This window comes from Malaclemys terrapin, chromosome 10 (genome assembly GCF_027887155.1).
Source record: "Malaclemys terrapin pileata isolate rMalTer1 chromosome 10, rMalTer1.hap1, whole genome shotgun sequence".
Classification (NCBI taxonomy): domain Eukaryota; kingdom Metazoa; phylum Chordata; order Testudines; family Emydidae; genus Malaclemys; species Malaclemys terrapin.
The window spans coordinates 80020821-80305137 of NC_071514.1; the positions used below are offsets into that span (position 1 = coordinate 80020821).

The 284317-nt window shown below is 49.9% G+C and overlaps 5 protein-coding genes across 11 annotated transcripts; 2 read left to right on the forward strand and 3 right to left on the reverse strand.

Annotated features, from left to right (window-relative positions):
- The first annotated feature begins 17156 nt into the window (after nt 1-17156).
- MPRIP (myosin phosphatase Rho interacting protein) lies at nt 17157-186776 on the forward strand. Of its 7 annotated transcripts, none has more exons than XM_054041204.1 (25): nt 17157-18225; nt 39289-39366; nt 41692-41757; nt 98731-98882; nt 111224-111308; nt 121468-121678; nt 125397-125556; nt 125644-125913; nt 137213-137354; nt 138010-138126; nt 143856-143912; nt 146821-146889; nt 147478-147567; nt 148120-148229; nt 153290-153881; nt 154934-155050; nt 158584-162462; nt 167677-167824; nt 168571-168688; nt 169546-169705; nt 170119-170229; nt 172051-172137; nt 172880-173042; nt 173901-173986; nt 178611-186776. In XM_054041204.1, exons 1-25 carry the CDS (start codon nt 18106-18108, stop codon nt 178680-178682), a joined length of 7260 nt encoding a protein of 2419 aa, XP_053897179.1. In that variant the 5' UTR covers nt 17157-18105; the 3' UTR covers nt 178683-186776. The 7 variants fall into 7 exon arrangements, with proteins under 7 accessions (XP_053897179.1, XP_053897177.1, XP_053897178.1 ...); XM_054041202.1 differs by adding an exon at nt 175581-175646 and having other exon boundaries at nt 125397-125913; nt 178611-178700; XM_054041203.1 differs by adding an exon at nt 175581-175642 and having other exon boundaries at nt 125397-125913; nt 178611-178696.
- Nucleotides 186777-187177: 401 nt separating this feature from the next.
- PLD6 (phospholipase D family member 6) lies at nt 187178-191108 on the reverse strand. Its single transcript, XM_054041084.1, has 2 exons — nt 190688-191108; nt 187178-189797 (listed from the first exon to the last, which is right to left on the reverse strand). Exons 1-2 carry the CDS (start codon nt 191106-191108, stop codon nt 189550-189552), a joined length of 669 nt encoding a protein of 222 aa, XP_053897059.1. The 3' UTR covers nt 187178-189549.
- Nucleotides 191109-195323: 4215 nt separating this feature from the next.
- Nucleotides 195324-214816, reverse strand: FLCN (folliculin). Its single transcript, XM_054042509.1, has 12 exons — nt 214671-214816; nt 212430-212708; nt 211471-211617; nt 209322-209543; nt 207951-208111; nt 207008-207099; nt 205796-205989; nt 202388-202501; nt 201641-201764; nt 200152-200283; nt 197823-197928; nt 195324-196891 (listed from the first exon to the last, which is right to left on the reverse strand). Exons 2-12 carry the CDS (start codon nt 212676-212678, stop codon nt 196690-196692), a joined length of 1743 nt encoding a protein of 580 aa, XP_053898484.1. The 5' UTR covers nt 212679-212708; nt 214671-214816; the 3' UTR covers nt 195324-196689.
- Nucleotides 214817-221495: 6679 nt separating this feature from the next.
- COPS3 (COP9 signalosome subunit 3) lies at nt 221496-235554 on the reverse strand. The gene is made up of 12 exons (XM_054041765.1): nt 235385-235554; nt 231997-232126; nt 229655-229767; nt 229510-229559; nt 228449-228541; nt 227453-227632; nt 225822-225962; nt 224704-224877; nt 223212-223298; nt 222639-222752; nt 222086-222166; nt 221496-221824 (listed from the first exon to the last, which is right to left on the reverse strand). The coding sequence occupies exons 1-12, from the start codon at nt 235437-235439 to the stop codon at nt 221771-221773; spliced, it is 1272 nt and encodes a 423-aa protein (XP_053897740.1). The 5' UTR covers nt 235440-235554; the 3' UTR covers nt 221496-221770.
- Nucleotides 235555-244965: 9411 nt separating this feature from the next.
- Nucleotides 244966-259232, forward strand: NT5M (5',3'-nucleotidase, mitochondrial). Its single transcript, XM_054042525.1, has 5 exons — nt 244966-245722; nt 249540-249640; nt 250399-250459; nt 252069-252183; nt 253214-259232. The coding sequence occupies exons 1-5, from the start codon at nt 245441-245443 to the stop codon at nt 253369-253371; spliced, it is 717 nt and encodes a 238-aa protein (XP_053898500.1). The 5' UTR covers nt 244966-245440; the 3' UTR covers nt 253372-259232.
- The last annotated feature ends 25085 nt before the right edge of the window (nt 259233-284317 follow it).

Below are 284317 nucleotides of genomic sequence, written 5' to 3' on the forward strand. Positions count from 1 at the left end.
AGCTTCTCCCTCTCACCCGGTCCCAGGCCCAGTCCATTCTGTACCAGGGGTTCAGCAGAGCACTGCTTTGCCTGCCGGTTTGCAGCCACGCCACCGCAGGCTGTCGTCATGTTGCTCTCACAAGCATCCAAGCCTCCTTTACACTGGGATCGGAGACGTCCGAGAAATCCAGGGGTTAAGAAGTAATCCTGGTGATCCAGGAGGTGTTACTGAGTCCTGCCCCAGCGTGGTGCTAGGGCGTGCCATGCTGCAGGAGGCTCCCTCGTTCAGAGGAGCGGTGGCCATTCAAGGGCCAGCGTGCTATTTGGAAGTGTTGCTGTGTGACAGCCCTACTGGAGCTAACTAGAGGAGCGATCGCCACCAGAAACGGGGCTGATTTATTGTAAAGCAAACTAAGAACAGGGAGACGTTCTAGCTTAGTATTACAGCTGCCTGTAACTTGGTAAAGTCTCAGTATTTTAACTAATCCATGGCCAGCCATGGTATGCCACTGTAGTCACTATGCTGTGCACGGGCCACCTGGAATTCCTGGTGGGAGAGAGAACGCGGAACCTCTTGCCCCCAACAGGACAGAGGAACAACGGTGGAATCCTGGGCAGTGGGTAGCAGTACCAGGCCTATAACACAAAGATGAGCAGTTCTGATTCCAGCCAGGACAGGGCAGCAGACATGCACCTACGTGCGCGCCAGTTCATGATTAGCCTCTCCCAGGGTCTGCGAGGGTCCATTTCCAGCGCACGCAAAGAGCTCCGGGGGAATGTAACGCGGACCACAGGCCCTTGCTGTGTGTTTGAATCACCGGCTGATCCTGGCACAACCCACGTGGAGAGTCAGGGAACAGCGGGGCAGGCAGAGCAGCAAACGCCTTATGGAAATGGGCCTGTCCTATGCTTACTGCAGGAGCTAGGAGCTAGCCGGGTTAATGATCAGCCACCTGGCCAGCTGGTCTCAAGGGAGCTGGTATGAACAGCAGGATCCAAGCGGCGCTGCAGCCACAGTCACTTGGGTGGAGGTGATGATTTACTCGGGGTGCTCTAAAGCTCAGAGGAGTAAGGTCTCCCAGCAACACCACTCTGTGTCTGACCTGCCTGCCCCCTAGCTGGCACTAAGCCAGCCCCACACCCCTGCTGAGGAAGCCACATCCCATCCACCTGAGGGAGTGAATTCCCACGCCCCAGGAGTCTGAGCAGAGGTGAAAGTAAGCCGGTATGCCCCGGTATGGCGTACTGGCAAGAGCTGGTGCGCCGTACTGGCATGGCCCGGCTTCCCCAGGGGGCAATTTAAAGGGCCTGGGGCTCCCAGCAGGGGGTGGAGCCCCAGGCCCTTTAAATTGCCACCAGAGCCCCACTGCTGGAGCCCGGGGGTAGGGCTGCGGGGCTCTGGGGGCTATTTAAAAAGTCCGGGGCTCCCGCTGCTTCTACTGCCCCGGCCTTTAAATAGCCGCTGGAGCTCCGCTGCTTCCCCAGGGCTCCTGCGGCTATTTAAAGGGCGGGGTGGTAGAAGCAGGGGAGCCCCGGGCCCTTTAAATGGCCCCCAGAGCCCTGGGCTGCTGCTGCAACCACGGTGGGGGGGTGGGGAAGGGGGAGGAGGAGGAGGCACTTACCTTACAGGGTGGGCTGGGACCGGCTCTGACCCCCTCAGCCCCGCCCCTTCCACCCTAGGCCCCCCCCTTCTGGGGGCCAGAGCTGGCCCCAGCGTACCGGTAAATCACTGGACTTACTTTCACTCCTGAGTCTGAGAGAACCATGAACCCCCTCCAGACGCAGCCCGGGCAGTCCCCACCGGCAGGGATGGGAGCTAGGAAGCCAGGCTGAGCAGGGATTCTGACAGCCACCTGGTTGTGTTTGCCAAACCAAGTGGCCAACCCCAACACACAGCAGTTCTCTCTGTAGGTGAATTCAGAGGGCTGCTGGCCCTGATCCCGATGCTTCTGCATCACCCCAACCCCTCTCGGTAGGATAAGAGCAGCCTCTATTGTACAGCTGTGTGAGGCTGTGGGTGGGCGGCTGGGATCTTTCCAGCTGCAAAATCAACCATAGCCCCCCCCCCCAGTGCCCAGGTCTGTGGATTCAATGCTCTGTGCGACTAGAAAAACAAGAACCGTCACCCTAAGGCTATATCGAGACAGGTTTTTAAATACGACCTGGCCCCTCAATCTAGACATGGCCTGGGGAAAGAAAGACATCCCCCAGGTGATGGTTAATGACTTAGTGGCCTTGTTAGTCTGCACTTCCCAAAAGCCACCACTACATTTCTGCTCTCCTGCTCTCCCTCTGACTCCCAGCGCGGCCCGGGGCTGTACTGTCTACGCCCAGTAGGAAGTACGTGGAGCCTGCGTTGGTCACCTCAGCAGAGAGGCCAAGTGGCCCAGAGACCCATCTTACACCTCTTGGACGTGGTCACTCCAGGGTGGTCAGGAGAGAGGCAGCCCAGCAGGGCAGTGTTGGGAAACCAACCTTGCGGCAGCTTGTACTTAGTCTGGACATAAGCTGAGGACTTTCGTCTTTGAGGCCATTGGTCCAGAACCTTTTCCCAGGGCTGCCGTTCAGTCCCCAGCAAGGGGAGGGCTCTGGTATCCCAGCATGCTCTGTGCCATTGTCAGCACCTGCCTGCCAGCCAATAACCGGTGCCCGGAGACCCCGGGGGCAGGAGGAGGGATTAAAAATCAGATGCTTTATTTTTAAATATCGGGCAGCAGGGGGCAAACGCTGAGTCCTGCCGCTGGGCCGGACAGCTGCTGGCACACACAGACCTGGACGTGCAGGCTTTTTGCACCAGCAAAGTGATTTGTACCGGCTCATCCAACGGCTGGGAGCCCACCTATGCAGTGTACAAGATGGGGGTGCACCCACTCCTGGGCGTGCTCCAAATTGCACGTTAGGAGGCAGACGCAGACTCGAAGCTGGCTGCAGGACTGGCCCTGTGTATCCCTTTCAGGGTATTCCCAGCGGGGGTCACATAGGAGAAGCGGACAGAGGAGGCTGTTTGAGGGTGCAGGTGTTGTTCGGTGCTGAGCTGGGGGTATCATCCTGCCACGTCGAGCTCTTTGGATCCAACACAAGGGCTGTAAATGTGAAGCAAAGTAATGCAGTTGTGTGAGATAAATCCCACGTATCAGATACGGGCCCCGGCAGTCCTGGCGTGGGATGGGCTGATTGGTGCCAGTGGGGACGCAGCTTGGCCCTGTATTCGCTCCTCGAGCCTCTCCTGGCTCCCGCACAATGGACTTCGGGGCCAGCCTTAGTGTGTTCTCTCCCTGTCGGCCGGACACTCCAATGGCAGATGTTTCCTCGAATGACGCTCAGGTGCACAGCAGAGAGTAACACTTCCACCACACCCTGCAGGTGACAGGCGGGGAAGGAGCGGAGAGGGGCAGGAAGGGGTTGCAATGCGACCGGACCCAGATGACTGAAATCTCTATGGGTGAAGTGGAGCCATTGAAAACAGTTTTGTCTGCTGCTAGCTAGGGGAGAGCCATTGGAAATAACACACTGCTAGCTAGGCCTGCAAGGGGCTGGGTGGGGGGGGGTCTTACAGCCGGTAATTAATGAGCATACCAAACAGCACCGTGCCACCTCCGGATGCAACTGCCGCCTCCTCTCTGCTGGCAACAGCTTGTGATCCTAGCTGAACTGGCACCCTCCCCGCCCCCAGACAAACACCCAGGCCTGCTCTGCGCTCTGATCAGTTCCCCCGCCAGGGCATTTCAGGCTGGTGACTCGAACGCTGGCTCCAGCCAGGGCGCCATGGAGGGCTGAGAACCCTCTCCCAAAGGGCCATGCTGTCTACCGCCATTGGGCTCGCAGTGATGTGTTCTCATGGACTTGGATGATGACGCCCCCATTTGGCTTCTGCTCTCCCTCTTTGCCATGTCCTCCGAGGGTACGTCTACACTGCAAAAAACAACCCGCAACAGCAAGTCGGAGTCCGGGGCATAGGGGCTCGCGCTCGAGCGCTGAACAGAGCAGTGTAGACGTTCCCGCTCAGGCTCTGAGCCCTGCCCCCTCGCTGGGTTTCAGAGCCCGGGCTCCAGCCCAAGGGGGAACGTCTACACTGCTCTTTTCAGCACCACAGCGCGAGCCCGAGTCTGTCGTCCGGGGCTCTGAGACTCGCTGCCGCAGGGTTGTTTTTTTTTTTTTTTGCAGTGTAGATAAACTCTTAGAGGCTTTGGAGCAAAACCCTCCCTTTGGATTGCATGTTGCCCCGTCAGACCGGACGCTGATAGGCCATTGTGGGGAGGTGTAAGTGACTCCAGCCTGGGCCAGCTAAGGCTCTAGCACCGTGAGGATGGGGTTCCCACCAGGGCACCCCTTGGACTTCTGTCAGGGGCCTCCTCAGCAGGAGATGATAAATCAGGGTGCTCCCCCGGCACCCTAGCTCCGCCTCCTCCCCAGTCAGCTCCTCCCACTTCTTAGGCAGCACTGGCTCCTTGGGGCCCCTGGTATAAGGGAGCAGAAAGCCCCCACATCCCATTGCAGTGCAGACTTCCCCTCGGGGGCTTCTGCCGTGCTCTAGGCCAACCTGGACTCCTGTGTCCACCCAGCCCCTTGTCTTTTTGTGTTAGTGCCAAGGCAAACTCAGAACCTTTTAACGGAGCCCCCTCCCCAAACCTTTGGGGGTTCATGTACAATAGCGCTTGGACTCGGACAGGCCAGCACCCAGCTGGTCTGGGCCGTCCGACACATGGACCTATCTCTAGCCGACGTCTGAACGGATGGAGAGGAGTAATACCAAAGGCACCCCAGTCCTGGCCAATCGCTCACTGCATCCACTCATGTGCCCCGGGCTCAGACCTCGGGCCCTGTCTATTTATGTCACAGCCCTGCCTTGGTCTTGCTTACCCGTCGCGTCTCCTGCCTGCTTTGGACCTGCCTTTCAAAGCCACTAGCAACGACCTGGGAGAGTCCCTGCTTCTCTGTTCCCTCTTGATTTTTGCACTTTTGAGCCTCTTCCCCAGGCGGTGAATGTAGCTGGGGTGGGGGCTCCCTGATTTCATCCCCTGGCTCGGCAGAGCGTTCCCTGACACTGGAGCCCCGGTGCCTAACGCTCTGGAACTGGAGGTTGTTTACCTGGCGTTTTGGCTTTGGGTGGTTTGCTGAGTCATCTTGCCCGTCGTCATCAAATACCTGCTGTTCTTCCATTACTGTAATTGCCCTAATTCCGGAAAACTGCGCAGAACTAGGTATGGGCTGAAGAGACTCATCAGATTCCAGCTTGCTCTGTATTAGCGTCTCTCCAAAACCGCCACCCCCTGCCCCGGCAAGTACATCAAACCAGGGAAAGGCTCCCCAGGGGGTGACCAAACTGTCCTGAGCTTCTACCTATGCCTCGAAGCAAAGCCGGAGTGGAACATGACGGAGGCTTCACACCACACAGCAGGGCAGGGAATGGAGCCAACCGCTGGGTCCTTCTTTAGCTCCAGAGGGAAGCTGGGGGGCGGCAGGATCTAACTGACCTGGCAGAGATTTGCCCAGGGTTAGTGCCACAGGGGTTCCAGACCTTGGCTCTGTGCCTTAGCCGAAGGCCAGAGAATCTGCCGTCCTCGGCTGATGGCCGTGCAGCTCCAGTGACAAGGACCAGAAGCTCAGTGGGCATCCCCCTTGTTTGCAAAAGAAAATTCAGCAGCCCCCTTGCATGTGGGCACTATGGTAACTAAACAATTCTAGGGCCATGGATCTTTCCTGATTATCTAGGGCCAAATCCCAGGCTCCATGCTCAGCCCTTCCCTGGGTGAAACGATTGATTTCCCTTGAGTCCAGGCTGAGTAAGTGTCCTGGGATCTGCCCTGCCTCGTGCCTGTGGAGTGACTCCAGCGGCAGACCCATGGTGTAGAGGGTCCTGTTGCCTGCTAGAAGGAAGGTCAGCCTGGGCTGGAGCTAGCACTGCCAATGACCAGCAGCTGCAGCAGGGCATCTCCCTGGGGCCTGGGGTGCTGCTCAACCCCGTTCAGGACGTTGGGTCTCCTGTGGCTGGCAAAAGGCCCAGGCAGCCCTGCAACTGATTTCCTGCTCCACCCACTGCTGCCCCCTTCCCCGGGGAGCCAGAAGTCTGACGTGTGACTGCCAATGCCAGCCTCTCCCAGGATGAGTCATCCAGGCTGGATCAGAGCTCCATCCGCAGCCCCAGCTTCTCCCCAGCTGGTCACCCACTCCCAGCCCAGCCTCTGCACTGCAGCCAGCATCCCCCACCTAGGGCTTAGCTCAGGCGCCTACGAGACCTGGGTGTCAGGTGTGTCCCCCCAACGGGGCTTGCCATGGAAACCCTGTGTGCGAACGCCCTGCTTGGCCCCTAGTCCCCTGTAGGAGTGAGGCAGGGAGACTGGATGCCACTGGAAGCGTCCGGTTCCCATACAGTGGAGGTGATCATGCCTAGAGGAGTTACAGTCAGGCGGACCAGGGATTCCTGTTCCGTTCCCAGATGTCACCCCTCTCCGGAGGACGCTGTTACATCGATGAGCAGGAGCATCCGGGGGCTGGTGGGGGAGCGATTAGTAAAAAAAACTCCAGTGACTCCAATCTCTTGGCTGCTGACTCACCCCCCAGCTGCCCCTTGGTAACTCTCCATGCAGCTATGAGCTGTCAATGCATTACAACGAGAGTACCTGAGGGCAGCGTGAAATTAACTGAGTTTGCCCTCCAGATCATTAACCGGGAGACTGCCACACTGATTGCATACAGCACCCTGGCTTTAATGCCGCTTAAAAGACTTAGGTTTGGAACGTGCTTGGAGCTGAGCGCGGGATACGCCTGCTTGCCCCAGCGCCCTTGGCCCGAGGCCAGTGGGGCAGTGCGAGTGCACATAACATCATTGTGTGTCTCCCGCTCCGCCAGCTGTTCCTGCCCCGTGTGGCTGAGCAAGCACCCTGGTGCTTTCAGCAGCGAGACAGTGACACAGCTGTTGTTTCAGGGTGAGATTCTGCACCGGCCTACGCCCTGGCTGGAGCCAGCGGTCTCTCCCGGGGTGTGGATCGATGCAGAATTCAGCCCGTGCTCTCTCCGCAATCCAGCTGAACAAGAAGGGCCTCTCTGCAAACCTGTCGGGCTGCATTCAGCAGTGCCACTGAAACTCCCAGAGCGGTCAGCTGTGCCCTGCCTCGGGCCCAGGCGGGGAGGAATGGGCTAAAGCGGGAGCTCTCCCTCCTGACTGTGTCTCCTGGGCATGAGAGGGAGACAGGAGAGGTTACTGCCCAGACCCGCATCTGAGCAAGGGCCCGGGACCTGCCATCTGGAGGGACCCAGTCTTCTCTCATTCAAAGCTGCACAGCTGACTTAGAGGTCAGGGATTGCACCTCAGTCCCGGCCTGAAGCCCTCCCTCCCCCCCCTCCAGATGCCCGTGCAAGACCTGTGTGCTCTGGACAAGGCTAGCGGGGCTATAGCAAATCATGGTCATCGGAATAATTCCCCCTCCCCAATAAATGTTTATGATCTAAACCAACTCTTCCCTTGTGCCATGGAAACCCAATCAAACCCCAGCCCTTTGCCACCCAGCTTCTAAGACACCTTGATTCTAATGCCAAATAGAAAGAGGGACTACTTTGCTGGGTGGAGGGTTATTTCAGAGGTGACCACATAATAAGTGCAGTGTCTCGTAGGGAAAGACGGGATGTGCTGTGCAGGGTTGCACCGTGGTTGGCTGTTCTCGTTAGTCCTGCAGCCACTGAGAGGGTTCAGCCGAAGATGCCCAGCCCCAGAGCCCGTTAGCCAGCAAGTTCTCAATTTAAACTCCCTCTGCGGCTGAGGGGAGGGAGCAGGCTTGGTGCGCCCAGGCCTCTAGGTGTATTCCTCTTCCCTCCGGCCTTATCTCCAGCGAGTTATGCTGGATAAATACGTGTCCGTAATTACGTGCAGAAAGCCATGCTGCTGCAACATTCAGGTTGTGCCGTTCTGAGATGCGATGGCAAACACAAAGGCTCCTAGGGCAGCACTGCCCAATCTTATGGCATTTGGTGATTTTTCTTAAAGCGCCAGCTCCTGGACTCCTGTGATTATGAGAGAATCTCAACTGTCAATTTAAAAATAATTATGTTTCTAGCCCTCATGGTTGTGGAGAAAAACTTGAAAATAATAGTAATACCACCTGGCACCTACTACTTAGCATCAGTAGAGCTCAAAGCGCTATACAAAAGGAGGTTGTCAGTATCATTATCCCCATTTTACAGATAGGGAAACTGAGGCACAGCACAGTGAAGTGACTTGCCCACAGTCACCCAGCAAGCCAGTGGGAGAGCCAGGAATAGAGCCCTGATCTCCTGAGTCCTTCTGAAGTACTCTATCCATAAGGGAATGTTGCCTCTCATGTGACCGCCCCTCAAAAAAGGTGGAAACACAAGGAAACAAATACAAAGAACCCCACATTCGTTATTTTAAAAAGCCAATCACAATTGGCAGGGGGGGCCTGCCCCGTTGCACTTATGCTTTTCCTGTTTCTCTTAGGGCCGGACTCCCGCACTCTTCCTTGGTCTGAACGGTGTCCCACGCAGTCATTTTCATTCCAGTGGCACAACGTACAGCATAAATACTATTCAGAGCCAGGGCTTGTCTACACATGAAAATTAATCCAGACTAAGGGAGGGCAGAATCAGGCCCTAAACATAAAACCTAACCTCTGGCCTTTTGTCTCCTAGCCTGAGCCCTAAGGTTTGTAGCTTTGATCACTTACGTAGGGAGCTTCCACCCGGCCTTTATAAGGCTGTGTTAACTTTAAGTTAATTGGCAATCAAGGTAAAACAGTCTAGTGTAGACAGGTCCTTTAGGTTTTAAAGTACAGACCCCACAATCCCCAGGATGTGCAGCGCAATGGAGTTAAGCTTCCTGTAGGGACTCTTGCGTTTTATGTGTTTTTTGACAGCTGTGCCACCTTCCTGTTGAAACAGCTGTTCTGGCATTTAATGCCTTTGTTTGGTTTTTGTAACTGGACTGGCTCTTGCTTTCACCTCCAGCACATTTCAATGGCTCAATTAGGCTCCAAAGGCCAAATGAATGAAGGGTGGGGGGGGGCTGCCAGGTGCGCACACCTCACTGAGGTGGTAGAGCGGTGGCTGGGCACCTTTGCTGGAGACAGCTACCTGCCAAGCTGTGCTAACAGGTGACATTTGCTGCTGTGTGGAGGGTTCGAGCTTTACAATGGGCTAAGAGCGAAACAGGGGGGCCTGAAATCCAAAGCCCGTTGCTAGGTGAGTCCTGCGGGGGCAGAGATCAGGACAATGCTGTCAGCATGAAATAGTCCCTTGAGAGCAAAATTCCTGTGCATGTTACTGGTAGGAGAAGGAAACGGATGAGCAGATCGTGGGGAATGGGGCTGTACCCAGGCCAGCCCCAAACACCGGCCCAGCTACTGCGCTGGCACGCCGCTATGAATCTGGAGTAACAATGGAGCTACGCTGGCTTTATGTCGGTGCCACTAAAAGCAGAATCTGTCTCGCAGTCTTTAGGGATTACTTACCACCCAGCAACTTTGGCCTTTTCATGAGCCCACAGCTCAGACTGGATATGTGGATCAGCCCCAGGAAGGAACGACAATCGACAATCGTTCCACTGAGGAAGGCAGGAGGGAGAGGTGGTGGAGAAGAGTCTGTGGCAGGCAGATGAATAAAAAAACAACTGGCCAATCCTAGTCTAGGAGAGCCATCTAGAGAAGGGGAATGAGCCGCTCCTCCCCTAAGCACAGTGGATGTGGTGGAATGAAATCACCAGAGCACACTGAACTCGGAATAATGGCCACAAAGCCCATCGCTAAGTAGGAGCAGAAAGTTTCTCCCCTGGGGAGGGAAGGAAGTGAGATGCTGCTTGAGCGATCCCTTGGGGGGGCACAGGAAATCTCCTTGTAATGTGAACTGCTACCTCCCAACAGCCTGCCTCAGTTACCCTCCTGCAAGCATCTGTTTGTGGCAAATAAGCCAAGGCTCTTTGGCCTGGGAGCTGGCTTGGTCTGGCCTAATCCGGATGGGCTAGTCAAACTCGGGGACCTAGGCTGTGGGGTGGCCCTATGGCACCCACCAAGAAAATAGGGAAACGGCAGCCTTTGCCATAAAGATCTCTCCCCTTTTACCCGTATGGGGAACTGCTGGCTATACCGCAGTGCAGTGGGCATAGAGAGAATCCCAAGGCCCCGTGTCACGCCTGAGACCTTGCTGCCCTCCTTGGGGAATATGGCACAATCTGGAGCTTTTACTGGTCTCCCCAGGCAGAAGTGTGGGCAGGGAGCCAGGAACGCCTGAGTTTTAATCCCAGCGCCGCCGCTGATGTGCTGTGTGATGCTGCCCCGCTCTGTGCCTCAGTTTCCCCTAGCTGTGAAATGGGGCTGAAGACGCTGACCTGTGGTGCTGTGCTGAGGGGAGTAATTAGATAATGGGGTTGGGGGACGACGACTCACCTGTGCTTTATGCCATCATAAACACTGGCAGGGGGACCCTGAGGTTAATATTCCCCTGGAGCAGAGGCACTAGCAAGTGTTCGCAGCTAGCCGTCACCCGGGCAGGCTGATGGGGAGCAGCAGAGGCTGGCAGGGGTGTGAGCAGGGGTCTTAAGGTATGCAGTGACCGAGGGCATCACCCAGCAGCTGCTGGTCTGGGTGTGTGCAAGGGGTGGGGGAGCTGCTGATCCCCATTATAAACTAAAGCAAACCCCCTTCCCCGCAGCAGGGACCACACCTGCCCCCACCCCCCCGGGGCATGAGCTCCCTGGAATCAGACGTCCCTACAGAAAGGCTTGGTGTCCGTGGGGGTCTCAGGGGTGTCTGAGTCTGACATCCCCAGATCAGAGCCCGCAGCTCCAAAGGAGGAAGCAACAGGTGGCGGCACCTCAGCAGCCTCTGCGCTGTGCCGCTGTGTGTCACTGACTCGCGGTGCCCGAGAGCGGAGATGGCCCCAGGGCCTGTTCCAGAGCTTCCAGGAGGAGACGGGCAGATGCAGGCGAGGGGAGCCGGCCCAGTTCTGTGAAAGGACCCTTCGGGCGGGAGCCATGTGCTCCTGCAGCAATGGGGTATCTGGACTGGATGGGCCAGGCCTGGCCGAGCCACCTGCTTCACGGCTGCAAGGCCTGACGCGGCAAGGGAGTGAGAGGTGCTCCAGAGCCAAAGGAAGCCATTTTGTTTGTCCCTTAGGGAGCATGAGCAAACCACCTCTGCAGAAACCCCAGCTCTTGCTGCGGGCGTGCGGGGTGGGGAATGAGCCAGGGCTCCTCAACACAATGCCAGGCGTGTGGGCAGGGAAATGAGCTGGATTCCCCCCCATGTTGCCAGGCGCATGGCGGGGGGGGGGGAAGGGACGAGCCGGGTTCCCCTGCACAGAGCCAGGCGTGTGGGGTGGGAATGTGCTGGATTCCCTCCATGTTGCCAGGCGTGTGGGGTGGGAATGAGCCGGGTTCCCCTGCGCGGTGCCAGGCTGTGTGTGTGGGGGAAACGAGCCGGGCTCCCCTGCACGGTGCCAGGTGCGTGGGATGGGAGTGAGCTGGGTTCCCCTGCACAGCGCCAGGTGTGTGTGTGTGGGGGGGAAACGAGCTGGTCTCCCCTGCGCGGTGCCAGGCGCGTGGGATGGGAGTGAGCTGGGTTCCCCTGCACAGCGCCAGGTGTGTGTGTGTGGGGGGGAAACGAGCCGGGCTCCCCTGCGCGGTGCCAGGCGTGAGGGGTGGGAATGAGCTGGGTTCCCCTGCGCGGTGCCGGGCGTGAGGGGTGGGAATGAGCTGGGTTCCCCTGCGCGGTGCCAGGCGTGAGGGGTGGGAATGAGCTGGGTTCCCCTGCGCGGTGCCGGGCGTGAGGGGTGGAAATGAGCTGGGTTCCCCTGCGCGGTGCCAGGCGTGAGGGGTGGGAATGAGCTGGGTTCCCCTGCGCGGTGCCAGGCGCGTGGGATGGGAGTGAGCCGGGCTCCCCTGCGCGGTGCCGGGCGCGTGGGATGGGAATGTGCTGGATTCCCCCCATGTTGCCGGGCGCGTGGGATGGGAGTGAGCCGGGCTCCCCTGTGCGGTGCCGGGCGCGTGGGACGGGAGTGAGCTGGGCTCCCCTGTGCGGTGCCGGGCACGTGGGACGGGAGTGAGCCGGGCTCCCCTGCCCCTTGGTATCTGGGTTCTGGCTCCTGATGGACTCACCCCGTAGAACAGTCCTTCCTTCCTGCACCCAGGTAGCAGCAGCAGAAACTTTGCCTTTTCTCCTGACCAACTCCTGACTTTGGCTTCTGGCTCCAGGGGCTGCAGCTCGGTGCGTCCAACGCTGGCCGACCTGCCCTGCCCGTCTGCTCACCCAGACAGGGATCTGCTCGAGGGCCAACATCCCCCATATTATCCATAATTACAGCCCAGACCATTAAGGCAATAAAAGGCAGGAGGCTTGCGAAACCCTGTGACTTGGTAATAGCCTCGTCAAAACGCAAGGACAGCATCTATGCACGGCCCTGCTCAGCCAGCCGATCGTCAGAACGCCTTTCAAGAGATGTGACCACACACCTGTGAGTCAGGATGCCTGGCTCCTAGCCCGAGCTCTGTGGAGAAGCGGGGTGCACAGTGGTTGTAGCAGTGTGAGTGGGTGCCAGGATTCCAGTTCTCCCGCTGGCTGTGCCAATGACTTGCTGTGGGATCTTGGGCAAGTCCCTTCACCTCTCCCTGTCTCAGTTTCCCCTGTAACATGGTGCAATGTGTGTTGTGGAGGCTGTGTTGATCCACAGGGCAGTCTCTCCCAGGGAGGAGGAGTTGGCTATCCGCAGAGCCCTCAGGCTGCGGTAATGGCACCAGGGCGGCTCTGGTGCCTGTGTGGGAAGATTCCTTTCTGCTCCAGCATTCAGAGCTGGGAGTCTTAGGCTGTGCCTGGGGGCCCCAGTGTCTCTGAGGCTCTTTGAGATCCTGGAATGAAAGCTGCCAATTATCATGGAACCTGGGACATCCCAACAGGCTGCTTCCCCTAATGCCCCAGTCAGTGCATTTCCCAGGATGCTGTTCTTTCTGGGCCTGTCTCTTGCATTCACCCCTCAGCTCCAGTGGGAGTCTGGCTCAGGTAAGACAGACTCAGGAGGGTCTGCAGCATATGCCCTTTTGCAGGCCTATTTTTCTTTCAATAAAGAGATTCACTTTGAATCTACGAGCCTGATGTTGATTTTTCAAACGGCCGCAGCATCCGTGAGGTGCTCACAAAGGCTTTGCTGGGGTAAAACTCCTCTCCCGGGAACAAACAGCCATCATAGCACTATTTATTTATTAGCAGGAGGACAATTTGGAGATGGATTGGCGGGTCTGGCAAGATCTGGGGCCTACATCAAACAGGACAGCAGGGTTGGATGACTGGAAGCCAAGTGAGAGGAGAGAAGCTGTGGCTGAGATCCTCCCAGGCAGTTAGGGGCTATAGACCTTGGAGGATGTGGGCCTAGCTGTCCAGTTTGTTCTTTCCTCTAGCAGTTGCTGGGCAGGCGAGGTGGTCCCTTCCCAGGTGCTGCCCATCAGCTTGTGAGCTTTTGTTATGAATGAAACAAAACAGATCCAGGAGCCTGCACCCCTTGGCTACTCCTGCTGGTTCCGATTCATTTCCTTTTCTAACCCGACTCAACTTCTTTGCGCTATTTTGAATTCCAGGAAACCAATTCTTTACCAGGCAGAATAAATCAATGAAGGAACAGGTAGATTCTCCTAATAGCAGGGCCCTATGGGATAGACAGCTGGCTGCTGAGAGAGAGGGTGTGTTTACTCTCTTTGGACACGCGGCAGGACTCTCAACACCTGGGAAGAGTTTCTGTTTACCGTTCAAGGTAAGTCCAATCTATAAGGTCAGAGGTCAAATCTGAGCTTTGCCAGTATTTTACAGGATCAACTGAATGGCTAGACTAAGCTTCTCTGAGCTGCCTAAGGGTTTTAAGCATCCAGCTCGCTTTAAAATTAATGGCATCCAAATCCCCTAGCTCTGCTCCAGTAAAGCAGGAAGCGTTTGTGTGTGGCTGTTCAAAGGAGCAAGGGATATTTCTGGGTCCTGTCATTTCCTATTGTGTTAGTGGTGCCACAGCCACATTGGTGCCTCTAAAATTCTCCAAGTAAACAGCAATAGCCCAACGAAACGCCAACAATCGTATGTTGAATTTGTCCATTGCAGACAACAGACTAGTGCATCCTGCACCATTCCTCCAGGGCGACAGTGGGCCAAGGAAGGCTCTCTCATCATCACAGCTCTGATTTCCAAGTAGGACCTTCTGGAGATGATACCATTGCTTCTCGTGGGGGGTGAATGTTGACCGACACGCCAATCCCTAACCTGGATGAACTTGTCCATAGTTTAGTCGGTCGGATCCTGTGCTTAGCCAGTCGTCTAATGTGCCTTTCCCTTTTGCTGAACTAATCAGTCAACGAGCATTCATTGATCTGGGCGGGGCTGAGGTGGGCACACCACAGAACTTGTGTGAACGAGAAGATGAATGTTTGGGCTTGGAAAAAATCACCTCTTTAAAAGCATTATCCCACTGAGGGGGGCACATGTCCCAGTTGCCTGGGCATCAGGGCACCATGGCTTTGCTACCAACCCTGTTGTGGGACCCTGGGCAAGTCCCTTCACCTTTCTGTTTAGATTGACAGCTCTTCAGGGTAGGGACTGTTTCTCCCACTGTGTTTGTATAGCGCCTAACACAATGGTGCCCTGATCTCAGGTTAGGGTTTTAACTGCTAATGTACTATAAATAATAAGACCCCTGTGGTTTTTCGGGGGGGGGGAAACACTCAATAACGCAATCTTTATATTCATTATTACACGTACTGTAGATTTATGGTACCCCCTGTAGATTATATTTACTCTGTAGATACAGTTGGTCCTTTCCACAGGGTAAAAATGTGCTGAACAAACAAAAAGATTTTCTCCCCCCAGGAGTTTATAGTCTAAGTCCAGAGGGGTTATAATACAGTATGGAACAAACACAGGGCGGGTGTGGTCTTTAAAGCTGGAAGGTTTCTGTGTTTTTCTGATCGTTTCCTTCTTGGACTCTGCAATGCAGACTGTGGGCCATGGCACCTAAATCTCTCTTCTAATTAATAAGCCAAATGTGTGTGCACATTGGTGTACTGCAAACAGTCAGAGCGCTATCAAGTTGGTAGAAACAACCTCACCTTTGTAAAGAACAGAATTCAAGATAGACTAAATAGCAGTGTAACAAAGCATAGATTGAGGGAATGATTGGGGCGCATGAACATTATATGAATGTTTAGTAATGCAAAGTACAAGATAACATCTTGTGGACGAATTTGTTGCGTTTGCAAACATCTTCCTAATAATTATACCTAGCTGTTATGTGGCACTTTTCATCAGGAGTGTGCAAAACACTTCCCAAAGGAGGGCAGTAGCATTAGCCCCATTTTACAAATGGGCAAACTGAGGTGCAGAGAGAACGGCTCAGATCCTCAAAGGTACCAGGACTCCTAACTTCCACTGATTTCAATGGTTAACTTGACAATGTGGGCCAAAGTGACTTGCTCAAGGTCACCTAGCAAGCCCGTAGCAGAACTGGGAACAGAATTGAGCTCTCCTAAGGGCCAGTCTATCCATTAGGCTACACTGCCTTCCTACTAGGTGATTTTGTTATTTTGTACTGTGGTTCTCTCTGTATATCTGCAAACACAAACTTTTGGCTCCAGTGTAAATCTGGGGCAGGAATAGGGTGACCAGATGTCCCGATTTTATAGGGACAGTCCTGATTTTTTTTGTCTTTTTCTTTTATAGGCTCCTATTACCCCTCACCCCCTGTCCCGATTTTTCACACTTGCTGTCTGGTCACCCTAGGCAGGAACCCATAGATTTCATCTCAGTTTTTAAAAGCAGGGTCTTCTGTCTCTGTCAGGCATGCTGGGGGTTTCTCTGTCTCAAGAGCAGCTCCTGGCTGTCAGATTCACAGAACAATTTTATTTGTACATTATTATTGCATATTTTTTCTGTTACCAAAGCACGTTTTGACCTGTACCGTGCGATGCCATCTTGTAACCGTTCTGTCGTGATCCAGTGCAGGTCATGTTGGACTCTGGAGTTTGTGCAGGGACGTACCAAACAGAACACAAGGCCCTTTCCTGCATTCATTGCGCAACCTCATCTCCCCCTAAAACCAGGGCTGGATCTGGCTGTAATTTTCTATGATGAAACCTGGATCCATTTCCTATTTTTGAAGTGTGGTAACTATTAAAAAATGCATCCCACCTGTGAGGTTATAGAGTGGACAATAAAAACAGCCCAAACAGTAGTAAATGATGGTACTTGAAATGTGAATACCACATTTAATTCCTAAGTGCTTTACAAACAATAGGCCTGACCCTGCAACCCCCAGCCTTTCCTCCCATGATTATGCTAATTGACTGCAACAAGAATTAGGGGTGTAGGATTGGGCCCCAAAGACCACTGACATGCAGCTACCTCTGGGGTGGAGGGCAGGGCAGCAGCTAAGTAACAAGTTTCACAAAACTCAGTGTGTGGGGAGGACGGGTAATTTTGGCCCAGGACGGTGGGGCAAACCCATCATGTCATTATATAATGATGCCCTGCAGCTGCTGGGGGTTTAAGCAGGTTGCAGCCAGGAACTAATGGTGACTATCCAGACAGCCCATTAGGATGGGGACCAGGGGAGCTGTAACCGGCTGCAACTTCAACCTTTGCAACTAACTAAAAATAAATCCCGCCTCTCTGCGAACGCACTTTTGCCAGGAGGTGAGCGGCCTGCACCAGGGGGGAGGTGGGAAACACAACCCAGAGCATGCACCTCCTGCAAACCAATCCCAACCTAGCCAGCTCAGGCGAACCCCTCCAGCTCCTTCCAGGAAGGGGATGTGCCCACATGGAAACAGTTGCAATCAGACCCGCTGGAGGTTGCAACTAGAGGCATTTTCCCCCAGCAGAGTCCCGCAGCGCCAGCTGTCAGGGATCCCATTGCCTGCACGCGTCCACCAAGCCTGGCTGTCCTGCTCCCCACCCCTTTCCGGTCCCCCCCCACAAGTGCCCGCCCTCTTTTTCCCTGCCTCTGATTGGCCAGAGGTTTCTTTTGTTAGCAGCTAAGAGAGCCTACCATTGGCTAGGGAGCAACGTCCATTAGATCCTGGAGCAGCCCCCCTCCCCTTTCCCCTCTTCCCAGCCCCCTCTCTTGGCCCGGACCCTGGGAGCGCGAGAGGGTTTGGGGTGGGATTTTTTTTTTTTTTTTTTTTGCAACCATTTGCCTCTTGCATTGGGCCTAGGGAAGCGGCGGTGGGTGCGTGCAGGGGGGGCCCGGCTGCCTGGCCCCCCAGTGAATGCAATAAACAATAATCATCCTTCCAGGGGGCGAGAGAGGCGTTTCCCTCGGAGCATGGGCGGACTGAGGCCGGGAGGCGGCGGCGGCGGCGGGGTCGGTGTTACAAGAAGACCCCTTGGCAGCAGATGGGATTGGTGCCTTATTTGAGGGTCTCCTGAGCAGTCCCGCTCCCCAGTTGTGCTGCTGTCGGGGGGAGGAGGGGGGAGGAAGTTGCATTGATTATTTTTGCCGCTGCTTTGCTCTCCCGGATTCCCACACACCGAGGCGGTTTTTAAATCTGGAGGATTATGCATGGAAAATCGCCCCCTCCCTCTAAGGAACCAACCCGTGCCGGCAGCCAGCTTCCCCGGGGCCTGCCTGCAATTGTGCCTTAACTTGTGCGTGTGTGTGGGGAGGGGAGCGGAGCTGTTTTTCTTGCGTTTGATTCCCCCCCCCCTCTTTGGAGGGGAATCAGTGATCATCTGGGATTTCCACCTCCAGCAAGTCAATCCTGCCCCGACGGCTGGATTTCCTCCCGTTGCATGGGGAGAAGCGGCGAGCTGGTGAAGAACTCTCGGGCTTGGTTTTTATTATTATTTGGGGGGCAGTTGCTCTGAGCCCCGGCCCGGCTTGTGTGTGCCTTCTACGCTGCCCCTCCCCCGCTCCCTGCCTTTGGAAATTGGGATGCTACCAAGTGAGTTTCAGGCGACGCTGACACTTCGCTCCGTGGGCTCGTGATCCTGGAAGTGGGTTGAAAATATTGCTGCACAACTCACCTTGGAGGAATTGTCAATCTCTTCCCCCCCCCCCCCCTCTTCAAAGAACAGAAGCCTGGGATCTAGTGTTGTTTCGTTACTAAACAAAAGTGGGGACAACTGCCTGGTATTTGCAGGGCCACAAAACCATGTCTGCTAAAGAGAACCCCTGCAGGAAATTTCAAGCCAACATTTTTAATAAAAGCAAATGTCAAAATTGCTTTAAACCTCGGGAATCCCATTTGCTTAATGATGAAGATTTAAACCAGGTGAGTCTCCTTCCGGTTTTATCCCCCCCTCCCTCCCTAAATTCACCTTGGGGTTTCAAGTGAACTGTTTTCATAACTGTACTTGGGTCAACAATATATCTTTAACTGGGGCAAACCGGCTTTCACGTGGACTTAATCGGTGTCGCTTGAAGTTAGAGGAAATGGAATTTTTAAAAATATTCCCCCGTTTTCATGGCTACATTAGGTCGCGTTGCACACGCGAGTATTTGGTTTGTGCGTGTTTTAAACCGCTCTCGTTTTATATAAACCCGAGTGGGGAATATCGACAGGCGAGAACTTGGGATGGTGTGGGTGGTGGGAGAGGAGGATCTGAAGTTTTAAAAGGAAAAATTGAGATCGCAGGGGAAATCATTTGGATTGTAAAGCCCTTCTGGTAAAGTAGGGCATGGCTTTCTCTTTGCATAGCTACAGGGGTTCCCTGAAGGGAAGGAATCTTAACATGTAAAATACGGAGATTTCAAAGGCAAGTTCTACCAAATCAAAGCGGCGTTTCTTCTGTAAACCCTTTGCAAACCGATTGCCGGGGGTCCATACTGCACCCCTGGCTGTTCGGGAAGTTTTACATTTAAGTTTTCTAGGTAGGAGGTGTCTTTCCTTGCATGCCTTTCATCTGCATATTCCCGCACGATCGCTTGATGTTCGTAGAAACACGTCTTAAAAATAATGGGCACCCAGAGCAGCCCTGAATGGGGTGTGTGTTTTCGCGGGGCTGGGGGGTGGGGAGGACTAGGAGCAGTGATAATCTAGCAACATTCTCTCCTTTTCCTCCTCCCACTGCACTCGTGCTGACATCTAGGCTTGCAATCCTATTATGGAAACGAGATCAGACATATTGCTGGCCGAGATAATGAAATCTGAAGGCCAATATGGAAAAAATGCAACTAGGAAAACGCGCGCGCGCGTGTGTGTGCGTGGGGTGTGTGTGATTGATAGACAGTGCTCGGACAAAGGGAAACATCCTAAAGTTTGCCCCCCACACACACACACCCAGCCCTTCTCTGTTTCCACAGCTTAGCAATGTGATTCATGAGGTTTTGTGACTCAAAAATGCCGGATGGCTTTGTTACTTTCGAGAAAACTGTGTGTGTGTTTGGGGTCCAGCCAGGCCACTATCTACGTGGAGAGCTTGAGTTTAACCCGCCTCAAACAAGCCCTCCTTTGCTTTGTTGCTATTCTGTCTCCTCCACTCCCTCCCTCCCCCGCCTTGGGTGAATTTCAATGTCAGTTTCACGGCTGCGAGGTGGAAGGTTATCCCCGCGCCCTGGATTTGCCTTGGATGGGGGTGTCCTGCCTTTTGTGTTCGGGGTGGGGCATGGGATTTGCGGGCTCCTTCTGGAAAAGTGGGTACAGTACCGATTGCCTAAGTACGTACAGGGGGGTTGGAAGGGGAGGGGATAAGTTCCCTCCCCCCCTTCTGAAGTAAAGTAGTTTATAGACTGTATGGCTATGAAATTTCATTCTCAGCAAGGGAGAAATAATTCCACTTTAAAGATAAGGGAAGTGTGTGTGTGTGTGTGTGTGTGTGTACACAAGATGCACCCTTCTATAAAGTATTTTACTTAATGATGGCCTCAGTTTCTGTGCTCTTACATCTTTCCCCCCCACCCCACCCCAAACTGAAGAATCCCATTCAATGGATACATTAGCGCAGACAGCTTGGTGTAGTGAAGGAAGTTCTGTGCCCATGCATTCTGGTCATATGTTAGCTAGTAGTTAGAAACTCTTCTGACCAGGAGGTTTTCTCTTGAAAAAGCAGCTAGGGGCGTGTGTTTGGGTAACACCAAGATGTAAACATGAATAGCTTTTCATCTGGCATCTGTGGTTAGTGTTTTTTTGCAGCACTTTGGATGGTTGTTTGGGGCATCCCTGAATCCCAAACAGTGGTTTGAATGAGACTTAATCACGCTTATGGTTTTGTTGCCTTGGCAGGTCCCATTTACACTGCAGAATGGAACCCGTGCTTTCCCCACATTGTATGGGGACAAAGCTGTTACCATCATGCCGATGGGCCTAGAGATAGCCAGGCTAGAAAAGTCCTTTTGAGTCATCCAATCTGACCTTTTGCTGCTTGGCTTGAGGGGAAGATGAGGATACTTGGCACTGACACACTCACGTTTCTTTCTGATTTTATATAAAACTGTATGCACTCGATTGCATCCATCTCCTCCCCACTCTGGGTGTCATCTGAGATTGTAAGCTCTCTGGGACAGGGCCTGTCTCTTCCTGTGGATTTGGCCCGGACTATGCACGGTGGGGCCCATATCCTGCTCCGTGCTGCAACAGGAGTTGATACTTCTCAGTATCCTAGTTAAATAAAACAAACATCCAAACTAACACACTCATCATCGTATTTAGCACTTCTAGGTTCAAAGCCTGGCGCAAATGCTAAACCGTTAATCCTTGGAGTACTACGCTCGGCTTCACGAGTTGTTTTTCTGTGCGACTGTGTGTGTGTGTGTGTTGAGGGTGAGCCGTTACAATTGACGGTGGCTTTACTTCTTGTTGTGCTCACTGAACGCACAGGAGCTCCACACAACCTCTCCTAGACCTGCATGTGTATCTATGTCGACGTACGCAATGGACTCTTCCTTGTTCGTTTGCAGTCGTTGTGGGTGAGGCGGCTTTCCTATCTCGAGGGCTCTTTTAGACACTAGTGCAGCAAAGCACTTAAGCAGGTGCCTAACTTTTAAGCCTGTGAGCAGCCAGGCTGACTTCATTGGCTGCTCCCTCCTCCAATAAAACCTGGTAGTTTGAGTCTGTAAAGTGTCAAAGCTCCCACACCAGGTCATGTCAAAGGGCTTAGATACAAGCTGTTCCCTCACTTTCCCTGCCATGTGTGGTGAAGTTGGGGCGGGGAAGCAAGAGGCGGGTGGATTTAGCAAGGTCACTGTTTGGGCTGTAGTCTCTCTAGACATTGATGGTTCCTTTTGCGTCATTGTCCGTCCATGGTGTGTCTCAGAATGGAGGAAAGCCGAGTTCCGCTTCTTCTCCTCGTGTGCTGCTAACGTCGCTAGTGTCTTCTCGGGTATGATGGTGTGACTAGGGGGTGATGCCAGTGGTGTTATTCCATATTTCCACCAGTGTAACTGAGAGCAGAATCTGACCCTTTTGATTTATAGATATAAGTGAGTAGTTGCCCCTGACAGAGGTGTCACGTGGCAACTGCTGTCCGTCCAGAACAGATCATCTCCAGTATTTTAGGACCAGAAGAAGTCCACAGAGGGCCGGCCCACAAAGCTACTTAAATAGTCCATTGTGCCAACTTCCTTTGCAGTTGGCAGTAGCTGCCCCATTTCAGGCAGCAGAGAGGCCAAGGGTTGAATGGGATGGGAAGTCCCGCACTCTGGGTGCAAAGGCCTTTTCAGGACAGGATGTTGCTAGTGTTCTGTGTTTATAGAGAGGACATCAGCTTTTCAGAGCTGCCATTCTTTTTGCCAGATGCAGTTAGAACCATCCTTATCACTTAAAATATTAATGGGACGGTGTCAGGACAGATTTACCCTTAAGATCAGGTTTTGTAGAAATAAGCTTTTTAAATCCCTAAGCCAGGAAAGATGAATGTTCCCATGATAATTAAATTAATTCTAATAACTCTTTGCAAGGAGAAAACATTCCTCTGCACTAGTAAAAATCCAGATTTTGCAGCATGGCATGAGAAATGATCCGTTTACTGGCCCATCCTGCGAAGCTTTATTCACATTGCCCCTAGTTGCATGAAGAGATCTGTTGCAGTCTAGGACTGGGCTGTATCTTAAGTGCATATCGGTTTGGTCTCTAGGAAGAAGGAAACTTGCTCCTGAAAATGGAATTAACTAGAAACTGACTCTAAGCGCAAGTGAAACTGACTCGCATACAAGCTGGGAGAAGCGCAAAATGTAAACATACAGTATAAAATAAGGGTAGAAAATTTAAGTCTGATCTCGGGGGTGGGGGAGGAATTATTCTCTGTGTTAAGTAACACAGCTAAGGAATTTTTGAAGATGTGTATATATTTTAATCTAGCATTGTCCCTTTAAGATCATGGCATTGATTCCTAAGAATACCCAATTTAAAAATAAGTCTTTCCCAGCCACTTTCCTGCCTCCTCTGTGACTTCCCATCCTGCTCATGAAGAATAGTTTTATTTTAATCTCTGTGTTCCTCTAGGCAGTGTTGCCTTCATCTTAATGTTTTGGATGATGTATGGGTTTGCCATCTGTGTGCCCCTCTGCCCATTTACTCTGCGCAAACAGCCTCCACTCAGATGATTTCTGGAGTGTTGGGAAGGGGTGCAAATCTCACTCCCGCGCTGTCTTTCGTTGTGCTTTTGCCAAGGTTGTTTCTATCTGTTAACCCTGTGAGTCCTTAGGCTGTTGGTAACTTTCTTACCTCCCTCACACTTGCAAAGAAGAATGTTCAACGTGGTGGGTACCTTAATCTTTTGGCTTTAATAATAATAAAAAATGACATCAGTAAATGGTTGTGGTCTGGCACGTTTATAAGGGTAGCCGGTGTTGGGGCAGGAGAATGGAGAAACTGAGATCTTGAGGTAGTGCTGGTGACTTTGGGCGTACAGTGGGTGGGGAGATACAAGGGAAATTTAGGGTGGGATTTGGCTTAACTTTGCTCCCATTGAAGTTACTGGGAGTTTTACCACTAGTTTCAGTGGGAGCAGAATCAGACCATCGCTGAGCATGACTGACAAGTGTAGGGATCTGTTCCTATTTGAAGACCTTTTCACACTATAAAGGGCTCAGTTTTGCTTTAGTGAAAGTGCAGCTTAAGGAGCTTGTCACGGATCTCCGAGGAGAGTTACGTGCGGAGCTCCACTCAAAGGTAAAAACACTTGCAGTCTAGTTTGGTGGAAAGTAGCCCCGTGTGCTCATTCTCAGGGAGGACGGGTGAATAAACCCAATGTGGACTTCTGCATGCACTGGGCATTGCAGTAATGCACAACAGCAGGGGCTGTAACTCGGATGAGACCCTAGACTTGTTGCTCCGTGCTGGCTTGGCCAATCTCCCTCGAAGACCAGAGCTTTTTGTCTCTAACAGTCACTTGGGCAGGAAGCTGTTTTCGCTGCTGGGCTCTGGGACGTTTTCCCCTGGCCACCAGCAGCTGTTTGGAGGGAATCCTCCCAAGTCCTGGCCATGATTGGCCATGCAGGACACAGACTAGTGGAGAAATGAGATTGTTCTCATTACTTTTGTGCACAGAAAGGAGTGCCTTCCATGCTGTTTATACTGCACTGATCTAACCATCTGGCCCTGGATCAAGGCAGGCTTCATGCTCACTGGATGCTAGGTAGTGTGTTGTGTCCTCCTTCCTTTACCCTGTGTTTCCAGGTGCTGGATCCCAGAGGAGCAGTGGGGCTGTCTGATAGGTGCACTATTATCTAGTTTCCTCCCTGTTTGCCTTTGTTTTCTTCTTGGGAAGCTCTAATCTTTCCTGAAAAGCTGTAGCCCTGGAAAACAGCCCCGGCTCACTCGCTCGCATTCCTGACTTCCCTGACTAGCTGCATCATGCTGCAAAAATCCAGCTGTAATTGACTAATTATTAGGACCAAACAGGGGAAGAGTCTCGGAAAATGTCAAACCCGCCTCCGTCAGCTGCTGCAGTGGGAAGGGACTGAGGTCTGTAGGATTGTGTTTTGGGGGCTAGAGGGAGGGGTACAATGGAGCTAGCTCTGCCTGGTTGTGGGGGGGGGGTGGGTGGGAGGAGTTTAGGGAAAAAGACGTCATTTCTTTCCTTTTAACTTTTTAAAGACTGTTTCCTTCTACCCTCCTTGCCCCACAGACAAAAAGCAAAATGTCCCAGAAATGCACGATCCACCTCAACACGCCAAACAAAATCATACATGATCATAAGTGAGTTGCCGAGCAAGGAAGGACGGAGGGCTCTGTGGGCATTCCTGGGAGCGTGGGGAAGGCCTGTTGCAGAAATACAAATGACTGGATGGCCCTTGGGAGAGTCAAAGTTAGGAATAAAACGCTTTGTTGGTTGCAGTCTGCATTTCCCCTGCTGTTGTGTCCAAGGACAAGGTCAGGATTCATTCTTCAGTTGTTCTTCTGCCTGAAGCATGTCCTACCTTCTTGTCCCACTTGAGTTCCCTGGAGAGTGAAATTCTCTTTGCACCCCATGGCCAAACGTAGTATGGGCTGCAGCCCTGCACACTTCCCCTGCATCCTGCAGTGTTTCACCCCCTTAGCTGCGACGGAAAGGTCAACGTGTTTTGTCTGTCCTGTGAGACTGCTTAGATGCAGAACTGTCCATTTGCATGCACAGTTGCCAGACGTGTATGTGCAAAGTAGCTGAACGGTTTCTTTGTACGAACCCCTGCTTTTGGAAAATCAGCCTCCTCGCGCACACAAACCAGTTAGCTGCCTTCAATGGAGCCATGCATGCCTGTTCTCGCGAGTAGCTGTTGTCTGACCTCCAGAGAGGTGATCCTCCCCTCTCAGCAGGACCCTGGTGAGATCTGTGGGACTCTCAGGGGAGTTTGTGGACACTCCATCCCTTGGGACATTTGAAACGAGATTGGCCAGAGCCCTGCAGTGTGCTGTAGGGCACAGCCTGGACTTGGTGCGGACTAGATGATCTAACAAACCTTTTCTGCCCAGTTCGTCTGGAATGACAGGACACGTGCACTGAGGGAGGTGAGTAGAAGGGGCTGTTAAAGGCTGCTGGCTCTGTGGCATACCCTGTTGGTCTGCTTATGGTCTCTCCTGTGGTGATGGCGGCTTGTGCTGTGGGGCGGCATTTGCTGCTGAGTTGAGATTCATCGAACTTGCAGTGTAGGCTCCATGTGAATCCCGGTCTCCGCAGGAAGGCAAAGCTGGGGTGTGGGCAAGAGGCGGGCAGCCGCCGTGGCGAGTTACTTCGAATGGGGGGGAAGAAGATACAAGCTAATCGATGCTAGGAGGGGGCCGGCGCATCACTTTGCTTTGGGCTGTTCCTAGCCTTGAGGGAGGCTGTGCTGATGCCAGGCAGGCCAGGTTCATGGCATTTACAGCACAAAGCATCCGAAATGCTGCTGGATGTCAGGACGATGCATATTTGGGGTGGAAACTAAGTCTGACTGGATCCTATTAGACCCCAAAGCAGGGGCTTCATTAGGGCTCTATGTGGGGTGGCTTATGGCTCAGCTTTTCTTCATAGTGTCCGTTATTGGCAGCAGGCAGTGCCTCTCCCAGCAGCATTTCCAAGGCCTGTGATGGGTGATGTATAAGGATCACTTCCTGCTATGGTTGCTAGTGATGCTCCATATTGGCGCTTCCTGCATGCTGGGGAATCTGATGGCACCCTTCAGACTTGGCTCTGCGCTTCCCTTAGGGGTTCTTTCCTCACCTCCATCCCTCTCTGCCACAGCATTTGGTGGGTATCCAATTAGCCCCGACAAAGGCAGCTGTTGCCAGGCAAAAGGAGCAAGATGTAGGGCCGGGTTTGCCTGAAACCCTGAGTCCTGAATGTGGAAATACAGGCCTGTCTCTTTCCCAAACACTCCTGATCCTGCTGTCTGCCAGAGGGAAATACTCCCAAGTCCCTGTCCCCCTTCACTATCATCCTGGGTTCCATCTTATGTGAGCTTCTTGGCTACTTCCAGCCTCGAAGTGGAGTCAAGGCTCCCATCCCCGGGGAGGGGGAGAGATCGGCCTTTGGGCCCTTGAGCTTGTGCTGCGAGGTAGAATCTAACGGCCTGTCTCCCACGGAAAGGTGCAGGGCGGGGTAAGAAGCTATTGGTGTGTTACTTGGCTCCTCTTGCAGCCCGTTGAGCTGGCATCCAGAGGGCAGCCCAGGATGCATCTGTTCCAGTCCGTGCTCCCGGGAGGGGCTGGGTACCTGCTGAGTGACTCTGGGGCTCCCTGGCTCAAAGACAGGCAGTAGCATGTCACACAGAGAGCAGGTGACTGGTGCCGAAACTGCTGGGGTGGAGGGATTAGCGCATAGGACCCTGCTCAGTCCTGAGGGGCTTTGACCCATTTGGACTGGCCAGAGCCCTAAAGAGCTGGGGAAGCTTGGGGTGTAGGAGGAACCTGTCCTGCCTCTCCCCTGGCCCCCAGTGAGGGGAAGTGGTAGGGGGCAGGGTAGCTCCCAGTAATAGACATCCCAGAGCTGAGGCCTGCCTGGAGAGCCTTCTCTCATCCCTAAACGACCTGCTGATGTCTGGGTTCGCCCCTCTCGCTCTGTGGGGAGATTTCCCCTCTGGTGTTGAAGCAGCAGGATGGAAGCACTGGTCCCGTTCCGCCCTGCAGTACAAATACTGTGCGGGAGGGGTGGGGTGCATGTGTCACCCTGAATGGGGAGCTTGAGTACTGAAACCATCCCTAAGGAGCCCACCTCCAGGAGGTAACCCGCTGCTTCAAAGGATCCCCAGGTGGTTTCTCTTACAATCTTGTTCAGCCCTCCCCCGTTTACAAGTCCCTTGGGAGGGTGACTTAAGGCAGCATTCGGTGCATGTGCACATAGGGGTGTGTGTACGTAGGCAGCACAGAACGTGCAGCAATAATATTTGGCAAGCCAAGGATGGGAAGGGCCAAATACCAGATAAAGGGGGTCAGTATAGTTACCTGCATTTGATGGCGAGGGCTCTCGAGACACAAGGAGCTGAAGTGGCTTGGGCTGGGGATAGAACCTCTGCTTCTGGGATCCTAGCTGGTACTGGACATTGGGCAGCAGGAGCCGGAGAATTTCTCCTACCCGGGACATGCGTCATGCTCTCTCGCTGGCTTCTGCAGGACCTTCCAGAGAGATGGGCTTTAAGCCAGCGGAGATGTCCGAGTGGCTGATTCAGGGCCCTTGTTTCTGACAGGAGGATGTATGACGTGGAGAACATTAAGTAACAACCAGCGTGTTCTTGTTAAGAGTTTGCAGAGAACCCGCTATGCGCGGAAGGCCTGGGAGTGAAGAACAGCGTGTCCCTGCTCCCTTGTCCCTCTGAGTGAGGGCTGCCACAATCCTGACTGTCCAGCATCGAACCCTCTGTCTGTTGGGCTCGTGTGCATCCAAGAGCTGAAAATGTTGGCTCAGATTTGCCTTGTTTTGGGGTCACAACAACCCAAACCGCCTGGCAGGAGCGGATGGGACTTCCTCTTCCCCTGCAAGGAGTGACTGGGGCTGTGTCAGATCCACCCCCAGAAACCTCCCCCAGCTGCAGGAAACTCAGCATCCTCCCCTGCTTCCTGGGGCAGTTTCAGAACTGCCTCTCTTGTGGTGGCTCGGGGCACCTGGAACCAAAAACTGCCCAAAGAGTACAGTGTGGACGGTGGCTCGGGCCCTGACAACCTGATGCCATTCCTGGCTCTGTCATGGCCTAACCAGGTGACTGTGGGTAACGGCTTTAACTCTGTGTGCCTCCATTTCTCCAGCTAAAATGGGGTAACGGTTCTCATGGATCCACGGGGAAGTCCTGGAGACATGAGTGAAGAGCGCTAGGTTCCACTATCATTGTATTGTCTTAAAGGCCCCTGGGCCTTGATGATTCTGCCCTGTACATTGGGTCTATTCTGCAACCTGGAGAGTTATTTTTAGCTTTGGGTTCAGTGACAAGGGGTCCGCCTGCCTGTAGGACCCCCTGTGCATGCTCAGACCTGAGAGGCAGTGCCTGAGCCTTCCCCGTGCTTCTCTCTCCTGTGGCTTTTTTTTTTTTTTTTTCTTTTCTCCCTTTTATTTCAATTGCCAAGACCAACTTAGAGTGTAAAACTCCTGCCTTAGCCCGAGACAGGCTGATTGCGTCTGCCGGCAGCCTAAACAGATGACCCCACCCCAGCGCGCGCACGGAGCCAGGAATCTTTCCTGGTGACTAATTTGAACCCCCCATCCCGTGTGCGCCGGGATGGGTCAGAAACGCAGCTCCCGGGGAGTTCTTCATCATTGTTTCTGCAAACGTTTAATCCCCCCCACTCCCCGATCCCTTTGTTGTCGCAGTCGGTGGGGTTTTCTGTGGCGGGTCTGTTTGGGTAGGTGGCAAACCTGGTTTGGAAATAAGGCTTGGTCAAAAGATCTCAGTTCATCTGGAGTCCCAGAGTTTTGTGTTCCAGGCCTGGGAGAGGCCGTGTAGATAGGCCCTGTTGTCAGACCTACCCCCGGGAGATACGGCCCTAGGAGAGTGTTCCTCCCCACAGCACCAGGATGGGAATGCTTCGGTCAGAAGGGTTCGATGTGGCACGTCCTGGCATACAATCTGCACCTCACAGAGCCCAAATTCACGGTAACTGGGCACAGAGTAAGTGTTCAGCTGGTGCTGCTGAAAGTTAACTCAGTGTGGTTAGGAATTGCCACAAGAGTGGAAGTCTAAGCACGGTGGGTGGACAACGTGGATGCCCCCGTGGTGGGTGCAGGTGGTCCGAAACCAGGCTGTTCAGCTCGTATGTCCTGATGGCGACTCTTCTTACCCCAGCTGACCAGTTCTGTTTGCTCTTAATTGGATCTTCTATTAACATGCCATTAGATGACTCTGCAGTCATCCCTGGAGCATGGGTGACCAGATTGGCCTGTGTGCACCCCTGCTCCTGGCCTGTCCCCCGTCCGTCCCCCGTCTCCCCTCCTCCCCACCCACACACACTAGGGAGAACTGGAAGGCTCTGGGGACTCTTGGCAACCTTTCACTTCGAAGTCACCGGTTCAGATCCAGCACAGGTCCGTCGTTTCTCGGAGTTACAAAACGCCTTCCCGCTGTGGGTGGCCCTGCGTGTAATGGGTGGGTGGGTCTTGGTCCATTTCCTAATGGACTGGCAGCCGTAGCCCAAACACCACTGACGCCCTTAGGAGTCTGAGCAGAGAGGCCAAGCACGGCCGTGGACACCAAGTTCCCCTCATGGACCGGCTGGTCTGTCTCAGGGCTGATGCCTGGAGGTAGAACTGTATAGGGGATGCTTGTGCTGGAGTCAGGCTGGTCCAGCAGCGCTGTCCATCCAGTGCCTCTCGCCAGCACGGTACCCACAGGAACACCTTTTCAAAGCCAGTATCTGGTAGTTTCTGCCCCTCAGAGACTTCCTGTGTGGTGGATGAGGAGTCCCCCGCAGTGCCAGCTCCGCTCCCCACCCCTCCATCCCAGCTGCCTGGGAGCCCCAGGCCTCTATTCTTAGGAGCTAGTGGGGGCTGGCTGGATTCTGTCCTGGGAGCTAGTGATTCCTGGGTAGTGTCAGCGTGGCAGCTTGACAGCCTTGTGTAAACCTCGCTGGGGCCATTTCCTCCTCCTCCTTCCTTCCAGCCCCTTCCCCACCCCCCTTGCTAACTGGCCCGGTTGGCTGGGCTGGAGGCAGCATGTTCCTCTGATGCAACCCAGATCTGAACAGCCAAGAAAACAAAACCCAGGAGTAGGACTAGCAGGATCAGCTTGGAAGCTGGGGGCTCTGACGCTGAATTACAGGGGAAAGGGAAGCGACCTGCAAATCCCAGCACGGGGGAATAAATGCTCTAGGTGAAGCACAGCTATTGACCTGTGTTGTACAGGTCAAACTAGATGATCACGATGGTCCCTTCTGACTTTAAAATCTATGAAGTCATAGTGCAGGTATCCGACCAGGAAGCACTGCAAAAACAGCCCCAGTTGAGGCTTACTTATTAAGGGCCATCTTGGGGCAGGGGCGGGGAGCAAGAAGGATCTTTCTGTAAAATAAGTTCTTTGACTAAATCTGGGGTGAGCCCAGATTGGCGGAGGGAGATGCCCCTGTCTAACCGTTGAGCCCATGGCAGAGGGCTGTATTCCTTGCCTTTTGTCCATTGTGATTGGCCCGAATTCTCAACGCCGAATGTTTGGGAAGTTCAGCTCCCAAGCTGAACAACGGGGCTCAGGCCTAGCTCTCGTTTGGCCTGGGTTTCGCCTCCCTGGCTTGCTGCATTCTGGCCCAATTGATTGCCATTAGCAGATGGTTTAGTTTGAATTAATATTTTAATCCACTTGCCTGAAAGGCGCATGTCCTGCATCGCCTCTTATTGAGGCTCTTGTCCAGTCACTGAAGCTAAGCCGGGTCAGGCTGAGTCAGCGTCTGGATGGGAGACCTCTGGGGAATACCAAGGGATTGCAGGAAGTGAAGTATTCTTCCTTCTGGGTCAGTCTGCACCAGTGTCCCAGCATGTTGTTTTGAGGGTGCTGGGCTGCTGGAGACATCTTTCAAATGCATATAAAACCAAAGCCCCATTCACTTGTGACCACCTTTTTTTTTGGGAGGAATGGGGTGTGTTTGGAACCAGTTGAAAAGTAATGGGGGTAATAACATTTTTCTGACTTAGTTCATCACAGTTTCCGTTAGATACAGTGTTCTTCGCTTCCTGCCCTGTAGTGGGTGCTATTCCACCCCAGAGATGGCCGCTTGTGTATCCCTACCTGAGTGTTGTATGGTTTGTTTAATGTTTGTAAAGTGCTTTGAGATTCGTGGGTGAAAGGTGCTAGAAGACTGCTAAATACTATTTATAGTCCCACCGTACAGTGAAAGCTGCAAAGGACAACTCAGGGGACCACCAAAAATAGTTTACCTAAGATCAGCTGGCCTCTGCTTGGCCAAACAAACCTATCCTGGGAACCTCAGCGTTACTGTTGAGTGGCCTTTAACACAAGGGGTTGTATAAATCCCATAACAGAACAAGAGTATTGTCAAGCTGCCGTTTGGCACTCGTGGGTTTCTTGTTAATCCCTAAGTGCGAACTGTGTTCAGAGAAAACAAACTACATGCGTAAGTCTGTGCTGGTCTCTGCTTCCTTCCAGTGTGTTTTCTGTCCCCTCCAGAAACCCTCCTCTTGTATGGGAGAGTCAGGTGTCATTTCTTTTAAAGCTTGTTGCAGTGAGGGGATTAAAACGTCAGAGCTGGTTTTAACTCTGAGGCCTTGTCTACACACAAACTTGCGCCAGCCTAGTTAAACTGGTACAGATCCCCGTGTAGACATTTATTTGCTTTTAAGAGTGGCTTGGTTTGGTTTGGCTTAAATATAGACCTAAGGGCTTGCAATCACCGAGAGTTCTTGTAATTCCTGCTCCTCAGTTTGGTTTAAGACTGTGTGGGGAGAACGATTTCAGGGTTTGAATGTCTTTGATTCAGTTTAGCTAATAAGGAATTGATTTAAAATTATATTGAAAGAGGCACTCAAAAACCAAAACCGGTGTTCCAACTCACAGATTTCACAGGCATGAATTATAGCTGACGCAGTCATTATGCTTCCACTTACTGTGTAGACAAGTCCTAACTGATTTAAGCTAAGTCAACATAAGCTTGGTTTAAACAGATCTTGGCTTCCACACAGCATCTTGTGCCAATTTAACTAAACCGGTTTTAAAATCATACCATAGGTTAAACCAGCACAAGCCCCTGTGTGAGCCCTCTGAGAGATTCTGCCATGAAACCTTTCTTTAAGGCCGAGGGTGAAGGGTTTCTGAAACATCTTCCAGTTGGAAGATGAGGGCCCTTGTACAGGGGAGGCAGTTTATTTGTTTTATAGGGTGTCCCATGTTGGCTAATTAAAATTTCTCCCTGTAATTGCAGTTAAATGTGGTATTCTTCACTTCCTGTCCTAAACTGTTGTGTTGTGATTACTCCTGGAGGAATTCTGTGCCAAAAAATTCTGCGCACAATATTTTAAAATTCTGCAAATTTTATCTGTCAAAATAACACTACATAATCACGCCAGTTTCAATTATTTTGGTAATTTATTTCAAAATACCCGTCAGTAACAATACAGACACATACAAAAATTCCCCCAGGAGTGGAGAGTTAAAGAAATCCCTACAACAACCCAGTTCCTGCATCTCTGTCCCCTCCACCCCCAGAGCCCAGCTGGGGGGGCCAGACACTCACCCCCCCTTTCCCCTAGGGCCCCCCTTGCCCAGATATCTGCCCCACCTCTGCCTCTCCAGAGCCCAGCTGTAGGGTTGCCAACTTTCTAATTGCACAAAACTGAACATCCTTGCCCCACCCCTGGCCCCTTTTCCGAGGCCCCGTCCCCACTCACTCCACCCCCCCCTTGCTCTCCCCCCGCTCTCACTCACTTTCACTGGGCTGGGGCAGGGAGTTGGGGTGGGGCCAGAAATTAGGGTTTCAGGGTGCAGGAGCAGGCTCCAGGCTGGGGCAGCGGGGTGGGGTGCAGGCTCCGGGAGGGGTCTCAGGGCTGGTGCAGGAGGGGGTTCTGACCTGAGGCAGGGGGTTGGGGTGCAGGAGGGTGTTTGGGGTGCAGGCTCCAGCCGGGCAGGTGCTTAACGCAGGCAGCTCCCGGTCAGCAGCGCAGCAGGGCTAAGGTGGGCTCCCTGGCTACGTGCGGCTCCTGGAACCTGCTGGTATGTCCAGCGGCCCAGTCAGTGGTGCTGACCAGAGCTGCCAGGGTCCCTTCTCAACCAGGTGTTTTGGTCAAAATCCAGATGCCTGGTAACCCTACCCAGCTACGGGGGGCCCCTTGCCCAGATACCTGCCCCTCCCCCCCCCGAGCCCAGCCATGTCCCCCCAGCCCAGACCACCACCCCCCTTAGAGCCCAGGGATCCAGAGGGAGAAACAGCCCTATACTCGGTCCCAGACTTACACAGAGTTTCCTGCATGCCGCCCTCTCCTTCTCTCAGGGCGTGCGGGGAACGGCAACTGCCAGGAACCCTCTAGTTCTCTCCCCCTTCCCCCGGTAGTGTCCTCCTAGTGGTGGTCAGCGGCACTGCATCCCATTTCTGTGGGGGGGGGGGGGGGGAGGAAATTCTGTGCAAAAAACATTAATTTCTGCAAAATTATGCATTGCACAGTGGTGCAGAATTCCCCCAGGGGGAGTTGTGATCTACTAAGCAGCTGCGGCGTTCCACCTCCGTGGTGACTGCATTTCAGTGGTGAGCAGAGAGCACCTTCCCAGAAGGATTGAACTTTGGAGCCTACAAGTTCACTCAGTCCTACTTCTTGTTCAGCCAGTCACTCAGACAAACAAGTTGGTTTACGTTTGCAGGAGATAATGCTGCCCACTTCTTGTTTACAATGTCACCTGAAAGGGAGAACAGGCATTTTCATGGCATTGTTGTAGCCGGTGTAACAAGATATTTATGTGCCAGATGCGCTAAAGATTCATATGTCCCTTCATGCTTCAGCCACCATTCCAGAGGACGTGCGTCCATGCTAATGAGGGGTTCTACTCAATAACGATCCAAAGCAAAGCGGATGGATGCATGTTCATTTTCATCATCTGAGTCAGATGCCACCAGCAGAAGATTGATTTTCTTTTTGGTGGTTCTGGTTCTGTAGGTTCCACATCGGAGTGTTGCTCTTTTAAGACTTCTGAAAGCATGCTCCGCACCTTGTCCCTCTCAGATTTTGGAAGGCATTTCAGATTCTTAAACCTTGGGTCGGGTGCTGTAGCTATCTTTAGAAACCTCACACTGGTACCTTCTTTGCGTTTTATCAAATCCGCAGTGAAAGTGTTGTTCTTAAAATGAACATGTGCTGGGTCATCATCCGAGACTGCTATATAACATGAAATCTATGCAGAATGCAGGTGAAACAGAGCAGGAGACATACAGTTCTCCCCCCAGCAGTTCAGTCGTAAATTTAATTAACACATTATTCCTTTAACGAGCGTCATCAGCATGGAAACGTCCTCTGGAATGGTGGTTGAAGCATAAAGGAACATACAAATGTTTAGTATACCTGGCATGACCTTGCAATGCTGGCTACAAAATTACCATGTGAATACCTGTTCTCACTTTCTGGAAACATTGTAAATAAGAAGAGGGCACTATTATCTCCTGTAAATGTAAACAAACTTGTTTGTTTTAGCGATTGGCTGAACAAGAAGTAGGACTGAGTGTACTTGTAGGCTCTAATGTTTTACTTGTTTTGTTTTTGAGTGCAGTTACGTAACCAAAAAAAAAAAATCTACATTTATAAGTTGTACTTTCACGATAAAGAGATTTCACCTGTACTGTAGTGCATTGAAAAATAAATAGTATTTTATCATTTTTTACAGTGCAAATATTTGTAATCAAAATAATATAAAGTAAGCACTGTACACTTCGAATTCTGTGTTGTAATTGAAATTGATATATTTGAAAATGTAGAAAAAATCCAAAAATATGTAATAGATTTCAATTGGTATTTTGTTGTTTAACAGTGTGATTAATCGTGATTAATTTTTTTGAGTTAATTGCGTGAGTTAACTGCGATTAATCGACAGCCCTATTGCAAATTCATTTAATTTCTGCCGGTGAAAGCCACGTATTGGACTGCAAAGCATAATTAGCATGCAGAGCTGCTGGGCCCTGTGAAATGTTCCTCTGGGTATTGAAGGGTCCTGGTAGGGTGGAAGGTGAATCGACATTGGCAGTGTCTCTGGTAGTGTCTGGCAGATGAACACTACTGTAGCTTTTTCTGAGCAGTCAGGCTGAGATCTCCCTAGAACTAAGCTCCCCATTCCACAGTACAGATCCAAGTGTCCTTTCTTCCATGCGGGCTGCTGTTAATTTGCCTGGCTGACTGCTTTCAATCGCCTCTGCTGCTACCCAAAGGCATTTGTATTTGGCTGACAGCTCTTCACCTACCTGCTCCAAATCCTGGTTCTTCGTAATTGGTTCGGTGGTTAGATCTAATGCAGTCTGGTTGCCACATAAGTGGATGTGATGCCCTGAACTCACCGTCAGGCCATCCCTGGGGAATGCCTGGCAAGGGAGAGAAATGGACTAGGACCGCAAGGGGTGGTTTTGCTAAGTAAGCTGTTTGCCTGCCAGCCTTTGTTCCTCTCTTCCCTGCTGTGTTGGTTGAAGTGAAGAACCAGATCTAGGTGATTGCTGTGCAACCAGGAGCTTCTGTCTGCACCAATGTTTCTGTCAAATGTCAGGCTGAGAGATTCCAAGGCCAGAGGGGACCATTGTGATCATCTAGTACAGGGGTGGGCAAACTACGGCCCGCGGGCTGGATCCGGCCCCTCAGGGCTTTGGATCCGGCCTGCGGTGCCGCCGGCACCATGTCCCTGCGGCCCCCGGGCCGGGGGACAGAGGGCTCCATGCGTTGCCCTTGCCTTCGGGGAACTGCGGCCAATGGGAGCTTCGGGGGAGGTACCTGGAGGCGCTTCCTGGAGCGGCATGGGACTGGGGACAGGGCAGGTGTGCAAGGAGCCTGCCTTGGCCCCAGTGTGTGCCACTGCCACCCCAGAGCCCGAACCCCTCCTGCACCCCGCCCCCCAACTCCCTGCCCTAAGCCCCCTGCCTGCATCCCTCCTGCACCCCAACCCCCTGCCCTGAGTTCCGTGCTGTGCCCTGAGCCCCCGCCGCACCCCTCCTGCACTCCAACCCCTTCCCCTGAGCCCCCTCGTACACTCCGCACCCCTCCTGGACCCCAACCCCCTGCACTGAGCCCCTGCCGCACCCTTCCTGCACCCCAACCCCCTGCCCTGAGCCCCCTCCTGCACCCTAATCCCCTGCCCTGAGCCCCCTCAGACATCCCACACCCCTCCTCTGCCCCAATCCCTTGCCCTGAGCCCCTTCCTGCACCCCGCACCCCCCCCCCCCCGCACTCCAACCCCCTGCCCTGCATACAATTTCCCCACCCAGATGTGGCCCTCGGCCCAAAAAGTTTGCCCACCTCTGATCTAGTCTGATCTCCTGTACAGCACAGGCCAGAGAAGGTCCCCAATATAATTCCTAGAGTTTTTTAGAAAAACATCCAATCTGGATTTAAACCTTGTCGGTGATGGAGAATCCACCACGACCCTTGGTAAGTTGTTCCGATGATTAACTAGCCTCCCTGTTAAAGATGTACAGCTTGTTTCCGGCCTGAATTTGTCTAGCTTCAACTTCCAGTGATTGGATCGTGTTACAGGTGAGATGAGAATGAAGGCATGGCAGTTGGTTGGGTTAAAAAAAAAAAATCACCCTTTTCAAATCCATTTTTTAATGGAAGAAACAGGGAGAGACTGTTGCAGGGCTACAGTATGGAGGCACTTACAAAGTCATGTATGCCTAGCTCAGCAGTTACTGCTCTCTGTATAGAGAAGGTCTGAAAAGGACCAGTGTCACACCCCCTAATGCGGCTGAATGGGCTGATGCTACAGCTGCTGTTCTGGGAGAGGAGAGTTGTTTGACGTGGGGTACGATTTTTGCCAAATATCCACATTCTGCTGTGATAAGAGGAAGATTTTCCTTCTCTGTCTTGTTACTGTCCATCTATCTTGGGTGCTTGACATGGCCCCGTTACTGCAGTGTCTGAGCACTTCACAACCTTCAGTATATTTACTCACCCAACACCGCTATGAGTCAGGGCAGTGCCGATATCCCCATTTCTCAGGTGGGCAGCTGATGCACAGAATAAGTGACTTGCTCGAGATCACACAGGAAATCTGTGGCAGAGCAAGGAATCAAACCTGGGTGTCTCAAGAGCCACGCTAGTGTCTGACCACTGGATAATCCTTCCTCTCTGCTACTAATGCACACTTCCAATGGGTGGAGAATGGAATTTAAAACTCTAGCTTCCATTTTGCCACTTTGTTCTTCCTGTCCGAGCTGGGAGAAATTCAAAAAGTGAAATTGAGCGGCCCACTTTCCACCTTTGCCTGCAGTATTGGACTGCTACAGCACAATGTTTGGGTTGCAGAGACTTTTCCTTATTGGTAACATGCTCTGTGTGGTCACAGTGCTGGTCCGGAGGCAACAGATGTAGAACAAATCAGAATCTCTGCCCCAAAGAGCATGCAGGTGGAAGAAGGCAACAGGATGGGGGATGGGGGAGGACTTGCAGTTCATAGGCTGGCTGCGGCCTAGAATAAGAACAGGTGGATCATCCGGAGATATCTCTGGGGGAGGCTGCCTGGCAGACAGAACCACCTCCCAGTTATTACTAAGTGGAAGGAGTGGCAAGAAGGAGAATTACGAGAGTTGAGGGCGTGGGAGGAGATTGGGAAAGAAGTGTAGGCTGGGGGTGTGGCGGTGCAGAGTTCTGGAAGTGAGGGTGCACGTTTCGTACCTGCTGTGGAAGGAGAGTGAGAGGACCTAAGAAGCCAGGAGACATGTTCGGAAGGAGAGGTGGTCTTGGTGCCAGAGCTTTGAAGGGGCTGCAGGAAGGGGCTGCAGGAATCCAGGTATGGCCCAGGCTTCTGCTGAGGGGAGGGATGGGTTGTGAAGGAAGGAGCGCTGGGATTTGGTCAAAGCTTGGCTGGGAGGGGGGAGAAATTCTAGCACTTCGGTCGAGGTTTCCAAAGCTCTTTCCAGAGCTGGGTACATGCCCCACTTCATGAATAGGGAAAGTGACGCGCAGAGGAGAAATGATTTAGGAAAGGTCTCATCCTGGGGTGAGGGTGTCGTCTTATTGGCACGGCACTAGTGCCCCACTGTGCCAGGTGCTGTACAAACAAATGCAGAAGAAAACTATGTCCTTTTCCCTACTGCTGCAGAGCACTGCCTCTGTAAGGGGCGGTGGTCCTTGTAAGCTGGAGTCACAGGTAAAATCATCAGCTGTGACTAGGAAAGTGGGGAGGAAATTCAGGAGCTGTCTCGGATGATTAATTTAAGGCTGCACCTCAGTAAGAGAGTTCGGGAAGGCAGCGGGATGCTGCAGAGGAATGTTTTACATTCAGCCCTGAAACGAAACTGTGCATTTTTTTTTTAATTTAACGTATTTTGTTTTATTTAAAAAAAAAAAAAAAAAAAAAAAAAACCCAACCTCTTAAAGGGACTGTCACCTTATTTTTAGACAGTCATGAGATCTTGTTTTCCCTGTTGTTACAACCAACGCCTGATATTTAACGTGCTACTGAAGGAGATTGGAGAAGAGATTTTTATCTTTTTCAGTTCATAAGCAATTAAGAGGCGTCTTCATTTTGTCTCCAGTTTGCAAACTTTATGGACTTCATGCCTTTGGCAGCTGTAGGTGCACAGGCAATTTTTCCTGTCGTTTGTTTGGATTTTTCCAGAGGGGATATTTTTTTTTTTTTTTTTTTTAAGTGTTGCAAAACCACAGAAACTGACAGGAATGGCCCATGGGAGTGTTAGGTCTGAAACAGTTTAGTCTAGATTTCACGTTGATGTCACTTGAAAAGGGTTTGAACAGATTCTTATATATATTTTGGGCCTAAGCTCCCCTCTGAAGGCCAGGAACTGTTAGTGCACGTCAGCAGGGTCCCCCCGGACAGTTAGTACGCGCCAGCAGGCTAGTGCGGGGTAGATTTACACCCCATCTTGCTGCGAAGTAAATATTTGTGTAAACAAGATCACGTTTTCTGGATGGTGACAATGCCCTGGCACGTTGCTCGCCATGGTTCTGATGTCCACCATCTTCGTGTCCAGTAAGTAACTTGTGGTCTGGGAGTAGCATATTCAGCTGGTAGGAGAGAAAGTGGCAGAAGGATGATTTGGGGAGAATGTGTTTTGCAGCCTGACCCTTGTGGCCATTCACTAGTGGGTGACTGGCCTTGTATGCTGGGGTTGCCTATGATATAAGAGGCCTGGACTCTGATCCAGGAGGACCTTTCCAGTCCTATGGTCCTAAAGGCAGTGGAACAAGGACTTCGCTTTGGCAGCGTTTAGTTCCACCATTAAAGAAGAAAATTCTGGGAGGGGAGCTGAGATTTTCTTCTACTGATTTCTGTGATGATGCAGGTAGTTTTTCCAGTTATTCTTTCTCCTCCTTTTGCTGTTATCAGCTAAATGAGCAGCTTCCCGGTGTGAAATGACTAGGAGTGGCCTAGTCTGTGCCAAGTTGCTGGATGCTGGAATTGACTGTGGAGCAGAGCGAGTTTGGGAACACTGTTCAGTATAGGACCCGGCCACACCGGTAAAGCTGCTGATGTTCTCTTCAGTAGAGCTGAAGAGATGGGCTTCCTTGACGAGTGTCTTGCATAAGAACTATGTCAGGAGAGGGACTTTATGTAGATTTCCTCTTTGTCCCGTTGATTAGCCGACTCCGGACCAAGGAGTGTGAATCGCAAAGCTGTTTCTGCCCTGGGCCTCCAGACAGCTGGTTTGAGGACGCAAAACTTTAATGGACGTGTCCAGTGTTCCTGACGTCCTGAGGACACGCTGGGTCCCACCCAGAATTCTCTAGTAACCATGGACTTGCCATATTGGAGGGAGTGGGTCTGTCTCCTTAAGACTCCAGCTGACTGGTTCTCTTCTGTTCCTTCGTAGGCAAAGCCCATCTATGGCGGTTGGCTGCTGCTGGCACCAGAAGGGACGGACTTTGACAACCCTGTGCACCGTTCCCGGGTAAGGAAAGCAAAATCTTTCTCCTTCTACTCTAGCTGTTGTGGCAGATGAAGCATGGGAGGGGGTGGAGGAGGGCGCATGGACTGGAAGTGCAGGGAGGCGTTCTGGGAGGTTTGTTGCTCCTTCATCGTCCCAAGCTCATCTCTCCCACATGTTCAGCAGTAATCCAGTCCCACTGCACGTGCCCCAGTTTGCTATGAGACGCGTTGGCTGATGCTTGGCGTCCCAGGAAATCAGGGAGAAGGGCAGCACCCCCTGTGCATGCTGTAGGTGGTAATGGAATAGTCTCCTGTAAGTGGGAGAGATCCAGCAGCGAATGGGTTAAGAGATACCTTTCCGATGGGAAGGTAAAGGCGGTTCTGCTGGTGGCCAGCAGAATGTGTGTAGCGGATGCTGGCTTTCCGTCCTCCTAGCTGCAGCGTTGTACCGAGAGCTCTAGGTACGGTCCTGAGATTGCTTCTCTAGGTAGGCGGTTGCTGTAGTTGCCAGTATGATGCTAGGGTCTTGTGCCTGAGAAGGGAAGTGCTGGGAGTGAGATGGTGTCCAAGGCCATGTTTGTAACCTGAGCCATAATGATAAATTATTACTGAGTTGGGCTCAAGCCACAGAATCTGGATCCCAAGTTTGAAACCTCCCCCTGCAGCTTTGAGGGAGTTGGAGGGTTGCTAGGGACCCATCTCTAATGATCACGTATCCCTTATTCAGCGCTGTAAATCGTACAGGGCAGCGCAGTGCCAAGCAAGTAACTGGCACCGAGGGGATTACAGTCTACAGGCAAATGGCATAGATGTGGTGGCAAATGGCAGTGCAGAGCCATTAGATCGCCTAGGCTGCCTGCAAACACGTAGGGTCTTGGCAGGTGTTTGATGGAGTAGGTGGCTCATGCCTGTGTCTGCCTCACCGGCCTGGAGCAGTCTAGTGATGCCATTCAGAGGGTGGCAGGGCCAGGCTAATTGGGGTTGGTTAGGCACCCCACACGATTGTAAGAAAGAACCATCTTTGTGTTAACGAGACACAGCCTAAGTGAGATTCTCCAGCTCCCAGCTGTGTGAAGGCTGGGCATCTGGGGCGGGGACAGCCCCATGCCTCATCCCTGCTGGAGCGCAGGAGGTGTGAGTCTATAATTCCCCCCGGGAGGGTGAGGCTGCCTGAGATCCGCATGCTGAGAATAAGGGTGGCGTGGGGGAATCGTCCAGTTTCTGTGGAGCTTCTCTGGGCGCTAGGCACACTGGATTTTCCCCTCATGCTGCAGGCATGGGACATGCTTGAATAAATGCAGGGGAGGGGGCTGAAAGTCAGGTAGGCTGGGATAATGCACCCTAGACAGAGCGGAGGCTGGTGGTGGGTTTCCGGGGGGGAAGAGGAGCTCTGCTGGGGGAGAGAATTTGCACCAGGCTCTTGCTTCTCAGCCCAGTGACGGGATGTTCCAGCCGCTGCACTCCCCCTCTCTCTGTACGTCCACCTGGCACCAGCACGTGCTCCTCTAATCTGTGCCACCTCGCCTTGGAGCAAATCCTTCTGAGCCACTTCCTGTGTTATCTGAGATGCAGCTGACATAACTCAGGATCTGGCTGCAAATAACCCAGCACTTCTTTGGATGCCCATGTAAGGAAGTCAGACAGTAAATCAGCTTTAGAAAACTCAGACTGGTGTGAGCGAGGGCCTCCCGCGGAGCCCTGGCAGGGTCACCCGAGGGGGAACATGCTTTCTAGAGCTGCCGCTATCCACCCCCCACCCATTAATGATACAGTGCCATCCCTGACAATGCCGAATGGTAACGCATGCCAAGGTGTGCTGGGCGGTGTTTGCATGGGCAAACGGCTCCCATGGCCTGGTGCGTATGCCACACATTGAGTGCATCTGTTATAACATGGCCAGGTTTGGGCAGCCTGCTGCTCGAGCAGGGTTGGTTTCAGGGGAACCCGGCTCCAGGTGGCCAGCTAGATTGCCTTTGAAAACCAGGGCGGTGCTAGAGCCGTCCAAGTGCTCGGCCGGAGTACTGCGTTCCCTGGCATGCACGCTTCCCAAGGGGCCACCTTCCACTCCCTGGGAACCCCGTGCCGGTTGTGGTTCTGCAGCCCACCCACCACTGCGCTGGGTCCCTTCTGCTGCTGATTCGTATACAGCCGGCAGCAGAGCATTCTGGGGATGATGTGGACGCTGGCTTGTGTCGTGTGGCTGAGCTCTCCTTTTGCGGAAGGATCCAGCTCCTTTCTCGCCGTGGCCAGACCTAGGAGAGGAAGCTGACTCGATCCACAGCAGCGTTCTGGCCAGCGTGAGAGGGAAAGGAGCTCTGTTTACCAACCGCGGTGTCTTCTCTTCCAGAAATGGCAGCGCCGGTTCTTCATCCTCTACGAACATGGCCTGCTGCGCTACGCCCTGGACGAGATGGTAAGTGGCGCCTCCTGGAGGTGGACATTCCCCTGCTCCCTGTGTATTTCCCTGGTGTGCTGGCTGCCTCCTCGGTGCTGCTATGGGCCTAGCTGCTGAGATGGAGGGCTGGAGATGGGCCACAGCCTGCCCTGTGGCAGCTGTGCGAACCCCGTGGCGGCTGGTGCATTGAGGACTGCGATCGCCGGGAGCAGCGTTGGATGCGGCTGGCATGAGGCCGGGCTTTGCCAGAACATTGCGGAGCTTGGCAAGCAGCCCTGTGCCATGCAGCCTGGGGGCCTGAAGAACAGAGTGGCTGTGCTGGGCTTTGGTGGGGGTCTCTAGCGGCCTGTTCCCCGGGGCTCTGTGCTGGGGGACCCTGTCCCAGTGTGGATGGGGCTGGCCTTGGCGGAAACGGGGCAGGGCCTGAAGCGCCGAGTCTAGCTTGGTCAGGGTGCGTCACAGGCAGTGTCTGGGCTGGCCCTAGAGAAGCCATTGCTACCGACCCACAGGTTCCTTACTGGGTAGGAGTAGGGGCTGGCTCAAATGGGAGCTCTGTGTGTGTGGAAGGAAAGTGTGGGAGGAGGCGGGGTGTGTACCTCAGGCTCTCAAGAGGCAGTGGGAAAAGGATGGTGTGCCCAGCCCCTGCCATGATCCCAAGTGCCTGCTCTCCGGCTGGAGGGAGGGGAATGGGAGCGCCGCAGGAGGCCTGGACTGAGGCAGTGTGGCCCTGTTCCAGGGATCCTTCCTGTTCCTAGAGTCTCTTGGTTTCCTTGCTGGGTGTTTTTGGTTGTTGGAGGATTGTGGCTGCGTAGGCTCAGACCCTTCTGTAACAGTGCCCAGAAAAAGTAGGTCAGCTGGGATGTTTGCCTGCTTCTCTCTCCTTCTCGGGGACCTGGATTCCTGTGATCTGGGCGCAGGGCTCCGTTCTATGCGAAAACCCTCTCCCCTCTCTCCTGTGCGAGCAGAGCTGCAGATCTGGGTCGTTTGGCCGGCTCCAGCGTGATTGGCTGGGGCTGCGGCTTTTATCCTCCAGAGTTCAACAAGCCCGTGGGTTGTATGTCTCCCTGTGCTGGGCTTAGCGCTTTCCTGCTCCAAGGGGGAGGTGTGCTGGGGTGTGTTTGTGCATGTGACGGGCTGCGCAAAGACATGCATGTTGGGGCGGTGTGTGCAAGTACATGCATGTCGTGGTGCAGGGGCCAGATCTGGGGGAGTGTGTGAGAGGCTCAGTCACACTGTAGGTGTCTGGGGCGGAGGGCACCTTTTAGCTTCCCAGCTCTCCCCTGCCCCGGGGCAGAGTGGGCTGGGTGACGTGCTGTTACACAATGACTGGTACCCGGAGGGAGCCAGAGGTGGTGGATCCATGCTCTGAGCCTGACTGTGCCCCACTTGCTGTCTACAAACTGGGCTCTCCCCTGAGCCTGAATTGCTGTTCGGTGGCAGCTCCCAGCCGGTGCAATAGCTCACAACCCTGCCTTTCTGGGGAACGGTCCTTGCATTCCACACTCCCTGCAGACACTTCACCTCCACCCCATGGGGCGCTTCCCTGCCAACCCCCCTCATTCCATGTAGGGACATCCCGGGGGCAATTATTTGCAAGAATTTGGGCCTGCATGTGAAAACAAAGGACACAATTTCCAAAATGTGTGTGTGTCTCTCTCTTTCTTTTCTCTTCTGGGGGTTGATCCAAGTCCCCTAAATAATTTACACTGCTCAGGCAGGAGCAGCAGAGCCTTACAATACACTTGTAGTATCTCAGCAACCTGGCTCCTCGCTGGGGTAATATGTCAGGGGGGATACAAAAGGAAGGCTGTGCTCTGCTGGCTTATAGAGAAGAGACCCAAATCCTAGGAAGACCCAGGGCCAAGGAGGGAGGATTAGTGGGATGCTGGGAAATTCTCTGCTTGCTTAGTGGCTCCGCTGGCCTATTCAGAAGGCCTTTAAAAGCTGTATCAAAGCCGGTTTATTTTCATAGGCCCTGTATAGTTGTGATCCCAGTGGTCAATGGGCCGGCGATGCTGGGTCGCAGCATGACCCAGTGGCTATGGCACAAGGTCTGTAGTCTCTCAATTTCTTGGTGTTGCTGGTGTCTCGAGAGCTTGTGTAGGGCTGAGGGTGGCACGTGCTGGTTTCCTGGGAGCAAGATGCAGCTCCACGCTCTCTGGGATGCGTAGGACAAGTCCACATAATCGAGGCTTTGTCGTTATTCGGGCTTCAGCCCCCAGTGTTAGCTGTGCTGGTGCAAACACTGTTTACACGGTAACTTGCGCAAGTGCAGCCTACTCCAATTTGTACCAGTGCATGTCCTGGTTTACACGGTGCAGCGCATGTTCGCTCTGTTGCAGCTAGCTTAAGTCCCGAGTAGCTGAGGCCTGAACGAGGCTCCTGAGCTGTGTGGAAGGGACTGGCCACTCTAGCCTTCCCCGTGAGGTTTAACATGCTTGGCCTGAGATGACTGGGGTTCCCATCACATTGCTGTGTTAGTGGCTGTAGCCAAAGAGGAACCTGCTTAGTCATGGGAGTTGGTTGCAACCTCAGTGCAGCCCTTTTTGCCAAGAGCGTGGGAAACTGAGGCACAGAGGGGTGGCGTGACCAGCTCCGAAGTCACCCAGCCAGTCAGGAACAGAACTGCTGACTCCCAGCTCTGTGCCCTGTCCTGGCCCATGCTGCCAGGAGGATGGTAGGCCTGAACTCCTCCATTCAGGTGCCGAAGGGAATTGGGTGTGCAGTTGCTGGCTGGAAGTGCAAATGGCCCAGGACGTTCTGTGCTGCAGGGGAACGGTGCTTGATAAAATATGAAGGGCAAAGAGGTCAAACCACAATTCCCCAGGCACCTCCTGGGCTGGCAGGGCTTAAAGGGAAAAGACGGAAAAACAAACAAGTAGAAAGCGAGGGAAATGCATGTGAATGTGTGTAATAGAAGTCTGGGTCTATGCGTAAGCTGGATCCCTCTGCGCAGACCCAAGACAGCTTCCCACATGTAAGTGTCTTTATTCCTCCAGGCTCTCAGCTGCCACGCAGTGGGGAGAAGGGGAGTCCTACGGTGGGGGGGTCCTTGATGGGAGACCTTGACTCTGGGTGAAGAGAGTGTCTTGCCCCACATCTGGGATGTTCCAAACCTGCTGAGGTCAGCAGATGGAGGCAGTCGTCTCTCTTCCCCCTTGCCCAGGCTGGTTCAAAGCCCACCTTCCTGCTTGCTCTGACATGTTCTACAAAAATACCCCCCAGCCTTTCCCGAAGAGTAATCCCTCTGCACCCTGGCTGGCATTCAGACCGATTTAAAGGTATCGCTGCTCCAATGCAAGAGTCTGTGGGTGGCTGCCCGGTGATTGCCAGCCCGCCTGGTCTGAGTGTGACCGCTGGACACAGCTATGGGACAACTGCTGCTCTGCTGGGATCTCCTGCCCTGGGTGAACAAACACGGGCAGACCTCTTGGCCTGCTGCACAGCGCCCCCTCCAGTTAATTGGAGTCCCTGCATGCACTGGCCAGGTGGGAGTTCTGGGGAGTGAGAAGGTGGTTTGGGGCTTGACTCGCAGCCTGGCTGGTGGATATTTTGCAGGGATTGCAGAGCAGAGGGACGTTCTGTCTCAGGACAAAGCCATGGCCAAGAGGAGACAAAGGGGTTATTTATCTGGTACGTCAAGGACTAAAGGCAGGGAGGAGATGTGGAAGAGGAGGACGATCTTTCTCCCTGTGCAGGGTATGGGAAAACCTCATGCTGAGTATCCTCTGCTTGACCCTGGGGGAGTTGTTTGCAGAACGGCCAGTCCCTGAACCTTTGGGATCCAATGCCAGATCTGTTAGCGCATGGACTCTGAGGAACAAGGGGACCTTGCCTCCCCTCCCCTCCCTTCTCACTCCAGTCGCACCAGCGCCAAAGTGAGCGTGTTCTGAGCTGGCCCGTCCTGGAAGCTACGGGGGTTCATGTAACCCTGGAGCCCTCGTTCCAGAGGCGGATTTATCCTCGGTGGAGCAGAGCTGGGTTATCTAGGAGTCAGAATGTGCCGAGCTGCTCTTGGTCTGGTTTTGTCTTTCTTGCGGGCTGGGAGGCGGGCTTACAGTGGGCTCGGATCATTCCGGCAAGGATTTTCTGCGGGTCGCTCTGGGTAAATCCCGTGCATCGCAGTGGAAGTTCCCATGGAGTCCCCTGCCCTGTGTAACTCCTTCTTGCAGGATATTGCCAGAAAAGGCCCTTTGCTTGGTTGTTAGGACAGTAGCTTTATGGGGGGCGCACCAAACCCCCTGGGGTCAGACACATGGGACTGCACCTGAAGCGTTAGTCCTTGGAGACCTCTGGCTAAGCCACAGGCCGGCGCTTCCAGCTCCTTGCACTCAAGAGAGACAGATTGCACACGGGTTCCTTATTTTATTCCTTGCTGCTTTTGACAGTCACTTGTTTGGCTGGGTCTCGTATGCTGGGCTGTTTCCCCTTCCTTTATACCATAAGGTCACCAGCTCACACCTATCAGTAAAAACCGTGGCGAGGAAAATAATCTCTCCTGGCCTATGCAAGCTCTCTTGGTGTTTGAGCCAGGATCCCAGGCTCACCTGGGTGGATTCTGTCTTCCAAGGAACTAGGAAAATCTGGAGTGAGCTGAAGAGCGACTGCAAATGGGAAATGAAGTACCAGGGCTTAAGGCCCCGATTCAGCAAAGTACATAAGCAGGTGCTTTACTGTAAGTGTTCTGCTGAATCAGGGCCTGAACTGGTACGTCTAACATACCTCTGGCTTTATTGATGCTCTGTGAGGGTTGGCTGGAGTTGCGGGGGAGGGCAAAGGGGAGAAGGCGAACAGAGAGTGGGGTCCCCAAGGAGTGCGGGTCTATCGGCTTGCGGTGGTTCTTTGGTAAGTTTAGTGTAGTCTTGGGTGATTCCCAGACTACATCACCAGCTGGGTCCTGGAGTTCCTCTGCCCGGGGAGCTGCGAACGTCGCTTGGATTTTGGATCCCAGCCCCCCACCCGTGTGCAGTGAGACTGGCATGAGTGTGAGGAGGAGGCAGAATGAGCTTCCTTCATTAGTCAGGAGGGTTTTTTCTTCCTTGTTCCCCAAGGCTCGGCCAAGGCCCATCTTCTCCCTGGCTGCAGGAACCTCAGTCGGCAACCGTGGTTGGAGCTTCCAAGCTTCTGTCTCCAGCAGCCGGGCTTGGAACGGGCCCAAGCGGGAAACAAGGGCAACACAAAAGTGCTGTCTTTCATCCAGCAGAACTTGGCACAGCTCAGGGGAGCATAGGGGTTGGAAGCAGGGCCAGAATCTTAAAGGATCAGGAGTTGCTTATAAAAAACAAACAAACAAAAAAACAAACAAACCAAGCCCACCAAAAGATGAGGTCCCTGCTCACCACCCCCCTCAAACAGAGTAAATGATCGAAGCTGCATTGAGGTTTCCAGATGTAGCTTGTTTATAGCAGAATTGCAGTTGCGCTGAGCCAGACCTGCTTGTTGCAGGGCTGAGGCAGGGAGGATGGGGGGAGGGGTTGTTCTCTTTAGGTGCTTGAGAAAACAGAGGTTGTGCTGCTCTTAGTCTCGAGGCAGATGCTCCAGGGGCAGTTGAGACTCCTGTTCTCTGCCTGGCGCCATCCCCCCCATTGCAGAAGTCGTTTAGATTCATTGATTTAGATTCATCCATGGCGTGTGCAGATCCCCTCCTCTGAAGCCTTTCCACGGGCCGAGTGCGTGTGTGTGTGGGGGGGGGGGAGAGGGGGGGTTGGGTCCTTCCAACACCCCTCGTTTCCCCTTCCTCTCCACAAAGTGCACCCTGTAGTTAACACACCGCTGACCTGTGTACACAGGACTGGTCTGGGACTGGTCTGCAGCACCTCAGGCCGTTGGCTGGGGTGATACCCTGGCAACGGTTTTGCATCTTGGCTGCAGGCTCCCCTGTGCATGGAGGTGGGCTAGCGTTATCAGACCTGCTCCCACTTGCCTGTTAAGCAGGACCCTTTGACTAGCCTCAGGCACCGGATTCCCTGGATTATGGAGGGATCTGGTGTGAGCCTGGGAACCCAGAGGTGCTAGCCCAGCCATGGGAGCGACCTGCTTTGGGAGGAAGCTGGTGCAATGTGGCCTCCAACCTCGCCATTAAAGTATTCAGCAAATTAAGGAGCTGCCGGCTAGTGAGCCGGTAACTGAGTCCAGATGAGGCTCCCAGAGGAAGGGAAAAGAACCCGAAAAGTGGGCGGCTCATTGGCAAAGGGAAGCAGATGCTTGTGGGTGATGCTGTGGCATTGCTGCCCTGGATTGTGACGTGTTCTGAGGTGCTTTGTCTCTCCTCTGCGGCGGTGACCTGGGACGGGGCTCTGTGGAGGGGGTCAGCTTTGCATACAGGCTCTGTAGAGAGAAAGATGGCCCTCCCTGGGCCTCCACCTGGCCCCCTCCTTTGTCTGTGAGGCTCTGGGCCCTGTTACGCTAGGCGCTGTACAAATCCTGAACAAAATGATAGTCTCTGCCCCGAAGGGGCTTACAATCGAAGTATGAGATAAGAGACAACAGATGGATACAGACAGGTGCAAGGAAACAACAAGACTGTTGGTTAGTGCGATAGTCTCTCCTCTCAGCACACCAGCTGCCTCGCCATTTTCAAGTTTTTGTAGGCCTCCTGGCAAAGGGGAGTTTTCAGGAGGGATTTGTACGTGGATAATGGAAGTAGCTTGCTCATGCCACTATGTGTCTGACACCGCCAGGCCCTCCGCGAAGGGCCTAATCTGCCCCACTTTGCCCCTCCTATGTTTTTATTGTCCCTTGGGGGCTTCCTTAGCTGGACTGGCAGTGAGGGGCTCCCAAGGAATGCAGCAGCTGTGGTATGAGTGGAGCCCACTAGCAGCTGGACTGAGACCTCCCAAGCAGTTGCAGGAATGTATTGAGTTGTGCTAACTTGAACCTGCTAGACATTAATTTTGTGGCTTTGGCAATTTCTGCTCTTATTAGAAGTGTGGTGGGGCGTGTGTGTGTGTGTGTGTGGTTGGCAGTGCGAGAGAAGCTGTTACTTACAGAAGGTGACGGCTGACCTAACGCTTGGTTTGGGGGAAAGAAGTCTGGATGGCTTTGTTTTGGATCACTTGCTTTTTGTTCTTAGGGAACTGGGTTATTTATCCAACCTCTTGACAGAGGAGCTTTTTGCAAAGTACACGTCCTAGTGACCTTCCTGCAGCAACGGGCACATCTGTTTCGGAGCTAGGGTCAGCACTTAGTGAGACATCAGCCTGTATTCGGAATGGGGTGCGGGGCTGTGGCTGACTATGATCTTTGTTTTGGGGGATGGAGGTGCGAAGGGTATGGGGGGGTGGAGAGCAGGTAATGTACATGCCAGGATGTCAGCTATGGTTCTCCCACAGTTCTCATGATTCATTAGACGGGGCTGCTTGTTGAAAATGGTGGTGGTTCAACTGGCAACTACCTTAGGAATCTTCTCTTTTTAATCCACTGTGTAGAGACCGAAATACCATATGACTGCTGTCTGCAGGACAGGGTGTGTGTGTTGGGATGGGAAGGCACTGCTTTTAGAAATGGCGTTGTCTCGAGAGTACGCTCTTTGGCGCTGCAGCTCTGACAACTGGTCTAGCTAGGAGGCAAAACAAGTGCAAATTCTCTGCCTTGCAGCAGCAGCTGAATGTGGACAAGTTGTAATTGGAGTTGACTGAAGAGAAGAATGTCTGATCCTCCTGGGGGTGGCTGGCTGGCCCCCAATTCTTTCTCTTGTGAGCTCCCAACAGAGAATGGCGTTGCAGTGGGACAGTGTGTGCTTGGCCTCTGCTCTCCTGCAGAACTGGGTTCTGCACTGGAATCACAAAACGAAAATTGAGCCTTAGTGGCCGTCTGGCCTCCTCATAACACTCACCACTGACTTCAGCATTGGTCGGCAGTGTCTGCTCAGGACGAGAATAGCACAGGGCTTACAGGTCAGGGTTGAAAGGGCATTGACTTGGTTGCATGAGGGAAGCTAGTGTGGTGCCTGACCTTGCTGAGTCCCACTTTGGCTGGTACTGTTGCCTGTTCTTCACATCCATCCTGGGCACAACCAAAAATGAAGGCATGGCTGTTCCCCTGTTTAATGAGTGGGATTGGAGATGGGGTGACCTGGGCTAGTGTAAGTTGGTTCTGTCCCAGAAACATAGTCATGCTCCGTTTTGCATTGGTTTTGTAACACAGTCCGGTGACCACCCAGTGGCTGATCTGTGGCCATCAAAATCCTTCCTTCTGGTGACCCAGGTGCCCAGAAACAAAAGGTGTGTTTTGAGACGAGACCAGTTTGGTGCTTCACCTTTATCAAAGGGAGAATATAACTGTCTGGGTTGTAGCAAGGCTTATAGATTCCAAGGCTAGAAGAGATGATTGTGATTATCTAGTCTGACCTCCGGCATAACGCAGGTCATGGAACTTCCTCAAAATAATTTCTAGAGCAGATCTTCCAGAAAAATGTCCCACTTTGATTTGAAAACTGTTAGTGATGGAGACTCCACCACGATGCTTGGTAAATGGTTGTTCACTCGTGTGACGTGTCGACCATTTCACTGCAAGGGTCTAAAACTCCCATGGCTGCTGGCTCCGAGTGACTCGAGGAACTTCTCTTATGAATGACTGCTCTCTCTGGAAGATCTGTTGGTCTGACTGATATAACGCACGCTCCATAAGGCCCCTTCTGAGATCCGGACGTGTTTTGTTTTATAGGATGAGTTTTATAGTGGATTTCAATAGAGCAAGAAGCCAGCGTGCTGGCTGATGTAGGGTGGGATGGCAAGGGGAGACCCGAGATTGTGTGTTATCTGGATGATTCATCGCAAATGCTCTCTCTGGCCCAGTGGACTGTCCTGTTACCAGCTGTAGCTTAGTTAGTCGGGGAAGACTTTGGAACACAGCTAAGCAATTCTGGAATCAATCCCTTGAAGCATCTCTAGCCATGTGTCATACTAAGATGGGTGCCTGAACTAGAGTAACCTACTTGGGATGGCTGTATGGAATCGGAATGTTTTGGGTGCTCCGATTCCTCTGACTCATTCCCTGGCCTCCCTGCTCCAATTCAGTTACCTTTTTTTTTTTTTTTTTTTTAAAGTGCTCTCCTGAATATTGACCAAGTATAAATTGCAACTTGTTCCTCTCGAAGTCCAGTGAGTTCAGCTGGGAAGTATGTCGAAGGATTCGCTGTGGGATTGGAGTGGCTTTGTGGGTTTGCACGCAGGCACGGCATGTGGATTTTAAAAATTCTGCCTGTCTCTCTGGTGGTTCAAGGCAGTTCTGTTGCTGCACTAAAAGGCCAACAGTTATGTAATGGTTTCATGGTTTCATTGTTGGTGATGGGGCCACAACACGTCTTTTGAAGCATCCTCCATCTGACCCTAGGGCTGCTGGATCTCTTGTGGCCCTGTCTCAGAATGGGCTTTTTTTTTTTTTTTTTTTTTTTTTTTTTTTTTTTTTTTTTGAAAGCCTAATTCTGGATGGCGTGATCTACAGGTTACAAAGAGAATGCACATGCAGATTTATGGCTGCAGGCTTTAAATAAAATCTGCATCACCACTTGATGTGGAGTGTGCCACCAGCTTTGACCCAGCGCACCAACCAATTCATCTCCCAGGCTTTAGCGCGGTGAACTTGAGAGGCTGCCATCATGTAATAACAGTGCCAGCGTGCCAGCTGTAACCGCAGGGTAGGACTGCTCGCTGCACTGAGGTTTGGAGGGAAGAGGCTGCACACAGAAGGACGCTCTTGCCTCTGGGATCGGTGTTGGTGGCACTTCTCTCTTTGTGAGGCCCAAGTAATAGTCCTCAGGACTTGCCTTGAAGACTACCTTCCAAATGCAGGCCTGGACCTGGGAGGAAATGGCACCCTGCCTCCCCCGCCCCAGGCCTGCCCTACTGTTTGTTCCAAGCACTTCTCCTGGGCCAGACTCCAGCTATGCTCTGGTTAGCTCCTGCTTGGGACTTCTTGCTGCATGGCTGTCCTCATAGGCCATGCGTAGGCCGCTCTGATGACCCGTCCTGGAGCAGCCCTGAGACAGCAGCTCCAGCCTGTGGTTTGCAAACTGGCTAACAAGTCCCGTGTGGATTTTCCGGGCCAGAAACGGCGTTGCTGGTGCAGGGAGGACACCAATGGGGTTGAGTGACGTGTGGGAGGATATCTGGCTGCTGCTGTGGAACCGCTTTGCGGCCCGTTTGGGAAACAAGCCTTTGTGAGGAAGCCAAAATGTTCCGAGCGGGAGACGTTCGTAGCTGGGCCTGCCTGCCACTGTCAGCGGAGAGGCCAAGGATGGCATGTGCCTGTCTGGGCGTGTAGGGCGAATTCCTCCCGCCCCGACGAGGAATCCGTGCAAGGCAGGATAAAGGAGAGCAGGCAAGGTGTGGTGTTGGGAAAGGCGCACCACCGTGCTGCGGGCAAATAGCTGGTGCTGGTCTCCAGGGCTGTCAGCCCGGCCCTGCTCCAGCACCAAATACACGTGATGTTGTAGAGCCCTGGAACGATGCTCTGTTGCAATCTCTCTATTTTTGGGGTGCCAAGTGACTGGTGTAGATCTAACGCTTTTGTCAGGCGACTGCTGGTGCAGCGGGGAGGCGGAGAACATATGCCCCGCTGTGCTCTCACTGCCTTGCCATGGAGCAACTCCTGCAGGCTACCTTGGTCAGGAAGGCACTGGCTGGCTGTGTCTGTGAATGCCGTTGTTAGATTAACAGCTCTGAAGACTGTTGCCCACAGAACGGAGTGTGGCACATGCCTCCCCCACTGCCCTGTACTGGATGAATGAGAGCGCAGCTTGGTCTCCATGTCCCAGTCAATCCTGGGACAGTATGTGCTCAATCTTCATGAGGAAGACTTTCTATTGATCTTTTGGGGACACGGACATCTGTCCCGGGGGACCTGGGCTGAGACCACTGCACTTACTGCACAGGGGTCTGTGGCTTTTCGTTTAAAGCCGAATGTGGCTCTTGCAAATCACTCCAGCCATGTTGAGTGATCAGTACAAATAAAGCTTGTGCAGGTTGTGGGAAATAAAACTCAGACAGTCCCCTCCCCTTTTATCTCAAACGAAATATATTCGGGGAGCTTGCCAGCATGGTGCTCCCAACTCCACAGCCCTGGGTATACAGAGCTTGTTCAGACATGCAAAAATTCCTTGGTTGAAAACTTGGGCATATGCAGAGGTTGTGCTGACTTAACCACCCACCCCCCACGCTGCCTTCTCTTCTCCCCCCCCCTTTCTGCAGCGGGAGGGGGGGGTTGTCCTTGAACAATTGCTCATAGTCGTGTTCCCATGCTAAAGCAACCACAGTGATTATCCCTCTGTGTTAGCTTGCTCATGCCATTTATAAGCCTACACGCTGGGCCAGATGATGTAAAGGATGGAAACCACTAAAGATTAATCACTGAGGGGGGAATGGAAGGGGGAAGATGGATGACTTATTGCTTGCGAATCAGGCCTCTTGGAATGACGGGGGAGATTCTGCAGGGGAAAGGGACCTCTGCAGCATCAGGAGTCTGTGTGGGTGAATCTCTCTCCCCGATCCCTTAGACTGGCACTAGCATCTGGCCAAGTGGCAGCAGTTGATCATTTCCTCCCTAGATTAATGGTTCACTAGCACCCGCGTTCACCCCAACTCCCAAACGCTCTTATGCAGGGCTTGTGTTTGTAGGACCACAGTCCAGCAAAAATGGCTATAGATCAGTTCCCTGCAAACGGAGGCCTGGCTTTTGAGTGGCACGTGTGAAGGCAATTGTCTTTCTAGGGGCCTGGTAAGACTGCAGCTGGAATATATACGGTTTGGGGCACCATCAGCTAGAGGGGCTGCAAATGTGATGAATAATCTGCAAGGATTGATTGACAGGGAAACTCCGGGGTGGCGGGGTTTGGTTAAGTGACCATTAAGTGTGGAGCAGATAACTGGCTCCAAGTACGTGTAAGGTCTAAATAGCAGGGGAAGGAGAAGAATTGTTCAGAGTGGTCCATGACGGTGTAATTAGGAATAATGGGATGCAATTGAGCAAAGGGAAATTTAGGCTGGATATCGAATTCCCCTAAGAGAAAAGTCTGCTAGGCTGTGACTAGCCGCCCAAGAAGAGTGCCAGAGGTCCCGTTGCTTACGACATGTAAAACTAGCGAGGGCAGAGCGTGGGCCTAGAGCAGTGGTTCCCAAACTTTAACAGGCCGCGAATTCCTGTCACTAAATTGTGAAATCTCATGAACCCCCTCCTAAAAATGAATGTTTCCAGGGATTTAAGTTTAAATTTCCTCAGTGTGATGGATGCACTTGCTTTGCTCTGCATAGCTCTTGGAAGTCCGGAACCACTGGAGAAAGATAAAGTCTCAGGTCTGGTTCAGCATCAAGTCCGTTTCTGTATTTGGTTTTCAGATGTGCATACGAGGAAAACGCTTTCTCGCCTAAGTATGTTGTTGAAAATGGTAACAAAACTGCAGCAGCTTTTTCTGCCAGAAGGGGGTGCTCGTTTCTTAAACTCAGCCAAAAGTTGATCCGAGCGCTGGGGTTTGGGCTGCCGGCTCCCCCCCCCGATGGGGGCAGGGCTCGGCCTGCCACCCTAAACTCCCCTGCCCCGCTCTCCTTGGGGCTCAGGCTGTCTGTCCTGCAACCGGATCCCACCTGCTGCCTCCAATGCCCGGGGTCCTCTGGCCGCCATTAGTGAAATTTTTCTGGCAAACCCTCTGTAATGTTCTGCGAACCCCAGTTTGGGAACCACTGGCCTAGAGAACAGACTGTATGGTATAGTCCTGCCCTGTCTGGGAGAAGACAGATGAGATGATCTGAGAAGGCAGAAAAAGGGACCAACCCCAATCCTTTTTGCAAAGGCTGTCCCAGATCCAGTACTATAAGCTGTTTCCTATAGGTTTTTCGACTCTCTCTCTCTCTCTCTCATACTGTGGACTGGCCTCAGGTACGGTGACTTGCCCAAAGTCTTACTGGAATCTGACACCTGTCCAGTGCTGTGTAAACACTAAACTTCCTTGTGAAATCCTCTGCACACCCCAGATTAAACCGCACTGCAGATGGCAGTGGATAGAGCACTCCTGGGGGCAGTGGGTTTAGGAGCCGCGTGTACGAACCTGTGGATGAGGTGCTGGGTTTGCCAGGCCATCAGTGGAAATTGCACTGGTGAAGGCTAGGAAACAGTGCCAAGAAGATGGACCATGCCAGGGCTACATAAGTAACGAGTGCAGCAACATGGTAAATAGTTACACCAGCTCTGTGTGGTTGCTGCCTATAATTAGGTGTCTAGAGCTCTTTATAAATAGATCTCTGCTGAATGGGAATATCATTGTAATCCCTACTGGCTTGCAAAGAGAGGAGACATGTGGTGCATAGTTCATTCCTCTTCCTCCTTCACCTGCACGGAGATGGTGGCTAATTTCCTTACCCCTCTCTGGGAAGGTGTCTGATCTGGCTGTTAAAGCAGGAGACTGGGAGGTGGGGCTTCTGGGTCCTGACTCTTAGTGACTTGCTACATCTTCCTGGGCAAATCGTCACCTCAGTGCAGTAGCTGACTCCTCGGTCTGGTAGAGATAATAATCCCCTTTTTTCATAAGGGGGTTGGAGTTTATAAAACACTGTGTGTAGTGGCTTGCAAAGGCGTATCCTCAGTTTTTTATTCAGCCCTCTGAAGTGATGGTGACACTATCACGCTAATTGTGGTTGAAGGGGGCAGGTGACATGCTTCCCTGGGGTTTCCTCCTGCCATATAAGTGTGCTTTTTGTGTAGCTGCCTGGGAAGCTGCTGTAGGAGCAGATTTGATTGGCACCTTTGTCAAGTTGAGTCACCATTGTTTTGGTGGTGGATGCATCCTCCAGGAGCAACGGGGCATGAGGGATGCCCTTAACTGTAAGCAGGTGTCTGATACTCACTCTTGGAAGGCTCTGGTGTGAATAGCCCGTTAAGGAATGAACTGTCTATGTTTGGAATTGTCCATGCTGATGTAGATGGAGCAGGAGAGTGGGCCATGCTGTCTGGGGGGGAATGGAACTAACATCTGGGTGTGAATCTAATGTGGCCTGTTTGTCTCCTGTGCAATATAATTTTCTAGTTGTCCTTTAACACTTTGGCAGGGGAGGCAGTGGCCTAGAGCACTGAGCATGAGCTGGGAGTTGGGGGACCTGGGTTGTGTTCGTAGCTGTCTCCATTACTTGCTGTGTGACATCACATCACCACTCCGCCTGAAAATGTGTGTGTGTGTGTGTGTGTGTGTGTGTGAAAGTAACACCTTCATTTGGAGACTTCCAAGATCTTAACAGAATGGGATGTTATACCCATTTTACAGAAGGGTTCAGGAGATTGGAGTCAGACACCCAGTAACACTCAGCTACCTCTTTGGAGCATTGTGTGGGTTAGTGATGTGCTCTGTAGATCAACCTAGCTATCAATATGCCAGGGAGGACAATTTTGAGCATGCTAACAATTGTAGCCTCTCTTGCTTCCTTTGGCAGTGAGTTTCCCATGTTATGAGTCCGCTGCACCAACAGAACAGGGTCTGCATGGTCCGTCCTTAGCTTTGGTTTTTGTCCTCTTGGTTTCCAAATCTTCCAACTTGGTAGATGCTTCTAGGGAATGTTTCACTTTCTTGCTATGCCGTTTATCTTGAGGGCTGCTTCTAGAGCATGGTCATGTTTCAAGCCAACTGTGCCCCTATTGAAGTCTCATGCAAGAAAGACTCCCACAGGAGTCCCATCTCTAGCCCATTGAATGTGTATCCCACACTTAAAGCACAGTAGCTCAGCTTGTAAATCAGGCTGTTTTCAATACTGCTAATATAAGTACAATCAAACCAACCTCTCTACCCATGTTTGCCGATGACCTGAAAGTGGGAGGGCAGGTTGGATACTGGGTTGGAAGAGCCCAGAGGGGAAAAACCAGGCCAGCTCAGCATCTGGCAGCAGTTAGGAAAGTAAATGGATCACTGGGATGGATGTATAAATAGAAGAACAGAGGCCAGCTTGGAAGAGGGAGCTCTGGCAATGATCAAAGGGCTAGCGGGGTCACATCTGAAGTCCAGCACACTGTTTGGGGCATCGTGTCACCGGAAAGAATACTGAAGAATTGGAGAAGATAAAGAGGTTAACAATGACGCTCAAGGGTTAAATACACCCCGAGAGAGACTGTAACCTATAGAGATAATTAATGAAAAAATAACCCTTTTTATTTAGAAGAGCAGAGCAGATTTAAAAATGTCACTGTAAGCCGAGCTGCACTGTTAATTCTCATTATCATTCCTGTATGCATCATGGTGCCTCGTCCACATTTTTTCTTTTAAGAACTCAAGAATTTGAGTTTGAGTTTTTAGATCAAAGTAATTTACTTCAGTCCTGGCACAGAAAGGAAACTCTTTGGAGGGGATTAAAAACGAAGCGTAAAGGTTTTAGCCTGTCCATCCTTATTTTTTCCAGACATTTCACCATCTAAACATTTCCAAGCGCCCTCCTCCTAGTCTTTTGAGGAAATACAAAGCTTGAAAGCTTTGTCCAAAAATTGCTCCACTGAGTTTCCCTTGTAAGTTGCTTTTGCCACTGCAGCTTGGTTTCCCTGCTGCCTATAGTTGCCAGATCTCAATACTTTCAGTTTCTGTTTAGCATAAAAGCTTTTGGCTTGACTCAAAGCATGTTTCACATTTAAAACAACCTGAAACAAAAGGGCTTGACTGTAGTGGCTGTGAGAAAGGGTCAGATCTTTGTACGGTAATTCACTGGGCCCTCCAGGATCCCTACAACATGGGGGGCTTTTATCCACTGCCGCCTTCTTGTTTCATGGCTTGCGTCAGATAGACTCGCTTTCTGGACTCCTAGGCTTCTCCAGTTTAATTCCACCCTGTCCAAAGAACGGAGAAAATATTCTCTCGCTGTATGCAGAGGAGGCTGCTACTGTCCAGTGGTGATTTGTCACTTCAACAAACTCTGCCTGTATTGAGCTGACTCTACAACTTCCAGCCAGCCAGCCTCCATTCAAATACAGAGTAATGCACAATAACTTGAACTATTCCAATACGTTACTGGGTTCTACGTTAATAGTATCCGCTCAGGAAAAAAAATCCTGGTCATCATTATGGAGAGCTCATTGAAGACCTTTGCTCAAGGGATGGTTCTTAAATCCTGCCTCAGCGTGGCAGGGATGGTCTAGATGACCTGTTGAGGTTCCTTTCCGCCCAACGCTTTTGATTCTATGTGCAGCAGCACTCAAAATGATCAGATACATAAGGAATGAGATGGAAAATATTATGCTATTGTACAAATCCATGTTAAAGCCTCACATGGAATAATACGATGTGCTGGCTGTTGTAGTCACCTCATCTCCAATAATATAGCAGAAATTGACAGGTGCTGAGAATGATTAGGGGTAGTAAGAGAGGACATAAAAATATAAAAATGAAGAGGAAAAAGCAAATGGGGAGGATCTGTTCTCCTTGTCTCCTAACACAAGGACAAGGGGATGTTCAATGGTATTAAAAGGTGACGCATTCAAAACAGGCAGAAGGAAATATTTTTCATACAATGCTTAGGTAGCCTGTGGAACTCACTGCCACAAGATGTAATTGAAGCCGAGAGTTTAGCAGGAAAAGATTAGCCATTAATATGGCTAATGAGCATATCCAGAGTGGTTGATGGTAAATATTTTTTTAAAACACCTTTGGAAGGTTATAAGCCTTCATGCTTCAGAGTGGAAGCCGATCTTTAACTATTGGGAGTTAACAGGAGACTACCCTGGAGTAGGTATCCGATAACTGCTGATTGCAGGGTTCCTGGCACTTTCCTCTAAAGCATCTGGTGCTGACCACTGTTGGAGACAGATGCTGGAATAAATGGATCACTAACCTCCTCCATTTCTGGTGATGCCTTTACCAATCAGTGGGTAAAACTTCAGCAGCAAACAGCTATTTCAGGAAGATAGAGCTCTAGCCCTGAAACCCAACATGACTGGATTTACTAGATGCCCATGATACTCCGTCTATATCATGAGATTTAATTCTAGGCCCTGAGCTTTCTATAGTCCCTTAAAGATCCCTTGGAATGTAGTAAGTGTAGGAGAATTTGGCCAAAACATTAAGATGAATTCATTCTCGACAGTTATATTTTTACTTTCTCAAATTTTCCATTTCTGGCTTCAGTTGGAGAAGTTACTCTTCACTTCCCTGCCTAACAAAAGAATTGTATAGCATTTGAAGAACTATCAGGTATTTTACAAGTTAATCTATAGGAGGAGATTTCAGTGGTTTAACGGAAGATTACAGGAAAACTCCGGAATTGGGAGAAAGCAGTTTATCTACCCACCTCCTAATTAATGGGATGATTTGGCCCAGTCTTACTTCCTGAAAACAATTCAGCCTTTTGTTGTCTTCTGTATGGCAAGTTTCAAAGCAGAGACTACTGTTAGAGTGGTGAGAGGAATAGCAACCGGTTAAAATAGCCCTGTTCTTATTTCCTCTTCTCTTTTTCTTAGTAGGGAAAGTGTGTGAGCTACAGTGGATATATTTTGTTTCCATCACAAGCCTCTTCAGGGGGACTGAATATTGATTTTGATTGGAAAAGTGGGTCTTTGATGCACTGAATAAAGTCTTAGGGATTTTGAAAACCTGAACTTTCTAATCAGACTCCATGGACATCAGGATAATTAAGCAGTCATTTGTTTAAAAAATTGTATATATTCTTTAAGTGGAAGAAATGAAACCACTTATAAGGCATTTATTGCCAGTGGAGATTTCAGAGCTGGTGATAGTTGCTCAGGTAATTGGTGTGTGTGCAGCTATCCTCGGGTAGCTCTTGGGGCAAAGACTGTTGTTTACTATCCGTCTGTACAGCACTGAACACAACAGGGCACAGGCCCGGTTTTCCTCTAGGCACTATTGCAATGTAAGTGGATGAAAGGCAGAATAAAACAAATGAGAAAACTCTGCTCTACTCCCATGCCCTCCAGCCTCTACAACCAGACACAACTGACAAGGGGTCAAACTGGTTTCCATGAGAGAACCTCAAGTCTCCATTCCCCACCCCCAGCTGAGGAAGCAGGATAGTGAAGATACTACAGTAGGCTAATGCTCCACTAGCAGATATCACTCGGGCAGGGCCCAGCTGTTGGTTGGCGTCCATATCCATCTAAGGCGGAGCAATAGATATGAACAATAAGTGACCATAAAAAATAAGGGATCATTAGCCTGATCATGACCGAACTAGTCATCAAATCTCCCTTCTTTCCATGCCTTACGCTCACTCCCATGGTAGCTAGAGCAGCAAACAACCCTTAATGGTAGAACAAGGGTGTTGCCCCCAGGCCACAGCAGAGGAGAGGCTGTTTTACTGGAGTACACTTAAGGAGGGAGAAGCAACAAAATGAATACAACAGTGGCATGGGGGGTCTGGATGTGGGGGCTCATTGTTGGGGGTTTGAGTGCAGGGAGCTCAGTGGGGGGGGGGGTCTGGGTGCAGGGGTGGAGGTCTGGAGGCAGAGGGTCTGGGTTCAGGGTGGCTCCAGATGCAGGGGTTGAGGTTCAGTGGGGTCAGTTTGGGTATGGAGCAATAGGGGGGTTCTGGGTGTATTGGGTGAGGCTTCGCGGGGATGTCTGGGTATGGGAGGTCTGGCTGCAGGGTGGCTGGGCAGATGGGGGAGCAGCTCCCCGTATAGTGACCCCTGCCCCTGCAGCTGAGGGGGCACGAAGCAGGGGAGGATGCTGAGCTTCCTGCAGCTGGGGGAGGTTTCTGGGGGTGGGTCTGACACCTGTCAGGGGAAGAGGAAGTCCCGTCCTCTCCTGCCTCCAGTCCAGCTGGAACTAGCAGCTGATCCCAGTTCCAGGTAGGAGCCACTGGCGGCAGTGTTCCCAGCCCCGGGGTGATTTACCTTTCCGCCAGCTGCTCCGGCTGCCTGAAGTGATGTACCTGCGCTGCTAGGGAGGGGTGCGTGACCATTCTTGCAGCTCCCCTGTCGGAAAGTCATTTTTCTGCAGGGAAGCAAAGAAATCTGTGGGGTCATGAATTCTACGCATGTGCAGTGGTGCAGAATTTCCCCAGGAGTAAGTGATGGATCCAACAGGAGGAGGAGGAGGAGGAGGGAGTGGGCTAATCGGGAGGCAAACCTTATTTAAATTTAAAAGTGCCTTTCAGAGGCCATGTTTGCTCATCATTGACACTTAATGTATGTGAATTCGATACATGTGACTATCTTTTGGGACGAGAAGAAAGGGAGAAGGGGGAGCGTGTGTGTGTGTGTGTGTGTGTGGGAATATCGACTAGACAAACCGCTGACTATCAGGGGTAGCGGATAGATTGCAGCTGGCTCCTCTCAAAGCCCCATTTGTGGTGCTTACAACTGCTCGTTTGACACAGCTATTTTTAATTTCCCTAGCGGACTGTTCACAAGCCCTTCGCATCTCCCTTTCCTGTCACCCCTATGCTGCTCCTCCCCCCAGCCACACATTTTCCAACATCCTCTCCATTTCCCCTGGGTCTAGAAGGGGGGCAGCCCCTTTAGTGTTTTGGGAGGTTCTGGGAGTATGTGTAGGCCTTGACCACTCTGGGCCTTTGTGTGTACAGAGCTGGGAAAATGGAGAGATAAATAAATACTCAATTAGGCAGGCATCCAAGATTCGGGGAGGGAGGAGGGCACGAGAGAGGGGATGTCCAAATTTTGGAATGCCTGAGAAAACTGCAGGAGCCTAAGGCAAGCTCTGAGGTTGTGGGCTTCCCACAGACTCTAAGGCCTACACTGAGCGGGGAGGGGCAGAGGCCTGGGAGCTGAACTACATTCCCACATTAAATGTTAATAATGTGAAGCTAAAACTCTGACAGCAGGAACATGTGACAAAGGAATAGCTTCCCCCTCCGAGCCTTTGTCCTCATCCCTGAAGGAAGGGGAAAGATCCTGTCAGCTTGGACAAAGAAAAGATCCCCTGTCACATTTATTTCTCTTTGAGGGGAGAGAGCAGCATTTATTGTGTTAAATATTGTACTGTGGGGGAGGAAGAGGGAGGATGGCAGATCTCCAGGCTGAACAAAGGCAGGGTTTTGGGGGTTTTTTTTCCTCCCCTTTTTCCCTTTGGAAATGCGCTCTCTCTCTCTCTCTCTCTCTCTCTGCTTCATTCTGAGCCTTTTAGAAATGAGATCCCTTTTTTCTGCCCGATGCCCAGAGAGAGAGCACAGTGATTCTGTATCATTTTATTTCCTATTTAAAGGGAGATATGAATTGGTAGCATTTCAGTTTCTGAACTGATTCGATAGTTCACGTGCAGTGGCTGCTGTCAGAGGAGCAGAAGTGGGGGAGGCACAGAAGGCTCTTCGTGTTTGATGTTGGCGGGAGGTTGGATGCTTGGAGGAGGTAGGAAACAGAAGGCGGGATTGCAAAATGACTGCCCAGATCACACCACTTCCTCTGTCCCGTGTCTTTGTGATAAGTCGACTTGGTTTAAGTCACTGTGATTTTTTTTTTTTTTTTTTTTTTTTTAAATCACCAATTCCTTATGGTTCCTTTTGTAGTTTACTAATGAAAAACTTTATTCTTGCTTTTGGATATGAAAGCCAAAGTGCGTACTCTGTTCAAGCTACAGCATGGCTTGGGTTTAATAAATCACTTATTCAGATTCTTCATTTCTGTGTTATGGTAACCATTAGTGAATGTTATATTTCTGGTTTACTAGACATCAGTTATTCATCAGATTATGTGGAAGGTAGAAGTTTCTGTTAGAGTTAAAGGGATACTGTCAGGTTAAAAAACCCTGGTTTTAACTCTCAGATGTTTTCGCCACCCCTATATTTTATGAATATTTTATATTTGGAAGGATTAGTTTTTTATCGGTAAATGTCAGTAACCATCTGCACACAAACAGTTGTCATCACTAGATCTCTACGTACTTGACAAAGGAGGTCAATATCATTATTCCCATTTTACAGATGGTGAAACTGAGGCACAGAGGTGAAGTGACTTGCTCAAGGTCACCCAGCAGGCCAGTGGCAGAGCTGTGACTAGAACTCAAGTCTCCTGAGTCCCAGACTAGTGTGCCCTACCCACTGGGTCACACTGTCTCCCTGGTTAGATTGGAGCTGTAAGTGGCCCGTGCTCTGTTATGGTCCGAAAATGGATCCTTGTGTGCATATAAACCTGGCCACTCTTTGTCTCTTGTCTCTGGGGGGGTCAAGTCTCTTTATAAAACTCTCTTCTCCCTTTAAAGGGTTACCCACTGATGGCTTCTTCTGAATAAGGCTAGTGAGCTAGTGTGGGGTGAGGAGAGGGGCATATGGCACCTGGGTGTCTCTACGCTACAGTCTGTGGGTGGGTGTGTCACATGTGGCGTTAGCGAGTCATATCCTCTCCAGTATCGGCGAGAATGCGTTGTCTTTATTGGCACACGTCTCTGTGTTGCCCTGTACATCTGCCGCCTTTGAAAAGGGCTCCTGGCTTTCTGTTTTGACGCTCTGTTGCTACAGGTGTGCCAGCATTTGTTCCCCTGAAGTTCTTGGCATTCCCTCACCACCCTTTAGGCTACCTGAGGGGTGTCCTAACCTGTCAGGGAGAGCACGCTCCTCCCAGCCTTCTAGCCATGCCACCCAGAAAAGAAGTGATTTGTGCATAGTATCTGAACACTCATGTCGATGTTTCCTAAGGAAGGTAGAAGCCAGTATGCAGTGATCTGGACTGATTGTGTGTCTCAGTGAGTGTGCCTAAACTGACTACATTTTGTGGTGGTGGTGGTGGGGGGGGAGATGTCATTAAAGTAATTCAGCACCCTGGATACACCATGCCCCAGGGGCATCCCTTGTCTCAGCCCCAACCCTTCACTATGGCCCTGCATCCACTCGGTGTAGTGGCAGGGGCAGTAGCATGAGGCAGGGGCCCTTTCTATTCCCAGAAGTGGCAGCAGGTAGTCTCTGCTCCCCCAGGAGAGGTAGGGGGGTGGCAGCAGACCCTCCATCACTCAGTATCTACCTGTCGGCTGTGGTATCTGGTTGGGTTCGGGGGCTGGTCTTTTTTTCCCCCTGCCCCGCATGGAGTCCACTGGGGGGCCCTGGAGGGTCGTGGGTCTTGGGGTTGAGAACGTTGGTCTGACCCAATATGGCCATTCTTATGGTCCATCTAGCCCTCCATCTTGTTTTCCACCAGTGCCAGATGCTTCAGAGGGAATGAACAGAACAGGGCAATTATCGACTGATTCATCTCCAGTCATCCATTCCTAGCTTCCGGCAGTCAAAGGTTTAGGGACACCAGGAGCATGGAGTTGTCCCTGACTATCTTGGCTAATAGCCATTGATGGACTTATCCTCCATGAATGTATCTAATTCTTTTTTTTTTAAGCCCAATTATACTTTTGGCCTTCACATCTCCTGATGAGTGAGTTCCACAGGTTGACTGTGCGTTGTGTGAAACACTTCCTTTTGTTTCTTTTAAACCTGCTGCCTATTAATTCCATTGGGTGACCCCTGGTTCTTGAGTTACGTGAAGGGGTGAATAACACTTTTTCTTCACACTTTTCATGATTTGATAGACTTCTATCCTATCCACCCTTAGTCGTCTCTTTTCTAAATGAATAACCCCACTCTTTTTAATTTTTCCTCATATGGAAGCTGTTCAATACCTGTAATCATTTTTGTTGTCCTATAATTTTTCTAGTTCTAATATCTTTTTTGAGCTGGGTTGACCAGAACTGCATGCAGTATTCAAGGTGTGCGTGTACCATGGATTTATATAGTGGCATTATATTTTCTTTCTTATAATCTATCTCTTTCACAATGATTCCTAACATTAGCTTTTTTTAATTGCTGGTGTAGGTTGAACGAATGTTTTCAGAGAACTATCCACGATGACTCCAAGATTTGATTCTTGAGTGGTAACAGCTAATACAGGTCCCATCATTTTATATGTATAGCTGGGATTGTTTTCCAGTGTGCATTACTTTGCATTTATCAGCATTGAATTTCATCTGACATTTTGTTGCCCAGTCACTCAGTTTTGTAAGATCCCATTGAAGTTCTCTGCAGTCTGCTGTGGAATTAACTATTTTGAGTAATTTTGTATCATCTGCCAACTTTGCCACCTCACTGTTTATCCCTTTTTCCAGATGACTTATGAATAAGTTGAACAGTACTTGTCCCAATACAGAGCTCTGCTATTCATCTCTCTCCATTCTGAAAACTGACCATTTAGGACACAAAGGGTAGCAATATCTTTTAACCAGTTACTGATTCATGAGAGGACCATGTCTTTTTATCCCATAGCCCCTTATTTTGCTGAAGAGTCTTTGGTGAGGGACCTTGTCAAAAGCTTTCTGAAAATCCACTACATTGACTGCATCACCCTTGTCCTCATTTTTGCTGCACCTTCAAAGTAGTCTAATACAGTGGAACCTCAGAGTTACGAATACCAGAGTTATGAACTGACTGGTCAACCATACACCTCATTTGGAACCAGAAGTATGCAATCAGGCAGCAGAGACCCAAAAAGAAAAACCAATTACTGTACAGGACAGTGTTAAATGTAAATTACTTAAAAAAAAAAAAAAAAAAAAAAAGGGGGGGGGGGAGTTTGACAAGGTAAGGAAACGGTTTCTATGCTTGTTTCATTTAAATTAAGATGGTTAGAAGCAACATTTTTCTTCTGCATAGTAAAGTTTTAAAACTGTATTAAGTCAATGTTCAGTTGTAAACTTTTGAAAGAACAACCATACATTTTTTTTTCCAGAGTTAGGACCATTTCAGACTCAGGAGCAACCTCACTTCTCAAGGTTTTTGTATCTCTGAAGTACTACTGTAGATTGGTGAGGCATGATTTCCCTTTACAAAAGCAGTGTTGACTCTCCCCCCAACATATTGTGTTCGTCTGTGTTCATCTATGTGCCTGATAAATCTGTTCTTTACTAAGGCCCATTTGAGATGTATGGGGCAGTTTGCCCCTCTCGGAGCTATTGTTTCAGGCTCTCTGCATACTCAGGCAGAGGCTACTGTATCAGTTACACTCAAGGTATGCCTTCAAATTAATCTTTGCAACCATGAGGGCTTAAAATTTTATTCTGGAGTGTAAGCTGAGATAGTGATGTAATCGTGTGACTCTGGGAGCGGGAACCCTAGATCTATGCCTTAATCTGGCCCTCAATATTTATAGTGTGTGCTCCTCTGGAAGTAAAGCTAATGATGTCCACTGTGAAGTGCTTTTCACCCGTAGAGCTCATTAATATGTCCCATACCCAGGCCTGCTCCTCCTGCTGCTTTAAAAAACAGGGGATCGCATGGGACCAGATAGAAAACACTTAGCACCATCTAGCTTCTGGCTGTCTCCATACTGGCGCAGTGCCGGCTTGTTGTGTATTTAGCAGGTGCTCTGGATCTGCAGGGCCAATGCCTGCACTGCTCGCCTGTCTCAGGGAGCCGTCTCCCAGAGCAGCATTACTAGGTGTCACCTTATGGAATAAGTACCACGTGACCTGCCTTGGAGACCAAAGCTGTTGCCCTTGAGTAGTGTTAAGGCAAGTGTGTATCTGCGGGACGTGAGACAAAGAGCGAGCGGCTGCCGGCAGCTCCTTGGGCTCCCCGGCCCCAGGTTAGACTCTCCCTCCTGGAGCTTCCGGTGGTCTGACGCTTCCAGCAGTTTTCATAGCGTTTGCTTGCCGTGGGGAGCTCTGTGGATCAAGGCGTCGCGGGGGCAGGCAGAACAGGAAGGGACAGGCACACAGATTGATCTCAGATGTCCCCTCAGCATCCTGCCAAGGACAGCAGCAGCTTACATAAGATTTCCACCAGTTGTGTGGCTGCAGCTGACGAGAAAGGGGATGTCGTGTGTGGGGATGGGGGTTGGGAGAGATGGCAGCGGAAGCAAGTACAGTCTTTCTTTTTGCTAATCCTAGTGCAACTTACCACCAGTAACAATGTCATTGCAGAGCCCCGGGGTGGCAGGGAGCTGAGAGATCTAGTTAGAGTTTCAGACACAGGCGGCAGAAAGGCCCTGTTGGGTCACTTCTAGTCCATTCCGCCTGCCAACTCAGGATTGTTCCCCCTGGCTGTGTCCAGCCTAGTTTTAAGTGTCTCTCTCTTCATTTCAACTTCCAAAGTCTCAGGAAGTCCCTTTACTGAAGGGCCGTTCCACAAATGCAATGCTAAGTGATGCAAGTTGCCAGGTGAGAGATCACGGGGCATTATTTTACAGTAAGGCCTGGAACTCTGTCCCCTTCAGTGCCGTTATCTGTGAACTGTCTTGGCCTCTTGGGGATGCCAGCTGCAAATACTGGTTGGCTTCTTGGGTAACAGCAGGAAAATTCCGCTCCGGGGTACGGGGGATAGTTCCTGAAATTGGGATGTTACTCTTGGCCTTCGGGTAATAGACCATAATGAAGGCAACTGTTTTCCTTGGGGCCAGTTCTCTATTGCTGTTGACTCCCCATCAGCCAGTGCTTGTTTCCATGTGGCTTGATTTGTATCTCTTCTCCTCCCCCTCCGCCTTCCCAGCCATCTTTGTCTCACTTCCAGTCCTGCTTCGTTAGCCACATGTCTCTTCCATCACCTTCCTGGCTACTCTTTATGGCCACCTTTTTCAGCCTCCACTGTCTAAGCAGCAGATGTCCACCGTGTGCCGCTCCCCTGACAACGAGGGTGGTGCTGGGAAAAGCGCTCAAGTGCCTTTGAGCTGGTACCAGCCCAACACTCTCTCGCTGCCATGGACTCTGCCCCTGCTCTGGGGTTGGTTCCTTGGGCACTAACTAAAGATGTTTCAAACAACTGGTACAGAAACCAGCTCCTCACTTTTCCCTCCTTCCTGCATCTGTAGACTTTCCTTGTATGTCCTGTCAGCTGGGACTGGCAACTCCGAATGCGTGGCAGTAAAACAGAGCGCTGATTGTTTCAGCTCGGTTTCCATGTTGTCTCACACCCCGACAATAGCCTTGTGTGCTGGTTGGTTGTCAGCCAATTAGCTTGCTCCTGGGAGCTGCCCTGTGTATTCGGATTGGCCAAAAGCATCCCATAATTATTACTTTTATCCTGCCGCATAGTGCTGATGGGCCGAAGTTAGAAAATTCCTTCTAGACAACGTTCTTGTGTAATCGTTTGTCCTGGGTCCCCCAGAAAGGGCATAGGTTGCTACATGGAAAGACATAGGCAAGAGCAATTGTCTAGATGCTGGTTTGATTTATGCTCAGAGTAATATAAGAGTTGGAGTGGGAGTAAATACAGGACATTGTCTACCAGTTTCTCTAGACGGTGCCAGGGAGTTACTTTGCTTGTAGCTGAGTTCTTACCTCTTCTCATAATCGCCACTGTCTTGTGTTTTTCCACTTAAGCATTATGTAAGCCTAGCACAAAAGCCCAGAAACGAACTTTTGTCGTACGCTCTAATCCTGTTTAAAGTAATCGCCTGAGATGTATCCCTCCCAATCATTCCACTGACGAGAGGAGTTGTCTTTTGTCCTGTGGAGCATCCAGCATTTAATCCTACGTGTTGGGTGCTGGCACCTTCTGCTTGATGCAGTCCTACAAGTGCGGTCCTTTTAAATCAGCACGTCCGCCATTGTGTTACTTTAGGACATGAGAGAATGAAGATGGCTTGGAGAAAATAGGACCTAAACGTCTGCCCCGGACTCAGACTAGAACCTGAAAAAGTGTGTGTCAGGATAAACATTTTCCCCTTTGGAAGTGCCTCTTCCCTTCCCAGCTTCAGCTGGAGACCCTGATTCTGAGAGACTGGCCACAGGGTATTCCCAGAGCGGCAGGAAGCACTGGAAATTTTGTAAGGCGAGTGTTGGGATTACTGAGATTTCCAGCCCAGTTTAGAAGAGGCAAGAGCTTTCACCTTAAGCATCTAAGCTTCTGGGACAGTCTCCGAACCTCCAACCCGTTGCTAATGGGCACAGATGTCGATTTTAGATGGTTGCTTTTCTTATTTTTATTTTAAAGTGGAAGTAGTAGTTGTGAAAGATGATGCACGGACAATACTGGAAACAAGACCTGATGTCCTTCAGCCAGAGGGTGCTTAGGGAATATTACTCCTGGGGGAATTCTGCACCACTGCACGTGCTCAGAATTCATGTCCCCCACAGGTTTCTTTGCTTCCTCGCAGAAAAATGACTTTTTTACAGGGAAGCTGCAAGAGCAGTCACACACCACTCCCTAGCAGCGCAGGTACATCACTTCAGGCACCCGGAGCAGCCGGCAGAGCGGGAAATCACCGCGGGGCTCGGGACACCCTAGCCAGTGGCTCCTACCCAGAGCCGGGATCAGCTGCTAGTTCCGGCTGGGCTGGAGGCAGGAGAGGATGGGACTTCCTCTTCCCCTGCAAGGAGTGTCTGGGGCTGTGTCAGACTCACCCCCAGAAACCTCTCCCAGCTGCTGGAAGCTCAGCATCCTCACCGCATAGCTCCTCAGCTGTGGGGGGAGGGGTCACTGTACGGGGAGCTGCTCCCCCATCCGGGACCTGCCATACCCAGACATCCCCACCAAACCTCACCCCGTACACCCAGAACCCCCCAGCCCTCCATACCCGAACCCCACCCCACTGAACCTCAAACCTTGCATCTGGAGCCCCCTGCACCCAGACCTCCTGCCTCTGGACCTGCACCCCTGCACCCAGACCACCCCCACTAAGCTCCCTGCACTCAAACTCTGATGTCCTGAGCCCCCACATCCAGACCCCCATGCCACAGACCTCCAACTAGCTGCACTCAGACCCCGACCCCACCAAGCCCCACTACCCCAGCACCCAGATCCCTCCACTGAGCCCCAACCACCTTCACCTGGAAGCTCCCGCAGAGTCCCATTCCCCTGCACCTGGAAACCGCCCCTCTCCAATGAGCCTCTGTGCATCCAAATCGCCCACCCTTAGACCCCCCACTGAGCTGCCTGCACCCAGATTGTCCCACACAGAACCCTCTCACCCCACACCGGGATCCCTTCACACTGTGCCCCTTCACACTTGGATCCTGCCTGGTTGAACCTGCCTGCCCCACACCTGCTGCAGAGGGGCAGGGCCCCAGGGTATTTTGGGGGCAGGCCCAGGCCCTGTGCTGTGTCAGGGTAAGTCCAAGTCACAGGGGTAGGGGGGCTGCAGGATCATCTCTCACCTTTGTGCATCCAGTGGTCTGTGCTCCCCACTGCCATACTGGAGCCTCTGCATTTATTTGACAAATAAAACTTGCAGAATTTTAAAATATTATGTGCAGAATTTTACATTTTTTTGGTGCAGAATTCCCTCAGGAGTAGAATATGCAGCAGTTTGGGAGATGAGGCCAGCCCAGGGTCTCCGCTAAACCATGTGTAGTTGGTAAGGCCAACCATGGAGTGGCTGCCCCATGATAAAGTTCCTTTTTAGATGCAGCTTTCGGAATGACGCTGAAAGCGGTTTCCTTGAGAATGGGTGGTCTGCTGAGGTTGCTTCACTTCTGTACCATGTGGACCCACTCTGACTTTTCCACCTCTGCTGGCGGGAATACTTGGCACTTCCATAGCACCTCTTGACCAAAGCTCTCCCAGCACTTGGATGCCTCACACCATCGCTGTGAGGTTCAGAGAGGTGTGACCTGAAGCCGATCACCACAGTGAATTGAGGGCAAAGCCAGAAGTAAAACCCCAAACTTCTGACCCGCAGCCCTCTGCTCTAAACAGGAGGTGATGCTTTGTGCTCTTGAGGGAACAGATGTGATGCATTGAAGTTTGGCCACAGGGCAGCCAGTGACTCTGTGCAGGGTGTCTAATTCGTCTCTTCATTCCCTCTCCTCTTAGTGCACATTCCCTGCATGCTCTGCTGATGGTAAGCTGCAGCTGCTTTCCTAAGCATGTCATGGTGCAGTAGGGGGATGATGTGGTACTAAAATGCTTGCACATTGCATCAGACTTAGGGCTGTCGATTAATCACAGTTAACTCACGCGATTAACTCAAAAAAATTAATCGCAATTAATCACCATTTTAATCACACTGTTAAACAATAGAATACCAATTGAAATTTATTTAAAAATTGTGGATGTTTTTCTACATTTTCATATATATTCTGTTCTGTGTTGTAATTGAAATCAAAGTATATATATATTTTTTTACAAATATTTGCACTATAAAAATGATAAAGAAAAGAAATAGTATTTCAGTTCACCTCATACAAGTACTGTAGTGCAATCTCTGTCATGAAAGTGCAACTTACAAATGTAGATTTTTGTTGTTGTTCCATAACCACTCAAAACAAAACAATTTAAAACTTCAGAGTCTACAAGTCCACTCAGTCCTACTTCTTGTTCAGCCAATCGCTTAGACAAACAAGTTTGTTACAGTTACAGGAGATAATAGTGCCCTCTTCTTATTTACAATGTTTCCAGAAAGTGAGAACAGGTATTCACATGGCAATTTTGTAGCCAGCATTGCAAGGTCATGCCAGGTATACTAAACATTTGTATGTCCCTTTATGCTTCAACCACCATTCGGGAGGTCATGCTTCCATGCTGATGACGCTCATTAAAATAATAATGTGTTAATTAGATTAGTGACTAAATTCCTTGGGGGAGAATTTTATGTCCCCTGCTCTGTTTTACCAGCATTCTGCCATATATTTCATGTTATAGCAGTCTCAGATGATGACTCAGCACATACTGTTCATTTTAAGAACACTTTCACTGCAGATCTGACAAAACGCAAAGAAAGGACCAATGTGAGATTTCTAAAGATAGCTACAGTACTTGACCCAAGGCTTAAGAATCTGAAGTGTCTTCCAAAAATCTGAGAGGGACTTTCAGAAGTCTTAAAAGAGCAACACTGTGATGCGGAAAATACAGAACCCGAACCACCAAAAAAGAAAATCTGCCTTCTGCTGTTGGCATCTGACTCAGATAATGAAAATGAACATGCATCGGGTCGTTATCGAGCAGAACCCGTCATCAGCATGGATGCGTGTCCCCTGGAATGGTGGTTGAAGCATGAAGGGACATACACTAAAGATTCATATCTGGCACGTAAATATCTTGCAACACCGGCTACAACAGTGACCGGAGAACACCTGTTCTCGCTTTCAGGTGACATTGTAAACAAGAAGCGGGCAGCATTATCTCCTGCAAATGTAAACAGACTTGTTTGTCTGAGTGACTGGCTGGACAAGAAGTAGGACTGAGTGAACTTGTAGGCTCTAAAGTTTTCCACTGTTTTATTTTTTAATTTAGTTTTTTTAACATAATTCTAGATTTGTAAGTTCAACTTTCACGATAGAGAGATTGCACTGCAGTACTTGTATCAGGTGAATTGAAAAATACTAGTTTGTTTTTTTTACAGTGCAAATATTTGTAATCGAAAATGAATATAAAGTGAGCATTGTACATTTTGTATTCTGTTTTGTAATTGAGATAAATATATTTTAGGATGTAGAAAACATCCTAAATATTTAAATAAATGGTATTCTATTGTTTGTTTAACAGTGCGATTAATCACGATTAATTTTTTTAGTCGCTTGACAGCCCTAATCAGAATATCATCATTGCGCTGAGATTCAGCATCCCACTGGAAAAATTCCTGGGCACAGGAAACTATTTGGGATTCCCATGAGCGTCCCTGAAAACGCAGCCTGGCCAATCCCTTATGAGACCATCCTGACTATTCCCCCAACCAGTAGGAGGAGTGGCAACCCTGCCTCTACCAGATCCATCCTCCTCCTACTTCATGATGTGCAGAAGCTAGTGTTGAGTGTCGTAAACCAAGAGCTGGGATTCCAGAATTAGACCCTTCCATCGCTTTCTGCAGAAGTCTAAACAGAGCCCCTGTATCATCCCCATCAGAATGTTTAATTCAGTCCCATTCCCTCTTCTGCTAGTAGAATTTTCAGTTAAATGTGGATGCAAGGAAAACCTTGGCTGGAAGGAAACCACAGTATCCGCTCTATGGCCCCTTCTGCTGGGGCTCAAACTGCATGTGCTCCAGACTAACTTTGTTCAAAGGTGGCTTGGCTGGCTGGTTGCAGATAGAGCCAAACCATGAATGAGCCCACTAAGAGGCAGTTTCTACTTTTTGTTTTCAGCAGAATTTGGCCCAGCCTCTTCTAGCTGGTCCAACAGAGTTATCCTGAATTGGTTGGAAACTGTGTCTTTCAACTGGTTAGGAGAAGCTGGTCAGAATTTCCCATCAGATTTTTCTGGATCAAAACTGGTGCTTTTTATTTATTCTCCGTGGAAATTTTAATTTGGGAAAAACCTTTGTTCCATTAGAAAACATCTGGCTTTTCAGTGAAAAAGTGGAAACTTCTTAGTGTGTGAAATGTGAAAACTCAGGCTTTTGTGGACGAACCAGAAAAACTCACCGATTACAAAACCAGCCAAACGAGCAGGAACCCTATATTTTTCTTTTTCTTTTCTCCCTCCCCCCCCCCCCCCCCCCCCCCTGAAAATCAAGCTAGCTCTGCTGGTCAGTAATCATGGTGCCTGGCCTAGTGTATCTGGAGGCCCAACTGTGAGCAACACAATTGATGGCCCATTGCGAGTGGCTCCAATCAACTAGAACTGTATTGGCGATACTGTTAGCTGTAAGGTAGCTTATACTTGGTTTGGGGAGTGTGTTAGCTTTTATCTCTTCCCTCCCCCTTTAATCTAGAATGGGGTGGGAGGGGGATTTCTCTCCTTCCCCTCTGGGGCTCTGATGAGTGGGAGACAGACTCACGTACTGAAGTACTGCCTTCCCCACTTGGTGTACTCAACCCGGACCCTTGGTAACCGGAATACTTGCCAGGGTGGGAGCCCTGCATAGCCCCATCGGGGAGCGGATACAGAAAGTGGCTTATGCTACCCCCAGCCCTACTGTACAGCTCTCTGCTGACATAAGGCTGCTTGACTCTGGCTCCTAGACACACAAAGCTCCATTGTAATTGTAGCTCCAAAGTTTGTGGCTCTTCACTGGGAATAAGCCTGCTGGGAGATGGAGGGGGGGGGTGGGAGAGAGGGAAGAGCAGATTGACTGGCTGACAAATATGAGTTTCAAACCAAAACCTTTGGGAAGGAGTTTCCTGCTTCTCTAATCTCCACCCCAGTCCTTCGTGCTGAAGGACAGCGCGTTGGGGAGGGAAGGAGGCATTGTGAATCCACACCCGGCTCCCGAGTTCCTGGCCTTGATCTCTCTGCCATGGAACCCTCAGCCATGATGGTACTTGGGGTCCCATTGCAACAGGGCTGCTTGCACCCACACACAGCGTGTGGCTCACGTGGACTTGGCTCTCACTGTGCGAGGTCCATGGAGCCTCACAGTTGAGACATCACTCTGGGACGCGTGGGGCATGGCGGGGGAGACGAGCCACTGAAGGCGGTTGGCTCCCATCTGCTACGCTTAAAATGGCTCATTGCTACTTCAGCCTCAAGTTCTCTCCGTCCAGCCACACTCTACAGCCCGGCTGGGCTCCCTGGCCCCCTTTGTGTGTTGTAGTGCTGCCCGTGCCCTGTAACGCTGCAGGCAGTGATTTGGTTCTGCAGTGCCCCTCCTCCTGGGGGACTTGCGTCAGGTCGGTGTGGTGCTGAACGAAAGTCTGTCAGATGTTTCACGAGTGAGCTTGCCTCTGCGTCTGGGTTTTATTTCCTAAGCTGATTCTTGGAATTAAACACTCTCTCATTAAAGTATCAAAGGGGTAGCTGTGTTAGTCTGGATCTGTAAAAGCAGCAAAGAGTCCTGTGGCCCCATAGAGATGGGTAACTCCACATACCAGGTTTGTTACCCAAATCTGGGCCAAAAAGCCAAGCTCCCACTGGACTCTAAAGGCAGCCTGACCTGTGGTCAGGGGAGCTAGAACAATCTGTGTAGTGGAGGTGCTGAGAGCCATTGAACCAAACCGTAAACCCTGTATAAGATGGAAACCACTTCAAGCCAGTGGGAGCGGCAGCCCCCCTAATTCCAGCACCTCCGTCTCTGGTGAGAGCTCATGCTGGTGACAGCTGCCTCTGGGCACACAGTGCAGCCTTATCCACCAGGCTGCAAGTAGAGGGTTGCCTCTAGAGCAGTGGTGGCCAAAATGCAGCCATCCTAATGCACCTCTGGCATGGAATTCTGTGCTGTGGAGAGATGTTTCCATGGAGTCTTCTGCACAGCAGCTGTTCGACAGGGTAACAGCTGCTAGTGTGTGCTCCTGGCGGGGCTGAGATTACCCTGCTGAATCAGTTCCGTGGTCTATCTAGTCTGGCTTCCCTTTGCCAGAAGCAGCCAATTGTTCTTTCAGAGGAAGGTGAGAACCCTGCCTCTGTGATTCCCTTCGTTTGTGATGTACCAGTCCGTAATGGGAAGGCCGGACACACTGGCAGCTGAAACGTTGGAGCATGAGGTGGATCCTATGGATTCTCTTGTTGTTTCCATGGTGTTGATGGGGCAGGAGATGGGCCCTGGGACACGACTGGGTGAACAGAGTTGATAACCTGAGGCAGTGAGATGTCAGTGAGAGAGCAGCGGCCCTGGGAAAACGGTGTCCCAGATCTTCTCTGTAACCAACACGTAGCTTCCCCAGTAACGATGCTGTCCTCCCCACCAGGTGCAACACAGAGACGATCACAACATGCTTTGTCAGTGTTAAACCTCAATAAATCTTACCCACGGGTGAAAGAGGCACAAAGAGGCAAAGTGGCTGATTTGCCCATGGTCACAGCGAGCTAGTGGCAGAATAGATCCCAGGTCTCTCATACTCTAACCACTTGGCAGCTCAAGCCCATCTCTAGTCGGTGGGCAAGAGACAATCGTGTTGTACTCATGGGGCACAGGCGGATTGGTGATCGGTGTGGTTCGTTGTGTCCTCGGGCTGACACTGGGCGGTGGTCATGGAGCAGGAAAGAGGGAACCTTCCCCAAGGGCATTCCATAGCCCCTCTGAGTCGATCGCTCTGTTCAGAACTTGTGCGGCTCTCAGGAATGATTGGTTTGCTCGGCATGCTGGTGCCGAGTCCAGGGATGCTGTGCTCGTTGCTCTGGGCTGACTCCAATTATGGGTGTTAATCAGGGGCTGAATACTTCAGATTCCCTTCTCCCATCCGCTCCGTTGTGTGTGGGGATGAATATACCAGGGACAAGTCCTGACTTAGGCTCATCCAGCTCCCTAACGTGCACAGCTGTCCCTAGACATATCTGGAGAGGTTGCACCCCGCCTCACTCATTTTCTTTCCCAGTCCACCTGTGACATTATCGGATTAATATATAACCATAGAGATCATTGTTGCAACCACTCTTCTATATTTACGGCAAATCTTGTACGAATGTTGTCAAGTGAGGTGTCTATGAAAAGATTATGATTTGCTGGTTATGATTATGCCATCTGTATGCATGTATCATTTTTGTATTTGAAGTTATGAATATTGGCTCTATACCTGGATTTCAAATGTTTGCTCTTGGGGTAACGCCCTGGAAGTAGTTAGCCAGCACATCTCGGAGGGATTATTCAAATTGAGTGGCCCATCAAAAGGACACTTAACTGACAGTGGACCATGGGAGGTGCCCATCTAAACTGAGTGAACTGTCCTACCTGCTGTCTGGAATATAGGTAATGGTTTCCTGCAATGACTGAGCGAAATTGGGCATGAACATGTGACTTGCCCATGTGACTTCAAACATCTGGTCACCTGCGATTCTCCACTACCTGTGCTGAGGTTTTTGTTTGAAACAATGGGTTTCCCTCCACATGGCAGAGGGTATAAATGGCCCTGGAAACCCCTCCATTTTGCCTCTATCCTGCTTCAGCCTCTTTCCTGCCCAAGCCTCTGGGCTATGAACTATGGAGCATTCTAACCAAGGAATTGAGAACCTGCCAATGATTTGGAAGCAGCCAGAGACTTATCAAGCCAGCAGTTTATTCCATCACTGTTAGAAACCTGAACCAAGAACTTTGCCATTACTGTGTGTATTTGATTCCTTTAACCAACTTTAACTCTCTCTCTCTCCTTCCTTTTTATGACTAACCCTTTAGATTTTAGATACTAAAGGATTGGCATCAGCGTGATTTTTCGGTAAGATCTAAGTTCTATATTGACCTGGGTGTGTGGCTGGTCCTTTGGGATCAGAAGAATCTATTATTTGATGAGATTGGTTGTAAAGAACCACTCATCTCTGAATCCACTGTTTTTGGTGGTGGTATAAGAACTGGAATGCCTGAGGAAACTGCCTTTATGTTTTCTTGTTAGCCAGTGTGGTGAAACAAGAGTTTACTTTTGTTGCTGGTTTGGTATATCCTATGGGGGATTAGCCACCAGTCTTGGGGTGTATCTGCCCCATTTCTCAGCAGTTCGTCCTGAATTGGGCATCCTCAGTTGTGACCCTTTGAGGCACGGTTACACCACCTCTTTTTGGAAGGAGCAGGTGAATCGTTTTTGCCGTGAGGTTCCCAAGCAGTAGGTTGTGGGTGGGAAAAGGGGAGTGTTGGACAGTGCTGGTATCTCCCGGGGCCTTGTATGGACCAGACGGGCAGCCCATGGTCAGCTTCTGGCTGGAGTTTTCGAGAGCCACAGCTATAGGACTTCAGGAGAGTTCTAGGTTTCTCAAGGAGGGAGTTTAGAGGGCAGGCCGAGAAGATGCTCTCCAATGGGGATGGACTGTGGGGTTGCCAATGGGCCCTGTCAATCTGGCACACTTTCTCTGTGGGTCTTGACTGGAAATTGCCCTGGGACCCAGGAGCTTAGCCTGCATTGGTCCGTAATGAGAATTCATGGTTGCTCCTGGTGACCTACATTCCATCCAGAGAGGAGACTGGAGCCGGCAGCTTCATTGACTCCCTCACTGTGCCCATTGGGTTGATGGGCTTGCAGGGAGTTTAGTTCCTCGTGGGCCTTTCTGAGCAGATGGGCCATTGCAGCGAGCTCAGTGAAGAGTGCGGTTGCTGTTTGCCAAAGACTTGTGCAGGTACATTTTGGGCGTGCTCCCTTAACGCAGATTGGAGACTCGTTTATGTGGCCGAAAGCTCAGAGACTGATCCTCCTCCAGCGCAGGCCTCCTAGTACTGCCACTGCTGACCTTGGACCAGGTCAGAGCGCCGTTCTGGAGTGACCATGGGAAGGCGCTCTCAGTTGGCAGACTGCTCCTATTTTTCTCCTCTCCTACTTCCTCCACGCCACCAGGCTCCCCAGCGATCAGATGATGGGAACAAATGGGTGGAGGAGCCTCAACCTTCTGGGCTTCCCGAAATGTACAGCCTTGGTACCGAGGCTACCGAAATGCAGCCTGTAAGGGACTGTAGTAGCACTCGTGGTCGTTCCTTTCTTAGTTGTTGATGCAGCACTTCATGTCTTCAAATTCCTTTGCAAAGACTTACTGAGAGCGAAATTGCCTGTGCTGAAGCATGATCTGCAGGGGGGATAGGGGAGCGGGGAGGGTGTGTGCATGCTGGGGGAGTGAGGGTAGCTAGGGAAGTAGCCACCCAGAAGCTGCTCTTGTTAAGGCCGGTAGAGCAGCTGTGGTACCTGGCTTGAGGGCAGAAGCGGTATGTGGGGGGGGAGGGGGCAGGGGGGAGAGAGATGCAGGGTCACGTCTTCCCCCCTCCCACCCAAAATTTCTGCCAGATTTTATATTTTTATTTTTATTTTTATTTCTTTGCAATCCTCCAGCCAGGCCAACGGGACCGAGCATGGGGGGCAAATTCCACACCTGCCCGAGACTTGCAGGGCTGGGCCCACCGTGAGGTCCCCGCCGGCCTGTGGGGCCGGGCACCTGCCCTGGTGTTTGTTCAGGTCTCACACAAGGACCCAGGGGATTTAACCAGGGCCACGGGGTGACTAATGTGCAGGAGACCCCAGTTGGGAGGGTCTTGGATGCCCCGGTTGGAAACCACCCAGCCTCCAGGGGCTCGGGTCAGCGTCAGGGCTCCCCAATCCCACAGTTGTTGACTCAGAGCCAGCCCTGCTCAGTCACGTGGTGCCCCCCGGGTCTCCTCCCTGCACAGCAGCTGGCAAAGCTGAACCAGTCAAGTGACCTCAGAGGCTGGGCGAGCTGCGCCCCACAGGGAGAGGCTGGAGCAACAGCTGGGTGCTGCAGGGAGGGGCTGCTGCTTTCTGGGAGGGGAGACTGTGAGGGTAAGGGGGGGGGGACAAGGGACTCTGACTCAAACTGTTCGGAGGGGCAGCTGAACCTTTAAATTGTGGCCCCGCCCCATCAACAGTTACGGGTACCATAGGCCAAGGGAGGCTAAGCCTCCCCAACCCAGGCCGTGGCCCTGCCCATGCTCTCCCGGGAGGCCCCACCCTCGCTCCCCCTCTCCCCTGAAGCTGATGGGGGCTCAGCTCCAGCCAGTGGCCAGGGACTGGGGTGGTTCAGGTCCGCCTTGGAGTCGGGCCAGCTGCCTGGTGCTGGAGCTGGCGCTTGGGCCCGTCGGCATCAGGCTGGTGCTGTGGCCATCCAGTGGCCAAGGAGTCCTCTGGCCGCAAGGGAGTGGGGGCTGCTCGGGCAGAAGGGGTGGGGCCGGCAGGCTAGCCTCCCTGAAGTGGGGGTTCACCTGCCGCCCACGAGCCCCATGTCTCTCTCAGGACTCAGTGGCAGGATCTGGTGGTGCTTACTAGCCAGTGCAAAGTCGACTCTCCTTTTTGGTTACAAAATCCTTTTTGCTGTTTTCTCGCATGGTTTGGGTTGTGCCCAAAACGGTGACCCCCTAAGCCTGCAGTGGGCACTGTGTGCCAGCAACCATGGGGCCCTCTGACACGGGGAGCCCTTTGTTCATTTTCAGTGATTTCTCAATCCCTTCTACCTCCCTGGCAAGGTGAAGCCGGAAGGGTGCCTCCTAGTGGTGCAAGAGAACCAGACCTGGGTTATTCAGATCACCTCCTGCATTGGCTGGGGCATGGGGGAGTTCACCAGGTCAATTTTTGTTTGAACCAGGCAATATGAATTTAAATATCCAAACCAAATCATTCGGATTTCCCCCTTTACTCCCCCCCCGAGCTAAAGTCTCTGTCTGGGTTCAGTAAAGGAGTGTGAGCTCCCTGGACTCTCGATAGCTCGCTCATTACCATGGCAACCCACTTGCATGCTACAGATATTTTCTTCCCTTTTGACTCTGTGACGGTTGTGCCTAGATCTCCTGTGCTTCTGGGGATGCCATACTGGCAGCTGTGCACAGATGGGGCTGGAATTTTTTTTTCCCTCAGCTGTTTCTGGGAGTGGAGAACATTTTGAATGTTTTTTGGTGTGTTTGATCGGCACGTCTCGGCAATGACGGAAGCGTGGCTTGTGTAACACTGGAGCGGGCCCGGGTCAGCTTCTCCTGTACAGTTCAGGGGAAGCCTCTGCTTCCCGCGAGCCTGTGCCTTTGGTTTAGTCCCGGTTCTCTGCTAAACTGAAAGTGGAGGTTGTGCCATATTGGAGCAGGTTGAATGGGAACTCCTGTGAGGTCAGTCTGGTCCAGTGGATGGGGGTGCTGGACTGGGAATCGGGACATCTGCCTTCTATTCCTACCTCTGCCACTGACTTTATGTGTGCCCTAGGGCAAGTCACTTCACCTTTTTGTGGCTCTTTTTCCCCGTCCCACCTTTTTTCTCTTGTGACTGTAGGCAACGTGAAGTATAGGTTGTGTGTGTGCAAAGTGCCTAGCGCAATGGGGCCCTGATCTCAGCTGGAGCATGTAGGCCCCTGTAATACCAATACTGTCAGCAACAGACTAGACTGAGACCCACTATGCCCACTTAATTTGGGACATAAGCCAGGATTGAAACCTAGCTGTCTGGAGACAAAAGGCCAGGGACTGTGAGCTCCCTAAGCCACCCAGTTGCCTCACTGGGGAAATGTCAAACTGTGCTTTCCTTGGTGTTTCTTTCTGAGCAGCCCATCTGTAGGAACCCTCCTTGCCCTGGCTAATGCAGAGACCTCTTGGGTTTGCTGGGAATGTGTTGAGGGGGCGAGGTGGAATCCTGCTTGGGCAGATACCTGCTCGCCCCATCCGCTTCTCTCAGCGTGTGTGTCCCCGGCAGCCATTTCAAACAGGGCGGCCATTTATGGGAATGGGAATGCTAGGAAGTCTCTAGGTAGGCTGGTGACTTGGGACGTGCATGCGCATACTTCGCTGCTGTATCGTGTAGACCATTCAGCAGGAAAGAGGTTAACCGGAGAGCAGCAGGCAAAGTGCGTGAGTCCGATGCCAGACTCCACTTTGAGGTGGATAACAGCTGAAAGCTGTGTGCTTGACGTGAGGATCTCCATATAAGGCCAAGACAGCTGCAGATACAGCCTGTTCTAACACCCGTGGCTGAGCCCTCCTGAGAAGAATGCTCCCATCCCCAGCAGACTTCGTCTGTAGCCTAGCGCTGTACAACTGGGGACTTGGCTGATGCTGAACCCAGGCCGGCATCCAGGGAGTTGGGTCGTCGTTCCAGATCTGACCGATCCTGAGAGGATTGGGGTGAAGGGGGTGTAGTGTTTGTGACCTACATTCTCCCATTTCAGAGCACTGTCCCTGTTGTACAGATGGGGGATCTGAGGCGCAGAGGTTGTGTCTTGCCCCAGGCCGTCGAGTTGGCACAAGACTTGGGAAGGGAGCCTAGCTCCCAGTCCTGTGCTCAGGTCACCTCTCTGCCTGCTGGTGTGGGTCTCGCTGGACAGGGGTTTAGCCCCGCTCTGCGTTTGGACTTGCTGTCTTGGGAAAGTGAACGTGGGCTCTCCTTACAGATGACCCCTGGCTGGCCTGGGTGCTCCCAGGTTCTCTTCTCCCCTTTCACAGCCGCACCCCCAAATACTAAACATTAAAAATATCCATTTTCTTCTGGAGAGAGTGAGCCTGGAATTATTCTTACTTTTGCTTTTACCTCCTGGCTGAGGCCCTCTGAAATCTGCTGCGGGGCCCGGGATGCAGAGACCAGCGTGCACATAGCCAGCGCTTGCCTCTGTTTTTTAGCCCCACTCATCTGCTCCCTCGGAAGCCGTCACCTTCCCACTGTTAACGTAGGCCATGATCCTGGCATGGGCCCACACAGAGGTACATTGCGTCCATGGAGAGCAACTTGCAGGATCAGGGCTGAAATTTAACATGGGCATGTTGTTCTGTGGTGGACAAGCAGCTCGGGGATCGGGGCAGAGGACAGGCAGGCAGGACTCTGGGCACTAGTACAGATTTCCTGAGCCTGGAAGGTGGGCCCTGATCTCCTATCGAACTGGGACACCATTTTTGCAGGCACAACTTTGCACCGGAGTGACTTTTCCCCAGGGTTTTGTATTGGCAGTGAACTGCTGTGGGAATCGTCAATGAACGGTGAGTGTAATTCACTGCGGGTGCACAACTGTAACTGCAAAAGCAAAGGCTGGGTTTGCAATTCAGAGCCTTAGTGTCCCGTGCCTCAGTTTCCCCCTCTAAAATGAGGATAATGCCACCTCACAGAGGGCGTGAACATTCTGAATGTCTGGAGGGCGCCTGGAGCTAGTGGGATGAAGGGCGAGCGCTGTTGGTAAAGGCTATATCAAAACAGGCCCCAATCCGTAGTACTTCTGGATCTCCACTTTTTGATGCGCAAGTCAAGGCTCTTTGCTTCCTCCCTTGCCATCCCAGGCGGGCATGGAATAGTGATACACAGGGCTGCAGGGAATGACACCGCAGCGAGGCTGATGGGGATTTGCTCAGGGCCTCCAGAGAGGACAGGGCACTTCCTCGCTCCCAGTAATAACTTTTTGATAGCCTCATGTGAAGCCCAAGCAAGTTGTAGTCTGCCCATTGACTCCATTGATCTGTGGTCAGACCCATGGTGACTGGCTCGTTGCTGAAAATGCTGGGTTCCTCACTAAAGATGTGGGATAAATTTCAGAGTATTATGCCAAATGTGTTGTGCTTGCTTCCCTGCTAAAGGGGAGGGGGCCGTGATCAGGGCGCTGGCCTCACACTCGGGAAACCTAGGCTCCCTGTGTGATCCTAGGCAAGTCAATTTCTGTGCCTCAGTTTCCCCATCTGTACAATGGGGATAATAGCCCTGCTTCTTCCTCACAGGGGTGTCATGAGGATATAAATACAGTAAAGATTGCGAGGCGCTCAGATTCTGCAGTAGTGCATGCCCTTAGAATGGATCTAGATTGAATCCTACAGAAGGATTTAAATTCCGGGAAACACTAGCTTAGGAGCTGATGGGAGAGAGGATGTCTTAGGATGGTGCTGCTGAAAGGAGAGGATAAGAGAGCAGGGAGCAGTGACCATATTTCATAGGCCAAATCACTTGGTTGTGGTATGGGAGAGCAGCTTCCTGTGCTCATTGCAGGTGGGGAATGAGATCTGGGAGGGGCAGGGTGGCTAGCTTTAATTATGTGGGAAGGAGTAGGGAGAGGGTGGTTTCCCTTCCCACTTGATGAATCTATGGGTGACTGCTACAGTCCATTCTTTTATGGAGCCAGCTAAGGTCACTTTCAAGAGGCTTTTGTCTAATGAATAAATCCAGGATGCTAAGCCTGTTAGATGATCTATAAGAATGTAATAAAATCTGCCCAATAGAGAGCACCGGTTCCATTGTAGCCATATTGATAGCATTGTGTCTAGTGGCAGGCAGCATGAAGTGCTCATTGAGCTGTGCCATTGTCCTGCTGCTGATCACATGACATCGTGGAGGATTTCATTGCAAGGGCAACACACAGCCCCTTGAGGTTTCCGCAAGGGCGGCAAAATGACCAATGCCTTCAACACAGGTTGCAGCTATGCTATACAGAGTACAGTGCTTAGATCTTACGCGCTGGATTGAAATCCCTGGTTTTAATCTTGGTTTTGCATTTGTACTTTTTTTTAAAATAACTAGAGGTGGAAGGGTGGCTCATATAACTTGGTACTTCATTTTTACTAACTACTAGGGTACACGCTATATACTCTGTTTAAGCAATTATATAGCTTAACATACATGTAAACAGTAAGAATCTGAATAAATACATTTTTGTTAGAAAATGGTGAATGATGCATTTCTTATTTACTTGATTGACTTTTTTAGTTGTGATTTGTGTCCAGCTGTATTTGGATGGAAACTGCTGTTTTTGTGCACTTTAATTGAATTCCATTTTATTTTATTTTTTTAAATAAAAAAATACCTTAAATGTGCTGGATACACGTTTTTTTTTGTTTTTGTTTTAAATAAGTTTATTAAACATACAAGTAAGTTTTTAAATGCAAAACATGTTTTGCATTTAAAACTCATCTATTAAACAAAGGAAGCTTCTTTAGTTAGTGAATTGGACTTATTGTTCACCATGTCCTTCAGGATTTTAGAACTAGTAGATCTCATGCTCTCTCACCTTGTTTTTATTCAAAGGTTGGAAGAGGAAAGCAAACTTTCCAGCTTTTTCAGCTCCCCATTGGTTTCTCAAATTTGAATGACCTAATCACTGAACTGAACTAGTTGAACAAACTGAAATGAAGAAAGTATTCTCTCTGCATTTGCGGAAGAGACTACTGCTGTCAAAAGCTAGTTTAGCACATCAACAAACCCAGATTCCATGTGCTGAGCTAGTGACTTTCACCAGTTCAGTGGTTTGGCTTTCTTTAAAATTCTAGCAACAAACATGTAGGGCTTGAATGTCGTTTTGGTATTTACTTGGTTATTTTAATAGATTAGTAAATTTAGGCCTTAAAATAGGTTGTTATAATCTCAAATTTAATTGTAAATTGGTTTGTTTTTTTACAAAGAAAATGTATGTAATTTAAATGAAAAAATAAGATTTTTTTTTTTAAACGAAATTGATTTTTATCCACCCTGCCTTCTTACCATCAAGGTTTATGGAAGACATCCTAAAAGCCACTGCAAGGGCTTTCTGTTACTGGTATTCTTCCACTAGAGAATTCTTTTTTTCTATTATCCTGGTGCCAGATTTATTTCTTGGTTTTATTTCTCCTCCCCAGGCTTTGTCTGTTTCTAGTGAGTTTCTCTTGGATCTATGTTTTTTTGCATAGGAGGCTGGGTTATACTTTGTTAGAAGCTCTTTAGTTCAGTTTAATAACAATATCCCCTTTTGGATAAAAGCATAGGACTTGGAGCTAAGAGATCTAGTTTCTATTTACCACTGGTTTTCTGGATTTGGGAAAGTCACTTAACCTCTCCAGGTATGTCTATCCTGAACAATAAGCAGACATGTGAATTCAGTGGGTTTGTTTACACTATAGCATAAGACAAGGATTAGTAGAACTCGAGTTAGCAGACACTGGGTTTGTTAACCTAGGGCATGAGCATCTACACTCATTTGTAACCCCAGGTTAGGAATTGTTGAACTCCCTGCCCCAAACTGGGTCTCCAGTGTCTACACTTCATTATGTAGGCCAACGTCTAACCACCCATATCCCAGACTTCCTAGCAGCCTCCCAGAATGTGGCCGCTCTAGCCCTTTGTTCATGGTACAGAGTGGGAAAACTTGATTGCCAGCAAACTTGGCTTTCCAGGGGACAAAGAAAGTCAGCCCATGGAATTGAGATACTTTTGGAGGACTCCCAGAGCTCAAGTCTAGTGGGGCTGCATCTACACTGCAAAGCAATAGGACTTGAACCCTGGATCTGGATTGACTCAGGCTGGGTCCTGGCACCCTGGGTCCGAGTCCTGGGTTAGCACGATTTGTGTATAGATGGAAAGGGGGTTAGGCTTGAGCCTGAGTTCAAACCCTGGGCTCACATTGCAGTGTAGATGTACTGTGCCTTTCTAAGGCCATGCTTGAGCATCCACACTGCATTGTAAACCTGGACCCTGGTCTCCCAGTTGTGCCGAGTAGGGTGACCAGATAGCAAGTTGAAAAATCGGGACAGGAGGTAGGGGGTAATAAGGGCCCATATAAGAAAAAGCCCCAAATATCGGGACTGGCCCTATAAAATCGGGACATCTGGCCACCCTAGTGCTGATGCATCCATACTGCACTGCACTGCACGGACCTCCAGACTCAGGTCTGCAGCTTGACCTGCATCCACACTGCAGAATGACAGGGCTTGGACCTGAGTCACAGAGGGTCTCCCTCCCCCCTGCAGGGTTCTGAGTGCTTGCTGATCCGACTCAGACTGATTTGTGTGTGGACAGAAGTGGGGCTTGGGCTCAAAGCTGAGTCCGAGTCCAGGGTTAATGTGTAGTGTAGACATATCCTCTGTGCCTTGTTTTTCCCCACTGGTAAGTGGGGATGATACTGTCCCATAGGAATGCTGTGAGGCTTAATTAATGTGCGTAAAGGACAATGAGCTCCTCAGTTGGAAGCTGCTATAGAAAGGCAAATTAATATTCCTTTCCCTTCCTGAACGAATAGAGTCAGGGTTTCAGGCTAGAAGGGACCACCAGATCATCTCCTCTGACCTCCTGCATAGCAGAGGCCACCAACAATACCTCTGCATGGAACTGCCGTGCTGCTGGAGATGCCGGATTCTGGTTGTCATGGAAAACAGAAATCCTGATTGCTTGTGGCCCTTAACAATCTTGTAGCCTTCTAATTAAGGGCTCCTAGGAGCTGGCTCCAGTGCTGTGTCCTTGCTGCAGTATCAATGCCATGGTCACCAGCACACTGAAGTACTGCAGTGGGACCTATCTGGAGTTTTCTTGAACACCACATGGGAAGTTTGGCTAGCGTAGAATATAGTGGCTCCGTTATAGTGGTGTTGCAATGGCTGCCAGTTTTGTTTTCAGTGCAGTTCAGGGTGTTGAGTTTACTTTATAAAGCCCTGCTTGGTTTGGGTCCTGGGTAACATCAGAGATGGCCTCTGGTCCCGCTCACCCTCCCGGTGGGCAAGGTCAGCCGGTGCACTGTAGCTCCCAGTCTCCAGGTTTGAATTCTGGAGGCAGTGTGTTAGCTGGGAGCCCTCTGCCCTGGGATTCGCTTTGCCTCTTGGTCTGGTAAAGCTGGTGGGGCTGATCTATGAGATCTGTCTGCTCGTTTAGGCTGGTGCTGAATTTTGTTCCTGGGCTGGAGAGTTTGGACTGACACTAGCTTTTGTCAGGTTTTGTATCTCTTACTGACCTGAACTCATAGTGCTTTGATGGGCACGTGCTGTGTAGAGAACCATAGTCTTGTTACCGCCATTCCTCCTGCTTTGAGTTCGCTTCCTGTCCAAAATGGTAGCGTAGCACTGGTGCTAAACAGCCAATGCTTTGTACTCCCGAGGTGGCTGCGTTTCAGCAATGGCTGAACAGCTGGGGCCCTTGGTATAATTTGTGGATCATTTTGCAGCATATTGGAGATCCTTCAGGAGGAGAATCGCTGTGCAACTTTATTTTTAATGAATATTTTATTTGAAAATTTTAATATTCAACGTAAAATATTTGAATACTAAAATGATGTGAATTTTTCTTCCATTTGCTCCCTCGGCTGTTTTAGAAACATAGAGCAGAGTAAGAAACCCTCCGACTATGCTCGTTTTTAAGGAAAGCCTGTACCAGAGACTCTATCCCAGCAAAGTCATGCAGCATTAAGGCCATCCCTCTGGTGTGAGATTGCAGTGGGCAACAAGCCTCAAGCCTTCTGAGCAGCGTGGCTGGGCACTAAGGGAACCAGTGTGGCATGGGAGGTGCAGAAATGAATTTTCTGGTTCTTGGCAGAAAATAAAAAGCCCCTTTTGTTTGTCTTCAGCTCCTTCCCCTCGTCGCTCTTTTTAAATGTTGTGTTCCAGATTTAATCATCCCAGTTATGTAAGAGAGCTTGGCTGCTGCAGAGGGCTGGAACGTGTTGGAACGAACACACGCAGTGCTGTGGCACCTACTCGGAGCAGATCTAGAGAACATGGGCTCAGACAAGCCCCCGGTGTGCCCTGTGCTAGAGCTCCTGCTATTGCTCCCATGGTCAGAGCTGTGCTGCTGTTGGCAATAGTGGCAGAAGTTCAAGGAGAAAGACCAGTGTGGGCCAGGACAAGAGCTTGAGACAGCCTCTGATGGCTGCTAGACAAGTGTTTTAAGCCTCAGAAGTCCCCAAAGCATTCATAACCTCATGTCCTCCCCGGCCCCTATCTCAAAAATGTACAGAATTCAGGGTCTGACACAGATTAGTCCTGTTTATTTATTAGACCAGCCCTCTGCATCCTAAAGATGAACTTCTCCTTGCAGGATCCCACAGATTAAACCCAAAACAGTCAATGTCTCTTCCTCTTTCAGTGCGTGTCTCTCCCTTTAATACCTTGCTGGCTGGCTGTGACTTCTCTCTTCCACTATGGATCTCAAAAGGGTTCTTTTCTTTCCCTTGTCCCCCCCCACCCCATGGCTTTATTAACTCACACATTGTGAGGAAGCAAGGATTGGAAATGGGACATGGAGCATTTGGAATCCAGCCCAGTGGCCATAAGTAATTCAAAGGCCTAATTGAAATGAATTGGTGGGTCTCAGTCCAGTTCCCACGGGACAGGTGCCCATGTCAACTGGTGCCTATTCTGGGAGTGGTTTTTTTTAACACCCTTGGCAGTTTCCCTAGGGAGGCAAAGGAGAGGATAAGTTGCAGAGACTGAACTTGGCCCCCGAGGTGCTCGCTCCAGGTCAGGGCTGAGGCAGCGTAGAAGAAGCGTGTGTTGCTGTTCCCCGTGGTACCTGCTGTATGGCTAAGATTGGGCTGTAGCCCCCAGGGCCGTCTGGCCGGTGCCCTTCACCAGTGCTGAGTTCTTGGGGAAGCATCATGCTCTGGAGAGCTGTACGTTTGAAGGGTGGCCGGGAGCAAAACTTGGCTTGAGCCTCCTTGCCACAACGCTCCTTGCCCTACCCTTGCTCAGCCTCCCACCCTGCTGTCTCCTTGTCAGTCCCTGGACAGGCGGAATTGTGGTCACTGTCTGTATCTCATGGTGGTCCAGTAGGGACCCGGCCTTAGTCAAATGGGCCCTTTCCTGTGGTGTTGCATAGTGATTGGTGCGGACTCTGAACTGGCAGCTTCCGAATTCTGCTCTGTAGCTTGTGGCTTTCCAGCGAACTGAGCAGCTGCGCTGGCCGCTAAAAGCCCTTAAATACCAGGATGTTAAAAATCGAGGCCAGTCTGGCACGGGGTGCTGGTTGGAATTCCAGGGACTTTCCTGGGGTGTCAATGCACTGTCCTGTGTTGCTCTTCTGTTGTTTGAGTAGGGATGGGCACCTGGGTTTGATTCAGACTGGAGCTACCCCCTGCTCCACCAGGAACCTTCCCTCCCACCGCCCCAAACTCAGACTGAGTCGCTGAGGGCAGAAGAAGTTCAGGTGTGCCTCCACCCTACCCAGCGTGTTGCTGGAGAGGCTGTTCTCTCAATTGACAGACCTGTGAGGTCAGGCTGATCCTTGAGACTGAAGCTGCAGATCTGTGGGTGTTCCACCCATCGCAAAGGGTGACTTGGTCCTCTTCCTTCAAGCGTGCATTAACTTGCAGTGGTGACTGCAAAGGCTCCCTGATCGTGCGCTCCTTGGCAGCAAAACCAGACAAGAAGGCAGCTTTCCACCTTCATCTCAGACTGCAGCTTGGGAACCCAGCAGTCCCTAGGGGGTTGCTGCCACTGAGGGACGGACTGTTCTATCTGAAGGCAGCGGGGTATCCAGGAGCAGTGCCCCAGGGTGATGGTTGTACTGTGCCAGGCCTGAACTTGGGCCGCTTTACACAGCGTCTCTGCTTTAAGGCTCAGCTCTGTAAAGTGTCTAATGGTTTGGCTCTGCTCCCGTTGACTGCAGTGGTGCAGGACTGAGGCCGGAGTACTGTTGCAAGTCTTACGGGATCTGGACGGTGGATTAGGCTCACTGTCTTGTTGTCCAGCTGGCTTGTGGAGAATCCTCTGTAGGGTGATGGGGTATTAGTTTTGTGTGTGGGCAGATAGCGAAGCTGCTTTGTTTAATTTCCTGTAGAGCACAGAAATCGGAACACTTTATTCCTTTCCCGTTGGCTCTGACGTTGAACTCTTCTCTGCGTTGTAGAAGATGGGACCTCATCAGGAAATGATTCAGAGCTTGCACAAGAGAGGCGGGAGGTGGGGGGGAGAGACAGACGTCTTCTCTCCAGTGCTGCTGGTGTGCCTTTCTCTGTGAAAGGTCTCTGGGGTCTAATCCAAGTCTGCTTGGAAGACTTGATGGGTTTCTAGAAGTGGAAAGTCCAGCACAGTGTGTCTTGCATGTCTGGTAACCCTGGCTGGGGAGTGTATTCCATGGACTTCATGTTGGAATCAGGATGCACGCTGTGGGCGTGTGTGTATAAATACTGATCTGTCGTACCTAAGGGAAACACTAATGCAATTTCTCCTTGGCTCTTACTCCAATGATGCTACTAGCATCTAGAGCTGCAATTGCTCATTCTGTGCGCTTGCTCTCCTGCGCCCTCCCCGGCTCCAGTGTGTTAGAAACTGACGGAATGGAGGGCAGCATTTTGTGCTTGCCGTTTTCACTGGATGGGGGTGGCCCTGCAGAGTGACTGTGGCTTTGCTCCCTGCCTCAGCAGAAAGGACATAGCTAAGCCTTGTCTCTCCGTCTCCCACTTCTTCAAGCTTCCTTGAGGCATGGTGCAGTCGCTCCATGCATAGACTCCTGTTCAGATCGGGGCAGGGAGAGTTGCACGTGTGGAGCCGGGATTGAATCAGGCCAGGACCATACAGGGTCGGAGCTGATACTCCACCTTTCTCGTCCATCATGGGGGTGGAATGAGGAGGATCACAGGCATTGAAGAGCAAGTTGAGATTGGAGCATCAGCCTTGGCTCATGCCTGCTAGTCAGGGGCTGGACCCATAGGCTTCCACGGACTGCAGCAGGCTTGGGATCCAGCTCCCAGTGAATATTTGCATGTGTAGCTTTATATAACATGTCTGAAGGGTTAACTGACATTGCTGCCTTGTGACTTTCTCTGGCATCCCTGTGTTAACTCCTCCTCCCCGTATTGGTATTTATTTTCCTTTAAAAAAAAAATGAAATGCAACTTTAGCACCGGTCCAAAGGAATGTTTTTAGTATAACTGGATGACTCGTGCTGGGTTCCAGCCGCTAGGACCCAATTTTTCCTCCACTCCTTTGCTGATACTGGAGCCCAGTTAGCGCCAGTTGTGATGGCGCAGACACTCGCCTGGTAGGAAGTGAAGGGAGACCCTCCCACAGCCCTGGGAAAAACCACCAGAGAGCAATACCTTCCAGTCACTACCGGCCAAGCCCGCATCCGGCAAGTGAAATGCATGATCCCAGGAGGCTTCAAACTCTTCCAGAATGGGCCCCACATTTTAATAGAGAGGGTTTAGTAGCTACCTACCTTCCCATTCACAATCATGGCCCTGCCACTCCTCCCTGGCATCCTGGTGGTAACTGCAGCATTGGCATGGATGTCTAATGTATCTCTGCAGCTTCCTTAAGTGCAGTCTAGGAGGTGGAGATAAGGAAGAGGGGGCCAGCACTGTGTGACTGGCCAGCACTCTGCAGACAACCAGCACGTGCTCTGCAGTCCACAGTTCAGGAACCTCTGCGCTATCTAGAAGCTTTTCTTTCTGTACCCCAGGGTACAGTTGCTAGCAATGAGCAAAGCCGCCCTGGCCCTCTCTGTGGAAAGTCAGGTTCCTGTAGAAGGTGCTTTTCCGCTTGTACTATGTGTGTGTTTTCCATTTTGTGGTATGTGCACTTACCTACCTTCAGAGTGTCTACTCTGACTCGTGGGCTAGGATAAGTAACTCCTGGGTTAGGCCCTTGGTGTGCCAACCTTCATCTGCTCCCAGGAGGAGGGTAAAACTCTGGGGGAGGGTTATTGACAATTGGGAAAAGCCTGTGAGGGCTGGGTATTTTCTGGTAAGTTGTCACATGTCTTGTGTCCCTGTTTATCCTATGTGGTTTTCCCTTTCCTCTCTCACCGTCGTGCGTGGGTCTGCTCTGCCAGTTGTGTGGCACAGGCATGTCCATGTTCAGCTGGATTGGCACCGGGTTAAATAAGGCCCATTCCAGGGTTCTCCTCCCTCTTAGGTCTGTTGGACGTGCCACTGGTTTGGTTTGGAGAGTCAGCGTTTCACGCCAAGGAAGCTGCTTGTTCCTGGCTCCAGGTTCCTGCCCTGGGCTGGCACGGGTTGTCCCATCAGATGTTTACCTTTGCCACCTTTTGCTAGAGAGAGTCCATTTGCCTGGCTCATTTCCCCCACGGCTTTCTCTTGGCGGTGTCCTGTGCCGGGACCCTGTGGATCAGATTATACAGCGGCAGTGGAAGGGCGGTGCCCACACTTACTCAAGGTGTGTGCTTGTTTGCACTTTGGGTGTAAGACCGAGTGATTTCCCCCTCACCTTTGCCCTGTACCTTTCGGCTTCAGCTCCTTCCAACTGGCTGCTGATGCTTGGGGCTGGGTTGAGGGGCCAGCTGTCTCTGTGAAGTCCTGCCTGCATCTGCAGAGGGCTCACTCGGGGCTGCAAGCGCCATGTTTAGCAGAGGCACCTTCCAAGTCCACGTCCTCACTCTGGCCTCATCCATTGTAACAACATTTAGTAGGTGTGTAGTTAGGTCTCTGGGGTCGCTAGCCCACTCCCATAAGAACGGTCACACTGGGTCAGACCAATGGTCCAGCTAGCCCAGTATCCTTGTCTTCCGACAGTGGTCAATGCCAGGCTATGGATGCCTCGAGGATGGGGTTGCGTTCCTGCCCATCTTGGCTAATGGCCATTGATAGACCTATCCTCTAAGTTGAGTGGGATGCGCTCTTACCAGTGCAAGGATGGGTGAGGGGACAAACCGTGCCGTACAATCGCTGTCTTTGCAGCAGCGTCCTCGCAGGGTCTCGACACAGCCTCAGCCCCGCTAATCTGCCCAGCATGTATTCTGGTGAGTCTGGATATTCCCTCGCGTGGCTGGCGAAGGGGGAGGAAGGAATAGGAATAAAAACTGCAGGCTCCCTCCTGTCCTTTGAGTAAACGCGCCAGGGCTCTATTACCTGAAACTCCTCCCAGGAAACTGCCGGGTGTGTCTGCACTGCAACGGAAGCCCGGGGTGGTGGAACTTGGAGAAGCCAGGCCTAGGGCAGCTCCACTGATTACTGACCCTAGGTTGAGAATTTTTGAACCCTGGCCCCAATCCAGGGCTCCAGCATCCACACCGCAATACGCAGGCCTGAGTCCAACCAACCGTATCTCAGGCTTCCTGGTGCCCTCCTGTAATGTGGCCGTTTTAGCCCTTTGTGGGAACACGTGACTGGTCACCCCATGCATCACAGGAAGTTTGAGCAGCCTGCCCAGACATCCTGCTGAGCTGTCACTTGGGCCCATGTGCTCCCAGCAACCTGGAGGAGTTGCCATTTGAAGGCCTTCTCTCGCTTGTGCTTTCACTGGGGGGGGAGAGATAGCTCAGTGGTTCGAGCATTGGTCTGCTAAACCCAGGGTTGTGAGTTCAATCCTTGAGGGGGTCACTTAGGGATCTGGGGCAAAAAACTGTCTGGGGATTGGTCCCCCTTTGAGTAGGGGGTTGGACTAGATGACCTCCTGAGGTCCCTTCCAACTCTGATATTCTATGATTAAGGTGTCCTTTGTGTTGGTAAATAGCAAGATTTTTTGGGAACAAGTCTGAGCCCCTCTTTCAGTTGGCCTGGCTTTGGTCCCTGGCATGATCGGGGCAGGGAGCAGGACTGAATTTACACAACAGTCCAGAGGAGTGAAAGCTCAGGCTTTGCCACAGAAAAGTGAAGCGATGGTGTTTCTAGGACTCTGGTTGGAGTTAGTGAAAGTTTCACCTCCCCAGTGACCGGAAAACTGGGTTTTATTTTGGGCTTTATTTTTGTATAAGACGAAAAAATCCTTTTAGGGGTCGACTTCCTTGCTGCATCAAATGGCAATGCCAGCCGGTGCTTTCTGAAACGTGATGTAACTGTGTACTTGCTCCAGCCATTCCCCACTCCTCCCCCCTTCCCCGCAGATCTCAAAGTGATTCACAAACACCCGGCCCAAGGATTTCAAAAGGGAATCGTGATTTTTTTTTTTAGGCATTTCTGATTTTTTGGCTGCCTAACTTGAGATGCCCTCGGGGGGCCTGATTCTCAGAAAGTGGTGATCACCTGATTTTTGGAAATCAAGACCCTTTAATGTGTCCGAGGCTGAGCCCCTCCGTATCGATGCACCCAGAATCACTGGTCACTTAATAATCTTGCCTGGAGTCCGGTATGTTCTGTCCTTCCCCGCTCCCTTTTGTCTGGTTTATTATTATTTGTATTGCTGTAGTGCCTAGCATGGAGCTGGGCTCCATTGTACTAGCTGCTGTATAAACACAGAACAAGGCGGGCAGGGACCATCTCTTGTCCCGTGTTTGTATCCTACCTAGCACAGTGGTTCTTGGTCGGCCCTTAGGCTCTACCATAATAAATATTGTTAAGTCTCTCAGCGTTTTTGTGAGGTAGGGAAACATTTTCCACATTTTACAGCTGCATAAACTTAGGGACAGTGCAGTTAAGTAACTTGCCCAAGGTCATGGTTAGTCTATGGCAGAGTTGGGACCAGATCCCAGGAATCCTGATTTCCCACCCCCTTGCGCTAACCACTAGTCCTTGATTCCTCACTTATTATTTTTTTAACTGCATAAGCAGCTCTTGAAGATGCTTCAGTGGCATCTGTGTTCGTTTCCATGGCAAAGCACTCTACAATGGTTGCCAAAAATAATTCTCCGTGCCAGCCTCGCCATCTGCAGGAGGAAGTGTCAGAGAAGCTGGCTTGGATGCTTCCTCTGTGCCCTCTTTCTCTTCATAGTATTCAAAACGTGTAGGCTTCTGTTCCTCTCGCCTTGCTGTTTTCACGGCGAGGGTTTAAGCAGTGCCAGGGAGAGGGGGATACGGGGCGCAAGGGAGGGGTTGAAGCCTGGCCCAAATGGAGGCTGGTGCTGAGATCAGTCCATTGTAGAGCTGTTTTGGGGACTCCTTGTTGCAATGTGCCGGCGGTCCCGGTGTCTGGCGGGGGGAGGACTCCGTGGGCCACGGCAGGCTTTTCATGGGCAGCCGAGTCAGGTTAGCTGATCTGAGACTAATAGGCCTCCAGCCTCTGCCGCTTTGGGTCCTGGAGGAAGTGGGGTTTCGAAGGGCTCTGTGTGGGAGGGCTGCTGCCAGTTGAAGCAGCTGGAGGCGGTGACGGATGGGAGAGACAGGGGCCCGCGCTCGAGGTGACACTCTAATCGGATGAGAAGGAATGACTGCTCCAGATGGACTTGTCAGCTTCAATGAGCGCCAACACCTTTCCCACTCCCTGTCTCACTTTCTCTCAGCTTCTTTTCCTCTCCCGCTTGTCTGATCCCCTTCCATGTTCTTTTGCTTCCCCCTTCCCGGCTTGGATCCTCTCTGGCTTTTTCAAGTAACCCCAGCGCCCTAGGCTGGGTGCTGCCTTAAAGGATCAGTTGCCCACTTCCTTATGCCCTTGTTTTGAGGCCAGCGTTTGCCGATTAGAGGGGGAGGTGCTAGGTCTTTTGCAGCCCACATGAAAGGGAGAAGGCAGAGCTGGACTCTTAAGCTATGTTTATGCTTGTGACGGCGTGTAGAGTTCAGGCACTGTATGTGTGGCTACATGCAGCGGGAAAAGGCTCTGTCAGTGGGATGCTACACTGCTAAAATAGCTGTGTAGACATGGGCGACATGGCTTGGGCATGTAGAGAGCCGTGTAGGGGATGTACCCTGGGGGTTCAGGCATGTAGGCCGCTTTGCTCATCCAAGTCAAGTACACTGCTGTTTATACCCAGGCTGGCTGGGCGTGCAGCGTCCGCACGCTACATGCTGCCGCAAGTGTATCCTGAGGCTTGAACTGTCCTGCAGCAAGGGGCGTCACGGGGCAGCAGTGCGCCACGCTGTGGATTATGATGCCCTCCAGGTAGTGCATATTTTATGTCTCAAACCCAACCCTCTCTCCGTGGATTGAGGCTGAATTGACTTCACTCCCGTCACTGGATCAGGACTGTTACAAAACATGCATGCAAAAAATCCTCCCCTGCCCCTAAGGACATGCAGGATCCCGCTGTCTCTGGGGAGCGTAACTAAGGGGTGCTGACGCTACAGACTTTTTCCCTGGGCTCTGGCCCTGGAGGTGGCGGCTGCCGCTGCTGTGCGGGAGAATATGCTCCGGGAATTGAAAAAGGGGAACAGAGTAGCACCTTCTCCTGTGCCCTGCAGCACGTTGGCAAAGAAGACACCAGCTGTGATGTAACAGGGATAGATCCTTCACGTTTCTCTGCTGAAGTCAGGAGGGGAATTCAGATGTGCACCACCTGTCGCGTAGGCTGCGTCGTCTGCACTGTGGTCTGGTGTAGCTGCAATAGCACGGGCAGTGGCAGCGGAGGCATGGCTTAACTGCGCTGAGTAGAAACCTGCTTGAAACCGGTGGGTATGTACTTGACACAGTTAAGCTATCCCTGTGCTGCTGCTACCATGGCTACGCTGCTGTTTGTGCTCTCGCTAGCTTGATGAGAGGTAGCAGGAATATGTGCTGAGAATCACACCCCGAACCTGGGAATCACACCCCTAGCTCGTAGTGTAGACTGGGCACTGCTAGCACCTGGATCTCAAAGCACTTCCCAAAGATTGAAATGCATTATTCCTGTTTCACGCTTAGGGGAAACTGAGGCCCAAGCGGATGCCCACGGCCGCACAGTATGTCAGTGGCAGAGGTGGACGTAGACTCTTGGTCTGCTGAACTCCCAGCCTCCCACTCTGGTGACTGAGTCGTGTTCTCTCCCACCCCTCGTAGAAATCATTTCCCCAGGAGGGGTTTCTCTGCGGCCTGAGGAGAAGGCCTGCGTGTTCCACAGCGCCTGAATGCTCTCGCATCTGCCTGGCCTTCCCATGGCAGGGCCTTGCAGGTGTTGGAAAGCTCAGGGCAGTGGAAATTCCCCTCTCTCCCCCACCCCGCAACACAGGCCGCTGTCTCTTTAATAATCTTCCTAGGTGACGACTGTATCTTCAGTGTCTCTCAGACAGCAGGGAACTGAATTCCTTCGATCCCCCTGCTTCTCCCCACACGCGGTAAGAGCGGCTCAGGCGCCTGCTTAGACAGCCGTGGCAGATTAATGTGGGGCCTCGAGGCTGGCAGGCGCAGATGCCGGCAAACTCGATGTTTCATTAACTTTAATGGGAAAATCCTACCGAGTGTGTGCTCAGGCTTGGCTGGCTGCCCGCCCAGCCAAATGAAAAAGCAAATTCCCCCTTCTCCGCCCTCCCCTCACCCCCCAGACAAGGGTCAGGTCCGGAGCAGCGTGACGTTAGCCTGTCTGTCTGTGTAAGAATAACAACACAAAATGGAGCAAGACCAGGAGCGCAATCATGGCCATATAGGTGGGGCATGACACGAGATCGCCCTTCCTGGTGGGGGAGAGATCCCTTCACTTCTCTCGCCCAAGCACTGACACTGAAATTAAACAGCCCCTTAGCCCATGCCCGGTGGGCCTGAGTCAGCTGGCACGGGTCAGGCGCAGGTTTTTAATTGCAGCGTAGACATATCCCATGTGCCTTGAGCATCAGCTGGGGGCATTGTGGATAGCTGGAGCCTAGCTTGGCTCTCTGACAGCCATGCTACAGCGCTATCTGCACTGTACAGTATTAGCTACCCCGTGGAGGGATTTGCTCACACATGACAGCACCCAGCAGTTAGAGCGTGGCTACCCTGTGGTGTAGTCCGTGTGTTAACTGTGTGCTTGAGCCCTGTTAAAGCTTTGGGCCAAGATTTTTCAGCGGTGATTTTTAGTACCTCGGTTTTTGGGTGCCTAGCTCGAGAAGAGCGTGCTGAACGCCCACCCTCTGAAAAGGACGTCCCTTCTTAAGGGGATTTAAGTTGAGCGCCCAAAGTCTTTCATCCCTTCTGACAATTCTTGGCCTCGGATTCTAGCAGGCCTGACTCCCAGTTCAGGAGCAAGGTTGAAACACCCAAGTGGTGCTGTCTGTACCCTGCAAGGCCACACTGTGTGTTAAAGGCCAGGAACCAGATCTCTTGACTGTACAGTGTAGACCATAGACTAGTCCTCTCCCCGCTCATCCCTAGCCTCCACTTCGAGTAGTTAATGCTCGGCGTGTTGTGGCCCCCAGTTAAAATAACACTGTTTTACAGGGTAGCCTTCAGACCATGGTCCACAAGGTCCCATCTGGGCGGGTCCGGGAATCGTGCTAGCGACAGCTGCCTGAAATCACCGCTGCTGTTGGCTGGATTCTGATCCCAGAGCCGGCCTGGCCGAGCTGCGGGAAGTCAGAAGCAGAAGCATCTGCTCAGAGCCGGGACTCTGCTCTGTCTGCGCTTGTGTGTGAGATGGTTATTTCGCCGGCCATTTGTTTTCTGTTTTTGTAGCGTGGGGGCACGTCAGCCCCTGCAGCTGTGGTTTCCTCCTGCAGTTTATGTTCGGAGTTGGTATCATTAGGCTGTTTTTACTGGGGTGTGTGGTATGTAATGTTTGTCCTACCAGCTGGCCAGGCTGCGCTGCAGGGAAGGCCTTCTGTAACCCCCAGTGAATGGGTATCTACACAGCAATCCGTCTGCAAAGTATCCAGGGGACCAAGGACCTGATGTCTCTTACGAATGATACAGTCATGCAGGAATACCTCGATACCAAGGCGCGTGACGCTTCTTGCCCTTGAGAGCAAGTCACCAATTTCCTGCTTGGCTTGTCCCCTAGCAGGACAGGCGTGCATGGAGACGGGCGCCTGTCCCTCCACCAAAGCAAATGGTGGTGGAGGATTGGAGGCAGCCAGAATGGGAGAGGTGTTGGGATGAGGTAGTGGGGGCAGGGTGTGGGGGTATGTGGAGTTATTGGGGGAGGGGGAGGGAGGAGCTGTGGCAGATCAGATATGATGGTGAGGGTCGGGTGAGCAATAAATGGAACGGTATTTGGGACAACCAATGGAACTCGGCATGAGTGCCTCTTGGATCTTCGGGGCGGTGAGCCTTGATGTAAACACCAGGTGAAGGAGAGAGTTGGGTCTTCTAGCAGGTTCACCCACCACCAGGCCTGTGTGGTTGTCGAATCTGCCTTGCTGGAGGTAGCACTTCCTGCGGGGCGCGGAGGGGAAGGGCTGCCTGTCCAGAGTGGGAGCTGGGACTGTACGTGGCCGGCTCTGCGAACTGGCAGAGACCAAGGGGTGGCTTAAGTGAAGCTTTGCCTTGGGCGAAGGGCGGTGGGATAGGGAAGCCTGGAGAAGAGTTACGGATGGCACAGTCAGCTGGACTCCTGAGCTTGTGAATGAATAGATGTGTGGAGAGTGCCAGGTTCTGTGCTGCTGTGGGTAGGGGTGGGATGTCTACCATGCAGCATTCGGCTCCTCTGCTCCTCCTTTTAAAACCTGCCTCCTTTTGTTCCAGCCCACGACCCTCCCCCAGGGCACCATCAACATGAACCAGTGCACGGATGTTGTGGATGGGGAGAGCCGGACGGGGCAGAAGTTCTCCCTGTGCATCCTGACTCCCGAGAAAGAGCACTTCATCCGAGCTGAGAACAAGGAGATCATCAGCGGGTGAGTCGAGGCCCTGGGGTCTGTCTTCCCGGAGGTCATGTGGGGCTCTCTGCTTAGGTTTGCAGCACAGGGGTGGCACTGGAGAACGAGAGGGCTGGATGGCTCAAGCGACTTGCGATGGGATATGAAGCCTCTTGCTTTGTCCAAATCCTGCTCAATTGGGTAGTGTCTTTTGTCCTTCCACGGCTATTTCTGTGGTGGGTCTCCACCCAGTTCCTACTTGTTAGGTGCTCACAAAACCCAAGCGACTGTTGTGTTTGTTCCCCTTCCACTGGAGTTCAACAGAGATGCCAAGGGGTGGAAAGCTGTGAAAACTATGCCAGCCCAAGCCTCACCCTACCATGTGCTCCTGCCAGGGTGGAGGCAAATGGATGGGGGTGATGAAGGAAAGCTGTCGTTACTGACACATGGAGCATGGTGGCAAAGTCTTTCAAAGCTTTCCCTCAGTGTCAGTTGTTCCCCCACTTCCGCCATGGGGTGATACCACCCTGTGATGTGGCCCTTGGCTTGTCTTCTGTTCCTCTTTGCTGGATGGGCTGGTGATTTTTTCCATTCTTTGAGGCCCATGCTTTAGAGAGACGGGTCCCCAATGCATTCCTGGTGCTTTGTGTCTCCTGGGCATCTGGCTGTTGAAGGTACTACTGCCACCAGTTCCAGCAGTTGAGTCTCCTAAGGATTAAACTAACCCAGCTTTAGTCTAAAGTCATTGGGCTCAGGGCAGGGGTAACCAGGTGAAATTTAATGGCCTGAGAGATACAGGAGGTCAGAGCAGATGTTCTAATGGGTCCTGCTGGCCATAAACACTATGAAACTTGTGATGGGTGCATGTCACTCACCGTACAGCCCAGTGCCCACGGGACGATTTGCAAGAGGGGTCGGTCATGCGACATCAGAACACAGATCAGTCCGTGATAGTGACAGATCCCATCTCTGCGTCCAAGCTATAGTATGGCACTAAATAAGCCTCGTAAACTAACCCAGCTATATGTTTCTTTCTTGTTCTTGTAAAAGCAGTGGGCCAGATTCTGCCCTCAGTTGCCTCGCTAAACCTGAGGGTTGTAACCGAGGGCAGAATTTGGCCCCAGTGTGTCCTGGTTTGAGCATCATATGCAGTTGTGTGTAGCTGCAGGTCTACGGAAGTTGCTCTGTACTAGAATTCTGCCTTGCTCTGCACAGTACCTGCCTTTTGTCTCTGATCAGTGGCTGATACAGGATTGGGGGAGGGAAGTGAGGCCGGATCCTGCTTTGGGAAGGGGATGGATTCTGTGGTCTGAGCTCCAATCCTTTATTTTCCAGGAAGTCTGAGTGACGACTAGGAGTGTGTGTGCAGCCCGTACCTGGACCATCTCCCAGCATCAGTGTCAACGTGCTGGACCATTTGGCACTTGCTTGGTTGGCAGGGCAGCTCTGCGATGTGCATGGTTTTAATGACGGGTATTATGAGGGCGATAAACCTCTAATATTCGAGAGGCTCTAATTGCATGGGTGCCTCCTGAATCCAGCTGGCAGCCGAGCCCTGCCGCTGTCCAGTGTGATGCTTTGCGAGAGGCTGTGTGGCAAGCAAAATCCACCTTTATCACTAGTGTGCTCATTGGCATTGGAAGCCAAAACAGCCCAGCTTGCCAAGTTCAACAGCGAGCGCAGGGGCTGTGCTGGCAGATTGTGTGCTGCACATCTGGACCCGATGGGCATAAACACACACTCTGGGGAAGAAGCTGGAAGGAATACACTGGCAACTGCTTGCTAATGGCTGGATTTGATGATACCATGGGCTGCTTGTAATTCCCCCTTAACAGCAGACATTTATCTTCCACTGACTTTTGCCCTTTCCCACTTGGCTAGTTTTCCTCCTCTCCTGTCCCCAGATCTCCACAGGCCTCTGGCACTTGTAATAGAGCAGTGTGACTGCCTGTAGGGGACTGACTTATTGCATGAGAATCATGCATGACTTCAGCAGGGATATGATCAGTGATGGAGCATTTAAGTCCTGAAGTTGGGAGTGCCTCCTTCTGGGCTTTTGTCCAACATATTCTGAAACTCAGACACCTGCCTTTGGAAAATCAGGTCTGTTTAAGGTGTCTCCAGTGGTACCCCAGAATTGAGACACCTAGAGTCTCTAGTTACTTTTGAAAATCTTGGTCAGACGGTTGATTTTTGTGGTGTTTCCCATTGATGCATGTCTTACCTAGTGACGTACTGCAGCAAGGACGCTTATGGAAGGGGAGAATTTTTAAACACACTGTAGCATTTGCGAAGTGTTTTGAAAATGGAACTGGCTCAGAGTGCTTGGGAAGCGATGTCCCTGGTCGGTCCCGTCAGTGGATTGTATCATTATGGTAACAAATACTGGCCATTTACAAGGCCAGTCAAGAAGCTGGTAGGGATGAAGTTGGGGGAGGGGAGGGAGAGAAGCCTGGAAAGGGGTAGGTTAGGGGACGATTGGCACTAAGGAGGAGGCATGTTGTGTGGTCTGTGCTTATACCGCAGTAACCTGATCTTTGACCTAGCTGGCTAGTCCCCCTCATGAGCATGTCATTAATAACTGCAGGATCTTGAAGTTGGCGTCATTGTCAGCACCGTGGCAGATCCCCAAGAGACATCTCTATCGATGTCCTTAGGAGGTGTGGCTAAATATTCAGTTGATGTCCATCACTGGCGATCTTACCGTACCATTGAAGCTTTTGGCGACCACATGATTGTCAGGTGTGTAGCAGCAGCCCTGGCTTTGGAATCCGTTGGTCTTCCATCCTAAAAATGTGCGCAAGCCACCAAAACCAAACTAGGGCTGATGGAGGCAGTTGAAGATAGTCATAACCAAACCCAGCATCACGGCTCTTGTCCTGATTATTAATATACCTTCTATTCCTCTGTTATACCTGACGAGAATCAAAAACATCAGTCTCACTCTTCAGCCTTTCACTGCTGAACAACTGAGAGAGGTGGTTTAACCATGGTTTTATAGATCGGCAGCTTTGTAGCAAACTTGATGTCATGATGTCCCCACAGATGCTATTGAAGGGCCCGAAATCTGGCAACAGCTGCTGGTATACGAGTGTCCACCTCTTTCAAGCGTCCTCCAACACTTCCCAAGTATCTGAGCAAGTGGCAATGTCCTGTTCAGGCAGGTTAATACTGAGCTGGTTGTAATCTGGAGCTGTAGGCTGGCTGGGGCCCAGGCGCTTACTGCTTTTCATCTTCAGAGCACTTCAGCATCCATTTAATATGCCCAGGGCCGGTGCTTCTATTTAGGCGACCTAGGCGGTCGCCAAGGGCACCAGGATTTGGGGGGGGGGTGTGGCATTTTGCCACCCCCGGCAGCAATTCGGCAGCGGGGGGGTCCTTCCGCACTCTGGGTCTTCGGCGGCAATTCTGCGGGAGGTCCTTCACTCGCTCCAGGACCCGCCGCCGAAGTGCCCTGAAGACCGGGAGCGCGGAAGGACCCTCCCCACACTGCAGAATTGCCGCCGCTGACCGGGATCGTGGAAGGACCCCCGCCTAGGGCGCCAAAAACCCTGGCGCCGTTCCTGAATATGCCCCCTGGCTTTCCTCATTTCTTCTCTTGCTTCTTAATTGCTGGATGGCTTTTCTCTCCTATCTATGCAGGGGTTGAGAGAAGAAGGCACCTCCCATCAGAAAACCAGCGTCACTGTGCATTCAAATCCAAGAGTCCCTTCTCTGTGTTCCCCTCTCAGACCGTGCGGCTCTCTTGGAAAATGTTGGTTTGAAAACCTTCATGGCACAAAATGCAATAATCCTATCCAGTGGAACGCACCTTCAGTCAGACGGCGCTTGTGAGCCGTGCGGTGGCTTTCCACGGAGCCTCCTGTTACAACGTTAAAGGAAGCCCGTGCCGATGGCAGCGTTCTCCTGACCTGTGGGTCTAACACAGAGCTAACGGAACGTGCCCTATCAGCCTTGCCACCATTTGTGCGGCTTGTTCACTGTTTGCTCTTTGCTCAGATCTGACAGTAGAACTACATTGGTCAGTTTCTTTTTCTTGGTAACCTGTTTGTTTCTCATATTCTAGCACCCAGCTACAGGGACTGACCCTGCCAGAAAATGTTTGAAGGGACCCATCCCTTAAATCAGACTTCTGTCTGATAATGTTCTACCTTCTGCTGTTACAGGTGACAGCCCAAGGAAAGTCCCTGTGACTGAAAGGGATTAGAGAAATCAGGTGGGCTTTGTGCATTTGACAGCCCATGGTGGTGTCTGTTTCGCCCTAACCCCTCCCACCCCGCTCTGTTTAGTTCCGTCTGTTGCTTCTGTGTGGTGTCTCACTCCTTCATGCTTTTTCGCAGGCTGCCCACAAAGTTGTGATTAATACAATTTGTGGCAATCTCATGGAGGCCTGCCTGCTAGGAGATGGTGTGAGACCCGCTAAATGTTCGCGTTAGGCCACTGAATACCCAACGGTTGGGAGCAGTTCCTAGTCACTGGGTTGCAGGGGATTAGAGCAGGGGGTTGGATTTATTGTTAGATTTCATGGTGTTTCTATTAATTATGTTGGTTTTTAAACACCCTCTCCACCCCCTGAATGTTGGGTCTAATGATTTTGAACAGTGCTTCCCTCTAGCAGTCCCACAGCTGGGCACCGTCTCGTCTCCAGGGAGCTGTTGCCTGGCACATCCCCCCCCCCCCCCCCGCCAACCCTCACATCCTCTCATGTTTTACTCTCCTGTGGTGGTGGTGTCATCCCAGCTGGGTAGCTCTCTGCTCGTCCTTTGTGGGAAGGAACGTGGAAAGGGTTTGGTTGATCACTTTCTCCTGTAATTGGATCGCTCGCTGCCAGGCTCCCAGCAGAGCAACTGGCCTTAAGAGGAAAACTAAAATGAAATAACTCTTCTCCCTTATGCCCGCTGCTGGTGCTCAGTTGCTTAGCAACACCAAAGGTTGGGCTGCTAAATAGAGATAATTCCTTGTATGTTTCCCCATCTTCAGGCCTGGGATGAATGCTCCCGCTCCCCTAGTGGGGTGAGACAAGAAGGGAAGCTCAGGTTTATTCTGATTGAGCCTATGGTGCTGAGCTGCTGAGCAAGGCAACGGAGAGCCGAGGGTCAGCTGTCGTCTCCTGGTGAGACTCGGGCATGGAAGAACCATGGCAGTACGGTGCTGCACCTGGAGATCTTTCCTTGTCCCTGTTGCTGTCCCCTCTCCTGGGCTGCTTCCCTTTACCTGTGCAGAGGCGGTGCTCTGCACTGTCTTCATATAGTGCTCCACCGCTAATCGCTGCTCTGCTCCTCCCCGTGGCCAAAAGTATCCCCTCCCTCACACCCAATCCAAACCAAGCTCACGGGACTGCCAAGCCCATGCTAGAGTCACCATCCGGTCCATAGTTCTAACTTCCCCGGCCCCTCTGTGCATTGTCTCCTTAGAATGTAAGCTCCCTCGGACAGGCCCCTCAACCAGCTCTTTCAGCAAACTCCAGAGTCCAGGTTGTCTCCCCGCTTCTCTTCCTTTCCTCCCCTCCCACGGTTTGCTCTCTACACTTGCATTATATCTGGGTAGGACAAAGACCTTGTACCTTGGCATCTTGCAAGCCTCAGTTGCTACCGTAGCACTGGGGGCGTGTACTCTGCATGCCACACGGAATAACTGGATCTCAGACTGGGCTTGGGATCTCCTGTTTATCTTGCGCTATGGACTCTTACCTTTCACTCAACGCTGAGTCCTCCCTGCCCTTCCCAAACCAGAAAGCTCTGCAGGCTGCATGCAGCCGGGAGCTGTGCTGGCAGCTTGTTTTTAGGGGGGGCCCCCTCCAGCTGTGGAGCTGGGATGCTGAGGAGCCTGCCTTGAATCCACTCCCTGGCCATATGGGAGATGAGATGATGTGTCGGGGATGCCAAGAATGAACAGGTGGGAGGGGCAGCAGTGGGAGGGCAATAGTCAGTAGCACTACCATGTCCTCTCCTCTGGCAGAGTCCCAGAGGGGAAGGGAGCACAATTCTAGAGATGGTTTATGTGTAAAATGATTCCCCCCCCTCCTCCTGTTTTTTCCATCATAAGAATGGCCGTACTGGGTCAGATCAAAGGTCCATCCAGCCCAGTATCCTGTCTGCTGACAGTGGCCAATGCCAGGTGCCCCAGAGGGAGTGAGCCTAACAGGTAATGATCAAGTGATCTCTCTCCTGCCATCCATCTCCAGCCTCTGACATCCAGAGGCTAGGGACACCATTCCTTACCCATCCTGGCTAATAGCCATTAATGGACTTAACCTCCATGAATTTATCTAGTTCTCTTTTAAACCCTGTTATAGTCCTAGCCTTCACAACCTCCTCAGGCAAGGAGTTCCACAGGTTGACTGTGCGCTGTGTGAAGAAGAACTTCCTTTTATTTGTTTTAAACCTGCTGCCCATTAATTTCATTTGGTGGCCCCTAGTTCTTATATTATGGGAACAAGTAAATAACTTTTCCTTATTCATTTTCTCCACACCATTCATGATTTAATATACCTCTATCATATCCCCCCTTAGTCTCCTCTTTTCCAAGCTGAAAAGTCCTAGCCTCTTTAATCTCTCCTCATATGGGACCTGTTCCAAACCCCTAATCATTTTAGCTGCCCTTCTCTGAACTTTTTCTAATGCCAGTATATCTTTTTTGAGATGAGGAGACCACATCTGTACGCAGTATTCAAGATGTGGGCGTACCATGGATTTATATAAGGGCAATAAGATATTCTCTGTCTTATTCTCTATCCCTTTTTAAATGATTCCTTACATCCTGTTTGCTTTTTTGATTGCCGCTGCACACTGCGTGGATGTCTTCAGAGAACTATCCACGATGACTCCAAGATCTCTTTCCTGATTAGTTGTAGCTAAATTAGCCCCCATCATATTGGATGTATAGTTGGGGTTATTTTTTCCAATGTGCATTACTTTACATTTATCCACATTACATTTCATTTGCCATTTTGTTGCCCAGTCACTTAATTTTGTGAGATCTTTTTGAAGTTCTTCACAGTCTGCTTTGGTCTTAACTATCTTAATCAGTTTAGTATCATCTGCAAACTTTGCCACCTCACTGTTTACCCCTTTCTCCAGATCATTTATGAATAAGTTGAATAGGATTGGTCCTAGGACTGACCCTTGGGGACCACTAGTTACCCCTCTCCATTCTGAAAATTTACCATTTATTCCTACTCTTTGTTCCCTGTCTTTTAACCAGTTCTCAAGCCATGAAAGGACTGTCCCTTTTATCTCATGACAACTTAATTTACATAAGAGCCTTTGGTGAGGGACCTTGTTAAAGGCTTTCTGGAAATCTAAGTACGCTATGTCCACTGGATCCCCCCTTGTCCACATGTTTATTGACCCCTTCAAAGAACTCAAATAGATTAGTAAGACATGATTTCCCTTTACAGAAACCATGTAGACTTTTGCCCAACAATTTGTTCTTCTACGTGTCTGACAATTTTATTCTTTACTATTGTTTCAACTAATTTGCCCGGTACTGACGTTAGACTTACCGGTCTGTAATTGCCGGGATCCCCACTTCACTGGTGCCAGGCCTTGCTCTCAAACCTTCCTCCAAAGAAACTGGCTTCCCTGCCTCAGTGCTTTTCTTCCTGCCATAGGGAGCAGCCAATGGGACTTCTGTTCCCAGCAGCAAATGGGGCTCCTAGTAGAGAGGGGCTGATGCTTTGATTTTTAAATAAGATTGGGACTCGCTTGCTGAGGTGGGGAGTGACAGGAATTTGAGAGGTTGGGATCTCTTCTTGCAGGAGTGGGTGCTGATGGGTGCCAGCAACGCCCTGGGATGAGCCAGTTGGGTCCTGTGTTTGGTGGGTGGGAGGCTAATCAGCAGCCTTGTCTGCACTAAAACTTTGTAGCCATAATCCAGGTGGCTCCGTAGTTAGATGTCTGTGCTTTGTCTGCACTTGTGCTCCCGGGCTGGCTGGCAGGTCGTTCTTCCCCATTGTGGGGGAGGCGGTGGTGTTCTCACTTTGATAAACCTTTGTAAATCGTGTAATCAGTTCGGAAGCTGAAGGAAACCAAAAGTGAGGGGAAGAGGGGAGTGAGCAGAGTGTCCCTGGGCCCGTTGTACAGGGCTCGCTCCTGCTTCACCCGCTCTGGGTCTCCGGCTAACACCTGCTCCACTGGAGGTTCCTTCTCTGCCCTTTGTGGTGATATTGACCGGATACAGGTGGAGATCTCCCCCTAGCTCTGCTCTCCGACTCTTCCCCTGCCCTACAGCATCACGGGACACCAGCCCCCCCTTCCTCCCAACTCCCCTTGGCATCTGTTTCTCCCACTTAGCTATGCCCTACAATGTTACAGCAACTCCAAGACTCTCCTGCTGTGCTTGGTCATGCCCTGAAGCATTGGCAAAAATGCCCGTTTTCCCCTCCCTTCTCTCCCTGATCCCTGTGCTGTGCCCAGTCACACAGTTGTTACTGGTATCTCCTGTTTTCCTCTTTCTCCCATGCTCCAGTATCCGGCTCAGTCTTCCATTACTCTACCCCACTCTACTCGCTGTGGGTAATGCTAAGAGACACGCATGCTGCAAAGAAAGTGGGGCTGATTTCTTGTGCATTGGCCCTGCATCTTATTTTGAAACTCTGCGTTTTGCCTCCAACCGTGGCATTAATCCTCCCACTTGGTTTCAAGCCATGGTAGTTTTATTTTGCAGCTGCAGCATGCTGCTAAGATTCCCGTATTCGGAGAGCTGTCTTGCGTCCGTTGCGTGCTTTTTGATATTTATTGCCTAACCAAAACCCACTTGATGTGGTCATCCCAAAACTCATGCAACAGCAGCGCACACACACACTCAACGGGAGTGTGTGTGGGGGGGGGAAATTAGGTGAAGCGAAGCATGAAACATCTGGAGCAGCCTGATTGCAACCAGGTTGATTGAGATGTATGGGCTGCTTATCTGGACATGACAAGAGCCGGTAAAGGAATCCACAGCACAGCTGACTCATGGCAAGGACTGGCCTTTTTAATGCTGAATTTCCTTTCTGTTTGTTTTGTGGATACTCTACAATAAAATGCAGTGGGAGCGTGGCGTTAACAATTGCATTTCTGAAAGCAGAAGACAGACAGCCCTGTCTAGCAGATACATTCCAGTAGGTTGGTCTGTGAGGTTTCCCTAATGCACCTCGGTCCTGTCCTAGTCTCTCCTTTTCCTTCCCTCCTCCTGCTCCCCCGACATCATTCCTGTCTTTGGCCTCTCTTGAGAAGGGACTGTGCCAAATTGTTTGTGGTTTATTGCGATGAGGCCAAATCTTCACTTGAAAAGCTAGGATGAGACCCAGCAAACTCATTTTGCCTGTGACCTCAACGCTGGTTCCTTTTAGGGTTGGCCCCACAGCTGTATTGGAGGGGCTGTAGCTCAGAACTAAGAGGCAAGGGTGGCAGATGGGGTTATGGGTGGTCCTGGAGTTCTGTGCTGCACTTCATGTCTTTTGAGTTGCTATGTAGCTTTGTGTGGCTGGGTCTCTTCCCTCCGCCCCACACCCCACCCGAGCCCCAACCATTGCAAAAAGAGTTCTTCCTCTTCAGGCTGTGGTTACTGTCTACTGGGTATTGTTTGCGATGTTGTCCCTAACCAGCTCCGAGAAGCTGAGATTCTGTGCGTGCCAAGTTCCTGCTTGGAGGGAGCTTTTATGGTCAAGTTATAAACCCCTGAAAATATGGGTTAGTAATGGAAATGCTGACGCCACCCAAGCTCTGATGACATGCACTGCATTGCTGGAAGGCAGTGGAGAGGTTGCTTGCAGAGCAATATGGCTTCAGGGGAGGTATCAGAATACAGCATCCAACTGGTAATGTGGTCAGAACCCACGGATGAGTTGGACATGCTCTGCTCTTCATGGAGGGAAGAGTGGGTGAGGGAAGAATGGGTGTTCTGTGGGTCCAGGAAGGGGACACTTGAATCAGTTTAGATGGACGATATGGGCCCAAAGAGGCAAAGGTGTTAACATGACCAGGTCACTGTCCAACATTAAACAGTGTTTGTTTGCAAGGTTCAGTATACAAGACCTCATCCTGCTTAATACTGTGGCAAACACATAATTGAAAATCTTTTTGAAGATACACGAAAGAAGGAGAAACAGTTAAAGCCTTTGAAATTTGGACTATAAAGGTTTCGTTTGAGCAATGTCCCTTGTTCCCTTTCCTGTTAGCTGGGGAAAGCCTTTGGAAGGAATTGTTTTGACAGTCTCTTAGATGGTAAAAACTGCCCTTTTGGGGAAAGGAGAAAGGGAGTTGAGCTGGGCTGGAGCTGTTGGTCTGATCCCATTTCCTAAAAGACACAACAAGACAAACACGCACGAGGGGGAGAGAAGAACAGCAAGGAGAGAAAATGCAGCTTCCATCTCTGGTGTTGACTTTCGCTTGCAATCACACAGCACGCAGTCGTCTTAGCCACACTGAGACCTGGCAAACTGGGACCAGCATTGGGCTGTTTAGGGCATTGCTTTTAGCTGCCTCTTTGGTCACAGGCTGATAGCAGTATTGTGATATCCAGTCGTGGCTGACTAAGCCTGACTCTTATTAGACAGAAGGCAAAAGGAGAGGGATAGGAAAAAGAAGAAATAAGATTGGGGAGGAAGGGATCCACAAGAGGACAGGGGCAGGAACAACCAAATCTCACATCTTGGATGGCGTTTGGGATTTAGCCAGAGCCAGTGAAGATGGCAATGTCATCTGGGTCCCACTCTTGGTCTGGTGTGGTCAGAACATCTTTCAGGATGATGAAAATCCAGCAACGGTGGATTCCAGGGCAGCAGGAGATGGTGGGAGTGGCAGCCATGAACGATGGTGAAGCTCACTCCTTCCTGTTCTCCTGTCTTTGTCAGCTGGCATCTGTGTCTTCTAATGTTTCTTCCCAAAAGCTTTTCTGCTAAGGCCCCCACTGATGGGTGGAACATCCCATTCCCTCGTTATCTTGCCCACTAATTAGGCCTAGTTTCCAATGCACCAATTTTGGATGCCATGACACCTTGATTTCCAGTCCCGCACTTTTTTCCTGTTTACCAGGCATGATCTTAACACAGTCTTTGAGTTATATCAGTGGGTCTCTCAGTTTGGATTCATTCAGTCTTTGTCTCCCTGTTCTACCTTTTCCCATTAACATTTGTTTTAGAGGCTTATGAACTTTCACTCACTCCTTACAGTTGAGCTCGCAATCAGAATGAATTTGTAGGCTCAGCTATTACAACATAGTCATTGATTGTACAGCCAGAAGGGATCACTGTGGTCACCTGGTCTGCTCTCCTGTATAACACGGGCCAGAAAACTTCCCAGAGTTAATTCCTGTTTGAACTAGAGTCTAGATTTTCTAACTGGAGGGCGTGCCCCTTGCTTATCAGGAGGGTGCGGGTAAAATAGAACAATCCCACGTCCTTCCTACTTTCCAGGAAGAAGCAGTTGGTTGGGACAGCGCCTCTCTGGAGGCCGGTGCAGCGGCAGCAGTTGGCACACCAGGGAAGCGATTACTGGTGTGGGAGTGGGGTGTGAGTTGGGGGGCAGGATTTGGATTTGGAGAGCGAGCCTGCTTCTGCAGTGCCTGTTGCTGCCCCCGCACTGCATCACACCCTACATGTGCTCTGAGTGCTGGGCTGGTGGCAGTGGTGCAGGGACCGGAGTCCAAGCGACTGGCAGCAGCAGCATGGAGGAAGCAGCTGATGCCAGTGAGTGGAGTCAGTAGGGATTGCAGCCCAGCTGTGGGGGGAGAGGGGCTTGCTGGGGCTGCAGGCTGGAGGAGTGGGGAGGGGGAGAGTAAAGCAAGTGGCTTGGGAAGGGAGGATAAATTGGGGGGCACACACTGGGACACGAATCTCTGAAGGGGAGTGCAGCAAAAAAAGGTTTGGGAACCTGCACCTGATTTCCGGTCTGAATTTGTCTAGCGTTAGCTTCCAGCCATTGGATCACGTTATACCTTGTCTGCTAGCTTGAAGAACCCTCAGTCAAATTCTTAGAGACTGTGATCAAGTCACTCCTTAACCAAGGACCTCCAGGAGTCCACATGTATTGGCATATATCCATGGTACCCAATGGGATTGCACTCTGGACTCTAAGCCGAGTTGAGGTGAAGTTGGGCATGTTCTGTGCTATCATTTTCTGGGCTCCCCCACACCCTTTTACAGTAGCAGCTAAGCATAAAGCGTTATTACACGAGGAGCTGAGAGTTCAGACAGCATCTTCCATGGTCCTGTGTCCAGCCAAGAGGGGGCAAACTGAAGCAATGGAGATCTAAAAGCCAAGCGCCTCCCAGCCAGCCCAATGACTGGGAATCCTGAATCCAGAGGACACTGAGTTCTGCTGGGAGTGAGCTCTTCCCCGGGCTGCCCATCTTGCTCCTGAGGGAGGACCTTACCGTAGTTCTCTGTTTGTTTGCAGGTGGCTGGAGATGTTGATCGTCTACCCGAGGACAAACAAGCAGAATCAGAAGAAGAAGAGGAAGGTAGAGCCCCCAACCCCGCAGGTAACACCAGGCAGTGACCCCCTGTCATTCACTGTGACCCAGAGTTCTCTCCAGGGGCTGGATCCCTTGGGACTAGAGCAGCGGTCGGCAACGTTCGGCACGCGGCTCGCTAGGGTAAGCACCCTGGCGGACCGGGCCAAGTTTTATTTACTTGCTGACGCGGCAGGTTTGGCCAATCGCGGCCCCCACTGGCCACGGTTCACCGTCCCGGGCCAATGGGGGCGGCGAGAAGTGGCGCGGGCGAGCAATGTGCTGGAGCCAGGAATGGTCTCCTCACATTGGCTCTCTCCGAGGGCCGTTGCTGGTCTCCAAGGAAGGATGGGAACATCTGCCTTGCTAGCCCAGTTGAGATGAGAAATGGGCTTCTGGCCCTTTAGAACACTCCTGTTCCTGGGTGCGCAGAGCGGTCAAGTGGCACCAGGGCAGCTACCAGGGCGTAAATTAATTTCTGGATGTCACTTTCCGAGCTCACTGCTCCTCCCCCCAGCTTCGAAGATGAAAGTGCTGTGTTAGTGCTCATTAGCCTGCCTCTAAAACGCCCCATAGCAGCCAGTGCTGCAGCAACTGCGTTAAACCCTTGGCTCCCCCCCGCCCCCCGATCTGGTTTCTCAGATCTGGCTGAGTTACTTTCCCAGAAGGCAAGATGGATGCGTCTTCCCCGCTTTTCCCCTTTCCTCCCAGGCCTGGTTCCTTTTGTGTGTGCTGGCTGAACCGCAAGGGGATGTGCGGGGTTGTATATCTGGGAAGGGTCTGCAGCCAGGAGTAGGGCTGCAAGTGCTTGGGTTTAGGTAGGTGCATAAGGAAGAGGGTGTGGCGTGGTGGGAAGCTCGCCACTTCTCCAGCTACCTTTGCTAACACACAGGCCGGCTCCACAGCCAATTGCAAAGCTTTGAACAGTATCCTTTGGGCTCAGGGGCACGTGTGCAGAGGGGGAGGGAGGATGGGAAGAGGAGGAAGCGATCCTGGCTGCTCATAGCCCTGGTAGGGTCCGGGAAGAAATTCCACAGGGCTCCAGTTTCCCTGCATGAGATGACCCTGGAGATAACTAGAATGAAAGGAAAATAATGAAGGCCAGGGCTGAGCTGGGAGTTTCGGGGGCTGGAGCTGTGCTCTCCAGGGACCCAGCGACAGCTCTGCGCTCGCTTTGACTATAAATGGTAAAAGCCGGGGCTGCCCATGACCCATGCGTTCCTGCCCGTGTCTCCCACATGGACGGAGTGGGGGAGAAACCCACAGGTTCGGAATCCCACCCCTAGGCTGGAATAATCTCTCCTCTCAGGGGCTGCAAACAGCCTTGACCCATGTGAGTGTGTCCTGGAGCTGCTGGCCAGCAGGGCGGAGGTGGTTGGACTGGAGGAATTCACCCAGCAGGCCTGGACGCTCACAGATGGTTACCTGGTTACTTGGGAGCTGGGCAGGGTGTCAGTTGGAAAATAAGCCCAGCCCTTCCCCCTCTTTCCTCCTCCCCCCTCCCTCCACCGGCGTGAGCCATTTGTTTTCTCCTGCGATTCCCATATAAGGGTCAGGTCTGGGCACCTGAGGAGAGCTGGGTCTGGCTCCACATGGAACGCTTGTGGATTGTCCCCAGCAGCCCAGGAGTGAGAGGGAGCAGAGCTGTGGCTTCCTCAGCTCCCACCCGAGGTCCTCTGAGGGGTACGGGGTGGGAGGAAGAAGGGAATCAACTCTTTACATAGATTATCTGTGGCCAGTTCTCCCCCTCTGCCTCCCTTCCGGAAGTCGCTCCTGCGCCTGATGCTGGGTCGTCTGGGCCACCCCCCTGGAGCGTGGGGAGGGCTTAGAACTGGCCACAGGAAAACTGTGCGGAAATGTTGGCTCCTGAGTGCCATGGATGTGGTGATGTTGTGCCGACACCCGTTCTGTCCTGGGGTCTCTCCCCTCATCAGTGAGAATCAGCAGAGATGCTGACCCCTAACCCCCCCAGCCGTGAACCCAACCCCAGGCCCCTTTGTGGGGACTCGAACTGGAAGCATGACGCCTCAGTGTATCCCTTTCAGGGCATTCTGGGAAATTACGTCTGGCTGTGCGGGGGCTGCGGCCCAGAAGCTCCCTGCACGTGGGAGCAGGGGGGAAGGAAGGGAATGGTGCTGACTGAGGAAACATTACCCAGCATAAACCCAGCTCCCAGAGCTGCCTGCTTTTGAGGGGGAAAAATGCAGCCAGAATAACATCATTTTGGGTTACGTTTCATCACCATGGCAACCGCTTGGAAACTGTACAGCATCTGCGCTCCTGAGCACCAAATAAGGCAAGTGGCTCTGGAGAGGATGCACCCTGCCTTCGCGGAGGCGGTGAAGAAGCCCCAGCTCCCTGGAGGACTGAGCCAGGCTGCCCAGGTGTCCCCAAGGATGGGGTGTGTGGGGGCCCAGTGGGGTGCAACCCCTGTGTCTCGCTGCCTTAGGCACAAGCTCAGGGGCTTAGTGTGGGAATAGAGAACGCCACCATCACCCACAGTAAAATGCCAGAGCACAGACACCCCTGCCCGGATGCCAGCACTGGGTGTGTAGCCCAGGCCAGCTCCCCCGAAGGAGCCAGGTTCGTACTTCAGCTGCCGCTGTACAGAGAGCTCACGGTGGATGAGCTCATGTTTTCTATTTATTTCTCTGCTTCAGCTCCCTGGCCCTTGGCTGCTCTCTGAGGTCTTCCCCCAGGCCTCCGTGGAATCCCAATTCTGTCACAGTTGTCCTCTATTAGCTGGTCTCTTCCTCTCCTCTTACGTTTCATGGAGGAAGGCTGTGTCATGCCTCTTCAGCACTCCACTTATCCCTTTGCAGAAGCTCTCAGTGCCCTGAGAATGATCCTCTTGTCTCTCTAACTCTGCTCCATCAGAGCTGGTGGTTAATGCTTCCCTCTGCTTCTCCCCCACCCCCCTCGCTGCTCTCCACAACAGCCTTTCTCTCTTGAAGGCATTGAGGTATTGAGCTTGTGTATTTCTGTCCACTCTTATGCCACGTCTAGTGTGTGAAGGTCACTGCCCAGAAAACACTGCCGCATGCCACTCAGGGGGACGGGCTAGGAGGGTGGCACAGAGGCTAATACCCATAATTCAACAGCATCGCTCGTACTCCATTCAGGCCAGGCTCCAGCAGTAAGATCTCTTGGGGCACTTTGCTCTTAGATCCCCTAAATAAGGGCTTCATCCTGCGTGGTGCTGAGTACCTCCCCATCACAAAGAATGGGAGTCCAGGGCACAGTCCAGATTGGCCCTTGCAGGGTTTAAGAGAAATAAATAGACACAGCGGGACCAATTAATAAACCTCTCCCGCCCTTCATCTTGCAAATCTCTCCAAGTTCCTTAAGCAGCCCTGGTGCTGCCCCCGCCCTTGTCTCTGCTTGAGTTGAGCACAGGGGCGGTCTTGGGTTTCCACTCCATGGCGTGTCTTAACTGGAAGGTAGCATTATAACAAAGGACCAGCACCCATGGGGCTGAGACTAGCAACTGATCAAACAAGAATCTTCTCCTTCCTCACCCCATACCTTCCCCCAAACCTTGAACCAAACCTTTAGGAAGGAGCATGGAATCTATTTTTATGGTGTAACTTCCACTTTCCAGAGAGCCCTTTGCCTTGCTGGGTCCTAGACCGAAGCAGCTGCCACCCCGGACCTTAGACTTCCAGCTCCTGCTCTTTGAGGCTGGAGGCTAGCTGGGTTGGACAGCTCAGAGGAGCATCTGAATTCCTGAGCGCTTCTTTGGAGTCAGCATCTGCGTCGGCACTATCCTAGAGTTGAGTGCATTTGGCCTAGGCCTGCGTCTGTCCCAAACCTTTGAGGCATGTCTGTAAGAATTCAATTACTGTTTGAGACTGTCCCATACCTCTGTCTGCTCCTTAAATGTACTGTCTGGCTAACAGAGGGACAGTGCTCAGCTTGAAGGCCAGATGTGGCTAGTACTCAATGTAGGAAAGTGGATCAGATCAGTGCCCTCTAGTCCAGTGTGTCTAACAGTGGCCAGCTTCAGAGGGAAGGTGTAAAAACCCCGCATAGCAGCACGAGAACAATGTTGCTTAACTTCAGGCTCCTACCATGGGCGAACTCAAACCACGTGTGGCTTCTCTGAACCTTTCCCTGAGGGGATGAGCACAGGGCCTGTATTGGGTTGGGGCTCCTCTTTAACATTTTTATTCTAAAAAATGTATGGAAATGGGCTCAGGCCAGCTGCCTGCATGATCTCTTTGAACTGGAACATTTGTGGTCCCTGTGTCGTGGATCCACAGGACTGGTGCTATGACCCCAGCTTTGGAACAGTCTCTGGGAGGACCCCTTCAGTGAGCCAGACCCCCTAGGGGTCTCAAGCTTCCTCCAGGGCAAGCCACATGGCTTCACCGCCTCCGAAGGCCAGGCCTCTGGTCCTTCAGCCCTCCTGCTTCACACCGTGAGCTCTGTTCAGCAATTCCACCTGAGGCAGACCCCTGAGGGAGACTTGTACTATCTTAGGAGCAATGCACCTCTGCTGTCAGCATCTGCAGCAGCACTCAGCCGGCGTTGTCAGACAGTTTATTAGTCACCTGGAACACAGCATAGGAAGACCTTGGTTAGCACAGAGAAAAGAAGGTTACAGCATAGTCCATCCTGGTCAGCACGCAGCCCAAAGCCTCGTCCCTCTGACCTCCCTTTGCCTCACTCCAGGTGTGTCCCCAGCCGACTGCTTCCTGCAGCCAACTTAACTTCCACCTCATACCCCTCCCCCCTGTTGTTCCCTAGCTGGGGAGATGTGGGAGAGGGGCTGTGGAGAGGCAGGGAAGTCCATATCTCTTGTGAGTTGTTGGTTGTTAGGTGTCCATGTCCAGGCAATTGGATTTGCCATTGTCTTTTCAAGAGCTCCATTAATATGGGGCCCAAGCCCCAGGCAGCTAGGTATCATTCACACCTGTGCTTTAGGCTGGCCAGAGAGCAAACAGACCTCCCCTCCCCCCAAATTAGGTAACTCTGCAGCACATAGGGGAAACCGAGGCACACGTAGGCTTCAGACAAATATTACAAAAGATTCCCACTTAGTCACATCCTGTAGAGTGTTCTACTCTACAAAAGAGCAAACCAGTTGCTGTGCAGCAGATGCTTAAAGCTGGGTCACTGGGTGATGCAGGCGAAACCTCAAAGCCAGGAAGCTGAATGAGGAAACTGGGAGCTTTCCATCATAATCAAGAGCTGGAATGGAAGGCAGGAAACTCCATGTGTATCTGTTGCCGCAGAGATTTCGTTTGCCAGAACAGCTCCGGCAGGATAGCATTAAGCACCAGCCAGAGCGGGACTTTTTATCTTTACCTTCACGCATTCCTCACTAACTCTACCCGCTTCCCCATCTGCTTTCCTGCTTGTGTCAAATGGAAAGCAGCCACAACTTCCCATTCTTTCTCTTTCTCCCCAAAGCAGCCTGGAAATGATCTGATCCCAGCCTCACGCTCTGGCCACGCAGCACCGGAGCGGTTAGAGTGGTTCAGGCCACCGCGCCAGAAGCCTGTCACCACAAACTCGGTGCGGCTTGTCAAAGGGGGTGGAGAGACCGTTACCAGAAAAGAAATCCCTTTGAAAGGGCTTCTATTGAACTTGGCTGCCTGTCAGGCCTCTCTCCTTCTGCAGGAAAAGAGCCTTTTGAAAATAAAAAATACCCCTAATCCAGCAGCAAATATTGTCTGCAGCAGCACTGGCCGCTCTCGTCACTTTCATGATCTGTTTTCCTTTTACTTGCAAACACTTCTAGGTGGCTGGAAAACGTCATTGATTTTTAAGCCGGAAGGGACCACTTCCATGGAAAACTGTCTTCTGTTTTCAGCTCTTGTTCTCATGGCTTCATCTCATTGTAAAAATCTGAAAATTATTATCTCCGCTCTTCCCCAGACAGAAACCATATCAAGGCAGGGGTCAGTGGATGGCGCTGTTAAATGTAGTGTTTTTTCTTTGCATATGAGCATCTTTTTAATCTCAGAAGGAAATGCAGGCAGGTGGCTAGTTTTCTGATGTTTTTCCAAGGGGGGGGCATGACAAGCAGCAAGGGACCTTGCTCTCTGCCTTAATCTCTCTAACTGGAGTCAGTTCTTGGTGCAGAATTGCTCTCTGGAAACGAGGATATTGGTATTTGGGTGGAGATCCCTGAAAGAAGGGATTGGGCTCCGTGCAATTTGTCGCCACCACTGTTCCAGGACTTCTGTTTGTGTGCTGCACTGATTTCAGCTCCCGCTGAAAGCTGGTCTCCAAGGCCCAGGCTTCTGCTACAACTCGGTAAAGGGGTGACAATATAATACAAAATTTGAACAGCTAAAGAAACGGAAAGAAGCAGTCTTGCCTACTTGCCTAGGCAGTGCTGCTTTGCTCAACTGTGTCCTTCTCAATCTTTCTCTCTCTCTCTCTCTCTCTCTGTCTGAATATATGTGCGTACGTATTCATTAATACATATAGATGGAGTAAAGTTTCAAAGGAGATTAGTAACTTTGAGTGCCCAGTTGGAGACATCTTAAAGGACCTTCAGAAGATGGGTTGAGTTTTCACTCTCTGAAAATAACCCATTAAAATATCTCAGGTGTCTAAAAATTGAGGCAATTCCTAATCGTCCTCGAAAATGTAGGCATATGCGTGTATTGGTGTATTTATAATATATTCATGTGAGAGCAGGAGACCAGATTCTTTTCTATATATAAAATCACCAGAGCATCTAAGGGCCTGAGCCTACAAACACTTATTTCTTCTTCATAACACACACAGTCCTGGTGACTGCAGTGGGATAACTCTCAGCAGCAAGCACTGTGCTTGGGTAGCCAGTAAGTTTATAGGTTTACAGGCCCGTTGTGCCTAATACAGTAGTTAAGGTTCACCTTGATTTGCCCATCGTGTGTCAAGTGGTTGAGAGACATTGGGAAGTGCTGTCACAATTTCCTTAAATATTATTTCTGGCTGTGGTTAATTTATCACTGGTTTGTTCTGACAAGTACCCAGTGGCTTTAAGAAAAATTCTAAAAAATTCCCTAATTAATAGAACTCAACTTTACGCCAGTTGTGAAAGTCCCCATCCTGTCTCATGCGTTAACCTGCTAAACTGTCCTTCCTCCATCACAAACTAAGTCAGTGGACCAGGCTTCCTGTTGCAAGGATACTGAGTAAAATGGCAGCTGTCGCTGATTTATGTTAGGGCCAGTCGTACTTAGAGATGCATTTAAAATAACTAGTATTTCCTTAATTGCATTTTAAATTGTGTTAAATAGCTCTTCTGTTTTTAAAGTAAATGTCCATTTAGGCATCTCAGGTGTTAAGGCATTGCATTTTTTCTTTATTTGTGGCTCGTTGCAAACCAGACCAGACAAACGATGACTGCAGCTGTTGGACAGTAGGGAATGAATTTCTAGTTTTAATTCTTTTTTGAAGCCATTGCACAAAAAATGTTTTCTGATGTGAGCAAATTCAGTTTATTGGCTGGCAGAGGAGAGAGGCCTAGGGGGGTCATGGGACGTATGTTAAGGGCAGCGGGGTTTAAGAGCAAGACTGTCAATGGCAGGAGACTGAGGGAAATAAGTGTATGTACGTGTACACAGAGGGAAGGGGATTTGGTTGTGTGTACACACACAGGGAAAGAGATTTGGTTTATTTGCTTCATGGAGCATCACCTGTCAGGTGTGCTCTGTAGAGGTTGCACTGTTGGTGCCACACCTGGGGGTGTGTAAGGTAGTGAGAAGACTCCCATTGCATGAGCATGAAATCTAGCAGCTGAACTGATTTACTGTCTGTTTCTTGGCTGGAGGTAGAAGGCTAGGGTAGAGATCGTGGGGGATATCCGATTGATAGATATAGGTGGGAAGAAGGCCTTGAAGTCAAAAACAAAATGGAAGATCTCTTGGCTCTATGTAGGATTGCTGTGACGGGGGCTTGTCAATCCAGCAGTCAAAGCCACACACCTGCTATGCTGCAGCGACAGCATGCAGGTGAGGAGAAGGGCTCAGATGTGCCCCGCTGCTGACAGTCGGAAGCCCTTCCGGATACTGACTTAGCCCATATGCCACCTGCCGGGGGTTCTGTGGCTTGTTGGTAGAAATGGACAGCATCTTGCAAAAGTGAAGGTGAGGAGCTGCTGTTTAAAAATGGGTGTAAACCAGAGGAAAAAGGCATGTGACATTTCCGCCTGTAGCCCCGTCTCTGGGCTCCCAGGCAGTAATGCTGTGAAGCCGCTAATCTCTCTCTCAGCAGGAAGTGCAGCTTGGGGCTGGTACCTGGGCAGGAAATAGCTGGAAAGCCAGGCTAGAGGGGGGGACTTGCATTATCTGAAAAATAACCCCTGTTCTAACTGTATACTCGTGGAGGGGGGGGTGCAACTCAGGTGTTCCTCTAACCCCTCCCCTCCCTTCAAGTATAATCTGCTTTCTAGTCACATAAAGCCCTTCTTTGTCTAAACCAGCGGAGCCCTTTAGGAGGAGCCCTGGGAAGTAGGCTGTGCTCATTGTTTCTAGCCAGGAGAATTTGTCAGGTAATTGTTGTCTTCTTGCAAATGGAACCTTGTTGAAATGTGACTCAGTGGGCTCCAGAAGTCCTGTCTCTAAGAAGGTCTTCTGGGCAAGAGTTCAACACACACGGCGCCTTGGCTCAAGGACATCCTCCACATCCCCTGTTGATGGACCGGGCGAGGGCAGCTTCGCCAATGGATGGGCACATTTGTCAGCCGAGAGCTCTCACTCTTGGCCATGCTTCCGAAGATCCAGGGCCTGGCTGGGCTTCAAAGCTTCCCCTCTTGGCGAGGTTCGCTGCTCTCTCGGGTGCTGACAGTGTGTGAAACGTTGCTTTGAGGGGAAAGCCACACTCCAGGCCGAAGAATGCAGAGCCCGGTGCGGCCTTCCACTTGAAGTGGTGTCCAGGGCCAGCTGTTCCTTGCCATCCTGATGGAAATGATTCGCAGCTGAAGTTGATCTTTCCAGGCCTCAGAAGATATGAGAGAGAGGGGAGGGGGTGGAGCTGTACCTTTCATGGATGTGAGGATGCTTCAGAGTAAACGTTTGTGGAGGGGTCAAAGCAGGTAGCCCATATGTTAAATGTCACAGAATACAATAAAAATCCATCAAGGGTTTTTAGAATGCATGTTTAATGCCCTGGTTGGCCAAAATATCCCATCTCCCACCGTCTGCCCCAGGGGTGGTTGCATTGCTGGATTTCTGTGTGTGTAGTTGTGATCCTTGGGGAAGAAAGTGTTATAATAATAATCTCGAAAGATCCTCCACCAACGAGACATCTTAGACATATACTGCCGTGTAAGTGTTTATAACTCCTGTTGGTCTGTACTGAGGTGGTTCTGTGGCATGTGATAGTACCGGCCTTTCACAAGCATTCTTGTCCTTGATTGGGTCAAAATGAAGTGAGTTTGCTAGGTCTCAGTAGCCCCTCAAGGAAGCTGATCCCCATAGATTAGAATCTATTTCAGCGAGATCTTTCTCTATCTCAAATGTGTGTACTGTGCTCATTGGTCTGGTGACAGCATGCCTCAGACGCACCAGACCTACACCACGTCTACTTGGGAAAGGGCCAGCAGCAGGCATCACAGTCGGGGCTGGCGTTTATTGGCTGAGCTGTAAGGCTTGGTTAATCCATGGTTTCGTGAGCGGGAACTTTACACAAGTGAATAGTTAAATGCGCTGGTATTGTGCTGCGTCCTGTCTGCCGAACTGGGAGGGGCAGTTCCTACTGGAAAACAAAGCACAGCAAAGCAAAGAGGCCCCTACCATGTATATCTGCTTCTTCTCAGGGTCAGTAGGTTTCCTTCATTTGTGAGCTTACGTTTGCTCTGGTTTCTTTCTCCAGCTGGACAGAGAGGGAGATGTGGGCCATTTTTGGATCCCTCCCTCAGGAGAGCATATTAAAGACGTTTCCTTTTTCTTTGTAAGAGCGGTGCTTAACCGCCTTGCTTAAGGAAGTCTTGAATTAGCCTGTCCCACTTGGGAGAAACGCTTAGACCTGCCAGCATTTGAAATGTATAAATCAGATCATTCAGGGAAGGGAAATATACACACCCCTTTGTAAGTGCATCGAAATGCCATGTGGCCTAAGAGCTTGGGGTAAAGTGGTCCATGTATCTCCAGATAAGGACCTACCTGCTATGGTAAGTCGGGATGACTGGCGCTAGGACTTAGAGAATGTGCAGTGATACCCAGTGTCTTTTTCCTGTTCTCTTTAGGAACCTGGCCCCGCTAAGATGGCTGTGACCAGTAGCAACATTCCTAATGCAGAGAAGGTCCCCACTACCAAGTCCACCCTCTGGCAAGAAGAAATGAGGGGCAAAGATCAACCAGATGGGAACAGTAGCATCAGCCCAGCCCAGAGCCCCATGCAGAGCCAGGCCATGCCTGCCAGTTCCTTGAAGGAACCTGCGTTGGAAAGCAAAGAAGGTAAGGACCAGAGGGACGCTGGCACTGGTTCCTGTTCTCCTCTACCCTGGCAGCATTCGATACTTGATTGGCGGGGAGCTTTCTTTTTCACCCTGAGGTTGTGCTATGTAGTGACTGGAGCTGGGCCTGGAAGATGAGACTCTTACGGCTTGATGCTCAGATACTGCTGAGCACCTGCAACTTCAGGAAGTCCATGGGAGCAGTGAGCAATGTCACTTCCTGGCTCTGCCACTGCCCCAATGGGTTATGTTGGTCAAATCCCCCCGAACACTTCTGTGCGTCAACTTACCCTTCTGAAAGGTGGATCTAATACCTTACCTACCTCACAGGGATGTTGTGAAGCCTACTGTGTATAAAGTGCTTTGATATCCTCTGATGGAAGGTGCTTTCAAAGTGCAAAATGCTGCTATTAATGGCCGATTAACCCCAAGTTGTTACTAGGGTTGGAAGGTTTTCCTGCAGCAGTTTGGTTTGATTACATAGCTGTCTTGACTGGAGTGGTGTGGCTCTCTTAATGGGACCTAGTCAAAAAGTTTGGTCTAAACTTGCTTTTATTTAAAAGCATGAATAGAAATGGTTTCTTGTCTGTGTAATATTATTATTATTATTTATTATTTATTGTTTTAAACAAATGTAACGGTTCCCCTACTGGTTTGGAAACCCAACTACCTGTTAGTACCCAAGATCCTACAACTGCCATAGAGAAACAGAAGGAAACTGCCCTGTTGATGAAGGTGATATTATTTACATTGAGGCAGTGCCTGGGTAGGCACAGTCATGGACTAGGGCTGATTTTATTGTCCTGAACTGAGTGAAGTGCAAATTAAGAAGAAACTGACATTAGTTTTCTTTTCACCACTGGATTCCCCTCCTATCCTGTTCTCCCTCCTCCTCCCCCCCTCCCACTTTCAATACTTTAATCCAGTGGGAATGGCTCAGCCCAGTGTCAGTCTACAAAGATCTGAACACTTACACTTGCGGCATTCCATAGGATGGTACTGGGGGGGGGGGGAAAGGGGAGGAGAGGGGAATAATTGTGAATAATGGGATGAAATTAAGAAAGGGGAAAATCTGGATAAAGTACTGGAAGGCAGAGGCAAGGAGCAGAACGGGATGACCTCACAGGTCTTTCCCACCTCTAACGGGTGCGATTCCAAGGCAAGGAAATTTCCTTTGGAATAAATGAGCTTTTGAATATTGATCGTCCCCCTTTATACTAGCCACTGAGTGATTCCCAAACTTTTCACTAAGGCAGCCCACCAACTGCATTTTGTCTTAATTTTTGCAACCCACCCGGGGTCCTGATGCATGGGGAGCAAGGAGGCAAAATCAGGCTAGCTTCCTTTGCTGCCGACTCTGCCTCGCTCCACGAATGAGGCACCGACCACCCACAGCAACCCTCTCAGCCCAGTTCCATGGGACAGGAGCACTCGCTGCAGGATGAGTGTGGGGTGGGCTCGCTATCCAACCCCCCCCCCCCCCATGGTCTCCCCTCTGGACTGGGCCCGTGACCTATCCCAGCTTTCCGGTTGGTTCCTTTGGGAAATAGTGCCCTAATGGATACAGAGAGACACCTGCCTACAGTTGGTCCTGTTTTATTGCCAAGCACTGAGGCACTGCTTCCTCCTCCCAACCCTATATCAGGGCAGCTGTTTACATTTTGTCTCCTCTGATTAGTCCCTGGAAGCCTCCGGAATCTGCTGTATTGTTCTAAATGAAACAATAGAGGCCCGGGCTTTCTTCCTGCTTTGTGTTCCCCTTGGATAAATCAGGGGCGGCGGGGAAAGCTGAGTTTGTTGTATGTTCTGAGCGGCTAGCTAAAACGATTGCTTTCCTCCTTGCTCTCTTGGGATTAGCTAATGGAAGAAGACTGCTCCCTTTGCGTCTCTCTGATTTAGCTGGTGTCAGCAAAGCCCTGGTTTTGATGAATCAATAGGCTTTTGCCCTTGACACCTTGGGATGTGGCCATGGGCAGGAGGGGTGGGTGGGTGGGTGTGTGTGTGTGTGTGTGTGTGTGTGTTACCTCCACAGATGCTGCTTTTCGGTCACTTGTTTTTTGGCTGGAGAAAACAAAATAACTTACCATCCAGCTTATGATCTTCAGAATGGATGGGAAAGTTGCTGCTGGATGTAGACCTCTCTGCTGCCTCCCCTTCTTCCCTGCATGCGTGCGTGTATACATTCACACTTACCTACATACCAACCAATCAACCAGCAGGTCAAGTCTGCCTGGAACAGAATGATTTTCTCCACATTCCAAACTTACATATGGAGAATCTTCTAGAGGCCAACAATTCAGGAAGTGCATTGGTGATTAGATGCAGGTTATTTTGGCCCTTGAAAACAAATGCTCGTGCACAATTTTGTGGTGGTGTGAATGCAAAACGGGAATTGTTCCTTGTGCCCTCGGTAGCAAGAGCAGTGTGAAGGGATTCCCCTTTCCTTAATGCCTTTGTCTGTGCTGGCATGGAGGCTGTTGGTCACTAACTCCCTCTGGCAAAAGAATGCATACAGCTGTTTTTCATCTTGCAATGAGGCCTCAATGCTCTCCTAGCTCCCCGTTTTTTCTGTGGAGGAAGAAATAGAGCTGCTGATGGAGCCATGCTTCCTCCAGCTGTTAACACACCTTCCACTCTCTTGTTCCCCTCTCCTGACCTTTTTTCTTTTTTTTTAATGAAGATATACCTATCTCCTAGAACTGGAAGGGACCCCGAAAGGTCATGGAGTCCAGCCCGCTGCCTTCACTAGCAGGACCAAGTACTGATTTTGCCCCAGATCCCTAAGTGGCCCCCTCAAGGATTAAACTCACAACCTTGGGTTTAGCAGGCCAAACCACTGAGCACTCGCTTGCTCTCTCTTTCTCGCTTTTTTTTTTTTTTTTTTTTTTAAACTGGAATCAGACACCATCAAAGTTGATTTTACTTGTGATTAGGCAATGCATTGGTGTTTGCTGGCTGAACCTCTGAGCTTCCTTCTAATATATGCAGTTACAACTTGTTGAGAAGAAGCCTCCTCTTTGTGTCTTAACAAAGCACCCGCTCTTCCCTGTTGTGTCCCTCCTCCCTTGACTCTGTGGAGACGGAGTGGGTCAGATCATTGCGTGCTTGGACTCAAAGAAATAAGGGGAGACTTTATTGGCCCTTCTGCAGTATGGCTGCTCCTGACAAGATGTGAGAAGCTGGCTGGGCACCTGATGGTATTCTGCTATCTACATTCCCATCTGTTATGGAAGCCCCTGTTGTCATTGTCCAGTTTTTCCCTCTGTAAATAACTCTCAAGCACCCATCCCACCCTATGTCTATTGGAGCTTTGCATGTGGCACCTATAGCAGGCTGCTCAGTAATCCAAGTGTGAAATGCTAATGATTGGTGGGTCCTAGTCCACCTCCTAGCAGGTCAGTCTCCACATCACAAGAAACCTGTTCTTATCACCACCCTTTCTGGTAGTTCTGGACACAAAAGCCAAAGATGCAATGGATCCTGAAACTGAACTTCCGGTTTCCCTCCAGAGGTGGGTCTTCCAGGTCAGGTTTGGGTTTGGGTCCATAGGCACTGTAATGCTGGAAATCGTATGCAGATGTTTCCCGTTCTGTGGAGGCAAGGCAGTTTGTGTTAAAATCCCCTTTTATACAAATGGAGGGGAGGTGAAATCAAGTTTGGAACCAAGCGTAGTAACCTCCACCCAACTCCTTCCCCTTGTTTTCTGTTCCGTTTCTTAGATGAAAGCTCCATGAATGGCGACCGGATAGACTGTGGGCGGAAGGCGCGTGTTGAGAGCGGTTACTTTTCCTTGGAGAAGACCAAGCAAGACTCGAAGTTGGAAGAGCAGCACTTGCCACCTCCACCATCCCCTCCCAGCCCCAGCACCCCGAACAACAGGTACAGTTACCCCAAATCACCCTCCCAGGAGCACAGCCACCCCTTTCCTTCCCCAGGTACCAGCTCAAACAACCGAATGGTTTCCAGCTTCTCACTGAACTCCCTGGATTCAAAGAGTACTTACCCCACGTACAAGGACTCCAGCAGCAGAGACGGGGGAAGGGGAGCAGAAAGAACGGACCGCTCCCTTTCCTTCAAAGCCAGTCGGCAGTACGCCACCCTGGCCGATGTTCCCAAGGCCATTAGGATCAGTAACCGGGAGGCCTTCCAGGTGGAGAGGAAACGGCTGGAGCAGAGGACCCGGGCCCGCAGCCCTGGAAGGGAAGAGGTGGCCCGGCTCTTTGGCAACGAGAGACGGTAAGGGACCCGTGGCTGTTCTGTTTCTTAACTCTTTTGACCGTGACCACATGGTGGTGGTTGCTCTGTTAGTAAAGCAGCGGCTGCTGGGACAGACATGTCCCTTCACAGCCCATTATAGAGGAAATGCTTTATTTGGACGATTATAGTCCGGAGCCCTCCTCTCTTAAACCAGGTATTTAACTGGTGAGCGTCTCTCCTCCTTTGAATCTATTAAATGGACTGGGAGGGAATCCTGATAGAGCCATGCCACTTTTTATGGATCCGTTGGCGCGGGGTCATCCACCCTTAACAGCTCTCTCTTGTCGCCCATCCCCAGCCAAAGGAATTTGAGTGAACTTCCAGCTGCCCAAAGCCAGTGCAGAGAGATCCCTCAAATTTGTACCCAGGCCATCTTCCTGAGTCTCCATTATTTTCCAGACTCCCCATCACTCTAACTTTATATACAGGTCATTCCTGTAGCCACTGGGAAGTGCTCCTGAAGTGGGCATAGTTAGGACATCCACTCCATATTAACCAGCGAAGGATGTGATCCCCACCAGTGCCAGTGTGTGTTAGCCCAGGTCACCCATGATTCTCGGCTGATCCTTCTCTTGGGGTAGTAGGCTGGACCTTCCTCCAGTAAGCTGCCATGTGTTGCTCTGTAGTACCTCCCTTCTCCTTCTCCACCCTAGCTCAAGTGCCTGGTGGCAGCTGGCACCATTAATTAGGGTATTTCTATAAACTGTGTTGGGGCCATGTGTGTTATGCAATGGTCTGATGAGCTAAGAGAGATTTCAAAGTGTCACAGTGTTAATCTTGGAGACGGGAGTTGGCTGCCACCGATGCAGAACTGAGCGGGTGGAAAAACAGCTTAGTGGAGAAGGCTTTGCGTCCAGTGCACACGCTCGTTTTTTCTGGGTTTAAGGAGGCCCAGTGGGGAGGGAGGATAGATTTAACTTGCCCTGAAAAAGCCCCATTTATGTGATGACTGCAGAGTAAGCCATGAGACAAGGGCACTGGGCTAGAGGGCTGTTTGTCGGTCTGATTCGCTTGCACTGGGGTTCCTGCAGGCATGTTCGCTCTAGCATGATGTCACCAAGCACTTGTGGTTTGCTTTTCACATCCCCTGGAGGACTGTTTTCACGCTGGCCCACAATTAATGCAGGCATGAAGCTGCTATTGCACAAGCAACACCGCTTTGCACTCGTGTTTGTTCCACTCATTTAAATTTGCAACTGAACCGTATGTGTGTCTAACCTGTACTCACCCAAGCAGTGCGTAGCTTCGCTGCCTGGCTGCAATCTGGGGTAGAGGGCGGGACTCAGAGACCGCAATATCTTGGCTTTCTTCTCCCACCTGAGGATAGAGTCCTTTCTGGGTCTGGCAAAAAGGATGCAGTGCTTGCCTCCTGGAGACCCCATCCTGTTACACTGGGTGGAGAAAGAACAGTAATTCTTGGTTTGTGAATTGTAACATATTGGCTCAAGTGTGTGTGTGATCATGTCACCTGCTAGTGGTTGGCTTATAGCAGTGGCTCTCAACCTTTCCAAACTACTGTATCCCTTTTAGAGTCTGATTTCTCTTGTGTACCCCAAGTTTCACTTCATTTAAAAACTACTTGCTTACAAAATCAGACATAAAACACAACCGGGTCACAGCACACTATTACTGCAAAACGTCTTACTTTCTCATTTTACCATATAATTATAAAATAAATTGATTGGAATATAAATACTATACTTACATTTCAGTTTATAGTTTATAGAGCAATATAAAAAAGCCAGTGTCTGTATGAAATTTTAGTTTGTACTGACTTCGCTAGTGCTTTTTGTATAGCCTGTTGTAAAACTAGGCAAATATCTAGATGATTTGCTGTACCTCCTGGAAGACCTCTGCGTACCCCCAGGGGTACACGTACCCCTGGTTGAGAACCACTGGCTTACAGAATATTAAAAGGTCTAATACTACTGCCAGCTTAATAGTTCAGGTACTAGAGGCTTGTGTGTTCTTTTGGTGCTGAAACTCCCGAGTCCTAGCCCCAATGTGATGCTGTATAGCTGAAAGCAGTGATAAATACGTGCAACTCCTGGATTCAATAGCTTTTCAGAGTGGTTACTTCTGAGCAGCTAGTAGTGCCAGTTGGGGCACTAGTGTGCAAATGCGTGTCCAAACTGGGGCATAGGGAGAGGGCATGGAATATCTGATGAGGGAGACAGGCATACAGATAACAGATACCTGGGAGAAGAAGGATCTCAGAGCTTCTGCTAGATATTGTCCTTTTTTATTTCATCCCTGCTGATTTCTGGTTGGTGGGGTGGGTTCCTCCTCCTCCCAGAGGCCACTGCACCCAGCCCCTTTGTTTCCTGGGCTCCTGAGGCTATTATACAGCAGAAGGCGATTGGATTTTATTGCTGTGTCAACATTGGTGAAAACTCTCCTACGTTATGTCTAGTTGACTTACTGCCGTTATTTGAAGTGACTTTGCTCTGCCGAGGGCGTGGGGGCAGATGAATGTCTCCTGTGCTTTTGCTTTTATTTATTTATCTAAAAAAAAAACATGCTTTAATAAACTCCCATCAGCACAGTGGCCGTGACAAGGGTGGGTGTCTTCTGTTTGATTTCTGAGGCTGCTGGAAAAAGATTTAAAATAAACAAGTCTTTTTTGCATTGTTGCTCACCATAATTCAGAGGCTGGTGGGCTAATGTCCTGTCAAGCCAGCCTACATTTTGTCATTACACAGATTGTGACAATAGTTCACTCAGAAGGGCTTTCTGTGATCAACCTTTCCCACACACCCCTCCCAATGTCCCTACAATTGTTTCCCTTTCCTCCCTGCCTGCAGTCAGGGCTGGAAGAGGGGTGGGGGGTGGAAGGATTTGTTTGAGCAGTGATGAGGCAGCAGCTTCCCCTCCTCCCCTCTCCCTTTTATTTAAAGAGACATTCTCCAGTGGTGTAGGCCCCAAATCTTGTATGTTTAAAAAGTTTTACCGAACCTTCTATAAAGAGAAGCATCTTCATGATTTGTGAAGAGGTGGGGTTTTGAGAAGGGGAGGGGAAGGTGATGGCACACTCTGACAGGGCAGTGTGGGATTGATCTCTTTTCGCCTGTGTGTGAAGTCGGCTATAAATAGAGTGAAACTGACAAGTTTCTTGTTTCACAGTTGGGGGGGGGGGGGGAGTACAATAAATATAAACAAACAGCATAAATGGTCATGGATGGGGAGTAGGTGTTTAAAACACTCCAAGCTTTAATGATCTAAGATGATGATAGTGACAGATAATTGTTCCAAAATATTCAACTTGACAGTTTCCTCCCACAAAGATGGCAGATAAGTGCATGTGAGAATTAAAGGAGAGTGTTTCCCAAATTAGTTGTTAGGGTTAGTGATAATCTCTCCCGCTTTTGGGGGACAGAAAGGGAGCTATTCCCTTCTCAACAGCATAGCCCTTCCTGGCCATGTGTGGGGCTGGGAACAGGGCCTCCTTCAGTCCTCCTTGGCCAGAAAGGTAGTGCTTGGGAAGTGGCCACCCCTGTTCTATCCTGTCAGTGTCCACGCAATCTGAGCCTGAGAAGGAGCCAGAATTTACCAATGGACATTGCCAAAGAGCCACAGTAATATGTCAGCACCCCCATCAGTTCCCCCGCTCCCAGTGCCTCCCGCCCACCTGCAGCCCCGCTGATCAGCCCTTCCCCGCACCTCCTGATCAGCTGTTTCGTGGCGTGCAGGAGGCTCTGGCAGGGAGGGGAAGGAGCGAGGGTATGGCAGGCTCAGGGGAGGGGGCGGGAAGGGGTGGAGTGGGAGCAGGGCCTGTGGCAGAGCCAGGGGTTGAGCAGTGAGCACCCGCTGGCCCATTGGAAAGTTGGCGCCTGTAGCTCCAGCCCCGGAATCGGTGCCTGTACAAGGAGCCGCATATTAACTTCTGACGAGCCGCATGTGTCTCTGGAGCCACAGGTTGGCCACCCCTGGGATAGAAGAAGGGGGTTCCAAGAGGGTCATGTGGAGAAGCGGTAGTTGGGAAGAATACAAATGTAATCCATGGCTTTGAAAGAGAGTGCAGCCAGTTATAAATGAACTTCGTCCCAGCTGGAGATGATCTGGGTGGTGTGGGCAGGAGGGGGTCACATTTTCCCTGAGCCAGGGAGCCTCAGTGTTTCAAATGTTCAGGTGGACTTGGCTGGAGAGAGCTGGTTTAGCACTGGACTCAAGAATTAACATTTCCCGACTCTCCGCTTGGCTTGGCTGCTTTTTAATTTGATTTACTTAATTTACATTTTATTAACATGTTTTTCTCTGCATTTAATCTGTGCCATTTGAGGTTGAGCACTTGTGAAACTTCACTTCTCAGACTGCAGGTGCCAGTTTTTCTTTAGTGCTTCAGAGCTTTCTGAATGATCCTGTCCAGTAACTTTCTAACAGTTATTCCAGCTCATTTGATGCTGGGAATTTACCTAGAATTATTCAACCCTCATGCAAACCCCAGTGAACTGCATCTCTTTGTCAAGCAGTGAAACCAAATGAATTTGCTAATGTTCTGTCAGTATTCTCAGATTCTCCTCCCCTTCCTCCACCAATCAATCCACTCTAAGGCTATAGCAACACTAGAGACCTTACAGCAGTACCGATGCAGCTGCGCTGCTGTAAGATCTCTCGTGTAGCCACTCTATGCTGACGGCCCCATCAACATAATTAAACCACTTCCAATGAGCGGCGGTAGCTATGTCAGTATGTCACACCCCTCAACAACATAAGTGTTGCCGACATAAGTGGTAGTGTAGATATGGCCTAAATTATTGCGTGAGGATTGGACCTCCAGACAGAAGAGAACTATACACTGATTTCCAGTAGCCTTAGTAAGGGCAGCCTCTCCTCTTAGTAGTCCTGTTTTAAAGACACTCACTCCATTATTTATTTTTAAGAGATCCTATCTGACTAATATAATCATAGTGAATGTTTAGGACTGTGTTCTAAAAGAATCCTATTGATTGTTTAGACCTAAATTTTAACCTCTGACCCATAGGTGCTGGAACTAGTGGTTCTGGGGGGGCTGCCGCACCCCTTGGCTTGAAGTGGTTTCCATCATATACAGGTTTTACAGTTTGGTTCAATGGCTCTCAGCACCCCCACTATCATAGAATCATATAATATCAGGGTTGGCAGGGACCTCAGGAGGTCATCTAGTCCAACTCCCTGCTCAAAGCAGGACCAATCCCCAGACAGATTTTTTACCCCAGATCCCTAAATGGCCCCCTCAAGGATTGAACTCACAACCCTGGGTTTAGCAGGCCAATGCTCAAACCACTGAGCTAGCCCTCCCCCCCCCCCCCCCCCCCCCCCCCCGCAAGCAAGAGAAAAACTATACAAATTGTTCCAGTACCCCTGCTCTGACCCCTTTACAATTTTCTGTGGGGAGGGTCTGCCATATTCTAAATCTCTTCTTTATACGTATCTAAAGTAAACCCACCTTTTCTGAGAAACTTTCAACAACGCTATTTTGGTGTGTCTCACACATAATCAGTGTTTGAACTCCCCCTGCTGGTGTGCACTGATGCATTTGGTGTTTAATGCTGTTTCTACATCTCTGCACAGTCCAGCTTGCATTGCCAGTGAACAAAGAGAAGAGGAAGTGAATCCAAGGCCCACAAGCTTGTTCCTTTAGCACTGGAGACATAATAAAATGGAAATTATATGTATACAACAGTCATTTGTCCCTGATACAGGCGACAGCCTGGGTCTGAGTCAAGTGCGTAGTGTGGGTTGTGGCTTTTGTTCTACATTCCTTTTAGCTGAGTTCTGGGTGGATTTGGTAGCGCTTCTACTCTGTGTTGTTGGAATAGAAGTTCTTGCAGAGATGCTGTGCCCACAGAGGCCTAAAAGACTAGCTGAGCGATAAGTACATTTCAAGTGTCCTCCCCGCCCAGGCACAGGAATATGGGCATCTCTCTGGAAACCAGACACAGGAGTGACCGAGCACAAAAAGAGTTTCAAGACAACGGTAGGGAATAAGCCCAGGGTCCAACATACACTGAAATGTTGTGTTATATGCAAGTGTTGTGTGTTACCTACCTCTCCCAATGAATCCTTCACCCTCAAACCCAGATCTCTGCTGGGTCAGATGGTAGATATGTGCTAGCAGGGCAGCCTCACCCAGTCCCCTCTGCCAGGTGCTGTGAGGTTCCATTCAGCTTGGGAGAGGGAGACTGCGGTCCCCATAAGATTTCATAACCCCTTTCCTCCTCCAATGTCTCCCCTCCCTGACCTGAGTTCTCTGAGCTGCCATGGAACCCTCAGGTCCTGGGGCGATCCCCCCCGACACCCTCCTCAACGGTCACTGAGCCCTCAGGCCCAGGGAGCTCTGCCAGATGACCCCCTCCCCCCCACTATGGAACCCTCAGACCTGGGGTGTTCTGCCCAACACCTCTCCTCAGCTGCCCCAGAGCCCTCATGCCTTGGTGTTCCACCCAGTGATGCCTGTTCCCTATTCCCAGCTGCTACGGATTCTTCAAGCCTTGCTGTTCCACCACCTGACAGCTCCCTGGACAGCTTTTGTGTGATGGTTCCTAAGGTATCTCCCCGTAAATGACACATGCAGTCCATCACCCCCTACTCCCTCCAATACAATCTGTTTTACAAGCTCTTTGGAAGCTGTTTAAACAGCTGGAGAAAGGAAATGACCCTTACCCACATTGCCTCCCAAACGTCCTTATTTATTTCAGCCTGTGCCCTTACTGACACCAAGCAAGGAGCCTAGAGAGGGAACATGACCAGCTCCAGGTGGTAATATCTTAATTTATGCCCTGGATGAGGTGCTCCTGTAGGGGCTTGACTACAGATACAGGGTTTACCATGGGCAATTCTTGATATAGCAAAAATCTTACTGCCATCTAGTGAGAGAAGGCTTAAAGGTAACTGGAATTCTGATGTGATGACTAACCACACAAGCTCTGCTCCTTTGGTTACCACAGTATCCTCTGAAACCGTGATGTGGGCACTGCTTGTAGCTGGAAGTTTCATGTGGCATTCACTCTCTGTATAGTGCGTGTCATGTTAGTAATGATAGCACATTCCACTGCTACTCACAGTGCTGATCTCTGTGGAGCTTGGAGGCCCTCTGATTGGTGTTTGCCCATGCTTGCTTTTAACCTTCAGGGTTTTAAAGGAGATTCTTCTTACTGAGGCCTGGTCTACAGTACAGACTTAGGCTGACGTAAGGCACTTAAGTTAAACTAATTATGTCAGTGTTCACACTACAGCCTTGCTCCCAACAATGTAAGTGCCATACTACACTGACATAATAACTCCAACCTTCACGAGAGGTGTAGGGCTTATGTCGGTGTATTTAGGGTGATGCAGTGTCCCTGTAGACAGATTGGGTTACTTACATCATCTGTTGGCTGTCATTCTTTTCAATTTCATGGCTCCCTGCTGGAGTGTGAAATTGACAAGAAAGCCTGGCTCACAGCTCAGGCTGTCACCTGGGGATCGGTGGGGGCTCCCTGATCCCAGCCGGGCTGCTGACTGGGCTCCCCAGCTGCACCAAAGGTCACGGCTCCCTGCTGGGAACCCGGTAGCTCCCAGGCTTCAAGCGCAGAGCAGGGAGCCGAGAGCCCAGGGGGTCAGCCTGGCTCCTGGTGGGGAGCTGCATGTGGAGCTGAGAGCTCGGGCTCTTGGCCCCCCACACCGCCCCTCTTAAATCGGTGGAAGCGCTCCTGATGAGAATGTGCACCACCGGCAGTAGTGTGGACATGAACCACCACAGTTGACCAGACATAGATCGGCTTAAGTTTGTAGTGTAGACATGCCCAGTGTCCTAAATTCTACCCTCCTCTGAGGACAGGAATTGGGACCTGCTATGGAATCCTAGTTAGATGTTTGCTGAAATATTTCTCCCTCTTTTCAATAAATCACAGAACTGCCCTGAAATGGCAGACAAATTGTACTGATGGATTTCTTTCAAACACCTTCTCTGTGTCTTTGAGTCTTAGAAGTGAGTGTCATCCCCTGCAACCCCAATGCATACACCTTTGCTTTGTAAACAGAGGTTACTCACTCCTTCCTTTCATTTTATTTATTTTTTTCTTTGTAACGATCCTCTAATGTTGTGCATCCCTTGGGGTAATTCCCTTTCCTGTCTCTCTGAAACACTCTCACAATCTCTCTTGCAGCTAAATAATAAATGAATACAACAAAACTCTTCCCCATCGAAGAAAATCATTTTAATTACAGATTTTGTTGTCAGCCTTTGTAGCGCCCCCTTTACTTTCACTTTAACTCAATTCTGTAGCTTGTGTTCAGTGGCCTGGAGCAGATTAATAGCTTGCATGGAGGATGAGCTCCCTAGGGCAAGCTTAAGAGTTGAGAGAGTACTGAATGACACCACATCTCTTTAAATACTTCATACCTTCTTTGAAGTTTGGGGCAGGTTCTCTCTCAGGTGCCCATGTGTAGCTGTCATCAGCATGGGATGAACAGAGAATGGATTAATCTCCGCTCTCTCACACACTCACCGTGTCTTTGTCAGCCACAGCAACACCTGTCTTGAAATGTTTAACCAATGGAGGGAACAATCTAATGATTATAACACTGGGTGCTGTGATTTGGTTGCTATGATTTCCCCCTTCCCCCCTTTTTTTTTTTGGTAATGAATTCTTGGGGTGATTTTGCTTTTATTTATTTATATAGAGATATATAGATATATATTTCCTCTTCTGTTCATTCATTTTCCAGCCTTGTTTTCTTCCAGGTCTTGTTGCTCTCCACCTTCTCCTCCTGTGTTGCTGTGTGACGTGTCCTTTACTCCGCCTGCTTCGCTACCATCTCATCTCAATCTCAAGCCGTAGACAACTCGATGGTGCAGCCTCTTTCATGAGAAATCAACCTGCTTTTGATTTTGGTTTTTTGGTTTTGTTTTTAATTTTCTTCAGAACTTCACCTGAAAGGGAAGAGACAGTGTTAATTCATGGGTCTCTTATTCCATGCTAAACCGAGTCCGAGAGAGAAGGCTGGGCTGGTGAAAGGGGCACTGTTGGGTTAAAAATCATGTATGCAAAGAAATTCCCCTTACCTGTTTTACTAAAGACTTAGGCCCCAATCCTGCAGACTGCATTGTATGAGTGTACCTCTGCACCTATGTGAGGCTTTAATTAGTCTCTACAAGGGCGCAGGGTTCCATCCTGCAGCTTTCAGGATTGGGGCCTTAGATGGTTAAAATGGAGTGAGCTATTTCTAAAATCTGATTGATTTAAAAGGATCAGACTGTCCTTACTGATGTTGTCTACGTTTTGCACTTTCTTTATCTTTTCCAGTGAATGCAGACCTAGTAAATTCTTGTTTCTAGTTGATTTCACTGTCTGGTTCATATGGTCTAGTTCTGTGCTGCATTGTTTGGATTGCAAACACAGCAAGAGAATGCTTATGTTCAAGCCATATTTTACTTTATGAAATTTGGTAAAAACTTGTAAAACCCTAACTGACCTCACAATTTCCCTTTTAAGAGAAGAAGCGAAAATAATTGTTGGTAACTAAACAACTTGTTTCTCCTGAATTGGCTGCTGTTTGATGATGCATTTGTTTGTTTTTTATTACATATGTTGGAGATGAACATGAGCTAAACCCAGATTCAAACGCTCCTAAGCCTTGTGATTAAGAATTTAAGCCCAATTTGGATCCAGATATCGTGACGAGGCCCCATCTTTCCAGTGCATTGAACTTTTAGCAGGGTTCAAAATCAGGGTCCAAATTTTGCAGCTCGGGCTCCTCTGTTGCATATGCTAGTGATTGGGTGAATCTCTAAAACGGTTCCTAGACTCAGAAAAAGCCCAAAGATTGATTCTTATCTGAACCTCTTAGTTGTGCAAAATTGTTCTAAAAAATCTCTCCCTACCAGGCCTCTTTGAGAATTCCAGTAGTTCCTGTTATGGGGTTGGGCAGAATAACCTTTCATGACATGCTAGAGTGCTTCTGATCCCAGCTACAAAAGTGGGCAGTTTTCCCAACCTAAGAAGGCTTGTGGTGTGGGCTTAGGGAGATGTTTTGGGTTGGTTCCTTGCCCATCCCTTATATATAATGAGTTGTCCCCTCTCAGCAGAGGCACCAACGCTGCTATTAGAGCAAGGGGTGACCAGTGTCTTGTATGAGAGGCCCTGCTGCTTAGTACTGCAGTTGGTGATTGGTCGGTGCTGCAGCAAATAACCTCCTTCCATACAGGATATGCAGAGTGGTTTAGATAAAGAGGACGCCACACCCTTTTGAAATGACAAGTGTGCCATGTTACTACAGTAATAGCTTTTGATGTTTGTAGACAAGGACAGGAGCACACTCTGACCAATGCACTAATCCTACAAAAGTGTACACATGCACTTAATGTATGCATTGTGAATAGTCCTACTAAAAGTCTGTGTGATTACGCACAGGGCATAGCATTAAGCATGTGAGTGAATCTTTGCAGGGTCAGGGCCCTACTGTTTATATTAGGGCTACCAGAACCTATTCTTTTTCCTTTGCACTCTGAGAATGCTCCTCTCTACATCTGTAAACGTTCTCAGTGCAACCCTGGTCTACTCGTTGGTTCGTTACAGAGTTGGAGAGTGAAGGGCCGAACACAGAACCAAAGATGCTGAATAGTCTTTGTGGTGCTGAAATGATTGGAGAAGGCTCATTGGGAAAAATAGTTATTGCTGGTTTAGAAAATGTTTTTAATCTTGCAAACAATGTGCTGGGGCAGGGAATGTGTGAATTGTAGGGAGGAGATCATTGAGACCCTGTTGCATTAAATCATGTGCGAACAGAAGGGGGTGGAGAAGAAGGGCAAACAGACCCTACTAATAATATTAAAAATAACTGTCTGGAGGTGGAACATACTCGGAGCTCAGAAGCTGTGAAAGGTCAGACTGTCCATATGAAATCTGCTACCTCTGGCTGAGTGTGTACCAGAGACCAGAAGAGCACCTTTTCTGTAGTACATGACCAGCAAAGAGTTCACCCTGACACAAGCAGTTAGTTCTCCTTGGCTGGAAGTCAAGCATTCTGTAATCTTTTCTTATGGCTTCAGAGCATGCAGGTAAAGTCCTGCCTGTCTAGTTGAGACCTGTTTTGTCCTGAATCCCCCATGTTTTCCAGCATGCGGGGGGAAATTGAACAAAAAGGCACGAATGCACAGGCTTCGAGAGGAGCAGTTTTGCAGAGTTCTGTAGGATGTAACCCTTGTTGCCGCTACCCTGGGAGAGCCTCTTGCTATATGGGATTCTGTAGTGACTCACAAAACAATCGCTGCTCTTGCGTTAAACGGGCACCGGTTTCCTCTCTCTCTTTGTTCCAGGCGGTCCCAGGTAATTGAAAAATTTGAGGCATTAGATATAGAGAATGCAGAGCATATGGAAACCAATGCGTCCGCAGGCCCCTCCCTTTCCAGCGAGACACGTCAGGGCAGGAGCGAGAAGAGGGTTTTCCCCAGGAAACGGGTAAGCCTTTCGTTTCTCTCTGAGGTAGGATGAAGGCACCTGCCTATGTTCTTGGAGGATGTGGTGTTGGCTGGCGGCTCATATTTAGTGCTCTCCCTAGTACAGCTAGGGTTGTCCTTGGCTGCAGGTTCTCACTGGCAAATCTCTGTGCATGGAGCACAGAATCTAGAGGTCTTGGGAAAGGGGGTGCATGTACCACAGCGGGCAGGCCTCGAGCACGAGTGAGCAGTGCAGATTTGCCACTCACTGCCCAGTCTCCTTGCTTTGCTGGTGGGATCAGAGCAGAAGACAAATCACCTTTCTCTCTCCCTCCCTCCGGGATAGGAAAGGGTGGCATCAGATCTGGCATGGAAAAAAACACAGCAGATGACATGAAGTATTAATAAAAAGAAATTAACTAATAGAAGTATGTGATCTTGAAAATCCTGTAGCCTAAAGTGAGTTTAGATGTCCTGGCGCCAGACTAATGCCTCGGACTCTGTGTCCAGAAGAGCCATGTGCTTCTAGAAGCACATGAAGAAAACTATGGTGTGAGCTCATTAATTTGAATTGTGGAGTCTAAGAAATGTACACCACTGGGTCTTTGACGTTGTGAGAGATGGGAGTTGCTGTTTTGGGTTAATGTTGTGGTAATCTGGGCTAATTCTGTTTTCAGGACTTCACCTCTGAAACTGCAGCAGTAGGATCCATCCTGGAAGTCTCCGCTTCCCCTTTGTCTCCACACCGTAGAGCAAAATCACTGGATAGAAGGTCCACTGAGTCCTCCATGACGGTGAGCCCAAAAGGTTTTTTCATTCAATACTGGCATGTGGGAATGAAGGCATTGGCACGGTGTTCTTGGTGTGAATGGAAATGCTACGTCTCTTTCAGATGTTAGCCTTGTGAGAGCTCCTCTGCCATTGCTCTCAACCTCCACGGTGGACTTGGGGCCAATTCAGATCTGGTGTAAACGGCTGCAATTCCATTGACTCGAACCCAATCTGAATTTGGCCCGGAGTATGTTAGAAGCTAGACCTGGAAAAGAGAAATCCTGTAATTTATCTAGTCCATCCCCCTGCCAGGGCAGTGGAGAGGCAGAGACCTGGAGGAGGGGTTCGTTTTCCTAAGAGCAAGAGCTGATTTGGAAACTGGCTCCTCATGTCCCTATTTGGCAAACAATTTTTCTGTGTAACAGTCAGTTACCTGAGTGTTATGGTTTGCCATACAGGTGCCATGTGCTTAAAGTGACAAATCAACCCAACCATTACCAGAAAGGAACACTCCCTTCTTCTGTTCTCACATACTGTGTCATTCCCACCTGAGGTGGCTTACTCTACATCAGACCATTTCAGCAGGTTAATACAATTTCCTGGGTCCCATTTAGTGCTCCAGAATCCGATCAATTGCAAGTTCACTACTCCCATGCAGTCAGATAACAACCCTTCAGACTTGGTGTATTAAGAAAAATTAACAAATGAACACGGAAGTGTTCTTAAAAGCGTTACGTTGTGTATTTATGCAAAGTAGACATCAGTGGAAGAAAGCTTGAGAGGAAAGTTTGGAAACTGAAATCCGTAGCTTCCTTCCACTTGCAACCAACAATGTTAAAGATGGGCAGTAATACACAAAGCTTCCCCAGAACGAAGTTCTATTCCTTCTATTTTGCTGTGCAATAACACAACCCCCTTATGTTTAAAGTCGCTTCGCAGGCCTGCATTTCTTGAAAACAAAGGTCTTTATTTACCAATGTGAGTACAGCACAGTTTTAGAAATAATGATTTTTGCAACACAAAATTTCGGTAAGGCTTTGTATTTCTCTGTGATTCAAATGCCAACCAGACTTAAACAAGGTTAGCAGAACAAAATGAGACAACTTCAAGCAGTGCTTTCCTCCCACCTACTCAGTGTTGTATGCTAGTGGGTGGTATAAATGTGCATGCTGCTCTGTGCATAAGACCCCTGACCCGTTATAAATAAGTGCTACATGTTTGTCTGCAAACAGCTTTTGTTCGAGCTTTGTGTACAGACACGCACGCCCACCCAGCATGCGCTCACACACAAAGCATTGCATTTATAGATCAGTTTTTACTGTAGGATTTGTACATCTACAAAAACTCTTTATTTTTATACCGTTAGCACTGTTCCCAAGTTACTTAGTATTTGCGCAATTCAAGAAGCGTGACTTTGTGTTAACCATTTAGTTAAGGCAAGGAATTGCATAGTCCAAATAACAGGATATGCACTGTTTCCTGCACCACTTATCCCTTTATTTTGCAACTCCTGCTGTTAAAGTAACAGAAGTTGAACAATTCTGTTACCAACCTCATTCACTCACTGGTTTATTTCTTCCCCTCTTTTATAACTTTGTGATTCCAAGTTTCCCCTGAAGACTTGGCTAGTCCTATGGGACTGGGACATTTATTATCAGGCAAGTCTTTCTTCTCAGACACAGGCTAAGAGTTGCATTCACCCACTTCACCTTTGTTGTCAGGGTTTCTTTGGTTTGTGGCGGATCATTCATGTGTGGATGAGGCACTGGGGTCGAGTCACTTGGTCCCTCTTAGGTCCATGTTCCGTCTGTCCCTTTGTCCCCCAGTCTGTGTGCATCCCTCTATTTGACCTGGTCATCATGGGCCTTCTAGTTCCACCAAGTTGTTAGTTCCAGGGTCTGGCTCTAGTTCCTTGTACAAAGGCACTGACCCCCTCCCCCCCACGTCTGTGCATGGCATGCAGCAAACACTGGGTGCAGTGACCGATTTGCCTAAGGGTATGTCTACCCTGCAGCTGGGAGTGAGCCTCCTAGCCTGGGGAGACAGACGCACATTAGCTCTGCTCAAACTGGCATGCTAACCTTTAGCAGCATTATGACACAGGCGGCAACTCAGGCTGGCCGCGGGAATCAGCCCACCCAACCCCCTGGGTCTGAGCTCAGGTGGCTAACCTGAGCTGCTCTGCCCAGGCCACAATACCCATGCTGCTATTTTTAGCATGTGTCTTGCTACCGTGGCTTTTAAATCCTTCGCTTCACTAAGCTTAAAGTAAGAGCTCTAGTAGACTTCGAAGGTTTGCTAAGCAGGGATCTTACCCTACTTTAATAGAAGATTCTTCCCCGGGGTGTCATTTGCTACGGTGCAAGGGGGGGGGGGGCAATTGCCGCCCCCCCCAGACTTTTCATAGCTTTGTATGGTCCACCCAACATTGCCGGATATAATATAATCACACACAGCGTTCAGAACTTTGCCCCTCCCAGAATTTTTCTGTAACGATGACCCTGCCCCTTCCCTTACAATTTTTTTTTCAGCAAGTAAATATTCGGCCCTTGAAAGTCTGTAACATCTTCACTAGTTCTGCTTTCCTTTGCAAAGTGCTTGGTTGGGAACAAATGAACGTGGATCCAAAGTACAGTTTCTTCGTAGCAGTAGCGAGCTCTCCTCAACTCCCCATGGGTGACCATGAAGCTCTCCTCTCTAGGCTGTGGCTCCCCAGGACCACTGGTGGTCTGATCAGAACATCCCTCCTCTCACAAGGGAATCCGCTCTTTCATTAGCTTAACCAATCCTAAAATAAAGATGCTGCAGCTCACATAGCTTAGTGAGCTTGGTTTCTGGAAGCTCTGGATACTCAACACTGTCTCTTACCTGTGCCAAATCCATGCAGCACTCAAGGTGCCTTTTCAACAGGTATTATCTGTTAGGAGCCAGTGGGCGTATCCCACCTGGTCATGCTATTGCAAATGCAGGGTGGTCTTGGCCATTGGTGAATCTCTTTCCTGTCTCCTCCTTGGATTCTGTAGTGTTTCTGGAGCAGTGTTCGGGTATTATTTCCCTGGGCTCTGTGATGCTGAACCGAGCACCTTTCCCCTTAAGGGGACACTCACTTGGGGGACAAACTGGATTTAATAGATTTCTGTTTAGATTTCCTTTCCCCTGTGTTCATGGCTTCCTTTGCCATTGCCAATAGATTTGTGCTCGTTCATTTAAACCTGGCTTCTCTCCTTCTTCTCCTTCTCCTCCTCCACTCCCAGCTGCTCCTCGGACTAGATCCTGCTGTGAGGTTTCAAAGCCGCAATGCTTGGCATCCGTCACTTTCATGACAACAGGTTGTGATGTCCTAAAAACAGGATTATAGCTTGCCTGCAGGCTGAAGCTGAAGGAGGAGCTGCTCAGCGAGGGAGGGAGAATATTTCCACCACCTACATTAATATGCAATAAACAGGATGCGAAATAAGAAACTTTCAGCTCACCCCTGTGTGGAAAAGTCCCCTCTTCAGAGTTAAAGGCTGTTCTTTTAGCCACAGCCTACTGTTAAATCCACTTATAAGGAAATCTGACCAGGGTTCCATATGGGGTTATGAGATGCTGGTACTCCCTTCATGCAAACCTCTAGGGTATTTCACAGCCTCGTAAATAGGAACTCGGCCTTATGTTGATACGCACTGTACCACGTGATTGCCAGCTGCCAGCCATGCCGGGCAGAGTTTATAAATAGAGGCAAGGAGTGAGGGCAAGGAGGCTTTGTGGATGGGAGACTAATGAAGAGCCACAAGGATAAGGTAGGCCCAGGCTTTCTGATTGTGCCAGCAGACTCCAGGGTTTGGTACCTAAGAGCTAATTGGGTGGGGGGCAGGGCCCTTAGAACCTGCCTTGCTTTGGAGAAAAATCTCCTTCCCCGTCACATCAGCGAAAGCGGCGGACTCATGGATGTCGCTCCCCAGGTCTCATGTGCAATGCCTGGAGTTGAGCAATAATATGGTACTCTGGTATGCACGAGGGAGGCGATGCTCTGCCTCTCCCTGCCCCCATGGGGCATATCAGGGACCGCAGCTGGCACCGCTTTGGTGTGAAACAATGGAGAAACCCAACAAGATGTTCTGGATAAATAGGCTGGACTCCATGTTGGTGGCGTCTTCTCTCCCCTCATCCCCCCCCCAGTCGTCTTCCTGCTCCAGTAGCATAGACTAATCGTGTGGGGTCTGGCCAGCATGAAGCAAAACCTGGATCTTGGGTGACGGGAGGGGGTGGAAGTGGAACTTCTTGAGCAGGTTTCTGCTGGCTGTGTGCAGCTGCTGTCGGGGAACCTTGCACTTTGCTGAACCTCACCCTTGCCCCCAATCTCTGCCTACCCAGCCAGCGCAAGGACTAGCATAGACACCTCCCCAACCCTCTTTTTACACTTAAATGGCAAAAGTCCAAAGACTCCTTGAGCAGGAGGCACCCGGCTCCTGCTCTTCTAGCCATGGGGGCTGTTTTCTTGCTTAGGGGAACTTTAGAATCAGAGAAGATCAGGGTTGGAAGAGACCTCAGGAGGTCATCTAGTCCAACCCCCTGCTCAAAGCAGGACCAACCCCAACTAAATCATCCCAGCCAGGGCTTTGTCAAGCCGGGCCTTAAAAACTTTATCTGATTGGGTTGCAAACCCTGAAACCAAAGCCTGATTGGACCCCGCTAGCTGGTCAACAGCCGCGACGATGTTGAGCTTTGCCCAACTAGTCTCCATTTGGAGACCTCCTATCTGCTTGCTTTCCCCCCGAGAGATGAAGAATTTCCATCTGTCTCACATCTGATGCTCCCCCGCAGGCCAGTTTCCTTGGCTTATTTTTTGCTCTGTTTTGATGACTCCTCCCTGCCCAGCCACTGCTGCACTCAGTTTTGTACACTTCGGGTGCCTTGGAGGAGAAAGTAGGACAGCTCTGCAGTCACCATTAAAACACCTGGCTAGTCAGTGGCTCCTTGTGCTGCTGTATGTCTGAGCAAGTGTGGACCAGAGAATAGCTTCTCCAGCTAGGCATCTTGGGAACTTGACAGCTTTTCCTTACCTCTCTTCTTACTAGCCCTTCTTTCTTATGAAGGGGACTCTGTAAGAAATGGCAGCAGGGCACGTGTGTTCCCCTGCAAAATACCTTCTGCATGACAGTGGCCGCCCAGGTGATACCTAATCGCTGAAACATCAAGGCCTTGTTTGCAGAAGCCTTTTTCTTCACGTCTAGACAGGTTAAAAAGTCAGCAGCCTTGCCTATGCCAGCGTTCCCGCTGTTGCTCCCTCTGGACCTCCCCAGCCTGGGAGAGAATCCCAGTCGCCATGGGGTAGGGGGGCAGAATCCCCCATGGGCGGGGAGATCCCCCGGAGCTCCCTAGTCCCCCGTGGGTCCAAGGGACCCCCAGAGCAGGCAGCAGGGGAACCCTTGCAGCTCCCCAGCCTGGGGGAGAATCCCCCGCATCTCCCCAGCCGCAGCAGCTCCCAGCCAGTGGGCAGGGGCCGCAGCTCCCAGCCACAGCAGGGCAAGGTGGTGGACCCTCCTCCCTCCCATTTTGGCATGAACATTTTCAGTAAAAGTCAGGGACAGGTCACGGCTTTTGTGAATTTTTGTTTATTACGCGTGACCTGTCCATGACAAAATCCTAGCCTTAATTATATGGTATAAATCACTGCTGTGGGATTTCTCCGTGGTAGAGTTGGAAGCCGGCGCTTCATCTGAATCCTCAAAAAGCTCTAAATGTCTCCTTTTCTTTCCTCTCCTTGCAGCCGGATCTGCTGAACTTCAAGAAGGGATGGCTGACGAAGCAATACGAGGATGGGCAGGTAAGTCTAGTGGGACATGCTCTTTCTCAGCCACCGTCTTGGATGCTGTGGTCAGTCAGCATTCGTATGTAACCACGCATTAGCCCACCTGTAACATGGCATCCCTGGGGAGAGGACTGTCCCTTTTCCTTGTGGCTTGGTGCAGTTGTCTGTCTGCATTTCTGCACATGGCGTTGTGGCTATACGCAGAATCCAAATAAATGGCCCAGGGGGTGCAGCTGTGTGGCTGCTCATGTGTGGGCAGGATAGATTCTTTGTTAACGATGAACTCAAAAGGCTTTCAACCCTGACTGCTGACACCCGAACAGTACAGGAAGCTGCATTTCCAGGGCTTCCTACCTTGGTGTAGAACTAAGAGGGCCTGAACGGATTAATAAGGGAGAAGAGTGCGTGCGTGCGTGTGCGTGTGTCAGTGTCACTGTCACACACACACACACACACACACACACACACACACACACACACATATATATATATATATATTTCGGGCTCCTTATATGCTTCATGTGCAGTGCTCAGCATTTATATAGCACTTTCCACCTTCCCACAGTAACAAATGCAAGGGTAGATCTGTATTAGCCCTGTTTTACACCTGGGGGGAAACCAGATGGAGGCATCTTGGCAGACCGGTGTGCAGGGAGAACTCGGTCAAATCTAGAGCCTGGCTCAGGCCAGGCAGCCATTGCTATGTGAGCTCTGCCTATCTCCTCACCATCACCATGCGAGCAGGGTCTACCCGGGACAGGACTGGCTGGCATTCTGCATTGCAGAGGATTCAGGCCCCTGCATCTGAATGTCATTTAACAGGTTTCTAGGGAGTCGAGGTCAGCGTGGGCTGTAGCATTGGTTCTCTTGGCCTCATCTCCCTTGTGGCCACAGCCACCTCTTCAGCATCAGTAATCCGGTGCAGAACAGGCACCCTCAGAACCATGGGAACAATGAGAGAGAGCAATTAGATGAAATCAAAATGTCTCCATTAAGGCACTAATGGAAGCACCAGCTTCCCACCTCCCTCTCCTTCCCTCCCTGAGGGGTTGTGGTTAAGTGCTCAGCTCCCACAGTCTTGGCAGCTGATACTGGGCTGTGATTGAGCTCATGTTACTATTTATAAATAATCCCCTCCCTTGATTTTCCCCAGGTCTTCCCCCTGCTTCCCCCCGATCTGTTTGAGGAGGTAGTGCGGGAGGGAGTGAGGTGGACTGCGTAAGTTGGGGCTAGGATACAGAGTCTGAAGCTTGGGGAATTGGTGGGGAGTCCATCCTCTGCTCAAAGTGCCGCTACCATCAGGAGAGCGACTGACTGTAAAAATGATGTCATGTTTGTGCCTTGTTTTTCTGCGCACCCAGTGCATTTTGGTTTAGCAGTGCTCTCCTGCCTGCCACCACTGCAGCTCGGCCTGCTGGGTGAAGATCCAAGCTCTGCCCTGTCTATCAATCCCCAGCACTACAGACTGGAATCATAACTTGGTCAGCTCTTTTGGGGGGGACTACAAATTGAGATAAGAGATTCAGGTTTGGCAGGGTTCGGTTCTCATCAGGAAATGTCTCTTTCCCCCAAACAGGCCTGGAAACACAAGTGCATGTAACTGAGAGGCAACACTTACAAGGGAAAGCTTAGAACTGTTTGATCTGGTTCTCTTGGATGGGAGAACTGAAATCTCCCTGGCAGCAAGTCAAGGAAATTAATATGGTTATTAAACAGTGATTTTTAGCTACAACATTTTGAATGAAGTGCTAGGATGCGAGTTCTGAAAGAAACGCCTGTCTGTATCCATCCATTGTCTCTTGTCTCAGAGACCACTGGTCTGACCCAGTATGGCCATTTTTATGTTACTGTTAGAAGCTGGGACTGGATGACAGGGGATGGACCACTTGATAAATTGCCCTCTTCTGTTCATTCCCTCTGGGGCACCTGGCATTGGCCACTGTTGGAAGACAGGAGACTGGGCTAGATGGACCTTTGGTCTGACCTAGTACGACCGTTCTTATGTAAATTGTAAGCTCTTTGGATCAGTCCTTTACTTCAAGCTTTGTGAAGTATCTAATGCAGTGGGGCCCATGGTCCATGACGAGGGCTCCTAAGCGGTAAAGTAATATAAATAATAGTAATAGTTCAGTACTTTAAATTGACAAAAACAAGGGAAATATTTGGAAATTATTGTGATTGATTTTTTTTTTTCTCTTAACACAATAGCTGTAATATGAAGGACCCTTGCAAACACAGTGGGTGGGATCCAAATAACTGTGATACTAACTACATGCAAAATGCAAGGCCTAGCTACATAGACACACTGCTGCTCTAGCAGGATTGTGGGGGCCTCTGAAACAGACAGGGAACACCACTGGAGGGGTCACAAACAAACTCTTTAAAGGAAAACACCCAGTTCTTATACACTCCAGAAATAAACAGGAATGTTATCTGTCCAAGTTCATAAATCATAAAGAACATGTCCTTCCGAGCCTAAGAATGCAGCCATTAAACACGGAGTCTTGTCAGTAAACTGCAAGGGTAGGACTCTGAAGGTCCAAAGGTAGCATATTTGTGATGACTTTTCTGGTCATGGCCACGTGTTATCATTGAGTGATGGAGCCTTTGCAGCTCAGACTGTTTGCTCAACAAACGTCCCTGCTCAGACAGGAGAGGATCCTATAGGTGGAAGTCACATGTTTGACTCACCTCAGCATCCCTTTCCCTCTCATTGATCTTTCTACTGGCTTTCAGCTGGGAGAGCTTGAGTACCCCCCTCTTCCCCCAGAGCACAGAGCTGGTAATTGCAGCCTGCCCAGCTGTTTATACAACAAAGCGGATGGTCAACTGGTCTACCTTTACCTTGTGAGGTGATACTGCAGCCGCCTCAGGCGTGGGAAAGGAACAGCTTGTTAAAGGGCCTGCCTTGTTTGTTTCCTAGTGGAAGAAACACTGGTTTGTGCTGACGGATCAGAGCCTGAGATACTACAGGGATTCCGTGGCAGAGGAGGTAGGCGTCCCTTTTCTCAGAGTTTAAACCCGATTCATTGCAGAGTCTGACAAAGTCCCAAATGACTTCAGTGGGCCCGACTCCCAGCATTGTGCCTACAATTCTCCATATGAACACAGCTGTGTCCTGGGTGGGGAGTTCAGGTTCCCGGCTGGATTTGTGTTTGTGCCTCGCAAGTTAGCTAGAAGATTAGAAAGCCTGGGGGTGCATTGAAGTTAATTGGGTGCTTCCAGCAACAAGAGCATCCGCAGCAGTGCTCGTTTTCAAGCTCCCAGTCCTCGGGGATTCAGTGAGAGGCAGAGCTTGGTGCAACCCCAGATCAAATCCACGTCTCTTCTTGAACAGGAGTTTGATCACCCTTTAGCCCAACTCTGCAGGTCCCTTGATGGGGCTGAAGCATCCATGTTAATATGTCTCCATGGGTTCTACTGTGTGTCTCGCCATAAGTCCTTGATGCTGACAATGAGACTGCTGATCTTGTGGAGAAGCTTCTTAAGTAGCTTCTTGTTAGATGCCGCTTTTGAACGTGTGCACGCACACTTTTAGTGTGCAACAATCCCTACAGTTTTCTCCTCTCTCGTTCCCCAGGCAGCTGATTTGGATGGAGAAATTGATTTGTCTACATGCTATGATGTCACGGAATATCCAGTTCAGCGAAACTATGGCTTCCAGATCCATGTAAGAAGGCTTTGGGGAACGGGAACATTGCTGCTGTGGGTAGCAGTTGGAGTGAGGGTGGCAGATGTTTCCTTATCCCAACAGACTCAGTGGTCCATCTCCAGCAGTCACTAATGCTGGATGGGTCAGAGGCAGATGAAACCACTCTTATAACACACCTCACTGTGGATACTATCCTATGGGAAGGGAAGTGTCTTCCTGACTCCCTCAGGTGGTGACCAGCTTGTGCCCTGAAGCATGTGATTGGCTAGTCATTGGTTCATGTTTTGATCAATAGTTGCTGGTAAGAAATGGGAGTGGGAGAAAGGAGTGGATTTGACGGTTCTCTCTCTCAAATACTCAATGAAAACCTTCTTAAGGACTTGAGTGATAGACATCTGTCAAACTCAGGGCTTGTCTACATGGTACCGCACTATGACCTAGCTTTCTAGAGTCTCTGCACTGAGGGATGAAGAGTGGGGCTGGGGAGTGAGTCCTGGCAACCCCTTGAAGGGAAGGGAAGTGCTGCCCACTAGAATCAGCCATGTTGACTTGCTCCTCCTCTTTGCCTAGACTAAAGAAGGGGAATTCACCCTCTCTGCCATGACCTCTGGGATTAGACGAAACTGGATTCAGACGATCATGAAGCACGTTCGCCCCACCGCCGCTCCAGATGTGACCAGGTAAAGAACTAGGAAAAGAACGATGCCCATCTTACCCATCCCCCTCTATCCTCTCACTTGCTGTGCAGAAATACCCACCCCTTTCTGACTCTGTTTCTGGTCCCTCCCACTCAGTGTTGTCGCTACTCCCATTCTCTGGGCTTAGGCTGGATACCCTTTGCTCTCCTGCTGTTTTCGCAATCAGCACAAGGCGCATAGAGCCAAAATTCCTCCTGTTTTGCACACTGATGTGCAACCATCTGCAGAAGGGAGCGTTCCTCCAGCTTGCATCTGCTAATGGTCATTTGCACACCCACCTGCCTGACCTAGAGGCACGCACCTGTATTTGTGGTCACTCTTCGATGTGTGTGCAAGCCCTGGTTTGGGGTTGGTTATGTTGGGTTTCCCCTTTCCTCTCTTCAGCAAGATCAACCGGTCACCTCAGCAAATGCCTGTTTTGAAATTAAAAGCTGAATTTGCTTGAACCCCATTTTAGTCTGTGCTCTGTGAGAAGCATTTCTTCTCCTCTGACCTTCTACATAACTTCTTCCCCTTCACGTAAGACATGGGGTGGCCTTAGTCCAATTGGAAAGCCTTCAGTACAAGAGGAAGGCACCCACAAATTTCATATAGTACCTGCTATCAGACCTTGCTGCTGTGGGCAGAGTGGGCTTTACTTTCTCTCAGCTAAAAGTTATCGTAGTTTGGCACTGCATCAAGCCACACACATCCTGATCCCTGGGTTCCTGGCTGTTGTGTAGTGAATGACGATGCACCCACACGATTAACCCCTTTTCTCTTATCCATACTCAACTGGCAGCCACTGAATTTGTGCCTGATTTCCCCCAGCATCAGTGGAAGAGTTCTCTCCACCCAGTGCCGTCTATGCAGAGATGTTCCGTGATCTCTTTCCCCCCTCCCACTCAAATACCCCCCCCTTACCCCTTACAGAGCTGGCTGGTGGATCTCTCATGGCTCTCTGGGAGTCCTCCTCTTTCCTCACTCCTGCATATGTTTGATTTCCATGCATTCCCAGGAAAAACTTCTCTTTGAAACTATCGGTGCTGAAGCCCAGGTTGGAAAACTGTGTTCTCTCCTGTATTAACGTTCTGTGGTTTGTATCACTTGTGAGTCACTGCATGCTCCCCGTTTTCTGCACTCCAGATAGAAAGTCCTGAAATTTTTCATTTCTTTTTAAAATTAAAATGAGAAAGAAGAGAAGAAGCAACCTGGTCTTGATACTTGATTTCCCCACAATGGTATCTTCCGATGTGCATAGTTATGAAGACGGACAAGACCAAGTAAATTAGAGGAGACCGTTAACCTCTAAGGATTTGTGTAAATTCCTGTTTCGTCAAGTTAGCAAAAATAAATCTTGGTCAATTGCAATAGTTTTAATTTAGCTTATTTCAGAATTTTTGTGTAATGAGTGAATGTGGTCAGTGATGTGGATTAGAACTATTTGAGCATGTCTCCCCATAACTAAGCTGGAACTACTGAATGTAGAGAAAACCATTGTCCTGTAAATATGATCCCAGTAGTGCACTTATCCTCGTGTATGTGTCAATGCGCTGGGTGCACCAGCCCATCTTGGGGAACGTTGTTAACGTATGCACGTTCTGAAATGGCTGCTAGACAGGAGTTCTGTGAGGCTGAGAGCCAAAGCACAGGAGGCTTGCAGGGCTAAGGGCTTGCAAGTGCTTTACCCTGCAGTGCTAGTAGCGATGATCTATATCCCACTTCGGGTGTCAAGGGGTCAGAGCAGTTTAGTCTTCATGGTCAGTTCAGCATATGACAAATCTGCTGAAATTGCCCCCAAGGTGACCATCTGTGATGATGGTTCAGCATCTCTCCACTAGGAGCTGGATTGATACCCCAAACTCACTATAATCCCCTTTTAACATCTGTTTATTTGCCCTGTGTTATGTCTCCAGAAATCCATTAAGTCAAATATACGTGTTTTAAACTACAGTATTATTAATATTTGCATTGTGATAGCATCTATGCGCCTGAGTCATGGGCCAGGACCCCATTGTGCTGGGACCTGTATAAAACCAGAACAAAAAGATGGTCCCTGCACCAAAGAGCTCATAGTCTAACTGCAAAAGCTTTAGTTGGGTCAGAATAATCACCACCAGAAAAATAAACTAATGATGCATGTGCTAAGCACAGCAAGTGGATCCTTCTTTACCTGCTAATTCCATCCACCTCCTACTTGGGCTCAGTCTCCAAGCCAGCTCTAGCAACAGTTGCCTGCCAATTTCATACCATTTTTGAACTCTACCACGCAGTGTTCCTGACCTAAAAGGAGCAGTGACTAGACATTCCCCACAGCTATTAAAAAGCTCCCTCCACCCCACCTCCTGGCCAGTGTTTGCCTTTCCAGGGCAAATGCAGGCTGAGGTAACTCATTTGAGCAGAAGGAGAAAAATGGGTTGGAGGTGGGAAATAGTCGAGCATTATTAATGGCAATGTGTGGGCTGCTGGGCACTTCCAAGACTTCTGTTTTATCTCCTAGATCAGTGCCACTGCATCCTCCTCAGTTCGTTTCTAAATGCTATTCATATGCCGTGACCTGTAATCCGTGCCCCTCTGGAATGTGCAGAGGGGAAGTAAGCCGGTAACAGATATGACAACAGGGCATTCTCGAGTCGTTTTGAGAAGTCTGGGGTCAGAGCTGTATCATTTCAGTGTTCTGACAGTGGCTGGTAGTCCAGGGATTCTCTTTGTTCCCAACCCCTGTTCTGTTTTAAGACAATGTCTCTCTACTATTAACTTGTGTAAAATGCTGTTTTACCAATTAACCAGATTGACTTGCTGGCTGTACGTTTGCTTTGGAAACATCTAGCATCCCTTTAGGGCTTCAGGCATGAGGGTCAAAAGTAGCTCTGAACTCAAATAGTGCAGTTTCATCATGGTGCAGTATGGAAGTTTCTTTTATTAGCTGCGGTGGGCAGAGCTGAAGAGCATCTTTCCGGCCTGGTTTTCAAAGATAAACCTGAAACTGCAAGAGTTTCTTAAAACTAAGCCCACCTGAGCCTGTAGTTTGTGGGTGAAAGTGCATCGGAAGATACTAGCATAGGAACCATGCAGAGTCCTTCCCTTATGTTGCATTCTTTGGACATGTGCACATATGGGTTTTGGTGGGGCACCGGTGGGGAGGAACCTTTTTGTTGTAAATACTCCAAGGAAATCCTCTGCTGTTACACCCACTGTAAATGCTGGTAGTCTTCATGAATGTAGCTCCAGTGTTAAGGTACCGGGGAGGGATAGCTCAGTGGTTTGAGCATTGGCCTGCTAAACCCAGGGTTGAGAATTCAATCCTTGAGGGGGCCACTTAGGGATCTGGGGCAAAATCTGTATTTGGTCCTGCTAGTGAAGGCAGGGGGCTGGAGTCGATGACCTTTCAAGGTCCCTTCCAGTTCTAGGAGATGGGATATCACCACTAATTTAAATTTAAAATTTTACCGCGTTAATTTTAGTTGGCTGCAGTGAATGCCCCAAACAAGGGCTTTATGGTTCTCTTCACTGTACCCTCGCAGAAAGCTAAGTTGCTTGACACATCAAAGCTTGCTGAACACAAATGTACTTAGCTAAGTACAAATGTGGGGGTACTGTCCCTTTAAGGAGCAAGATCAGGGCAGAGTTAGGAAGACCTGGTCAAGCTGAAGGTGAATTCAACAGCACGGGTGGAGTTACTGGGAAATGGCACCACTTGGGGCTCTGTTTCCAGCAGGGTTTGAGTGAATGTCTCTCAGACCCTCCAGGCCAGAATTATTCTGTGGGAATCACATTCCATGGAGTTGGCTTATTGACATTTTATTTGTTTTAATTCTAATCTGCATGTACAAGGCTGGCATGCCTGCATTTCTATTGAATAATCCAGGACTTTATTATAGGTTGTCTTTAGAAGCTTGGACATACATTTCCTTTCCCTACTAACTTTACCCTTTCCTGCTTGACAAGTATACATCTTCCCCCATCCCACTCCCCTCTAACTCAGCACTAGAGGGCCATTGCTTCCTTTGATTTACTTTCTTGTTTGAGCATTCGGCATCATCAGTGACATTTGCAGTAGCGTGCACAGCACTTGTGCTGCTGCTGGCCCAGCGGGGGAAGCATAAGAGCACATGGTCTCCAAGTCCAGGACTACAGTGTTGATCACAATTCCAGGGGCCTGTGTTTTCAGTACAGAGAGTGGCATGGAGAAGTTCCTGGGTGAGCCTTTGCCAAGCTCGGAAAAACCGTAAAGGTGTTACCAAACCCCTCCCAGATGGTCATGTGCTTCCCTGTGCTTCCTCTTCCATCACTGCTGAACCTCAGCCTCCTTCTCCGTGCCTTTTTGAAGCTACATCCCAGAATCACTGTGGTAGTGACCAGTTGCAATATTGCAACGAACACATGACTGTGGCCTCATTAAATGAATTGGGTGGAAGAATCATGATGGTTAGAAAGAGGGCTTCACGGGGCGATGGGATGAGGACTGGATGGCTCAGAAGGGATGTACTGTTCAAAGCCTACCCATGGTGTTAATGATCATAAAGTTAGCACTTGAGGGCTGCTGGTTGGCCTCAGCCCTGTTCCTAGTGGACAAGTGCCCACATCCCAGTACTGCCATAGACCCCTTTGGTGGTGGTCTCAGCAGAGAAGGCCAAGTCCTGAGAGAACTCCTCTCGTTGCTAGCAGGGTGTGTTTGAAGGAGGAGTGGGCCTCCCAAGCCAACGCTGAGGCACAGTGGCGAGGGGACAGTGTGGGGAAGTTTGCACTGCTACCTATGCCTCCCCGCTCTGTTGATAAGCTAAAGGGCTTTGCGTCCTTGGGCTGCCAGCTGGCACCTTCCATCAGCACTAAATTCATACACAGAGTTTGAGGGGAAAGGAGAGCAGTAGCTCCTGGCCGAAGTCGCGATACCATGAGGAGCTTCAATGATGGTGGGAGAGGGATGCCCAGGAACACACATGGCATTTCGATGGGCTTTGATCCTGTCTCTGTGGCAGTGGCTCTTCGGGCACAAGTGTGGTCGTGGGCTGCATCTCTGTAGTGGACTGAGGGATGTTTTCTTTCCTCCTCTGTCCTAACAGCTCCTTGCCAGAAGAGAAAAGCAAAACCAGCTCTTCCTTTGAGACCTGTCCAAAGCCAAGTGAGAAGCAGGACTCGGACCAAGCTGAGATGGATCCTGAGCAGAAGCGGAGCCGTGCCCGGGAGCGCAGGCGAGAGGGGCGCTCCAAAACCTTTGACTGGGCTGAGTTCCGCCCCATTCAGCAAGCCTTGGCGCAGGAGAGAGCCACTGCTGCAGAGCCCTCGAAGAGCAGCTCCACGGTCTTCCCCAGGGAACCCAGCGCTCCGGACGCAGACCCCGGGGAGCTGGAACGGGAGCGTGCTCGGCGGAGAGAGGAGAGGCGCAAGCGCTTTGAGATGATCGATGCTGTTGATGGGGCAGGCCCAGAGGACGTGTTGAGGATGGAGGTGGACAGGATCCCAGGTCTGCCCATCACAGGGGAGGTGAAGCCACAGAACGTTCATGTGGAGATCGAGCAGCGATGGCACCAGGTGGAGACGACCCCTCTACGGGAGGAGAAGCAAATCCCCATCATGCCCCTGCACGTGGCCCAACCGGACGACAGAGACGACGGGATCCACAAGCAGCAGCTAACCTCACTGCTGGAGAAGGAGGTAAAATGAGAGGAGTAGGGAGCAAGCCAGGGCTTTGGCTCCAAGAGGCTCCTTGAGCTGCCGTAGCCTGTGTGGTAATGGGCCTTCCTGTTACACCAGAGTGGGTCATAGCTGGACGGTTCAGTCATGGGGTGAATTTATTGCTGCATTAAGAGCAACGGGGATAAGTGAACACTCTAGGGCCCCTTTGGGGAAATACAGGGACCAGGCCCATGACCCTGGCATTTCCCATTCTCTTCCGGTTTGATTGTCTTTTTGTTGTGTCTACATCTCCTGGAAGGACAGTTATTGCAATGGGGATCTTTTGGCCTCTTTTTCTAGTCAAGCCAGACCGGAGGCTGTAGTGGTTGTTTATTAACAAGCCTTCCACTGTGACCTGAGCAGGTCAAGTATATTAATCCTGTCTGAAATCAGGCTTCAACTTCTGAACCTGTAATTGTGAGTGTGATTTTGTGTGTGCACGTGCACACAACAGCTCAGCCAACCTGAACACCTTGTAAGTGTACAAAGCTGGTTCTGCTTATCTGTCATGGACAATGAGCAATCTCGTGTTGTTGGAAACTAAAAAGAAAGTTGATGCCATAAATGAGCTGGGAAAGGAGCTACCTTGGAAGCTCAACTCACTTGGAAGAGGCTCAAGTCTGGCATGTCCTGCTTTGAGCAGGGGGTTGGACTAGATGACCTCTTGAGGTCCCTTCCAACTCTGATATTCTATGATAACATGGGTTAGTTGCTGCAGGTCAGAATTAAGGTGCATTAGCAGAGCTGTCAGCAATGAGCTGTGGTCGGGGGAAGGATTGCTCACCTGGATTATGCCTGGCTTCTGCCAGTGCTGTTAATCTCTCATTTCAGTGAGCTTCACAAATTAAACAAATGCACAACGTTGGGGTTTTCTGTGTTTGGTTTGAGCGAGTGGGGTGTTGTCAAATGAAATAAAGCCCCAATCTCAGCAGGAAGAGAGGAGTTCGCTCCATGCTAAGTGCCTTTGAACCTCTTCCTCCCGTGCTTCCTAAACCAACCCTTTGGGTTCTGTCTTTGTCCATTTCCAACAGTTGGAGCAGAGCCAGAAGGAGGCATCAGACCTCCTCGAGCAGAACCGGGTCCTGCAGGGCCAACTGAAGGTGGCACTGGGCCGGGAGCAGAGTGCCAGGGAAGGCTACGTGTTGCAGGTAGGAGAGTGAGAGAGAGAAATCTCCATCGTTCGCTGCACCTGCAAATGAACTTGTTGGGCTTCAGTCCAGGGTGCTCATGAGTGCGTCCAGCGTGGAGCAGAAATGTGCAAAATCTATTGTGCCCCAAGAGACTTTGGCCTCTCTTAAAAGCTGCCATCGTCCTTTCCCGGCTTCATAAAGAGCATTTCTTTAATAATTCCTTTTCTGTTCCAATGGTCTGGGTTCTGGTGGAGAGGAACTCATCCCCCTAGGGCACCCATATCTGTGTAGAGACAAAAGATATGATGGCCAGCAAGGTTTCACTAAAGGAAAATGAGCCCCAGATGCATAGTGGAAACAACCCTGACAAAGTTCACTTTGATGTCAGTGTCATGCGTGCGCGCACCCCCGTCTCCTGTTCTGTGCATTCAGGGCTGTGAATTCTGCTCTGGCCACAAAGCCTTTCTTATGGACCGCTGTAGTGGCTTTTGGCTGTATTAAAGGCTGGTGGCTCTGAACCAGGCCTGGAATTGTGTTTTGGAGTGGTTAGGAAAGGAGAGAGGAGCAGCTACCCTCTTCCTCCCCACTCTCTTATAGGCTCTTAAATACAGCCAAAGAAGTCTCCAGCCGTGCCTCAAAAGGAGGGGCAAAGCTTATGGAGCTGTAGCGGGGTGGCTCAGCAAGAATTCATTCTTGTTTTGTGATCTAGGTAGAATTTTACCTGCTGACTTTTACCTGCTGTGGAACAAGGTGGCTAGTGGCTGTGCTCTACGTTGCCACATGGTGGGGGCGGGAGGGGCGGAGGGGCTGGGTTTGGTATCCAAGGCTGTGCCCACTTCCTGGGCTGGAAGCACTGGGGAGGTAGCATGCTTCGCTTAAGGGAGGCAAGAAGCACCATGTGCGCTCAGTCAGTCACCCCTCTGGAGAAGGAGGATTGATCTGTTAGTATTTGTATTGTGGGAAGGCTGAGAGGCCCCAGTCAGGATCAAGGGCCCATGCTGTATGAACATATAAGAAGATACAGTCCCTGCCCCAGGAGCTTACAATCCAAGCTGCACGGAGCCTCCTGTGCCGTGTTTGTCCAGAAGGATGGAGTCGCAGCCTGGATCTCTGGGGAGGGAGGGATTCCCTAGGTTCTGAAAGGAGAGCGGAGATCCTTCCAGGAGGAAAACTAAATGGGGCTAGCAAAGTAGCCAGCTGTGCTGCAGAGGAAGCACCCTAAGCTTCCAAGAGAGAAGAGCTTCTTTTAACATGCTGCTGCCAGTTCTCTGCCAGACTTGGGAGCTCTACCTAGCCCCCTTAAATTGGAAGAATAGCTGGCAAGAAAAAGGGCTTGTGAGGGTGGAGAGGGATAAAGGTCTTGGATGGGCCGACCCATGGGGAGGGGAGAAGAAAGCTAGACAATTCCTGTGTTTATTAGCAAATTCCCAAATGTTCATTGGACTTGCCACTTCACGATCTGTAGCTGTAGCTTCCTGTTCTTAGGCTGTGTTTGATCTTCTGTTATGGCAGCAACTCATGTTGGCTACAGGCTCTGGGCAGGATCCCACATTTACACAACAACAGACCAACTGCGGCTTCCCTAGAGCGAAGGCATCCTACCTCCCTTAAACTGAAGCCCAGCAAATCGTAGACCAGCACAAAACTGGCTACCAAAACCTACTCCACCACGCTTGATATTCTGAGTTGGCCTTAGTGCCTTTGAAGTTAGGAATAAGAGCGAGAATCAAAGTCCCTAGTAGGTGGGCACAAATCCGCTCTAACACAATACCAACCAACCCACTTTTTCATCTAAAACTAAATTGAATCTTGTTGAGAGTCTGAGAATACCTTTCTTCCCCCTCCCTGCCTTTGATGGCTGCCTTTGCATTTTCTAATTCTGGTAGGAAGCGGCAGAGCCAAAATTCCATGTGAGAATTGAGTATTTCTAGTCCAGCAAGAAACCATTAGTATCTGAGAGAGGGATCCTGTTCCCTGTTAACCATTGGAACAATTTATCAAGGGTCATGGTAGGTGCTCCATCACTGGCAATTTTTAAATCAAGATTGGATGTTTTTCTTAAAGTTATGCTCTGGAATTATATTAGAGACGTTCTCCGGCCTGTGATGTACAGGAGGTCAGATGAGATGATTGCATATAGTCCCTTCTGGCCTTGGAATTTATGAATCTCGGAGCGTTCCAGCGCTACTCTGCAGACCCAGAAAGTCTGCATAACTTTAGGGTACTTACCTGAACGGAGCTTCTGAATTTTTTAAGGTCTTGCCCACCCCCAGTCCTTATCCTTTGACAGATACCTTTCATGGGCATTAATACTGTTGGCTCTAGACTGGCATCAAACACTCTGCACATTTCTTAATAATAACAAAGCGGTTGAACAAGAACTGGTACTGACGCATGCACCGTGCACTGAAGCCCTTTTTGAGCTCTTGTAACCCCTCTGACATTTCTTGCTGTTAAGTTTAATCACAACTGAAATATCTTGAACCCTTTGAATTCTAACCGGTGGTAAAGCGCTAGCGCTCACTCTTTCTCTTTTAGATACCTGGAATGTCTTCCAGCTCTGGTGAGGGAGGGGGTCACTTTACTAACCTGTCCTGGGTGGATATTCTTGCATGTTTTTGGTGTTAAGCATGACTTTAATGTAACATAACTGAGTGTCACATCTGTGGGTTTTCCCTACCAGCGAACAGTACAGCAAGGCAGGCCAAATTCATAGGCTTAACGCTGTGCTTCTCTTGCCTCTTCCTGTTTGTGTATTTCTTTTAAAGATATATAATTTCTGTCGACTTATGCATGACTCTCTTTGTGAGTTTTCTCTTTGCATGCTACACTGCTTTGGTTTGAATCTCACAAAGGTTTGTTTTATTTTACGTTCTCATCGTACCTGTTTTTCCCTTTCACTTGTCTTTTTTTACAGGTAGAGAGATTAGATCCTCCCCACTCTTAAGATGTAGTAATAATATTTAAAAAAAAAAGAGGAGCAGCCAGATGAAGAAGCCTGTTTTAGCTATTATAGACATGACATCACTATGGCAGCCATCTCCTCTTCCTGTGGCTTGGCAGGAAGTGATGTCATTTACTTTCAACCTCACTTCCTGTTATTGCTTTTGTTCTGAAGGACTTTGTTACCTGGAATTGTGCACTTTTTGTTTCACAACAAACTAAACAAACCAACACACCAAATTGAGCAGCTCCTCTCCCCAACCTGTTCCCTTCCCTCCCTCTCGTCCTCACTCCCTTCCTGTCTCTGTTTTATTTACTAGTGTTTCCTTTTCCATTGTTTTGGTTTTGTTTGACTTGCTTCTCATAGACTGTTACCTTAGAGATGTTTCAATGTTACCATCTGTATTTTCTGTTAATCAGAAGCAGCTATTGCCCCCTTAAAAAAAAAAAAAATTGTGCCAAGAACAGAAACCTTCCAAAATGGGAGCATATGGGTAGCAGCCAAAACAATCCAAGGAGCTTTCCCATGGCCAGACCTGGCCAGAGGTGTGACACTCAGAACTGGGATCCAAGTGTTACTAATCTAGTATTTAATCAATTTTTTTAAGACCGAGGTGGCAGCCTCACCATCGGGTGCCTGGCAGAGGCTCCATAAAGTCAATCAAGACCTCCAAAGTGAGCTGGAAGCCCAGTGCCAGCGTCAGGAGCTAATCAATCAGCAGATCCAGTCACTGAAACGTAGCTATGGTGAGGCAAAGGATGTGATCCGGCACCATGAAGCCGAGATTCAGAGCCTTCAGGCAAGGCTCAGTAATGCTGCAGCTGAGCTATCCATCAAAGAGCAAACTCTGGCCAAGCTGAAGAGTGACTTAAAGAGTGAGAAGGAGAAAGCCAAAGAGCAGCTGGAGGAGTGGCAGCACAGCGAGACCACTCTGAGCTCCCAGTTAAAAGCCAGTGAGCAAAAGCTAAAGAATGCAGAGGCATTGCTGCTGGAAAAGACACAGGAGCTGAGGGATCTTGAAATGCAACAGGCATTGCAAAGGGACCACCAGAAAGAAGTGCAGCGGCTCCAGGACAGGATTGCAGACCTGAGCAGGCAGCTGAACGCTAGTGAACAGGCTCGGATCCTAATGGAGGAGAAGTTGCAGAAGAATTATGAGGCTTTGTTGGAAAGCTGTGAGAAGGAAAAGCAGGTTTTAATACAGAGTCTGAAGGAGGTGGAGGATAAGGCCAGCGAGTACGAGAACCAGCTTCAAAACAACGAGCAGCAGATGGAAATTCTTCAGAAAGAGAAACTGAACGCAAAATTTGAAGGCAGCGAGATTGTCCACCAGCTAGAGGAGCAACTGGAGATGAAGGAGGCCAGCATCCAGAAGCTTGCTGAAGACATCAAGGAACTTGAAGGGGAGAGAGATCAGATCAAATGTAGGTTCCAAGAGCTGATGAATCAGGTTGAAGAGTCAGATAATGAAGTTGCCAAGCTTCAAGCAAAGTTGAAAATGGAGGAGACCAACTATGATCAGATGGAGCAATTGTACGAGAAAGTATCAGATCAGTTCCAGAGCGTGCAGAAGGTGCTGGAAGAAAAAGAGGAAGAGCTGAGACACGTTAAGGAAATGCACTTGAGAATTGTTGAAAAGAAAGATCAAGATCTCAATGAGGCTTTGGTTAAAATGGCAGCTTTGGGCAGCAGTTTAGAGGAAACAGAAGTAAGGCTACAGGCCAAAGAAGAGGTTTTAAAGAAGTTAGCTAATGTGGACTCAGTACCATGTGCTAAAGAGAGAGAGGACTTCTGCATTGAGGCTGATGAAAGTCACATTTCAGACATGCCAGCTCCTGAGGGGCTTACAGGTTTGAATTATGCACTAAAGGAGGAGGATGCTGAACGTCCTGAGACCAGCCAGAGACAGGCTGGTGAGCATACCGTGTTGAATGCCGAAGAACTTAGGTCTCTGTTGAAGACTACAGAGCTTCAAGACCGAGAGCTACAGCAGAAAGCCTTAGCGAAGCCTGATATAGGAACCCTAGGTGCCAAAAGGCAAAGAATCCGCTTCTCAAACATCCAGTGTCAAAAATACATCCATTCAGATGGGTCGGAGAAAAATTGGACTAGTAGCACGTCTTCAGACACAAGCCAGGACAGATCACTGTCTGAGGAAAGCATGTCATCAGAACCAGTTCTTGGTTACCCAGCCTCAGGAACCAGTGACTCTGAGACTTATCTCTCAATCATCCATTCCTTGGAAACCAAACTTTACATCACGGAGGAAAAGCTCAAAGATGTGTCCATGAAGCTTGAAAGCCAGCAAGGCCATAACCAGGAAACTCTGATAGCCCTCCACCATCAGTGGGCCAGCACAGAGTCCCAGCTTAGGGAACAGCTCCAAGCTAGCTTAGCCGAAGTTGGTGCTCTGGTTTCACAGCTGGAAAATGAGAGACAGGAAAAGTTCAGAATGATAAAAAATCATGTCAATGAGCTGGGAGACTTCCAAGTGAAAAATGATCAAACCCTGATCTGTTTAGAAAAATGCAGAGAACAGCTAAGGGCTTTACCCAAATCTGACAAGGAGAAAGAGAGAGATTTGTTTCTTACCACTCTGTCCAGCATGGAAACCACCTTGTCAAATGCAGTCCAGGTCTTGCAAGGGACACCCATCTCCTCGGATTATCAGCAGAGCGAAAGCTGTGTGGCTCAAACTCCACCTGCAGAAGAGAGTTTGCTGGAGGAACAGAAACTCATTTCGCAGCAGCAGCAAGTTGAAATGTCTGATGGAGACCAGTTAAGATTGCTTTCTGAGAGGATAGCATTTGAAGCCTCCCTTATCAACCAAATAGCAGAATCTTTGAAAAATGCAAGCTCAGAGATTTCCCAGATTCTCAGAGAGATTCATGGGACAGCTGAGGTGGTTTTTTTAGAGCCGGCAAATGTGTCACACACAGCAATTGCCTTGGCCAACATCTTATCTAAGAAGCTGCTACTGGAAGGTGAATTTTGGAGCCAGGTGGAAGAATTGAGAAAGCACTTAGGCACCAGAGAAGAGGCGATAGAAAGCAAAACAGAAGCAGTTAGTTTTAGTTTTCCCCAATGCCTTGTCCAAACAGTAGCTGATGCTACGTTGATCAGGGCAGAACTTGGTTTTGTTGCACAGAAGATGCGAGAGTCTTTTCATCAGAGGTTAAAAACAATTGAAGAAGACCTCCACAATACCAAAACAGCTCTTCAGCAACATAAATGCATGTTGGAGGAAATCATCAAAGCATACAGGACCTCTGAATTTGACAGGGTTATGCATGAAATTTCTGAAGCACTTGAAATCCAAAAGGATGCTTCAGAAAGAACCCAAACCTCTTGGGATAGGAGCCACCTCAAGGTGATGCCATGTCAAGATTCAGCCAAGATGATGCAGGCCCATGGTTTGCCAGACCACAGTAGTGAAGCTCTTGTTGCCATTCAAGAAGACCTTGCCCAACAGCTAAAAGAAAAAGCAAATGTTCTTAAGGAAATATCTGTTGCCTTACTATCCTTGTCCCCTGAGGAAGCCATACGCGATTGCCAGAAGCTCCTAAAAATTTCTCAAAGTCTTTCATATCATACATGCATGGGAGATCTTGAGCGCTATTCATCATTGTTAGTTCAAGATGCAATTATCCAGGCTCAGGTTTGTTATGGGGCTTTCAAAGTTAGACTCGAGTATGAAAGGGAACTAAAGTTTTACAAAGAGTCTTTGCAAAACATGGATGCTCTGTGTCAAGAGCGCGTAAAGACAGTGTCCGCCCTTCGTGAGGAGTATGAAGACTTGCTTCGAAAGCAGCAGAGTGAATATGCTGAGATGATCGCCATCATTGAAAGAGAGAATGTAGACCTTAAGGCAAAAGTCTCTCAGCTGGACAATCAGCGGAGGCTCTTGGAAGAAGAAGAGCACAAACACAGCAAAAACTTACACGAGTTACAAGGCAGGTATGAGGAGGAGATGCAAAATGTGATTGAGCAGTTGAATAGGACGGAGGACACTCTGAAGGCAGAGAGAACAGAGGGCCTAAATCAACTTGATGCCATCGTCCGAGATAAGCAAAACATGGAGACGTATCACCTTGAGCAAATGCAAATGTTGGAGGAAAAGTTCCAGGCCAAGATAAAGGAACTACAAACCATCCACAATGAGGAACTGCATACTTTGCAGGAGCATTACAACCAGAACCTGCAGTGCTTACAGGAAACACTAGACGATTACCAGAGGCAGCACCCAGAAGCCTTGCCTTCTGAAGGGTCTGAAACCAGTGACGGGAATGAGTGGGCAACAGATCAGCCCGAGGGTGGGATGCAGGTCTCCGAGAACGAGTTAAACTCCATGCACGGTTTGAGAGAGCGCATTCAAGAGCTGGAGGCCCAGATGAATGCCATGAGGGACGAGCTGGAGAACAAGCACGTGGAGGGGAATGCTTCAGCACTGAGGGAAAAATACCAGAAAGACTTTGAGAACCTGAAGGTTTTGAATACATTTAATTTTACCCCGTAACCCTTCCTTCCTATCAATGCAATGTTCCAGTTTGCTGGGAGGCCCTTCTAGTACAGATGGTTCCCCACGCAGGGACAGCACTCCCCATAAAACCTAAGACAGTTAAGAGAAACCAAACCAATTTTAAATGACCTGTAAAGTCTCTCTCAATGCACGTTCGTTTTCTCCACGTTTCCCTTCTCGGCGCTGGGTTGCATTCTAAATGCATTGCTTAGCACTTCCAGTCCCTTGTACCTGGCTGTTTAAAAAAGCTCAGGTGCAGTGAGAGAGAATGATTTGATTGGGAACGGCGGCAGAGGCTGCTGGTGAGTTAGTGGTGGGAGTCGGGGTCCAAAATGGCTATAATAATGTCACGCTGCAACCGAGCCTCCTCAGACACGAACATTGCAGTGTTCTCCTCATGCCTGAGTCATACGTTCCGGGCAAAGCAGCTTTGCAGAGCTCTCTTTCCCGGTCTGATCAAACTCCCAGCCCAGCTCCCTTGCCTTCAGAGCCCTAATGCGAAATGTAAAACGTAAGCTCGTTTGTGGGAGGAGGGGAGAATCTGGCTCGTTAGAAGAGGACAAGTTTTATAGACGAAAAATTAATACTAATCTCGGCTCGATGTGGCTAACAGGGAAATCCAGCGTTGCTGGTTTTTCCTGCAGTTTTTTACGTGACAAACAGTGCACAGTTGTTGGAGCCCGGAAATAGGTGCAGAAACAAAGTTTGAAGGAACAAGAGCAATGGCCACAAAATGCATTTACACAGGATGCTCCACCATTCAGGGCTGGCTATAAAAGCAGCACCCCGCATTACAGCTTCTCAAGACTGATTTTTGAACTTGAGACCATTTCCAGCTGGGAGCTGGTTCTGTAGCAGTGAAATAGGGACTTGCAAACAGCGCTCGAGCTGATTTCCAGGTTGAATATGGAGCTTAGGTACCACAAGGTCAGCCAATCCAGACTGCAAGCAGGGACCCAGGATTCATGGGCAGAAGCAAGTCAGACAGAGGTGCTTGGAAGGGAGCAATAATCCTCCAGAGTCGGCAAAGGGATTTTAAAGTGATGAGAGAGCTGAGTCCAGCAGCAGCATTGTTTAACGGTGCAATCTGGAAGGCTTGGAAGTAAGGGATGAGGCTAGCGTTTATGCCAGTTTCTGGATACATAGAACTTTTAGCCTGGGAAGAATGGTAGCTCTACCCAAGTCCCTCTTCCGTCTCCTGAGAGACAAACCCATCATTTGGCAGGGGGTGCTGGATAGATCAGAGTGTGAAGGACGGAAACCGCATTTCTTAAACACACAAGTCTTAGGGTATCTGTTGCCATGACTTCCACAGACCACTCCAAACTCCAGTTACTCTTTTTAAGACAGGAAAATCACTTCCTAAACTCCTATCCAACCTCTCCCTCAGCCCAGTCACCATCACAGTTACTCTCTCCTTGAAAACTAAAAAGACCTTGGAATCAGTGCCCCGGGCAACATGCCATTCTCCAAATAGGCTCCAAGAGGAAGAGCGTTCTTGCTTTATAAACAATTCCCTTTGTTATAAGAAGAACAGGAGTACTTGTGGCACCTTAGAGACTAACAAATTTATTAGAGCATAAGCTTTCGTGGACTACAGCCCACTTCTTCGGATGCATATAGAATGGAACATATATGCATCCGAAGAAGTGGGCTGTAGTCCACGAAAGCTTATGCTCTAATAAATTTGTTAGTCTCTAAGGTGCCACAAGTACTCCTGTTCTTCTTTTTGCGGATACAGACTAACACGGCTGTTACTCTGAAACTTGTCCCTTTGTTATGCATCCCACAGTGGCCTTTTTGCTGCTTCCAAACTGACTCGAACAGCCATAAAACCTCACTGCCTCAGCTGTTTTCAAATTGTGACTCTCCCTATTGGAGACTGCTGGAAACCTGCAGTTTGCCAGATGGAAAAACAATGGAGCAGTAACCTTTGGCAGACCTGTGTTGAGGAAGGACAGAGAGAGAGAGATCTAGATCTCCCTCCCTCTTGCCTTCCCTCCCTCCCTTACTTGTATGAATTGAGGGGACAGGAACAAAAATATAAAATTAATCTCGGTTACTAGGAAGCTAACCCAGGCACTTTCCAAAACTCTTTAATACACACATTAAAATAGCATTAAAATACTTGTTTTCTCCTTTCCTTTGCATACTCTGGAGAACTTTACGACCCTCACTAATTTCTTGGATTTACAGCAATGCATTTACAATAAACGAAATACTGTACCTACCAACCAATGTTATTAAGAAGCACTTGCCATTTTTCCTCCCTACGTTATGCCTGTAGATAAGGATCCTAGCATAGTAAAAGCTACCTCACCCGATACTCAGTCAACCAAGTCCAGATAGGTTATGGCACTGGGTTATTAGCAAGAAACAAGGCTGAGAAAATGAAAAATGCCTCTGGGTAAAAAAGCAAGCCAAAGAATCAAATCCGGACCCAGAATTCACACTGATCACATAGCATTAGATGATGAACAGGGGACTTTTAAGAATAAGAACCAGTAGGGCCCAGTGGGTAACACTCTCACCTTTGGAATCACAGGTTAAGTCCTACATGAGTATTTAGGCCCATAACTAGTGCTGATGCTACAGGATAAGCTCAGCAGGTGCTGTACTGATACAGGAGGCATTAAACGTTAGCCACTGAAGATAAGCCAGGTTAAAGTTTACCTCCTCTAGTCAGTGCTGTCATTCAATAAAACAGACTTTGATGTCCCAGGATGTATAGCTGAGAGCATAGAGCAGAGAGAGAAACTGGCAATGCAGGATTGGATTTTTGGGGTAGAAGTTTCAGGGAGGTCAGTTCACAACCCTTAAATTCTGCTTTGGGTTCATTCTGACCTCAAACTCACCAACTTAACCTTTTCAGTTAAGTTTCCATGGCTCCCACCAAACACACTGGTGTAAAATCAAGAAATCCAGTGAAGTCAGGGTAGCTGTCTCAAACTGGCATAAATAGGAGGAGAATCTGACCTGTGACTCCAGCCCGGTTTGCCAAGAGGTTCATGAAGTATGATGGGACCATTTGGCTAGTTTAGCTCTGTGTCAGGTTTGTAACACAGCCCTGAATACAGGCACGTTTCTGACCTCGTTAGCGAGTTTTCTAGTTCTCAACACCAAGCTTTGTCCACATAGGCCCTGCCCAGGATCTGATCCAGGAGTGCGAAGCACTTTGAAGCTCCTGGCATCTCTCCTGCTTGGTTTTCTGGAGTATGGGTCTGGCAAACGCATTTGTTGCTGTGTGGAGAACTGAAGCTGTAATTCCCAGTTGCTTTGCCCTTCTGGTTCGTTTTCAAAGCTCTCTTTCCAAGTGGGGTGCCAGGAGGAGCAGGTTAGAGGAGCTGGCTGGCTTCTGAAGTGGAAGGGAAATCTTTGAGCCAGGGTGGGCCTCCAAAGTGACCTACTGAGAGCGGAAACAGGGCTGGCTCCTGCACGGGAGCCAAGTACTGGTGAAAACATTTTCTTCTGTAGCTGATGGCCTGGCACGGGGAATATGGCACCTTCATGAAATAAAGCAAAATCTAAGCAGAAGCCATGCAACTCATGACTCAGCCATCTGTGCTTAGTGGGAGCTGGTGGGTAGAGATGCTGAGGATCAGGGCTGTCAGCTTCTCTCCCCACCCAACAAACACACCCGGGAGAGAGGCTGTTTGGTTCTGTGATGGACAAGCACAGGGAGGATCTAGGGCTACACCCTAACATGTGGGCTGTGGTGCTGTTGGATCTCCCCAGGCCTGGTCAGCAATTGGCTGATGCTCCTAAGAGCAGCACCTCTGTTCTGCAGAGGGTAATGCTGGTGATGCAGTGGGTCAAGGTCTGCAGAACCGAGGTCCCAGTGCTGGGATGCAGGAGGTGCCATCATTTAGAGGAGAACCAAAATTCAAGACCTCACTGTTGGTGATTATTATAAATCCCATAGCACTTTCCCCAAGAGATGGCCCCATTGTCCCAGCCGAATTCCAACTCTGGTAACTAATTCTAGCACCCTGAATTCCTCAGATAGTTTCAACTGAATGTGGTATTTGTTCACCTTCACCTGCTGTCCTAAACTAGAATACAGTGTTGCTGTTAAACAGCTACATTCCACCCCAGAGGTGGCTGCATTTCAGTGGTGGTTGCATGCTCCTTCTATAGCCTGCATTGGAGATTAGGGGTTTGCAAAGAGCCTGGAAAGCGCAAACTTAATTGCTTTTGAAAGTGAGGAACTGGTAATCTGTTAAGAGCCCATCATGGTGCAGCTACGTCCTATGCAAACTCGCCAGTAATCCCTTTCCCCACCGACATAGAACATTGTCACTGCAGCTCAAACAGGCCCTGCAGCCATTGTCCTGGACTTCACACATGACCCTGCTAATGGCTCCTCACCATACCAAGTGGTACTCCAGCCCTGGGCCCCTACACCCCCCTGCCAATGCATCTGCATCTTGGCCTGCAGAACCCCCTTGCGCTTGCCATCACGTGCTACTCCCGTACAGAGGCTGTCACTCAGGCTGAGCAGCAGATGTTTGGGATGGGAGAACGTGGGAAAGATTCCTGGAGTTCAGGGGATGTGCTGAAGGCTGCTGTTCTGGGCGTGTGAAGTTGTCCCAAGTGCAGAGAGCGATGAATGGCACAAAGGAGGTGAAGGGGTCCGAGGGGAGTGCGAGGAACCAGGTGGGGGCTAGGAGGGAATGAACTCCAGCACAGACTAGGGGAGATGGTGCAGGACCTGAAAGGTAGATGCAGTAGAAGACAGAAAGCTACCAAAGGGACGGTAGGGATGCATCCTTGTTAAATACATTTTCCTTCCCCCATTTAGGGCCTGATGCCAACCCCACTGAAGTCCAGGCTAGTCTTTCCATTCACTCCAGTGGGCTTTGGATCAGGCCCTTGGAGCAATCTTGAAAATGGAGTTTTCCCCCCGTGGCTAGCTGTTGGGCCATTCCTTGCCTAATAGCGTTAGAGATGGGAAAGACCCCCTAGATTCGCCAGTCCCTGCCCCATTGCTAAGGCAGGGCTAGCCCCTACTACGCGCTTACTTATCCATTATCTGTGTGTCCATCTGTTGGCTGATCCGCGTTGTGTTCCCCTCTCAGGCTATTGGGCAGTGTGTGTGTTCACTGCAGGCACCTTGCCTGAGATGGCGTCACTCCCGACCTTGTTAAGAAGGTAAATTCCAGCTCCTCTTCCATTTTGCAGGCGACATGTGAACGTGGGTTTGCGGCCATGGAAGAGACGCATCAGAAGAAGATTGAGGATCTGCAGAGGCAGCACCAGCGGGAACTGGAGAAACTGCGGGAGGAGAAAGATCGCCTGCTAGCGGAAGAAACAGCCGCTACCATCTCGGGTAAGGGCCCAGCAGAGCACTTGCGCCATTGTTCTGTGTGACATTGAGGGGAGGAGAAGGTCCCCTCAGCTGTGTGCATGAGGAAAGGGGGGGAGGGGGGGATGGAGCACTCAGCGCAAGGCAGGGTGGACAGAAAGTGCTGCATGATCAGTGAAGAGCACAAGGGCTAGTCTCCAGTCTGACAGTGGGAGAGCAGGGTGGGTGGAGGGAGCATGGGCCGTGGAATGTAATTGGGGGAGGGTGCAAGGGCTCTGGGGCACAGTTGGGTGAGGGGCAAGGGCTGTTGGGGCGGGGGAGGGGGAATTGATGGAGAGCCACCTCCCGTCTCTTGTCCTGTTCTGATGTTCCTCTCCTTGGCGATGATGTAGCCCAGTCAGTTTTTCACTCCATCTGAGGCAGGCATTACTCATTGCTGGGGCTAATTTATTACCGATTCCACAGTGACTTCATTCTTCAGTGCCCGTGAGAATATAAAATGCCGGAGCCCAGGCCTTGTGCATTCGGAGTCCCATAACTCAGGAAATAAACTGTGAATCAGGCAATTGTTGAACTTCATTAAAAAGCAAGATTTGCAGAAGCCCTTTCACTGCTTTATGGCCAGTGCCACGTAATAAAGTGATTGTGAAGCAGGAAAATGACTTTCCAAGGTGACTCACGTTTTGGGGGGGGGGGGGGGGGAACCTTTGGACCAAGTGATAAATGCATCTCCTCCTGCAGAGCATTAATCCTCTTTCTGTCCTGTGCAGCCATCGAAGCCATGAAGAACGCCCATCGCGAGGAGCTGGAGAGGGAGCTGGAGAAGACCCAGCGCTCCCAGATCAGCAGTGTCAACTCGGATATTGAGGCCCTCAGGAAGCAGTACTTGTACGTTTTTCTCTCTCTCTCTCTCCCACGATCTCTCCCCTCCCCCTCCGCCGCAACACCCCCCCCCCCCCCCCCCCCACGATGTGCTGCTAATGCTCTACGTTAGCTTGACTCACAGGACAGATTTTTACTCCTCTTGGAAGTGAGGCATTCAGATAGAGTTAGACCTGTTGTTATAGAAGGTAATGTGGAAGCTTTTCTCAGTGCCCCTCCATCCTAACCTGTGCCCTGCCCCGGACCTCCACACCGCTCTGCCAGTGCTCCTCAATCCTAACCTGCAGCCCCTGCCATCCCTGTTGTAGGCTCCCAGAAATCTTGAAATTTTCAGTCTCCAGATACCTGTATCTGCAGCATTCTCTTCGTGATCGTCACCGTAGTGTGCAGATGCATGGTGGTGGTTTCCATGCCGCTGGAACTTTTTTACTGCTCAATCAAATCTGTTTGCACAAGGCAAAAGCACTAGCCTTCAACGAGGACTAAATCTGTGTTCGTAGGGGAGTTAGAGGAAGAACAGAGCTGCTTTACTAGGCTTTATGCCCATGTATAACACATCTGTGCTCAGCCCGGTCCACCCACTCATACTCTTAAAGAGAAAATTTTAAGTGATCAAAGGAAGTACCTGAAAGGTTGAAGTGCCTCCATTGCAGGTGCCAGAGGTCCCTTCTGGTGCAGGGGCAAGGGTTTCAAGAGAAAAGGAGGATAGCTGGCCTCCTGGGATTCTTCCAAAAGCAGAGTGTCTCCCTCACCCCCCCAAGCAGATGTCCTGCTAACCTTGGGCTGTGAAGTGCCCCCTTCATCGGTGGAAAGCCGTGGACATGGCCCCAGCCCATCTGTCTCTTGGCTTTGCCCCTCTGCAGGGAGGAGCTGCAGTCAGTCCAGCGGGAACTGGAAGTCCTTTCGGAGCAGTACTCCCAGAAGTGCTTGGAGAACGCTCATTTGGCCCAGGCCCTGGAGGCTGAGAGGCAGGCCCTCCGCCAGTGCCAGCGAGAGAATCAGGAGCTCAATGCACACAATCAGGTGAGGCACCAGCTGCCCCAGAGCTCCTTGCCTGGCCACTCAGGTTTCAGTGGGATTTTCTGGGGCAGTGGGTGGCTTCTCCTATGGGAAGAGAAGTTGGAGGCAAGGCCGGCCAGCTAATCTGCACTGGCGGTGCCTGCTCTGCTGTCTTGGCCTAAAGCAATGTTAGCACCATGGCAGCCCAAAGGCAGGGGAGCTCTCCCAGCCCTGCCCCCAGGACCTGCATGGTGTCTGCATTCCTCCAGCTGTCTCCCCAGTGCAATGCTGTGTAGCTCAGATGGGGCTGAATGCATGGGGAGCCCCACAGAGGGAGCCTTGCAAGGCAACTGGAGACAAAACAACCCACTACAGCATTGGCTAGGGAAATCCTGTATCCCCTCTGCTCACTCGGTGACTCTCTCCCCTCTTCCCAGGAGCTGAATAACCGCCTGGCTGTGGAGATCACACGGTTACGGACCGGGGAGGGAGGGGGAGAGGCTGCTGGCTCGCCTCTCACACAGGGCAAGGATGCCTATGAGTTAGAGGTAAGTGTCCTGCCCCCTTTGCTACTAGCAGCTGGAGAGGACAGGGAGGTAGCCACAGAGAAGCTGGTCTCTGATGACCAATGGGATTGCAGATGGTCCCAGCTGTAGATGGGCAAGGAGCACCCTGTAGTGTAGACCCTGATCCCCGTCTGGTTCATGAGCTCCTGGATTCTAATCCCATTTCTTCCTCTGGTTCCTCTGCTAGCCTTAGAAACGTCATCTAACCTCTACTCTATTTTCCAGCCCTAATGTGGGGATAATGCTTATGATGCATTGGGGCTGGGGTTTTGATAGAGGCACGTGAAATGTGTTGATGTGAGCATGTGCGAGTGCACCTCATTGTCAGCGCAAACCCTGGGCACAGCTTTCTCTCCACAAGTGGGCACCATCTTTGAACCGCCCCAAAGAACAGTCTAGTCTGAACTACCATAGGCTTGTAGGACTGGAAGGGACCTCGAGAGGTCATCTAGTCCAGTCCCCAGCACTCAAGGCAGGACTAGGTATTATCTAGACCATCCCTAACGGGTGTTTTGCTAACCTGCCCTTAAAAATCTCCAATGATGGAGATTCCACATCTCTCTAATCAATTTATTCCAGTGCTTAACCACCCTGACAGTTAGGAAGTTCTTCCTAAAGTCCAACTTAACCCGCCCTTGCTGCAATTTAAGCCCATTGCTTCTTGTCCTGTCCTCAGAGGTTAAGAATAATTTTTCTCCCTCCTCCTTGTAACAACCTTTTATGTACTTGACAACTGATATGTTCACTCTCAGTCTTCTTTTCTACAGACTGAAACAAACCCAATTTTTTCAATCTTTCCTCATAGGTCATGTTTTCTAGACCTTTAATCATTTTTGTTGCTTTTCTCTGAACTTTCTCCAGTTTGTCTATATCTTTCCTGAAATGTGGCGCCCAGAACTGGACACAATACTCCAGCTGAGGCCTAATTAGTGCAGAGTAGAGCCAAAGAATTACTACTTGTGTTTTGCTTACAACACTCCTGCTAATACATCCCAGAGTGATGTTTGCTTTTTTTGCAACAGCATTACACTGTTGACTCATATTTAGCTTATGGTCCACTATGACCCCCAGATCCTTTCCGCAGTACTCCTTCCTAGACAGTCATTTCCCATTTTGTATGTGTGCAACTGATTGTTCCTTCCTAAGTGGAGTACTTTGCATCTGTTCTTATTGAATTTCATCCTATTTTCTTCAGATCATTTCTCCAGTTTGTCCAGAACATTTTGAAGGTTAATCCTATCCTCCAAAGCACTTGCAACTCCTCCACAAACTTGGTATCATCCACAAACTTTATAAGTGTACTCTCTATGCCATTATCTAAATCATTGATGAAGATATTGAATAGAACTGGACGCAGAACTGATCCCCCACAGGACTCCACTCGTTATGCCCTTTCAGCTTGTCTATGAACCACTGATCACTACTCTTTGGGAACAGTTTTCCAACCAGTTTTGCACCCCCCTTATAGTAGCTCCATCTAGGTTGTATTTCCCTAGTTTGTTTATGAGAAGGTCATGCGAGACAGTATCAAAAACCTTACTAAAGTAAAGATATACCACATCTACCGCTTCCCCCCATCCACAAGGCTTGTTACGCTGTCAAAGAAAGCTACTAGGTTGGTTTGACACAATGTGTCCTTGACAGAGCCATGCTGAGTGTTACTTATGACCTACTCCCTCAGTTATTAGCTGGCCAGGCCCAATGGGCTCCTCATTACACCTGAAGCTGTGTCTTGCTGTGTCCTGTGTCCGTGTCCATGTCCATGTTACTGAGTGAAAATGCCTGGTCCCTTTTTCCCCACAGGTCCTATTGCGGGTCAAGGAATCAGAAATCCAGTACCTGAAGCAGGAGATCAGCTCCCTCAAGGATGAGTTGCAGACGGCACTGCGGGTAATGCCTGGGGCAGGGCCATCTCTGAACGCGCACATAGGGAGCCCTCTGTCCTGTACGGGTTTGCTCATTTTCAGGGGGGTTAACTAAGTTATTTTAAGAGTCGAATCAGCATTTAAACACTGATCTGCCTTAATTAACACAGCCACTTACTGGTTGTGGGTTATCGTCTTTGTGCTGCAAATGAAGCATCTGGTAGCATCAAACCAGGATTCGCTTTGGTCTCTTCCTGGAAAGATGTTACCTTAAATGTTTTTGTCAAACACACAGACCCTGCGAATGGGCCGATCACAATTGCTCTGGGTGGTTAATTTGCCAAGGCAGGTTCTCAGCATCTTAATTCCATGCCGTTTTCCTGATTTAAACAGAAAGCCACAAACAATAAATTCTGTAACAAACTAGCTGATGTGCGTGTGTAGCACTGCTCTGTACTGGATGGAATCTGAACTGCCCAGCTGTGTCTCCTAGATTCTATAGAGCTGTTAGCCAAAGGGAACTCTCCTTTAGCACACGTGGATTGGCAGTAAGTGTGCTTTTAGCAGGATGATCTGAGTTCTGCCCATGCTGTCCCCAAGAAGCTCTCTGTGGAAGTGCTGGGAGTTCCTGGATCTGTCCCAGAATGCTGTTTCCAGTGTTGCTGGGGTTTGCCACATCACCCTCTAGTAAGCACACAAACTTTCTGGTTCTGTGTCCCCGTCTCACTCTGTGACAACCCTGCGGGTTTTCCTTGGTCCTTTCCCAGGATAAGAAATACGCCAGTGACAAGTACAAAGACATCTACACGGAGCTGAGCATCGTGAAGGCCAAGGCAGACTGCGACATCAGCAGGTTGAAAGAGCAGCTGAAGGCAGCCACAGAAGCGCTGGGCGAGAAATCCCCCGAGAATACCACTGTGTCGGGATACGGTCAGTCCCTCTGCTGTGCTGAGCACCCTTGTTTCCTGCCCCAACACATGCAGCAGGTGGTACCAGCTCTAGTATGATGGAGCCTAGAGGGCCAAGAGCAAGGCATGGTAGGGTCCTGCAGGAGCTCCAGTATATCCATGGTGAATGCTGGGAGATTCAAACAAACGGGGCTGTATTCCTCCCTCCTGTCGCACCACTTAATTTACTGGAGTAACACCAGGGAGGAAGACGGCTCAGGTTGTGCGTGGGCTGCCTGGCTCAGGAGATTGTTCATGAGGTTGGGAGCTGTTCACCTCCAGGTGGTCTGGTGGAATGTGGCCCAGGTTGGTAGTGATTAGAAGTTAGCTGTTGGGTGGCCTGTCAGAGTTGGGGGGAGCAGGATCTCCGTCTAGTTCCTTAATAACAGGCAAGTGTCCTCATTGCAACCTCTTTCCTGTTCCATATTGTCCCTGTCCCCCATCCTCTTGCAGAGACCAAGGATTGAACGTCCCTGGAGCCTGAACTCCCCTCTCACCCTTAGTGGCGCTTCCTCCGTCCAGTTTAGGGATGGAAGCTTCCACTGGGTCTTTGGAATCCACCCATGCCCCAGTCACCCAGGGATGTCACTTTGCATCCTGGGGCCTCTTGCCTCATGCAGTAACTGAGTGAGAGGCCATGCGTCGCTTGTGCTGTCCCTGTGGCTCTGTAGGGCCGTGGCTGCCCTCTTCTGAGTCACCTCCTGGGAAGCTTTGCCCAGACTGAGCATGCACCGCTCCACGGCAGCATTGCCCTGCTGTTGGCCGACGTGTCCCCAGCCTCTGCTCTCCCGTGTGACAGTCAGGACTCAGCAGCTCACGCTGCGCCCTTTGCTCTCCCCAGATATCATGAAATCAAAAAGCAACCCTGACTTCTTGAAGAAAGACAGATCCAGTGTTAGCCGGCAACTAAGGAATATCAGGTCAAAGGTGAGTGTGTTTCTCTCTGCCCAGGTGATGTGAATGCCCCACACAGCTCTCTAGTTGGGGTTTCTGGGGAGACTGCCCAAGGAACAGAGAAAACTGAGGCTGATTGGTAGGGGGATGAGGCAGGAGGATTTTCCCGTCCTTACTGCGGGTCTTTGTGTTTGCATCAGTGTGTACCCTCGTACCGGCCAGGTCGTTGGAAGAGCAGTTACACAGGTGTAGTGGCAAGTCAGCCTCCTCCCCCTCCCACTCACAGTTGCAGGAGAGTGGTCATGAGGGGGTTAATTGAGTTACCCAGAGTATTATGGGATGGAGCCATGCTCTTCTCCCCCCTTATTCCTGTTCAGTCAGTGGGGGTTTCCCCCACTCTGCTGTGATGCAGTGGAATAAAGCAGCAAGTTCCCAGCCTGCAGTGCTCTGCGGAGACTTGTTGCACTGAGTGTCTCTTTGCAGAGCTGGTCCCCTTGCCTCGTCCGGGGGCCCTGTGCTGCTGAAATCTCAGTGTGACACTGACATGCATAGCTACTGGAGTTGCTATCGGAAAAAACAGGGAGGTGGCCCTGATTCTCAGGCATTTCCCAGGAGGATCCCCTCTGGCACTTACTCTCCATTTTTGTGGTGAGGTTTGGCGGTGAAGTAACTGGTGTAAGTGCGCCTAGATACCGTCGTGATGGGTACCTTGGAGATAATACAGTGTAATTCACTGCAGCCTCTTTGATCTGTACATGGAACGGGGATAGTTCTTACCTAACATTTGCTTTTACCTGGGGAGATTGGGGCTGGTGGCCCAATGGTTCTCAGTGCTTTAAAGCCTGGCCGTGCTGTACTTGTTGCATATCCCAAATCCAGTTATTGCAGTCACATGTCCCCAGGGTTTGGCCTGCCAGCTGTCGGGATTCCACCCTTCAGGGCATTAATCCTCTCCATGTAGGCAAAAGAGAACTTCTCCAACCAACCTAGGCTGAGTGTACGGGGCAATCACACAGAAGATCTCTCCCAGCATAGATCAGGCCTGCCTCCCCTCTCACCTGTGATACTGAGCCACTGTTGACGGAGTGAGAAGCCAGGCCAAGCATTCTAGCTCCATCTTCTCCCAACTCACCGCCCAAGCTCTCCAAGGCTGCCATTTCCACCTGCGGTGGTGACTAAGCTGCTAGAACCAAATGCACAGGTGCCCCCAGTGTGTACACCATTCAGGCTTGCACATGCAAAACCCTGTGCTTGTGCTCGCTAGGCCCGGTTTGTGTGCACAGATCCCCCTCTCATAAGTGCAGGGAGTGCCTGTGCATATTGAAAGGTGTAGCTGAGGTGCTGGTTTGCAAACTGGCTCTTGAGGGTCTGATGACCAGTTTCCCTTCCCCTCAGTTTGCTTATTTTGTCATCCCCTCTGTGTCTGTGTCCGTGTTTATTTGGTGTGCTTGGGGGAGGGAGGCAGAGGGCAGTGTGGACGGTGCCGATGGGCACTCTGTCCCCTTGTCCCGCTAAGGGGGAGGAGGAGGGGCTGGGGCTGGGGAACCATCGATGCAATTAGGATTTATGTGCTTCTTGTTTTCTGTTTCTGTTTTTTTCTTCTTTATTTTGCTTTTTCCTCTGACAGTCCGTTATTGAGCAGGTCTCATGGGATAACTGAAATGAACAAGAGTCCAGGTTCCCTGTCACGTAGGTAACCAAACCAGCACCCACCAAACAATGCAGCTCCCCGAGGGGGCGGCCCACTTTGCATGCCCTGCTCACTCCTCCATGGCAAACGAGAACCTTCTCTTAATTACTGATTTGAAATTGATCTTCGGGGCGGGGGAGCAGATTATCCTAAAATGAAATCAACCAGTTTTGCTCTTCCCTGGGGAATTTGACTTTCTCACCCACCCACTCTCCCCGGCACAGAGGTCCGTCACTGGGAGGGTGTGTGCACCTCTTGGGCATGCTGTGTCGGGGGGGTGGGACACCGAGTGTGCATGCTTAATGACTGTGCATGCCTCACACTAAACTCACTTCGACATGCAGTCCTTGCAGGAAGAAGGGAACCTCGGTTTCATTAGTGTTGGGCTGGGCGAAGTCTAGGAACTCTCCCTTACCTCTGAAGAGCAGCTAGAAGTGATGGAAAGGAGGAGGCCAGTGGAGCTACCCCGAATCTCCCACCGGGGTGGCAGCACAGACAGCACTGCCCTGTGTTTACGATGCCCGTCGTTGCTGCTTCCTTAGATGATCTGTACCTGAGCACAGGAGTTTCCTCCTGGCGGAGCATCCTCTTCCTCCTGCTGTCCAGCAATGCTCCAGCTACCCAGTGGTTGTGATACTACAGTTCATTACCTCATTAACAACTGTCCTAGCACAGACGCTGCCTTGTGGCTTCCAAGATCATTTGGGAGGAGGAGGCAGCTGATGAGAAAGGGGGCCGTTCCAATTAGCATGTCTTGGGTAACCAGCAGCAACAGAAAGTGGCAAGGGCTCCGAGAGTGGGATACTCCCTGGGAGGAAACGGGATTGGTTTCCAATGGGTTAAGGGGAGAGGGTTTGAAAAGGCTGATCAAGGAATTCTGTGGGTTGGTGGAAATTTTGAATGAGGGTGTCTTTATTACAAACTGAACTCTGCACTAAGTGATCTCAGAGACTCCCTTACTGAGGGAGGGGTTTGCTTGGCTTTCTACGCTTGGCAGTGTAGTCTCATGCATTCCGGTGTCTTGATCTATAAAGAGATGAGAGAATTCAAAGGTTCAGGTTGGAATTTAAAAGGGACGCTGTTAATTTGAATAGGCTCAATATTTGACCTACTTTCTGATAGTCAGGTAGAGACCGTCCTGAATTTTGAATAAAGAACAGGAGTACTTGTGGCACCTTAGAGACTAACGAATTTATTTAAATAATTCCGTTAGTCTCTAAGGTGCCACAAGTACTCCTGTTCTTTTTGCGGATACAGACTAACACGGCTGCTACTCTGAAACCTGAATTTTGAATGTTTCTCTTCTGTCAGCTAAAAAGAGAGCAAGAATACTATTTAAACTGGTGTCAAAATCCCAATTCCTGCTCTCCATTGATAACGGAGTTATGTTTCTCTCAGCCTGAGCTGTGAAACCAGCAGAAATGCAATGGTCACCACAGTGTCTTCACAGTATCGCTGCCATCCTATTCCCACTGGGCTTTGCAACCTCAACCTCCCCCAATAGCCGCTTGTTAACCAAAAACTTGGCTTTGGGGCCTATGTGACTTAAGACTGTGCCTTTAGTCTTCTGATACGGCAACCAAGGGACTTAAAAGAAAATGGGAACATTGCAGCCAGCTGCCTGACAGGGTCTGTGTATAAAGCTCTGAGTCTTGCAGAGCTGCCCTGTGTTGATTTGTAGAGCAAGTATCAGACGCTGATGTGATTGTGCAGAGGACGTAGAGTGAACTGCCTCACAGCTGACTCTGCTGTCTGCAAATTGCCAAACACGTCGGCCGACTGGCTGCCTGTTTTTGATCAGCTGGGCACATCCTGTTTCAGAGCAGGGAAAGCAGTCGCCCCCCTGGGATGGCAGCAGATTTTATCTTCTGCACCTATGCAGTGCACAGCCATTGCATGCTTGATCTGGGGAAAGCGGTCTGCTGGGGCGGAGTATCCATTAGCCCCCCTCGCCCCCATTGGCACCGCAGAGTGCACCTATCGCCTTGACCTAGTGTCTGTGCTCAGATCTGCTCGGTCCCAAATGCACTAAGCATGGGGATTTCACCACACAACTGGGAGGTGGGGATTAGCAATAAATCCTGCAGCCACTTGTGTCCTCCTCCCCAGATTCCATGTGGGCGGGAGAGGCCTGACTCCCAAATGGCAGTGCTGAGAGCTAGATGGATGGAAGTTGCTTTCACTTCTGAAGACATGGGTTTAAAATCTGGATCGGGTCATGAGTTTGGTCCCCAGCTAGGACCAACTATAGGAAACACGTCATGAGATCCACAGTCCAGCGCAGGGGCTTAACTGGCAGTGTGTGCTTGAAAAAGGTCCCCAGCCTAGGTTAACTGAGGGTGGAGTGAGATTGTCACTCAGGGCTGCGTGGACAAAGCTTGCGACATGTTTGGAGCCACGACCACCCAAAATGGGCTTTTAATGAGCCCCGTAGGAGAACCAGTGTGCTGGTTCCTCTGAGCCCGCCGTAGCAATTGCTGTCAGCAGAACCAAGGTGTGCTGCTTTGGCCCTTCGGAAAGCCACGGGCCTGTTGCTATAGCTGCCCTGGTGCTCTGTATACTGCAAGCTGCAGGGATCGTTGTCAGAGTCAAGCTAATCACGCTTGCGATCTTGTGTGTCTCTCATGTGTCTAGCAACAGAGTCCTGTGGCACCTTAAAGACTAACAGATGTGTTGGAGCATAAGCTTTCGTGGGTGAATACCCACTTCGTCAGACGCATGTCATTTGTTCTGAAGTTTGTCACCTGGTTAATTTCCAATCGCGCGCTCTAGGTGTGATTCACCAATAATAACATTCCATAATAGTCTGTTCTCTCCAGCATGTTCCACTAATCTCTCCTTCAGGGGGGGCGTTTGCTCTCCTACCCGCATTCCCTTTGCCTGAGCATCTGCCCCATCCTCCTGTTGGCTGCTGTCGCCGCCGCCTCCTTCAGTGTTGTGACGCTGTCCCTCTCTTGTCTCTCCCAGAGTCTGAAGGAAGGCCTGACCGTGCAAGAACGCTTGAAGCTCTTTGAATCCAGGGACTTGAAGAAAGACTAGTTCTCCCCCTTCAGCTTGAACACCTCCCAGCTTGCGATCGCACGGCACGAGCACCGCGTGTTCCTAGTTCCTTATGATCCTCTGTGCTGTTGTTCGTCTCGATGCTCCCGATCGGACTGAGTGCGGCTGGCGGTTCTTCCCGCCCCTGGCACCTTGACTCCACAGCTCCTTTCCCCGCATCGCGAGATGCTTCAGAGACTCTGCGAGGGAGAGGAGGGGATGGAGTTCTGCCCCCTTTGGCTCCTTCCTTCACTGTAAACCATTACACTAAGTGTCAGTATTAAGGCTCAGCAGCCTATCGATAAGCTAGCTCTGTCATACCGACTGCTTTGGTTTAGAATGGCCTGGCTGGCATAGGCCAGACCCAGCGCTACAGCTGTTTGAGTGACCCCGGTGCTCAGTCACACACCGTGAGCCTGTCCTCTGAGCTTGCGTTCCTTGCACCTTCGGGGAAAAGCCTGTGGTCAAAACGTCAGGAAAGGCAGGTCCGTTTGTGTCGGAAGCGGCCCCATCCGTCAGGTGTGTGCTTGGGTCACAGCACCAACAGCCCGCCAGCTGCCGGAGAAAAATGAGGGGAGTCTGCTGGGAGGGTGGCCAGGGTTTGGGCTCCGTTCTCCCAACCCACAGCCCCAGCAGGCCTCGGCCTTGGCTTGTTTTCAGGCTGTTACAGCCGGAGCGTTACAGATGTTCGTTAAACGCAGATTTCAACAAAACCTGCCCCGAAGGCCCATCTCCTCTCTTCCTATCATGCCCGTGCCCTGAGTAATGTGCTTCCAGGGACCGAGCTGCAGGGCCTGTCTACCCAAATCCATCCCAGCTACAGCCAGCCCCCTCCAGCCACTCTCCCCTTCTTCCCATCAACCAGTGGGTGTGAGAGCTTCCCTGCCCCGTTCTGAGGGGGGAAGACAGAGCCCGCGCTGGCTGCGAACACACACAGCTCAGTCCAAAGGCAGCTCCTTGATTTCAGCCCCTCTCACCAGCCAACAGCTCCGGTTTTAATACTTTTATCTATGGCTACATTTTACTTTTCAAAGCTCTTCTCCAAAGTACGAGTCTCAGAACTCGCCTGTTCTCCAGACCACCCATATTGCAGCTTCCCAGGACAGCTTCCTGCCTGCTCCCAGCTCCTGAATGAGGATCACTCTTAAAAGTCCATTTAGCAACACTGCACAGCATGAGACCACTGGAGTGAAGTAAAAGTGAGTGAGGGAATTGCGGGAACCCAGCAGTGGAGGTGCAGCATTAAACCAGTGTAGCTTGGCAAAGGCGGGGGGAGAGAGTATCTCTCGTCCTGTAGGTCCTCGCTCATCTCCGCAGTGGCTACGGCCATGCTAGCAACAGCAAGCACATACTTTCTCCCCTGTACGCCTCCTTGCTTCTGTACCCTGCATCACTGATTGACAAGACAACTCCTGCCTCAACTCTGAGACTAGGGCCTGTTCCAACACGAGCAGTTTCTAACTGAGCTTGGCTATCTAGTGTGGACAGGCCTAAATCACATTGGACTGTGCCCTTGACTCTGTAGGGAGCCAGGCTACTGCCTCTCTCAAATTGTGTCTAAACATGGCTCCTCGCTAGCTGTGCTTGTTTGGCCAGCTTGGTTAAGGGGTAGTGCCCCTCATGAGCGCTGCCCAGCACTCTGATGCCCTTTGCCCCAGGAATGCTCAGTGTAGTCTGGAAGGCTTGTGCAGAGTGGCGGCCATGCCTGACCCTGGTAGCATGCCAGGCCAATGGGGGAGTTTCTAGCCTGCTTTGCAATGGTTGGACAATCCACCTGACTTTCCTTTGTGACTGGAACCACTGGCTAAAGCAGGTTTGAAACTCATTTCTGGTCTCTCCCGTCGGCCACCCATGTTGCCTCGGTCCCCAAGGATCTCCCGCCTTGCCAAAATGGCTGCCGCCAGCTTGGGACTTGGTGATTCTCGGCAGGCCTCTTAGCTCTGCCTTCCTGGTGAGAGGAGCTGCTTGTGTCCCCCACAGATACCCAAAAAGCACATTGAGTTCTCAGCTTAGTTGGTGGCTGGGGGCTGTTTAAATAAGTCCCATCACCACCCCAAGCCTGCCCTCAAATTTCACCCAGAGCCGCATTGCTGAAACCCCTCACACTAGTGACTGTATTGGTGATGCTAAGTAATGGGTCCCCCCAACCTCCAGTGGCCATGGCGGTGGTCTGCCTTCCAGCCGAGGAGGCCTAAATGTGACTCCCTCCCTCAGTGTTCTTTAATCAGCCAGAGGGGACGCTGTTTAGTCAGAGGAAGCATTCCCTCCCTGCCCCAAATTCTGACCCACTCTGCAGGGCCTGAGCATGTTACTGGTAGATTCTGCTCATTCTGTTCTTGGAAGATGTCAAAGCTCTCTGCCTGATTCAGCTTCCGCTTATCCCTGTAGCTCCATTGGCTTCAATGTGGTTCCTCATTCTCACCACCATGAGATCAAAACCAGGCCCAGGATGAACACTTGAGGGCCAAACTCCGATGGAGCTGGGGAAGGGATGACTTCAGTGGGAGCTACAAGCAGCCAAGGGCAATGTGGTCTTTGGGCTGAACTCTGGAGCCCCACAAGCTCTGAGGGGACATGTCTCGCAGGCCAGTGGGGATGTTGGTGCTGTGACACAGGTTGCATCTGGCTCTAGATACTGCCAGGGGAGGGGTTGCTCACCTACTGTGTTCCCTATACCATGGGGCCTTCCACATGCAGACCCAGCTTGCTCCGTCCTTGACCTTTCCTGGTCTTCTCACATCAGCAACCACCAGAAGAGAACATCCCTTTGTTCTTATGCTCCATCCCCGCCTGGTTGGGGGTGGAGGGTGTCTGTCCTCTGCTAGCTTTCCAACCCTGAATTCTCCGTTCAGATGGTGGAGCCTATGGGACACAGGCATGGGTAGCATGAAGTCCTTCAGCGTTGGGATTTCTCCTCCCTCACCTCACAAGAGTCCACTTGAATGTGACATTTCCAAGGAGGACACACCCCAGCCTGTGCTCCCTTGGAGTCTGGTGAGGGCTTCTTACTCCTAAATCATCTGAGCAAGGTGTGTTCTGTTCTCCTGTTGGAAAAGCCACTTCTCTCTCTCTCTCTCCCTCCCTCTCCCTTCGGCCATCTGGGCTCCGAGCTTCTTGCTACCCAACGAGCTAATTGCTGCTGCTTTGTTCGCTTCTTTGGGTTATGATCAGTTACTTTAAGGGTGAGAAGTGAAGGTCACACGCCTTTTCTCCATTTCGAGTTGTATGCCAGGGAGATGGAGGCTACAGGATGGTGCTGTAGATACCTATGGCCTGATGCCCTTTGTGGTACAGTTTCATTGCACTGAGCCTCAAAGAGATCCCGAGAGTGATGCTCCCAGGGGGTTGAAGCCACCTTTTTTCTGCTGTGCACTTCCCCAATCCAGCCACTCTTCTCTTGAGGCTCAGTCTCTCTCTGCTTGGACCAGGAACTCTCAGTGAGTTTTTGGGATTTTTTTTTTTTTTTTTTTTTACCTCTGCATCTATCCAGATCCTGATTTCATAATGGTAGAGGAGGAAGTGTAACCACAAAGATGTAGATATCCTTAGGATGATGCTGTGCGGGAGCTGGCTTGGAGGAAGGGTTGCAGCATGCTGATGGACAGCTTGGTGGTGTTTTTGGCCATGCATATGGCGGAGGTGGAGAGGGAAAACTGTGGTTGAGGTGGGACCTGTCTTTTCCATCTTTTGACCCAGATGGTGTACATGGGTGAGGACATGGGGAAAGGCACTGTGGTATGTTTTCAAAGTGGAAGCACTTAGATAGTAGCTAGTATAAAAGGAGAGCAGGGAGAGAAGCGTGTAAAGCAGTGGAATAGCAAGCCACATAATAAGAGGTGGTATTGAAGAAATGGTAGATCCAGTGGGTTGGTCTGAACAGCTTTCTGCTTGTGCTCTAGTCCCATAATTATCCTGTACAGGGTCCCAAGGACTGAGGCAGAGAAGAAAACTGCTTAGAGGAAGAGAATCTTTTATTTGATGGGTTTCTTAGCCCATTATCCTTTCTCATGTGCACATACCCCAAGCGAAAGACTGTAATTAGGGAAGCTTTGAATAGCCCATGTCAATTTCTTCTCTTGAGGAGATGTGCATAGTCCTATGAAAGTCCTGGGACCTGACTATGATGGATGAGACACTGCCAGTAACAGACTTAGGCAAGATGTTTGTTCAAGCTAGCTGGTATTTTTTCTTTAAGGCTGGTATATCTTTATTTCCTACCTTACTGCAAACTCGTCATCCTGTGACCTCCATCTTCCTGGGTCAGTGGATCAGCTTAAAAGGATTTGCTTCAAGGTGTGCCAGGACTAATGGATCAGCAGAATCTGAACTTGTGGGAACGGATCTGTCAGTGAAGGTTTGCGACAGGGGATCTTCGAATGATGCATCTTGGCCCACTTTTCTGGACCTACATACTGCCCTTAAAAGCTAACTAGACATGCAGTTTCACTGGGATGAAATGGAGCCACAGATACCAGCTGTAGCCAAAACAAAAATCCAGTGTTACAAGAAATGAGCTCTTCTGGGGAGGACATAAACACCGTGCATGGAGGGGTGATTGGGACCACCCTTTGGTGTATATTTTTAAAGCTTCTAAGAACCTCTAACAGGCCAAATAAGTGTTTGTTTTGCTGAACTTGTTCTAAAATATTATTTAACACCTAAACAAAGGGTCTTGTACAAACATTTGTTATATACTGTCCCTTGTAAGAGCAGGTGCGTTCTGAAGCAGACACATCTCCAAAGAGGGACTGAAGCTTTGTTTTTAATGTTTTTCTGCTGTGCACAAGGTATGCGCTCTAAAGTCAGTTGTTCAAGGGGGCAGAAGAGCAGCTGGCTCTGTGCCCATCTGTGCAGCTTCTCCATCCCATCAGACTGCCGCGCTCCCAACTGGAATAAACATTGCAATAACTGAGACTTCCAGAGGTCAAGAACAAAAAAGCTGAGGCGCAAGCATGCTCTTCTGTTCTCTCTGATGTGCTGGCAGAGGCCTCATTGCCGTTTTGATGGGCACCTACCTGAGCTGGGAGGAGCCGTCGTCAAAGTATTAGGCAGTGTGTTCACCTCTACTCCACCCCCAGTAAACACAGAGATCTACCACAGGTAAAAAAACCTCTTAGCTGAGTGCAAGGTTCTGTGGTTCACCCCAGTTCTGCCTTCTGCTTCAGGCTTCATCTTTCTCCATGAGGCTAGAAATCCGTGTTTCTCAGATTGAACTGAGGAGGAGGGTGGGGGGCATAGCAAGAGAACCCAGCCCCTTTGCCCAAGACACTTTCTGATTCCATCTGCATCTTCCTGTGTGTGTGTATGTGTGAGAGAGAGAGAGAGAGACAGCAGAGGATTTTCCAATTCACTTTTCCTCCGGCTGTGTTCCAGGCACCCTCCATACACGACAGGGCAAATTGGCATGGTAGCTGTCTCGCTTGCAGTGCTCCTGAAGGGAACAGTATATACAGTGTGTGAATACATATATATTGCAAGCAGCTGCATTTTATAAAGTCCTACACTATGAAAAGTACGAGAATGTGAGGTCTAATAAAACCAAGTTCAAAATAGCCGTAGAAACGTATAAACTTTCTAATTGCTTCCAAAGTTTTGTCTTTTGTGGAGAATTTTTCAGCCATTTTTTTTCTTTCTGGAAACAATTAGATTTAAGTCCTTTTTAACTGTGATTTCCCCCCCCGCCCCCATATCCATCTAAGAGAGGGAGCAATTTTTTTTCCCCATTTGCTTCAAAAGCAGAATTTGTGCTGATGTGCAAAACACAACAAGGCTATTTTTCTGTAACCGGTTGAATGGAGTGCATTTAAGCAGTCCCTAAGCATTGTAAAATGTGTCACTTTTGTAACGACTATATACTTGATTGGAATTCCACTAGACCTTTGCATTTTTGTGGTTCATATACAGTACTTAGTTTGTTGTGAACACTTAAGCACATGCACGCTCAGTGTAGCTTGCCTTTACTTTGTAATTTTTTCCATTTTTTAAAAAAAAAAAGCTTTGTTATTCTCTTTAAAATAATTTAAAACCTGTATAGTATTCAAAGCACGCAATGTAAATATTTATTACTCAGAAGTTAGCGGGGGGTTTTTGTGTGTGTGTGTGTGTGACTAAGTTCTGTTTTTTGGGTTTTTTTTTTAATCTTGTTCTAATACAGATGTCCCTTTTGGGATTGGAAGAGATTTGAGTGTAAGATGCTGAACCTACCCTGTGTCCTCTTATTAGAATGTTTTTTGATGACTGTTATAAATATCTTTTAAAATTCTCTGACCTGTACCTTTAGCTTTGAAGATACCTGTCCAAAGAATGTGTCCAGTCTGTTTGAGAACTGTTAATCCTAAAGCGCTATAAATTGTTTTTTTTCCATTGAGAATTCAGTAATCTTGTATTTGATAGTGGCATTAACACCCTGTGAATGTGCAAAATTGCTATCTATATATAGAAGTAGTAACTACTGTGTGACTAGAGCATACACAGATATCCTTGCACGATAACTTAGGACTGTTGCAGTGAGTGAACTAAGGTTCCAGGATCCTAGTGTATAATTGTCTAACTCACTTATGCATCAGCATTGAAACTACTCTGTAAGGCTACATGGAATTTACAAGGGAACGATCTCCTAGCTGTGCAGTTACATATTGTACAACAGCATGGAAGTTTACTGTAACTTACAATGATATGTAAGTAACTGTTTAAAATATAACTTTCAATACATCGTAGTTACTACTGAGTTGCACTTATGATGTGATCCCTACCACTGTAATACAGAGCATTTCTTAAAAGTGGCTGCAGAAATATTGTTGTGTGACTGGGGAAGGACACTGAAGAGACACGAGGGCTGAAAACAAAGCTGTCAGCTCTAGTGGTTTAACTTGCCGCAGCCTGCACTTTAAGAGACTACTAGAGGAGAATGAGGGGGCAGCAGGCATTAGCAGAAACCTGACTAGCCTTTGAATTGGTACCAACAGCACTAACCCTCCTGGCCACTGACCTTAGTTTAGTGCAATCACAAGCAATTCTTTCATCACCCTTCCTGTCTACCCTACACATGAACGTGTGCTGGATGGGGCAGGAACACTGACTCTTTGCTCTAATCTAGAGAGCAAAGTATGTTGTAAAATACTGAAGACTTTGACTTGTAGCAAATAGATGACGATTTAGTCTTTGATACACATTCACCCTTTTGGGACCTGCAGTTTTGGGTTGACTTGAGATTTTAAACTTTGAGGGTGGGGGGCAACAGAGGGAAACTATGTATTTGAATGATAACTCTGTGAAGTGGCAATAGACACCCTCACTTCACACCACCAACCCCATCAGAATTGAGGGACTGCCTTAGCTCTGTCCTGTGCATGCCTTCAATCAGCAGCCCCAGTCCAGGGAGACTGAAATGCACACACCCTCCACTACCAGCTGAGTTGCAAGAGCTTCAGTCCCTGGTGGAGATGGAAATAGAAATCATGATTAGTTGTGGTTTATGGTGAACACCCAAGAGTCAACCACAACATCTCCAGTTCCTGTGATGATGCAAGACAGAGAGAGCCACCTGTCCAACCTGCAACCTGACTGCATGGTGTTAATGGCAGCAGATCAAACCTAGAAGATTGTGTAACTTACTTCCTGGGTTGCTACTGTGGTGGTGAGAGACTTGTGCATCCGCCTCAGAACTAGCACAAAACAAGGGTGGTGACCAGGGAGAAGTGGCAGCTGTGTTCCATCAGGCTGCAGGTCTGAATGGTGTGCATAAGGGGAGGGTTCCACACACCTCACCCAGCAATGGAGTGATGTCAGACCTGATCCATTTCCTCTTGCAAAGGTGAATGCACACGCCTTTTGAGGCCCCTGTGATACTGAGTATGAGTGGAATCTTTTCTCTCTCCCACCCCCCACCCCCCTTTGCTTTTATTTCAGTGCTTTAAAAAAAAAAAAGCCGCTATTCACTGTAATAGAAGCATCACTTTGGTCACAATATTTATTCCTTACAAATCTTGTGTGACATGCTAGGTTCCCATGGATGTAGCTGATAATTTTTATTTTGTAAATATAATTACTTAACTTTACATAAACTATATCGTAATAAACTATTTTTGCACCACCCTTTGCATGCTGTGTAGTGAGGTGCTTGTTTGGACATGGTCATCTACATGGAAAGGAGACGCAGGCTTTCGAGTTAGCCACTTACTACAGTCCTACCACCATCTACATTTTCTTTAATAGATACCCATTGCTGTTCAAAGCATTGGGAAGCTAATACTCCTGACTGTTGTGGTGGAGAACTGCCTACAGCTGGTACAGCGTGGATATCTGCAGTGGCAGATTCCTTCCAGACCTTTGCCAGTGTACCCTAGCCTGCTCTAGAGGGACCAAACTAAGAGTAAGTGGGTAGACCAGGGATTGGCAACCTTTGGCACACGGCTCGCCAGGGTAAGCACCCTGGCGGGCCGGGCTGGTTTGTTTATCTGCTGTGGCCGCAGTTTTGGCTGATTGCGGCTCCCACTGGCCGCAGTTCGCTACTCCAAGCCAATGGGGGCTGCGGGAAGCGACGTGGGCCGAGGGATGTGCTGGCCGCCCTTCCCGCAGCCCCCATTGGCCTGGAGCAGCGAACCGTGGCCAGTGGGCGCCATGATCAGCCGAACCTGCGGACGCAGCAGGTAAACAAACCGGCCCGGCCCACCAGCGTGCTTACCCTGGCGGGACGTGTGCCAAAGGTTGCGATCCCTGGGGTAGACTAATCTCTTTTTGCTTTTACTGGTTGGGGCCTCTGGCCTAAGGCTTACCATAAGTGGCAAATGAGGATTTTGTGGTGTTCTTAATAGTGTTAATCACTATACTTATAACAGGACATTGGGAACATACTAGTGGGACTTTTAGCCGTAGAGGCTTCCAGTACTTCACCTATTTTTACAAAGATTAAGGCGTTTTTAACCAGACATGGGGAAACAGACATCCCATGAACTTGTAAGAGTCTGTATCAAAATTCACTCACTTTGTGCCCCAAATTTAACCTACCCTAAAGTATGAGGGGAAGGTTAATTTCCCAGAATATTCAGAATATCTAATTATATTTGCTGACAATACCACAGCTCTTAAGCTCTATTCTGAATGTTATTTTCTGTTAATTACTGGTACAGTAGTAAAGCTCTGAAGCCCAATCTAAACTGAAGTGTGGTAAGTGTGGAATAACAGTTAACTGTGAGACATAAAAATAGCCACAGTAACTTGAAGAGCCAAGAAGAAAAGAGGGAAACGGTCTTTTACAACCAAGAACGAGTCAAACACCACAGCTTGAACTGTATGTGACAAAGGCTGTTACTGGGACTGCAAGATTTGATGCTTTACAAACTTTACGCTGCAGTTAGTTTTACAATCAAACCCTCATTATAGCACTGTGGCATAAGGACATGAACCCTCTTACATTCCAGCTCCCTGTTTCAAGTGTATAGGCTGATATGTCTAAAACAAATCGGTGTGTTCCGTTCTTATTCTATGTCAACACCACAAGAGCTCTCATTAAGAGCCAAGGATGTAATGAGTATGGAAACTGAACTAGCCTCTTAACCTGAGGGAAGAATCAGGTACATTAAGCAGGGGAGAGCGTACACCTGCATAGGCATAACAGCTTCTGTTGCCTGTCACACAGCATCTTCAAGAGCCGTAACCTGCTTTCCGCTAGACATGAAATGGCTTTGTTTTCAGGAAGTCAAGAATCTACCCTGACCTCTGAATTTCATTTAGGAGACTGCCACCATAAATGGAGGAGGGAGGCAGATGATTTTAAAAGCCTACAGGGACATGACGACACCTAGTATCCGCAAGAAAATGCGGGGGAGGCTTGCACAGGGGAGAACTTGCCCCAGCTAGAAAACTGCCAATCTATCCCAAAGATTAAAATGGGAATAGTGGTGTCCTATATTCTCTAGTGCCAAGCCACATTGGGCAATTGATATGGATGGGGTTACGCTGCTTTTCTTGTATAGGAACAGAGCAAGTAGCCTGTCCCATACGTGCACTGGGGTTTCCTTTTGCAGCTCCTTTCCCTGAGAGGCAGCAACTCCGCTACAGTCAGTTTCTCAACACTTTGCACTCCAAGTATTTCTCTCACACTACTGGGCTGTTACGATGGCCAGCCTGGACTTGTTTTTCTGCAGATTGCCATATCTACTCTCCGGCCCCACCAGGGCACTTTTTCTAGGATTCTATTATGCTGCAGCTACTGAGAAAGTGAACAGACTAGAGGGAGGCTAATCAACATTCAAAATAAATGTTAAAATTCCTGACTTCTCAATCAAGTTTTCCATAACAAACCTTGTCTTACGTATTTTAAAGGTTAAATGTCTAATACACTTTCCACTCCTAATAAAGTAACATACCCAGTTCAGTCCATGTGTGAATTATAGCTTTGAGCAGAGCCCCCTTACCCAATTCTTTTAGAACTAGTGACGAGGAAGATTTGCACTCTCATACTGCCATGCATGAAATAAACAAGTAGTTTCCCAGCAAGGATCAGCCATACCAGAAATAGTATATCATTCTGTAATGTCACTAGGGGTAACCAGTAAGTGGCTGTTTCACTGTCAAAATATCCAGTACTCTTCAAATTTCCAAACTTTGCCTTCTTCCAGTGCACGGCAGTGGCCATTATCTTTTGAGCTCCAGCACTACAGCTGGCCCTTCTACTACACAACCACTTACCAAGGAGTTTAGAGTGATGCACTTTCATTTAGTACAGTGAGGTTTTCACTGAAAAGTACAGAACTCTTCACCCTTGTATGATGCTATAGTCTTTGTAGCTATAACAAAATTAAATGACAAATAGCATTTTTCTAGCAAGTGTCTTTGTAAGGACCCTTCCAGCTCCAAAAAGCTGCTGTCATTTCTGTTCCTTTTCAGTGGGGAAAAATGTGTAATTAGCTGGATTGTACTCTTCCCAAATCCTTTCAAACTCTGCCAGGAATGGCTCCACATACTCCGCATCCTCCACAATCAGCACGTTCTCACGGTTGTTCTGGATAGCTTGAGTGGTCCAGTTGAGGGAACCAGTGATGAGCACCTTTTTGTCTACAATAGCAAATTTGTGATGCATGTAGCCACTCTCCTGGTCGTGACGCACCTGAATCCCTGCAAAATGAGAACCTTTTCAATGCTTCCTCTTCAAGGTAAAAAGCTTTCTTATGACCAAAAGCTACCCTGCAAAGTGTCCTAAGAGACTGGCTCAGAACCTGATGCCCTTAACTAAAAAAAAATTTTAAAAAAATCAACATGAGTGTTTGATGCCATTCCTCACCACACCAACAGGAGAGGGAAACACTGAGCCCTGTGGTCATCTTGCCACATGTCTGTCCCTTGTGACAATAGGTGTTTGCTTCTCTATTAACAGTCTGCAAGGACAGGGAGCTTGGCTAAGCTTGTTCCAGTGTACCTGCCTCTTCTAACAGGCCACAGGGGAGACCAGGTGGATGGCTCATAGGGGTCCAGGGGGCTGCACCTGAGCAATCACCCTCTTCTTTAATGTGGAAGATCACCTAGCTCCTAGTTTCCATTCTATATGCATCCGAAGAAGTGGGCTGTAGTCCACAAAAGCTTATGCTCTAATAAATTTGTTAGTCTCTAAGGTGCCACAAGTACTCCTGTTCTTTCTAGCTCCTCCCATCTTCCTCAGGGCTGAGCCGGGCTCCCCCAATGTCTCCCCCAGCTGCCCTGTGTCAGTCTTTCCCCTGGCACCTACACCATCCCCATAGCTGCTCCCTACAGTGCCTCCATGGGGGTCCTAGCTCCTTCAGGCCCACCTACCCCCCACGCTCCTTGGCTTCCCTTCTGCCTTCTCCATCCCTGACCTGCTTCGCTTCCCTTCCCCTCCTTCTGTCCCTGGCCCCCTCATCCTCCCTCCCCCACCCCTCCTGCCCTGACCTCCATCTTCTCTTCCACCCCCCACCCCTCTTTTTCTCCCCTCCCCCACCTCATCTTCCCTGCCCCTCCCCCCATCCTGCCCGCTCCTCCTGCCCCCTCACCCGCCTGCCGCAGGCGGCCGATCTGCGAGCCGGTGAGCACCATGTAGTCGGAGTCGGTGACGAGGCGCACGCGCACGCCCCGGCGGTGCAGCAGCTGCACGGCGCGGCCCAGCTGCGGGCTGGAGAAGGCGAAGAGGCAGAGCTCCAGGGAGCGGCGCGCCGAGAGCAGGCGGCGCAGCAGGCGGGCGAGCGGGCTGTCGCCGTGCGGCAGCGGGCAGAGGCAGGGCGCGGGGCCCGGCTCGCCCAGCAGCGCCGCGGTGCAGGTGACCGGCGACGGGAAGAAGAGCACCTCGCGCCGCGGGGCCCGGCGCCGCCGCCGCCACCCGCGCACCAGCAGCGCCAGCGCCTCCAGCGCCAGCCCGAGCCCCAGGGCCGCGCCGCCCGCCCAGCGCCATGGCAACGCCTCGAGGCCCGGCCACATGGCTCGCGCGCCCGCTCCGGACCACGTGCCGGGGCCACGTGAGCCGCGCAGGGGCGCGGCCTCGGTGGCGAGAGGATCCGCGTACGCGAAGTCGGCGGGTCACGTGCCAAAGCTGGCGGTGGGGGGGGGGAGGAAGGGGTTTGCCGCGCATGTGCGAGTCCAACTGGCTGAACTCATAGCGACGGAGCCCAGCTCAGCCCTCCCCTCACACCCCTCCCCGGGCGCGCGCGCGCTGCCCAGCCCCAACTGCCGCGAGGCACTCTCTGCCCGCGCGCCCCGCCTCAGCGTCTCGCTCTCCTGCGGGGGCGGGGCTAGCTAAGGGGGACAGTTTGGGGGAGGGGCATGTTCACTGCCATTGTTACACCAAACCGTGGTACAATTACACTAGAGTACAGTGCGGGGGGGGGGGGGGGGGGGAGGTCAGATAAGTAGCACCTCTGATCTCTGGGCCTGTAACTTATAATCACTTGAAATCTATCTCTGGAGTTAATAAATCTGTTTTCTATTTTACCTAAAACCGCGTGTTTTGAGTTGAAGGGCTTAGAGACGCTCAGCTCCAGGGTTGTTGCACATCCACTAGCCGTTGTTGGCCTGGCAGACTCATTAATGAGCATGCACGGTCCTAGGGAGTCTTGAGCAGGGTAGGATAGTCTCTTTCTGGGGGGATTTGCTGGTGCCGCTCTCTGTGTAAGGCATGAGTGGCTCTGGGAGCATTCATGCAATTTAGCTGAGTGTGGGGTCTCCACATGCTGGTGGCTGAGTGATCGCAGCACCTGGAGGGGTTTGCTGCTGGTCACTGGTATCGCATTGTGAGAAATGGCCCAGGCTGGAGCGTTAAGGGTGCACAGCGGTCCCACAGTTCCAGGTTTTACCCTGGGGAATCCCGTCACAGGTGCCTAAGTCCCTTGGACCAGCAGGTCTCAACCAAGGTTCTGCATCCCCCAGGCCAGTTTCGGGGGTCTGTGAATGCATGGGTGGAGTTGGGAGGGGTGTTGTCCCTCCAAACTGCAGTGCCAGACTGGGACAGTCCTGGGGCAGCTCCACAGCCCCCATTTCCTCCACTTCCCCCTCTTAAGGCCCTGCCCAGGCCATGTTTGAAGGTGGGAAGCTGGAACCAGGTAATGCAGGGTGATTGCTCTTCTAGCTGGTGGCTTGGAGTGGACAACCACGGTGCTCCCTCATCTCCTCCTGCTGGTACCCAGCTCCCTTTGACAGCACAGCCAGTAAGAGCCACCCTGGGCGGGTGGACCTGGCTCCAGGGCTGGCAGAGCCCTCGGAGACCAGTGACCGCAGCCCTCCTGGCCCAACCTCTCTCCCTGAGCTACCCCACTGCCCACACATAGGCCCTACTTCAGTGGTCCACAAACTTTTGAGGGTTGTGTTCCCCCCTTACCATGCCCCCTGCCCTCCCCCTGGAGCCAGGGCTGGGAGTGAGGCCACAGCTCGGGGGGGACAGGGGGCGGAAACGTGGCCGGGGTAAGGAAGCTGGGAGGTGCGTCTGGGGCTGGTGACCAGGGTCTGAGGCTGGGGTTGGGGCCGGGAGCAGAGCTGCAGGCAGGCTGCAGTGAGGGCCAGCAGATAGGTCCCTGGCCAGGTGTGGAGCCAAGCCACGGCTGGGGGCAAGGCCAGAGCAGAGCTGGGGGTGGGGCAGGGCTGGGTGGCAGTTCCTCCCCGCTAGGGTTGCCAGGTCTCCAGTGTTCAACCATAACGCCCAGGTCAAAAAGGGACCCTGGCAGCTCCCGTCGGAACTGCTGACCGGGCCAGTAAAAGTCCGTTCGGCAGCACAGCCTGGGCCCAGGACTAAGGCAGGCTCCCTACCTGCCTAGGCTCCACGCTACTCCCGGACGTGGCCACCAGGTTCCTGTGATCCCTAGGCACTGGCACAGCAAGGGAGGTGCCACAAGCTGCTCCCACCCCTAGTGCCGCCTCTACAGCTCCCACTGGCCAGGTACTGCGACCGATGGGAGCTGCGGGGGGGGGGGGCGGGGTTGCCTGCGGATGTGAAGGCAGCACACACTGTGCATAGCTGCCTGCCCACCTATGCACCTAGAGGTCACTGGGACTGGCACCCGCTTCCTTGGAGGTGCAGTGAGTGCCGCCAGGACTCCTCACCCCTTCCCGCATCCCAACCCCCTGCCCCAGCCCGGAGTCCCCTCCCGCAACCTGAACTCCCTCCCAGAGCCTACACCCCCCCCTCCAACACTAGAACCCCCTGCCCCAGCCCCCTCCTGCACCCCAAATCCTTCATCCCCAGAGCCCCCCACCCCAGCCCGGTGAAAGTGAGTGAGGGTGGGGAAGAACAAGCTATGGACGGAGGGGGGATGGGGCCTCAAAGAAGGGGCCGGGCAGGACAGGGGTGTTTGGTTTTGAGTGATTAGAAAGGTGGCACCCTATACACCACCCTCCATAGGGGCTGGCCTGGGCGCACTGGGCCCCCAGCCCCCGTGAACATACCTCCTCATGCCCCCCCATGGGGGCGGAAGAACGCCTCAGAGTTTGGGTACCTCGATCTCGTTACTCCCCTCCCTGCAACCTGAGCTACTCCCCTGGCCTGCACACAGCCCCAGTTCAGTGGTCCCCAAACTTTTGAGGGTTGTGCCCCCCCCTACTTTCTGTGCCCCGCACCCCATCTCCCCAGAGCCATGGCCCAGAGTAGGGCCACGGCTCCGAGAGGTGTGGGGGCGGGGAGGGAACAGGACGTGGACAACACCAAGGGATCCAAGGCTGCAGCTGCAGTTGGCGGTAGGGCTGGGGCCAGGAGCAGGACTGGGGAGGGGAGGGGGGAAAGCACTGCGACTAGGGGCAATGGCTGGAGGCAGTGCAGCTGGGGGCAGGGCTAGAGCAGAGCTGGGGGCAGGATAGGTCTGGGTGGAATGCCCATGTTGGGGGCTGGCCTTGGCCTGCTGCACCCCCCCCCCCCAAACATTATGTCTTGCCTGGGGGGGCAGAGGGGGCAGGAACGTGCCACACAGTTTGGAGACCTCTACCTAGTTACCCCACTCCCTACACCCTGAGCTACCCCACTGCCCATGCACAGCCCCTAGCTACCCACTCCCTGAGCTACCCCCTCTGCCTCCACACAGCCCCTAGCTGCCCCATTCCCTGCACCCTGAGCTACCCCCTGCCCACACACAGCCCCTAACCCCTCTCTCCATCCCAGGCTACCCCCTTGTCCGAGCAGTCACTAGCAACCCCGTCCCTGTACCCGGAGTTACTCCCCTGGCCCGCACACAGCTGCTCTCTGCCTGCCACCCTGAGATACCCACCATGCGACAGAGCTCCTGGCTACCCTCCCTCTCTGAACCCTGAGCTATCCCCTGCCAGCCACACAATGCCCCTCTACACTTCTCCTGTCAGCCTGAGATACCCCCTCTGTGCTGTACACAACCCCTAGCTACCCCCTCCCTGAACCCTGAGCTACACCCCTCACTGTACACAGCCCCTAGAGCCCCTCTGCCTGCAAACCCCCCATTATCATTTTTGAGTGTGCCCCCTCCCCCCTGGGTGGCCTGCTAAGGTGAGTCAGGGGTGGATGTGGTGCTCCCTCCCCAGGGCCCCACCCTGAGGAGCTGGCCCGGGCACTGCCCCCCCGTAGCCAAAGCATGGAGCCCCAGCCCCCTGCAGGGCTAAAGCCCTTACTCCCCCCTCTCTCTTCAGCTTTGGTGAACATCAGTTAGAGGGAAAGATGTCGATTAATGACACTGGTTCTCCCCACCCCATCCCCCCTTAGTCAATTAACTCAGGCTAAGAACAATGTATTGATTCCAGCTATTGCTTCAGTGAAACCAGCAGTCCTGGCTGCATGCCTAGAGCTGCAAGAATGTTGCTGATGTGAAAATTCTTGCATTTGCTGTATGTTTATGTTGATTGTGAACGTTGAAGTTAATCAAGCTGGTTAGTTTCTGAAATAACAGGATAATGATCGTTCCACTGGGTTGTGTACACACTGGCTGTGTCATCTTCCTGGGAAGGCTGTGCAGAGTCAAGAACCTCTGAGCTGACAAATGGGTTGCTTGGGATTAAAGCCAGTTAGGAATAACTGTTTCTTACAAACAAGAAGCAGAATTTAAGAAACAAAAAGACAAAGTTCTGCAGTCCACACCCTGGGAGCCAGTGCAAGAGAAGGCCCATGGTTAAATCGCTGCTCTTACATCCAATCCAGTTTTAAAATAGTTAAACATCAAGACAAATCAGGTTCTCTCCATTTTACAAAAATAGCTCTTATTGAGTTTTAATGCTTATTGCCATTTTTACAGACGTTATTGACAAAAATACCCAGGTACTAAATATACATAAAAACAGAACCTGCAGCCAGGTCTGAATATCAGCTGTGGTTCTTGTTAAAATGCGAACACGTGGGTTCAATGGAATTACAACACACTTCCTTTGCCTTTTTTATTTTTAATTTCTATCGTCCTGTCAAGATTTCCAACAATAACCTAGGATAAAATCAGAAATACAGTAATTCCTTTACAGTAAGATGTTCTCTAAGAGCCAAAGTCAGTAGCTAAAAGATGCACAGATGGTGCTGCTCTTCTGGTGCATGCTCTCCTTGCCATGGTATTGGCAGACTGTTAGGACTTCAAACTGGCTCCTTCAGGGTTTCACAGCGAGGGAGATTCTGTAAACTGGCTGTTTCCTGCTTAACCACACACTAGCTGGAAGGTTAGGATACAGAGAGCAGTAAAGCACTTCTGAGGGGAGGAGAAAGGTCAGAAGAGCTTGTTCAGGATAAAGTACCCTCTCTGCTTGGTCTTACATCCTTAAACAAAAAATAAAAGGAACTTTGCCTACACATCATCATTCAGTGTGCGCTTTGAGACGATCCCTGTGTCACTTACAATTTTGGACAGTAGCAGATTTCTGGACCAAACCTAAAGCGTAGTTTTGAAGTTAGGCTATTAAGAAGATGGAATGACAAATCAAATCAGAGTCCTCCGCAATTCTCTGTTGTAGCATAAGTCATGAAGTTCTTCAGATCCAGCCAAATCTACTGAGGACGAAGTGGTTTTAAAAAGTAATGATAGGAGTGATACATAACTAAGGTTAAGATGTAGTAACCCCAGTCACATAGCCTAAGATTTTTTGTTGCTTCTTTGCCCCCCTAATCTACAGAGATGTTAGGTGGGACCTACAGAGATTATGTATAAATTGTTTTTGCGTCTCTGGAGTCCCAAACATCAAGACGTCTATTTATGGCAACATCCAAGATAAAGTCCAGAGTTGCAGGAGTTCTGTCACCCCGTTAGTGTTAAGGCTGGCACGAGGGCACTGACTGGTTTACTCTGGTTCCTTGAGTTACACTGAATTAGACTTCAATTTGCAGGCTAGGTTCAGAATGGAGTTGGGAGTCCAGACCTCTATCTGGAGGCAGAGCGCTGCCTTAATTACATGCACTCTTAGGAGCACAGTCTCACAGCAATTCAAAAGACAAACTAGAACTCTTAGAGTTAGTCTGAGGGCAGTAAGAGGTTGAATGGTGTTTCACTATTCACATGATGTGCATGCTGAAGGCTCAAAAAAAACTCTCTCGGTTCCTTGCATGTATTCGAAGGCAGCAAGTGAGGCTAGGCATTCCTGGTTAGTTCCGAGACTCTGAAGAGGTTGGGCTGCGGACCGTCGACATCAGGTGCGACTTGTATGTCTTGCTCAGGCCAGTCATCCAGAACTTGAGGAGCTTGACATTGTCTTCCTCAGCCGCCCCCAGAATGCTCAGCAGTTTTTGAGTGTCCTCCTTGGGTCGACTGTCCACTTTGGTGAATTTAAAGAGGACCTTCACTTTACTGCAGAAACAAAAAATTCCTGTCACTAGCGATGCATTAGTACACATTATGTTGGAGATATAGGCATAGGCAGCACTGCAAGTTTCTCTTTCGTACCCAATATCCCATTCTGTGCAACAAGATGCTAATGAAGCATCAAGAGGAACATCCCAAAAGGAGCTCCTCTTGTGCTCAGAGGTTTGGAAAAAGGAATTGGACATAATTATTAGCCACTTCCAGCCCTGATAATACTTAGCAGTTCTGAATTTTCCCTTTGCCTTCTTTCCCATTTTAGCCTTTATGCCTTCCTCCAAGCCACCCAGCACACTTGGAACAGCCTCCCACTGAATGTGCACATCCAACTCCCTCCTAGCTTTCAAATCATGCTAAAAACCACACTAGTGCCATGAATTATTTCACCCAATTGTTCGGTCTTCCACTGTAACCACTTGTGCCTTCACGTGCTGTGCCTGTGGACAGCACCATGTTATCTGTTTGGCACAGTACCTGCTGTAGATCTTAGTGGACATTCAGAGCCCAGTATACATTTGCAAAGTGCTTTGAAAATGGAGACCGCTCTTGAATCCTCCTGACACTTTTGGAAGGTAAGCAAGATTGGTCTTATAGACAAGCATCACAACTGGGGAGATTGAGGCACAGAGGTTAAAAGAGACTTGCCCAAGGCCACCGAGGGAGTTAGTATCAAACCTAGGATTAGAACTAGGGCTCCCTAGCTCCCAGTTCTGTGCTCAGATCATACTGTTCTCCAGAGAGCGGGGCTCAAAACTAACATCAAAAGGTCAACTGGCTACTAACTGGTCCTATATAAAGTGATGAACATCAAGTTGGTTATCCCACCAGTGTCTCCGGAAAACCCTTTGGAGAATCTTGATGGGATTACACTAACAAATAGCTAAAGCTGTTTCACAGAAACAAAGCAGTTGCCTCTTACTTCATCCACTCCTCCTTCAGGCAGACAAGGCACTGATCCACAACGTCTACAGAAAGATTCTGATTAGTCAGAGCAGCTTCGATCTTGTTCAAGATAGTAGGGCCAACTGCAAGCACAGGGAGAAGGGTCACAAGAGGAACAACAGATCATCCACTTTTAATGCCTTTATCAACCATTAACATGGGATGCCTACGCTTGTCTAGGGCTCAGTGGACTACAGCTCAGGCGCACAGAATGCCTCTGGCCCCTTTCAACTCTAGTTCCAGAGCATTCATCTGCATGCACTTTTCACCACTGCTCTGATTCGGTGCATTAAAGTAGTAACCTCCCTCAGAACAGAGCCAGAGCATTGAACAATGGCAGCAAAGCTCATCTCAGTGAAGGCAGGGTTCTTAAGTGACTAATCAACCCAAATCCCTTCTTGAGCTAAGAAGAAATTCATGGATGTTACAAGAGGAAAGAACAGCCCTCAGCTGCTCCCTCGCCTTCCACAATAGAACCAATGTTCTCAAAGAAGCCGTATGGAACTGTACATATGCTAGTAGGATCCTCCAACGACAGCTGGGGACCTGCAGCTTCTGGAACGCAGTACGGTCTTCTTCTGCAGTGCTGTTGAGAAATCCCTGTTTTAGCTCTCTTACACCCACATCCGTAAAGGAGTGATGAGAGGAGAGAGGGGATCAGTCATGTGCCTACTCTTAGAGCCTATGAAAATAGCTCTTCTCAATTAAAAAAGGACTGCTCTGAAAATACTGAATGCACGGTCTACAAAAGTGCCTTGGGGTCATACCCAGTCCAAATGACTGGGCCCACTTGGAAAGAGTAGTTTGTAGGTAAAATTAAGCTCTCAGCATGGGAATATTAGGCACTTTTTAAAAAAAACAGGTAAAGCTAGGGTTACCATTCGTCCGGATTTACCCGGACATGTCCTCCTTTTGTGTGCTAAAAATACCGTCCGGGGGGAATTTGTAAAGCACTCACAATGTCCAGGATTAGCAGAGCGAGCGGCTGGGAGGGCTGCAGGGAAGTCCCGGGCTGGACCCAGGAGCAGCTGTAGAGGAGCCAGATCCGCCCTGCATTCTGAGCCGGCAGCTCCCTTGCAGCCCAGTCCAGCAGCACTGTGCAGGGCCAGACCGGGTTTTGTTGTGCAGGGCCAGACCGGGTTTTGTTGTGCTGGGGAGCTCAGCCACGTGTCCGGCTCGGCTGCACAGAGCCCAACACTCTGTTCTGAGCAGCAGGGTAAGGGGGACCGGGGGCAGGAAGGTTCTGGAGGGGGCAGTCAAGAAACGGGGGGGGCTTTTTGGGGGGAGTGGAGAAAGTTTTGGGCAGTCAGGGTACAGGTAGGGGGTAGGGTCCTGGGGGGCAGTTGGGGGGGGTCTTAGGAGGGGGCAGTTAGGGGACAAGGAACAGGGGGGGGTGTTTGGGAGTTCTGGGGGGGGCTGTCAGGTGGCAGGGGTGGGGAGATGGATCGGAGCAGTCAGGGGACAGGGAGCAGAGGGGTTTAGATGGGTTGGGAGTTCTGGGGAGGGGGTGGGGAGTGGTTGGATGGGGCGTGGGAGTCCCAGGGGTCTGTCTGGGGGTGGGGGTGTGGATAAGGGTTGGGGCAGTCAGGGGACAAGAGGCAGGGAGGCTTAGATAGGGAGTGGAGTCCTGGGGGGCAGTTAGGGGCAGGGGTCCCAGGAGGGGGCAGTCAGGGGACAAGGAACGGGGGAGGGTTGGGGGTTCTGGGGGGGCGGGAAGTGGGAGGGGCAGGGGCGGGGCTAGGGTGGGGCTCCTCCCGTCCTCTTTTTTTCTTGCTGAAATATGGTAACCCTAGTAAAGCTGAATTTAGTCCTTGTAGTTCACAGTCACAGGAAGTCAGTATCAGATACTGGAGCTAGATCATTTAATCCTTATCTGGCTGACTAGCAGATTAGACTACACTCGCATGAGGTAAGGGAAATGACATGTTTCAGAGCGCAGAGTGTTCACCATGGATCAGGACAGTATCTCCCTCGATACATTAGTGTAGGCCAGGGGAGTTATAGAAGATTCTTCCTCTTCTCTGAAGAATATTAGACAACCTGCTGAGCTACTATGGCAAATCCTATATAATTAATTAACAGCATTTTAACAGCCTGCTTATCTAGAGAAAACCGAGTTCTCCAAGACCATAGTTGTGTACTGACATGGCCTTGCATACAGACTTTCTTAGCAGCCAGAACACAAGACTAAGCCCACACAGCCAAATGCTGATGAAAGAATGCTAACAGCTACAGATAGAGATTCTGTTCCGGCCACAATGGCCTAGGCCTCTCCTGACAGAGTTCCACCTTTCCAAAGCACCCACCTCGGTCTGCTGCCACAGGGCTCCCACTGGTGACCACAAACTCGTACTTGCTGAGGGGCTGCTCATCATCAAACAGGACCGGGTAGAGGCTGCACCGGGTGGCAGGGCGGACTTCCACAATGACAGCAAATTCTAGAGTGATGATAAACCCCCCAGCACATTAAAACCAACAATCTCTATGAAAAATAATATATCAAAATATATATACTCTGTGCTTCAGAAGGGCTAATTTCCCCAAAGTGCAGAGAAATTGTGGGCGAAACTGATAAGGAGGAAAAGTTTAGACGGCAAAAATGTGAATGAAAATTGGGAGTTCTTTGAGAAGAATGTATTAGATGGCCAAATAATCATGCTTCCACATTCAAGAAAGAGGACAACTTTGGCTAAAAGCCCATTTGGTTCACTGACGAAGTGAAGGCAGCAATTTGAAATATAACAAATCGAAAAAAGTAATCTAGATGGCAATCTATAGAAATTAGAAATTATGAAATGTAAAAAAGCTAAAGACATCAAGGGGAAATATGGCTGCAGGGCTAAAGACAATAACAAAGTTTTAAAACTATATTAGGAACAAAAGAAATCCTTTCAATGGCATAACATTACTAGACGGAAACGGTAACATTGTTAATGATGCAAAAAAGGCAGAAGCATTTAATACATATTTCTGTTCTGTATTCGGAAAGAAGCAGGATGATATAATCGCATCATATGGGGATGATAAAGTACTTTCCTGTCCATTAGTAATGAAGGAGGATGTTCAACATCTACCTAGGTAAGCATTTTTAAAATCAGCAGGTCCAGATAACTTGCACCTAAGAGTCCTAAAAGAGTTGGCTGGGGAGCTCTCTGGCTTGCTGATGTTAACTTAATAAATCTTGGAAATATAATAGCAACCACCTGCACCCCCGCTGTAAAAAGAATTAATTTATAGTAAAAACCAACACCCAGCTCTGGCCAAGACTTTACTCCGTTCTCCGTCTTTTAAACCTTTTGCTCACTAAGGCTCTGATTGAACTTCCATTGAAGCCAATGGAAAGACTCCATTTGACTTGAGTGGGAGTTGGATTGGGCCCATACTGTTGCTGTACTTGTTTAGGACATAGCCCTCAGATGGGCAAAGTTTAGAACACCTCTAGGTTAATGTCTCTCACAAACTCACCACACACAGCAGATTGTCACAGATTTGTGTGTGTGCATATGAACTGAGTGCCACTCTGGCGGGCTGCAGTGTTTGGTCCATATACAGCAGTATTAGCCTCTTATTAATCAGGAACTGGGATTTCTAGTCATTGAGCCCACTGCAAGCAATGATCATGCAATGTCCCTCAGCAACAGACCGGGTAAGGTCACTTGGAAAACAGCACAAAGGGGCACTGGTTCTAGCTCATTCAAGGATGCTGGGCTTTAGTTGATAACTCTTTGCCTTCACAAGGTATTTTCTTTAACATGGACAACAGGGAGAGGAGCTGGTTCAGGAGCAGGCTCTTACCAGATGACAGTATGTGGGGTGGGATATGCACATGGGGACTGAGCCCCAGGAAGTTACACCGATATGCCTCCTCATAGCGGTCACTGTAGGGGATAATCCGAACACAGCCTACAGGCAGCATGGTCTGCAGAAGGAAACAAATACAGCAAGAGAAGCTTTAGAACTAAATAGATATGGGCCCAGGTTCACGTCCAAGTTTCTGTCTCACTTGTCTGGCTAGGGGCACCTCAGAGGGCTGCTAAGGCAGCTTGCACTGATTCTGGGAGATGGAAGTATCTCACTTGGCTTGAGAGACTCCCTTCGGACAATACAATGCTGAGCAGGGAACCACTCCCAGCCCTCCTTGGCTTAGAGGCTGAAGGGCTGCAATATGGAGCCTTCAAAGGGGAAAAAGTCTCCTAGAAACCCTTGGAATAAGAGAGGTAGTACCCTCTTTTTCAGTTCTACTCGGTGATGTTTTCTTCATTGCTCAGAAGAAGCCTGATTATTTCAAAGAGATCGGTTCTCTTGCTGCTGGTTGTTACACAATAGCAAGACACTAATTACCACAGGCCCTACATAAACAATAGAAGTGCTGGGTTTTTTTAATTTAAAGTTTTGGTAACAAAACAGCATTTTTTGTTTTAAACTCTAGTAGAATTTGGAGCACATTCCCCACCAGATTATATTTTAAGAGGCAGGTCAATTTGAGGGCCTAAACAACTATGCAAGAAGATGCAACAGGGAGATGAAGAAACAAGTTCTTACCCGTAGGATGTCAAAGGCAGACTGGACGAGATCTGCATCTCGTGCTTTCCAGATGACCTGGTTCCCCATTAATACGTGCCACGCCAGCATGCGGAAAGCTGATGCCCCCAGGACCTGAAACAAGATAATCCTGAGTTTACTTGAATATTTTACTACTTTCCTTCACCATTTTAATCCATCACAAGCATGTCTACAAAGCAGCCTCCCAGCCATGTTACTGATTACATATTGGAAATGCTAGTGAACTACTACCACTAAGTCTACTGCATACAGCACAAGTCTAAATATGTATTTTAGCGTTGGTGAAAGATGCTAGACTGACAGCCTGGTAGGGATCTTGTATTAATTTAGATGGAATATATGGGCTCAAAGAGTTAAAGGTGTTAATATGACCCTGTCTCTGTCCAACATTAAACAGTTGGAAACAAGGTTCAGGGTTTGGTATACAGAGACCTCAGCCTGCTTAATGCTATACCAAACACACGATTAAAAGTAATTTTTAACCTTCATTAAAGATACAGAAAAGAAGGAAAACAGTTAACACTTTAAATGTAAAGTCCTTTAAGTAAGGCTTTATTTTAACAATATCCATTGTTCTCTCTCTTTCACTGCAAAGTGCCTTTAGAAGGGAAAAAGCCCCTTGTTTGACAGTCTTTTAGATAGTATTAAAAATGGTGATAACTGTCTTTTGCGGGAGGGCGGGGGGGAGGTAGTTAGTTATGGGCTGGAGTTGTTGTTATTGCTGTTGTCAACGTCTCCTTTTGTTTCCTAGAAGACAAAACAAGAGAAACCTACACAAAAGGGGAAAGAAGAGAACACCACAAATAGAAAATGAAGCTTCAGCCTCTGGTGTTGACTTTCACTTGCAATCTCACTGCTGGAAAATAACCGGCACAGCACACAGTCTTATCAGCCACTCGAAGACCCGGAAAACTGGTACCAGCATCGGAGTGTTTGCTTCTATTTGCCTTTCTGGTCACAAATTGATAGCAGCATTGCAGTCTTAGGCAGGCTTTTATTAAACAGAACGCAAAAGGAGAGGGATAGGAAAGAAATGAGAAGAGGAAGGAAAAGGGACACACAAGGAGTGAGGGGAGACAAAGTCTCACACCGCAGGGGGTGTTTGGGAGTCAGCTGGAGCCAGTGGAAGTGATGATGGCATCTGCGTTCCTCTCTCTGGCCCACTCTGGTCAGGTCTTTTGGGATCAGAACACCAATGGCCCAGTGGTGTTACGGTAGATCCGAGGATCCCAGGAGACAGTGGCAGCCATGCTAGTAAAACTGACTGCAGCAGTTGTTGTCAGACAGCTTTTTCTTCTGCTAATTTCCCCCAAACATCTTTCTTTTTAAGAGCACCAAAAAAGCAATGGGTGGAACAGCCAATCCCCTCATTATTTTGTTCAGCTATTAGGACTAATTTCTGACACACCAATTCTGGTCCATTGATTTCTGCTCCCACATTTTGCCAGGCACATTTTAACACAGTCCTTGAATTATTTCAGTAGGCCTTTTGATTTGGATTGAGTCTTCCTTTTGCCCCTTTTCCCACCAACATTTGGTGTTATAGGTTATTGCGACATTTTACAAACTTTCACTCACTTTTTACTGTTGCACTCATAGTTAGGGTCAATTTATAGGCCTAATCATCACAGCATGACTTCAGCCCGCTGTCTCAGAGCAAGCACAGTTGCACATACTTCCCTGCCAACATTCCTGACCACAACCTAGGATGAAATTCAGTTCTAACCACAGGTAAGAGAACAGCTCAGTTCCCAGGGCCACTCACGCACTCCTTGGTCTCTCAGCTGAGGCTGCCAACAAGTGGGCCAATCCATGCCAACTGTGCTGGTGGTTTGGGCAAGACAGACACTTGCTCATTTGGAACAGGACTGAGACCTAACATTTCATACAGGCCAAACTGCCAATACATGACAACTTTCAGTCACTACTGACCTGTGCTGTGTTCATACTACTGGTCCGGGGATGAAAATGCCAAACCCCCGTTACCATTGCCCCGTTTGCCAACTTTGACAGGTGTGGAGATCTGTGTGTTAATCGACAAACAATATTCATACCATTGTAAGTGACCTGATCAGTGAACTAAAGTTTCCGTACAACTATGGAGGGTTATTAGAATTTCTTCTATGAATGTATTGATCTAACTTAAGCGGGGGCTGTGGAAGCACAAACAGGGAAGCCCCACAATAGTCCTAGACAAGCAGCACTAAGCATATGCCTGGAAGACAAAGGGGCAAGCTGTGAGCTTCGAGGATCCTGTCCCCAATGAGTTATGAGCCTTGTCTTGCCAGGCTGGGAGGCTAGAGAAACAGTCTACATTCAAGAGCCTCTCTCAGGGAGACAGGCTGACAGACAGAGAGACTCGGGGGGGGGTGGGGGGAGGGGATCTAAAGAAATCAGGCCTTCCCAGATTCTGGGAAGCCTGAGGGAAAAGCTAGACATACCTACAGTCTGCTTTATAATTTTTCAGAGGGCTTTTCTCTTAAATGTTTTTGTTTTAAACTAAAGAATACTTTGCTCTAAAGAGGTTGGTTTGTCGCTGTATTAAACCACTGTCATGGCTCTCAGAGGGAACAGAAGTGCAGGGCTGGACATAAATCAGGCCTGCTGAGGTAAATCATACCTGACACATAGGGGACTGCAACTCAGGGCCTGATCTGTGAGAGAATAGCGCAATTCCTCCCTGAAAGACAAGTGACGGCTAGATGCTGGAGACCTAGAGTGGACGCACTCAGACCAAGAGGAGTTAGAAATGCAGTTCACCTTATAATCGTGACACACCCCCATGCTTCAGATGCCACACAGTTTTCAAAAACAACAAAGAGTCTGGTGGCACCTTAAAGACTAACAGATTTATTTGGGCATAAGCTTTCGTGAGTAAAAACCTCACTTCTTCGGATGCATAGAGTGAAAGCTACAGATGCAGGCATTATATACAGACACATGGAGAGCAGGGAGTTACTTCACAAGTGGCGAACCAGTGAAGTAACTCCCTGCTCTCCATGTGTCTGTATATAATGCCTGCATCTGTAGCTTTCACTCTATGCATCCGAAGAAGTGAGGTTTTTACTCACGAAAGCTTATGCCCAAATAAATCTGTTAGTCTTTAAGGTGCCACCAGACTCTTTGTTGTTTTTGTAGATACAGACTAACACGGCTACCCCCTGATACTTGACACAGTTTTCAAGTTCTTTGCTGACTCCTGTTTGAGCAGTATTGCTGACATTCAGAGGTAGATAAAACAGGTACCAGGAAAGAAAAACTGAGTGTAAGCATGTGTGTGTAAAAAACAAAACATGGCTGTAAGTAGCCATTCTCTTCTGGAAAAAGGCTTTGCCAGCGCATAGATCAGAAAGCACCCAGCCAAAGGCTCCAGTCCTCCTTTCCTACCTGTCTCATGTGCCTGAGGGACCGGAAGATGGACAGCCTTCTGGAAGCTACATTCCAGCTGCTGCAATCTGACATCAGAGATGTGTCTGTTGGGCATTTAGTTAGCTCCCGCCCTTCTACAACATCTGGCTGGGCAGAAGGCTTCTCTTCTTCTCCCTCTGAGCCATCCCAGCCTTCTGACTCTTCTTTCAGGTCTCCAAGAGAAGAGAAAGATCATTTGTTATGTTCCCTCCAGATACAACAACTGCCCCAGGGTTCAACTTCTGAACATCATCTAATATGGTTTCACACTTGACTCGCTATGGCCAGTTTTGGGAGGGAGGGGAGAAATGGGTGGACCTTTTCATGATAGTAGTATTTGCAGCTTATTATGCAAGCTAAGGTAATAAGTAATCAAACCTCATGCTTCAGTGCAAAAAAAGAGACAACTTACTTCTTGACTCTTTGGTGTTCTCCCCAGATAGAACACTGCACAATTGGCCAAATACACTACGGAGCTTTCTGTATCCTTCCTTTGAAGGGACCAGCTGCTCCTTGAGGCAGACTATGCAGACACTTGAGTAGATGGACTGATGAATTAAATCAGTGTGGGAAATCCCTGTTTCTACATATTTAGGAAGTTTGTGAATAGTAGGAAAGGGGAAAGCCTCATGTCACGCAATAGTAACCTCTCTTGGCCAGCCAGACACATTAGGTACATCCCAGCTAAGAGGTACAGATATCATGGTAATGCGAGCCCAATATGCAAATAATGAATGTACACAGGGAGACCTTAACCCTCCACAGGACTTATTTTCACATCAGATTTCTTTCCACATGGGAGGACATGAGTCATTAGGCAAGTTGCAACAGAGGGTCCTGTGGCACCTTTGAGACTAACAGAAGTACTGGGAGCATAAGCTTTCGTGGGTAAGAACCTCACTTCTTCAGATGCAAGGCATCTGACTTGCATCTGAAGAAGTGAGGTTCTTACCCACGAAAGCTTATGCTCCCAGTACTTCTGTTAGTCTCAAAGGTGCCACAGGACCCTCTGTTGCTTTTTACAGATTCAGACTAACACGGCTACCCCTCTGATACTATTAGGCAAGTTGTATCACAGGATGACAGAGGCAAATAGTACTTACGCTGTGGATGCAATGAGCAGATGTTCACAGTTTTCCCATCCAAAGCATTCTGAAATGCTCTCCCTGCTATAGAAGCTTGGAGACTCACCTGCAAGTTTTTCCATCTGAACTAGGGTGTCCTCTGTGGGAGCTCCCTCCAGAAGCTTCTCCGTGAGTCGGCTGCCACAGGCTTTCAAAAGCCTGCAGAAGTGAAGAGTGAGAGGGGAGGAGAGGAGGGAAAAAAATCATCATTCATCAAGCCTGCTTGCTGGGGGCAGAGCTGTCAGCATGAAACCTGGCAGAGTAAGCTTACCAAGAATCAGGCTACCACTGAGATGTAGCTCATTTGAGCTTTCCTTCAATTCCCCATTTTGTAACTACTAAAACTTTTCACAATGGACTGGGGCACCCAAGGGCATTGGAAAGAAAGTATGTTACTGCAGCATGCCAGCCTATTATACCCCTCCTAAAAAAACCCAAAACCATCACATCTCCAGGAGTACGCCACTCTCCCCAGCATCTCTCCAGAGGAGTCTGATGTCCGAGTCTGGCATTGACATAGCTTACTGTGAAATTTCACTAACGCACATCCATTTGGCAGGGTAAAACATCTTGTACTGTATAGCACAAGGTACCAGGGCATGGCAGAGTTAGACTGTTCAACACAACAGAGTTACTATTGTCACAAGTTAGGTGCGGGATGGGGTGGGAAAGAAGGGCTCTATTTCCTCCTTCCACTTTTGTCTGACGCTTTGCAGAGCCTCTCCCTCTAGATCCGAAAGGCTAATAAACATGATTCCCACTGCAGCCTGTCAGTGTGCTCCTGAGTTGGCCGGAACGTCTGCTGTAGAGCGATAGGAAAAGCAAGGGACCAAGAAGGCTGCTGCATCAACATGCCCAGTCCCTGCTAACTCTTGGGATAGAGCCCCACATAGTACTGGAATACCAACAACTTAGATGCTCACTCCATGTCCCCACTATTCTAGGATGCTGGGAAATGCCTCTGTTATTCCAACAGATGGTATAGGCCCCAGAGACATAGAGGACATTACCAAGCAAAGGAGGTGTGCAGACATGCCCACAGGTTGTCATCGTTGGTCAGCGATGTCAGGGAACGGGCTGCATTACCATTCCTCTGGTGCAGAAAGGGGGTGAAGGCCGTATTCATGCGCTGGGCTCGCTGCGGGCACCCATACTGCTCAGCTTCAAACACCTGAGTTACAAAATAAAGACAGAGGACAACAGAAAAGACATTTAAGTAAATATGACACAGTGGAACAACTAGGCAGATGCACCTTGTTAACATGGAATAAAACCCTATTTCCCATCAGCTACAGAATCAAGCTGGCAATTCTTGGTCCATTGCTCTGTGCCTCTTTTCCCACCAGAAGGATGGACAAATTGAAAAGTTTCCCTTTAGATCCAGGAAAGATGGAGAAAGAATGACATTATTGCAGACAAGGCTTGATTGGGCTGGTATATGGCAGTTTGCCACACCAGCACCTCTCTCAAGCTGCTATTTTATTCTCCAGAACCTCAGCTTTAAAAGAAAGAAACAAATGGAAAAAAATAAAAAGTAAATCTCTAACATTTATGGTTGTGAAGAAACCTCAAAACAGAGTTTAACAGATGTAGAAATGTCTAAGTATGCAGCAACTGGGGGTACAATTTTCAAAAGCACCTTGTCCCACTGATTTCAAATGGGACTTAGGCACTTTTGAAAGTTGGATTTGGGAGCCTAAAGCACTTAAGTGATTTAGAAAATTTACTATAGCTCTGAAGGATGTGAACTGCCCCATTCATTTCCAAGAGGCATTATCTCAGATACCCAGCGATTATGATTAACGTTAACATGTCAGAAAGAGAGAAGAAAAGATCTGCCCAATTTCCTGTGGGAGACACCACACTTCGGTGCCACAAGTGGGTGGCATTTGGGAGCTATTTTGCCTGCCCCAATCTGGAAGCAGCCAAGCCTAAGAAACCTAGCAGAGCCTCTAGGCATAGTTAAGCCCCACCAAGAAGGAACCAAGCGGAATCTGAGTGCTGCACAATCATATTTTGAACATCTGCACAGTCTACCATGAGTGGCCCTCATTCCAATGTCTCACATGAGGCAAGTTTATTTTGTGGGCAGAGCTTGGAAGTATACCACAATTCCCCCCCCCCCCACTCCCCGCAGTTCAACCCCTTCTTATAGGGCAACAAAAGAGATGGGATCAAGAAGATGTGTCTTTCCTCCTGAGGCATCCAAAGCATGGATCCATCCCTATGTGCCCCTTAATCCCAACATCACCACCTAAGTTTCCCTTACAGCTCTAGTTGCGTACATTACTCTTTACTTCTCTCCCAAACTGTTGAACACGCCCATCCACTTAGCCTTCTTTCTCTCACCTGTATTTGTGTTCTCTCTCGAGCAGACCCACCTTGAGCGCTTTTCCCTGAAGCTCGTCAATGATGCCTCGGATCTTCACCAGCAGGAAAGGCCAGGAGTTGATGAGATAGATCCGGTCCATCATAATAGTGATGATGCTGTACCAGCGCTGGAAGCCACGCGCCAGGCTGTCCTTGATGAAGAAGGTGTGGCTGAACACAAAGCCATGCTGCTCATCCCCAAAGAAGATAGGGCCTTCACGTCCCGGGCAGACCTGGTGGGAAACGGACATAATAGAACACATTGGCTCAGCACATCACTTAACTGAAATTATGTCGAGCTCTTCAAGCAAAGCTTTCCCACTTGTTAGGGTATTGTCTGCTGAAGCATGGGCAGCCCTTTCAGAAGTGCCACCCAACATATAAGGTCTGATAGATGGAGCCAAACATCTCCGCTGCTGCCCCATGTACCTGGCACAACCTTCAGGTTAACTGGAACTTAAGAATGCCGCTGTATTCTGCTACAGCAAAATCAATGAAATGGATGCATGAGCTGGGGCAATCTCAACTTCTGTAAGGTTTTCCCTCCTTTTGTAAGAGGCTGTGTAAGTTATCTGTCCACAAAGGTCAAAAACAACATTTACTGATACCGAGCAACAGCCTGCAACATTACTACCGAGGTGGCTTATTTTGGAAATAAATAAGTAAAATAAATAGGGGCAAATACAAGAAAGTGAAAACAAAGCTCTGAGATCACAAGTGCCTTTGCTTCAGGTGAAGAGTAGGCATCCCAACATTAGCAAAGGTTCTCTCCAGTAACAGATCAGATGATGGAGGGACAAAGTGGGTGAGGTAATCTCTCTTACTGGACCAACTTCTGTTGGTGAAAGAGACAAGCCTTTAAACTACACCAGTGGTCTCCAACCTTTTTATGCCCAAGATCACTCAGTGGTTTGAGCATTGGCCTGCTAAACCCAGGGTTGTGAGTTCAATCCTTGAGGGGGTTATTTAGGGATCGGGGGTGGGGGAAATTAAGATTGGTCCTGCTTTGAGCAGGAGGTTGGACTAGATGATCTCCTGAGGTCCCTTCCAACCCTGATATTCTATGATCTCTATGATCACTTTTTGAATTTAAGGGCAACCCAGGATCTACCCCGCCCCTTCCCTGAGACTCTGCCCCTTCCCAAAAGCCCCCCCCCCCATCGCTCGCTCTCCCCCTCACTCACTTTCACCGGGCTAGGGCAGGGGGTTGGGGATCAGGAGGGGGTGCGGGCTCTGGGCTGGGGCCGAGGGGTTTGCAGTGTGGGAGGGGGATCTGGGCTGAGCCTGGGGCAGCGGTTTGGGGGGCAAGAGAGGGTAAGAGGTGCAAGCTCTAGGAGTTTGGGTGCAGGAGGAGGCTCCGGGCTGGGGGAGAGTGTTGGGGTGGAGGAGGGGGTATAGGGTGCTGGCTCGGGGGGGGTTAGGGCTGGGGCAGGGGTGCAAAGGGAGACCCCCTGCCCCCGCGGCCCTGCGCTGGCCACTTCCGAGAGCAGGGTAGGCAGGGAGTCTGTCTTAGCGGCAGCCACTCTGCACCACCGGAGATCGCAATCGACTGGTCAATCCTAGAGGATCTCCCAGTCATAGAATCATAGACTATCAGGGTTGGAAGGGACCTCAGGAGGTCATCTAGTCCAACCCACTGCTCAAAGCAGGACCAAACCCCAACTAAATCATCCCAACCAGGGCTTTGTCAAGCCTGACCTTAAAAACCTCTAAGGAAGGAGATTGTGATCGACCGGTTGGTGACACTGAACTACACAGAGCTCTTCTTCAGGTGTGGGAAATGTACTCAAAAGTGTCACAGCTAGATATAAAGGTGGAACATTAGTTAACATATATGCTAAAACACTTATGCTAGAGAGCATTCGAGGTGATCAGATGATAAAAATTAATTCATCATAGCTCTGAAATGACTGAAACTTTATATAAAAAACCTTTTAGGCCTTCTTTATGCATCATAAAGGGCAGAGACAAGTATTTTTTTCTTTTGCAGTCACCTTTAAAAATTCCTGCCAAATACTGAGACCCAGTGTCTTGCCTGGCCTTCCATCTCCAACCCCTTCCTGTGGCTGTGGAGGGGCTGACATCAGTGAAGTAGTCTTAGATCAGAAACAGCATACACGTTTATACACAGATTTTCTTCCTGCATTTCATATCACTTGCCTCACAACTCAAGCTGCGGACACAGGCCTGACGCACAATGCTGAACAACTGCGGATGGTTTGGGTGCTGGTGGCTGACATATTTGATTGATGTCTCTGTGTCATGGCTGACATATCCAGGGTGTCCTGCTGCAAGAGAGCGGCAACCCTGACCACAGAAAGAAATGGAAAATCCAATAGTAAAGTAGGACACAATGATCTAATGTACTTATATGTAGGCCCCATTACCACAGCACCTGAATGACTAAATCTTCAGCATAGGTATCCTCACAACACCCCGGGGAGATAGGAAAGTATTTACAGAGGGGGAACTGAGGCACCGAGAGGCTGAGTGACTCGCTCATGGTCAGGAAGTTTGTGGCACAGCAGGGACTTGAATCCAGGTCTCCCAAGTCCTAACCACTGGACCATCCTTCCTCTCCTACAGACTCTTTCACAACTCACTCCGTCGCTGGATTTTGTATTTGATGCTGGCTACACAACTGGCCAAATTCAGCTGATGGTAGAAGCAACTGTGAATCCACTGACATACTGAAATCTGTCACCACTTGAGAGACACAAAGCACACTAGGAATAGCTTAATAAAAAAGATACCAACAGTTAAGTGGAAGAGCACCAATGGGGACGGACAGACACACAGGTGAATACATCTTCCTTACAATTTTAACTGGATACAGAATTTTTTCCATTTCCTGTTTTATAATTTTACGTAAGTGTTGCTGCTGTTAATCGATGGTCAGGCTTTAACTACACGGATGGCTGCACATCAGTGGTGTGCAAAACAATTCTAATCTAATCTAGAGTTTACAAGGGTTTCGGGATCCTTTGTTGTTACTGGCACTGTGCAAGTATAAGCCATTTTCCGTGCACTATTTTTTCTCCCAAACAATAACATGCCCATCACTGAGAATCCCAAAGCCCATTAGTTCAGCAAAAGACGCAGGGTGTCCATATACACACCTCACACATATCTGACTTCTTTGGCCCTGGACTACTAGAGTCAGCACTAGCACCTTCCGCTGGGCTGTGCGAGCGGATCCTGCTGCTCATCTGAATGCCACCTTCTTCGTCTTCTGCCTGCTCACTTTGCCCAGGGCTGTCTCCATTCCCTGCGCCTTGAGGAAGTGGCGAATGCAGCACCTCTGTACAAAAGAGGGTGCGAGGGCCATGGAGCTCACAGAAATGACAGAGGGCAACAATGGCGTTCATCGCGATAGCTTAGCTGGGTCCTCAGCTCTCCTGCAGGTGAGGGAGGAAGGACCCAATATCAGTATAATAAACAGAAACCAAAATATTCCCCCATTCCAATCGGCACCAGCCCGGATCTTTCCACTCCGGAGAAGCTTGGAGTCAGGTTCAGCTCTGCGGTCAGGTCACTTCCGAAGGGACCGTGTAGGCTGCAAGTCACAGCTCTCAGCTGGGCTCTTTTCTCTCTAGGCAAGTGGGAGAGTCTAGTGCAGGATTCTCAGACCTGGGCAGGGCAGGGCCAAGGCAGTGGAGGGTCCAACCCAGGGGGGCTTCCCCACACTGCCCCCTGCCTCAGCCCAGACCTGCAGGGACACTTCTAAGGACGAGAAGGGAATCAGCCCCCCCTCCCCCGCCAGCAACCAACTTCTCTGTCCCGGGAGCCAGTCTGGGCTACTCATGGGGGCACCTGTCCCCTAGCCTGACCCCCAACTCCCCACATGGGGGCAACTCCCTCCCCCCTGCTGGGACCTGGCCTGACCTACCCCATGGGAGGCCCTTCCCCTCCCCCGCAGGACCTGCCTGACCCCTGCCTGCCCACACTAGGACCTGGCCTGACAACCCCCACCCCCATGGGGACACCTGCCCCCCAGCAGAGACCTGGCCTAATCCATCCCCCCCCCGGACACCTGCCCCCCAGCAGAGACCTGGCCTAATCTATCCCCCCCCCCCCGGGACACCTGCCCCCCAGCAGAGACCTGGCCTAATCCATCCCCCCCCCCCCGGGACACCTGCCCCCCAGCAGAGACCTGGCCTAATCCATCCCCCCCCCCCCCCCCCGGGACACCTGCCCCCCAGCAGAGACCTGGCCTAATCCATCCCCCCCCCCCCCGGGACACCTGCCCCCCAGCAGAGACCTGGCCTAATCTATCCCCCCCCCCCCCCCCGGGACACCTGCCCCCCAGCAGAGACCTGGCTTAACCCCGCCTCCCCCGGACACCTGCCCCCCAGCAGAGACCTGGCTTAACCCCGCCTCCCCCGGACACCTGCCCCCCAGCAGAGACCTGGCCTAATCCATCCCCCCCCCCGGGACACCTGCCCCCCAGCAGAGACCTGGCTTAACCCCGCCTCCCCCGGACACCTGCCCCCCAGCAGAGACCTGGCTTAACCCCCCCCGGACACCTGCCCCCCAGCAGAGACCTGGCCTAATCCATCCCCCCCCCCCGGGACACCTGCCCCCCAGCAGAGACCTGGCTTAACCCCGCCTCCCCCGGACACCTGCCCCCCAGCAGAGACCTGGCCTAACCCCCCCCGGACACCTGCCCCCCAGCAGAGATCTGGCTTAACCCCGCCTCCCCCGGACACCTGCCCCCCAGCAGAGACCTGGCTTAACCCCGCCTCCCCCGGACACCTGCCCCCCAGCAGAGACCTGGCTTAACTCCCCCCCCGGACACCTGCCCCCCAGCAGAGACCTGGCTTAACCCCGCCTCCCCCGGACACCTGCCCCCCAGCAGAGACCTGGCTTAACCCCGCCTCCCCCGGACACCTGCCCCCCAGCAGAGACCTGGCCTAATCCATCCCCCCCCCCCGGGACACCTGCCCCCCAGCAGAGATCTGGCTTAACCCCGCCTCCCCCGGACACCTGCCCCCCAGCAGAGACCTGGCCTAACCCCCCCCGGACACCTGCCCCCCAGCAGAGATCTGGCTTAACCCCGCCTCCCCCGGACACCTGCCCCCCAGCAGAGACCTGGCCTAATCCATCCCCCCCCCCCGGGACACCTGCCCCCCAGCAGAGACCTGGCTTAACCCCGCCTCCCCCGGACACCTGCCCCCCAGCAGAGACCTGGCCTAACCCAACCCCTCCCCCCCCTCACAGGGACACCTGCCCCCCCGCAGATACTTGGCCTAATCCCCCCCACTAGGACCGGACCGGACCCGACTCCCTCCCCGCGGCACCGGTGGGGAGGCTCCGGCCCGGGGACCCCCCCCAGCGAGGGGAGGGGGCTGGACACTCACCCGGCAGCGTCCCCGAGACCCCTCCCGTCCCGTGCCTCAGGGCGCCTGACACTGACTGACGGCCCGAACCAACACCATTCCCGCGGGAGGGGGAGCGATCCAGCTGCCGGGCCTGCACCATGCGCACTCGCCCGGCGGGAAGCGGGAGCGGCAGTGGGAGCGGGGCGGCGCGGGCAGACTGTAGCACTTCTCGGTCTCCCTGCTGCTGCCGTGTTTCCAGCCGCGGCCCCTCTAGTCTCCCCCCCCCCACATGTCAGTGGTTCAGTCCGAGGCCACCCCGACTCACTGGCAGTGGGCTGAACCATTTCTTCAAGCCGGGGGGTGGGACTGTGAAGCCAGGACCCTGTGTCTTTTCACGCCAGGCGGGGCAGTGCGAAGACCGGGGCTAAGCCAGCCAAGGCCCGGGGTGGGGTGAGGGAGCAACAGCCCGGCTCGGTGCCGGGCTCAGGCTCTGGGTCTTAAGCAGCGTCGCCCCACAGCAGCAGGGAGATGGTACACTCCACCAGGGCTGGCCTGTGATACACAACTCGTGCGTGTGGGCGGGGCGGGGCTGCGCTGGGCGGGGCTCGGGGCGGGGCCAGTCCCAGGGTTGCCCAGAGGGGGGCGCTGTGCAGGTCAGTCTGGGTGCAATGCTGGATCGAGGTGGGTGGATGTAATTTGATTGGTAAAAATCTAGAGAATCATAGTTCCCATGGTATCACCTGCTGCTGCAGGGGGTGGGGGGGACCAGCTGCCCCTCCCAGCTCTGGGGCCTCCAGGTTGGAAGAAATATTGGAGCTATGGAGTCATGAGAAATGGGTGAAGACGAATTGGGTATCCTGGGCCACGAACAACGGGGTGCCCGCCCTGCCAAACCTAGAACAGTTATGTAAAAACAATCACGATTTTTTTTAAAACAACATTTTTTAAAAATTATACTTTGACCCAGGTACCTCCAACATGCAGCCCTCACAAAGTTAAAGGGTGGCTGTTGGCCAACTGTATTGTTAATGCACAGAACATGATACCTGGTTCATTTTTTGAATGTTACAGGTTACTATAAATGGAAGGAGTATTTCAAGTTGATTTCCCATCATTACCCTTTAGTGATGGGTATTTCTAGTAAAAGCCAGGGCCAGGTCACGGGCAATAAACAAAAATTCACAGCCTGGGACCTGTCCATGGCTTATAGTATAAATACCCTGACTAAATCTTGGGGGACTGCTACTGGAGGGGATCCAGGGGGCCACTGCTTGGGGTGGGGGGGCAGTAGCACCCACTGCCAGGAGCTGCTGACCAGCATCTGCTCCGGCAGCCCCCTGGACAACTGCTGGGGGAGGGGGGCACAAGGGCCAGTGTGGCACCAACTGCCGGGGACCACCCGGGAACCGCTGCTGGGAGCTGCCGAGCTGCGGTTGCTCCCGCAGCCCCCGGGACCGCTGCTCATGTGGTCCCCAGGGCCAGCCACACCGGCTGCATGGGGCTGAAATTAAAATGATCTTGCATGCCGTCAATGTGACAGAGAGAGATGCTACTGAGCTCTGGATTTTTGCATAAGACACAGCTGTTCAACGCTGTCTATGAGATTCCACCCAATTCAGTTCTGGTTGTGTGGCTGCTGCTGGGGAACAGAATCACTGTACATTCCAGAGATGCGTTCCTATCACTCGGACCATTGAAAGCCACTGCACTGCAAGATACCCAGGCCCCTTCAAGCTGTGATACTACTGGAAGGTTGGCTGGAAAGACCAAATAATCTTACTGGAAGGCACCTAATTCAGACTCGGAAGATCCTCTCTTCACTTGGAACATCTGAAAGTAACTAATGAGGTCATAAGTGTACTGGAGGCATTCATATGCCAAATTTACTATTTGAAGACCAACATTGTGACACTTGCAGAGCTATGTTGGTCAATATTTTGCAAGAAGCAGACAAATGGAGAAAAATTGCCACTGTCAAGGACTATTTATACTTGGTATCAAGGGGGTAAATTATCAAGCAATGGAATGGCCCCAAGATGATCGAGGGCATCCAAAACTAACTTCTCCTATTGGGCATGGATGGATCTTGGAGGATATACTGATCACATCAGTTGTGTGTGAAATACTATTTACTCCTACATCAGTCCTTCAGCTAATCAAATGCTTGTGCCAAAGACCAGGTGCTCACCTTTTCAGCAGTCTGCCTTATTGGAGATGTTTGAGTGTGGGATGGACAAGGATCAGTGTGACATGTCGAACACTGGTGCCCTTGAGAGACCACACTGATGATATTTATCTATTTGATCTTGTATTTAGCTGGCACTCCCAGCACCTTTCCCAGACCTGAGGAGGAGCTCTGTGTAAGCTCAAAGGCTTGTCTCTCTCACCAGCAGAAGTTGGTCCAATAAAAGATATGACCTCACCCACCTCGTGTATCTAATATCCTGGGACTGACATGGCTACAACATTGCATTAACTTCTATATGTCAAGGCTAATTTTCCTAGGATTACCAAAGAACAGTGTCTTTTTTTGATATAAGCAATGCATCCCTGTGTTAAAGTATGATTAAAAACAGTTGATTTTAAAACATTGTCTCAAATATATATCTACATAATTGATCTAGCCGTGTCACATTTGGTGCCATTGTGTTTGTGGGAGAAAGGGCTTTTGAACGAAACGATGTCCTCAGAAATGGGTTGAGTTGGGTATTATCAACATTTCCACCAACTGAAGGACCTGGAGCTGGGAGGGGTGGGGTGAGGGCAAAGAGCAAGTCCCCCTGTCTTGCCGCAGCTGGTGGCACTATTGAAATTATGATTCTGTAGATGTTTTTGAACCAAATGACACTCCCCTTACCTGTCAATCACTACTTGCCCATGTAATGAGATTTTACTACCTTATGTGCCCAGCCAAATGCTCCCGTTGAAGTTTATGCAACATAGGCTAGTGCTGATAACCAATGTTACAAGCCTTTACATATAAAACCACCACATGAGATTTCACATACACCAAACATAGGAATTTGCATTCTGGTTCATCAAATTCAGCATCCTGCCTCCAACAGTGGCCTGCTCCAGACGTTTGAGAAGGCGGCGTAGGAACCCCCCGATAGGCAAATGCCCATGCACCAAGCATCTTCCATTTCTACTAGAGATGCAGTATGAACTTTGAGTCTTTGCCAATCACTATAGAAACTCCTGACTAAAGCACAATGCATCGTCAAGTGCACTGGAAGCTGTATAGTGTCACTCTAGACAGCATTACGGCTCTTGGACAGAGTTAATGTTGCTAAAAAAAATGGGGAACCCCCCCCACAGCTGTAGTGTAGCCAATTCAAAGCCTCAGCTAACATCTCACTATTATAGGCGTAGTATATGTAAGACAAACTAAAAAGTTACACTTCTGTTTGTGATCTTTATTTTTCAATAGTACATTTAAACAACTTCTCAGGACTAACCTTCTCAGCCATTCTGGCCATGCAGCAAACCACATTTCCTAAGTTATACAGATAACCTATGACAACACAAGAAATGGGTCACAATTGTAGCCTAGTAAAAGGAGGGGAAAGGTGTGCAGAAAGAAGCAATTTTAGTCAGGCAGCAGCACCTGGAGCAATGGCAAGTATATTGCATGTGTGAAAAGCTCAGTGAACTGGTTATGCTGCAGTGCTCCTTAAAAATGGCACAAATATTACAGGAAGATATCCAGAAGCAACTTCTGGTCCTCTCTCAACTATTCAACCTCTGTTAAACATCTGAATTAAAGGCCCCACCCTGTGGCTAGAAACTGTAGTTGCAAGATGGTTTAAGGAAAAGAATAGCTTACCCTCAACAAATTGAAGTACAGTTGCAAACTAGATACACCAATGTATTAGATTTATTTCACTGTACATGCATCTAATAGTTTGTGGATGCATCTTGTGGGCACTTATGACATGAAGATTGTGGCCACAGGATTTTTGAGCTTTTAAATTCAGTTGAGTGTAGCATGCGGTGTTAAGTTTAATCATATGTTTTTCCCTAAAATAGTATTTAAATCCAGAAGGCTTAAGTGGTGGCAAAGCTTCCAGTCCCTCATTGGGGTCTGAACTGTTCTGCACCTTTCAATGACCAGGTCAGATGAAAGCAATGCAAGGAGTTAATTTGTTGAAAACCTACAAAACTTTATTTGCAAGAGTCCCAGAGGATATATAGATGCCAGAACTGAGTCATCCTAGGCTGTGGTCACTCTTGTCCTACTTCAGCCCTTCCAACTGCCACTGTCTTGGGGCACTATGGCTCATGTTAGAGGGTAAGCTCTAATGAGCTAGGATCTTGATTACAATTTTCAAAGCCAACTAGAGGATTTATCTACCCAGCTTCTGTCCGTTCCAATGAGAATGGGATGGCTAAACCTGCCAGCTGGCTTTGAACATCTCAACACATCTTTTAAACATTTAGAACACTAAAATACTGTAGCATAAAACAAGGACTATAGAACTTGGAAATTTTATAGGTGTTTACACACCACCCTTTAAACTTGTTTATGTGGCTTATTTGACCAGTATGAGGACAAAAAAAAAAGGCAAATTATACAACTGTTAAGAAGCAGCTCTATCAAATCAACTGCATGACTAACACTAGTTTGCTCAGTGGTACTATATTAAGCTAAGTAGTTTGTTGACAGTTATTTGAGACAAGTCCACAAAAGCACAAATAGGAACGGCTTAAAGTTGTATAGTTGAATGATCACTTAGAAAATAGATGAAGGTTGGTGGGTTTTTTTAAACTATTAAAATCCTTTGGTTATATTCCCTTCCTATGCCATGTTTTTAATGATTCTTCTATGTATAAACTGCAGTTTGTGGTTAGCCATTTTTTGTATCTGTTGTGTAGTGACTGCACATAGTGAAGGACTCTTTCACAACCCAGCTTCACACTTGAACCTGCAGTGCTACCACTCTTTAAGATATTTCTAGAGCACCAAACAGGATAGCACATTCAGCATTTTAAATCACCGCAGGATTAAACAGGAGAGAAGGTTGGGAAGGAGCAAGGCCCAGATTTGTAAACATATTTAGGTGTAGCAGTGTTCAATTTAGAAGCCCAAATCCCATTTGGATTCAAGTGCATAAAGCCCTTTTGAAAAGGAGATGTGGGCTCCTAACTCAGTTTAGGCATTGCAAGGCTGAGTGCCATCATGTCCAAATGTCTTTAAAAATCTGAGTCTAAGACTTAAAACCACAAATCTTTACAATTTGTGGCAAGGCAAGTTATGAAAGACAAGGACTCGCTGTAAGGTTAGGTGTGAAAGCTGCCTTCAAGATAGAAGCTGTTTTATGATGGGATGCAGCACATCCAAGGATGAGTCTACACAGGAAAAAAATAGACCCTGCTGCAGTGAGTCTCGGGACCCAGTCTATATACCTGGGCTCTATGCTAAAAACAGCTGTGCAGATGTTCTGGTTGGGGCTGCTGAAGTCTACTGAGGGGGGTGGATTTCACAGCTCAAGCCGGAACATCGAGACAGCTATTTTTAGCGCTGTAGCATGAGCCCGAATCTATAGACCTGGGCTCTGAGATTTGCTGTTGTAGGGGTTTTGTTTGGCTGGGTAGACATACAAAATAATGGAGCAAGCCGTTTAGGGGAAATGGTTTTAAACACTCATACACCAGCTACAGACGAGCTTGCACATAGTTTTTTCTTTTACTGGAGAGGGCATACCTCTGTCAAGGAAGGCTCTGCTAGATTTAGGGCTCTTTAAAACAGGTCCCAATATCAGCGTTAGAAGCACAGGTGCTTTATAGCCACAGGGCCTTCAGTGGTGCTCAGCTCCCATGGAGATACTTAAGTGGGCGCTGTGCGATGCTGAGCAATTCTGAAAAATCTGACTCAGTGACAAGTTTCTGATTGACAGCAGGAAGGCAGCAGTGATGGCGACTGTTTCAAAAGTGCTCTGTTAACAGTGAGAAGTTTCAGATATACAAAAACTACAAAACAACAGCCAACCTGTTGATTCAATGGGTAAGCTACTTAAATAATTCAACAAGGCATCTATGGTTGAAATGAATCCTTGGATTTCAAACTGCAGAACACTATTCCAGCATACGTTACCTCCATAGGATATGTCTGCTTTTATATTAGTAGTGTATTAAAAGTGCCACAGAGAGGTAAACCTCAAGAGTAGCTCTATAGTACCCTTGTACTTAAACGGAATTCACATACAGCCAAGTTCCAGGCTGTTTTAAAAGCCCCTTTATGTCAGGTTGTGTTGTCTTGAGCCACTAGAGTTCTTTTCAATGCAAACTGGACTTCACTTCCGTCTTGCCCCACAAGATCCAGGTTTTAAAGATACCTTTTTGTTTAGCTCTAGAAAATTTTCATCTGATTGCAAGAATATCCCATTAATATTGAAGGACATTAATTATATCATTGGTTTTTAAATTACTGGCATAAAATAAGTAGTTGTCATATATAGAGGACCCTACAGCCTTTTGCGCTCTACAGCAGAGCCAGCTAATGCCACATTCTAATTCCATACCAGCACGGGAATGCTATGATAATATTCTCAGCCTTTTGGGATGAAGAGGGTTTATATTTAATCACTTAATAGACAGCTGCCAGCTGGATTGGGTAGGGATAGAATGTAAGTTTACAAAAATTGTTACTCTTAAATAAAGTAAATTATTTTTTCTATACATATGATAAATAAATCTGTATTTATAGAGCAAACCGAGTCCAAAATGCTTTCAAATAATGAACTAATAATTGTTTTGTATAAGTGACCCATACTTGTTTGTATTCTTCCCTGAACAAACACACTTTTAAACAAATTTTGTAGGAGAGGAAAAAGGACTGCTACAGAAACAGCAACATTCAAACCATTTAAAACAAAAGGAAGATTATTTAATGCATTAACGATGTTAATCTGAAGATAAATAAATCCACAACAGACTTTAAAATTTCTTTGAGATTTCCTTTCTTTGCAGAGAATATTTTTGAAATCATACAGTACTGAGAAGGTGTCATTTTATTTTCTAAATGTCCAGGTGAAAGCCTCAGTTCTCTCTGCTCTCTTCATAGGACTTTTCAATGCCCAGTCCAAAAGGTGGTTTTCTTTAGCTTTTACTTTAAAACAGAATAGTGGCCAATGTTAATTTCAAGAATAACTTGAAGGTTTGCTTCCTGAATCATCTTCTTGAGAGCCCATACTCTGTAAGGGAAGAAGAGAAGTTAATTCTGTAAAAAGTCTTTCCCAAGATTTATTTTCATCCTAAGCATAACTCTAAAATGTCTAATCATAAGAGATAGGAAAATAAAGTACACATGAAAGAACCTACATTCTCCCTTTTTGCCCAGTGCTCACCATGTGGTGTTTACCCACTTTCCACATCTGACTTTGTTTTAATGTATGACTTTATTTAGATTCTTAAGTTCAGTATACATTCTCAGTGAAAGACCTTATGTCAGTTACCTTCTGCACAAACTGAGGGTTCACAGTGATCTCTTGATCCATGGCTTTCAGTCGTTCGTCAAGCTCTATACATTTCAGCATCTGAGAAAGGCATGTTGAAAACAGCAAGCTGATTAGTTTGTCCAAGTCCATTTATAGCTCAGATGTGTTATTAGCCAATGAAAAGGAAGCATTTCGTAGCCAATGTTACAGATGAACAAGATTTTAAAATAGAAGAGTAATTTTTCTAGTATTTAACTCAAAGTCAATCCTATTGACCTCACAGTCAATATTATGGGGTCAAAGTGCTGGCATACCTCAGCTTGTACCTAGCATACAATAGGGAACTCAGCACTGACAGTATTGCCTAGTAGAGATGTAAATGACTACAACCTAATTGCTACAATAGCAGAATAATTTCATAGCCCTGCATTTCTGCTATATTGAGGTGCTTCACCTTGTAAAGCACCTGGCTTCCACTAATTCAAGAAGTGAATGTATCACAAAATCTCTCCTTATAACACCACTATTAGATTTTGAAGGAAATAGCAAGAATGTATTAAATGTTATTTACCTCCTGATCAATGTTATGAAGCATAGCCGGATTGTTGTATTTTTCAGGATTATCATGGAAACAGACCATACCATCTTTCTGATTAATACTTGCAAAGATTTCACCATCTTCTATCTGAAAGAGGTGAAACAGTTTGTAATACAAAGATTAACCTGAATACGGAAGAGTAAAAAAAAAAAAAAAAAGTTTAGATAGCCCACAGTAATGATTCAAACACTGATCTTAAATATATTTTAGAACTTAATCATCAGTCTTGGTTCTTCCTTCCCAACAGTCTATTCCAAACACAGGAGTGTACATCATTCTAGTACAAGACAGGCATTACCAATGTTTGGTTTGGACTAAAGTAGTTCAGAAGTTTTTGGCCAGGAGGCGGCAGCCTAAAAATCAGGGCAGGCTTCCCGTAGCTTCTTATTTGTCCCCTACAAAAGTCCTACAGTGGACAATCGGGGATTGCCATTGCTAAATCAAATATTGACTGGTCACATCAGAATATTAACAAATTATAGTCCTTAAAGCTATTTGGGTCGGTTTTGTAATTAAAAGCCATTTTAGTCAAGTAACATTCCTTACCATGTGAAGGACGTATTTTTCTGCTTCCTGCGGCCCCGATAGCTGCACTCTACTTGCCATATCTTGTAATGACAGGGTTAAAAATGTCTGAAAGTTAGAAGCATAGCAAACCATTATAGTCTGAAGCCACCTGCTGTTCCTATGAGTTCTTTATGGCCCACATAACTAACCGCATTTTTTAAACTGATCTGTTGACTGATAATGGTGGGAACATGCAGAATAGGCAGGTAGTACTATTCTTTCCTTCCTAAGGGAAGCCTAGGTGATGTCAAGCTTCCTTTTTCCCCATGAATGTTCTCTGCCAGACTAATACAGCTATTTCTTTCTAGAGACGTATCACATTATTTGAGAAATGGACTACAGAAGTAAAACAATGCTATTACAGTAGAACCTCAGAGTTATGAACACCTTGGGAATGGAGATTGTTGGTAACTCTGAAATGTTCGTAACTCTGAACAAAACATGGTGGTTCTTTCAAAAGTTTACAACTGAACAGTGACTTAATACAGCTTTGAACCTTTACTATGGAGAAGAAAAATGCTACTTTCCCTTTATTTTTTTTAGTAGTTTACATTTAACATGGTACTGTACTTGCGGTTTTTTTTTGGTCTCTGCTGCTGCCTGATTGTGTACTTCTGGTTCCGTATGAGGTGTGTGGTTGACTGGTAGTTCTTAACTATGATGATCATAACTCTGAGGTTCTACTGTACTTTATATGCCTGTGGTACACACCATTTGAGTTAATTTAAGCAAGAGAGTATCTTAACTTTCCCTCGTGTCAAGTATCGGGAGATAACCGTGTTAGTCTGTATCCACAAAAACAAAGTGCCACCGGACTCCTTGTTGTTAACTTTCCCTGATCAACTCTAGGAACCAATATGATCTCTACTCATAGTTGCATTTGCACTTCTTCTGCCACTGGACAGTCCCACCCTTCCTCCTTCCTACTCAAGAACTCAGATGCAGTTGTAAAGTTCAGTTTCCCACAGAAGACGGGTAACCTGGGGGGACGGACACCCCATCCTTACTGACTTCTTTGGCTACATATAAAAGCTGTGGGCAAGTTCTCAGCTGATATAAGTCAGCACAGTCCATTGACTTCCATGGGGTAGTATACCAGTTTACTCCAAGGACTCGAAGCTTCGGCATAAGGAGGAGGCAGGCAAGTGAATCTATATATGTAATATAGAAGCAGAGAGGCCCCCTACTTCTGTATCCAGAGCTCTTTTGTATTCCTCATACAAAAATACACATTCACTTTTATTTAAAATATGGTTAATTTTCACTTCTCGTTGGCACTATATTCAACAGATGCATTTACTAAAAAATGCAACTACTTTTTAAAGTGACTATTACAGACAATCAATGTACTATAGATTGGATCAATCACAATTTCATACCACAAGACAATTTTTAGATTAGCTCTTCCAGAAACAGCGTGCTAAATCCAGAAAGTCTGGATGACTGATGCCAAAAGAAAACCTGCACCTACCTTGGTTAACCTCTGTATATTCTTTTTATAAAGAGATGACAAGCACTGCTTAACCAGCCCCATATTGTTATCTCTGGTGAATGTTTCACTATGTTTGTTGACCAAGTTTCGGAGCTCCGATGGTTTATTGGTTGAATAAACTTGTGCTAATTCATGGTACGCATTACTAAGGGGCTGTAATTAGAAAAACAGATTTTTAATGCATATGGAATTCAATTTTACAACAGTCTATTTAATAGTTTTGCGCTGAAAGTTATTTAAGCTACTTATTGTCAACACCATACAACTTTTTTTTTTTTTTTTTTTTTTTTTTTTTAAAGGGGCTCAGGTCTCCCAGTGAATTAATGCACTAGACTTTCACCTCTGAAGATCTAGATTTAAAGCTTGTAGTACACAAATGAAGTAAGTTTGGTGGTTTCAACCTAGTTCCCAAACATCTGTTCGTATCACAAAAGCATAAGAGTCAGATGGTAGTCTCCTTGAGGCAGGGACTGTCTTTGTACTCTACCTATATTCAAGCCAAGGGGTTCAGATCCTGCTTAGGGGCTTTAGGTACCACTGCAATATTAAATATCCACATTTAGAATCTCTGCACAATAAACTGAATTATTTGTTATAGCATTGCTGAGATTCAAGCAGAGATCAGCCACGTGAAACTAGAGGGTTTTTGTTTTGTTTCAGGACATGGACACCACACACAAAGAACTAATGGGAAACTTAAGGAGCCTTGCTTACTATATAGCAAAAGAAGGCAGCTAGTGAGTTCACCAAGTGCATTATTAAGATGTCAGATTGATAAATGTGAAGCCAGTTTATTCTTTTGCCGGGAATCTATTTCTATTTAAGATGTAAAGACTGTGTTACAACATAATCAAGTGCTTATGTTTAAAATATATATAACTGAGAAGGCATGCAATCACTTTCTAGCCATGCCTTTTTTCTGGCTTACCAACAAGCACAAGCCCGAATGACATTTGTTCCTAACATTTCCAATAATCTAGAACAGTAAACAGAACTGCATAAAAGATCCAAGGAAGATAGATTCTTGGCAAACATTGCAATTTTTTATTCTGAATGTATAGTCCAGGTTATTGTTCAACTGCCTTTGAAAAACTTACCTTAATGAATCTACCCACTATCTGAGAGGTGTACTTCGGTAGCTGTTGAACTTTGCCAAGTAGTATCAAAGAAACTAAAATGTACTTTTTATACGATTCCAACATAATATGACTGACTGCCATGGCTGGAGTAGTTATTGCCTAAGCAAGAGAAAGGGATGGGAATAAAAAATGAATGTCTCCGGCATAAACTGTATTAAAAATCATTTCTAGATTTAAATCTCCATATGTAAAAGAGAAGTGCTGGAACATGTAATTCACCAGTGTCTGTTAGGCTCTATGGAAATGAAAGTTAGTTTAGTGAGAATCACTCAAAAGTGCCTAAAAAGCAACTTCTGGACCAGCTGCTCAAAAAACACAACATAAGATTTTGTATAGTGAAACTGGTCTTAAAATGACCCCACAAGGATCAAAACAAAAAACGTTTTCATTTAGTAGTGGTGGGCTTTAAGTACAGATCAAGCATTGTACTTGAAACTTTTGGGAGCCTTTGAAGAGATTACTTGTAGGAGGGGCTGGCTACTGAAGGTAGTTGGGTCATTTTCCATAAGATTTTTATCCATTACAAATATGTACAAAGGTTTTGAAAAAAGCTTTAGATCATTCGTTTATACAGAAAAATCATTTAAATTCAAGAGTGCCAAAAAAGGTTAGAGGGAAAGTCAAGTTAAATCCCTTTTGTCTCAAGGTTTTACCCCTGCTAGAACACCTACAATCACCAAAAGAGCGGAAAAAAAGTTTACTTTGTGCATTTGACCGCATTTGTCGTCTACGGAATTTCCCATTTGTGGATCTTTCACGCAGAAATAAGGAGAAAGAAAAGCCATTTACAAATAATTAGAAAAACAAGAGAGTGACCGCAAACACCAAAAATTAGTAGTGGTTTCAGGGGCAGGTGTACTACCTGAAACCACTAAACTGATTTTTCTTGAAGTTAGCATGTGATTTTAAATCTAAATAATGTTTATGAAAGTCAGCCTGTGAATTGTTGCCATCCACTATGAAATAAGAAACAAATGGCAATCCAAGAAAGTTTAAAAGGAGATAAAAAGCGACACAAGCATTTGGTATCCAGGCTCAGCCATAAAATCTTACAGGCATGTAACCAGATCCCTTGAGGGGTTCTATGGTGCAGCAACACTTGGATTTTTGGCTGGAAATGCACAATGGGACATTATTTGCAGCCACACACAATTTTTTTCCTATACAGCCCTGATTTCAGCAGAAAAGGATATAGCAAAATACTAGAATAACTGAACACACAATTAACTTAGATCTGCTAGATAACTATATGTGGTGCAGATATAAAATAGCAGTAGTGAATATATATATATATATATATATATATATATATATATATATATATATATATATATATATATATATATATATATATATAGAAGGCACTCAAATACTGTGGTGATGAGCAGCAGTATAAAACTCCAGGATAGGTATGTTTAACACAAGTAGAGGTACAAAAATAAGAATCGAAGACTCTCATACCCTATAGTATGAAAAGAGCCATAACTCATTTTTTGGGGAAGTTTAAAAAACCCTATACATACAGTTTTGGACTTTCAACCAATCATATTTCTGATCTTCCCACAGACTTTTGATTCAGAGAAAGTTACCTGTTCGTAAAAGTAGAGCGCTCTTTCAAAGTTCTTTAGCCCAGTGTATATCATCCCACCATAGTAGTAGTAACATAAAAAGTGCTTTGCATCATATGCCCCATTCTCTTTACAAATATCCATCATGTCCACATCTAGATATGGGAGGGCAGGTTTAAAGCATTTTGCTAACAAACAGAGCTACAAGAAAATAAATCAGGGTTACATGACAGACACCTCTATTCCATCTTAAAAAACAGCAACTAAAATTCAGTTTAGTACCATTTATTAATCTCAATGCACTTTATTGCAAAAATGCAAGTAGCAACACAATCCAGGAAATGGTGCAATGCCAGTAGTGTTTTACTATAGGCTGGTCATAACCATTATGATATTGCAAGATCTACTAACACCACTGATGAGCCATTACAAATGATCTTAATGTTAAAATAACTCCACCCTAATTTGCAAATCTGCCTGAAACATTCTACACAAGCTAGCCTGCTGGCAGCACGAAGTGCCACATGGGACATCCCAGTTCAGGTCCCGTGCCCTGGGAGCTAAAACAGAAATGCAAAAACAGAAAATTCAGCTTAGAGAGGTTGGAAGAGACATGAAAATGCCTCATGCCATTGTTGAGCAAACCTCCTCTGGATAACACTCAACAATGTCTGGCCCTGGAAGGAGCTGTGTGCTGCCCCCTCAGCAAAAGGAAGGATCACCACCATCCAGACTTTCAGAAGTGATTTGGGGGGGGGGGGGGGGGGAAGCACGGGAAGTGGGAGAGAACGACAACAAAATAAAGGATCTGAGAAGATCCATTACAAATCCCATTCTAATGATTTCCATTATTAAAACATCAGCATATCTTATGGTTTACTACGGTCATAAAACCCACTATACTTGTTCTCAATTCTTCCATTTCAGAAGAATGAAGCACACATTCGCTCACTGCACAAAGGGATTGGGCCAATTTAAAATTTTTACTCTTGGTATAAGCCTGATATAACCTTTTACCTGGCAGAGATCTGCATGTATTGAGGTCAGCTGGTTTGTGTTCATCTGCATCTTGTCTATGGCTTGTCTGAGAATGCCAATTCCTCGCAGGGGCTGTCAGAAATTACATCTCTTTCAGATAATTTCTCATAGATGGCAGCACATTGGATCTTATGTTGACACTTACAAATGAAAAATAACACTAATTGATAGGTTACATTTAGTAACAATTACTCTGAGGTTCCCCCTTCCTTGTAGGATTCTGCAGTCCCTTCTTAAGAGGTAAAATTATCCTTGGCTATTAACTAGCCTTGGTTTGCTTCTCTTGATGGACTACTAAAATTTAGCATTTCGGCTGCAAAAAGGCAGTTCTATTAAGAGCACATTATATGGTTAGAATACTTGAAAATTACATTCTCAAAGACCTAATCCTCAGAACACCAAAAACATGACCCTGTTCACATTGAAGTCAAAAGCAAGACTCCCAATTAGTTTCATTTGGAGCAGAACTGACTTCAACCCTATTTTTTGACTCTAAAGAATAATAAAGTGACTAGAAAGCTAACTTCTTAACCTTACAAATGTGATTCTTAAAGCTTTGTGTTTAGTTAGTCCACTCTAAATGGTCATCACGGTTTGTTGTATATTTTAAGACACTTACTCAGGTGGTAGGCTCACGTGAAGATAATGCTGAAGCCAGTAACAACTGACTGACCGGTACCAATTATTTTGGTACAATCACTTATTTTTGTATATTGTCTAGAGAACTTCAGCTCCATCAAAAATTAAGGAGCACAGTGATTTCCTATTTTGCGTATGTTCCATATCATGGTTTATTTACCAGTGCTCTAAAGAATTAATGGTATTTTCTTCCTTTTAGGATCTCTCTGAAATAATCCTTTTTAAAAATCTAGTTTTGGATCCATTACCTTCATATACATATACAAGCAAGAATCCACAGAGAAACTTTCTTAATGAGGAATTAGCAACAAATCTCAAAACAAGACACTAAGTCTACTATGAACAAATTAAAGACCTTGGATATATAGTCTACTTATTGCTACTAGGTGACATCTGCTTACCTGTTTTCTTTCCACAAGGGCATTTGTTAACTGGTGGCAGAGGCCAGCAACTAGATACAACAATAAAAAAAGTGAAAATCACAAATACCAACTATACCAAATGTAGATTATGTAGGAGTACAGAACAAATTGAAATTTCACTTACAAGTGTCTGTTGCATATCTAATGTGCTCCCCATTACAAGTGCTGATAAAAAGCTGGACCTGCGAGAATAATGTTTCGAAATCAGGGACACTTGGCATAGAAAACTTCACAAACCTAAAAACAAAACAAAACATTAAACACTTAGTTTCTGTAAATAAAAAACTAAGGCATCATCCTGAAATCATCTCCGCAGGGGCAGGTAAACTTCTTCAACTGTGTGGAGCTAACTGCAGACTTGGCCCAAAGTGTATTGTGGACTTTAGTTTGGCATATTAAACCATATAATCCAAGCTTAAGTACCCTGACAGTCTGTGACTTTACAGAACTCAACTTTGCAAGTATGCTGTCTCAATTGAGAAGAGTAAAAGCATCTTAAACACATGAAAAGGCACACATTTATCTGACAACTACACTGATATTTGAGAATGTGATTAAAAACCCCTCACCTTCATGCAGAGTCTTATGCAAACTTTCACTACAGAGCATGTTACAGCATGTGAAGTAGTAACTTTAATAGCATTAAGAATACTGTAATAGAGCAAACCTAAACCAAAAACCACCATAACACTGCACCACACATTCCCACTCCTCACATTCTTCCCCACCCTAAAGACACATATAAACAAAAAAGTTTGCATTTAGTCAATCAACTTACTTTTTCAAGCTATATATTGCTTAAGTTTATTTTTTTGAGAGCAGAAGTAGTCTTAATGGTTTTGTATTCCTTCCACTACACCAAGAACAAACCATCACATTAGTCCTTCATAAGTACTTCCCATTGACCTTGGAAATATTGATGTACTATTGGTACTGTACCCTTCTACTGGTTCTTCTTTACTGCTTTCTCTCTCTGTCTTATGTATGCTTGTGGTTCCTTCTCAACTAAAATGTTTAGAAGTGTGTTTCTTGAGAAGCATTCAAATTTTTCTCATCTCCTCTTTGACCCCGAACTCTCTTTGTCATCCTAAGTCTGTAAATTTGCATATCACTACCTTCAAAACATTGCCCATGATGACACTACCTTGACTATATCTCCACTGAAATCCTCATTCATGCATTCAGCATACTTCTCCTTGACTGCTGCAAATCCGGGCCTATTCTGTGGCCTCCTCAAATTCCAACCTCCCTCTGAAGCCTTATTCTGAAAAATCTCCAAGGACCTCACTCCACTTACTGCCCATTTATTTTAGGGTGTAGTTAAAAACTGCCTATATTCTTAAACTTCATTTACCTGTTGCAGATGGCTACTGACATACTTGCTATTCCACTTGTCCCTTCACAAAGTCTTTCCACTGTTTGTTCCAGACAGAAGGTACAGTGTGGAAGCCTCGCACTATTTTCCTGTACTTCTGACTCAATGAATCCATCCGTTCAAATCTCATCATTTAAACATCTCCTCTTACTGACAGTTGCCCTTCCTCCCCTTATTTGTTCTTAAAAACTAAATGTTTTAAATTTACTCACCCCCCATGTTTTCACCATTGGTGAGGCACGACAAAGATCGTGTGCTTTTAAAAAAAATTTGTAATGCATTTTTGGGATCCAACTTGCATAAAATGCAATACAAAGCGAAGTCCTGTATGTAGATTTGCAACAAGAACTAGTTTCCTAACAGATGTTTGCAACAAGAGCTAGTTTTCTAACAGATGAAGAGGACATTTTTGTTTCAAAAAGTTACTTTATAGAATCCCAGTAGTGCCACTTGTGAAGACACTTCCTTGAAATTATGTGATGTCAGGAAGGAAAGATGGCTCCAACTCCCTACATACAATTTTTCAGTAACTCATCCGTACCCTAACCCCCTACAACAGTTCAACTGCTCTCTTAACCTGCATGATAACAACGAGACCTTCCAGACAGGCAAAATAAATGCTAGCTAAGAAACAGACAGCAGCCCACACTTCTCCATGTATGAAGTGACATTCTGCTTAATGTTATTAATCCAGTTTTCTAATATCCCATTTATGCTTCATAGCTTAAAAACATTTGATTTTTTGCTGAACCCATGAGCAAAAGTAATTATCTATGCAGACCTTCTACATGTAATAAGAAACAGACGTTTCTCATAATTAAAAAAGCCCTTCCTGGGAGCTGTTAGTCATGGTATTTTACCAATTTCAGAACTGGAATAATATCAAAAAAGTGAAACACATAAATCAATACTTTATTTGTAAAAAGAAAGTACACTAGAAGAAAAACAAATTAAGCACCAGTATGAAAACAGTGCAGTAAAATGCAAGTATCCAACAGTAATAATTTTGGCTAGCAAGTCACCATACACAGTCTGAAGTTTTGGAAATTGTAAGTAAATTAAGCCTTTAAGTAAAGGAAAGGATCACTTACAAAACAGCAAGAACCCCTAAGGAGTGTTCTTGCACATCCAGGGCACCAAGCACTGTATCCAGATGGGAGAGATTTTTTGCTAGCAGTTCCCCGCTTTTATTGATCAATTCACAAAGCTGGGTCATTTGCCCTGAAATATGAAATACTGCTGTCAAAATTAAGTTAGAACACTAAATGAAAATTACTTAAAGCAGTCAGCATGTCCTCATTTAACACTTCCTTGCTTTTTCCTACGATTATTTTAAAGAAGCAACTTCATTCAGTGAAGTAGTCAAACCTACTAGTTTGTTGTTGTTAGCAATAGCCTAGGAATCCAGTCTCCCAGGCTAGTGAGGGGACTCACAATAGCTTAAGCTCTCACTTTAAAAAAAAAATTAAGCTTCCAGTTGTTATGACCGCAGAGAAAACCTTTAAAAGATTAACAGATTGTAAAACCAATGCAGTATCATTTTCCTGAGTCTGCAGCGAGAACTAAGTGCCACAGCAGCTGCTCAGAGTTTTGCCAAGCTACAGGAGTAGAGTTTCACGTTTACAGACACACATGGAAAGTCCATCCCCACAAAGTTGTCCATGGACAGCACCCTGGTAGAAGTTTCAGCATCTTCCACCTTCTCAGCAGCTGAGGTGCCAGGAAACTAGTCTTCTTATCAGGGTGCTGTTCCTGAACCTCGGCTTCTTGAATGTCTGAACAGCTTATTCAGCCTTGTCCACAGCACTTTTGAAGTATATTATGTGGTCTGAAAAATTTAGACTCAACATAACCTCTAGGATAAAAGAGATTGGAGAAAAATCTCTATTTTTTCCAGTTTAGTTTGTGCATACAACAATATTACATCCAGTCACTTGTAGTTTACTGTTTGGGGAATTCAGCACAGCATGGGAAAAGAAAAACATTTCAAATTAAAGAGTGTGCTAAACCTACAAAAACTGACAGAGGGATCAGAGGCAGATGCTGTACCTCAAACTGTTTTTACTTATCTTTTCAAAAAACACTGGATTTTTAAATCAACTGTGGTCCTCTGAAACAGACTTGGTTCAACTGTCTATTCTGACAGATTAGATACAAACTGAATTGAGAGTCTAACCTCACCTCCTAGAATCTTTGAATCTCTATACATAAAGGGAAGGAGACGCAAACATTGTTCTCATCTCTCTCTAATCTTTTCCTCTAAATTAGGATAAACAATGAAAATTTAGCTTTGAGAGAGGGGTGTGGTCTAATGGTCTGAGTGCAGGACTGGAAACCAGAAACTCCAGAACTGTAATTTTAGCTCTAATAATGACTCCCTCTATGGCCCTAGGGCTATTACTTCATGCATATATCCACCCTATTGGATCATTAAGAGAATTAGAACACTCTGAAGTTATATAATGCTGTGCAACTACTAAACATGATCAGTTTTGATAACTTTCCCCTATTAGATCAATTAAACATCAAAATGCATCTGTTCTGTCAGCATATTGCCAGCCATCAAGCGATCTACATGAACAAATTTCTAAACAAGTTGAATTTTATACAGTATAACAGTTAAAATACATTAAAAGATAGTTTGAGCCCCACCCAGAAATAACTCAGGCATTAAAGAGATCAAAAGTGGACTTAAATTTTATGAGAAAACATCAATTCTTGACCTGTTTCAAAGATATGAACATCCCACATAGAGAAACAAAGGGCTGGTCTACTTTAGGTCTGTGAAAAATGTCATGGCCTGTGAGATGCAATTAAGCTGCCCTAAACTCCAGTGTCCGTAGACACGGACAGGTTGATGGACGAATTCTTCATCAATCTAGCTACCTCCTCTCGAAGAGATGGATTTAGTACAGAGACAGAAGAACCTCTTCCGTTCCTGCAGTAAGTGTTTATGTTGCAGCTGTACTGCTGTAGCATTTCTAGTGTAGACATACAAAATAAACAAGAAAGTTCAGTATGTAAATACGGTATAAATTTGGGGTTTGAAAAGGCAATTAAGACTATGCAGAAAATTGGAGTTTGAAAAGACAATGTTATTAAAAGGCTTTCCGGACACAGAGTTAGGAAAGCGCCAATATGTAATCCTAGCAATTTTTTATCATATGCCTCCCTAGGCATAAAATAGCCCTGAAATAAAATAGAATTTCAAAGTGACACACTACCATCAATCTATACGCTAGCTGATATAGTACAGCTATAACCTAAATCTGGAGTTACCACTACTTTCCTAATTTGCAAAACTAAGGTCTGGTCTACAATACAGACCTATATCAGTAGAACGACATCAGTCAGATGTGTGAAAAATCCACACCCGAGTGACAGTTATACTGACCTATCCCCTCTGTAGACAGTGTTATGTCAGTAGGTTCTCCCACTAACATAGCTACTGCCTCTTGGGGAGGTGGATTAACTACACCAACAGGATAGCTCTCTCATGTCAGTTTAGAGGATCTTCATTAAAACATTGCAGTTGCACTGATGCAGCATTTTAACTGTATATTTGTCCCAAGGTTAAGTTTACACTGCAGTGTAAGAGAGGTTCAGATTTGAGCCCAAAGACTTTGGCAACAGCAGTCAGTGCCTGCTGCTTTCCTGTTCATCTGCAGGCCCGCTAACAAGCAACGGATACCAAAGAGTGAGCAGCCAGGGGATTAAAAACAGTGGGAAGTAGCAATGGTGCCACACTAGAACCCAGCAAATACCACCACTTAGACCAACTACTACTGACCAAACAAATACAGGAGAAGAGCTTTACGTTTCAACTTCTATTCCCCAGCGGTCCTAGAAAATTCCTAAATTTCTGGCCTTTAAGACCAAAACGGGCCCTTATGATTACACAGTGACCTCCTGCGTAACACAGGATGCAGAATTACACCACATGCTTTCTCCACCTAGCCCACAGCTTGTGGATGAACAAGAGTGCATCTTTTAGAAAGACTTCCCCTCATGAGTTAAAGAGGGGTGGGGGGTGGGAGAGACCCCTACAGACGCCAGCCATGCTACCCTAGTGAGACTAAAGCAGGGCAGGCGGCAATTTCAGCCATGAACTACATGAAACACAGTCTGCAGCCTCCTGACCATGGCCCCGCAGCCTCCAAGGCAGGAACAGGGCCGGGCCACGTGACAGAAGAGTGGGGGAGTCGGGGGCTCCTCCACGACCCGCACAGTCCCCCCCAGCCAGGGGGCGGGGCCTATGGCAGCCCCATCTCCTCTCACCCCCCCCCGCCGAGATGCACCTGCGCCCCCGGGGCAGGGCGGGGCCCAGGGGAGCCGTCCGCGGCCCCGCGCTCTCCGCACGGCTCAGCCCGGGTCTCAGCAGCCCCGCTCCCCTTCTCCGTGGCCAAGGCCCGGCCCCACCCCTGGCTGCCCTGCGCCCAGGCTCCCGCTCCAGCCGAGCCCAGCTCCCCCCGCGGTCACCTTGTGCCGAGAGCTGCCGGACGCTGTTGACGAACTGCTCCAGGGCGGACGCCATCTTGGCGGCTCTCGGCGCGGCCGCGGCTCTCCGGGGCGGGGGAGAGGGCGGGCAGGCGGCCCGGGCCGAGAGCGGCGGGGGGAAGCGGGAAGGAGGCTCCGCAGCGACGCCGCCACTAGCCAGCCAATCAGCGGGGGTTTCGGGAGCCGCGAGACTACGCTGCTAACGTCACTTCCTCCAGGTAACATCGCGAGAGCAACGGCCCGCGGAACAAACGCCCCCTGATGGTTACCATGGGAACCTCCTGCGCCCGCCCGGCATCACGGCCTGATGTAAGCGCGCAGACCGCCCAATGCAAGGGCCGTGTTGCAGGCGCAGCCGTGACTCAGCAACGGCTAAGGTGAGAGGCCAGTCAGTGACGTAATCGCGCCACGTCATCTCCTGTCTTCCTTCCCGCACAATATCAGCGTGTCGTCATGTTGCCTTAAACAAAGCACCTTGTGATAGCACCCAGCATCCCTAGAATCAGCCCTGCATCGCCTGGCATTGCCCCCCCCCCCGCCATCACACCAGCATCACCCCCTCTCCACCCGCAGCCATGCCATCGTCCACCCATCATCACACCGTCACCGGCATCACACACTCCACCCGCAGTCATGCCATCGTCCACCCATCATCACACCGTCACCGGCATCACACACTCCACCCGCAGTCATGCCATCGTCCACCCCATCATCACACCGTCACCGGCATCACACACTCCACCCGCAGTCATGCCATCGTCCACCCATCATCACACCGTCACCGGCATCACCCCCTCTCCACCCGCAGTCATGCCATCGTCCACCCATCATCACACCGTCACCGGCATCACCCCCTCTCCACCCGCAGTCATGCCATCGTCCACCCATCATCACACCGTCACCGGCATCACACACTCCACCCGCAGTCATGCCATCGTCCACCCATCATCACACCGTCACCGGCATCACACACTCCACCCGCAGTCATGCCATCGTCCACCCATCATCACACCGTCACCGGCATCACACACTCCACCCGCAGTCATGCCATCGTCCACCCATCATCACACCGTCACCGGCATCACACACTCCACCCGCAGTCATGCCATCGTCCACCCCATCATCACACCGTCACCGGCATCACACACTCCACCCGCAGTCATGCCATCGTCCACCCATCATCACACCGTCACCGGCATCACCCCCTCTCCACCCGCAGTCATGCCATCGTCCACCCATCATCACACCGTCACCGGCATCACCCCCTCTCCACCCGCAGTCATGCCATCGTCCACCCATCATCACACCGTCACCGGCATCACACACTCCACCGGCAGTCATGCCATCGTCCACCCCATCATCACACCGTCACCGGCATCACCCCCTCTCCACCCGCAGTCATGCCATCGTCCACCCATCATCACACCGTCACCGGCATCACACACTCCACCTGCAGTCATGCCATCGTCCACCCCATCATCACACCGTCACCGGCATCACACACTCCACCTGCAGTCATGCCATCGTCCACCCCATCATCACACCGTCACCGGCATCACACACTCCACCCGCAGTCATGCCATCGTCCACCCCATCATCACACCGTCACCGGCATCACACACTCCACCCGCAGTCATGCCATCGTCCACCCCATCATCACACCGTCACCGGCATCACACACTCCACCTGCAGTCATGCCATCGTCCACCCATCATCACACCGTCACCGGCATCACACACTCCACCTGCAGTCATGCCATCGTCCACCCATCATCACACCGTCACCGGCATCACACACCAGCATCACCCTTTCCCCCCACAGTCCTGCTACCATCCCTCCATCATCACACCGTCACACCAGCATCACCCCGTTCCATCCCCCCCACAGTCATGCTCCCATCCCCCCATCATCACACTGTCACACCAGCATCACCCCGTTCCATCCCCCCCACAGTCATGCTACCATCCCCCCATCATCACGCCATCACCGGCATCACACAGCATCACCCCCTCTCCACCTGCAGTCATGCCATCGTCCACCCCATCATCACACCGTCACCGGCATCACACACTCCACCTGCAGTCATGCCATTGTCCACCCCATCATCACACCGTCACCGGCATCACACACCAGCATCACCCTTTCCCCCCACAGTCCTGCTACCATCCCCCCATCATCACACCGTCACACCAGCATCACCCTGTTCCATCCCCCCCACAGTCATGCTCCCATCCCCCCATCATCACACTGTCACACCAGCATCACCCCGTTCCATCCCCCCCACAGTCATGCTACCATCCCCCCATCATCACGCCGTCACCGGCATCACACAGCATCACCCCCTCTCCACCTGCAGTCATGCCATCGTCCACCCCATCATCACACCGTCACCGGCATCACACACCAGCATCACCCTTTCCCCCCACAGTCATGCTACCATCCCCCCATCATCACGCCGTCACCGGCATCACACAGCATCACCCCCTCTCCACCTGCAGTCATGCCATTGTCCACCCCATCATCACACCGTCACCGGCATCACACACCAGCATCACCCTTTCCCCTCCACAGTCATGCTACCATCCCCCCAGCATCACCCCGTCCCGTCCCCCCACAGTCAAGCCGTCATCCCCCCATCATCACACCGTCACTGATATCACACCAGCATCACGCCCTCTCTCCCCTGCACTCATACCCTCGTCCCGCATCATCACACCGTCACTGGTATCACACCAGCATCACCCTTCCCCATCTGCAATCATGCCATCATCCCCCACCACCATCATCACAGGAACCAGTATGTTACAGTGTGAGGATGTGAAGCACAGTCTCTAGAGCTGACAGTTGTAGGGAATTTGTTGGGAGTGTGAATGATGTTTTCTGACATATAAACAGAAAGGGGATCTTTCTACCCTGATGTCAGAATGGTACGTGCATCCTATAATCGTTTCATTGGAAATTTCAGCTATGGGCTGAAATACTGACTTTTGAAATAAGCAAGATACACAGGGTGTCAGAGCAGAATATAGCTGTGAACCTACTAAAAATCTTCTCACCCAGCCTCCCAGTTTTTTCCAGCATTGCCAGGTGATTAGAACAGGAGCTTGGGAGTCAGGAGTTCTGTTCCCTTCTATGCTACTGACTTAGTCTATGACTTTGGGCAAGTCACTTAATCTCTGTGCACCTCATTTGCCCTATTTGTAAAATAGGGATAATAATACCCTGTTTTGAAAAGTATTTTAGGATCCACAGATGAAATATGCTATGGAAGTGCAAAGTATTATTAATGCCATCAGTAGATATCTCTCCCCTTTTCCCATCTCCAGCAGTGGCCTAATCCATGAGACTCATACTCCCACCTTTAATAATTTCAGCCTTCTAAGTGTCTTCTCCCTATACTGATCTTTGATCATGTGCTACTGATGCACACACCTTCTATGGTGTATTGTTTACATGTTTGTCAGCACTTCCGCCTAACACATCAACTTCCTCTCGGTGTAGACCAGCTCAAAGTATCCGTCTTCTGCTTCTGTACATCTCTATGCTAATTAAAAAAAAAAGAAAATCTCTTCAGAACTCATTGTATAAGAATTCTCTTTGGGAGAGAAAGTGAAGATGTAATGCTTTTTACCATCACTAACTAATATTTCTTCCCCCTCTACCTAAATATCTTCTTGTAAACATTTACATAACATAACAATAAGAGGGTAGCCGTGTTAGTCTGTATCTACAAAAAGACTCCTTGTTGTTTTTATAACAATAAGAGTTTACACGTCTATACGTCATTGCATCCCAAAGGATCTTAGAATGCAACACATTATTACAAATATTTAAAATATAAGAAAGTGAGGCTCATATAATATATTCTACACAGCATGTTGGAGTTTACCTAGATTACAACCCACTGAAAAATCTCTACTCACACACACACACATACTCACTCTGCAACTGAGAGCAAAGAAACCAGTGTATCTAGTGACAGTCTTCTCTTGGTGTCCCCAGATCTTTGAAAACATCAGTAGATACCTGGTCTGTCTTTGGGCATCTCACATTCTAGGAGTAAACTCTTAATAATGAGTTGAACAAAATCAGCATCATGGACTACTGATGACTGCCCTTGGACTCCCCATAATTCTGCTCTGTTAACAGGTGTTATGTTATCATTATTACAAAATTTAGTCGTCACCTATGGGTTAGGAGCAGATAAACCCACTTGATGCTCAGGAAATTTCCAGTGCTGCAGGGCAAGCTTCATTGAACAACATGGACACATCCTTTCTGCCTGACAGATGGCATTCTGAAGGCTCCAGTACTGTACAGTGGCCAAATCTGAATATACCCATGTCTGTTACTGGTGGAATGTGTCGAACCCTCTCAACTGTCTGTGATTGTCACAGATCATTCCAATAAGCGAGACTATGTGAAGAGAGATATAGTTCTATATTTGTCAGTTAGAGATGGCAACTGCAGCTGTTAGCAGTTCATCCCTCATGCTTTTTTATAATATATTTTTGTGTTAGTTTAGCACTGGCAAAAGGTGTTAGCTCAACAGTCCTGGGGAAGTGAAGTTTTCTGTCCACAGGAGAGATCAGTTGTGCAAGCCTTTCCCCCACAGCCACCAACAACGTGCCTCATCCTTGACTGCATGAACCGCCTCCAGAGATAAAAAGGTCATTAAATCACTTTGACCTTTCAACACTTGGCCTTCCTGCTGAGACTGATAATAAGAGTGCTAGTTGTGGTTTTAATTATCTAGACACTTGTCCTCGAAGAACTAGAATGAGAGCCACAAATCTGCTCTACCGTTATTGCAATAACCCAGAGCAATGGAAACTATGCGGGTTAAGCCTCTGTCCCTCCACCTGATTTATGGTAGTGTTCACAGTAGCCACAAAGTGGGCATTCCCATCTCCTTAAAACTGTATGACTATCTGTTTAGTCCATACAGCCAAGTGTACCCTACACATATCGATTTATATTTAACACATTTTAAAAGGACAAAAAAGCTTTATTTTTGTAGTTAATTACTGCCTCCGTAAGTCATGTGGGGAGTGGGACAAAAGTTGTAAACACATAGTAATAATGTGATGTATTTATTACTTTTGATTAGTTATTGTAAGAGGGAACAAAATTAAAGGATAGATTTGCAATAGAGAGTAAGCCCTGCACAAACAAGCTCAGGACAATTAGGTGTTGATGTTACACTCCCAGGCCAGGAACAGTTTTAAGACTGGAATTTTATTAAACTTAGTATCAAAACAAACAAACAGCTCGCACAAGGCCCATTGCTGCTAAGTTCTTCTGGAGTATACACAGCTTTTCTTCTTCAACCCCCTCAGCAGGGGGTTGAAGAAGAAATCCTTAAAGGGACAGGACACAGGTAAATTTAACCCTGACATTCCCCTTTGAGTGCTACTCTCCCCACTCATACCTGTAATGTTATCCCAACATTCCTATTTAAAAAATATAACATACAGCCCATTCATTTGACTTATTAGCAGTAGTTCATGAGTTCCACAAGTTCATCACTGTATGCAGTGTTGTTATAGCCATGTTGGTCCCAGGATATCAGAGAGATAAGGTAGGTGGGTAATATCTTTTATTGGATCAACTTCTGTTGGTGAGAGACAAGCTTTTGAGCTTACACACAGAAGAAGAGCTTTGTGTAAGCTCCTCTCTCTTACCAACAGAAGTTGGTCCAATAAAAGATACTACCTCACCCGCCTTGTCTCTCTAAGCTCATAACTGTCATTCTCAACTGAGTGTTAGGTCGCTCCTCTTTCATGAATTCAGGTGCTTATGGTGGAAACTTCTGCATTTCTCTTCTGTTTATTCCACATTAAGTAGAAAGTTTCTGCAGCAATTGGAGGTCTGCTATCCAACAGAACAGCCAGTTCTGAACAGCTTAAATTACCAAAGATATTCCTATTTTATGGAAATAACAGTTCCTATATGATCAATGGGATAACCATGTAACTCCAAGTCACTGGGCACATGGCAAGCTATTTAGAAAAGCATCTACTAAATTAACATAATAACAAACTATCCAGAACTATAAAACACTTAATTTAGAACAATAGCCATAACATAAGTCACTATTACAAATATTGCATCAGCCTTGGGTAGAATGTATGATAAGGTATAGGAGTAGGCACTTGGAATGGCATCTGACAAACATGAGGACAACCCCAGGGTGCATTCACCAATCCAGTAGTTGGTTTTAGACATTGCCAAGTCATATGTCAGTGTCTGTGGGGCAGTTCTCTCTCTAGTTGGACAACTTCATGTGTCAGTGGATTGTTCTGGTGGTCTGTCTTCTTGTGCCTTACTTGTTTCAGGGTCCATAGGTATGGTTTGGGCTTCACGTCTTTCAGTGGCGGGTGGAAATGTCACATCAGTCTCATCAGCAGTTTTTACATTGACAGGATCAATAACATTCTCATTTACCCGACATGGATAAAATGCTTCTGCGTCTGCAGTCACAGCCTCTGTGCCATGGGCAGCAGCTGGTAGGTACCGTCACATAATGGGATTCATTTTCATTCTCACTATCAGAATCATTGGAGTCCAAATTCTTGTCCTTATTTTGATCTCTTATTGCATTAGTTTGCCTTATTCTCTGTGTCTTCTGCTGTGGTGGCTTAGAGGGTGGTGTTATGTCCACGGGTAAGAAGCCCACCGGGAAGTAAAAGATTACAGTGAAGAACTCTAATACCTCCTTTTCCATCTTCTGCGTTTACTTCATAGACTAGACTATCCCCTTTCCTTTCAAGAACGACATGAATTTTATCTTCCCAGCAGGATTTTAATTTCCTCTCTTTCTGAAAGATTCCTGACAAGTACTCTGTCACCTGGCAAGGGGGCAGTGCCAGGCCTTTTCTGATGATCATAATGATTCTTTCCATGAGCAGCAGATTTTTTTGAACATTTTGATGCCAGTTCATAAGATTCTTTCATCTGTTGTTTCCATTTCTCAACATAATCTTTCTAGTCCCTCGGCGCAGATTCAGAGTTTATAGGTAGACCAAACGTGATGTCAATGAGCAAACATGGTGATCATCCATACAATTAATAGAATGTTAAGACCCCGGTAGCCTCATTTCTGGTAAAGTGATAGGCATAAATTACCTTACTAAGAGAATCCTTTCAGTTTGACTTTTTTTTCTCTGGCAAGGTTCTCAACGTGGCCAGCACTTTGGTTCAGCCTTTCTACCTGCCCACTACCCTGGGTTGTATAAGGTGTTTCAATATTACAGTAGTTCTATAACCTTCTGAATAAATTATTTCAAACTCTGCCTCTAGGTCATGATGACTCCTTTTAAAACTAAGTCACTGAAGATCTTGTTTGCCACAGTCCTTCCTGGCTTGTTAGCGGTGGCAGGGTAGGCTTGAACAAACCTCATGACGTGATCCACTATGATTAAGATGTAGTCTCATCCTCCTTTGCTTCTCTCTGGATGCAAGAGGCCTATTGATACAAGCTCAAATCATTCTGTTAAGTATCAGAGGGGTAGCCATGTTAGTTTTAATCTGTAAAAAGCAACAGAGGGTCCTGTGGCACCTTTAAGACTAACAGAAGTATTGGGAGCATAAGCTTTCGTGGGTAAGAACCTCACTTCTTCAGATGCATCATTCTGTTGTAACTGTGTTAGTTGGTAGAACTCTGGCGAAGTTTCCGTTTGCTCTTTTGCTGTAGCAATAAGGTGTAAAATCTTATATTTGAATGCAAGCAACGTAGACAATCCCTGATCTTCCAACTCTTCCTGCCCATTTAAGTGGCATCTTATATAGTTGATTAAAGCAAAATGGCTTTTTGCTCCAGTTTCACTGCAACTTGTCCCAGAAATGCCCAGAGAGTCACAGATTTCTCTTAAATGCTCATCCTTTAGCTGGTATAAAAGTCCTCCTACCTCCATGTGTAGGTCCTCTAAGTCAATGGTTTTCAACCTTTTTTCATTTGTGGAGCCCTAAACAATTTAAAATGGAGGTGCAAACCTTAGACTTAGTCAGCAGACCAGAGCCCCAGTGGTCCGTGGACCACCGGTTGAAAACCACAGTTCTATGGTAAAAACAATCTTCCGCGGACCCCTTAGACATAGTCTGGGGACCCCCAGTGATCCGCAGACCACAGGTCAAACCACTGCTCCAAGTCTCTCCCAGCCACAGGGCTTGCAAACAATTAAATTTCCCCTGGCAGCTTTTCCTGGAACAGTGTACAGCAGCTTCTAGGTAGGTTCCTCTGTCAGGGAGGTCAGCCCATTGCAATTCAGCCTCTCCTGCTTGTGCTCACCAAATACTACAATCCCAGACTAGGGGCAGTTTTAAAATTGGAGTTTTATTAAACAGTATTACATGCACAAGCCTCCTTGCAGCTCAGTCCTTCCAGAGCGCACACAGCTCTGCTGCTGCAACAAGAGCTGTCCCCTTTTGATCCCCTCAGCTCAGCAGACCTTCAAGCCTTAAAGGGACAGGACACAGGTAAATCTAACCCTGACATTCCCCTTCGAGTGCTACATTGGGTGTGCCCTCATGCAAGGCAGGAGATGAGAGACCAATCCGGAGGTGTGAGGCCATTTGGTACCTGTAATTAGACCAAGAAGCATTGTATAGAAAATGCTGAAGAAAAGGGTTTGAGCCTGACCATCAACCTGGATCCAAACATCCCCAGACTTTGGGAAAGCTCAGGTCTGGATCCCATTTTGCACCTCGGGGTTTTCTTTAGAGGTCTCCCATCTAAACACTGGCTAAGCGCCAGCCCTATTTACTTTGTGGGGTCTGACAAAAGGCCAGCCCCAGGCGTCACTAGGGCTTGCTAAAGATAGCAACGAGACCTTTCACTTTAAGGCTCTATTTCCAAAAATCACTGCCTGGGTTACGGAGAGACCACTAAAACAAGGAGTCCGGTGGCACCTTAAAGACCAACAGATTTATTTGGGCATAAGCCCAACGAAAGCTTATGCCCAAATAAATGTTAGTCTTTAAAGTGCCACCGGACTCCTTGTTGTTTTTGTGGCTACAGACTAACACAGCTACTCCCTGATGAGAAACCACTGAACACACAACACATGCATGTGCCCAAGCAAAACAGGCCTTGCCCTGGGGGGGCCAGGCAGGAAGGGGTGAGTAGAGGGCAAGGGGAGGGAGCAGGAGGCAGGTTGGAGAACAAGGCAGCTTGGTGGCAGGGTGCATCCGAAGAAGTGAGGTTTTTACTCACGAAAGCTTATGCCCAAATAAATCTGTTAGTCTTTAAGGTGCCACCAGACTCCTTGTTGTTTTCATGGAGGCTAGACACTCTCCCCTCGCCTTACTTCTCCAGAGCTGTCCCCACTCTTCGGAGCGCAGGACCCCCGAGGGGCAGGTCTTCGCTGAGCCCCGAGGGGCGCGGAGAAGGGGCTCTGCAGAGCGAGCTGAGAGATGCGATATGGGTAGGGAGCGGGGGTTGCTCCAGGAGCTGCCTTAAAGCCGCACGCTCCCCTCGCGCCGAGTCCCGGCTCGCCCCTGGGCCGGTGCCGCTTTAAGGCGGCGCCCGTCAGTGGGAAGAGGAACTGGGGCTAACACTGCCGGGTTGGGCTGCAGGCTGCCGCAGGGCCAAGGGCAATAGCCAGGCTCGCTGCTTGCCAGCCCGGCTGCTTTGGGACGGGGCGAGGGGCTGGGCAGCAAAGGGCTCTTTGCAACGCGCTCTGCCTTGCCCCAGCTGTGCCCCCCCCTCCCCGCAGCGGGCCAGATGTGCCCCGCGCTGCGCTCCCTTGCCCCAGCTGTGCCCCCCGCAGCGGGCCAGATGTGCCCCGCGCTGCGCAGGCAGGGGCAGCCCGGCCCCTCCTCTTAGCGGCTGCCGGCCGGCTCGCTTGTTGGCCGCAGAGGGCGGAATTTATTCTGCGCCAGCATCATCCGCCCGCCGCCGCTAGAGCCCGGGGGTGGATTGGGCTCCCGGCCGGAGATGGAGCCGCGCGGCTTGCCTGGGAGGGGGGTGCTTGGGACCCAGGTTCAGCTCTGCCCGTCATGATAGCCCCTTGATCCGCCCCCATCCCCAGCTCAGCCATGATTTTACTAAGCAGCTTTTTACAGCTCCACAGCCGGCACTGCGGCCCCTTCACAGCGCTGGGGCTGGGCAGGGCGCCCTGCTCGGGAGCCAGGTCCTGCAGTGCCATGTGCCGGCACCTGCGCGTCTTGGTGGACATGGACGGGGTGCTGGCGGACTTCGAAGGCGGATTCTTAAAGAAGTTCAGGGCCAGGTTCCCGGAGAAGCCGTACATTGCCCTGGAGGATCGCAGGGGCTTCTGGGTGTCGGAGCAGTACGGCCAGCTGACGCCTGAGCTGAGTGTGAGTCAATGGATTTCCCCCCCCCTCCCATTATATTGTTATTCTTCATTATTTGTCTGACACACAGACTGGAAACTCCCCTGGGCAGGGGTTGTTGTCTTTATTTGTCTGGGCATCATCTAACATACGAACCCGGCAGCCGCCCTTCTGACTGTCAGGGCAGTCAGAGCGCGGCGCGCGGGGCTGTGAGGTCGGGCCCCCCGGGCAGGGGGTGAACCCAGAAACCGCCCCCCACCGCTTGCCCGCGGGCCGCACAGTGGACCCACGGCCCGCGGGCCGCGTGTTGTGCAGGCCTGGTCTATACACTCATGAATGGTGCGGAGAAAGTGAACAGGGAATTATTTACCCGCTTCACATAACACAAAAACCAAGGGTCATCCGATGAAATTAACAGGCAGCAGGTTTAAAACAAACACAAGAAAGTACTTCTTCACACAAGGCACCATCAACCTGTGGAACTCATTGCCAGGGGGTGTTGTGAAGGCCAACAGCATAACTGGGTTGAAAAAAGAATTAGATACGTTCATGGAGGATTAGCCAAGATGGTCAGGGATACAACCCCATGCTCCGGGTGTCCCTAAACCTCCAAATGCTAGTAGCTGACAACAGAGGGATGGATCACTCAAAATTGCCCTGTTCTGTTCATTCCCTCTGAAGCCTCTGGCCTGGCCAGAGTCAGGATACAGAACTAGATGGATCTTTGGTCTGACCCAGTGTTGCTGTTCTTATGTTCTTATGATAGTGTGATTTCTTCTGAGATTTCAGCAATGGTTGTCCACTACCATGTGTTCCCAAGAACTTGGGTGTATGGGGTGTTCATGGTGTTGGGTTATCTCATCACATTAACAGACATCACTCCTGTTAAAACCCACACACTCTTGGGGTGAAATCCTGGACGTTATTGGTAAAACTTCAGTGGGGCCATGATTTCCTCCTGGGTTCCAGACAGTGCCCAGTTAATATTGGAGAAAGGGAGTCAGGCTGTTTCTGTATGGTATTTGGGCAACAGCACTCGGGATGTTGCGCTCCATTTGGGACCACATCAACAGAACGATATTGACAAATTGGAGGGAGCTCAGAAAAGAGCAACCGAAGTGATCAGAGAGCTGAGAGGGGATCAGCTTTGGAGGGAAGAGTAAAAGTGCTAAATGCCCATAGCCTGATAGCCTACAGAGTTTGGAAGGGTGTTAATTCCTGGGAGAAGGGGTGATTCTATACAGTTCCTGGGGATAAATAAGATCAAATAAGAAAAGGAAAATGTTGGGTGAAGATCAGGAAGCTCTATTAAACCAGGAAAAAGTCTCCCCAGGGAAGTGGTAGAATCTCCAGCCCTTGGACTTTTAAACCTAGACCGATCAGAAGAGCACTGAGCACAGGAACAATCCTGACCTGGCATGAGATGATCTGGCAGATGTTTTTCCTCACTAAAGGCTTTGCCCTGCTCCCATTGAACATAGTGGCAAACCTCCTATTGACTTTGGGAGCAGAGCCGGCTCCTGCATCCCCAGTACAGCAAAGCACTTAAGCACATGAAAAGGTTAAGCACGTGTGCAAATGCTTTGCTGAACCGGTGCCGGTCTTCTTGGATGTCAGCTGTAGAACGCTGATTTATAGCTTTTAAATGTTCCCCCCACTGGTATAATGCACTGTAGTTTGAGTTGTGATGTGCATTATTTTAGCTTAATAACCTGTTACAGTAACTGCTCTTTTCACATGGACAGGAGGATTCTCGGCAGGCTGCATTGCAGCCCTAGGAGTTGCCTTCACTTTTTATTTTTTTAACACGCACTAAGATGTGTAAGAAGGATTGTTTCCAAACCACTGGTGCTACTTGAGTCTTCTGCTGCCCTTCAGCTCCCCTGGAGCAGCGGAGTGATGGGATTTCTGTTTTGCTCCCTCCCGCCCTTTTAAGTGGGTGTATTCGGCCCTCCCACATTCAGCGTGACTTATCTGACAGGTGGATGGACTTTGCTTTGGTGCTCTCCAGCACTGAGCAATTAATGCTTAGGGCCAGACTGTGGCCCAATTGTGCAAGGGGGTATAGAAGACTTAAGGCTCCTCTGTACTCCCGTGCACCAGAGACCTAGATCGCAGGTAGCAGTGCTGGAAGCCGGACCGTTACATCCCCCATGCAAGAGGGTGGGAGTGGACAGAGTGGTGAGGAGGCAAACCCTTGGCTCTGCCACCACCCAATGCACAGGCTAGGATAGCTAGGTATAGGCTTGACCCATAGTACTTCTCCCTGAGAGCAAAGGGGAATCTGGAAGGCAAAATGTGATCCCAGATTCACACCTTGCCTTCTGATCTGCTCCAGGGGAAGCAGAACAGCCTGGTGCTTGGGGTTCATGACAAAGCCACAACCGAGTCCTTAAGCAGAACTCAACCTTCTCTTGCTCCTGTCCTGTTAAGCCAATTGCTTATGGGTGAGACCTCCAGAATGTCCCATTTCTCCCCTCCACCAAAGAATCCACATCCAGGCAAAACAATTCTGCGACTGTATAGATTCATGGTCATCAGTGAGGATGAAACCAGGGGTGTGGCTGGCATGCACTGCAGTATTCTCTGCTTCCCATAGCCTATAGGTCAGGGCAAGTAGAGTGTGAGAGCAGCCCTAAGGCTGCACTAGCTTACATGGAGAACCAGGCACCCCTGGACAACCCCAAAGTACTCCAGAGCACAAAAGTGGCTTAAAGCTTCCTTTGCCCCTCTGATTCTGCCCGAAGCAAAGGCCCTCTGTGTCCTCACAAATCCTTAATTGCACAGCTACCTTCAGAATCTTTCAAGGCTGCTTCTGGGTTGGTCCAGTTGGGATTCCACACAGTTTCACAACTGCTTCCTCTGGCTGGGGCTGAGTGTGCTGCCATTGCCCAAGGAGCTGGGATCTCTATGCACAGACCATCACAATGTTATTTTTAATCAGGGGAAGTGGGATTTTTCTTTCATTTAGGCCTGGCTCGCATGTTTCTTGCCCCTTGCCTGGATCAGTAGCTCAGGAACAGATGTGATTCTGTGGTCTTCAATCAATGTGGTGCAAACCTCTTCCTCTGCATAGTTGATCAGATCCAGGCGGGCTGGCTGTGGGGTCTGAAAGAAGCAACCCCACAGCAAAGACAAGCTAGATGTGCAGACACACACTCCTTCCACCTTTTTGTTTTTGAGCATGAGACCCCCAAAGACTGCTTTCCTTAACAATCTAGCAATTTATGGCAGTGCGAGGACTTACAGGTGCACAGAGTAAGCCCTGCTCTCTACATCCAGCTACAAGGTGTAAATTACAGGCAGCCTCCGGTCTCCCTTGTCCCAGGATTCTGCTCCAGGCGGTCTATATACACGTTGCCTTCCTCAGACCTCCCTTTTTTTCCCTGTCAGCGTTATAACGAAGTGCTCAAGCCCTTGCCCTCAGGGACTCTGGGTCATGCTGAATTTGCCTTGCTCAGGAACTCACTTGACTGGTATTTTTTAGAGGGACCCTTGAGGTTAGAGGGGCAGCTTGGTTACTACCTTAGATTCTTTCCTGGAGACAAAATGTCCCCATAGCACCCCGTGCTGAACAACACTGTAGTACAGCAGATTGGGAAGCTAATCTGCTTCAGATGGACCTAGGTCATGAGAGTCAGATCCAGGGTTTGGGAGAATTCAAGTTTTGGTTCAGGGCCCTCTCTCACACCTGCTGTCAGACCCAGCCAGCCTCTTGAACACCTACCATCTTCTTTCCAGGGGAAGGGTCGTCAGAGGGAAAAAATGCACATGGCAACTCAGGGCGGGGAGGAGAGGAGCAGGATGGACTGTACAGTAACTGGGATGTTTGCCCTTGCAGGAGAAAGCAATCAGCATATGGGAGTCAAAGAATTTCTTCATTGAGCTGGATCCAATCCCGGGGGCTGTGGAAGCCGTGAAGCAAATGGCTAAGTTGGAAAAGTGAGTACACGTTCACCATTGTGGATGGGAGGGGGTCTAAGTGCAGCAGGGCGTTTGTGCTCTAGGCTTCTGCCGCTGGAGATCTGGTGGTTCAGATTCTGATGGGTGAAAATGAATGTGATCCTAGTGTCTGTTGCAAAGCCCTCACGTAGTTAGGCGCAGTTAATCTGATGTACAGCCCCCTCTGCTGTTCCAGTTCTGGGACTTCTTTTAGGTGGGAATTGAACTGCATTGCCAGAGCTCTGGAGAGAGCACTTTTTGTTAGTAATAAATGCGTGCGCGCACACACTCCCGCCCCCATAGATTCGTCAAAGCACTTGGCAAGACAGTCCGTCTTGGTTTGCTGCGTGTCAGTGAGCATAAACACCATATGAATGAAGATTTCCAGTTCTAATATCTAGGCCCCTCTGGGACCTGTCTGACCTCAGGTTTTGCCTATTCCTAAAGTAGGATCCGTAGTTTCAGCAGAGATTTTGCTAAGCAAGCTGTAGCACCTGAGCCCTCCTGGTGTCTGCCTCCCTAGTGCCCTCTCTTGGATGTGTGCCTGTGTTAGTTACCTCAGTGCCCACGCACCAGAAATGCTTTTTCGTGCAACCCTATTCAATGTATGGTGGCGAGTTCCAGTCAGGGCCCGGTGTCTGTGTAGCAGCGACCAGACTATTTAGGGGTACGTCTTGGATCCTAGGGTGCTTTTAGATCTAGAAAGGGAATTAAATTGGTGCGTTTCCCCACTCTCGCTCTCTCTCTTTTTCCGGCAGCACTGACGTGTTCATCTGCACAAGCCCGATCAAGAAGTACCGTTACTGCGCTTATGAGAAGGTAACCAATGAGTGAGCTCTGTGAAATGGAGTGGGTGTGCAAGCCCTGGGTCTGGGGCAGGTAGACTGGGCCCCGAAGCACAAGTGTCACCCATGGAATATAAAATCTGTTGCTGGCCAGTGTGTTTCTCCAGCCCCACCCCCAATCACTGGAGAGCTCTTCAGTAGTAGCTGGTCAATCACACTGCAAGGTCAGCGCCTGTGTCTTGTGCTTCCCAAGTGATCCCAAAGCACTCTAAAGGCTATATATACCAGAACCACTAGGAGGCAGCCACCTCTGAGATGGAATATGGCAGCTGTCTGACAGAGCACAGTGACGCTATGTAACAGTTTGGGACAGGAAGTGAAGTATATGCTCTCCGATTCAAACTGCAGGGGAAATGTAGATAGGTAGAAAGCAATTACCCAAGGACCGGTTGACAGGGCTAATCCTTGGTATCGTCAGTAACACATATGAGAGTAGGTATAGCCTTGTGGCAAATGCCCAGGTCTGGGGAACCAGGACGCCTGCGTTCTAGTCCTAGCTCTGCACATCACTTGCTATGCTGCCTTAAGAAAGTCAGCTGACCTCAGTTTGCCCATCTGCAAAATGGGGGTGGATTCTTGTCTATCTCACAGGAGACACTGGGGGCCTTAACTAATTACTGTCTGTGAAGTGTGCTGAACTCCTTGGGTGGAAGGTGCTATGGCAGGCAGACACTATGGTAATTATAAGCACGTGGGACCTTTCATCACAATCCCGGAAACGATCGGTGGTTATAGCATGAGACATTTCTCAGGTGCTAGCAAGTGGAGAGCGAGCTGAACAAACAGGAGATCCACAGCTGGGACCATGTTGGATGCAAGTTGGAGGGAAATCCTTTCTGGGCCATTAATACTGTTACCCCTTTTGGCCCCAGCCGTTAGCTACAGTTAGGAACCCTGCAGGTTGTTTCTCTCAGGAGGAGACGATGTTGGAGTCAGGTATCTTTGTTTATAAGAACGTACAAAGTCCTGTTCCCCATAATACAGTAGGAATCAAACAGCAGGAGACAGTTTCTTTGCTCTCAGCTCCAAGCCCCTTTCTCTAGCCAGCAAATCAGCTCAAAAGCTCTCCTTTTAGCTTTTTCTCAGGGCCACGCAGCCAATGCCTCTGGAGCTGTGTCTGGTGCTTCTTTGCTGCGTTCTTTCTCTGCTTCGCTGGTTCTTCTCTCTCCCACACAGGCACACCCCTCCCTGGCCCACCAGGTAATACCCAGCGAAAAACCCTCCACTCACCCAGCTCAGCTCCCCGAGCGGCCTCACAGCTAGTGACAAGTGCCTTTGGTTTGGTTTGAGGCCTCTATTGTTTCTTACATTCATCCCAAACCCAGGGTGGCTACTACCCTCAGCAGTTTCACTGAGGTTTGTCCCAAACTCTAACAATGTACTTGGCAGGGTGTCTTCCCACCCCTGCCCCCAGAGCCTCCTGTTGTTCCTTACCTTTGTCTTTCGCTAGCAAACCAACGTCAAGCGCCCTGCGCCTGTGGCTGGTATTTGATGCTGCCTTTCTGCTGAGCTGGGGCCATGCTGCAGCTGAAGCCAGCCTGCCCTACCTGCCACACTAACTGCGTCACCCCCTTGCTTTCCAGTACGCCTGGGTGGAGAAGCATTTTGGCCAAGAATTTCTGGAGCAGATTGTCCTAACGCGAGATAAAACTGTGATCTCTGGCGATCTGCTTATAGACGACAGACCAGATATAACAGGTACGGGAGATTGGACGCAGTAAAGGTAACCGTATGGTACTCCTGGGGCAGGTAGATTGGGGTTATTCCCCTGCCTGTGTTTACTTTATGGAACTTTTTGGCTGATGCTGCATTCCTCATGCATGTCGGGCTCGAGGGCACCTGCTGTGCTCCCAGCTACGTTGGCTGTAATGTTTTTTCGGGCTGTTATTATTGAGCAAGAGCTGCCAAAACTCCTTGCACTGCTGATGCCTGCCAGAGATTGGATCGGCATTTTCTTAGAGCCCAGGGGCGTTTGGTTCTGGGTCAGCCCAGGGTGGAGAGAGGGTCTAGCAGGGAAATCCGGATTCAGAGCTGAGCCTCCCCACGGTGTGGATGGTGAGAAGGACAGTGGGCTGAGACTCAGAAGACCTAGATTCAGTTTTTGGTTCAACCCCAGGCTCCCTATGGGACCTTGGGCAAGTCACTTAGAGGTTGTCTACATGGTGCATTAGTCTGCACCTGCAAGGTGTCAATTCTAGTGCACACTAGCCTGTCACGCACTAACTGGCCCGTGTGGACCCTGCTGGTGCGCACTAACAGTTCCCTAGTGCACACTGATGTGGTCCCGTTTCAAACAGTACGGCGTTATTGTGCACTAGGGAACTGTTAGTGTGCACCAGCAGGGTCCACACGGGACACACTAATATGCCCTAGAATTGACACCCTACTGGTGCAGACTAATTTACTGTGCAGAGAAGTCCCTAATCTTCCCTGTGCCTCCATTCCCCTGCCCGTGACCTGAGGATCGCACTTCCCTACCTCCCCGAGGCTGTGAGGATGAAGTCTGTTAGCAGCTGCGAGTTGTGAAGATACCACAGCAAGGAGGACCAGGGCCGTACCGAGCTAGATGGGGTGTGTTTGGATATGGGCTCAACTCTGATGAGATCGCAGGCTGCTGGAAGTGTGACACCAGCACACGGACCTAGAACTTGGCCCAGAGCCCCATGCAGAGTCATGATGGTGCTAGGAGGCCCCTCCCCTGAGCTGCTTTGCTCTCCTTGTCTTTCAGGAGCCGAGCCAAACCCCAGCTGGGAGCACGTTCTCTTCACAGCCTGTCACAATAAGCACCTGCAGCTGCAGCCCCCCAGCAGGAGGCTCCACTCGTGGGCCGAGGACTGGAGGGCGATCCTGGACAGCAAACGGCCACCGCCCAGCCAGGCCATTTAAAGCGACAGGTCCTGAGGCTGCCCCCTTAGCTGAAGAGCGCTCTGTGGTGTCCAGCTCCAGGCTGAAACCCACAGACAGACAACCGTGCTGGGCAGAGTAAGGAGAGGGGCCCTGGCAGGGAGAACAGGGCCAAAGGGGGATCGTGTTCATTAAGCTAGAGGCCACTGGGCCATGTGTGACTGGGCCGCCATGAAGCAACAGAAGGATTCTGGGCCCATCCCACTACAGGAAGCCCTGTCTACCATGTGTCTCCTTTGCGCCCAGCTCTGTTTTTCTAAGTGGCATCTTAGTATTGGCGTCTGTAGCCACTGGCCCCAAAATGTAGCGTCTCCGATGGACTCACCTCTCTACTTGTTACCCGGCGTCCCCTGGACCTGCTTAGTGGTGCAGATTAACTTTTAAATACGCCCATCTACATTGAGTTGGAACACTGGATCAGCGGTCAGTACTGTCCTAGGGTTTGCCCTAGAGGACTGTCAAAATCCTTCTTCCTCCACCCATCCAGACGCAGAGGAGCGGTCTTCCCTTCCCTCAGTCCCCAGCCCAGCTCTTCTTCATTCTTTGGCTCACCTGCTGTCAACACTCCAAGGGGAGCATCTTCCTGTCGCAGCGTTTGCTTTTCCTCACAGCTGTGACTGTGCCTGCCGGGACTGCCTTGCAGGAGTGCATGGGGGAGCATTGTTAAACAAGGGGAAAATCAGGGTCACGTTACTGATTGGCGGATTGGGGTAACCCCACTTCGATCATCGGGGACCCGCATCAGCTCTGCTACTCTGAGAGGCTCAAGCTGATTTTGGCTGTAACCCGGCAGCACCGTCTTTAGAAAGGGCTCCGATGGCAGCTGTGCATTGGCGGGGGGTCACTGGAGGTGGAGATGAGCTTTCACAACTTCTCCCTCATTCCAGACGAGTGAGGCAACAACTCTGGCCCAACATTTACTTCCCCCATAGATCAGAGGTGGTGGAACAAGCCACACCCCCTGGCTTGAAGTGGTTTCCATTGTACACAGGGTTTACAGTTCAATTCAATGGCCACCACTATAAAGATTGTTCCAGGGCCCCTGCAATAGATAAGAGATTGAGGAGCCCCTAATTAGCTTGAAGTTCTCCATGGGCTATCACTTCCCCTCCCTCCCCCCCCAGTGGTTTTGCAGGCTCTTCTCCCCTACTCAAGACATAACTCCTGGGATGGTTGGGGTACTCCATCACAGCTGTTAACTCCAGAGTGCAGCCCCTTGACTTGAGATGATCCGTGTCACACGGCTGGCCGGCCTCTCGCAGCTGTGCGGCACATCAGGGATCATTGTTCAGCCCAAGCACCAACAAGTGGCTCTGCCATCCCATTAATCCTTTCCCCAGAGGCTGGCTATTCGGAATGGGGCAAGCTAATGGGGCTGAGAAGAGAGAGGTGGATAAAATAGGCATGGTCTAGCCCGAGAGGTGCGGTTAACAGCCCGAGCACAGGATGGGGAGCCAGGAACTCATGGGTTTTTGTCCTGGCTCTTCCACTGATCCCCTCTCTAGTTACAGGCAAATCAGTTTGCCTCCCTGTGTCCCCACTTGTATAATGGAGATGTCAATACCTCTCGGGGTGACGAGGGGCTGGAACAACAGCCAGCCTCTAAATCTTTGAGGTGTGTAGGCTATTTCCTACGCACATTGGGAATGGGGGGGGAGGGGAGGAGCTACGCTAAAAGACATTGTGGTAGCCACAGTTCGTCACCGGGTGCCCGGGTGTATTCTTTGGCATTGAAATATTGACCAACAGCAGAGTTCGGAGGGCCCAGTGACCATATGCATTGCTAAAGCCAGAGCCTGAGTGGGTCTCAGCATTGGAGTTCCACAGCAGAATGGACAGAACCTGCCATCGCAGTTGGAAGAACCAAAAGCTCAAGGCTGCGCTAGTCGGTAGCTCTCCTCCCTCCATCAGACATCCAGAGAGCAGAGGGCCCTGCCAACACCACAGACCTTTACTACAGACCTGCTGCTTCAGAGAGGGGCTTCGTTAAGTGGTGCAGAGAGATCTCGGAAGCCCCTTCCCTCTGCCAGGCTCATCCTGCTCTGTGTCCGGAGCATAGGTTACCACTCCTGAGACCCACGGGCATTGCCTCCTGCCAGCGGAGTCCGGCCGGCCAGCCTGCACATTCCATGCGATACTCCTGGCAATGAAAAGGAGAACCTCCCCCCAACCCCCTAGGAATGGGACCTGTGGGTTCCCCTAAGCTAAAGGCTCCCAGGCAGGAGGGCAGCCAGGTGTTTGCAACTCTTGGCCCTTTGCCTGCAGCAATCACTCTTCCCTGCGATCAATCTTCGCACATTTGGATTCCCCACCTCTCTCCTTAGCAAGGCTGTGAAAAGCAGGTAAAGCCCGAAACCACATGGTGCATGAATAAACTGTTTCACTGATTACTGCGCCGTTGGCGTCAGCTCGTATCAAGGTCTCTAGGACCTGGACGTTGCACTGAACAAAGAGGATGCTTCAGGATTTTGCCCTTCTTCAGCTTTTACCGCTGGGGCCAAACCCTAAGCTGCTGTGGGAGCCATAACTGCTGCTCTCCTTGGATTGCGAACGCTCACGTCTCCTGGGGTTTGGGCCCCTGTCTGCAATGGGAGTTCTGCCTGCCTGAGGGAGGGCTGCAGGGTTAGGTCCAGCTTCTGTGTGTTACAGACTGGAAGGGCTGTCTTAAAATTTAAACCACTGTGTACGCTCTTGGGGTGACCGCTGGGCCCCAGGCTGAGGTTGCGCGGAGAATAGTCTGGTTTTACAATAACTTCTTGGGATTCAAGGCTTTGAATCCTGAACTGCTGAGAGAGATCTAGACAGCTGCTGCCCAGTCCGAGCAGTCATTTATCAGCGACGTGCGGCAGACAAGCGTAGCTGGTGGTACCTCGCCCTTCAAGGGCATTACATTTTTTTCAGCACTGTGTTTGTTTTGTTAATTGTCCCAGTTCTCCCTCCCAGTCCCCTCCACGCCTCTGGGCAATGCTGTTATCAGGAAGGAGGTTCTAGGGGGAGGCCAGAGCTAACCAGAGTTACAGCTGCTATTCAGCATTATGGCCCTAGCAGAGGCTGGATCGGATGTTGTGCTAGGCTGGGAGTGTGACTTTGCTTTCTCCTTGCTTGGTTATTTTTTCCCACTTTTGAGGACATAATATTAAGAGCGAAATCAGAAAAGCTCGTTCAGGTTGGTCCTGTTTTCCAGCGACGGCACTTGGAAGAGGAAGATGTTACCAGGGCTAACCGCCCTGTTCGTCTTCTCTCTCACACCCATCCACCCCGGCTATAAGCTGAACTGTTTGGACCATATACTCAGGTGTGTAAATCAGCATAGCCAGTGAGGTCAGGGGAACAAGGCCAATTTGCACCAGCTGAGGATCTGGTCTTTAAAATGGTTACACTGGTTCTGTTGCTCAACTGAAATGCAGAGAAGTATTGTTTTTTAGATTTACAGTGTATAACAGATCCAGCCAGGATCCTTGCACTAAATATTCAATTTTGTTGTCATTGAAGTTTATATGAAATAGGGTTTTAATATTCCTGCACCATACTAACCGTAATAGAGGGGCGATTTTACCTCCAGGGCTCCGATTACTCTGGAGAAGGGTCATGTGGCACTAGCAACATGCCACCGACCACTGCTGCTTTCTTTTGGCAACTATATCCTAGCCCATTCGATGGAATCCCTGTGAATGGAAATAGGGCTGGTAGGAGGCTTTGATTTCTGTCCAGCATCTTGCAAATATGACTGGCAGTAAACTAACCAGTAAAAGGCATTAGGCCGGGGACGATCGTTCCAGAGCACGGCCGAGCGAAAAGCACTAGAAAGCCACGTCCCACTATGCCAGAGAGGTATGTATCATACAACAGGGAGGTAGGCAATGCAGTCTCCTGGTTACATTACAGAGTTGGTTGTCAGGACTCCTGGCTTGTCTTCCAAGTTCTGTCTGTCTGTCTAGGGTTTGGTACCTTGCCCATTTCTGGGATATCTGAGCATCTCTGCCACAGACTCGCCAGGTGACCTTAAGCAAATTACTTACCCATTCTGTGCCTCAGTTTCCTCATCTGTAAAATTCGGCTAATCCCACCTACTTCACAGGGGTGCTGTGAGGAAGAGTTGGACAACATCATGCACCTTGAGAGCCCCAGTCAGAACATGCTCTGTAATGTACCATTAATGATCATCTCCCTGTTGGATAGGCACAGGAATCAAATTGGGGCAGGATGACCGTTTTGGGGGGCCCAATCCAAGGATGTTGTGAAAATGCTTATCTTTACAGCAAATGCTTCTCGGTTCCCTGGACATCAACAGAGATAGGTCAGGACCAGACCATCTGCCCCTGTCCAAATCCAGAGATGTTGGGTTGTCTCATTTCTAGTCACCAGTGTTGGGTGGGTGGATGGGTGTATAACATATTGTGTGTATCCTACGGGGCATCTACTGGATACAGCTGCCATACATGGAGAGACTGAGTGGGCGAAACATCCTCCTTTACTCATTCCTACTGAAATGAGGAAACATGACAGGTGGTGGCCAGCTGGGTCAGTCTGACACATCCCAGGGAGCGCTAAGGAGCGAGTTCAGAATCTGGAAGGTTTTAGCTGCCTGAAAAATACAGCACGATCCTGGTCCCAAGCCGGTGGTGGAAACATATGGAGGGACTTGCCTCAGGGCCTAGCCGCTAAGCGAGGCACCAGAGAGTCTGTTGCACATGATGAGAAATGGGATTTACTTGTAAAACTAAAGGGTAGAAGCTCAGCTCTGGGGTGAGTTGGTGGTTGTTCTGCTCCCAGGCTGACAGGGCACTGAGCATTAGCCCTTGTGTTGATTTGACTGAATTGGAGGAAGAGCAAGAGGACGGGGGAGCTCTCCTTCAGTGTGTCCTGGTCAATAGACCCCCATCTTGGCAGTTATCAAACAGTTATTCTCCAAAGGCTGGTGGGTCTCAGTCCCGATGGTCAAGTGTCCACATCACAGAAGCCGCTAGCACTACTGACACTTAACCGCTCCCTTGTTAGCAGGCGCCGAGGCTTGAGTGGCCCCCGGGGCCCGAACTCCCTTCACCCATCGTGTCGGTAGCCAAGATTGAGGTGGCAGCCTGGAGGACGGATGCATTAGTGCTGTGGCTAGATATCCGATCCCAGCCATCACGGCTCTCAGTGCAGCGCTCAATTCACTTTAAAGAGAAAATTAAATTTGAGAGAGAGCTTTTTGCTCTTCAGGCTCAGCATCCCTAATTAAATAGAACAAGTAATGAGATTAAAACGAGGTTAGTCAGTTCGCAGGGGAGCAGAGATACCGGCGCAGAGATAGTGGAATTGAGGGCACGGAGCCGAGGGCTGATTAACCCGTTTTAGCTTTGAGCAGTATGTTCCTGGGCATTACCAGCACTTGGTTATAACCAGCTAGCTCCAGTGACTGGTTCCAGGTCCCTGTCCTGAGGGCCAGATGCTGCTCTCGCACCAGGGTAAGGAGTATCCCCTGAAGGCAGTAGTACTGCAGGGGCGTAAAATAAGTGGGGAAGCCAGGATCAGGCTCCATGGGTCTGATTCTTATCTCCCATACGCTGGTGTCGGTCACTGTAGTAAATGGAGTGGCACTGCAGGAGGTGAGATCAGAATGCTTCAAGTCAAAGCCAGCTAGCCAAGCAATGAGGCCCCACTGTAGGGCCCATGGGCGTAGGCAGGTGTCTTGCCTTGGTTATGTTGGGATTTGTCAGTTTCATGTTTTGGGGCTGTGAGAAATGATATAAAAGGGATGTGAAAACAAATGTATGGAAAGAGACTGTGTCTGTTGATGAATGGGTGCATGTACCTGTGGCCGTGCGGCAGACAACTGGACACAATAAACAGATAAACCTGGATCTTGTTGTGTATCAACCACCTTACACTATGGGATGTAGAGGGGACAGGAGTGCAAAGGCGCCTCTAGGATGCTCAAGTCCAGCCCTTCCCAAGGAGCAGGAAAGACTAACCCTGTCCTTTCCATGGGCCAAATCCTTTTTAGTGCATGGGAGAGATGAGGGGAGAGATGTGGAGCAAAAGGGACAAGCCCCTCTTGTCATACATGGACCTGAACCTCTTGGGGCAACTTGAACCCTGGTGTAAGCAGGTACAGCGCCCATTGTCCTTTGTGGCAGTTGTGCCTGCTTTTGCTGGAACCCGATCTGCCCCACAGCTCAGAGTGCTATGCTATCCCATCGGCCCCAGCTTCTGCCAGCCACAAGAAATCTGCGGTGCTCATGAGTTTCACAGGGTCAGATCCTGAGCTGCTGTAAGTTGGATGTCTGCGCATTTACAACAGCTGAGAAGCTGGCTTAGGCAAGCCTGTTCTGCAGAGTGCGTGCAAATAAAGGTTTCCAGGAATCCTTAATAGTTCTTAATCCTTCCTCCCAAGCCTTCCCTGCTACCTCCTTCAAGGTGGACAACACCACCATCCCTGCCTGTCACTCAGGGGTGTAACCTGAGCATCACCTTCAGCTAGGTGACCAGATGGGCTGAAGAAAATATCGGGACACATTGCGGGGGGAGGGGACTCCTGCCGGCGGAGCAAAAAGAAAGAAAAAAAAAACAGGAGTGCAAAATATCGGGACAAATTGCGTCCCAACCAGACATTGGTCGGGACGCAGGACAAACGCCTAAATATCGGGACAGTCCCAATTTTATCTTGACAGCTGGTCACCGTACCTTCAGCTCAGACCTCTCTCTAGGTCCTCACTTTCAGGTTGTCTAAACCTTGGCAGGTTTTTCTGCGTTACATTTCTCAGACCTTGTCTACACTTGCAGCAGCATGTAGGGGACATGTGGCTACACGCTGCAGTAAAACGCAGGCTGCTTCCACACTTGTAACTACAGCGGGGACTCTGGCGGGGAGGCAGTGGGGAAAGGCTCTGGCAGCAGGGAGACAGTAGGACATTACACTGCTAAAAATAGCAGTGTGGACATGGGAGGCCTGGCTTGGGTGTGTAGAGAGCTGTAGGGCATATACTCTAGCAGGGCTCAGGCATGTAGGGCACTTGACTCACCTAAGCTGTGTCTCACCATCTAAACTGCTCTTTTTACCGTGCTAGCTGGGTGTGCAGCGTCGGTACTCTACATGCCGGCGTAAGTGTAGATGTACCTTAAGATACGGTCTTTTCTATCCATCCAGGCAGCCAGAAGAAACGTCTCAGCCACTGCAACACCATCTCTCTGACGCTGACAAATGCCACCTTGCCCTGCTTGTATCCATTCAGAATAGTGGTGCAGGGACCATTCTCCTACCCTGCCACTTTGACCAGGTCACCCCCTCTCTTTGCAGCCCTCCACTACCGCTTCCTTCTGCATCGCATCAAACATAAGCTGCTTGTCTGGACTTTCAAGGCCCTTCCCTGCCCTACCTACCATCTTTCATTGACCGCTGAGAGGTTGATTCCCAACTCTGCTCAACCCAGGCCAGCCTTTAGTGGCCACTCAGTCCGTTTTCAAACAAGCATCTTCATGCTTTCTCCCCTGCTGCCCTCTTGCGTGGGAGGAGCTCCCTGTAAACCTCAGCATAGCTACTTTCTTCTCTTCCTTAGAACTCTCGTTTTCTGTGCTGCCTACATAAACACTCGCCAGTGCCTCGGCTGCTTGCGAGCTGAAAATCACATCCCAGGAGTAGTTAGTTTTTGTCAAGGTCCAAATTTCTTGGTCAAGGTCCAGACTCCAGAGAAAATAATACAAAAAAACCCAACAACATGGGCGGCGGGTGAACGAGCCGTTGGGGGAGGCTAGCCCCTGGCCCCTCCTCCTCTGCCCGAGGCCCCATCCCTCCCCTTCTACTCCCCCCTCTCCCACCAGAGCCAAAAGCACACACCCTCGCGGCTGCTGGCCCTCCTGTGCGCCCCCAGCTCCAGGTGGGTGGCGTGGCCAGAGCATCCCTTACCCCAGCGCCAGGTGGATGGCAGCACAGCGTTGTCCCAGCCCCAGCACCCCCAGCCCTGGGTCTTGTGAGCACCAGCCCCAGCCTCTCAGCCACGGAAGAGCGCCGGGAAGGGAACTGAAAGCAGGCAGGGGAGGCCTGGCAGTGGAGCATGGGAGGGGCCTGACCAGGCTGTTTGGGGAGGCACAGCCTTCCCAGGCCTATGATACCCACTGCCCATGCCCAACAATAACGATAAGTAAATACAAATATTTCGGGATCCATTCAAAAGCATCGGGCGGTCCGGATTTGGCCCATGGTCCACCTAGTGACTACCCCTGCCACATCCTGTCATGCTGACCAATATTGTCTCAGTGTTTCCTTGTACTCCCCCATCTGTCTGGGTGTCCATCTGTCGTCTCTTGAGTTGTACTTAAATTGGAAGCTCTTTGGGGCAGGGTCTGTTTTTTGTTTTCTGTCTGTACAGCACTTGCGTGGTGGGGTCCCGGTGCATGATAGGGGGCACCTTAGCCACTATGGTAATACAAACAAGAACATGATAATTCGAGCCAGAAAGGAGCATTGTGGGTAGGTGGTGAGGGGGACGAGCTATGCAGATTGCCACTGGTATTACTTGAGGAACATGGCTGGGCTTGCAGCAATGCTCCAGGCTGCTTCCATCTACTTTGCTCCAGTGATGCCCCTGCTCTATTTTAAAGCAAGTTCTCGATTTCAGCTCATATACCCCTCCGATGGCAGGGGCAGCTGATTCTCCACAGTTTCTGGGACTGCACATTGCCACAAGGTGTCGTCAGTTACTTATCTTGAGCAGATGTAAAATAGCAGAATTGTACAGCTGTTAGCCCAGGTGTAAGTGACGACACCAAGGGCAAGCCAGTGAACGGCTGCATTTTTTCACCATGGGGGGGGGGGGGAGCGGGGGGAGAGAGACAAACCTTCTCCCAGCAGGTGGCACTACAATACCAAACTAATACCAAACTAGACATTTAGCACAGCAAATGGTGCTGTGATCAAGACTAGTTTTCAAGAGCACTTGCTAATCAGGGAGAGTTTGGTGGCCTCTCCGGGCTCTGAGGCAGGCCTTTTGACAAGCTGCTGTTTGTCTGCAGTGTGCAGACCACTGTGTCCAGTGGAGAATGTCAGGAATGGCTTGGGGTCAAGGAGATCAGGTCAACTGAAGATCCCCCCCAAGATGGCTGGGAACTCAGGTTACAACTGTTTGATTGCTCTGTACAGGGGACAGGACCCAGGCTTCGTGGAAGGAGAGGCTACTTGATGGCAAGGAGAAGCAAGTTGGCCTCACACCGGGGCAGTTCTTTCTCTCTTGCGCTCACTTCCCCTTCACAATAACGTCAGCAAAGACAACGCGTGGATCATGGTTGTTCGTTCTGGAGGCTTCTGTGTTTCACTGAGAGCTGCTACCATGAGACAAAGACATATGAAGGTACAGGATCCAACATCTCTCACCCAGCTGAGATATAGTGGGTCTGAATCTCCAATTTAGGTCATTTATGTTTAGCGAGAAATCAAATCCGATGCACGGCCACAGGAATAGATGCAAATCTGCTGCCCTTCCATAGGTCCTTTTAATGGAAGATCGGAAAACCCAGTACTCTCCTGAGATAGGGATCACCTCACTCACTACTGAAATGCAGTCACCGCTGGGGTGGGACACAAAAACAGGGCTAAACAGTTCAGGGCAGGATGTGAAGGACACTATATTTGACTGAAACGATACAATAATCCAGGGGGTGATGTTTGGCCAGGGCATCAGGATTAACACCCCACACTCTTTAGAGAAGTTACATGGGATCCTCACTTCATCATCTCTACAAGATAGCACCTCTCCAGTAGCCACTATCTGGGATGCTAAAGCCAGTCCCAGCTCAGAGGGGGGGCGGGGGTGCCCTGTGCTTAAATCACCAGCACCACTTCCTATGGTGCATGTGTGTTCCATAGAAGTCTCCCGTCCAAGTCCTGACCCATCTTGCAAGCCTTAATGTGAGCACAGTCCAACGTGATCTCACTTTGAGCCGTACTGAGCTATTGCCCCACACTTACTCACTAGTAACTTTTCTGTATTTCATGGAGTAATGATCAAACATCTCTGAGTCTGGCTTAAACCAACGAAAGGCAGGAAATTCCAGGGTAAGCAGAAAGGGTGTGTGGGGGGGGAGAAAGGAATAAGATGTGGTCTGAGCAGGTGCACGGGTGAAGCCAAAATTGTCACCCAGAGCAATGGTCAGCAATGAGTGACAAGCTGCCCTCGGTGCAGGGAGCATTCTGTTTGATGACAGACTCCTGAATTCAGAGTGCTCTGCCCACAGCAGCTAGTACCAACGCCCTGCGGTACTGAAACATCAGTGGGAAAAGTGAAAGAGGCAGAATGAGTCCCTGAGAAACAAGCGAGGCTCAGAACAAGTGACAGATCCCAAGACAGCTCTGCAAATCCTTGGGCGTTTATACTGTCCTGGAGGGGATGAGGGCGCAGGCCGAACTAGATGTTCTTCCCAAGCTCTGGAGAGAAGGTTCAGCACAGCTCAGTTGGCAACTCAGTTTGGAACCAGAGGGGTAAAGTTCTGGTCAAATCCTGACCCATCCAAGAAACACAAAGTCATCATGAGCCCATCTCCATGTTGTTTCCAGCTAACAAAACTGTGCTGTGGACCATGTTCTTGCATCAAGGTCCTGGGTCAAATGTGGCCCTGGGGAGAGCCTGTCCTATCAGAACAGGAGTACTTGTGGCATCTTAGAGACTAACAAATTTATTAGAGCATAAGCTTTCGTGGACCACAGCCCACTTCTTCGGATGCAAGTGGATTGTAGTCCACGAAAGCTTATGCTCTAATAAATTTGTTAGTCTCTAAGGTGCCACAAGTACTCCTGTTCTTTTTGCGGATACAGACTAACACGGCTGCTGCTCTGAAACAAGTCCTATCAGAGTGGAGCAATCTTTGCTGTCCATGTGGGCTGTTAAACTGCTTAGGCCTCTGATGTAATTGTAAGTGTCCACTAGGGGAGGCTATATGATCAAATGTAACAATCTTGGAACTTTGCTCATTCCCATAGACACCTGTTGCACACGCTCCAGAAGGAAGGATAATTTCTTCCAACACTTTGTTCCCATCAAACATTTTATGGGATCCCTCTGTAACTGGCTGGGGTGGGGTGGGGGGTCAGGACAACGGGAACCCCCTTTCTTGTATTCCAGCCTTATAATGTATTTGTCACCTGGAGGGGCAGGATGTTTAAATCGAGGCACTTCTGGGCCTCCACTGTGATATCTGAGCATCAGCCTTCTACAGACAAAGAGAAACAGCTGTACATCAGCTACAGCGCTATGGCACGTTTCCATGGGTCCCAGCAACATATGCTGCCCGCTCAAGATCCCTTCTCCTCCAACATAGACCATGACAACAATAATAGTGATTGCTTAATGCTTTGCTGTTCTATTGCACCTTCCATTCAAAGGATCTCAGAGCACTTCACAAATGCTAATGAGCTAACTGGAAGTAGATAGGTCAGTAATGACAACGGGACGATCCAGGAGTTAGAGCGACACATTCATGCAGCCTCTAAAGATTCCATTTGGACTGGCAAGGAGTCTGGCTTGAGAATGCTTCCGAGCCCCTGTGCACCTCAGATCCCTTTTCTTGCATTGACCATTAGGCAGGTGAATTTTGCCACCCCTGTGAAACCTACCCTCGAGGGGGAGAAGGGAGGATATTGCCCCAGAGGGACCGAGGCTTTTGCCTCATGGCTATAATTACTTTATGCCAAGGGGTGATCTCTCTCTGAGGGTTGCATACAGTTGTCAGCCCAGGAGAGGTAACCTAGGGTGGTCCTCCATGCGACCTGCACTACGAGGCCACCATTAACACACACATGGGATGTTTTATGTACTTCTCACAATGACTGGTGTAAACACTAAGGATTTGTCAGCTGCAGCAGTTGCTACTGACTGCCGAACGGCTAGGAGAGACACAGAAACAAGCCAAAACAAAAACATGCAGCCAACTGCTAAGCAAGAATTAATGAGCCTTGCAGTTCACCCTGAAGGCTGCCTGGCTTGTGTGCTGGCGTACCACCAGGAGGGCGGATTCCAAAGGTGGTGATTTCACTGAGAACGCCTGGGTCAGGGAGTTCAATAGGATGAAAAGCGGGTAAACACACCCATTCAGGTGGGAGAAAGAGAAGTGTGGATCTGAGATGAGGCAGGTTGAGGGCCTTGTGCCAAGGCAAACAGAGGTAAGGGTCACTTGGGACTGAATGCAGTCCACATGGGAAGCCTGTTGGATTAGCCCCTTGGTGGTCATGCAGGGAGTGACTGGTGTGTTTCTAGGGCTCACACTGAAAGTGTCACCAGAAGAACTTTGCAGAAAATACTGGTAAAGCTCCTATTAAAGTGGTGTTGATAGGCAGCCATAAGTCTTCAGGTCAGTAGGATTCCTATTCCGGCAGGTGCTTTCCAGACACAGACACACGGCCCTTGCTCTGAAGCACTTGTAACCAGAGGAGCCTGACAATGTACAGGAGGCGTGGGCTAAGACAGAACAGCTACACATTCTACCCTCCCTCAAATATCAACCCCCCAATGACCCTGTGACCCAGACACTGACCACAGGCTAACTACTTGTCAGGGTAGGTCTAGACTGCAATCAGGAGGTGGAATTGCTGCTGGATCAAAGCTAGCGTGTGTTACGATAGCAGTGAGGCACCAGGAGCACAGGCAGTAGGGTGACCAGACAACAAGTGTGAAAAATCGGGATGGGGGTAGAGGGTAATAGGAGCCTATATAAGAAAATGACCCAAAAATTGGGACTGTCCCTATAAAATCGGGACATCTGGTCACCCTAACAGGCAGTTGTATGTGACCCTGGGTACGTACTCAAGCCACTGCCCCAGATTCACTGTTGTTACTTGAACTCGCCTTGATCTATGTCGATTGGGTATGTCTGCACATGCTGGAGCCACCCTTCCGACTGCAGTGTAGACATACCCTAAGTGTCACCGCACTGGCCCTTGAAGGAGGAGAAGGCCTGAGGGGGGAGATCTGCTAGGGCTTTCCATGAGGACGGGGCAGAAGGCACAAAGACAGCTGTGAGAGATACTGACCAGCAGGTGCTCAGTGTTGGCGTTGCTGGCGGAGCAGAGGTGGGGAGCGATGGTACGCAGCCAGGAGCCGATCAGTGGGGAAGGGCAGAGTTATGAGGTGCCATGAACGAAGGACAATAAATGTAAGCTGCGTGTGATGGAAGAGGAGTCAGTGGAGCTGGAGGGACTCCGAAAGGGGAAGGGTCGGAACCACAGGCAGAGAAGAGGCTCTCAGCGTCTGGGTTTGAAGCAGATGGGATGAGGGCGAGGTGGGTGTCCTGGCAGAGATTACAGTAGTCAGGATGGGAGGGGAGGAGGGCCTGGAAAAGATTTTTAGTGGGGTGCACAGAGAGAAGAGGGTGGATCTTAGAAGAGTTATGGAGGAGGAAGCAGCAAGACTTGGACAAGGTCTGGATGTGAAGGAGGAGGAGGAGGAGTCAAAGCTCTGGGACTGGATGGCGGGAGCTTGGTCAGGGCGGAAATATAGCTCTGCAAGTCAGCGTACAGAGAAGGTAGCGGAGATCATGATGGAGAGGCAGCTAACCAGAGACTGGAGGAAGGCAGTGGGCCACTCTCATTAGGCAGCGGTGACTTTTGGTAATGAACAACTCAGTACAGATTTGAGAACTACTGGCCAGTGATGGTATATATTTTATAGCTAGCCTGTCGTTTGTCAAGGGCGTTGAGCTCACTGGATGCAAGGTACTATCATATAGACTGTAAATGCCAAGGGTTATTAGCACCCTCAATGCCTCTCATTGAGAAATGGAGTTGAATCTTACAGGGAGTGGCAGAGTGAAGGAGAAGAAAATCTGGTCATCGTGAAGGACTCCTTGTTCATTTCCCTCTGGGGGAATGGATTAGCACCTCCAGTGTCACAGTAATGGAAGAATGGGGGGGGGGGACGACACACGGGACTCCCTAAACCCTTGCCCTAGACATTTTTAACTGATTCCAGGAATTTTCTCCAGCTGGGATATTATAGTGTGTGTGCTTCCAAAGGATCCCGTGAGGAACTGGTTAAAAACAAGTCACTGGGCTCTGTGTCTAGGCTTTTGTCCCATGCTCATCACACTGGTAGCAGACTACCCAACTGACCAGAGGAGTATCTGCTAACCCCACAGCACCTCTGCACATACCCTTCCTCCCTGGCCTTTTGGCTCTTGCTCTCCTTGCCACAGCTTTAAGAAAACAAATAAGGTGCCCGGGTGTGTAGGGGGGTTCTAGGAACATGCCACTCGCAGCATTGCTGCGGCATGGCTCTCTACAATGGGACTGAGATAAGTGCCACACACCCGTAACTGCCACAGTGCCACACACAACAGGGAAACGTGCCGCAGGTGACCAGTGCAACTGGCACTGTGCCAGGGTGACCGAGAACCCCGCCAAGAGCTGGCAGGGCAGTTTTGCCGTTGCTGATCTTCGTCGCTTTAAAACACTCGCCATAAGCATCCAACAAGGAACCAGCCAGTACAGCCATCTTCCGGGCAACGCTTCCCACTCAGGCCTGCCAACGCATGTCCCTCCCAACCAGCAGCAGCCCCTGCTGTTCCAGCCACAGGGCCCCTGGGCACGGCTCTGCCATTGTACCTCAGCCCTGACATGCAGCCCCTTCAGCTATTCCCGGGCTGGGCCTCCTGAGCAGAGACTGCTCGTCATGTCTTATTATTGACAAATATCCCCTGAAGATCAAGCTAATTCATTAACCCCTAATGCACCCCCGCAACTCTCCACACACCCCCGATCCCGCCACTCACACTTAACTCACACACTATTTTTGGGGTGCAATGGGGGAGTCAGGAAGGATTCCAGACATTCCCTAACCCTCTCCTCTGCTGGATCACCACCACGCTATGCATTCCTCTCTCCGGAGGTTTACCGGGTTTCATCCTGCATTGAATGGAACCTCTCACCACCACGCTATGCATTCCTCTCTCCGGAGGTTTACCGGGTTTCATCCTGCATTGAATGGAACCTCTCACTAGTCCAGTCCCAATGGGGAACAGGACTCCTCCTCCCGGAACACAGTACGTAGGAAGGGCTTAGGTCACACACACATAGTGCTGATGGCTCAGGTTTCTTGTCACCCCCAGGCCCCTATGCATATTGAGTTCATCTGTCTGACAAAGGTCCTTGGGTGCGTCTCTGGGGCTGCATCAGTGAAGAGCTGCTGACGCCTGTGGAACGTGTTTTATTTAGAAACAAACCTGCCCCCATCTTATTTCTTTCCAAACGTTGCTACCCACTGCCCTTGGCCGACAGGATGCTGCTCAGAGAGATGGATCTTTCTTATCTGAAAGCACGTCTTTTCATGCTGGTTATTCTCAGGAGGAGGTCAGGGAGTTTGGACGCAGCTCCGGGAAGCACTGGGCTGTCTGGAGGGGTCACAGAGTGGGACACCCTCCACAATGGCACAAGCGGCTCACTTTCCAAACAGAAACAGAGAGATGCTGGTTCCTCCCTGTTCTTTGCTGCCCCAGCCAATTCTGGAATGACGAGCCCTTGAATCAAGATCTAAGCCACCCCCTCCCCCAATTCTGTCAACTCCTTCCCTCTTCCTCTTCCACTCCAGGATGCCAGCTGGGCCGGCTAGGTTAACAAGCCCCAGTTGCACTCACTCCACAGGCAATGAGGCCATTTGCAAAAGTGGCCAGTAGGGCTGGGTGCCTGTGGTTTTAGGAGCCCACCTGGGACCTGATTTACAGGAAGTGCTGTTCATTTGCTGCCCCCATCGACATCAACCCGTGGGGCGGATGTGTGGCCTTTCTGAAAAGCAGGCCCAAGGGGTCTCAGGTGGAGTTCCCCAAAATTGACATCCCCTAAATTAGTAGCCTTTTTTTTTTACCTTAACTGCTTCCTGTCTGGTTCCAAACTTCTGCAGGAACTTCTGGGGAAACTGAGTGTGGGGCCTTGACTCTACTTAGCTTCTTGCTCAGCCCCATCTTGTGACCCAGATGGTTCGTGTACCCTGCCACAGGGGACTGATGCCAGCTCAACCTCTGACCTGTCAAGATACAGGTGAATAAAGATTAGCAGCAGCAACTTAGAGCCTGTTACTGAGAAACCAGCCTAGTACTCTCCATATTCTAAGGCAACACTTACAACTCCCTGCAAAAACACTTCACTCCCCTGCCAAAGAGCAAAGCAAACCCCAAGGAACTCAGGGCTTCCAGCTAACCATTCAATCCTCCAGCTCACTTGTCTACAATGCATTCTGAGGCTTTGCCAGCGTGCAGCACTCTGCGTTCCAGAAGTTATCACAAAACCAGCCGGGCGACATTAGCAGGAAGGAACAAAGCATGTGATGGGCCCCCGGGAGACAGAATGGGAAAGGTGGTTCCTTGGCAGGCTGCCTAGATGGTCCCAGTGCAGAGGACCCAGCTCAGCCCTGGAATAACCCGACACAGCTCCCGTTAACTTCAAGGCAGTTGTATCTGCTTATGCCAGCCCATTATCCAGTCCAGAGATTCACCATCCAACTTGCTGAGCGCAAGTCTCTGGAGTTTTGGCGCTGCTGGCTAGAGCCTCCAGGTTCTCCTCTTGTCCAAGCGCCCATGTTAGCAGTTGGATTAGCCAATAGCTGATTCTGGGGTGCTTATGCTGCCCCTGAAAATACCAGGTAGCCCAGGAATCATCCATCCACTACATGCGCCAGGCATGTTAGGTAGCACAGGGGGCACCTGTCAGCCAAAGGAGCTGGCTACCATCAGCAACGCAGGGATCATGTGCTGCTAAGTATGATTGACAGCATGAGAGCCACACGGACACTGAAAGTACCAGGTACGATTGACAGAGCAGGGGGTTCGTTATCTGCTAGATACAAACCACATTGTAGGTGGCACCCAGGGGACATTCACCAAAGCCCTAATCCCTCTGCACAGCTGGCCACCTGAATCAATCCGGGGCGCGCTACCCTGGGTTCTTCTCCTCTTTGCCAATTACGTCTGCCCCGGAACTTCTGCCGGTTCCTCTGCCCTGAGCTACAACCCAGCTGGCTAATAGGGGATGCAGGGTAAAGTTGTTAGCAGACAAAATAAACGCAGTGGAAGGGCACAGCCGCACTATGCTTTGGCCATTTAAAGCACAGATTGCAAACACTGTGCTAAGGAAGTCAAATAGCAGCAGTCATTCTGGCCCTGCTGCAGCAGAAATCATAATGCAATAATAATAGCTTGGCTTTCCATAGCCCTGATCATCTGAGGATCTCAAAGCCCTTTACATAGATTGACTCATGACGCCTCATGCTGCTGAGGCAGGTTCAGGATGCACCACAATCGCAGCAAATATCTGCAGTGGCTGGTGATGGGACATTAGATATGGAGGGCTCTGAGTTACTACAGTGAATTCTTTCCCAGGTGTCTGGCTGGTGGGTCTTGCTGACATGCTCAGGGTCTGACTGATCGCCGGATTTGGGGTCAGGAAGGAATTTCCCCCCGGGATAGATTGGCAGAGACCCTGGGTTTTTTTTGCCTTCCTCTGCAGCACAGGGCATGGGTCACTTGCAGGTTTAAACTAGTTTAAATGGTGGATTCTCTCTAATTTGAAGTGTTTAAATCAAGATTTGAGAACGTCAGTCACTCAGCCAGAGGTTAGGGGTCTATTACAGGAGTGGGTGGGTGAGGTTCTGGGGCCTGCAACGTGCAGGAGGTCAGACTAGATAATCATGATGGTCCCTTCTGGCCTTAAAGTCTATGCACGTGGGTCACGTCCCTCACGCCTGGGCTGGAACACCGAGCATAGCACCAGCACAGGAGGGGGAGAGTAATGGTGTACCCAATGGAAGCTGGCATTTTAGGGAGGTGCACTGTAAGCAGATTGGAACTGTGGGACACCCAGGTTACTATCTCACGAAAAGCACCATGAGATCTTCCGTTACCACAAGTGCTCAGGACCTGGGCTTTCCATCTCCTGCGAAACACAACACTTCCCTAATATCGTGCTGGGGCATCAGGTCCCTGGGCAGAGCACCACCTGAACGACTACCACTTCCTGCCAGAGTCAGGGGCTCCTCGGAGATCTCCCTTCCAAGCACAGACCCATCCTGGCCCTGCTGAGGAGCACAAGGTAACACAGCGGCAGGTCACAGCTCATACTCAAATAGAGGGCTTTTTTTCTCATGCAAATAATCTCATTGCAGATTATGCTGTGCCAACCACTGTAGCACTGCACTGGCTGGGCTTGGACTATGTGACCTAACAGGCTTCGTTCATCCCCAAGGGCTATGGACTAAACCCTGAGGCTCTGACTGCTTTTACTCCAACAAAACTTTCAACAGCTTCAGCTGGAGTTTTCCCTGCAGAAGGACGGTGGGATTTGTCTCTGCGATTCTAAGCTCCAGAGGGAAGATTTCAGTGGTTCTCGGTAGAGTAAGAGCCAGGGTCAACGGTAGGTTTTCGATGCACCCGCATAGGCTCACTGCCCAGCCCAGCCCATGCCTGGGTGCAATTTATGTGTCTGCATTCCCAGGCCGCAGCATTCTCACATCTGGGTACATGTCATAATGGGCATGGCCAGTGGCGTCGAGAGAGAGAGAGAGAGAGTGTGTGTGTGTGTGTGTGTGTGTGTGTGTGTATAGAAAAGAAAAGAAAAGAAAAGAAAAGAAAAGAAAAGAAAAGAAAAGAAAAGAAAAGAGAGGCTGCATTTGAGCATGGAGATTAGCCCTTCAATACCTGCCCAAGCTAGACCAGCTTAGCCAACAATGTCTCATTAACAGAAATCTCCCTTCCCAGCTGCCTGGTGTACTCAGCTCACTTCCTTCCCTGCTGCCAGTTAAGGAGCTGGCAGATGGCTTTGATACCATGAGAGGACACCTATCGAGCTCCTCCTTGAGAGGGTCTCTCGCTCCTCTTAGCTCTCTGGCTCCTGCTGAGACCTTACACATACTCCTCCAAGGAAGATCATGCAGCAGCGCCATGGAGGCAATTCTGCTGCTATCAGCTTCCCTGGGCCTCCGGCAGCCCGAGCTGCAGCATGTGAAGGGGCAGCAGGGACCAGCGCAAAGGCCTTAGTCACTGAGGCGCTGGAGAAAGAGTCGGACTGTGGGAAAAGGCAAAGAGCTGGAAGTCAGGGGAATTTGAGTCCTGCAGCTCTCCAAACTTTCAGCAGAGCCCGTTTGGCCATGCACTCAGACTGCCCTGCCCTGCCCTGCCCTGCCCGCAGCTCCTCGCCCCACAGCATTGCTGACCGTCTCTCCGGCCTCCTCTCTTCACGCCCCTAGTCTCCGGTGTGGCCCCGGGCTAGCATTGCTGACTGTCCCCCAGCCCCCTCGTGATAGATGCTGGAGGGACACAACCCTCCACCTGTTCTAGTTTATTCTCATACCATGCTCATCACCATAGGCTCTGCAGAGATGAGGACCCCGGCTGCACACTGGCATTTCAGAAGGGAGATCCCATCCCCTGTGACAGCCACGTTTGCACTAGGGGAATGGCTTTGAGTCTGCACCCTGTAAATATTTTAATAAAAGAGGCAACTCAAGCAGCTCAAGCCAAGTATGAGGGGAGGAGATTTTTCTTTTTCTTTCTTTCTTTCAAATAGCACCAGGTGGCAGGGCTGGGTGTGTTGCTCTCAGTACTCGTGTAAACACAGGCAGACCCACTAACATTGTCAAACACTGAGAGTTGTGTTTGGCTGTACCCTCCCCCTGCATGCCAGAGCCCCTCCCCTCATCACTATCCCCCATCAGTCCTTCCACCCCAGGAGTACCCTGTGCTTCCTTCAGAGCTCATCCGGGCTGTTCCTCAAGAGAGCAGGAGAGGTGCCTGATGTTCTCGCAGGGGACCAGTGCTCTCAGCCCCTCCTGGCCCAGGCTGTGGCATGCCCTCGCTGCCGCTCTTCCTGGAGCGAAAGTTTCACCCACGCTCGGTGAATTTTCAAAACTCACGGCTGGTCATTTTCAAAGATTCCCCCTTGTTTTTGGTGTGAATTTGTTCCCTCTGCCAACCTCCTTGCCCAAACCAACCAATCAAGTCAATGGCTTGGCCACAAAAACTCCCCTGCACCTCCCCATAGAGAAGTGTTCCCCTTCCCCACTTGGAATCATGAAAAGCCAAAAAAAAAAAAAAAAAGGGACATTTCCTTTGGGGAAGCTGGATACGGCCTCCAGGACATCAGTTTGGCCTAGGCATGGCTCCTGAGAGCAACAGGGGATGTAGGGGAGCCTGTCTCTTACCAACAGCCCTTCAGTGAGACAAAAAAACAACACATAAGGATCTATTTGCAGAACTGGCCTAGCTCCCTTCCAGAGCTTCCTCCATGTAGAGCAGTACCTCTGGGACACAGCAGTGGTCACAGCTCCTGAGATGGTGGGGGACGGGACTAGATATTTTCAGGGCCAGTTTTACTTTGTCACCTCAAGGAGAGACTTGAGGTCCTGTATGTCTTCACTGCGAGTCCCACAGCTGGAGAGAAGCTTGGGTTACACATTAGTGAGGCTGCGTAAGGCCTCTTGAAAGTCTGAGCCACCCTCTTCCCCCTTTTTCTAAGCAGTCAGATGCTGCTTGGCTTTGGGGTTGTCTGAGTCAGGGAAAACTCCCATAGGACTAGGATGACCAGACAGCAAGTGTGAAAAATTGGGACAGGAGGTGGGGGGTAATAGGAGCCTATATAAGAAAAAGACCCAAAAATCGGGACTGTCCTTATAAAATCGGGACATCTGATCACCCTACATAGGACTAAGTGGGGACTTGCAGGAGTTGGTCAAATAATATTTGAAGCTATATCTGCTAAGCTGAAAGGTATCCGAGTTCATGCCTCAGGGCGTCAGCTGAATGCTTCAGGGGTCAGGAAGGTAACCTTTCCCCCAGGCACAGAGTGGAACAAGCATGGAGATGGCATTGTTTTTCCTGCCTTTCTCTTTGAAAGAACATCTAGGCCCCAGCCGGAGGCTGAATACCAGACATGGTGGGCCATTGGTCTGACCCGGCCTTGCTATGCAACGTTCCACGTTCCAAAGCAGGAGAAAGTTAATCAATGTCAAGGAGAATCCGAGCTGCACTTAGGACTTTGTAATGGTGGCTCGGCTCCAATGGTCCAGTATATGTCATCTGGGGTACTGTTTATCTTATTAGCTCTGCCTAACCCCAGGGTGAATTTAGCTCCATCTGCAGATGCTCCTTTTGCACTGGGGTTGGATGGAATAGCTCCTTTCTCTGTAAAGTGCTTTGGGATCCTTCGCAATCAGAGGTGCTCTAGAAATGTCAGGCATTATTGTTATTACTAAAGCTAGGGACACTGAGGGCTGAGCAGCTTGCACAGAACACTTGCAGCCCCTTAGCTCACCTAGAGCTACTCCTGGGGGAATTCTGTGCCACTGTGCAGGTGCAGAATTTATGTTCCCCGCAGATTTCTTTGCTTCCCTGCAGAAAAATGACTTTCTGATGTGGAAGCAAAGGGAAGCCACAAGAGCGGTCATGCGACCCTCTCCAGCAGTATGTTTTGGGTGCCCAGGGCAGCCAGCAAAGAGGTAAATTACTGTGGGCAGGGGGCGGGACTGGGGAAGACCCGGCTGATGGCTCCTCCCCTGTGCCGGGCTCAGATGCTAGTCCAGGCTAGGCTGGGGAGGACAGGACTTCCTCTTCCCGTGCACGGCATCCAGGGCTGTGTCAGACCCACCCCCAGATTCCTTCCCTGGCTGTAGGAAGCTCTGCAAACTCCCCTCCCCAACCCCGGTTCCTGCACCCATTGCTTCTCAGCTGCAGGGGGAGGGATCCCTGTACAGGGAGCTGCTCCCCCATCCACCCAACCCCTGTGCATCCAGACCCTCTCACCGAGCCTCACTCCCCCTGCACCCAGAATATCCCCCTGAGAATCCCCGCTCTCCCTGAACCTGGACCACCCCAAGAAGCCACTTGCACCCAGGTCACACCCTACCAAGCCCCAACCAGCTGTATCTGGATCCCCACCCCACTGAGCCCCACTCCCCCAGCATCTGGACACCCCCCCCCCCACTGAGTTCCCCACACCCAGACCCCTGGCGAGCTCTATTGCCCCCCACACTCAGACATCTGCTGCTGAGCCCCAACCACCTTCACCTGGATACCCCTGCGGAGTCCCATTACCATTCCCAGAACCCCCCAACAAGCCCCTGTGCATCCAGATCCCCCCACACCTGACCCTCCACTGAGCCGCTGGCACCCAGATTGCCCCACACCTGGATTCCCCCCACACTAAGCCCCTCCACACTTGGGTCCTGCCTTGCTGAGCCTGCCTGCTCACACCTGGTGCATCTGGCATGGAGGGACAGGGCCCTGGGGTGTTTCTGGGGCAGGCCCAGTCCTTGCGCTGTGTCAGGGTTGGGTGCAGCCTCACCGCTGAGTCCGTGTCCCGTGGGGGAGTTGCACAGTGATCTTCCACCTCTGTGCATCCAGTGGTCTGTGCTCCCCAGTGCCATGCTGGAGCCTTCACATTTATCTGACAAATAAAATTTGCAGAATTTTAAAATACTGTGCTCAGAATTTTTAATTTTTTTGGTGCAGAATGCCCTCAGGAGTACCTACAGCTAAGTCCTTTGCTCACGTAGAGCCTCTTCCTGCAGCCACTGAAGACAATGGGGCATTTTTCCGTTGACCTCAGGAGGCTCAGGGTCAGGTCTTTGCACATGTGCAAATCTCCTGCCTTCTGAGAGCTGCATTTATACTCTTCAGTATGGTGAAGAGCAACTGAGCTGCAGAGCTCCTGCTTGTGCTCCTCCCATGGCAAACTCTCCTTTGAGTTCCCTTGTCACATAGGAACAGGCTAGCCTGGGTTCCAGTAGGGTTACCATACGTTCGGATTTTCCCGGACATGTCCGGCTTTTGGGGGCTCAAATCCCCGTCCGGGGGGAAATCCCCAAAAGCCGGGCATGTCCGGGAAAATCGGGAGGGCTGGGTGGTGCTCGGCCGGGGCCGGCGGTGCGGGGCCGGTGCGGGGCCGGGGGCATGGTGCCGGGCCGGGAACTAGGGGCGCAGTGCCGGGCGCGGGGCCGGACGGGGAGCCGGGGGCGCGGTGCCGGGCCGGGGTCCGGGCTGGGAGCCGGTCAGCCGGGGAGCTGGGCCCGCGGGGAGCCGGGCCGGCGGGGAGCAGGTCAGCCGGGCCCGCGGGGAGCCGGGCCGGCGGGGAGCAGGTCAGCCGGGCCCGCGGGGAGCCGGGCCCGCGGGAGCCGGGCCGGCGGGGAGCAGGTCAGCCGGGCCCGCGGGGAGCCGGGCCCGCGGGGAGCCGGGCCGGCGGGGAGCAGGTCAGCCGGGCCCGCGGGGAGCCGGGCCGGCGGGCCGGCGGGGAGCCGGGGAGCCGGGCCGGCGGGGAGCCGGTCAGCCGGGCCGGCGGGCCGGCGGGGAGCCGGGGAGCCGGGCCGGCGGGGAGCCGGGCCGGCGGGGAGCCGGGGAGCCGGGCCCGCGGGGAGCCGGTCAGCCGGGCCCGCGGGGAGCCGGGCCGGCGGGGAGCCGGTCAGCCGGGCCCGCGGGGAGCCGGGCCAGCAGGGAGCAGGTCAGCCGGGCCGGCGGGGAGCAGGTCAGCCGGGCCCGCGGGGAGCCGGGCCGGCGGGGAGCAGGTCAGCCGGGCCCGCGGGGAGCCCGGGGGTGCGCCGGGCCGCCGGGGGCCGGCAGTGCTGGGCGGGCTGGGGGTGGTCGGCCGGGGCCGGCACCCCAGGGCCCGAGCCGACCCAGGCTGGAGCCGCCGGGGGGCCAGCCTGGGCCGCGCCTCCTCCCCCCCACACTCCCCTTACCTGCTTCAGGCTTCCCGCGAATCAAATGTTCGCGGGAAGCAGGGGAGGGGGCGGAGACTTTTGGGAGGGGGCGGGGTTGGGGCGGGGGTATGGGCGGGGCTGGGGCGGGGCCGGGGGCCGTGGAGTGTCCTCCATTTGGAGGCACAGAATATGGTAACCCTAGTTCCAGTCCAAGCCCCTCTCTTCAGGAGCGCAGAGACGCACATCACCTGAGTTGGTGTGTCCTTCTCCCAGGTTTGTATGTGCTTGCAATCTTTGGGGAGAAATAAAGATACAAAGAACAAACAGACGGGACTGATAAGGCCTGACAGATGTTCTCTGCACAGACACCAAGCCCTGGAGCAGCTATTTACTGTTCCGAGAGGAATCTAGAGAATTACGAGACAGTGTTTAAACTGGGGGAAAGTTAAAAGCAATCAAGTTTCCTATGGGCAGCTATTTGAATAAAGGCAATACACGGGAAAGGAAGCCACCAGATGAGCTATGGTGAGGGGCTGGAAGGAGATTTCTCCCTGGAGCAAGCAGCCCTAGGCGGAGGGGACTGAAACTCAGTGGGGATATATCGAGACTGATGTAGAGAAAAGTGATGTACCCCCCCAAGCTGCCCTGTCCCAGAACACGGCACTTATCAGCCTGCTAGACCCTCAAGGCCATTCGAAATGAAATAGCTGAATGTGTGTGTCAATACCAAGGGCGCAGACGTTTTCCCTGGAAATAACAGCATCTGGGAACGGGGTTACACAATATCAGCAGCTGTCGGTGTGTCAGATTCTGTGACCTCATTCCCACAACAGCCTCCATTGGTAGGGCATTCATCGGAGAACGAGGAGACGCAGGGACGTCAGCAATGGGAATAAAAACAGTGAGGTTAGTCTAGCAAGACATCTGGTCCACGGCCACCACCCCTAGGGCTGTGGCAGGACTGGTCCCGACAGCACAGTCCCTACGGCACTGGCCAGTCTAGTTTCAGAAGAGGATGGTGGTGGCCACAGGGTGTCACAGGAGTCGTAGTGTCCACTCCCGTGACCCCTGCTGGGGGCAAACCCAAAGGCCAGGTGGGATTTTTCCCCCCTAGTCATTCAAATTGCAGCCTCGCTAAACACTGAGCCTGCATTAACTCTTTCCATGCCCTGCGAGGAGTAGGGGTGCCATCCTTCCAACCGACTGTCTTCCATGGGGTCCCTTGGGACATACTGTGTTTCACCGATAGCCACCGGCCTATGTTAAAGCAGGCAGGCCCCTACCTGGGCTCAGCGATGAGCACTACAGGGGTTAAACAGAAGCGGGCTGCACAAACCACCTGTGTGAGGACCACGGCAGCGAGCTATGGGGCCCCACATCCACCAAGGTGTTTGAAGTCAGGGGAAGTTAGAGGCCTCTAAGCTGAGCTGTGGCCCCTCAAATCATGTGGGCAAACCCAGCTGGGGGGCGGGGGGGTTAGCTAGGGAACGGCAGCTCCGCAGGGGCACCGGGACACCAGCTCCCGGCAGCAGTGACAGTAATCCCATGTGTGGCCAGCGGTCGGTTGTGCCGTGCTGCCGGAAGTGGCTGAAAGGAAGCAGACCAGGAGCCAGGCCGGGATGGGGAAGGCTGGGCTCCCCTCTTATTCAGCCAAATGTTTCTCTAAATTAAAAACAAGTTGTAAGAAGTTCTCCCTGGCAAAGGTAAATTCCGGGTGTTTCTCTCCCCTCCAGCATCCCCACACAGCGCAGCAGGCCTCATCCAGCTAACCGGCTGGACAGCCCTAGCCAGAGCAGAGAACTAAGAGGGGCACAGAGCCACCAAAACTTTATCCCCACCCATAAGTCATCGGACCCCTTCCCCTAGGGTGATCAGATGTCCCAATTTTATAGGGACAGTCCCGATTTTGGGGTCTTTTTCTTATATAGGCTCCTATTACCCCCCACTCCCCGACCCGATTTTTCACACTTGCTATCTGGTCACCCTCCCCTAGCTTAGAGTACTAGTCCTCCTCTTCCCCCCCGCCAACAGAAGACATGGGGTGAAATCCTGACCCCACTGAAGCCAAGGCGAGTTCTGCCCCCGACTCCAATAGGACCCGATTTTACCCATGATTGTCAATGGCAGCGGGGAAGCTGGCGCAGCCCCTGGAGCTGAAGTGAGGGCTGTAAGGTCTGGTGCACATGGTACGCGAGATGCCCAGGGACGCTGAGACATACAGCGCGCCGATCTCGGCCAGCCACATAGCCATTGTGAAATGCTGATCAGCGAATGATCACTCCGTGTCCCGAGCACTGGACTGGGGCTATGTAACGAAGTTGCCTCTGGCGGGACACTTCTGAGAGTACCCATTCAGGACTAATTGCTTAGAGTAGGGTAGGTACAGCCCCAGGCTGGTGGTTCCAGAGCCGTCCCTAGCTATTCTGGGGCCCTACACAGCCCCCCCACGTGTGTGTGTGGTGTGTGTGTGTGTGTGTGTGTGTGTGTGTGTGTGTGTGTGAGGTGGGGCCCCAGGCCTCCACGGCGGGGGTGGGCTGGCTTGGGGGATGGGGGGAAGCAAACCACCCCCCAGCACTCACCAGTGGCGCGGCTGGGGCCGGGCTGCTGCACTTCCCGCCACCGGTGAGTGCAGGCCCAACCCTGCTGTACTCAGGGGTGTGGGGGAAGAGCAGGGGCGGGAAGAGGTGGGGCTGGGGTGGGGGGCTTTGGGGAAGGGGTGGGGCAGGGGCCATGGGGAAGGGGCAGAGCAGGGGCTGGAGCAGCACGCAGCCGCGCAGGGCATCCTGGTGCCCTCCGCAGCTGCGTACTTTGCGTATGGGTAAGGATGGCCCTGGGTGGTTCTCCACCTCTAAGACACACCAAACCAGCCAGACAGAGGGGACTTCACTCTCACCCCACTGGCTAACCATAAGTCATACAAGCAATTTCCTTAGACACTCCAGTATCACCACCAGTGCCATTTGTTATGGGGACGAATGGTGATGAAAACCAATACCCCAGTAAAAGAAAAAAGGTTCTCCCGATCCCAAAGGACCAAGCCCCAGACCCAGGTCAATCTACAGATCAGATCTTACCCACAAATCACGCTGTTGCCAATCCTTTATAATCTAAAATCTAAAGGTTTATTCATAAAAAAAGAAATATAGATGAGAGCTCGAATTGGTTAAATGGAATCAATTACATACAGTAATGGCATAGTTCTTGGTTCAGGCTTGTAGCAGTGATAGAAGAAACTGCAGGTTTAAATCAAGTCTCTGGAGCACATCCACCGCTGGGATGGGTCATTCAGTCCTTTGTTCAGAGCTTCAGTTTGTAGCAAGTTCCTCCAGAGGTAAGAGGCAGGATTGAAGACAAAATGGAGGGGGTTTCAGAGCCTTTTATATTCTCTGCCCATGGAAGGACTCCTTTTGTTCTTACTGTGGAAAATCACAGCAGCAAGATGGAGTCACATGGGCAAGTCACATGTCTATGCATGACTCAGTTTGCAGGCCGACACCATTGTTTACATGTTAGTTTCCCAGGAGAGTTCAGATGTGGATTCCCAAAAGTTCATTGTCAGTTAAGTGTCTCTTGATTGGGCACTTACTGAGATCAGTCCTTTCTCAAGAAGCTGACCAAATGCTTTACTGAGGCTACTTAGAATCAAAACACATTGAGATACAAGTACATAGCCAATATTCATAACTTCAACTACAAAAATGGTACACACATACAGATGGCATAATCATAACCTGCAAATCATAACCTCTTTATAGACACCTCACATGACAACGCTTGTACAATATTTGCTGCAAATATATAACAGTGGTTGCAACGATGATCTATACGGTCACAGTTTATATCAATAACGTCACAGGCTATCAATCAGGGGTCTCGGGCAGATCCAACCTGCTAAACTAACATATCCCCAGGAGACCATCTAGCCAGGGGCCCTCAGTGAGAGAGAGCCATCAGAGGGCTCCAGAGTCCATTAAGGGAGGGGAAGTAGACAGGGAAGGCAGCTGACATCTGTACACAGGCCTGGTCTGGTGGAGGGGCTGGGAAGAGGGTATTGCCTGCTCAGAAGGCAGGATTTCTCACCTTCCCTCCCACTGAACCAATTGTTTTTCCCCATTGCTCCCACCTTCAGGCCTCAGAAATAACTTGACCGGCCCAGTCAGTGGGTTAGGGCAGTGCCATGCTCTGCCAGGCAATGGTCTCCTATCTAGCTCCCTTTGAGGTCCGTGGCAACCTTCCCATGGATTTCAATAGGGGCTGGTCCTTGGTGAAGCAGAGGGGTACCCTGGGAGAGGTTGGAGGTGTAATTACTGTCTAGGTGCCAAAGGGCAAATGCAGAGCTGGACATAGCAACATGTGAGTCAAGCCCAAAGTTTGCGACGATGGTGGAGATGAAGAAGAGGAGGCGGGGGATCAGGCCAATACTGGGTGAGTCCCAACACATATTAGAAGGAAAAGGGGAAACTTCTAAAGGATCAGGAAGAAACAGCAAGTACAGCTGTAAGTGTCAGGAGTCCTCTTCTGTTTTATAAACACCAGGAGAGTAGTTTTCAGTAGCAACCTGCCAGCTCGTTAGAGGAGAGGTTTAATTCAGAGAAACAGGTCTGGGATGCGCTGGGAGCAGATTAGGAGATGGCAGGGAGCAGGTCATTACATAACAAAGGACTGGAAATCAAGCTGTGGACAAGGAGCAGGCTCCCCGCCTTCCCACTGGAAGGGCCAGTAAAATTGCAGGGCAAGAAATAGTCCCAGAGCCACCACACTCATCGCCACCGGTCCAGATAGGGACAAGCACCCGCTAATTTTCTAGAGATGCCAGTCCCCTGAGAGGCAAGGCCTGGAGCTGTGAATCCTCACCTCTCTGGCAGGGCATGCCCTGCCCTACAGGGTGAATCCCATTGAATAATACTGAGCGCCTGTAAAAGAGAATTGTAAAGCTCCAAGACTGTAAAAAGCTGTAAGCATAGGGGTCCCCATCATTCCTTATATTGACCCCTGTTCAGACACTTGCAGCCAAAGCTTCCTCCAGTCTCCCCGGGCTGTATCCTTTGTGTTGGTCTCCTCCAATGCTCCAATGGAAGAGCTATGCAAATTGGTGTAAAGGTTTTTAATGGGTTGATCTGGCAACTGACTCGAATGAGCAAACCCATGACAGTGAGAGCTGGGGCCCAGGGAATTGGAGGAGGCTCACACCACTGCAGACAACCTGTGACCTGACCCAGAGGGCTTGGGAGCCTCTGCACAAGGGCATTCTCCTAGGGATACTTAGAGGAAAAAGGATACCAGGGCATGGTGGCTTCTCTTGGCCGAGTATGTACAGCCTGGCAGGGCCTTAGGCAAGTACTGTGTTCCCAACCCACTCCATGTGAAGTGCTCTGTGTTGCCCTATAGGGGGAATAAGATTGTTTAAGTGGGCCAGGCTCAAGTGCGCCTGCCCAGTAGTTCTGGCCCTCTAAACCCAGTAATGCTGTGCACCTCAACGGTCCCTTTCTGCCAAGCCCTTCGCAATCATTTCTTAAGCCTCACCACATCCCTGTCAGGGCTAAGTATTGCCACCTCCATCTTACAGGTGGGGAAAGTGAGGAACAGAGGCGGCAAGGGACTCAGACAATGAATTGGCAGGAGAGCCAGGAATACATCCCAAGGGTCCTGACTCTCAGGACTCCGAGCTGGAGCTGTAATTTCCAGCTCAAGCAGAAGTACCCGTCTACCTTTGATCGAACGAGCGCACTCAAAATAGAGGCGTGTAGCCATGGTGGGGAGAGTGGCGGGACAGGCTAGATGCCCTGTGTACGTACTTAGGGTTGTGAGTAGGACAGCCCTCGGGGCAGCTAGCCCACCCCATGGCCCAAGCCGCTATGACGGCGCTATTTTTAGTGCACTAGCTTGCTCAGAGCTAGCGCGCATACATCTACTCGAGCTGGGAATTACAGCCCCAGTTTGAGTGTTGACATAACCTCCAGTTTCCCTGTCCTCATCGCTAGAGCACAAGAGCTAACTCCAGCACTGGCACGTGCTGCTGCCCTGATCCCAACAACCCCCTGCCCGCTTGCCCCTGGGCTGGATTTGGCAGAAGACGGTGAAAGCAGGATGGGGACTGGGAAGAAGCTGCTGGTGAGGAAAGAAGTTCTCTGAAGAAGCAAAGCCTGTGGCATGAAGGTCCGTGCCGTAAAGATGTCTCTGTGGAGCAGAGAGCTTTAGCTGGGGAGACATCCTGGAAGCTCTACAACCTCAGGATGGAGCGGGGAGGGGGGAGGGGTGCGTCACAGCTGACCCTATTAATAGAGAGAATAGGGAATGTGGAAGTCAGAGAGCAGAGCAATAGAACAGAAACTGGGGCCAGGATCCACCCTTGGATGCTCCCGCGCCTGCGAGTCCCCTCACCACCTGGGGGCGCCGAGAGGGAAAGCCCAAGGAGGTCTGGCTAAGTCACCTCACATGGGTGGAGTGATGTGGCTGGACGTATACTCACCCCGGCAGCTGGTCTGGGGGCCGGTACAAATATCAAAGCCTCATTACACTTAGGAATTATCCTCCATGCAGGTGGCACAGTAGGGTTCCCACATCACACCTGGAGCCACCGGCAGAGCCAAGGACAGAACCCAGGAGTCCTAATTCCCATTCCCCTGCTCCTACCCATAACACTGCTATGTATTCATTTCAGTGTCTCCTGCTAGAGTGAGACATGCTCCCTCCCACGAAGGTACTGTAAGGTACATGACTGTTTTACTGTTATATGACTCTACACTATTGATGTGAATTTACTGCTTGCAAAATGTAAATGACTTCAGAGAAACATGTTTAAATTTAAACCAACACCCGCCCCAACTCCTTCTGCCCCTTATTACTTGTAAAAAAAAGTCACCCTCTGAGTTCCTCAGTAGGTGCAACGCACACTATTTACTGCGAGTGTTGGGTTGAGTCCTTTAAAACCGCCTCATCTTCCAATTAAGTCAGGAAAAACAACCTGAGCTCTCTATTGGTCACAGCGCCGATCGATGCAGAAATGGAAAGTTTCAATACCTGATTTGCTGAGTGAACGCTGGATGACGAAGAGACCGGAACTTGCCGTCTTAACGATCGAAGGCCTCTGATGTCAGCTGGCTTGGGAACTAGGTCATCATGTGAAATAAACAGACACACCTTTGTGGGAGGGGGCAGGGGACTATACAAACCCATTGATCCTTCCTTAATTGGGCATCATCAGTGCCTTGGGGACAGAATGTAGGACAGATGGCTGAAGAATGGTCCCTTCTGAGCAACACTTATCCAGCAAAATCAGTACAATAGCAGGG

What these genes read in the sequence shown, in the direction of transcription:
- NT5M (XM_054042525.1), top strand. Translation starts at nt 245,441, where the DNA reads ATGATTTTACTAAGCAGCTTTTTACAGCTCCACAGCCGGCACTGCGGC. An exon ending in CAAATGGCTAAGTTGGAAAA is followed by an intron (nt 249,641 to 250,398) that starts GTGAGTACACGT and finishes TTTTTCCGGCAG; the next exon opens with CACTGACGTGTTCATCTGCA. An exon ending in CGACAGACCAGATATAACAG is followed by an intron (nt 252,184 to 253,213) that starts GTACGGGAGATT and finishes CTTGTCTTTCAG; the next exon opens with GAGCCGAGCCAAACCCCAGC.
- COPS3 (XM_054041765.1), bottom strand. Translation starts at nt 235,439, where the DNA reads ATGGCGTCCGCCCTGGAGCAGTTCGTCAACAGCGTCCGGCAGCTCTCG. An exon ending in CCGGCAGCTCTCGGCACAAG is followed by an intron (nt 232,127 to 235,384) that starts GTGACCGCGGGG and finishes TTCATATTTCAG; the next exon opens with GGCAAATGACCCAGCTTTGT. An exon ending in ACCCTCAGTTTGTGCAGAAG is followed by an intron (nt 221,825 to 222,085) that starts GTAACTGACATA and finishes CTTCCCTTACAG; the next exon opens with AGTATGGGCTCTCAAGAAGA.
- MPRIP (XM_054041200.1), top strand. Translation starts at nt 18,106, where the DNA reads ATGTCTGCTAAAGAGAACCCCTGCAGGAAATTTCAAGCCAACATTTTT. An exon ending in GGGATTCCGTGGCAGAGGAG is followed by an intron (nt 146,890 to 147,477) that starts GTAGGCGTCCCT and finishes CTCGTTCCCCAG; the next exon opens with GCAGCTGATTTGGATGGAGA. An exon ending in AACAGCCGCTACCATCTCGG is followed by an intron (nt 167,825 to 168,570) that starts GTAAGGGCCCAG and finishes TGTCCTGTGCAG; the next exon opens with CCATCGAAGCCATGAAGAAC.
- FLCN (XM_054042509.1), bottom strand. Translation starts at nt 212,678, where the DNA reads ATGAACGCCATTGTTGCCCTCTGTCATTTCTGTGAGCTCCATGGCCCT. An exon ending in TCAGATGGAAAAACTTGCAG is followed by an intron (nt 205,990 to 207,007) that starts GTGAGTCTCCAA and finishes CTTCTCTTGGAG; the next exon opens with ACCTGAAAGAAGAGTCAGAA. An exon ending in CCCTGTGGCAGCAGACCGAG is followed by an intron (nt 197,929 to 200,151) that starts GTGGGTGCTTTG and finishes CTGTGCTTGCAG; the next exon opens with TTGGCCCTACTATCTTGAAC.
- PLD6 (XM_054041084.1), bottom strand. Translation starts at nt 191,108, where the DNA reads ATGTGGCCGGGCCTCGAGGCGTTGCCATGGCGCTGGGCGGGCGGCGCG. An exon ending in CGGCCGCCTGCGGCAGGCGG is followed by an intron (nt 189,798 to 190,687) that starts GTGAGGGGGCAG and finishes CTCATTTTGCAG; the next exon opens with GGATTCAGGTGCGTCACGAC.